Here is a 288358-nt window from a genome sequence, read left to right on the forward strand (position 1 = left end):
ATATGTGTGCATGTGTTTGTGTATGTGTGTTTATTTAAAAAAACAATGGTACTTGTGTAGTTTCATGGCGCCGCCGCGTGCACACTCTGTCTCTGAAACTTGGCAGCCTGCCAGAGGCTCGCGTGCCGCTCTAGCTATAATATAACGTGATGTAACGTAGCGCTGCGCGTGCCACTCTAGCTATAATGTAATGAAATGTACCGTGTAAACAGGACACAAATGGGGCTTCTAAATCGCACACCCCGGCACACCGCTACCACAGGGGGTGTCCCCAATGTAGACTCTAACATTTAAGGCGCTTTGAGACGCATTTAGCGTCTGAATTCCAGTCTGCTGATTAGCCCCGCGCGGACAGCGTAACGTAGTCAGTCAGAGCGCTACGCAGTTAGTGTAGTCAGTCAGTAGTAGCCCTGTGTGAGAGACGGAGGTGCATAATGGCAGTGGCGAACCTGACTATGGCGATGGAGCGTCTGCCGCTGTTTAGTCTGCCGCAGACGGAGGAGGAAGCGGTGTCTTTCTTGCAGGCCCGCCAGTTCCTGCCGCAGACCCAGACCTGCCCCAATGGCCACCCCATGAGGCTCAACGTGAAAGAGCGCATGTGGCGCTGCCACATTCGCAGTTGCCGCAAGAAGCTGAGCGTGAGGTCTGCACAGTGGTTTCGGGGGTCTCACCTCAGCTTTGTGACCCTCATCCGCTTCCTAAATTGCTGGGCAGAAGAGCTGACCAGCATTAAATTCTGTGACAGACAGCTCAACATTTCACAGAAAACTGCCGTGCAGTACAACAACCTGATGAGGGAGGCCTGCATGGTGGACCTGCTGGCGCAGCCACAGCGGCGAATCGGAGGCCCGGGGCATATCGTCGAGGTCGACGAGAGCCTCTATGTACGCGTCCTATGACCTTTTCATACCCCCACTATCCACCTCGGCGTGGAGTTGAGAATAGAAAGTGTGGCGAGCGCAGCGAGCCCCCGAGGCCCGCGAGGGGACGCGGATACCTGTGAAGGTATCCGCGTCCGCTCGACCACGCTTCGGACTCGGTGGCTCGCTGCGCTCGCCACACTTTCTATTCTCAACTCTACGCCGACGTGGATAGTGGGGGTATGAAAAGGTCGTAGGACGCGTACCGCCGCCCCTCGACGGGCTCGCTGCGCTCGCCACGCTTCGGGTGGGCGTGGATAGTGGGATTTACAAGGTCGACAGCTGTTGCGTCGACTAGTGCCACTGTGGGTGGGTTTAAATAGTGTACCCCTAGACCCAGCTAAATTTAGGTGCTATAGCGTCTAAATTTAGATGTACCCCTAGTCCCTACTAAATTCAGAGGCTTTAGCGTCTAAGTCCAGAAACCCCCCGGCTTCTTAGCGGCTAGCAGGTAGTCCGGTTTTCAGACGTTAAAGCGTCTAAGTTTTAGCGTCTGCATGGGGGACACGACCCCTTCGTAGCGGCTAGCAGGTAGTCGGGTTTCGGACGCTTTATCGTCTGAATCCTGACTCCCCCTTCTTAGCGGCTTGCAGGTAGTCCGGTTTTCAGACGCTTTTGCGTCTAAATTTATCGTCTGCATGGGGGACTCCCAATTTGGTAGCGGTGTGCCGGGGGGTGCCCGGGATGTCCACTTTTACATGCCCCCGTTGTCAGCGGTGCGCAGGGCTGCCTATTTCACTGTGGAACTACAAGTCCCACAGTGACCTGTCAGCGCCTGGGCAGCGCGCTGCTGCTGCCCGGCCGCTACGCTGTTAACGTAGCTGTCAATACGTAGCTTACAGCTAGAGCGGCACGAGCACAGTCAGGCAGAGCTAGAGCGGCACGCGCACAGTTAAACAGAGCCTCTAGCAGGCTGCCAAGTTTCAGAGAGAGAGTGTGCGCGCGGCGGCGCCGTGAAATTACACAAGTACCAAAAAAATATTTAAAAAAAAAACCACAATAATAACATTTGAATTATGTTTGCTGTTTGAATTAATAAATGTTTTTTTTTTATTTTTTTCTTTAATATCTCACCACCTTCAATAACACTACAATCAACAATCACATGGCACGCATCCGGGCACGCCGAGCACAACAGCGAGAGGAGGATGCTGCAACAGCACCCACCCCATCTCCCCCTCCCCTAAACTTATAAAAACTAAAAAACATTTTTTTTCCTTTCCAACAGAAATTCCACAGCACCAAGACCTGGCACAGACAGTGCAACGACTGCAGTAACTCCAGGAAGAAGCTGCAAATCTGCTGGGACACCTGCAGTCCCTTATTTAAATTTATTTTAGTATTATTTTTTTTTATATTTAAAATAAACGTTTATAAATAGTTAGAAGTTGTCTGTGTTTTTTATAGTAATATGTTAGAGCAGTGGTTCTCAAACTGTGGGTCCTGACCCCAAAGTGGGTCATGACCATCTCTGCGTGGGGTCGCGACTCCATGTTGTTGATCATCAGGCTGATGACTTCTCTAATCTCTCAGCCAGTGATCCAAGGAGTCTGAAAAATCAATTGAACTTCAGACTCCTTGCATTATTTGTGCCTCCACAATACTGCCATGTATGTGCGGTCTGCTGACCATACATGTGTGACCGTTCTGTGGTACAGTAACTTGATGGGGTCCTGAAATATTTTTTATTGCTTGACGGGGTCGCAGAGCAAAATAGTTTGAGAACCACTGTGTAAAGGCCCATACATACTAGTAGACTTTCATTTCAAAAGACTTTGACAAAATCTTTGAAAGATATATCTGTCACCAAAGTAGTGCGTACACACTGGACTGTTTTCCTCAAAGAGCAAGAGATTTTCAGGAGGCAAAAGACTTTGCTGAAAATCTTTCAAATAAAAGGCTATTTACATAATGGGCTGGGTTTGAATTCCAAGGGTGGGAGCAGCGACCATTTTAATCAGTGCATTCCTGTTCTTGGTGCCTGATTCAGAACTGATTGCTGGGCTGCGTATATTCGAAGCCCAGCAATCATGACTGGGCAAAATCCCGCCCGTGTGCAGGGTAAACAATTCATTTGTAGCCGTGCACGTAGGGAGAAACATATACATTGCTGGTCTGCAAAAAGTTTAAGGGATGGCTTTGTGGGACAGGGGACTAAACACACCATAATGCCCATTACACATTATACCACATACTATAATTCCCATTACACAATATGCCACACACCATTAGGCGATGGGCAGTGGGTGATAGTGATGGATAGTGGGTGGCGACATCAGTGTGAGGGTGATGAGCAGTGAGTGATAGTAATGGATAGTGGGTGACAGCAGCATAAGGGTGATGGATGAGGTTGATGGGCAGTGGGTGACAGCAGCGTGAGGGTGACGGGCAGTGGGTGATAGTGATGGATAGTGGGTGACAGCAGCATAAGGGTGGTGGATGAGGGTGATGGGCAGTGGGTGACAGCAGCGTGAGGGTGACGGGCAGTGGGTGATAGTGATGGATAGTGGGTGACAGCAGCGTGAGGGTGGCCCGGTGATGGTGACGGATAGTGTACTGGCTCGGGGGGCACATGCCATCTTGCCCCCCGACACAGTCCGCCACTGGAACTTGGGCCCCTAGGATTATGGGGCCCTAGGGCAACTGCCCATCAAGCCCTTGCATTAAGACGGCCCTGAATATACAGATGTAGCCGGCCACATCTTTGCAGGGGATGGCGATTCTATCGCCAGCCTCCACCAGTGGCCGGCTACCACCAGGGGCGTGCGCGCATGAGACGCTTGTGCGCCCTGTGGCAACGGAGCTTGGCGGGGGTCCCTGCTGCCTCCCCCGCCGTCGCCGCCGGTCCCACTCGCCGCCACGACCCCCCCTGAACTGGGCAGCGTCTCCCTGAAGCGGAGATGGGCAGGGAGACGCTGCCCAGCCGCCGCGATACTGGGACGCACATGCATGTGAGACGCACACGCGTCCCATTCCCTAACGCCGGTGCTCGCCAGTGAAAGTGATCTGGCGGGCACCGGCCAAGGATGAGCGGCGCTACATCTGTATACATTGCTGGCCTGTTCCAGCAATGTATATATTACTAGCTAATACATAATCATTGGTGCCCAGTGGTACCAATAATATATACATTGCTGGTCTGTGCCAGCAATGTATATATTACTGGCTTATTAATAACATTGGTGCCCAGTCGTACCAGTAATATATACATTGCTGGCATGTGCCAGCAATGTATATATGACTGCATTATAAACATTATTGGTGGCCAGTGGTGCCATCAATATATACATTGCTGGCATGTGCCAGCAATGTATATATGAATGGGTTGTTAATAACATTGGTGCCCAGTTGTGCCAGTAATATATACATTGCTGGCCTGTGCCAGCAATGAATATATTATTGGCTTATTAATAACATTGGTGCCCAGTGGTGCCAGGAATATATACATTGCTGGCATGTGCCAGCAATGTATTTATTACTGCATTATAAACATTATTGGTGGCCAGTGGTGCCATCAATATATACATTGCTGGCATGTGCCAGCAATGCATATATTAATGGTTTGTTAATAACATTGGTGCCCAGTGGTGCCAGTAATATATACATTGCTGGCCTGTGCCAGCAATGTATATATTACTCCCTTTAAACATTGGTGGTCAGCGGATGTGTGTGCATACACAGTACACACTGTGGAGCACGGGAGGATGCAGCCAGTGAGTCGGGGGCGGGGCGTTCGGCTGGGGGCGGGGCGCTCCGGCGTGCTGTGTAGCCGGGAGGGGGAGAGGAGGATGTGCTGCCTGCAGGTCTGCAGCATGTGACCCGGACAGCGTGGGAGCGAGGAGGGGTGAGTATGAGCAGGGGGAGGGAGCGGGCGGTCAGCTGGGCTGAAAGTCTGTCATCTTTCAGCCCGACTGCCGTACACATTTAGCGATGATGGCTAAAAAACCAGCCATCATCGCTAGATGTGCTGGTAAAACCAGCAGACTGCCCACCTCGGTAGCGATGATGCGGGAGCGCGCATCATCGCTAGTCGGGGATCTCTGGCCCATACACACTAGGCGATTTTCAGCCGAAAATCGTTCAAAACGCCCGTTTTGACCGATTTTCAGCTGAAAATCGTCAAGTGTGTATGGGCCTTTAGAGTGTTTCTGAGGGCAGGTGGACATACAGTAGGTGCATGTAACGTGTAATTATATATGGAATTTAAAGTGAAGGGTAAGGAATGAATTTTGTGTGCATGTGTAGGTTTTAGGGTTAAAAAACACATATTGTAAATGCATGAATGTTAGTTGTTGGTGGAGGCATTAGGGTAGCGAGACATGTAAAAAAAATAGGAACATAATAAATATTCACATTATTTATAGCATGCACACAAACACACGAAATTAAAAATAAAAAAAAACATTGGGGGACACATAGATAGTGAGGAAAGTGCCACATTAGAACAAAAGAAATATACATGTAATGAGGGTTCAATTGTATATTACTTAAGGGAGACAAATGAGGTACAGGTCGAGTATCCCGTATCCGAATATCCGTTATCCAAATTATTCCGAAAACCAGACATTCCAGAAAGTGAAAAAAAAATGTTTTTTTTGCTAAAAACTCACTGGGGACATTTGTAACAGCATCACTGGGGACATGATATGTAACTGGCACTATATATGTGCAAGACAATGATTGCTTGGCATTCAAATTCACTGCTGAGATAGTACACACATTTTGTTTCACGTTTTGAAAAATAAAATATATTTGTGTGTATTTTATGTGGTAATAAAATATATTTGTGTGTATATTATGTGTTTATACAGCATAAATGCAAGATACTTCAAAATACATCATTGAAATATTAAAATATTCCGAAATACGGAAAATCCGTTATCCAAAATTCTCCTGGTCCCGAGCATTTTGGATAAGGGATACTCAACCTGTAATATAATAATATTTAATATATATAAATCAATTATTAAAACAGCATAATTGGGTAATTGTTGAAAGGTAACTTCAAAGGGAATAATTGCTGGACCATATATGCATGGACGGATTTAGGGGGGGCACCCGGGCACGTGCTCCCCCTAAATCCTTCCCCCCCCCCCCCCCCTGTCGTTTAGTTTATAAAAAATTGTTTACATTTTTTTTTTACTATGACACACTAGCTTGTGTGGGGTTAGGACAGCTGGGCGCAGCACCAGCTGTCTAACATGGACTGCCGCTGCCAAGGTCCAATATGTTGCTGCCGGGCTTCTCAGCCTCCCACCCTAGTACCTTCCAGTGACGCCGTGCGAGTGACGTCATGCCATCGACGCCACCCTCCCGCCCGTGCGTCTGACACGAAGGTAAGAGCTGCTGCTGCTGGGCGCCGGGCAGAGAAGGGGGCAGGCAGGCATTCATTCCACAGTCACGTTGAAGTGTTGAAAAGGGGAGAGGCAGGAGCCAGGAGCAGCAGCACTGGCCAGTGCACAGTGAGTATAGATGAGTATGGCAACCTTATGACCTATCTTGAGTGGAGAGCTCAGCAGAATCTCAGGAGTGTGGCCAGAGAGTTTGCTTGCCACTGATATTACTGCTGGAAGGATTTGTGGAGGAAGGAGATCTGCTGATAATGATGGTGGGAGAGGGAGATGGGGTCTGTCATCTGAAGGGAGGGCCCTTCCTGCAAGCCTTGCAAGGACCTTCTTCTCCAAACTTCCCAACTGCAGCCACCTGCAGCCCAGAGCAGGGGCACAGCCAAGGGAGCAGTACACAGCAGCAGTGCATTGCCAAATTATAACTGATCACTGGGGGACCAGTACACACACATATGCCGTCACGGAAACAAATGGGAGAGAGACACCACTCGGGTTGCCACCTCTCCCGGATTTCCGGGATTCAAGGAGGCTTTTCCAGTCACCTGGAATCCGGGTGACTGGAAAAGCCTGGTCAGCCTCCCGCTGCGGCAATGCCCGGCTAAACCCGCCTGTGTGTGTGCCAGCATATTACCCCCTACACTGCGGCCACTGGGAAGTGTCAAATAGCGCTCCACCGCCATTAGTAATAATTACATCACAGGAGCACGCACAGTATGAAACGTTCAGCATGTCCCTGCACTGTCCTGTCCACCCGGCAGGCTGAAGTGGAGGAGGAGGTCCTTTCTCCACCCTAGAGGAGGAGCAGCAGCCAGCCCAGCAAACACAGAGTGCTGCAGAATGTGAAACAGGCAGCGTGATGTGTGGATCTCGTACATGGGGAGGTGGCAGCATTGTGGGGGTAAGTCGCTGTCCCTTATGTTCCTCACGGTCACCTTTTCCTAACCATCTCACCTCTATCCTTATCCTGTCACTTCAGTCCTTCCATCTTTGTCCTCTCCCTGTCACCTATTTCTTGCCATGTCCCCACAGTCTTGTCACTGCATCAGGGGTCTCCAACCCACAGCGGGCTGCAGGCACATTCTGTCTGTGGAAGCCCTTCAAAATGGCATAATTGGTGCATAATTTGAAATGGGCACTGTGTTGGGTGGCATGTGTAATGGGTGGCATTATGTGTGGTGGGCATCATGGTGTGTGTTAATATGTGTAGTGGGCATTATGGTGTGTGGCATTATGTGTAGAGGGCATTATGGTGTGTGGTATTATGTGTAGAGGGCATTATAGAGTGTCCCATAATGTGTAGTGGGCACTATGGCGTGTCCCATAAAGTGTAGTTGGCACTACAGCTTGTCCCATAATGTGTAGTGGGCACTACGGCTTGTCCCAAAATGTGTAGTGGGCACTACGGCGTGTCCCATAATGTGTAGTGGGCACTACGGTGTGTCCCATAATGTGTAGTGGGCATTACGGAGTGTCCCATAATGTGTAGTGGGCAGTACAGCGTGTCCCATAATGTGTAGTGGGCACTACCGCGTGTCCCATAATGTGTAGTGGGCACTACGGCGTGTGCCATAATGTGTAGTGGGCACTACGGTGTGTCCCATAATGTGTAGTGGGCACTACGGTGTGTGCCATAATGTGTAGTGGGCATTACAGCATGTGGAATACTGTGGCCATGCCCCCATTGTCATTAGGCCACTCCTCTATTTTCATATGGTCACGCCCCTTCAGGGCACATAGACTTTTGGCGCGCACACCTACGGTGCACGCTATTACTTCCATTAAGGCATACTTTTTACTTGCAGCATTGGGCAGCATTCCCTTTTGAGGCCGCAACCATGTTTTATTAGGCAATACACCCTTTTCCAGAAACCTGCTCACACAACGGCACCCACCTTTATTAATCATGGTGCCCCCCCCCCCTGTCATTTTTCCTGGATCCGCCCCTGCATATATGTGAAGCATACACCACCGTAATCGGATCTACGCTTCCTCCAACGAACGGAGAAACACGCTTAGATTTCGGCCAAAAAGGATGAGATCCGCCCGAGCATGGTAGCGTACGCTCATATACACGCCACTCCTCTTTGCTGGCTTTTCCCATCGACTGGGATGTTCTGTGGGCGGACTCACGCTCACCAAAAGAGTGAGCGATCCGTTCGGACGGTCTGTCTGCACACGCGGCCGCCCGATCCAACCTGAATAAGGGCCATGGTGGGATGATACTCATGACTGGAGACTTAACATGGACAGCTATACTCTCTTCAGGAGAGATAGTGTAAAACAAGTGGAGGAGGAGTATGTCATTATATTAAGCCAATACCATGCATTAAGGAAGTTATTTACAAGGGTATTGGAGATAACACAGAGGTACAGTATTTTGGGTGGAAATATCAACTGAAGGCAAATGTTGCTGATAGGGACATGTTATAAGCCACCACATAATAGTGAGACGGAGGATTAAGTGAAGTACACGGATTAATTAATTATTATAAGGACAAAGCGGACTTTAATAAGGACTTTTTTCATTGGTTTAGAGAGTATTATACAGTATGGTGGGATTAATACAAAACAATAGAATTAATGAAATATTGTTACTTAATACTTGTTTAACTGAGAAAGTCTGTAAGCGACTATTCAAAATTTAGATAAATAAATTGTCTGGGCCAGATAGCTTCTTACACTCTAGTATTCTAATGGAGCTGAGCTCTGAAATAACTAGTCCATTACTGTATACTCAATTTTTTAACAGATTCAATTTCTTCAGTACCAAGGGACTGGCGAATAGCAGATGGGTACTTGTGTAGTATCACGGCTCCCATCGCATGCCATCGCATGCCATATGTAGTGGCATGCGATGCGATGCAATTTTTGCAGGTTTTTTATGCATTTGTTATAAAAATCTCATGCCATCGCATCGCATGCCATGCGATGCCATGCGATTTTGATTGCAAATGCACCCAAATGCATTTAAATTAGTAGCAAACATGTTAAATGCACCCCAAATGTAATTTTTCACAATGTACCACCCCCACTATGAACGCCAACCCGAAGCGTGGCGAGCGGCGGCGGTACACGTCCTACGACCTTTTCATACCCCCACTATCCACTTTCTATTCTCAACTCCACGCCGACGTGGATAGTGGGGGTATGAAAAGGTCGTAGGACGCGTACTGCCGCCCCTTGCAGGCTCGCTGCGCTCGCCACGCTTCGGGTTGGCATTCATAGTGGGGGTGGTACAGTAACAAATGCCCTTTGGGGTGCATTTAACATGATTTTAACACATGACAATGATTTCTGTGAAGAATGGCATGCGATGGCATGCGATGGAATGCGATGGCATGCGATGCGATTTTTTCCTATACGATGCTCATCATGGGAGCCGTGAAAACAAAATGGGAATAAAGAAACAAACCACTTCAAGGACACACAGCATGAAGCGGGGTTTGGAGTGGAAATCTTTCCGGATACTGGATCATTTCAGAGACAGGTATCGGACCCGTATCATCCCAAGGAAAATAAACCCCATGTCTTGTGAGACTGGATTTGGACATAAACCGAAACACTGCCATGTTTTATTTTTGCTTTTCCCAAGATACCATCTATCTCAGCCTCTGAGGAAAGCTATGTATTACTCTTTGTTTTACTGTTTCTTTACCATAATCATCATCATATACCTCTGCGCCTACTGTATGCAAAGCCTGTATGCTGTACATTCGCTGGTTGCACACCACGCCAGCAACAAGCTGGCAGGGTGTGCCAGCTTTGGAAGAAACGTGCTACATAAATACAAATATTATTACTGCTGCCTCTGAGCAGCATGATCAAGATGGCGCCGCTGATGACTGCCTAGGAGCTGTGCAGCTCAGCCAAATATGTTCCCTGTGTGATAACTGTACTGTCTCTGCTTGTATTGTTACCTACCTGGCTGTTTCGGCGACCAGTGGCGCCGCTGATGGCTGCCTAGGCACTGTTCAGCTTGGTGGGTATGTGTTCCCTGTGTGATAACTGTACTGTCTCTGCTTAATGTTACCTACCTGGCTGTAGCAGTGACCAGTGGCGCCGCTGATGGCTGCCTAGGCACTGTTCAGCTTGGTGGGTATGTGTTCCCCACATGTAATGTCTTAATGTAATGTATGTAATGCCTTCTCCCCCCCCCCCCCTTCATCCCTGCTTGATGCTGCACTGTAAATCCACAAAAAATTCCTAGTGTGCGCAAGCATACATGGTCAATAAACTTGATTCTATTCTATTCTATTGATTCTATACTACACAAGTACCAGCAGATGTAGTGCCAATATATAAAAAGTGAAGTAAAACACATCCAGGATATTATAGAAAGGTAAGTTTGACATCAATAGTGGGGAAATGAATGGAGGGTAGTTTAAGGCATAGGATTCGTGAGTACTTGTTGCAAAACAAGATTATAAGTGAGAACCAGCATGAATTTGTGAGGGATATGTTATGTCAAACTAAATAAATTAGCTTGTATGAGGAGGTGCATACCTCCCAACTGTCACGATTTTAGAGGGACAGTCCCGATTTTCGGGTCCTGTCCCGCTGTCCCACCCGCGGCAGGCATTGTCCCGCTGCGGGGGGTGACAGTTGGGAGACCCCCAATCTAGTAGAATAGACGCTGTGCGCATGCGCACAGCGTCTATTCTCGTATGAAAATGAGGTCGCGGCTAATTAGCATAAACCACACCCTCATTTGCATACGCCCCGCCCCCTTTTCGGGCGCTTCGCCGCGCGAGTGTCCCTATTTCTTACGGACAGAAGTTGGGAGGTATGGAGGTGAATAAGAACAGAACAAGGCAACGCAGTAGACGTGTCTTCTTAGATTTTTCTACTGGGCCGAAACTAGGATTTCTGTTGCCCGGCTCAAGGCAGTATTTTGCTGGCCATGACTTATAGGTAGCAAATACTGCTGGCATACACCTTCCTTTAGACATCGTGGTGCACACAGCGAGCATGGTGTCTCTTGTATCTGTCCTGTGGCTCCTGCCTCTCCCACTTGTGTGGCAGGACTGGAGCAGGAAGATGGCGATGGCCTGCAGTTGGTAGGAGCTAGTGAGTGAGCCTTATCAGCGCTGAACTCAGGGAGCTTCATCGGTGCAGGTTGGGCAGCCAAGAGTGCTGCTGTGGCAGCCACAGGGGTGCACATTAATTTTAATGCCCCCCCTTAACCAGCGGTGTGACCCTCTAGCCCCCTTAGTTACAGCCCTGTTTTCTAAAGCCTATGACACAGTGCCTCATGTGAAGTTGATCTACAAAATACAGTAGACAGGACTGGGTAGCATCATTTGCATTTCGGTGAAAGATTTGCTGAAGAATAGGGAACAGAGAGTTGTGCTAAAGTTTTAAGTGGTGTTCCTCAGGGGTGTGTTCTGGGGCCACTTTTTAATATATTTATTAATGATCTTGGCGATGGCCTATACAATACAAAAGTTGGAGTTCTGGACTTCTGAGGCGCGATGCTATGAACGATGTAGAGCATCAATGTCTCAATCGATATAATCACCACCTTGGGTATTCACTCTCGATGTATTTTCGATGTGGGGGACCGACCAAATGAGAGAAATGAGCCAACTGTTACATATCATTCCATGTGTTTCAGAAAACTTAGAAGACGAGGCACACAGAAACAAAGATGTAATGGACGGGCGTACCCCACTCACAGAATCTATGGTGGTGTACAAACACGTAGCGTTTTCTTTATCTTGTTTTACCCTAGATTTTCATCAATATGATTCTCTCCTTTATTCTCCCGATGTTTGTGTACATGAAAAATAAAGGAATGTGATTTGTGTAGATTTGTATTAAAGGGTGATGGGTCCCATTAAAAGGACCTAGAACTGGGTTATTCCTTTTTGTAAGCGTACCTCACTCACCAAATGAGAGGTGGGGGTACATCTATAAAGGTTTCTTTTTAAATGTGACAGGATTTAAATATATGGATGGGCGTACCCCACTCACGGAAGTTTAGAAGATGTATAAGCCCGTAGCGGGTACTTTACTTTACGTCCTCTGCTTTTCAGATGATTTCAGAATCTCTCATCCATGTGGTGTATACAAAAAGTGAAAAAATAAACAATGTGTAGACTTGCTTGAAAAGGGTGGTGGGTCCCTTTAAGTGGACCTATAGTATAAATTTTTCCTTTTTGTAAGCGTACCTCACTCACCGAATAAATGGTGGGGGTACACCTATAAAGGTTTCTTTATAAATGTGCCAAAATTAAGTACATGGATGGGCGTACCACACTCACGGAAGTTTCGAAGATGTCTAAGTCCGTAGCGGGTACTTTACTTTACGTCCTCTGCTTTTCAGAAGATTTTCAGAATCTCGCATCCATGTAGTATATGTGAAGTAAAAAATTTAACAATGTGTAGACTTATTTTAAAAAACCTCTTGTGTCGTGTGATAAATCGGTAGGGATATAGAAGCGTACCAAAACTCACACTATGTTGTGCTTCTTAAGGTGCATAAAGGTATCTTTATATACAATGGTCAGGATCCTCCACCATTAGAAACCTTCACCATAGAAAACCATAAAGTTGTGATATACCTAAAGATTGGTATGTTTTTAGGGGGTGGGCGTACCAGACTTACGATGAGGCAAGTCTTTATGTTCCCATAGCGTTTTCTTTGCTCTATGTTACTATAGAGATCTCTCCTCTCACACCAATGGTAGGTATATATACCGGGAGAAAAAAGTTTAAGATCCGTAGTAAGAAATTCGAATTTCAAGGGTATTTAGAAAAGTAAAAAAATATTTTTATTTTGATTCTGTGCCGCCTCTATCTCCATAACACATGGAAAAGGGCCGTAGCAGTAGAAAAAAGGGGGTACAGTATTTTGACCATACAAGGTCTACAGTTATCAACAATATAAAAACAAGAAAAATCCAAAAAAATCCAAAAAATTAAAAAATATTTTAAAAACAAGTAAAAAATCTGAAAAATACATACATCCAATGTCGATGAGATGGGTAAGGGTGATGGCTGCTCACACTCCACACTGGCTGTCGACGCGTTTCGGTGTGTAGAACACCTTTTTCAAGACATTTTTTCTTGGCGATGGCCTAGTTAGCAAACTGTCCATTTTTGCAGATGACAACCATTTTGGTGGATTTCCACGCATGCCACTGATAAGTAGGTGTGCCAGTGGTGCCCCCAGCTGTGCAGCACTGGTGCACCACCTCTAGCTCCCCGTCTGCCACTCACATCCCCTGCCAGTCACCATCCTAGCAATCATATGCCAGATCATGGAGCTTTCCTGCAGCTTCCCCTGCCATTCGCAGCAGTGACCAGGCCCCGCTTGGGAAAGTTCGGGGCTGCTTGGGAGTTCGGTCACCCAGACACATAAATGCCTGAGTGCGCACGAGCCACCCCCCCTGCCCGGAGCGGCTGCAAACAGCTGAAGCCAGCAGCAGCCCCAGGCGAGCAGGGGCTGATATCTATTAAAAATATAACCGCACATATACCATTCCATCTGAGAGGGTGCCGGACGGCTCCCCGACAGTCGGGATTCCGACAGTCATTACTCCGACGTCAGAATCCCGACTGCTCCCTCGTGGGGAGCCCGCAAGGGGTTTCATTGCGCTGCCCACGCTGTGCAGTGAATGTCGGAATCCCGACTGTCGGGTAATTATACCACACCCATCTGAGATATCTCAATTGTGTTTTACCAGATAACTTATTCCATTGTGACTAGTCCTCTTATTGCTCTACTCCTGGGAACTCTTTATTATTGGCTGTCCAATGCAGATACAGTTTGTTGTCTGCTTTATAACAAGCCCTGTCATTGGACCGAAACATTTTGGAATGAGCAGTTGCTTTACATGCTTCGTGTTCTGTTCTGCACTGCGCTACAGTAACTACAATGTGTGTGGTACTACAGCAAAGGTTACTGTTACAGCAGGAACCAGACTAAGTACGCATTACTTTTGAGACTTGCCACAGTTGAGTGAAACCATTTTATTGATTGATGCAAGATTAAGATTAAGATCATAGACATAAAAGTCTACTGACAAACTCCCAGCAAGTCACACAGCATTTATAAGTACGGTAAGGAATGTGGGTTAAATGATATGATGTAAAAGCAGAAACACAAGTTCAAAGACCACACAGTCAAAACAGCATATGTAGATAAAATACTGTCATTTTCCTTTCTTTCATTAGAACTGAAAAATACAAAATTACATGAAAAGAAAAATATATAATTTACTATATCTGGATCACGCACATATTATACAGCTGAAATATACGCTTAATCATGTCTTGGAATTGCCTAAATGCTAGAGGAGTACAGTAACAAGCCTTAAAATAAGGTCATTTGTCCTCATTACCGCAATCTTCTGAAATGAATCCCTTTAGAACATAAGATTGGTACAAATGAATGAAGATACGGTAAGACTGCTGTCTATGAGTTATTCTAAATGCTTATTCAATTATTGGACCACCTAGAATCTCCCTGTTCAGCTTTTATTCATTTCAGTTTAAGGACACTGCTTTATTAGAAATACAGATCACATTTGCAATAAGACTAATGGCTACCATTAGTCTTACCCCATAAGGTATCCCTTTTTTTGTACTCTGACTATGGCAGTCATTTGAATAGCCTTGACCCTGGTTGCCTACCCTCCCGGAATGGCAAGCCTCCTGTAATTGTGCCCGTCCTCCGTGACCCCCCTATTGGCAGGGGGTCCATGGGACCAAATGGCGAATACCGCGTCATTGTAGCCCCACCCCCCTGCTGTGCAATGCCTGAAATACCGGCAATGTATGATGGAGGGCGTGGCTACAAGGATGCAATTGTGCTGGCCGTTCCCCAGACGTTTCATACCATTCTAGCACCGCCCCCATCCCGCCCCTTTCTTACCCCATCAGCTGCCCCAGCCCCTTGCCTCAAAAGAACTGTCTGCCCTCTCCCAGAGAGGGCAGCCCAAAGGTAGGCAACCCTGGCCTTGACTTTGTCATGCTAGTACATATAGATAGTGGCAGTTTAGTAATAACATTCAGGTGCATGGAAAGGAGGGGTAATACTGATTTTTGGAATGGATTTTTACTATGTCACACTGGAGTCAGAACTGCGAACATGCAGATCCCCGTGTCCTGATGTATCTCTCTGCCCACTGTACCATACACCTAACTTTTACTGCCACCACCCACAGGAACAATGGCCCACATGGGCGTTGATGATTACATCAACCAAACTAAGGTCAACATGCATTACAGATGGAGCGGGTCCCAGCTTTGCAGGGGATGGCGGAAGAGTCGCCATCTGCCATCCCCCACCAGCCGCCGTAAGGGGACACGCGCATCTCGTGCGTTTACAATGGGGCTCCCCCCGGGTCCCCGCCGCCTCGCCGATGGTCGCCCCGGGTTCCCGCCGCCTTGCCGCACCCCCTCTAACCCTGTCCGTCTCCCTGAAGCGGAGACGGACAGGGTTCCCGTCCCCCCATCGACGGGAAACTGAGACGCGTGTGCGTGTGAGACGCATTTGCGCGTCTCAGTCAGATGGGGCGCCTCTCCGCCGGTGATCGCCAGCGGACAGATTCTGGCGATCCCGGCGCAATAATGAGAGGCGCTCCATCTGTAGGTCGACAGGCCCTAGGGTGATACATGAAATAGGTTGACATGGCTTAAGGTCAACAGGGTCTTTAGGTTGATACAAGCATTAGGTCGACATTGAGAATGTTGACAGTCAAAAGGTCGGCATGGGTTTTTTGTGTTTTTTTTTCTCGTGAATGTCGATACAGTCAACATGGACACCAAAAAAGTGCACTGCATCCACATGCATGGCTCGCTACGCCCTGCAGCAATGGCGATGCGTGGTCCCACATGTTGCTTTCACCTTTAGGGAAAGCCTGGATCATGGGGCTTTGCCTATTAAAAATAGGCAAAGCCCTGCTCAGCAGGATCGCTTAGCACAAAGCATCACGTGTGTCTAGTTCCATAAATGGAGAGATTGTGAAAAGAGATTGTGAGCGTGGCACCTCGAGGGTGTGTACTGCTACATCTGAGAAGAATCTTCTAAAATTACATATATCCAACTGTAGATGAGCCCCAAAGCAGTCAGTAAGAGCTAATATTCTAGCTAAAGTGCTGGGAAATGGTGCTGATGATTCACTGTAAATGTATCTATCTCTCATTCCTTTTTTCCCCCAAAAATGTTAACAGTGTAATGTGGGCTAGGTGACATGAGGGAGATTGCTAGACTAATGAGGGAGAGAGGGAGATTGCTGCTATTTCAGGGAGTCTCCTGCAGAATGCAGGAGGGGAGGTTACTATGATGTAACAGTGTAATGTGGGCTAGGTGAAATGAGGGAGATTGCTAGACTAATAAGGGAGAGAGGGAGATTGCTGCTATTTCAGGGAGTCTCCTGCAGAATGCAGGAAGGTAGGCAATTATGTGTAGAACAAAAGACTCACATACTTTATAATTCCTTAACTCCTCCCTTAATGAAGTCACAATCCATTTTGTGAAGTTTCCCTGGCTTTGTAACTAATTCAAAATGCCAGTGCCGACTATGTTATGTTTAATCTACAGTAAGTGCAAAAACTGTAAATAATTAGTTTGATAACTGTATAAAATATGGTATCTTCACATAAATATCCATTATTTAAGCCATGGGTTTTCAAACTGCGGCCCTCCAGATGTTGTGGAACTACATGTCCCACCATGCATTGCCACATTTTTCCCTATAAGAGCATGCCAAAACTGTCAGGGCATGCTGGGACATGTAGTTCCACAACATCTGGAGGGCCGCAGTTTGAAGACCCATGATTTAAGCTATAATATGAGAGCAAACATGACTGCCTCGTGGTACTGAATTGCAGTGGCGTAAGTTCTTCCAGGCGCCCAGAGGCAAGATTTTTGTTGGTACCCCCTCCTCATTTAAACATCTAAACTGTTTTTTGCACGCAATCACATCCTTTGTCACACACATACATAACCCCTGCACTTAGTCATGGCTTTACCCATATATGTACACTCCACTCTTGCACTCACTCCCATCACAGCCCTACTTACACATGTATACCCCCTGCACTCACATCACAGCCTACTCACACGTGTACACACCTTTACCGGTAAGTTTGTGTGTCGGGGCCCGGGGCACTTCTGTGGAGTATCCAACCCAACTGCCAGCTCGGAACATCGGGAGGCAATGGAGTCAGTGCCCCCTTTAAGGCTGGCGCTAGGCAGCAGATGACTCCATTGCCTCAGGGAGTTCCACAACTACTGAACTGGTTATACACCTACTTTCTGAAAACCCTTATATCCGAGTGATCCCCCAATGACACCTAACTAAACTGACTATAGACTTCAGATATATTTCTGTGTGGTATTGGCTAACTGGTGCTGTCCATCAATCCTGCAGGACAGCACTTTGTAAAGGTAGATAGAACCTTGCGGTGCCTGGGTCCTGTGTTGCTCCACCCACCCACAAAGCTCCGCCAGATCTACACGCTGTCTGTGTACTGATTTAAAGAGGCCTGGATGGGGACACTCTGTCTGCAGCCTAAAATAGTTACATTCTGCTGGCCTGGGGAACATCTCCCACCCTGCACCCCTGCCCAGTCCGCCACTGGTGCTTAACTTCAAAAATGCTTGGAACATGGGAAAGTTATATTTCCACTCTACCTATGGAATTTCAAAGTAGAATCAAAAATGCTATAAAATACACCATGAGGTATAAAGAATGGAGAATCTCGGCAGATCTTTCTTTCAGTGTATTACAAGTGTTCTGATGGTAGTCTCCTTTTTGGCCTCAGAGGAGACTTACATATTTTTGTTCTATGAGGCTGCCCCCACAACCCCAATTTCATTTATTTTTCTTGTATTGGCTTGCTGGGAATATACAGATAGCAATATAGGTACTGTCACAACATTTTTTTTCTATGGTCATTCATTGTAATAATTATATATTTCTGGTGATACTATACTATCTACTTGTTAGGCACCAATGCAGCCGCCGACCGCTTATACCCTGCCTCCCTGAGTGCTGGTGTCAGCAATAGCGCTGGAAGCTCAGGGACAGTCCAGGTGGCGGCCATCTCCTTCCGGCTTCAGCCGGCCAGACAGCATGGAAGCAGCAGGGACATTGCTAGGCAATGCCCTGAACTTCTGCCCACTGATTGATGGCCTTGCTTTGTCCTCAGTTAAGCGTGTTCCCGGACCAGCTCTGGTTTCTGCTTCAGCGTCCACTTGCCTGGCAGTTTGCTGTTCCTATTCCACTGGTCTGCCATTTTCACCTTCTGAGATAAGTCAGCAGGGTTCAGCTTTATATCTTTTGTATTCTTCTAGTATCATCTCTTTGCATTGTTGCATTTCATAGTAATTGTTTTTGTATTATTCCGGTTATATCTTGTGTATTGTTCCATTTATTGTCTTTTGGGATTCCGGGTATTTGGTAACATCTTATGCATTGTTGCATTTGTGGGTCTTTACCCTCATTGGGAGGTGTGTGCTCTCAGGTCTGTAAAATCCCACCTTGCAGCACTTTGACTCCTGCAGCAGCTTTGTCACTTGTAAGTCCTGGGGGCACAGGGTTCCAGTGTACACCCTTCCTAACACTACTTTGACTTTAGGTGGATTGGATTGATCCATTTTTTTATTTGCTGTTAATCTTTCTCTGTTTTGATATAAGCTTTTTTGATATTTGCCTACTGCCATGCATATGTAACATATTTTGTACATATTGAATTGTGTATTATTGATACTTGTGGTGCTTTGTACAATAAAATATATTAGAAAAAAAATGTTTGCATTGTTCAGGTTCAGGCTTTGTGTTGTAAAATAATATTAACATTCATTAGATGCCAATGTGTCACCATTACTAGAAGCACTGTAAGGTGCGGTGTGTAAAAAAAAAGAAGATATGGATCCATTTATAAAAGAGCAGGAGCAGCAACACAGTACTAGTGCTGCTGAATATGCCAGTCATGATAGTACATCACATCCACTAAAGGTGGTCTAGGTGAAAGTTTGAGAAAGGGCCTGAAATCTATATTTCACAATCCTAAAGAAAATATAATTTTTAAAAGTAAGCCATCCTTTTTTCTCTCCCTGGGTGAGATGTACTAAGCCTTGAACATTGATAACATTGAGAGTGATAAACCACCAGCCAATCAGTTTAGTACTCATTTTTAAAACTCAGCCTGTAATGTGACAGTTAGGAACTGATTGGATGGTGGTTTATCACTCTCCATTTGATCACTTTTCAAGCTTAGTATATCTGGCGCCATGTGAAAAATGTTGGGATCGGAAGTTTTTGGGACTTATTGTTAGAATAGCTCCTAAATCAAATTCCAATAGATTGCACCAACAGGCATTTAATAAAGACACGGACCAGAAGCTCAAATTGAATAGACAAGCTTTCCTGCTTTATTGCCCTATATGTATGTGACCTGGCAAAGGGCAATAAAGTCCCCGATAACTTTCCAATTTGAGATGCTCGTCTGGGTCATTATTAAAAGCCTGTGGGTGCCATCTATTGGACTTACAGGACTTAATTGATTTGAATCTGCACCGTGGCAGCTGTTTTGGTGAAGGATAGTGCTGGTCTTCTGGATTGCTTTATATATATATATATATATATATATATATATATATCCAAACCAAAAGTGTTATATAGCGCCCTGTATACTTATCAGGATACTTCCTGTCTTTCCTTTATAATACCAGATGGACCATAAACAATTTCAAAGTAGAAAACATTTATTTAAAACATTTAAAACAGAAACCTCATAACATCTTATGGAAGGTTTTTCTAATACAGGTGTGTTCTTTGGTTTATGGATCACAATGGTAGTCAATGGTTACCCAACGCGTTTCGTCTCTTTATGAGACTTCATCAGGGGTGTAATAGTATTGTAGTGAATCTTCTTAGGTCTTTAATCAACAGTTTTGTAAATTTGCAGTGGTATAAGGTCCGGTTATAGGCTCAAACAGTTTACTTAATATGTCCTTTAATAACAATAAATTAGTTGATTAGTAGTAGTGTAGGTTCAAGCTTTTGGCTTTAGTGGAAGTAAACCCGAATATCTCTATTTCGTAAAAGATCTTTGGGCAATGGGCGGTGCCCGTAATGGGATTTGAAGGACTTCTATTCGATTAATTTGTGTATTTAAGTACCGTTAAATGAGATAAAATGTTCTGAACTCGTAAAAAGTTTTTTATGTATATAATCATTGGAGTGTAGTCCCCTTATAATATAATCCGGGATATACTCCAATTTCCAATATGCGATCTCCTTGAAGAACACAGGAGTATGGATGTGGTCTATATAAAAGGGATAAAGACCTTTCTGGCTCCTAGAGGTGTGTGCTCTCCTGTGTCCAAACACAGGACACAGGAGAGCACACACCTCTAGGAGCCAGAAAGGTCTTTATCCCTTTTATATAGACCACATCCATACTCCTGTGTTCTTCAAGGAGATCGCATATTGGAAATTGGAGTATATCCCGGATTATATTATAAGGGGACTACACTCCAATGATTATATACATAAAAAACTTTTTACGAGTTCAGAACATTTTATCTCATTTAACGGTACTTAAATACCCGAATTAATCGAATAGAAGTCCTTCAAATCCCATTACAGGCACCGCCCATTGCCCAAAGATCTTTTACGAAATAGAGATATTCGGGTTTACTTCCACTAAAGCCAAAAGCTTGAACCTACACTACTACTAATCAACTAATTTACTGTTATTAAAGGACATATTAAGTAAACTGTTTGAGCCTATAACTGGACCTTATACCACTGCAAATTTACAAAACTGTTGATTAAAGACCTAAGAAGATTCACTACAATACTATTTCATCCCTGATGAAGTCTCATAAAGAGACGAAACGCGTTGGGTAATCATTGACTACCATTGTGATCCATAAACCAAAGCACACACCTGTATTAGAAAAACCTTCCATAAGATGTTATGAATTTTCTGTTTTAAATGTTTTAAATAAATGTTTTCTACTTTGAAATTGTTTATGGTCCATCTGGTATTATAAAGGAAAGACAGGAAGTATCCTGATAAGTATACAGGGCGCTATATAACACTTTTGGCTTGGACATTGGCTTTCTGATCTCTCTAGTAGGGGATCAAGTGTTATCAAGCGACCTACCTAGCTTAGCGCAAATTCTGGAGATATTGTATAATATATATATATATATATATATATATATATATGTATCCAATTATGCCGGCACTCCAATCAATTCAGCTGATCCTGGGGCCACAAATACATACGTTCACAGTCCAAAAGAAGGCACTCTGGAGACTGTACAGCAGTTTCAAAAAATCTGTATTGGAGGCAGATAAACGTTTTCGGGACCGCAGTCCCTTCCTCAGATCACCTACAGCAACCAATACAGCGAATAAACCCCCTACATATACCCCTCTACTTACCACGCTGCTGCGTCCTCACCCGCAGTCTCAGTCGCGCCGGGACCTCCAGGTGACGCACTTCCGGTCGCGTCTTCCCCGATACCATGGTAGCCACATAGCTTGCGTCTCACCAGGTGTCAGATGCGCTCCACAGGCTGCGCATTTTACTGGTCACCGGCAGCAACTTCCGGCCAGCGGAGGCGCATAGCAACGAGGCTAAACAAACAGAAAAACATAAAAGGGAATGTTTTTATACCTGCGCACTGAATCTATTTTTGTGCATTTCTTGTGACTAGCAGCTGCACTTAAACGGAAGACTGGGTCCGTTTATTATTGCAAGATAGAGAAGTGGGTTGTTGTGCCGCGCTCTGTCACTGAAATTCTACAGAAAAACATACAAAAAAAACATGAACACACACAGATAATGATAACAGATGCCACACTATCTACAAAAGTATATACAAAATTACTGTAATGAGGATCCTTAAACTAAAGAGTTCCAGTTAATCTTAACATTTAGGCCCCCCAGTTTGGTGGTACCCAAACACAAGATCCACTGGGACTCACGTACCAACAATGTTTTAATCCTGTCACCCCTACGTGGGGACTGCGGCACATGGTCAATGATAAAATAGCTCAAATCGTCCAATACATGCCATGCTGCCTTAAAGTGTCTGGGCACGGGTTGGTCCACATCCTTACCCCTCAAAGTCAGGCTAATGGAGGATCTGTGTGCGACCATCCTCTCCTTAAACTTGCGAGAGGTCTGGCCCACATACATCAAGCCACAAGGACAAGTGGCTATATTGACAACATATGACGAGTTGCAGGAAAGGACATGTCTAATGTCATAGGTACTTTCACAATGAGGGTGTTTAAAGGACCTACAGGCAGTCATTAAAGAGCAGGTAACGCAATTGCTGCATCTATAGCAACCAGGGGCCTTGGTGTACTGAAAAGTCACTGACAAACGGTAGCTAAGTCATTGACTAACCGCATACCGTTTGTCAGAGACTTTTCAGTATCCAGTCCCATTACCGGCCGGGCAGTAAAAGCCCTTTGGCCAATTGTTGGCACGGATAGAGATCTGACTATGCTTTCACAAACCAGACCCCTGTTATCATACAGACGAGGTAGAAGTTTGAGAGACCGTCTTGTCCATGCAGATGTTACTGGGAATTCTTGCAGAGGGGCTAATATTTACACCAAGGCCCCTGGTTGCTATAGATGTTTGGCAACCAGTTGGTCGACCTGTTTACCCTGGAGAGCAAGTCTTATGGCCGACCTATGTGGGTGGCCCTTTCTTTAAAGCTGCATACCGTTATCCCAACATAGGCCAGGTCACATGTACACTTAATAATATAAACTACAAACTTGCTTGTGCAAGTAAGGATATGATGAATAACAATCTTTTTGTCAGAATGGGGATGTGGGAATGACTGACCTGTACCAAGAAAGTAGCAAGTAGTGCAATTAATGCATCTATAACACCCTGCGGCATGTTTTACAAAACCTTGTGCAGCATCAGGGGCAGCTGATGTCACATCATTATGAACCAATATACAGGTTGAGTATCCCTTATCCAAATATCCATTATCCAAATTATTCCAAAAATCATAGTCTCCAAAATGTACTTTTATTTTTTTATTGCTAAAAACCTACTGGGGACATCTGTAACTTGCACTACTGGGGACATGTGTAACTGGCACTACTGGGTACATCTGTAACTGGCACTACTGAGGACATGATATGTAACTGGCACTAAAAATGTGCAAGGACATGATTGTTTGGCATTCAAATTCAGTGCCTGAGATCGGACACAAACTTTGTTCCATGATTTAAAACCTTGTTTCATACACAAATAAAATATATTTGTGTGTATTTCATGTGTTTGATGTGCTTAGACAACATAAATGCAAAATACCTCATTCAAATATAAAAACATTCCTAAATACGGAATAATCCTTTATCCCAAATTCTTCTGGTCCCCAGCATTTTGGATAAGGGATACTCAACCTGTATCTTTAAGATTTTTCCCTAGTTTAAAACACGTAAGTACTTTACTGTCACTAAATTCTGGAATAGTTTTATCAGTAGTTAAAAGAGGCTGTCATTTTTTCGATTTGAGTGAAACCAGTGGACTAGCTGTACTGAAGTGGCTCACAACCAGAAATATTGGGGTTTTGATTTATTTTATTGGGGGATAATGCATGGCTAGGCAAAACCAGAACTGCTTTATCCCTAGCTTTCATTAAATCTTTGCGGGGATAACCCCTTGCTAAAAATGTATCAAGCATTTGATCCATTTGTTTAACCACCTCTAGTGGGTCACTGGTTATTCTCCATATATATATATATATATATATATATATATATATATATATAGTGTTCCCACTAGGCTGTTTTAGCGGGGCGCTGCGCCCTGCCCAATTTTTCAAGGGCAAAATGCACCCTGCCCCTCTGGCAGCGCCCCGCTAAAACACCCTGCCTCCTCCTCTTATCGTGATACCGGGGAAGCCCGGCGCCGCAGTATATAGCAGTGCCCGGCACTTCCCCGGCAGTGGAGAGCTTTCGGTGCGGCCGGGCCCCCTTCAATGATGATGCTGGCCAGGCCCGCCCCTTTTCCTGACGACGGCAGCCGGGCCCGCCCCTTTTCGTCACGATGTGGCCCGGGCACGCACCTTTTGTGACGTAGGCGGCACGGGACCGCCCAGATTAGTGACGACAGCGGGCCCGGTCCGCCCCCTTGATGATGCCCCCCCGTGCAGCGGTGCCCTGCCTGCCCCGGTTCCTAGAAGGAACACTATATATATATATATATATATATTTATATTCCCAGGGTAGCCTAGCACAGCCTCCTATAGTGTTGCTGGTTGGGTGCTCGCACTGTTCAAACGATAAACAATCCCAGCGTATGAGCCGCACTCCAAAGATACGTCTCTTAAGTCAAATAAACGAAGTATTTATTTAGCAATGTTTCAATGTCTATGTGACATCGTCATCAGGCTTCAACAACAAGAAATGTGTTACACATACCTTTATAAGAACACCACAGTGAACATTCAGAGCGTGTGTACTGGAGACCCACCCCTCCGCGCCGACCAGTGACGTCAGCAGCGTCAGGTGGGTCACACAGCAACGGTGCACCCATCACCAAGGCAACAGACAATAACAATATGGCCGCAGCCGTGTCTTGTCAACATCGTCATAGGAACATTCAGAAAAATAGAAAGATACACATAAGAGAAAACATGTGAAAGCGAATGGTTACATCATACAGGACTTATGTCGTGCGCCAGGCGCAAGGGCGTCACAGTAGCCTACAGCAAAACATATGCCAAGCACCAGACGCAAGAGCGTCAGAGTGGCCTGCAGCAGAAGCACCACAACATTATTACATATATCCCACGTACTCACATGAGGACCGAAATACCTGTGTGCTCATTGAGTCCATGGGGTGCAACGGTACCCAACCTAATTATCCATCTGGCTTCACACCTAAGAAGTGCTGCCCCACGATCGCCACCCTGTATAGATGGGGGGACATGATCGATCATGCGGCACTTCATAGTCGCCAGACTGTGTTTAAGGTTAGCGAAATGGCGTGCCACAGGCTGCTCACTAGTGCCAGAAGCCAGTGCTTTTATTATCGCAGACCTGTGGGCAGCCATTCGCTCCTTAAAGGCACGCTCTGTCTTCCCTATGTACGATAGGCCACATGGGCACACTATTTGGTACACAGTGTACTGTGTATTACAGGACAGAGTATGTCTGATGTGCATGGTTTTACCCGTGCGTGGGTGGTTGAACGTTGCACCAGGTATCATGTATTGGCAAGTGGTACAACTACAGCGGACGCATCCCAATTTGCGGGATACCCTTCCTGTTTTAGCAGGAGAAGCGTCCGATTTGACTAGAATGTCCTTTAAGTTGTGGGAACGTTTGTAGCTGGATAATAACTTGCCATTCTTGATACCAATCTCCCCATCAGATTGGATCATGGGCCAATAGGAATTGGCAATGCGTTTAACGTGGGGACTGAGTTCGTTGTAGGTGGTAACCCACGGAATAGTGGACGTGGCCAAGGGGCTATGGCTTTTAGGGGCCAGCAGGTGATCACGGTCAAGGGCCATTACTTTAGCTTTAGTGGCTATAAGTTCTGCCATTGGATAGCCTCTGGCAGAGAATCTTCTTATCATCTCGTCCATGTGGGTAGGAACCAGACTGGGGTCATAGACTTTGCGTCTCACACACAGCATCTGCGAATATGGCAGGCTGCGGATCGTGGGTGACAACTGGAGTACTGGAGAGCATTGTTCCTATCTGTAGGTTTGCTATAAAGACATGTGGACAGTAGTCCATCATGTAGGGAAATAGAAACATCTAAAAAATGTATTTCCAACGGGCTCCAGGAATATGTAAATTTGATGGGGCTGGTACTAAGGTTGTGTGTCTCAATGTAATTGCAAAGAATTTGAGGGTCTGTGTTCCAGAAAATCAATAAATCATCTATATAGCGAAAATACTGAAACATATGAGGTGCAATGTTGGGGTTGTTAAAAAAGAAAACCTGTTCAAACTCAAACATGAAGGCGTTGACATATGAGGGGGCCACCGCCGCCCCCATAGCCACGCCCATTAGCTGCAGCTAAAACTCGTTGTTATACAAGAAAAAATTCTTAGTAAGCACCATATCCATGAGCTCGATAAAAAATTCACATTAGGACCCAAATAATGAGGGTTATCGGTCAAAAAATGTCTCAAGGCAGATAAGCCATCAGAGTGGGGTATGGCTGTATATAGCGAACATACGTCAATAGAGAACATACATGTATGCTCCCCAAGGCCAGAAAGGGTATGTAAACTTTGCAGGAGTCCCGTGGTGTCTTTAAGGTACCGGGGATGTTGTAGGATACAGTTTTGGAGTTGACTATCCAGATAAATGGAAAGTGGCTGCATCAAAGAATCTCTGGCTGCCACAATTGGGCGGCCAGGTGGGTCCACCAAGGTCTTGTGGACTTTAGGCGTGCAGTAAAACAAAGGGACCACCGGATGGTCAGGTATAAGGGCACGCTGTAATTTAGGAGAGATGAAATCATTGTCCACCCCATTCTGCAATACTGCATGTAGCTCCTTTTGAAATGTGGACGTCGGATCACTGGTGAGCTTTCGATAAGTCGATTTATCTTCCAGATGGGTAAGTACCTGCAAGTGGTATTTATCGATGTCCATCATGACAAGGGCTCCCCCTTTATTGGCTGGACGAAATACCAGCGAAGTATCATCAGCCAGGTTTTTCAGCGCCGTTCTTTCAATTCTGCTCAAATTGTTATGGTGGCATTTATAATCACGTGCTGCTGTTTGAACATCTGAATTCAGCAGACGTGCGAAGGTTTTTATAGTACGGTTAAACGACTGTGGGTTGTAAGTCGACCGGGGTTGTATCTTTTGTAGTTGGCTCGGTAGTTGAGCATCATGATCGGATCCACTGTGGCTGGAACTAGGGGGTTGAGGTCTATTAAAATACTCTTTCAAGCGAAGCTGTCTGGTAAGGCGTTGATGTTCAATCACCCAATCCAGTTCACTGAAAATTCAAGTGGGGACATAGGACAGTCCTTTTGAAAGGACTCTAGATTCCACCTCGGTCAACTCACGGGTGGATAAATTAATTATGAGGGATTCTGCATCTTGGGGGGTTTTTTTGTATCCCCTTCCTCGAGTGCTGCCCACCTCTTCTGGTGTATCTACGTGCCCTCCTGTGCAGGCCCTCCTGGGTCGTCACAGCTAAAGGGATGAATTGCTTGGGTTTTCTGGTTTTATTCTGTGCAGTATCACTCCCTGAGGAATTAAATTCGGTAGATGAATCATTGGAGTATGGAACTCTCCCACGGTTTCTCCTAAAGAATGGTTTTCTGGCTCCTCCCTCTCTTTGGGGGGTGGCCCATTGATATATACAGTTAGTCTCATAGTCCAAACCAACCTTAGTTTTTTTGTCCTTTTTGAACTTAATCAGTTCGCGCTTGTATGTTTGCAGCTGTGTATTCAACTTGTCATACCAGGCATTGGTGGCATCGCTTTCCAGATTTGCTTTATGAAGGGTAAGCGGCCTTACTTTTGCAAGTGGCGACCTCCTTGTTGGAGTATTCGATTATAAGTAACATGTGGTCAAACGCACACTTGTTGGCAATGGCCACCCACCGTCGGCAAAATGTCGGATCATGGCGTCCTATGGTGGGGGCGTTTTTGACCCGTAGGCCCCTAGGAATTTTCCTGGAGCGGTGATACTCACTCAATGATAAGGCATGAAAATGATAGTCAATCTCTCTGCGTTTGATTTTAAGTAAGTTTTTATAGAGTTCCTCCAATGAAGTAGATTCTGCGAGGTCGTCTAGCAGATCAGCATTCAATATGCGGTCCGCTTCATTATCCGTATAACTATACGTTTCCCCCGCAGCAGCATTGGGTTCACTCTGTGTAGACGGTTCCATGTAGCACACGACATATGTTCTGTATGATGTAACCATTCGCTTTCGCATGTTTTCTCTTATGTGTATCTTTCTATTTTTCAGAATGTTCCTATGACGATGTTGACAAGACACGGCTGCGGCCATATTGTTATTGTCTGTTGTCTTGGTGATGGGTGCACCTTTGCTGTGTGACCCACCTGACGCTGCTGACGTCACTGGTCGGCGCGGAGGGGTGGGTCTCCAGTACACACGCTCTGAATGTTCACTGTGGTGTTCTTATAAAGGTATGTGTAACACATTTCTTGTTGTTGAAGCCTGATGATGATGTCACATAGACATTGAAACGTTGCTAAATAAATACTTTGTTTATTTAACTTAAGAGACGTATCTTTGGAGTGCGGCACATACGCTGGGATTATATATATATATATATATATATATACTGTATTCATATATATATCGGTCAGTCTTAACACGGCTGTTGTGTACTTTTTTACCTTACAAAAATAACAAACTGTTCAGCTGAGTACTGATTTGAATTTAGGGAAAAGAAAGAAGTCGCACAGTGCTAGGTCTGGCAGGTATGGAGTGTGTTCTAGACTTTAATCTGTTTCTTTGCCAAAAAACAGAGAACTGTGTGGGCTGCAGTGTTGTCCTGATGGAGGATAGAAACCATTTTCCCACAAATCTGGCCTTTTTCTTCTGTTTACCAAAGTTACCAAAATATTTTTTGTAGTAATGATAATTCACTGTGGCCACACTCATCATTGCTGCAATCCTGCTGCTCTTGCTTGCTTAGTGTGCCAAATTCACTCCTGCGACGTGGAATCGCCATGCTGCGATACCACCGCTCAATGCATTTCTATGAGCAGCAGGAGTGAATTAGACACACGTGCATGGTGAAGGGATCGTGTCAATCACCACAGGAGCTGCACATGTTGATTGGTGCTGCAATGATGAGCGCCACTACATCTGTACACTTCAGTAGGCCGCCATTGGCTGCGGGTGCACCCGGCATGCATTGTGACACCACTATAGAAAGACACATCTGTACATAGTTATACATACACAGGGGGAGGGACCCCGGTACTTGTGTAGTTTCACGGTGCCCGATATATCGGATAAGATATAAGCCAATATATCGGATGTGGTATCGGCCGATATATCGATGCGATCCAAAGCGATTTTTTACCTGTTCAAAACTCCCACTATCCACTACGCATGGAGTTTATTTTATAAAGTGTGGCGAGCGCAGTAATTCGCGTCCGCTCGCCACGGTTTGGGCTCGGTGGCTCGCTGCACTCGCCACACTATATAAAATCAACTCTACACTATATAAAATCAACTCCACACTATATAAAATCAACTCGCGGGGCTCGCTACGCTCGCCACGCTTCGGGCTCGGTGGCTCACTGCACTCGCCACACTATATAAAATCAACTCCATGCGTAGTGGATAGTGGGGATATGAACAGGTAAAAAAAATCGCTTTGAATCGCATCAATATATCGGCCGATATCGCATCTGATATATCGGCCGATATCGCATCTGATCTATCGGCGGATATCGCATCTGATCTATCGGCGGATATCGCATCTGATATATCAGCCGATATCGCATCTGATATATCGGCCGATATCGCATCTGATATATCGGCCGATATCGCATCTGATATATCGGCCGATATCGCATCTGATATATCGGCCAATATCGCATCCGAAATATCAGGCGCCGTGAAACTACACAAGTACCGGGACCCCCACCAGAAGGGGGCTGCATAGCTAGGCCGCTCCAATAAGCCTGGGTAATATGTAACTGCAGCCCCCCACCCTCTCACCCCCCACCCTACCGCACCTTATACCCAGTGCTACTGAAGATACTGGGGGAAATTGACTAAGATGGGAGATCTATTTCACATGGGATGTTGCTATGGGCAACCAATCAGAAGCTACTTCTTATTTATTTAGCACATTCTAGAAGATAAGAGATAGCATTTGATTGGTTGCCCATAGTTAACATCCCATCTGAAATAGAACTCCCTTCTTATGCTGGGTACACACCAGGACGACTAGGGCCCGATCCCCTCAATCTAGATCCAATTCCGACCAATTGGATGTAGATTGTGTGGTGATTGGGCCCTTTTCTGACCTGGTGTGGACCGATACCAATCCGATGCGCGGCCCCGCAGGTCGGTCGGTCGTTATTGAGATCCTACCTGCTGCAGGTAGGATCTCAATGACGACCATACAGCCGCGTGCGGGTCGCCATCGGATCGGACCCGCTCACGGTGCACATCGTGAGCGGGTCGTGACCCCCCGCGTCACTGTGAGCGGGTCGGACGAGACACTGACGACCCGCTCACGATGTGCATCGTGAGCGGGTCGCCCTGGTGTGTACCCTACATTAGTCAATTTCACCTACTGAGTGAAGTAAAGTGCACAAGTGTGGAGAGTTTACCCATCGCAATCTCATTGTAGATAGCATAGGTCAAGTACATTCTATAACATGAGCGGTAGAAGCTGACGGAACCCGTGCAATCATTTAAGATGTTCTCACTCAACTGGCTCATAGGAAGAATAACCATTCACGTTCTCATTTCTACAGCTTAACTTGTGCCCAGAACGCTAAGGAAATAAAGGCCACTGTGTTATAGCTTAGAATAGAATAGTCACTCACTCATGATCACCCATTTATATGGCACTGCCCATCCATAAACACTCATGTGGTTAAGAACGTAACACCCGGCTGTACTTTAGAAGCAATCTTATTTGCAAATCAGGATAATGTAGGAAAATGTGGTTTGAATATACTGTAATACGATGATGAATTTAACCACATTGCCATTCAGAGCTCTGCCAGGGTGCATCTTCTGGAAGAGTTACTTAAAAACACGCTTCTGTGAAATATGCCGAGCCAAGAAATTCCAGCAATCTCAGACCTCCTGAGCGCAGAAACTGCCTTTTCCGCACCTCAAAAACTGTGTTTCATTTCATCACAGTAACATATCAAGATGGCAAAAGAGTCACATAAAAGACAGAATACAGTATGTATATTTTGATACTCTGACAAGGGTAATTATTAGATAGGTGTCCTGGACATGTTGACAACACGCCACCAATTTACAAGAATGTCCAAAATATCTTTTAGTAATTCTCTGTGGAGATTTCTGTTAATGGCAAACAGATATTTTGCCAGTACTGTACACAGTACTGTATATTGCAACAGCAATCGCAACCTTAGCTATATGTAAATAAAGGCAGTTAATGCTTCTCATTGAGATTTATAGTTTTCTCCATCGGGTCTGATTCAGGGGCATATGTACTGTACTATTCACGGTGAGACAAAAAGTGGAGAGAGATAAACTGCCAATAAATCAGCTCCTGTCATAAATACAGCCTATAAATGACAGTTATGAGCGGCCAGTTTGTTTCGGGAGATGTATGAAAAGAGTTGAGAAGTGTGCCAGTGGAGACCTTCCCATTTAGTACTCACATACTACATTGAGAATGGTTTTCAATTCTACATGTAGTTATCCCATTTGAATGGCAAATCCCCCCACCCCCAAAAAAGAAGCTACAGTATATCGGACAATGAACTTCTACTGCCACAGGGAGATCAGTACTAATGACAGGGCACTCATTTAAATGAATGGGAGCACTCTGATTGGATAGAGCACAGGTTCTCAAACAAAGGGGGTGATTGATTCTAATTGGTTTGCAAAAGCAAACCCCTTCTTTAAAGGACAAAACCATGTGCACTGCAGGGGGGCCTGAATTAACGTGTGCAGAGAGAGTTACATTTGGTTGTGTTATTTTGTTTCTGTGGAGAGAAAATACTCACTGCTTTATTCTTACACTGCAATTTAGATTTCAGTTTGAACAGACCTCACCCAAATGTAACTCTTTTTGCACGTTACATCTGCCCCACCTGCAGTGCCCATGGTTTTGTCCATTAAAGAAGGAATTTGCTTTTGCAACTCACCCCCTTATGCTGTGTACACACGGTACAGTTTAACATTCGATTTTTACTATATAGTCCAAATCAAATCGGGATCGCATAGACATTGAATGGAGATAAAACATGTTTTTAAGCTTTCTATCCCGCTTCGATGCTGATGCGCGCTCCCGTTCAGCTGAAATCGAAAAGCCAAACAGACAGTGCAGTAATGACTATATACCGTATTTTTCGCACCATAAGACCAAAAAAAGTGTGGGGGGAAAGTGTTTGCATCTTATGGAGCGAATACTGGAAAAAAACCTGCAAAAAACTCCTCGATGCTGGTGCAAATGTTTGGGAATCACTGGTAATCCCCAAATGCCAATATCCATTCTGGGGTAAAACATAGTCATTTGCATGTCTACAAATTATTTTCAGAGTCCCAATAAAAACACCTTCAAATAAGAGCACGTCCTCGCCTTTTCTTTCTACTTCATCTGGTAATACTGTAGATGGCTATTCAGACCTTATCGCACGGCTTGGTCAGGCGATTATCGATAGACTGCCCATGCGTACGGCTTGTAGTACTCCTGCGCGGGGCCATCCTGGGATAAAATCCTGCTACTTTTTGATCACTGGCTGTATGTAAGTTGACTGACAGAAAACCGGAGCTTGGGGTGGGCCATTTTCTTGGAATGTAAGGGGAAAAGGCCGACGTGCCCAGGTGTTTGGAGAGAGGGTGTGTGACGTCAGCTCCAGCTCCGATCCAACTGCTTCTATCGCAGCCGCCAAGTAGGTCTTGGGCTACGCACAGACTGCACACACCGTGAAAATCATTTGACAGGGCTCTGCAAATTAGCAGCCTAACGACCAGGTTAGAATAACCCCCATATTTCTCATGTGTCCTCATAATCAGTCACATAAGGCTCGTCTACATTCTGTCACTAGTGGTCCTATCCACACCAAGCATCCATATGTCCAGCATTATACCCCATCGTGCCACAGTCATCCTTGCACAAATTATCTGTAATATCTGGTGCAAACACGGAAAAAAAAGATGCTAATCTCCTTTATGGTGTGTGGTCCTATGTCTTCTGTTTCATAAATGACCGCATTGAATTGATTTGTTATCTCAGTAGAAAGCCCTTTTAAGCAGACATCATTGTTATATTTTAATAATGAATAAGGTAATTGGTGCTTTTTTCAGAACCAGACTTCTGCAGCGTGTGCCAAGATATTTATGTTTCTCTTTAATGGATAACACAATGTGGGTGGCATAGGCAAAAAGAAAAAGAAATGACAACCATGCAGTATTTGAAGATGTTGGGAGATTTCCTATGAGAAAGAGGAAACTCTATTTCCATTGCACAAAACTGCTAAACTAAATATTACATCTACAGTAAATAGACAAAGATAATAAATAATGTAAAGTAGCAAACATATTGCAGAAACCGATGTTTAATACATAGTGCTACTGTTTTCATCATTATTCTGTTTATAACCGAGAGTAAAATTTGTTATGTTATATATATATATATATATATATATATATATATATATATATATGTACAGTATATTGCTGTGTCTGTTTTCCGTTTATTTTAAGACATCTGGCTCCAATGGAATTCTATCTTGATGCGTGAAACTATTGTGTCATAACATACAGTTAAGTTATTCTACCGGATTCATAAATATCTCACGTCTTATCAAGTCCATGAATCGTCTAACTCGTATGAGCTCCAGGGAAAACAGGAGACTGGGACTATGGGATATTTATTCTGGGGTCTGTTAGGATATAAAGGGTGGTGAGGAAATAATGCTACAGTAAGATGGTGAATCTGTGCTAAGTGCATCGGGTCTGTGATTTGCAGATTCCAGGAATGTCCGATGGACGTTATCTATGGACGTATACACTAATGTTTACCTATTATGAGATCCTGAACTCTGTTGTCACAATCGCCCACTATATTTGCAGACAGTTGAATAACAAGTTATAGAAGTGTCTATATATCTTATGGAGTCAGGCACAACTGTCGTGAAAGGAGTAGCATACCCTATCTTTCTTTGATTCTGCATTTTTAAGTTCTATTTGCTAAGCCTTGGCTGGAGATAAAGTGGGCAGAGTAAACTAGCTCCTAACTGGTTCGCTGGTACTTTATCTCTCTATCCAAGGTAAATAGGGACTAATTCAGACTTGATTGCCGGGCAATTATTTCCTCAGAATGGACAAAACCATGGGGTAAGTTCAAACTGAAATCTAAATTTCAGCATAAAAATAAAGCAGTCAGTATTTACCCTGCACAGAAACAAAATAACTCACCAAAATCTAACTCTCTCTGCACTTGTTTTACATTTGCCCCACCTGCAATGCAGCATGGTGTTGCCCATTTTGAGAATAAGTTTGTCCTGCGATCAGGTCAGAATTAGACCCATAGAACGTTAAGTCACATAGCAGACGCAGTGGAATGCCGCGCTCAGTGTACTAGCGGAACTAAGGGGGTTATTCTGGTTTGTTCCTTCGCATGCGATTTTGCATGCTGGAACAATGTTTTTGAAGTGCATTTCTGTGCATGTGCATTCGCCGGGTGCGTATGGCCACGGCGACCAGCTTGTTCGCTGGGCACACTGACACAAGACTGTGGGGCATGGGGTGGCGGGCCGAGGGATCCGCACATTGGAACACCCAGCGTTTCATGGGCGTTCCCATGAAAACACTGGGCATTCCCATGGAAATGGCCTGGTGAGGCGAGTGCAGGGGGCAGGCAGCTGACATCACCGGATGTCAGCTGCCGCCCAGTTCCTGTGGATTATACACACAAATCTAAGTGACCTAAAAGCCACTTAAATATGCATGCTCGTTCCACATCATTTGATGGTCAGCGACCATCGAATGATGTGAGTGTTTCCACATAGGCTGCAAATGGATGTTTATGGTAAACATCCATACACAGGCCATGGGAACAAACCCGGTATTTGCCAAATTCGCAGCCTTGCAAGTCAACCAGAATACTTGCGGAAATGCTATTATAACTCACGTCCCAGCTCATTTTACACAGATTCAGACTCAAGTTTCAAACAGATGTAGCAATGTTGTCAGGCCTGGGGTCTGAGTCAACATATACCCAATGAGAAGCCGGGATTGGCTAGGCAATTATGACAGGGAACCAGACTACACATGATTGGCTCTGAATGACATGTGACTGGGAAAATCATGGCAGCCCCCATGTCAGGCTATGGCAGGAAAGACTGTTTGTACACACCATGCTTGTGGCCAGGAGCAATGGCGATGGACTGGGAGATTGCCAGGCGCTGAGGACCATCACTCAACATGAGAGAGGAGACATGCTGCACACCCGCAGGCTCAGCAGCGCTGGGAGAACCAGGAGATGATTGCGGAGCAGCCGTACTGCACACAGGACGCCAGCTGCATCCTGGCTTGAGATGCAAGCACAGTCTGCACAGACACTTCAGTGGTAAAAGAAATCTGTTTCATTACCTGGATCGTGACAGCACCCCCATTTAGGGGTGACCCCAGGACACCTCTGTGGCTTGCGTGGAAACTTGGCGTGGAAGGCTTGGACAAGTTTTGGAGCATGGACATCTCTCGCATTGGTCCAGGTCCGAAACCCTTCCAATCAATTAGATATTGCAGACAACCATAAAGGATGCGAGAGTCCAGAATTTTAGAAACTTCATACTCCATTCCATGTTGAGTACACACTTTAGGTGCCTTGGGAAGCTTGGAATGAAAGCAATTCAAAACCAAAGGTTTTAACAACAAGATGTGGAATGTAGCAGGAACTTTCAAATACGATGGCAAACTTAATCTGTAGGAAAAGGACCAATATATTTGGGAGCAAATTTCATAGAAGGCACTCTTAATCTTAAATTCATTGTCGACAACCACACATGATCTACTGGCTGGAGAGCTGGCACAGCCATATGCTTCCTATCAGCAAACTTTTTGTACCTGCTTGAAGCCTTCAGGAGTGAAGAACGGATGAGTTTCCAGGTTTGCTGAATTGCCAGATGGTCACATCTACAGCTGGCACAGAGAAAGCTGGTTGCAGACTGAATTCAGGGACTCAAGGATGATACCCATACTGTAGTTGGCAAAGAATGGAGTGATTGTGGAAGAAGAATGATATTGGTTATTATGGCAGAACTCTGCCCATGGAAGAAGTTGAGCCCAGTCATCCTGAGAAGAAGAGACTTAAATACGAAGGAAAGACTCATGGTCCTGATTCACCCTCTCTGTCTGACCATTTGTCTGAGGATGATAGGCTGTTGAGAACTTGAGCTTGACTTGAAGAAGAGAGCATAAGATTACTGATCTTGTGCTGGGCACACTTGGCACAAAAAGAAATAAAGTTTTGTACGTCCTGTTTGAGGGAAGGCCACCAGTAGGGTAAACTTGTACGTTTTCTGAATCCCTGCATAGCCAGCAAACTTGGAAGAATGCACCCACAACAGCAGCTTCATTCTTAATGCTGGTTTAACAAAGCTTTTCCCTGGAGGAGGCATGAAATTTTTTACTCCTACAGCGGAGAAGGCGACTGGATGAAATGTTGATTAGTGGAACTTGACTCACTTTCTTGCTCCCATGAGTGGAAAAGGGCATCAGCTTTACGATTTTGTAACCCAGGACAGAGTGACAGCTTGAGCCGGAACCTGGAAAAGAAAAGTGCCCACCTGGCTTGACAAGGGTTTAAACACTGAGCAGACTTGAGGTACAGAAGATTCTTATGGTCTGTGATTATTGTGATCTCATGAGAAGTGCCTTCCAGAAGGTATCTCCACTCTACCAAAGTCAACTTGATGACGAGTAGCTCTTGATCACCTATAGCATAGTTACGTTCCCGCGGGCAAGAACTTACGTGAGTAGAACCCACAGGGGTGAATATGTCCATCTGACGCTTTGTGTGAAAGCACTGCCCCAACTCCCACGGAGGAGGAATCAACCTCAAGAACAAAGGGTAGAGTGGTGTCTGCTGCTTTAGCATGGGAGCTGAAGTGAACCTCTGTTTTAACAGATTGAAGGCATGATAGCGTCTGTCGGCCACTTAGCAGTATTAGTCCCTTTGCGAGTTAAGACAGTGATGGGTGCCACAATAGTAGAGAAACTGCAAATTAATTTTCTGTAGTAGTTGGCGAATCCCAGAAAGCGCTGGATGCCTTTCAGAGTAATGGGGTTGGCCAATCTTGGATAGCCGCCAATTTACCTGGATCCATTTGAAGACCGGAACCAAAGATAATGTACCCTAGGAAAGGTATAGACTCCACCTTGAAGACACATTTCTCCAATTTACAATATAAACGGTTAGCTTGTAAACGGGACAGTACCTCTTTAACCCAGTAACAATGATCCTCGAGATTGTTTGCAAATATGAGAATGTCGTCTAAATAACCAACAACTTGTAGATAGAGAATGTCCCAGAAAATGTAATTCACATTGTGCTGGAATACGGCTGGGGCATTGCTGAGCCCGAAAGGTATGACAAGGTACTTGTAGTAGCCATTCCAGTGTTAAATGCCGTCTTCCGCTAGTCACCCTCACGAATACGGATGAGATTGTACGCACCTCTAAGATCAAGCTTTGTGAATACTGTAGCTCCACTGACATGATCAAACAATTCAATAATCAAGGGTAAAGGGTACTTGTTTTTCACCGTGATGTCATTGAGACCTCTATAGTATATGCAAGGACATAAACCTCAATCTTTTTTTTTACGAAAAAGAATCCTGCTCCAGTAGGGGAGGTAGATGGTCGAATAAACCCCTTGCCAAGGTTTTCCTTGATGTAATTGGCCATGGACTGAGTCTCTGGAAGAGATAATGGATATGTCCGACCTCTATAGGATCGATAGGACAGTCGCATGTTCTATTAAGGGGTAGAATATCCGCACCAGACTTGCTGAAGACATCTGTGTATTCTCTGTACTGAGGAGGCAGAAGATCTGCTGCCTCCGTACTGGCATTACGAGCCTGAAGTACCTTTTGGAGACAGATACCAGAACAATCAATTTGAGGGTTGTGGAGGCGGAGCCAGGGCAGACCCAGAACCAGTGGATGTTTGGCTCTAGGTATCATGAGGAATGACAAAATTTCATGATGCAGAACCCCCACTTTCACTTGAAGAGGCAATGCCCTGCAGGAAACTGTTGCATCAGAAATCCTACTGACAAGTCGGGATCCCGACAGGCATTTACCCGATGTTAGGATCACGACTGTCAAAATGCAGACAGCCGGGTTCCCAATGGCCACCTGCTATTTTCCCTTATGGGGGTCCATCCTGCAGCGTGGCGAGCGCAGTGAGCCCGCAAGGGGCTTAGTTGCGCTCACCATGCTCTCTGATTCCGGCCAGTCCTGACTGTCGGACCGCTGTACAGCAGTAACATAAAAGAGTCTCAGTGTGTATGGCACACCGCTGGACCAGTTCATCAATTTCAATGTTCCCAGCTGCTCTGGAATCTAGAAGGGCAGAGACTGTCTTGAAATGCTGGCCAACTTGTAGGGACACTGGTAAGATACAATCGGACGAAGATGGAGAGGCTTTAATCACTCCTAGCTGACCCTCTCCTTGATGGGCTAGGAGGTGGAGTTTTCCTTACGCTTAGGGCAGGCAGAAATCATGTGATAAGGAGCAACACAGTAGAGGCACAACTGTGACTGCGGCGACGTTGATGCTCTTCAGTTGACAAACAGAAATGGTTAACATCCTTTGCCTGAGGCACCGGAGAAGATGGTGTAGCAGATGTAGAAGGCTGCATCTTGATTTGATCATTTTCGCTGAGTTTAAGAGCCCTTTCTCGAAAACGTAAGTCCACTTTTACACACAAAGAAATTAGAATGTCTAATTTAGATGGTAAATCACGAGAAGCAAGTATGAGTCGGTCGGACAGACCATGCCAGAATGCTGCATACAGGGCCTCGTTATCCCAGGAAAGTTCAGAAGCCAGGATCTGCAAATGAACAAGATACTGTCCAACGGAACGTGATCCTTGCCGGAGGCGAAGAATTTCAGTGGATGCACAGGTTACATGCCCATGCTCGTTGAAGATGCAACAGAATGTTTTCACAAAGTTCTTGTAAGAGCACAAGATGGCATCAGACTTTTCCCACAGTGGTGATGCCCACTCCAGGGCTGAGCCAGACAAAAGAGAGATAATATATGCAACTTTTGTTCTTTCTGTAGGAAAGTTACTGGGCTGTAATTTTAAATGAATTTCACACTGATTCAGGAAACCTCTGCAAGCTTTAGGAGATCCATCAAATTTTGTAGGAGTTGAAAGACGAAAATGAGCAGCAACTGTAGCAACTGAAGGAGGAACTTCTTCTTGTGAAGCATGGACAGTCTCTGGTCCACTTAGAGTGGTTTGAATTTTATCCAGCCTAGAAGACAGATCTTGAAGACAGTGGATCACCTGACCCTGAGCTGATTCTTGCTGGTCCAAGTGGCCAGCCAGCTGTTGAACTGGGCTGGATGGCGGGGCTTGGCCTGTGGCTGGATCCATTAGGCTAGTGCTTACTGTCAAGCCTGGGGTCTGAGTCAATGTGACTCAGGCCTCAGACATAGGCTCGGATCGATGAATGAATCGGGGAGGCTTGAGTAAACCATTGTACATATACAGCACCGTAGTGCACCCAGAGGCAAGAAGCCGGCAGTGATAAATGTACAACCAGATTTATTGAAGCAGAAGGTAACAAGAAAATTGTACCTGGCAACAGGCAGAGATTAACGTATGCAGAATGATATAGATAGTATGCTATGATTTTGGAAGACAGATATTACAGATGCAGTGCAGCCGATAACCATACAGAGGGCGATACATTACTTGGGGTTGCATACATTACTTGGGGTAACGTATGCACCCCATTTGCTGCATACCCAGGATACGATAAGTAGACCACCTGCACTTACACTGTGTATAACTGCCTGTGATGTTATACATACTATATACTGCATACCTACAAAGTTAACCCTTTGATGACTGTTAACTCTATGCTCACTCAAATAAACCACATTCCCGGTTAAGCTTCCAAAACATGTGTCATCTAACAACACCACAAGCACAGCAATATACTCTGCCAACACAGCACAGTTCAAAATTCAAATAGGTGAGCCTCAACACTCCAAACTGACTCACTGGCAGTTGGCATTTCTCACCTATTTGAATTTTGAACTGGGCTGCAGTCCCTTCTCTGGAGTAACCACTGGCCAGTACCCATAATATACTGCTGGAGCCAGTCTGGTCTGTGTTGATGTGTCAGGTGGGTGGACCCGAGCAAGTTATCTTCACCATCCAGAGAGCATTGTGAATGTGACCAGTGTCAGTTCCGGAAGTGGGGCTTCAGCACAGTCCTAAATCGAAAATTTGGAGCAACATCAACTGTCAGTAAATTTTGGTTGGTGATGTTTGGCAGTGTTTGGGGTGGCAGTAGGTGAGGCTCCCATATTTGTGTTTTGGATTGTGCTGTAGCCCCACCTGGAGCCACCCCTGAATAAATGTATGATGTGGCACTGTCTGCCAGTGCATGACCCATCACCTGCATCTCCCTCCCCTGGACTTATATGGCACATTTAGCAACACCCCTAGACTGATGCAGAACACTTAGCAGCATACTTGGACTGATACGGAACACTAAGAAGCACCCCTAGACTGATGCGGAACACTTATCAGCAGCCCTTGACTTATACGGCAGACTTAGCTTCACCCCTGGACTGATACAGCACACTTAGCAGCACTCCTGGAATTATATGGCAAATTTAGCAGTACCCCTGGACTGATACAGCACACTTAGCAGCACCCCTGGAATTATACAGCAAATTTAGCAGTACCCATGGACTGATATGCCAGACTTAGCAGAACCCTTCGACTGATACCACACACAAGGCAGCACCCCTGGAATTACATGGCATACTTGGCCGCACCCCCTAAATTATATGACAAATTTAATAGCACTCCTGGTATTATAAAGCACAAATGGCAGTACCCCTGGAATTATATGGCACACTGGGCAGCACCATTGTACTGATATGGCACACTGGGCAGCACCCATTGACTGATATGGTACACTTAGCAGCACCCTTGGACTGATATGGCACACTTAGCATCACCCCTGAACTGATATGACACACTTAGCAGCCCACCTGGACTGATTTGGCACACTGGGCAGCACCCCTGAACTGATATGGCACATTTGTCAACACCCCTGGACTGATATGGTACATCTCCCTGCCACCTACTGCCACCCCTCTGTCTATCTTTGCCAGCCTCATTGCCCTTTGTTTCCCCATGCCACCGGCAGCCTTCCCATCAATCTATGCCTCCCTCTGACTCTCCCAAGTCACCCTCTGCTTTTCCTTCATCACTCTTTTGCCTTCCTCTGCCATCAATCAGGTAACCCTCTACCACCCCCTGCATCCCCCTGTCACCCACTGCCTCTCCCTAGTCACCCTCTGCCACCATCTGACTGGAAGTTACTTGCCTTGGAAAGACTTCATATATTTAAAGTGTACCTTTTAGAAGGCCTTGTCTGAAAAGATAAAAGACTTATTGTAAAGACTTTTATTTACCAATTCCATCATGTAATGTGTAGTATATACCCTAAATAAGAAGTGAGATGTTCTATTTTTGTGATATAAGTAAATAAAAAATGAATGACAAAAACAAAGCTAAAACAAGGAATTTCTGCCATAACTATAAATATACGCAGCACAAGAGAGAAAAGTGAATGTTTTCAAGCTGTTGAGGAAAACATTTCTTGAATTTCACCAGTGAACATAATGTTCAAAAACATCTACATCCATTGAAGATATTATTCCATATTACTGGCAGTGTCCTTAATTGTCAACAAAAGGTTTCCACTGTGGAAAAAATTAGTAATGATTTGCATTTCCAATCTTCTGCTAATAGTTAGTGAGATTGCATGCATATTGTATCAATGGACTTTGGAGCCAAATTAGCTAAGCAGTCATACTTCATATTTAGTTAATATTTTAGTCATTATTTAATGTATAATGTATGTGTCTATTAATTAATATAGCAATGGTTTTACAAACAGCAGTGAACAATATGCTATGCTGGGGCTGGGGCACCCACTGCACTGCAGTGCATGTAGTAATCCTGTTTCGTACAGTGATACAGTAGTGAGTGACATCACTGGAAATGAGGAGTGTTTGTTGGTTCAGGGGTCACCCAATTACTATAGCAATGAACATTGAGGGGTGCAGAACAGTGAAGACCAGTACAGTAAATTGTACTTCTTGCTGACATTCTGCAATTAATGTGATGAGGAGTAATCTGGTCCATAACATATATTTTCTCAATTCTATTGGAGAACAATGCTGTATTTTTTAGGACAAATATGGTGAATGTAAAAGTAGTTGAACTTAAAGCTTATGTGTATATTGGAAGATTGCAAACTTGGTTTCAGAATTGTCGTACTATACGAGGTTGGATCAATAAGTACCTGTGTTTGAAGACAGGTGGCGTTGCTGAGGAAAGTTGGTATTACTTTTGTGTACTACCATCATTTAAACAACGTCATACCAAATTTCAGATTGATTCAGACTGTAGGTTATTTTTTTTCCCACCACGACAATGCACCAGCTCCCTCATCTGTAATTGTTGTGGCCAAATTGCATCCCGCAAGCCACGTTTTCAGGTTATGGAACAGAAAGAAGTCGCAGGGAGCCAAGATGGGCGAGTACGGTGGATGCGGCAACAATTCATAGCACAATTCATGCAATTTGGCCGCAACAATTCCGGATGAGGGAGCTGGTGCATTACCGTGGTGGGAAAAAAACTAACCTATGAATCAATCTGAAATTGGCATTGTTTGAAAGATGGTAGTGCACGATAATAATACCAACTTTCCTCAGCCACGCCACTTGTCTTCAAACACAGGTTCTTACAGAATTGATCCACCCTCGTATTTGTTTTCCACCAAATCTAAATGGGATTTAACTTAGAATACAGTGTATTGTTGTGATTTCATATTTGATGTTTACTGTGATATTCGTGGTCTACAGATTAGCCCATTAGATAACCCAGAGTATTAGATCAATGGAATAAACGGAATAGACAAAATAACAGGTAAAATAGAACTGCATCTTGTAGTTTAAGGATACAATACAATGTTTTTCAACATATCACATAAATGGTACAGTACTTAAAGCATTCACAGGTTAATCACCTGTCCCCTAGTTTAAATCATTTTAATTTAAATCAGATATGTTTTCAATACAAAACTAAACACACAACAAACCATATAAACCTAATCATTTCCTAAAATTAAAAATTAACAAAGGATTAATGAGTACAGTTGACATATAGTATTATCTACTCAAAAGTAAAAGGCCACATTCAGAGCATTGAGTAAAACACATTTCAACCCTACAATACACAATATTCAAATAATAAAAACAGAGGGGACAGAAACTAGTAAACAAAAAGTATTAATTAGCATGATCAGGGGATAGTTGTGAATTTTGCCATAGACCATAATTTATCATATTTTTGAGCACATTTACGTTTGGGATAAATAAAACATTCATGGAGCAGGGTAACATTAACCCTTGAAGTGTCAAGTGGATTTTTTCTCAAAATTGGTGTGAAAATTGCCAAGCAAACATTTTATTCATCATAATGACCTGTAATATTTACCTTATATAGGAAATATATATATATTTTTTTACACAACATTTTTTATTTTAATTAATTTAACAAATGTGAGCGACGCTGGCTTTTTTAGCAGATATTTTGCATATCTCTCACAGAGCTGTTGGCCCTCAAAAGGTTAACCAGCTGGAATATAGATATGGGAATTCTGAAGAATATACTGTATAGGAATTTAGGTAGGACAATCATTTTAATGAGAACACTACAGCATCTCCCTGTTGTTGTCACTCTCTCCGTGATGCTGTCATTCTCTCTAAATGACTCTCTCTCAGTGATGCTGTCCCTCTATCTCACTAACCTTCTCCCTTATGCTGTCACTCCCTCCCTGATGCTCTCTCACTGATGCGGTCACTCTACCTGATGTGCTATCTCCCACTCTCCCTCTCCCTGAATCGCTCTCTCTACCTGACTTTCTCGCTCTCTCTACCTGACTTTCTCGCTCTCTCTGCCTTACACCGTCACTCTCTCTTCCTGACGCTGTCACTTTCTCTCTCCCTGATGCGGGCACTCTCTCTGATGCCCACTCTCTCTCCTTGATGCTGTCACTCTCTCCCAGACTCTCTCTGCCTGATGCTCTATCTCCCTGACATCCTTTTTGTCTATCACTCCAGTCGCTTTTTTTTCTCCTGCAGCAGCAAGGGGGTGGGGGGTGCATTCAAGATTTGCTATGGGGCCCACTAATTCTAGTTACACCCCTGAATACTGCCCCTAGTATTTATTGTTGTTTTCCTTTCATTTAACCCCATGTGCACTGTTGGGGTGGAGGGGGTGCCATGGCAACAAGCTACACCTCTGACTCTGAGCATCATCCACCATTAAATTAATAAATTATGTTGTCACCACCCTATATTAGATCAGTCCAGAGTGGGACAGGTATGACTAGAGATCACCTGAGCCGAATTACTCAAGCAACAAAAGGACACAAATGATGCCCAGGTCCAGATAGCTTCTCAGCTGCCTATTATAAGACATTTAAGTAGATTTTCTTCATTTATCCAATTGTTTTAATTAAATCTTTATGGAGGCTCCTTTACTAACCCAGGATTTCAGTTTCACTGAAAGAGTAAATAAAAATCTAGGGGGTTATTCAGACCTGATTGCTGATGGGCGATTTTAGCGAGGTTTGCGATCAGATAAAACTCAAGGCTTGTTTGATTGCACTTCTATGCAGAGCCATGTGCTCCTTAAACTAGCTCAGTGTCTTATACTGGTGCTGCGTCCATTTATGAAAGCCAGTTAACATATATATATCCTAAGATGGTAAACATGTAACTGCATAATTGATTTTAATCTTAGCACCTGTATGAGGATGTCTTAACCACTGTTAAAGTATTACATACAACATCTATAGCAGCCATTTTTGCATCTAAGAAAGTGCAATCAGAGGCGTAACTACCGCCGGTGCAGGCGATGCAGTGCACCAGGGCCCAAGAGGTTAAAGGGGCCCGATGCCGCCGTCTGCCCGGCATAACATATTGAACTTTTTTTTTTACATGTGCGCAGCGTGCCGTGTGTGGGGAAAGGAGGGTAAGCGGGCAGCGCGGGGTTTGGGGGTGGCGCGGCTGCCTCATTCAGTGTAGTGGTCTAGGCAGCGGCTTCTTGAGTGGCCTAGGCAGCGTGTAGTATCGGGTGGACGCCGGGGCATACATGGAATGGATGCAGCTGCAGCAGCACCCTGCCTGCACGTCTGCATCCATTCCGGCCGGGACTGGTCTACTGCTGTAGCCTAGCAACAGGCAGCCAATCGCAAGGCTGCCTGTTGCTGCTCTGACTCTGAGCAGATAGGAAGTTATATCTGCTCTGAGGCTGAGCATGCAGGCGGAGCGGAGGAGCGATAGCACCAGTATCAGGCACCCGAGGTAAGTACAATTAAGGGGGGGCTAGGGGCAGGCACACATTATAAAAACGGGGGCTGGGGGCCACACTGCGCCGCACAATCATTTTTCAATCAATAGGGGGGCGGGGCGGGGGGCGGCCGTAAAAATATCAGATGGGGCACTGAAAAAATAGGTATATATTTATAGTAATAAAAACTATTCACTGTACATTTCTGTGAAAATATATTTATATATATAGGCACCGGGCCAGGGCATACAGACACTGGCTGAGGGGGTGACAGGTCGCATCCACTGTATGTGTGTGTATATATATATATATATATATATATATACAGTATAGTGGATGTGGCCTGTCACCCCCTCAGCCAGTGTCTATAGGCCCTGGCCTGGTGCCTATATATATATATTTTTTTTCACAGAAATGTACAGGGAATGGTTTTATTTCTTAATATAAATATATAACTATTTTTCTGTGCCCCATCTGATATTTTTACGGCGGCCGCCCCCCCCCCCCACCCCCACCCCATATTGAAAAATTAATGTGCGGGGGCCAAAGCATTTTTTGCACCTGGGCCCATGGCTCGCTAGTTCCGCCACTGAGTGCAATACTTCTTTTTTGTCAAAACCAGTACCATCCAATTTGATAATTCTGTCCTTAATATGTCCTCTTCTTGTATAGCATGGCGTCAACTTAGTATCTCTTAGGACCACAAGTTCTTTGTCTTACTATCAATGGGCCACCAATTTTTAGCTTTTTTTTGTAGTATTACAGTTTTTGGTAGTAAATCTATTGACTTAAGGAATAATTTTATTATGTTCATGTGGGTTAATGAATTTATTTTGTAAGGTATTTTGTGTGGGATACACTAGACTAAAAATGTGGTAAAAACCCTGTTATCTGGGTCTTTACCGCATTTAGGAATGCACTAAAATCGCCGGGTTACCACGATGGAGGGTATTGCCAGCAAAGCTTGTGATACCCCATAGAAGCCTATGGGCTTCTTACCACAACCTGCCACTGCCCTACACAGACCCTCGCCGCCCCCCCCCCCTCACCTGTGTCAAGGCAGTACAGTGCTGTGCTGCCCGGACCAGTCACCTCCTCCTCCCTAGCCCCGTACATCCCCTTCCAGGTGCAGGAAGGAATAGGTAGAATCTGCCCGGCAGCAGGAACAGGCAGTCAGGTAATAGGAAGGGGGAGCCAGCAGGGACCCGCTCACCCTCCGCCAGCTGCTTCGCAAAGGGCAGCTTTTTCGCAAGAGCTGCCCTTTGCAATACTAATCACATATGTTAGGGAATATGCGATTAGTATCACTGCGGTAGGCAGCGGAGGGGGGTGAAGTGGATCGGTGGATGTTAGTGCATCCCCCCTTGTCTTAGAATGGTTAATACTTTAGCTTTAATGGCCATCAAAACCTTCTTATTATATCCACTCTCTACATATTTTTGTAACATATCACATATTGCTTTCTCCAACTTCATAGGATCTTATGTGACTCTCTTTGCATGTAGAAATTGGGAATATGGTAGACCCTTATGTAATGGTAAAGGGTGGGAACTATTGTGTTGCAATAATGTGTTTCTATTTGTAATTTTGTAACATCCCGGAATTTGAGGAAATGGCTACATCCAAATAATGTATCTTACTCATGCTCACCTGATATATAAATTTGAATACGCTATCAGTTTTGTTATGTGCCACTAATAAATCCTCTAGGGAATCTTTTTCTATCAGACCAGAATATTAATAAATGATCTATATACCTCAAAAACAGACAGATATTAGCTCTTATTTATATAGAAAAAAATCCTGTTCTGCTGCATACATGTCGCATTTGGCATAAGATGGAGCCACTGCGGACCCCATTGCACAAATGCTACCTGTAGCTAGTATTTACCATTATATACAAAATATTTGATCAATATATGATCAATAGGCAGTACACACATAAATAATCTATATAAGCAATATAAATATTAAAGTGTGAGCAATTTAGTTAAACACCGAGTAAGAGATACTCTCATTTAGACTACGGGGGGCAAACACATCTAATCTATGTATACAGCATGTTTCACACTGGAGTAGCTTTTTAGATAGGTTGCCTCCTCTCACAGTCGGTTTCACACAATCAATAATGCGGTACCTTAAGCTGTTAAGCGGATGGCGACGTTCCAGAAAGTGATGTGCCACCGGCTGGTCGCCATGTCCACTATTAAGTGCTTGTTTTATTGCACTTTGGTGGGCTCCCATCCTCTCTTTGAACTTGCGTTCAGTTTTACCTATGTACCATAAGCTACATGGGCAAATAATTTGGTACACAATGAACTTTGATTCACAGGAGAAATGATGTTTAATATAAAAAGAAATTCCCGTATGTGGGTGGTAAAACACATCACCTGTCAGTAAGAACTGGCAGGTCACACAGGTACATTTAAAGCACCCGTGCTTTAGTGTATATGAAATGAGGGGTACACAGAAATGAGGGGTACACAGCTACTGTTCCTGATCCCTCAGGGATAATCTGAAGGCTATGATGTACACTGTTCTTTCATCATAAAAGCTCTTTGATAACGGTCTTGTTATGGACCGAAATGTCGGGGCATGATGGAATTTAACCTGTTGGAATAAAACTTCTTTTTGATCTTACCACAAATTGAACTTATTTGACTATATGGAGAGTGTTCAATCCCTTGCATAAAATTGTTGGGGAACCTGGACTATATATATATATATATATATATATATATATATATATATATATGGATAGCAGTTGTGAATTGGCGCCCTTTCACAGACCTTTAGTGATTAGGTCTCTATTAGCCTTTGATAACCTTCGAATCAAATGAAAGTAAAGTCCAAAAGTAAAGTCCAAAATTTCTCAATATTTATTTAAAAAGTCTCTGAGACCACACAGTAGTGGTAAATGTTCATATAAAAGTGCTTTTTCATTTCAGATAAGCAAACAGACGTTCCCAACGCGTTTCGTCCCTGCAAGGGACTTCATCAGGGGTTTGCGAACTTTATAGTTTCCACGTTTGTTGTAGATGGGGTGATTCCCCAACCAGAAATGGTTTTTTACAGGTTCTGGGATGCACTCTTAAAAACAACTTTTTCTCCGCAAGTGGAAGAATCTGTAACGCGGACTCTCGATTTTTTACTGACTATGCCGGAATGCGTTTGGACAGATAGCTTTATGGGCTTAAAAGGTCTTGGGAAATTCCTCCCGTAAAAGTTTCTCCAATGCAGAATCAATGGCCCTTAAAGAGGTGTTTTCATTGTGTAGCATCTATCAGTGTGTGTCAAACACGTAAATTTTCCAGCCTTTCTGGGAGTGGTTTTGACTGTCTGAGGTGAACTCTCAATTAGAAGCCAACCTATACATACAAGTACAACGAGTACAGAATTGCAGTGTGTTCAACATGAGTTTCTCCCTGTCCTTTTGGAGGTGTATACCAGTGAAAGGCTCACTGAGCCCGCGTTACAGATTCTTCCACTTGCGGAGAAAAAGTTGTTTTTAAGAGTGCATCCCAGAACCTGTAAAAATCCATTTCTGGTTGGGGAATCACCCCATCTACAACAAACGTGGAAACTATAAAGTTCGCAAACCCCTGATGAAGTCCCTTGCAGGGACGAAACGCGTTGGGAACGTCTGTTTGCTTATCTGAAATGAAAAAGCACTTTTATATGAACATTTACCACTACTGTGTGGTCTCAGAGACTTTTTAAATAAATATTGAGAAATTTTGGACTTTACTTTTGGACTTTACTTTCATTTGATTCGAAGGTTATCAAAGGCTAATAGAGACCTAATCACTAAAGGTCTGTGAAAGGGCGCCAATTCACAACTGCTATCCACATTCCTCTTTTCCCCATCCAACAGGGGTTCTTGTGAGTACAGCAGCCCAGTTACAATAATTAACTAATTGGTGGCGCGAAACAAGAGTCTGTCTCCCATATATATATATATATATATACAAACAGTAGAGTTAGATTGAGGGACCTGGGGGGACCCCCAAAGAAACAGGCGGCACTCGATCAGCTGGATGGGTAGAATCCAAATTTTATGTGCAAAGTTTTCAAAAGAATACAAGCATGTCTGCCAACGTTTCAAAGCCGGTGCGGCTTTATCATCAGGGCTTGTGTAGCATGAAAAGTGCGTGTAGTGCTGTGAAAAAGAACAGGAGCTATGTGTTTTCTTACCATAGCTCCTGTTCTTTTTCACAGCACTACACGCACTTTTCATGCTACACAAGCCCTGATGATAAAGCCGCACCGGCTTTGAAACGTTGGCAGACATGCTTGTATTCTTTTGAAAACTTTGCACATAAAATTTGGATTCTACCCATCCAGCTGATCGAGTGCCGCCTGTTTCTTTGGGGGTCCCCCCAGGTCCCTCAATCTAACTCTACTGTTTGTATACCCATCCGAGGAAGGCACCGTGGCATATACCTCAGTGAAGAGAGTGCCAGTCAACCCTATAGATTATATATATATATATATATATATATATATATATATACAGTATAGATAGATAGATAGATAGATAGATACAGATGGGGCCGGGCTCTTCTTTGCTGGCGAATCGCCAGAACGTCACCACTGGCGATCCGCCAGCAGCCCGGCTCGCCATCTGACTAAGACGCGCGTGCGCCTCATGCGCACATGTGTCTCAGTTTCAGTCGCCGGGGATAGATATATAAAACAAACATGCTGGCGGCACTCCGTAAAATAATTCACCACAAGTCAGCCACTAAGGTCATCGTTTCGAAGTTTTACTGTAACTTCTTCATCAGGACATACAAAAGACAATACATACATTTAAGCTTTAAATACATACCACCACGGGTGTTCATGGTCCTGGGTCCCAGCGGGTGAGTCGCCCGTCACTGACGTCATCCGGAATCGCCGGCGCCAGCAGTGCGTGCAGACGTCACACGCCCAGTTGCCAAGGCAGCGACTAACAACAATGCTAATAATAATAATAATAATAAAAAATGTGATGACATTAAAGAAGTGATAAAGACAAACAAAAATAAAGTGCATCTACAATATAACAGCATTATATAGGGCACTAATTTCAGGCCATATAAGGACTCAAGTAACATAATTAGCAAATGACAAATTGAAAAAATCTAAACATCAGAAAAATCTGAAAGAAATATGTATAATCAAAAAAGATATATAAAAAAGTCCAGAGGACAATGATTACAAAAGATAGGAGACATATGAAAAAAATTATAATACATAAGCAAGAAAACCAAGTAAGTGAAATATGCATGACAACTATAAAATTCATAAGAAACAATGAAGTCCTGCAAATTCATTCAGTCCCCTAGGAACCAATGTGCCAAGTCTATTAATCCACTGAGCTCAGTCCGCTCAGTTTTGCCTATATAATGCATTCCGCACAGACATGTTATCATGTAGACAACAAATTTCGTAGTGCAGGTGACCCTGTGTCTAATCTGAAATCTTTTACCACTAAAAGGGTGGCAAAAGGAGTCACCTACAGTGAGGGCTCTGCACGTAGTGCAGCCTAAGCACCTGAAGCAGCCCGGGCGTGCTGATAGAAATTGTTCACTTCCGTTTGCTTGTAATTGGGCTGTTTTCACCAATAGATCAATTAAGTTAGTGCCGCGGGTGTAACATGACATAATACCGGTGTCACCAAGTTGTAGTGTACCATCGGTCTGAACCATGGGCCAGTACGATTTGGCAACCCTATTGACATTAGGACTTTATACATTAAAATGAGTGACCCAGGGCAAACGTTTTTGTTTCTGTGTATTAGAACATGCATGTTGCTGAAGCAATTCCTCAAAGGTTTTTTGCATAGCTTTTCTCTTAGCACTCATGAGTTGTGTTCTAGAGTACCCATGGGCCATACATTTTTCTACCATAATATCTATTTGTCGTTCTGCTTCCTCATTGTCACTACAAATGTGGCGTACCCTAATAAATTGAGAAAACGTTAACCCAAATTTCAGGGGTTTTGGATGACAGCTAGTGGCATGTAAGAGGGTGTTACGATCAGTCTCCTTTACATCGAGACAGGTGTTGATTTTACCATCGATGATAGTTCATCGCACATCCAAGAAATTAACTTCCAATGTTGTGATGATATACGTAAATTTAATGGGGCTGGAAGTCAAATTGAGTTGTTCAATAAATGAAACAAATTGTTCCCTATTGCTCAAAATTCTTACAATAAACATAGCTATCACATTAATGGGTTCTTGTTTCCTAGCACAGCGCCACCGATTTTAATTGTATGCAATCGGGTTGCAAAAATCGGATCAATTGCATCACATGCAACCAAATTGCATGCAATGCGATTGACCCGACCCGATTTTTTACATTGGAACCAATGTTAAATGGTCCCAGAGACCCGATTTTACATTGGCCCCAATGTTAAATGCCCCCCCAGACCCCATTGTATGCCCCCCCATTGTTAACGCTACGCCACGATCAACGTGAACCCGAAGCGTGGCGAGGTCGGCAAGCCCGCGAGGGGCGGCGGTATGCGTCCTCCGACCTTTTCATACCCCCACTATTCACGTCGGCGTGGAGTTGATTTTATATAGTGTGGCGAGAGCAGCGAGCCACCGAGCCCGAAGCGTGATAAGCGCAGCGTGCCCCGCGAGGGGACGCGCATTACTTCAGATGTATTACGTATCCCCTCGCGGGGCTCGCTACGCTTTGGGCTCGGTGGCTCGCTGCGCTCGCCACACTATATATAAACAACTCCGCGCCGACGTGGATAGTGGGGGTATGAAAAGGTCGGAGGACGCGTACTGCCGCCCCTCGCGGGCTTGCTCGCCAGGCTTCGGGTTGGCGTTCATCGTGGGGTGGCGTTAACAATGGGGGGGCATTTGACATACAAATTACCCATCAGGGTGGGTATACAATCAAAAATTGGGTATGGGGGGCCATTTAACATTGGTTCCTATGTAAAATCGGGTCCATCGCATTGGTCGCATTGAATGCCATTATAATGGCATACAATGGACCCGATTTTACATAGTAATTTAACATTACATACAATGCTTACAATGTAAAATTGGGTCGGTCACGTCGGTCGCATTGCATGCCATTATAATGGCATGCGATGGACCCGATTTTACATGTGTCGGGAAACCTCAAAAAAAGCCAGAAATCGGGTCCGTCGGGTTCCATTGCATACCTTAAGTTAACGTATGCGATGTGACACGATGGGCACCGTGCTAGGAAACAAGTACCCATTAATGTTTGATTTCAGGCATGCTATCTGGTCTAAAGCTCACAACAGACTATGCTTTTAAAGATGATGCAATTACCAACACACCTGTTTCAAAGCATCTAGGGAAATAGTTTACATAAGGTATGAAAAATAAGTTAAAACAGTATGCATGAAAGAAATGCATTGATCAATACATTAACTAAATCTCCACTAGTATTTATTAATATTAGTTAATTTAGTGAGTGCATAGCTTTGATTTAAACAATGTGGTCACAAGCCATAGGGCACCCTAAAACTAGGAAAGATGAGTGTCGATGTTTAGTGTATAATATATATAAGGACCCAATTATAAAATAATTCCCCATCTCCCGTAGCAGATAGACCCCGCCGAGTGGTCTTACATCCTCATAATAGTACCTCCTACACCCCCTTAGTAGAAAAGATCCATGGTTTATAAACCATCCCTCCCCCCTGTAAAAAGCCTCTTTCTTGTGCCACCTTGTGACCAAAGAGGCAAAAGATGCAGGGCACTTTGCTTCTTATATGTGCCGTGACAGATTTATTGCTGGTGGTAACAGATCATACTTGCCAATTCTCCCAGAAGCTAATGAGTTAATGAGTAGTCCTCATCATTCCTGGAAGAGAAGAAAGATCTCCGTATCCTGGCCCATCCTAGGGACTAGGTGCACTGAATGTATCTGGTGGTGTGCGGCAATTGGGAATCAGCATATGGTTTCACACATTCCACACATTCAATGCATGAGTTGATGACAAGCTCTCACACCTTGGCCAAGACCTTTTGCGCACAATGAATGGTCTGGGCTTCACACAAATCATTCCTTCTGCCACATATAAAAGTGGTCACATGCTAGTTCTTGTGTTTTAGATTGGATTACAAGTCACTGACCTAAAAATAAACCCAGTCATGTGGTCAGACCACCATTCCCTTTGGTTCTCAATTTCAACCGCTCAAAATAGATCTTTGCCAATGGAGCTGACCAGGTATCGTCCAAGGAGGGGTATGACTCCACAGGCTCTTGCAGCAAATCTGGAACTCGCTGCATTACTGGGAGCTTGTGAAGATCCCCGTTCCCTAGTATGTAACTATAATAGGGATACAATGGCTGCAATTGATATAGTCCCGGTGTGTATATGATGTCTTAAAATAAGCTCCCTGCTTGGACAGTAGACTTAATGAGCTCAAGAAAAGGGAGGGTAGAAATGAAAGACAATGGTGGAAGATTAACCTTTTGGAGAACAAGATAAAACTAACAAAGCATATTGAGGAATATCAATGGACAATAACCTGTAAGAGTTCCTGTCAACAGATCATGGCAGCAAACAATAGGCCTGCTCAAATTTTCCACACAGTGAAAATGCTTTGCAATCTTGCATGCCTGCAGCCTGATGAAACTCTCCCAGGCAAGATGTAATGCAGTCAGCTGAGTGTCAAACTATGAAGCCTGACAATGTAAGCCACCTATCCTCATGGGCCAGCTTTAACCCAATGGATGTAAAGAACATTGCTGAAATTGTTCATTTTTTTTGTCCCACTTCCTGTGATGTGGACCCTGCCCCAACCAAGCTGCTAATAGGGAGTATGGATATAATTGGCCCCATCTTTGCAAAAATTGTTCAATGCTCTGTGCAGACAGGAATTTTTTCCTCAACCCTTAAAGGAAGCAATTGTTAGACCTCTTCTAGATCCAGATTGCATGACCATCTACCGACCGGTATCAAATCTTCCTTTTCTAGAAAAAGTCACTGAAAAAGTGGTTGCAAATGAACTGAAAACTCACCTAATAACTCATGATATGTATGATCCATTGCGATCAGGATTCTGTAGAAGACATAGCACTGAAACAGCCCTGGTATATGTGCTAAACAAGTTTCTGATGGCAAGAGAAAGAGGTGACTGTTTAATCTTAATCCTTCTGGATCTCTCTGCAGCATTTGATACTGTGGATCATGGGCTTCTGATTGAGCGCCAAAAAAATTATGTGGACTGAATGGCACAGTACTAAGCTGGTTCAAATAATTTGTCGCTTACAGAGAGTGTCCTCTGGAGTATACTCATCTTGCCATGCAGTGTCCCACAAGGTTCTATATTATCCCCCATTCTTTTTGCAGTGTACATGCTGTCACTGGGTGAAATAATTAGGCGCCATGGCCTTGTCAACCACTGCTATTAAGATGATACACAACTGTACTTGTCCTTTGCTCTGGGCACTGAAAACCCAATAACAACCCTAAATGGCTGTTTATCTGAGCTCCAGGAATGGATGAGTGGCAGTTGGCTTACACTGAACCCTGATAAAACAAATGTCTTTATGATAGGATCTCAAAATCAAAGGACAAGACTGCAGCATAGACACCCAACTGGACTGACACTTGGGGGTACAGAATTAGAAAACTTTGATTACGTGCAAAATCTTGGAATGGATGGTGGCTTGACACTTAAACATCAGATATCAGCCACAATCAAATCCTCATTCTTTCATCTGAGGAACATAGCCAGAGTCAAACACTTAATCCCTTCTGAAGATGTGCCAAAAGTCATACATGCATTTGTATCATCTTGTTTGGATTACTGCAATGCCCTTTACCTTGGTCTCCGAGCAAAAGAACTGCACCAATTAAAGCTGGTACAAAACACAGCTGCCAGACTGTTAACCAACCAGCCCCGTTATAGCCACATAACTCCCATTCTCTACTCCCTTCACTGGTTGCCCATAAAATGGCAAATCATTTTCAAGATCAGCTTACTGAATTTCAAAGCCCTACATGACCAATGGTAGCATGTATGGTAAAATATTCTACCGTGTCTGTGTATTATATTGTACTGTCTAGGAGTTACAGATGTGTTTAAGTCTGACTTTACTAGTGGTGGTGTTGCTGACCTTGTTTTTATAATTAATTTAAAATGCTGCTTGAAAATGCAGATAAAAATTAAACAGGAATATATATATATATATATATATGTATATATATATATATATATATATATATATATATATATATATATATATATATATACAGAGGCCAGGATAAATCAATATGATAATTGTGAAAAATGAGGATTGGTGTTAAAAATAAGGATAAAATAAAATAAGTGGGCAAAAAAATAATAATTTGAAAATAAGATTTGATTTGAAATAAAAAAAATAAAAATAATATAAACTGATGGTTGAGTGAAAACAGGCTAAAACAGGCTAAAGCAGTATAGGCAATAAATCAAGAGTAATGTGCATAGTATAAGTGTAATGCTTAAAGTGGTCTTGTAAAGGTGGTGGGACTCATTTCATCTGCTGCCTCCCCTCCTTCCCACTACTCAATTAGATAGAGCCAGGGTCAGTGCTACAGTGTACAGCAAACCCCACAGCAAACTAAACAAAAATGTGCCTTCATTTTTAAATGAACAATGTCAATGCGACACAAATTAAGGGTGTGGCCACAAAAGGAGCACAATAGTACCCAAATTCAAAATAACACCACACAGCACAATATAATTATTCTATTATTACACCCATTAGGACACACAGTAGCACCCTTTATTCACATTATGACTGACAGTAGTATCATTTTTTCACCTTACCTCACACAGTATTGCCCCTTATTAAATTTAAGCCACGCAGTGGTGCCCCTTATATGCAATATACACAGTAGTAGTGGCCCCTTATATGCAATGCCCATAGAAGTGCTCCTTACACACATAATGACAACAGTAGTAATGATGCTTATACACACAATGACCATGGTAGTAATAGCACAAATACAAATAATGCCCACAGTAGTAGTGCCACTTATACACTTAATGCCACCAAATTAAGAGGGGGACCTTGTGTAAGTCCCTGCAGTGCCCTACCATGGAATTCCACATAGCAAAATGTGCAGAAGAAAGACTAAAATGCTAAGTTACAGGCTCTGGCTGCTGCTGCTGTTACCATTCTGGCTTTTAAATAGGCCAGAAGTGTAACAGCATCCAGTTTGCATTCCACAGTGCAACATAAGTCCCATAAGCATGGCCACTGACAGGTAGTGTAAGGGGTGTGTGTGTGTGTGTGTGTGTGTGTGTGTGTGTGTGTGTGTGTGTGTGTGTGTGTGCGCGCGCGTGTGTAGAGGGTTTATTGGGCTTTCCCACTTTCCTGGTGGCTGAATGAAACCTTGTATATTTTTTACTGATGCATCAGTAATACCCATTAATATTAATACATTTCAAGCATGTAGTGTAGTGTAGTGTAGTGTAGTGCAAATAAATAAAATGTAAAGATACGAATTGTATGGCCTTCTCTTGGTAAACCTCTGATATGGAAAAACAATCTATAATATTTTTGGATTTCGTTATAAGAATCTACTATCCAAGCAATAAGATATTGTTATAATCATGTGTGGTTTAATGATTGTTTCACAGAATGCTGATATATGATGCTTGAAAGTGTGTTTTAGATGGACTTTAGTGTGAATGTGGTTTTACTTACATGGATCCAAGAAGATGTGGTTAGGAAAGCATCTCAATTTCTTAGACTTTAAGAGTGTGGTTTTTAAGGGTGTAGTAATATTCTGCTTGTGGTTTCACTGGACCCTTCTCTCTTATCTTCTGCACAGTGCATTTTTGGATAGGAACAAAAAAATAGCAAAGGACATAAATATGCATCTTACTCTTTATGCAGCTATTGGTATATTATTATTATTATTATTATTATTATTATTATTATTATTATTATCATCATCATCATCATCATAATCATCATCATCTCTGGGGCAGCATGGACAGTGTAATGGTTAGCATTACAGCATCACAGTGCTGAGGTCATGGGTTCGAATCCAACCATGACCTAACTGTGCAGAATTTGTATATTCTCTCCACGTAAAAATATACTGGAAGGTTAATTGGCTTCCAGCAAAAATGAACCCTAGAATGTCTGTGTGCGTGTACATGTGGTAGGGAATATAGATTGTAAGCTCCATTGGGGGAGGGACTGGTGTGAATGTTCAACTATTCTCTGTAAAGCGCTGCAAAATATGTATGTGCTATATAAGAAACTGTTAATAAGAAGAATAAGAATATGAATAATGATAATCTCTGCTCCGCCTTAGTTTATCCTTCCTTTTCCTTTTATGTACATAACTTGAAGTGTTGCTCTGAAATGTACAAACTCTGGCAATCAAAACAATTATAATAAACCCTGCAACTGAACATGGAGTAAAACTGAGGTATTGAGTTTTTCCCAAAAAATGTGGACATACCTACCATTATTTTTGCAATACTTATTTGCCATTTTGAAGACGCTCTGACCCACTTGTCTAACCATCAAAATTTGGCCATTGTCAAGGTCACTCAGATCCTTACATGTTCCCATATTTCTTGATTCCAACATCAACTTCAAGAACTGAATGTTTACTTGCTGCCAAATACAGTATATCCCACCTATTGGCAGGTGCCATTGTGACAAGATGATCAATGTTTTGTACTTCACCTTTCAGTAAAGTATCTAGCTCCACGATCAGCACTGCTGACACGGCACAAAAATATTGATCAATAAATATATTGTAGTATAAGGCTGTGTGCAACAACGGCTTGTCCTACACTGTACAATCATGCAGGCACAAGTGGATTCAAATGGCTTCAGGCCTGATTATTACATTTTATTAAATATACCACAATTGCTTTATAAAACAAATACAAACTAAGGATGAAATTTAGTATGATGAGATATTTCGACTTTTTGTTATTTTTAGTAAAAAAAAAGTCAGAATTTGCAAGTTTTTTCTCAAATCCCACATTTAATAGGGTGCAATTTGCGGTAAAAATCACCTTTTGTCGTGAAAATTGCACATTTTGCCCTATTGACCTGTTGATTTTTTTCTCACACTTCAATTAACATCCCGATGTTTTCCCACTATAAAGTATACAACTCACAAATTTAATAGGATGCAATTTTGAAAAATGATACCAAAAATCGCAAAACAAATAGACCAAGTTCTGTCCAAAAACAATTGTGTAAAAGTAAAAATTAGAAAGAAAAAACGTGTGGGGTCCCCTTCCTGAACATAACCAGCCCCAGCTCAAAGAACCGGTCCTGGTTTTAGAAATTCAGGGGACAATAATCATAGGTGATCCCCAGGATTTCTAAAACCAGCACCAGGCTCAAGGGCCAGTCCTGGTTCCCAAAACATGGAGGACAAAATGAGTAGGGATCCCCCATATTTTGGCAACCAGCACCGGGCCCAAACAGTCGAGGGAAACTTTTTATGCAAGTTCCCCCAGCCAAAACATTCATCTCCGTGGCTAGTCAGCACAGGCAGGGACCCTGGAGGAGTGGGGACCTCCCAATAAATGGGCTTCCCCCTTTAGTGTTACCCCTGCCCAGGCTGAAGCCTGGGGCTGTCCCCAGTGTCCCTGGGGCGGTGGGCACTGGGCTGATAAAGGGTTAATAATAGCTTAAACTATTGTGTAATGTTGTGGAATTACAAGTCCCAGCAAGCCTGCACAGCATGCGTGGCATTAAAGGGCCCACTGTGTCTTGTAGTTCCACAACATGACAAATAGTGAAATAAAACACACACACACACACACAGGTATACAGTCATTTGATCTACAGCATGTTGGTCGACATGGGGATAGGTCGACATTGTTATAGGTCGACATGGATCTAGGTTGACATTGGGTTTAGGTTGACAGGTCATTAGGTCGACAAAAGCATTAGGTCGACAGTGTCTAGGTCGACAGTCAAAAGGTTGACATGGGGTTTTTCACTGTTGTTTTATTTCACTTTCTCATTTTGTGGGGTTTTTATTTTAGTTTTTACACAAATCGCACATGTGCATTAATTTGCACATTTCATGGCTAAAATTCGCACATTTTCATGGCTAAAATTCGCACTGTGGGTAAGATTTAATAGAATGAGAGATTCAGAAAGTGAGAGATTTGGTAAGAAATCTCCAGGGTTTTTTTAAAGCAGCAATCATTTACACTGCAACACCAGTTTGATTTTGCAATGTGAATGATTGCCGCTTTAAAAAAAAAACCTGGAGATTTCTTTCCAAATCTCTTTCTGAATCACTCATCCTATTAAATCTCACCCTTTATCGCATTTATCAGGCCACAATTCGCATTCCATTAAATAGTCAATTCCTTCAAAACATTTGCGATTTGAAAACATGCGATATGGTGCGATTTCGGGAACCTTACTAAAAAAATCATCCTATTAAATGTCACCCAAGATCTTAGCTCTGTCTGAATTAGTACATTCAAAAATCGATAACTGTCAGCCAGTCAGCTAGAGTCCTTGCCAACACACATATCACTAACACATGGGTTCTTGTACCCTTTTGTGAAATTTATGTTAGAGAACTTCCCGGGTATTCCATCCTGCTCATCATCTCTTAGGAAGTCGAATGCCTGTCCTTCATGTTTTTATCTACAGTAGCCGCACTTCCTTTGCTAATTGAGCTCAGTTAGTAGAGAAATCCTTGACAACTCATACTGAGGGAAATCCTGTACCATTTCTCTAGTGGGAAGAAACTACAACCCACCCTTCACTCACACTGAATGCTCCATCCCAAAACCCAATACTATCACTGTAACAAAATACACAACAAGGCTTTAAACTTGCCCGAGTAGTCCTCAAAGGTACATAATATTCATGATCTAAAATATTTTGCCTTCAATGACTGTACCCAATATTCTTCCACAGGACACATTAATACAGAGTCTGCCCTAAGTCTTGTATAACAGTTTACATTTCATTGCAATTCAATCATTAGCCATAACTCAATTACCATAACTAAATAACTAAATGATATAATGATATGATGACATTTGCATAATCAAAGTATTATCTCTTATAATGAATGAACAAAACACTTTTTTGCAAGTTAAACCTACAGGGTAACTATAATGACACTGCCGTTATACCTCAATGCAATGCCGGCAAATTCCCCATTTGATGTGCTCTGATTTCTAGCGATGATATTTTGTACATTGCTGGGACATTACAACCTTAACCCAAAGATATATAACTTCAGTTCTTTGCCATCTGGCTTTCATATTGCACATTCCACTGAAAAAAAAACTTTCTAAAGTGACTAAAGATCTTCATATTGCTAACTCCCATAGAGGCTGCTCATTTCTCATCCTCCTAGAGCTTCAGCTGCTTTTGATAGACTACCTCTTTGCTGTAATTACTTTGTCTGACATTAGAGGGGAAACTACACTCCTGGTTCTCCTCTGCTCTGTACGGGTACACCCCAAGGAACTGCCTTGGAACCTCTCCTTGTCTTCATCAACTTATTATCTGGCTTCAAAACAAATCATCATTAACCAGATACTACACAAATGTAGTTGTCCACACCTGACCTCTCACCTTTAGCACAATTACAGACATCTTCCTGCCTCTCTGCATTTCAATATGGATGGCAGGAAGACATCAAATCAATATAAACATGTCCAAGACTGAACTGCTTATCATACCACCCAGGCAATCTCATTCAACATTCCATAATACAACAGTGTATCCTGTTCTACATGCCTAAAGTCTAGAAGACATAAAATAATTTAACTGTTCACGGGAAGAGCACATACAAAAACATTACATTCTCTTGCTTTTACCTGCGGTAAGATTGCCGACATACTGTAAGACTGTTACATACATAGGACCTTATTCAGGACCGTACGGCCGGCCGCAAGCGTTCGCACGCGGCTGATGTTTAGTGTTTTAGGGTGCGTGCATCAACGAAGAACAAACTGTTTGCTGGGCGCAAGCATCCATCTTTAAAGGCAGAGGGAAGGGGGGGCAGGGGGCGCCGGGCTGGCCCATTAGCAGACGGGAATGCCCAGCACTTCGTAGGCGTTCCCATGAAAATGGTGGGCGTTCTCATGCTAATTAGATGCTGAAAGATTTATGGGTGGCGGGCAGCTGAAATCACCCAATGTCAGCTGCCTGCCCACTTCCCCCCGAGCGTACACGCATACAGTATGTAAGGTTGCTCAGAGCAACCTTATATATGTGTGCACCTTCCACATCTTTGGATGGTTGGCGACCTTCGAAAGATGTGGGAGGGTCCCAGTGTCGTGAAGGAATGTTAATGTAAAATATCCATTTGCAGCCACTGCGACTGTACACGCCTTGCGAATGGTGGGCCGGCGTACCACCATTTGCAAGGCGGAATCTGGTTCACTCGTAAGGATACAAATTTGCATCCAAGCGAATGAACCAGAATAACCCCCATAGAGTATTTGTTTTTCAGTTATTTGAATTTTCCTATGAATAGATAAACATATAGAATTACTAGTGTATTATGATCTATGCTGATATTGGAATGTCCCAAAAACCAAATATGGGGCCTAATTCAGCCCTGTTCACCAGGCTGTGTGTAATCGCAGCCTAGAGAACAGGTAAACGCCGCCCAGCTGAACACCCCCTCTCCGCCGCCAGAGTCCCATTGCTAACATGCAAGGGGATGCGTACACGAACACAACCCCTTGCATGAGGCTGAAAGGAGTGAAAATAATTTGATGGACACTGACCATCGGATGATTTCTTCAGCCTTCGCTCTGGAAAGTAAGTTCATGCTTACTTTTCAGATGCCCGAAGACCGCCAATTAGGGGTGGGCGCTGACGTCATGTGACCTCAGGGGGACGCCCAGTGTTTTTATGGGCATTACCCTGCTCCAGCGACAGCCACCTGTCCAAACGGATACTCGATGCGGCTGTCCATCAAGGAGCAGAAATGGCGCTGCTATGTAAAAAGCTGTGGCAAAAAGCAAAGTCTGTGGGTCTCACTGTTTTACCCTGGATGCAGACTTCCATTCATGAAAATTCTCAGGTTCATTTTCTGCTGGAGTGAGGAACTAACATCAATAGAATTCTGCAACAAGCACCTGAATATTTCTAACAAGACTGCTGTGTTCTACAACGCCTTGATGCGGGAGGTGTGTCAATGCGACCTGCAGAATCGTAGAGATTGATGAGTCGCTGTTTGTGAAGAGACAAGTAAATGTCGGCAGAGTTCTCCCACAGCAGTGGGTCTTTGGAGGAGTGTGCCGCGAAACAGGGGAATGCTTCCTGCTGCCTGTTGAAAAACGAGATGCGACAACCCCGATGGCCGCGATTACACAGCACATTGAGCCTGGCATTACAATTGTGAGTGATTGCTGGCGTACCTACAATACTACTGAACTTGAGCGTGCTGGATATAATCATTTGAGGGTCAATCACAAATACATCTTTGTTGACCCCGAGACTGGAGCACATACCCAAAATATAGAAAGACTATGGGGATGTGCAAAATGGCGGAACAAACGCCAGCGGGGTACAGCCCGCCATCACCTTGACTCTAATGTGCAGGAGTTTGTGTGGCGAAAGTGCCTGGCGGGTGACAGCCCATTTACACGCACTAAGGTTGTTGATGAAGTAATTATGGGTATTTATGATTATTATATTTCTTCTTCTTGTTCTTTAATTTTTGTTATATTTAATCATTATGTTTGTTTGTAATCTATTTATTGCTGATATTTGTTCATTTTGGTCTTTACATTAATACAGTTATTTCTTAACTCCTGTTGTCATTAATGTGTCAGATATGAATGATATTGGATTTTGTGAATGTGTCCACAAGGGCCACAACCAGGCCCTATCAACGTGAACCCGAAGCGTGGCGAGCGCAGCGAGCCCGCGAAGGATTGCGGTATGCGTCCTACAACCTTTTCATACCCCCACTATCCATGTCGGCGTGGAGTTGATTTTATATAGTGTGGCGAGCCCGAAGCGTGGCGAGCACAGAGAGCCCCGCGAGGGGACGCGTATTACTTCACATGTATTCCGCGGCTGCTCGCCACACTTCGGGCTCGGTGGCTCGCTGCGCTCGCCACACTATATAAAGTCAATTGCACGCCAACGTGGATAGTGGAGGTATGAAAGGGTCGTAGGACGCGGGCTCGCTGCGCTCGCCACGCTTCGGGTTCATGTTGATAGTGGGGTGGCGTTAACAATGGAGGGGGCATTTACCCATCAGGGTGGGTATACCATTAAAAATCAGGTCTGGGGGGGCATTTCACATAGGAATCAGGCATCTGGGTCCCTGTACAATTAAAAATCGGGTCCAATCGCGTCGCATCGCATGCGATATGATTGTATGCGATGCGACACGATTTTTTAACGTGCGATGACAAAATCGGGCGCCCAGATAATACACAAGTACCAACAGACGTTCTGTATTATAATACTATTTGAGTGTTTATTAAGCAATTGTATTCCATAAACTAAAGGTCATTACACACGGCCCAAACCATCAGTGTTGATATTGCTATTATTCCACTTTCTATGTACATCAATTTGTTTCAAGAAAATATTGTAGTATTTGCTTTCAGCATGTGACCAGCTATTTCTCAATGCATGGTCACGTTACCTTTAGTTCTGCATCTATGTAAAGGGATTTTCTCTACTATAGAATAGTTCTAGAATAATTGAATGCATTATGTTGTATTTAAAGACAAATCATGAAATCAACTGCTTAAAAACAATATAGCTTTGATAATGAGTTTACAAAGAATATTTTTCAATTTGGAAACATATTAAGACCACCCTCTGAGACCAACTAGTTCAAACAAATTCCCAAAGTGACTCTATTTATCATTTGCTACCATATTTGGCAGCCAACTAGCCATAACAAAGCATGTAAATTAAACCAGGCTGATGATTAAAGAGATTACTAAAGGTTTCTGTGCAGATTTTAATAGTGATAAGCTCACAACAGAGCCCACAACACTTATATGATACTGTAGAAAATTCAACGGAATACAAAATTACAAGATAAACTAACAAGCCACAAATTTCTTATGATAATATTGGATGCAGTTTAGACACCAGAGATAGAGAATATAATTTATCATTGACCTTAATGACAAATATATTCATTATTTGAAAGTGGAATAATGTATTGTATAAAGTAAGTTCACGAGATATTAGAACAATTGTGTGGAGCTTTGTTCTACAAATATTCACAATCTAAAGGATAATAAATGTAAAACCACGAGACATATCAAAGTAATAACTACCAAAATATTAACTTCTGTTTATACAACATTATTGTTCAATTTTTTTTAAGTAGTTTCCACCTCAATGCAATGCCCTGAAAGGGGATGCAATTAGCATTCCTGTGGATGCCAGCAATTAGCTGTGGATGCCAGCAATTAGAATACACTGGCGTCCCGACTAGCAGCCAGAAGACCAGTGCCATAATTCCAACATTGATGAGGATACCTTAGCTGGAATCCTGTCAGTTGGCATCATGATTGTAAGTAAGCGGGTGGGTTACCATTTGGCCGGGGAGGGGGAGTAGATTTAGGCATCAGTGGAGGATTTAGGGTTAGACTGTGGGGGGTTGAAGGTTAGGGTTAGGCTACAGGAAGGGAGAGTTAGGCTACAGTGCATGTGGATAAAGGTTAGGCTTTCTGGTAGGAATGCTAGGGTTAGGCTGTAAGGAGGACAGGGGGAAGGTAATTATATCCACCGGACCACTGATGGGATTCCCTGCATGGGGATGCCAGTGTCGGTAATCTGACTGCCAACATCCCCACTGTCGGTCATCCATGTGCATTCCACTTAAAGAGTTCTTCATGGTAAATGCAGTAAAGACCTTAAATGTGGTACAGATTTGAATAAAACATAATATACTGGGTAACTTTTGATGCAGTTATATGTGTAAGAGAAATTATTAACAAAATATCCTTTTTTTCTGAGACATTAGTTCTATATTATAGTCATGCTACTTAAAAAAGACCACTATCCCTTTTCCCCAGAAAATTACATTTGTAAATACACTTGGCATGGAAAATACCTTGGGGGAAATTTACTAACCTCAAACCATCATCCCCATGACCGGTCAGCCCAGACAGGGACCCTGGGGGAGTGGGGATCCCTCCAATGAAGGGGACCCCCCATCCAGGCTTATCCCTGTCCAGGCTGAAGCCCAGAGAATTCCCGATGCCAAGTTATGATGGGCTGGCAGACGGGCCTAACCCCCAGTCTATGGCCCGAGCTAAGGATGTAAACACAAGCTCTGCTTGTGTCTACAGTGTACACGTGGAGCCGGAAAAACACAGAAGATAGCGGGTGAGTATAATTACTTTCCACAGGCTTCCCTATTGGATTCTACATGGAGAAGAGTACAGGCCATTGAGGGAATCCATACAGGCTATTGAGGGACCTTATATAATAAGTGTCTGGCTGTGCCATTTCCCTGCTAGCTGGTTGGGCCTGGTGCTAGTTCTCAAAATATAAGGGACCCCTACTCCTTTTGTACCCCATATTTTGGAAACCAAGACCGGCCCTTGAGACTGGTGCTGGTTTTAAAAATTAGAGGGAACCCCTATTTGGATTTTTCTTGGAATTTTTAAAACCAGGATCGGCTCTTTGAGACCAGGACTGGTTATGGCCATGGAGAGGGGAACCCCAGGCCATTTTTTAAATTATGTATTTATTTTATTTATTTTACACTGACTAGTATGTGTATTTAGCGGCCGTGTATATGGCGCCAGATATGTATATGAATACGGTGGCATACAGCTACCTACGCATCAGGCTAATACAAATCCGTAAAAATTGAAAATTAGTAAATCTGCCCTATTTACGAATTGTATTTTCATGAAAATATGACTGATGTCGGTTGTATGAATTTGTACCTGGCATCGATCATATTTTGGAATCTTAGTATATTTCCCCCCTTGTTTCTTATTCCAGTCTTTCATATTATATTGTATCAGATATAGGGTAAGTTTTGTGTAATTAAATAATCAATATATAAAATCAGGGGTTCCCAAACTTTTTTGACTCACGGCACCCCGAAGCATCAGAAATTTTATCGTGGCACCCCTAGGCTATAGGTTTCTCATTGAGTAAATTAGAAACAAATATTAAATTAAATAAATTGTGTTTATATCTCATCCTTAGGATCAGTTACATGTGGTAATGGACAAAATATACTTCTGTTTGTCCATAATTTGACTATTATATTGGATATAAATAACTTGAATTGGTCATGGACCATCAACCCTGGGCACCCCTGCAAGTCCCCCAAGGCACCCCAGGGTGCCACGGCACACAGTTTTGGAACCACTGTATTAAATATATTAAATAGACAACATTTTTATTAATTTTTAAAATATTAACAGATGATTATCTGAATATATTGGTTAAAGGCTTTACTTGCTTTTACTAGTTCAATTCTTGATTCTTGACAGTACAATTCCATTATATTCTTTCTCTTTTCCAGAAACCCCGTAACTCCACAAAAGAAAGCGGCGTGACAGAGCGGCCAGTCCAGGTGAGCAAATACACTTACACTGGCTCGGTAGCTGAGTCCTGTCATCAAGCAGGTCAGGTATATGGATTTGCCTGTCCAGCTGTGACATCAGCCTTTGCAGCTAGTGTATAGTTGGTCCGCCTGTACACATAGCAAAATGTGCTGATATATTCAAAGATATATTGGGTATCGGCTGTGCTGCATTGCCGATGCTATATTTTTAAACAACATAATTCACAGACATATCGTTTGCATACATCTGCTGACTGGCCATTTACTCTAGCAGCTAATATATTTCCTAGTGCAGTAATGGAGAACCTTGGCACTCCAGCTGTTGTTGAATTACGCACCTCAGCATGCCCTGCAACAGTGTAGCATGGCCAAACAGCAAAACTGTTACATAGCATGCTGGGATGTGTAGTTCAACAACAGCTGGAGTGTCAAGGTTCTCCATCACTGCCTAATGTGCACCCATCTTAAGTTACATATTAGGAAATTAAAGTGGATATACTGTAATTGGAGAGAAAGAGAGATTTTTTTTTCTGAAGAAAGGTCCCAGTAAATATCATAAATCACCAAAAATGACACGTTAATACAAGATTTATTTTACCTTATCTATCCAAGTCTCATACCTCCCAACAGTCCCGATTTTAGCGGGACAGTCCCGATTGTCAGGGCCTGTCCCGCTGTCCCACCCGCGGGCGACAGTGTCCCGCGGTGTGGGGGGGCTGTTGGGAGTCCCCCCTGTCAGCTGCTAAGCAGCGGGGAATAAACGCTGTGCGCATGCGCACAGCGTCTATTCCCGCAGCCAGGGGGCTGGGGGCATGGCTAGAGGCTCACAGAGCCTCTGGGTCATGCCCCCATAGCGGCAAAATGGGGGCGTGGCCTCGCGGGAGAGCCGTGAGTATAGGCCACACCCCCTAATTAGGCCCCTCCCCCAAAAATTCAGGCGTCCCGACTGCTGAGCTGCAAAAGTTGGGAGGTATGAAGTCTTCAGATGCTTATAGTATTTTGTTGGTACTTGTTTCCTAGCACGGAGCCCACTACGGCATTTGCGTAGTGGGCTATTCAGGGTAGTGAAATCGCATGCCATTATTGTATGGCATGCGATGCGATTTTCCTATGTAATATATTCACTGCTCTCAGTCGGTGAATACATTACAAAAATCGGGTCCGATAAAAAATTGCATCGCATCGCATTCCATTATTGTATGGCATGTGATGCGATGAGATATCGGATCCCTTTTTACATCTAATAATGGCATTTAATGTACTATACAATTAAATGACATATAATGTCATTTATTTACGCAAACCCCCCCACTATCCACATCATCCCGAAGCGTGGCGAGCGGCTGCCGAATGCGTCCGCCCGACCTCTTCATACCCCCACTATCCACGTCGGCGTGGAGTTGATTCTATATAGTGTGGCGAGCGCAGCGAGCCACTGAGCCCAAAGCGTGGCGAGCGCAGCGAGCCCCGAGAGGGGACACGTAATACATGTATCATAATACACGTCCCCTCGTGGGGCTCGCTGCGCTCGCCACGGCTGTTAGCTCAGCTCGCCACACTATATAGAATCAACTCCACACTGTCGTTGATAGTGGGGGTATGAAAAGGTCAGGTGGACGCGTTCCGCTCGCCACGCTTCGGGATGACATGGATAGTAGGGGGGGAGGGTTGCGTAAATAAATGACATTAGATGTAATTTAATTGTATAGAATATTAAATGCCACTATAACAGGTCAAATCGGATCAGATATCGGATGCGATCGCTTCCGATTTTATATCTGACCCGATTTTTGTAATGTATTCACTGACAGAGAGCAGTGAATAAATTACATAGGATAATTGCATCTCATCGCATCGCATCACATGCCATACAATAATGGCATGCGATGCGATTTGACTACGTTTGCGTACATAGTAAAATGGGGCGCCGTGCTAGGAAACAAGTACCATTTTATTCACTTCGGAAATGCTTTCACTGATTCCTTCCTTTCTTGAATTAATTGTAAGATTTAAAAGTCATACATACCACTGAGCACCATCAGAAAAACATTCCTTATATTTACATAAATCTTACACAGTATATTGCTATGCACCACAGTTACCAGAAGTCAAAATTGTAACCTAAAAAACTTTTCTCTCTTCATTCCCCCTTTGCATAATGCAATACAGTAGCAAACTCTTGCTTCAAAATGCAGTTTGTAGTCTTCATCATCTCATGGGTGCAGGGTGTGTTGTTCCAAGGATCCCCCCAGACTACATATTTACGTTCCTGAATGAGTTTATCTTTTGGCTGTCGTCACCTTGGTCTCCCAGTGCTGCACATTTTCTAATCCATCTGTTGCTGCACACTTGTTTTAATTTACCCTTCCCTAAAAGTCTCAGTTACATGTGCACTTATGGAACCCCCAGGTGATGTGAAGATCTGGTTACAGCTCACAATGAACTTTGATTGTGCATGTTAATGCTGCATGTTATCACTGCTCTATGATAAATGGTTTCTCAAAGGCTGGAATGACCGTGAACATGATTTTTTTTTTTTTTTCACAGAGCCTGTGCGAAACTATTCCAGCAGATTTGTGTATGTTATACACATTGGTTACATTACATCAATCTTTCTCCTCTCCTGAACCATGTCAATCAACAAATAGTTTAGTTCAAAATATGTTAAAAGCTGGATTTATCAAAAGCAAAACACTTCATAATCTATTACTCCTAGGCGAATGTAATGTATTATTACAGTAACGTTCCCAGTTTAAGAACAGTGGGCCTCGTTCAGATATGGTTGTTGATGCAATTACTGCCAGTACTGTATATGCCAGTGATGGCACTCCAGCTGTTGTTGAACTACAGATCCCAGCATGCCCTGCAACAATTTTGCTATTTGGCCATGATAAAACTGTTGCATGGCATGCTGGGATGTGCAGTTGAACAACAACTGGAGAGCCAAGATTCTCCATCACTGGTATATGATGATATGCCCTGAAGAGCAGACCATAGAGAAGGCCACTTGCTGCAGATTGAATCGTGATGCTGAATGGCTCTGATGACACGCAGGCTGATATATAAAAACAATCATGAAGAAACTCTGCACTCACCATATATACTGTATTATAAACACTCCAATCTGTTATTCTTTCTATAATGTATAAACAAGGAACAATTGTATAAACAATTGTTGCAACATTTATTAAGCCAAAGTCCATACCTGCCAACATGACCCATGCCAGGAGGAACAAACTACTCTGCTGCTTGACTTTCCTCTTAATTTATGATTGCCATCACCTGTATTGAACAGGTTAACAAATAAGAAAGGTGATTCACTACAGGTGATGACAATCATTAATTAAGAGAGAAGTCCAGGAGCAGAGCAATGTGTCCCTCCTGTAGAGGGTCATGTTGGGAGGTAAGAAAGTCTTCACTATCTGGTCAGCCTATTCTGTCACTCAGTATAAGCATTGCTATTGCTATGACGTCAGCGTTAAACATAAAGCATTCTTCCTTGTTTGAAGCTAAAGGTGGCCATACATCTACAGATCGATTGTCAGATTGGGCTGGTTGGAACAAAATCCTGGTAATGGATGAGAGCAAATGACAGTTGACCATTTGCTTTGAATTGCTGGCAAACTGCCAAACTGCCATTCAGATACTACCAGGTTTTTGTTACAACCAACCCTATCTGACAATCGATCTGTAGATGTCTGGCTACCTTTACTTTAGTACAGGTAAAGCTGACCATACAACCACAGATCGATTGTCAGATTGGGGTGGTTGGAGCAGAAACCTGGTATTAGCTGAATGCAGTGGCGTAAGTTCGTCCCAGGTGCCCGGAGGCAAGATGAATGTTGGTGCCCCCCCCATACACACACACTTTATTATATATAATGCAATATGCTACGGTGCCACTGACTTCAGCATATATTTATGGTTTAACTTACTCTTACTCCCTCCTTCCTTGCTCCTCTACCTCCATCTGTCACCCCTCCGCCTCACCATCGACTGTTCAACCCTACACCTGTCACTCTGTCCACCTCTTTGTCCCCATTTCCACTGCACCTCTTACTCTTTCCTTCCCTGCACCTTTCTGCCCCCCTGTCACCTCTCATTCCCTCCTCCCCTGCACCTGTCCTTCCGTCTGTCACCCCCACATCTCCTTTGACCTCTCACTCCTTGCACGGCATGAAGCACAGTAGCGGTGCCTTGCCTATGTGTGCGCTTGTTGCATACCCGATCCGCAGCTTGCTGTGGGGACTCTGCCAGGACATCTCCTTTGCGCTCCTCTGCCGTGGCTTCTGTCTCTGGTCCCGGCAGGTGAGTGTGCATCAGGGCGGAGTGGAGCCGCCCAGCTCCTGGTGCAGCAACCTCTCCTCGCTGCAGTGGCATAACTAGAAATTTTTCTCCCCCTGCCAAAAAAAATTCCAGCGCGCCCCCTATTTTTTGGTAAAGCAGCACAATTAAACTAAAAATAAAAACAGTACCTGCTTTATTCTGTCAGTCGGGCCTGGGACGTGCATCCTGACATGCAGCAGGCGAAGGAATTCAGCAGCAGGCGCCACACTACTGTTTCAGGTTTTTCAGGTTTTGTATGCTGGGTGCAGACTCTACAGCGCACACAGAGCTCCTGCCACCTGCTCCATGAGAGCACTGTGAGCAGGGGCGGTTCCCTACAAAAAACAAGGGGGCACCATGAATAGGGATGATATGGTTGCAGAGGGAGTTAGATTGTGGCACCGTTCTCTGGGCACCATGGCACAGTGGTAGCGCTCAGTGAAAACATGTGTGGGTACCAGAGACCCCTCATCTTATATAAATTGGGGTCCCACACATTATTCTTTTGAGCTTATTTTTCGTGAAAAAAGAGGGAATTAGAGAAAGAGATAGAGGTGTGAGAGACATGTCAGATAGAGAAAAGGGAAGGAACAAGAGAGGGAGGAGTGCGAGACTAGGGCAGAGAGAGATAAAGAGATAGGTAAGATGGAGGGACAGTGAGAGAAGGAGTAGGGGGAGGGGAGTATGGGAGAGAGAGAGAGAGAGAGAGAGAGAGAAAGAGGAGAAACTGCCAGGCAGATAGAGGGTGATAGAGATGCGGTGGGAGAGAGAGAGCAAAGGAGAGAGAAAAGGTGATGGAGAGGAAAGAGATAGCGTGGGGGGGGGGATAGAGAGATGGAGACAGGTGAGAGAGAGAGGTGAGATGAAGGGATGGGGGAGGTAAGTGGAGAAGGTGAGAGCTGGTGATGTGACAGGCTTAGACAAGAGGGGGTGAAGCGACAGGCTTAGGCGAGAGGGAGTGAGGTGATGGGCTGAGACGAGAGGGGACAGGGCAAGACGACTGACTAAGATGAGAGGGGTTGAGACAATGTACTATGGTGAGAGGGGGAGAGGTGATGGGCTGCGGTAAGAAGGGGGGTGATGGGCTGCGAAAAGAAGGGGCGAGGTGATGGGCTGCGAAAAGAAGGGGCGAGGTGATGGGCTGTGGTAAGAAGGGCCGAATTGACATGCTGTGGTAAGAAGGGGCGAGGTGACGGGCTGCCGTGAGAAGGGGCGAGGTGACGGGCTGCCGTGAGAAGGGACAAGGTGACGGGTTGCGGTGAGAAGGGTCGAGGTGAAGGGCTGCGGTAAAAAGGGACGAGGTGACGGGTTGAGGTGAGAAGGGGCAAGGTGATGGGCTGAGGTCAGAAAGGATGAGGTGAGAAGGGGCGAGCTGATGGGCTGAGGTAAGAAGGGGCGAGGTGACGGGCTGAGGTGAGAAGGGGCGAGGTGGCGGGCTGAGGCGAGAAGGGGCGAGGTGGCAGGATGAGGTGAGAAGGGGCAGGATGAGGTGAGAAGGGGCGAGATGAAGTGAGAAGGGGCGAGATGAAGTGAGAAGGGGCGAGATGAAGTGAGAAGGGGCGAGGTGGCGGTATAAAGCGAGGTGATGGGCTGAGTTGAGAAGGGGCGAGGTAGCGGGATGAGGTGAGAAGAGGGTGAGGTGGCGGAATGAGGAGATGGGCTAAGGCAAGAAGGGGAAGAGGGGCATGCTGACAGGGGGTGAGGTCACAGTGATGAAATGGGGCAAGGTGGCAGAGGGTGAGTCGAGAGGGGTACAGGAGAAGGTAGGAAGAGGAAGCAGATCTATTCCCACTAGCATTGGGTGGCTTACAGGGGCCAGCCTCTGCTGGCTGTCGCTGCTCACCTCATACTAGCCTTTGGCTACCGCTTCTCATGTGGTCCTGGTCGCCGCTGCCCTTATCATGGTCCCCGGCTGCTGGCTGCCGCAATGCTGTTAATAACCTGCTCCCACCAGCGCCTACGTTCCCGGCCACTCCTGCTCCCTGCCTCTGCTGCTATTCTCACTGTGCCCGGCCTCCGGCGCTGCTGCTACTCTCCTGCTCCCCGGCGCCAGGGACTGGACCGGACACGTCCAACATTTCCACCTCCACACGGCGCACGGGGACTGAGGAGGAGAGAAGCACCTGCCGCCAGAGCTCATCAGCCTCTTCCTGCAGCAGCAGCTGCGCGCAGCGAGGTATACTGATAATAAAAAAAAAAAACTGAAAATGACAGGGATGACCCTGCCGCTCCCCCCGCACCATCTTTGTTGGGGGGGCACTTTGTCTTACAGGGGCTCAGGCGTCTCCGGCTGGACTCCCAGGAGGCAATGGAGCCAGTGCCCCCTTTAAGGCTGGCGCCCGGCGGCAGATGACTCCATTGCCTCCGGGAGTTCCGCCACTGGCTGAATGACTGAATGTTTTTGGCAGTTTTGCAGCATTTCAAAGCAAATGGTCAACGGTCATTTGCTCTCATCCATTACCAGGATTTTATTCCAACCAGCCCAATCTGACAATCGATCTGTAGATGTATGGGGCCCATTAGTCTGACAATATGATACTAAGTAAGTCTATCTATACATCTTCTGGAATTTAAGGCTGTTTATTCCTATTTCAATTTCGGTGTAGTTTACTCTAAAAATTATTGAAAGTTGACATACCTTGGAAAGTGTTATTTTAGACTACTGGGACAAGTCACTTATAGGAAATCATTACAAATCTTACGGAATAAATGCATTAAACAGATATATGTAGTATATTAGATGCTGATTACAAAATTCAAATCTGATGCTGGTACCTGCACGTCCTCCTTTTATATGTAAAAGCTATTGTCATTTACTTTTGTAAGTGTAATCGCTATACTTTTAACTCCTATGCAGTAGTGGCGCCAGAGGAAGGGCTGCAACACAGTTCAAAATTCAAATAGGGAAGCTAAACCCAATGCCAGCAAACACCGATCCAAACTGACTCACTGGCAGTGGGTGTGGCTCTCCTATTTGAATTTGAAACTGTACTGCTGTCCCTCCCCTTCCCTGAAGCCACCACTGCTCATATGCAATAAAAGATAATGCACAAGATGCTGTTTAGTATTGTTTCTCGATTTTCTGACCATGAACCATCTTCCAGCTCCCACTGATGTGCATTTGTCTACTACTAAACGTAGACCCTTAGGTCTGTTAGGAGACAATATTCATCTATTACATATGTTTACCTACTATAATGCTATACTGCGCTATGAGCTCCTTATCATGTTTCAAGTTCTCTAGCAGGTGATAAAAACTCTAATTTAACTAAATTTGGTATCACTGAATTATTGAGGAACCATTCTCTACAGTTGGAGCACACATGGACTCTACTGGTGATATTGTTGACTTAAGGTATTTTTACGAGTGCGAGATGACACCTTTACACCAATGGGACTGTTAGGCAGCTTCCAGTGTCCATTACTCTTTTTCACATCTCTATATTTTATCTTCAATGAAGACGTTTTGCAAAATTGGGATTGTGTTTAAGGTTAATATGACAATAAACTAGACATATTGTTTCAAAAGTGTCAAAAAGAATATTGACTTTTCTTCAAGAAATATATTTAAACATATCTCAAGAAATGAAGGAAAAGAGGGGTTTCAGAGGGCGCTTCAGAAAATAAAACAATTTAGAATTGCTAATTAATATTTAATAAAATGTACAGACATAAAAACCTGTAATCAGGTATCGTACAAATACATGTGGTGAATAATGAATACAGCTCTTATTAATTGTTCAGTTTGAATGATGAAAAGGACCGACGCGTTTCATCATGGTCATGACTTCATCAGGGGCGAAAATGCAATCGAATAATCACTGTGTCCTATACCTTGGTATCAACAGATGAATAATTCTAGACAATAGTCCGGGAAGGTCCCAATCACTCGAGACAGAATTTTTTTTTTCTCAGAGTCAATGGAGTTAATTAGAGAGTTTGTTTGGAAGAGATTTCCACAATAATGGGCTCAGGAGTAGTAGCATGCAGCTGGAGTTCACCACAGTGAGTTCTGTGGTGAAAAAATACCTTTTCATCGTCCGCCATTACCAATATTATTTTCAAGTACCCCCAACTGGTCTGCAGAGTACCCCCAGGGGTACTAGTACCCCAGGTTGGGAACCACTGGCCTAATACATCAGAGTTTGCACACGGGATTAAAATCTGCCTCGATTCTACCCTTTTCATCAGCTGGTTATTTGACCGGGACTCCCATTTGGTTGATTCCAAAATGGATTGCAATTTATCCTAAGGAGGTGCAGTATACAACTAATTATACCCGCAGGCTCTTTTTTACATTGACCTATTTATGCATGCAATTTTTATATTATATGCCAATGTAATACATTTTTATTTTGTTATACCTAGCCATGTTTAGTACTATTTTATACCTCAGCATAGCACAAGCACTGTTCTCCTTTTTAGCGTTTATAATCAAATCAGCTTATCTGGTGCATGCTCGCATAGCATGAATGAGGTCAGTCACTGTCCCCCATCCAATATCCTCAAAGCGTTTCGTCCATGCTTAAAAACAGCTGGGACTTCTTCAGGAGTGTCTCCAGGCCATACCCATTTCACAAGCCTCCGGCAGCTGCAAAAACCCAATAAGCAGCTGCCTCAGCCATGATAATACATGGCATGGTGGAGAGAGGAAACTCTGCCCGTCTCCGCTTCAGAGAGACAGGCAGGGTTAGAGGGGTGCGGGGAGGTGGCGGGGACTGCTGGGGAGGCAATGGAGATCTCTGTCAGAATGGGGTGCGTGAGCATCCCATGCGCACATGCGCTCCCTTCCAGCAGCTGGTGGGGGCTGGCGGGGGCTGGCAGAGGTTGGCAGCTGGCGACTTTATTGCCAGCCCCCGGCTGAATGATGGGGGCTCCATCTGCATCTCCCTTCATAGATGCATAAATGCAGCATAAGATAGAGGTTTGTAAATGCCTGCATCCAGAAAAAAAAGCATAAAGTAATGGAAATTTTTTGCCAGGCATCGTGCAATTGCCAATGTTGCCCAATTATGGCAGCTCCTGTATTGCAAGTTATTGGTGCAACTTTAGGTGGGGGGTGGCATGCAATATAGTTGTATGTGATTTGCCATTCCAGAAAGTCAAATAGTATCCATTACTAAAAATGTAACCCCACCCTCTCCAAATAACTGGTGCCTAAAGGAGTAAAGGCACAAATCTTAATTGTTTGAAGGTGTTTCTAGTGGGTCTACAAGGGATTTGAACATCTGCCTTGCTGGCTTCGGTATTGCAGGTGGGAGAATGGTAATGGCCACAGTGATGTGTGTCATAGTTGGGAAGCAGGACCAAACAAGTGAGCCATTTCCTTTAAAAAAATGTACACTGTCCCTTTCCTGAATAAAGCTGAAGGGTGGAATACCAACAGCTGATTGACGCTGTTACATTTCTTAAGCATTGCCTCAGACAGTAAGTGAATGCCTGCTGAACTCAAGTGACCCCTGAGGGCACCACTGAGCACCTGAGAAGGAAGCAGCTGTATTGAGTCAGCTGTAAAGCCGTTTCCATTATTAGTTGGACCTTGCTAATTAACATGGATCGCTATCTTCCCCTAAAGCCAATGATTTTTGTTAAACAGCAGGAATCAAGTGAAAAGAAAAATAGCCTTACCACTGCTATGATACAGCCATTTCCTGTACCAGGTGATAGGAACTGAAAACCCCTGGAGCCCAACAGAGAGTATCAGTGAAATCCAGGGATATCCAGCTCCCTTCCAATAGGTAAAACATGCTGTCCCAGACTTCCATCTTTGTTTATGATAGCACTCCTATGGCTGCAATCATAAATTAAGATGATCCAGGCCAGTGGCGTAACTATAAATTTGGCTCCCCCCAGCCAAAATGGTTTCTGGTGTGCCCCACCCCTCCTAGCCCCCTGTGTGCGGGCTAGGAGCAATGGTAAGGAGGCGGGGGGAAATTGCAGGGGGAGCGATAATACAGGGCTCCAAGCCAGCAGTGTGTTGGAAGCAGAATTTGGGGCCGGGCTTTGGGAACCGGGCAGACCTCAACTGTGGGCCCTGGCTCAGACTCTGTCCCAGGCCGGCCAACAGACAACCATCTCAGCCCGCCCAACAGACAACCATCCTAGCCAAACGACTGACCGCCCACCCATCCACCCAACCACCCACCCACCCGTCCATCCCGTAACACAGTAGCCAATAGCCAGCTCTGACTGTGTACAGGCTGCACGCAAGTGATGCAGGGATTTGTTTGTCAGGGAGTCTGACATGCCGCTGTCATGGCCGCCACCCATGCTTAGCCAGCGCACGGGCAGCAGTGGCACAGTCAATCACAGTCAGATTGTGATTGATTGTCAGTACGCTGGGCAGGTGCCAGTGCCCACACAGACCCCGCTGTCGCTCACTCACCAAGCGGCAGCGGGGGCTTTCTTACACAAGTTACGCCACTGGTCCAGGAGCTGAGCATTTTGTACAAGTCGGAAGAGATCATGTTGGATGGTCTAAAATATAAAAAACTTACGTAAAGCAGATTTTGCCAATCATTAGCTAAAGCTGGTGATCTTTGAATTTTTATTTTTCATTTAACAATGGAGAGGAGGCCCCTCCATTATAAAGTTAATAAAAAAGAAAAACAAGCAGCCAGGTTTTGTGGAATAAAATAAGTTAAATACAGCTGACATCTTGATTTTCATTAGGCCAGATTGAAAGTATGTAATGCCATAAAAGAGATTGGCAAGCGAATGTGCTGCATTCCCCCCAGCACTATGTGTACATTTACAATGTTAGTTTTAAGTTGGGTAAAACAAATGATATACTTAGTCATGTGTTCTATAAAAATAATATACAAAACGACACCTTGCATGCCACCCTGACTCATTTTAACTTTGCTAGTTCTGAATTTTCCACTTGTTTTTTAAATCACCTGAAGTAATTAAACTCAGTTTTAACATCAATTAACTAATTTGGCTCATGACTTTGCAATTGGAAAAGAAATGGAAAAATCAGAAACAAGCTTGAACCCCCACTGTGAATAGAAAAACTAACATAACAAGGTAATACGTAATGGAATTCACACACTCAGTATATACTGTACGGTATTATATTATAATGCATTTGCCTACTAATTACACAAAACAGTCAGTGTTCATATATTAACTCAACAAATGTTACGTTTCAGGAACATACTGTATCCAAAGTAAAATGTTAAATAATGGTGAATCTATCTATCTATCTATCTATCTATCTATCTATTTATCTATCTATCTATCTATCTATCTATCCCAGTGATGGCTAACCTTGACACTCTGTTGAACTACACATCCCAGCATGCCCTGCTTCAGTTTTAGCATGGCCAAATAGTAAAACTGTAGCAGGGCATGCTGGGATGTGTAGTTCAACAACAGCTGGAGTCTCAAGGTCAGCCATCACTAATCTATCCCAACAACTTGCAATCAAGTGTTACACCTGCACCTTTTTTTCCATGAGCTGCAGGTTTAGATTCCATTCATTCACATTTCAAACAATTCTAAGCATTCTACATTGTGGTATGTGGTCAGAGTTGACCCTTTCATTTATTCCAGTCAAATTAGAAATGCAGTTCTATGAATCACTACATTTACAAATGATTTTTTTTTTTTTTTTTATTAAAGCATTTAACTTTGTATTATTGTTATAATATGATGCTGTCATTAATAGAGTTTATATGTTTGACATTTGGGCATTTGAAGACTTCAATCATTTTTTTGCATGAGAGAAACTGGTTAACTTGCTTAGCTTACAGCACAGTGGGATCACTGTTTTTCCACAATGTGTCAGTCCTTTGTCCTAAGAAATAAGAAGATATTTCAGCCAGGTGTTCTACATGACCTTGCTCACATAACTTAACCCTGCATTGTGCTAAACATCTGTAAGTTACAAGTGTTCACACTCCCAGCCCCAGAGAACAAGAATGTTCTGCTTCACTTCAGCCTGCTCACTCAAGTATTGGTGCGTTCCTACCTACGGTATTGTCCTGGTAGAGAACACAGACGCATTTCATAGGATCATTACACAGGTCCTTTTTGCAATCACTATATATATATATATAGATAGTAGGCTCTGCACAAGATCTGCATATCTTTTATCAACACTCATTACCTGTTTCCATTCACGATCACAGGACTTTTTTGGGGTGTACCCACTCCATGGAATGCCCTACTGTGCACAAGAATTTTGTCTAGTCTCCAAACCTTCAAGCATTACCTGAGAACTCACCTGTATAGTCAAGCTTATAACATTTATGCCCAAGCATCATACCCTTCATAACCTACAGTATCCTATTCCTACCCCGGTATATCCTCACCTATTCAGTCCACACTTAACTTTACATATTTTCCCTTTCTTTACTGTCACAGACCTCAGGCCAAAATTGTTGTGTGATTGGATCATACAGCCTACCAAGAACCAGTATGCAATAATTAGCATGTATCCTTGTGTATCACTGCCTATTTCCCTATACAATATCTTGTTATTAATGTTTTGTTCCCAATTTTAGTGCATTGGAATATGTTGGTGAGAATAAGTAAGTGGCGGAGAGCAGCACAGTGGAACACAGGGAGAGGAAGCCGCAGATGAGACAGGAGAAAGCACTAAAGTATTTCAGAGTGCGCTACAGTGGGTGTGGATCGTTAGGTCTACAGCAACTAGGTCGACAAGCTTTGGGCAGACACCACTAGGTCGACAGGCAGCAAGGGTGACATGGGTCTAGGTAGACATGGGTCAAGGTCGACATGGGTCAAGGTCGACAGGTCATTAGGTCGACACAAGCATTAGGTCGACATGGGCAAGGTTGACAGTGAAAAGGTCGACGTGGGGTTTTTCACTGTTTTTTTACCCGAATGTCAACACAGTCGACATGGACACAGTTTCAAGTGCACCGCATCCCCTAACATCGCTCGCTTCGCTCGCAATGCTTCAGGCACACTATTTTATTCTCCCACCACGCCCTAGTGGATGGCAGGGCATGAAATACTGCCAGTCGGCACATGTTGGCTCAAAAAACTGTGAAAAACCCCATGTCGACCTTTTGACTGTCAACTTTGCCCATGTCGACCTAATGCTTGTGTGGACCTAATGACCTGTCGACCTACACCCATGTCAATCTAGACACATGTGTCGACCTTGACCCATGTCAACCTAAACCCATCGACCTTGTTACCTGTCGACCTAGTGTAGTCGACCCAATGCTTGTTGACCTAGTTGCTGTAGACCTAATGACCGTATCCCGCTACGGTATGGAGCGCAGATGCGCCAACCAGGTGCCACAATGTCCACAGCATGTATACCTGGATTCACTCTCCTGGGAGTACCACGCAGAGCAAGCCTGGAGAGACACTTGAGAGGCACGAAAAAGTTTCTAAAGCCGTGTACACACGGCTGCAATAGGGGCTGATATCGCTGGGAATATGGTCGCAGGCGACCATATTGCCAGTGATGGAAGTGTGCCCCGGCGTTAAATCGCGCACCCGGCGGCAAATCGCCTGGTGCGTGCTCCCAATTTCAGCCCCATTCTAATCACTGGTCGCAGGAGCTTGCTCCTGCGACCAGCTGATTACCTCTGCGGCACCGCCGGCTGAGGTTCCTTTTCATCAGCGACCATCTCTGGTCGCTGATGAAAAGGAGACACTGAGCAATATATCTCCCCCGTGTGTACGCACCTTAACACCCTCGATTTAATGACAGATTGCTTATGATAATTGCAAAGTTAAGCCACGTACACACGGGGGAGATATATTGCTCAGCCATATATTGCTCAGTTTCTCCTTTTCATCAGCGACCAGAGATGGTCGCTGATGAAAAGGAACCTCAGCCGGCTGTGCCGCAGAGGTAATTAGCTGGTCACAGGAGCAAGCTCCTGCGACCAACGATTAGAATGGGGCAGGAAACGGGAGCGCGCACCCGGTGATTTATCGCTGGGGCACACTCCCATCACTGGCAATATGGTCACCAGTGACCATATTGCCAGTGATTTCAGCCCCTATCGCCCCCGTGTGTACACAGTATTAGAACAGCAAAGTAGAAATTGGCTGTCATACATTATGCACGTAGCAGTAACTGGTGTATCTTGCCTCTGTGTCTCTGAATCCATTAGACTGTAATCTGTTTATTATAGAATGATGAACATTCATACAGTCATAGACAGTGTTCCCTCTAAGCTGTGCGCATGTGCGCGCTCACACAACTCGACGAGCATGCGCACAGACATTACAACAGAGCGCACAAAGCAGCAGTGGTCCCTTTTTACAGTTGTGGACTCAATGAATGTGTGTTTCACCCATTAACTACATTGTGTGCTGTGTTTTGAAAGTTTAAATGTTTAATATCAATTTGAAGTAAAGTTAACACAAATGCTGAACGTCATTTTCCAGTTATATATAAGTGACGCACAAAAAATAAAATTTCCTTCAAAAGTTGCACAGTCAAAATCTTTTGCCGCACACAGCCTTCGTAAAATTAGAGGGAACATTGGTCATAGAGATGTATGAGCCACAACAGGTCATTAAATATGTCAGCTGTCAGTAATGGATGAAGCAGATATTAATCTGAGTTATTTTTATATCAGAACGATAAATAATAGATTATATTGCTATATGATATCATTATTAATAATGAATATTATATTTGCTAATCATGTTTGTTTATTTTTGTTTCTGCTACCCCCTAGTGGAGATAAAGTGCAACTTTTTTTAAGCGGATAGACTTGTCTGCTGAAGAATGTACCTAAGCTGTACTTAGGCCCTTATTCTGATCGGTGCGTACTTTTCCGAATTCTTTCGGATGGCGTTTTTTAGCCGTCTGCGCATGCGTGGAGAACGCAACGCGCATGTGCCATGCATGGTCTCCGTACTTGTTCTCACTAATACCGTACAGAAATGTGCACCGCAATCACTCGGCCAATATGGGTGTGTTATGGGCGTCATGCGGAATGACACAGGGGTAGTAGTTTCAAAGTGGGCTAAACTGGGCGGCAACATGGGCGGACACGGGGGAGTACACTTATTTTGGTAGGCGTGCATTCGGACAGCACGCCGAATGCACGCGAACAAAAAGGGAAGAAATGTGCGGTGTCCAAAAGGCTACTCTTGCTTTGCGGACACCACTCGGTCATGCGCTAGGCAATCGGAACGCCTAATCAGGACGGACACACCTCAACCAATGTCACCTGAACCCAATACAATAACATACTTTACCTATTACTTGTTAATTACACGCTTCTCATTGCTACAATTGGAAGCATGCAGCTTAAAGGGAACATTACATGCTGCACTTGTAACACACTTTTACACTGCAAATAATCAACACAGCTTAATATTATTAATACTAATACACATGGCACTTCTGCATGTATCAATTAATACAGACATTTGTGGGGCCAAAATAATATTTATTAAAGACACTTTGGTAAATATTTTAAAAACAACACAAAACAAATGGGACCATAACAGGCCAAAAAAGAAATAATATAGAAGAAATAGCCACAGCAGAATCATTAGGAACACATCAGGTGGCTTCACAACAAAAGTACAGCACCAACACTTCAAGTACAGCACACAGTAATGGTAGCCAAAACAGGGCAACAGGGGAACCAAACATGACATTTGAACCGCAGGGAAATGTGGTGACCCTGGGCACGGATGTTGACACAGGATGCTGACACACACAGCTCAATGGAAGATTTGGGAAGACATAAGAGTGGAGATTAATGGGGACACAAGTTTATTTGCGAGCACGTTTGCCCCTGGCAGGCTCCTTGCCACGTGCAGCAGCTCTTCGGCCTCGTCCACGGCCAGAGTCAGATGGTGCCTCATGTGGAGCACATGCTGGTGAGGGGGTGGATCTTCTTCCCCCTTTGGCAGCAGGGAGTGATGGTGTTGGTAATGCACCCGAAGCGGGTGACATTAGGGCCCTATTGCTGGTAACTAGCTCCACCATAAGTTCATTATGGCGGAGGAGGAGGTCATTTTGCCGCAGGGCTTGATCAGCCAGCACCTGCAGGCTAGCAGCAATAGCTTGATGGCTGGTACTCATCGCTTGCTGGCTGGCACTCATAGCCTGCAGGCTCTCAGCAATACTCTGCTGGCTGGTGGTCAAACCCTGCAGCACCTCCTCGGCCCTACGCACCCGCTCGAATGCAGACTCTCCCTGCTGCACAATACTATCCAGCACACAGCCCCACATGGACAATTCAGCCGCGGACAATCCCGGCGGCTGCTGCACGGGCCTGCTACTGGGGCCAGGTGGCACAGACTCCACGGCCTCCTCAAGAGAATCTGGACCAAGCGGTGGGGATGCTGTTGAACGAGAAATTACCAATTACCACACATTCCGTGCCAAATGTTAAACATCTACTTATGGCCTGGCAAATAATTACCTTCAAGTGTAGAAGCCATCACTTCCGCTGGGGACTCGCTGTCTATAGTGCTCACCCCCCGGATCTCCTCCACTGCTATACAGCACTGGGCCATCTCTTCCAGGGGGGTGAGCTCCAGCTTGGATGGCATGGGGCCAGCCCCAGAGGTCTGGCTGTGTTCCCACCGCTGGGTCAATTTCTTCTTGAGGTTGCCTTTGAAGTCGTGCCACCTGCAATCAAAGTGTACATATTAATACATGTAACTACTCATGTTTGCTGTAGCACCCATTGCAATCTGAAACATAATACAACATGTGACTACTGACACCAAACTTACATTATATTCATTTTTCAAACCAACCCTTAGAAGATACAAAAACAGTCACCCTCCAATAACTATCAATTCTATGTCATGGCCAACATCTCTGTGCCTCCAAGCAACGTGAACACCCATTGACCAACTCCATCTAATATTGAATGTTAACATTACTGGACTTGTCCTACTCAAATGTAACACACATGTACTTGCCTCTTCTTAACGTGCTCCGTCTGACGAACTTGTGGAGCCACTGCATTAATCTCCGCCGTTATCTCCTCCCAGATCTTCCATCTCCTTGTGTGTGTCAACTTCACCGCTGGGCACTCTATCAAATCACGTGCCCGGGTCACCAGGATGTCAAGCTCCCGCGGTTCATATGCCATGTTTCTTGTGGTTGGTTCCTCTGTTGCCCCACTGCGGCCACGGGCACGGCCACGGGCACTGCCACTGCCACGGCCACCGGTTGCTGTACCTGAAGTGCTGGCCTGGCTACTCTGTTGGGAAGCCACCTGCTGTGTTCCCAATGATTCTGCTGATGCTGAGGATGGCCCTGCTGCTGATTGGCCTGATGTGGATGGGCCATCTGGGTGCTCTGGGTTGAGGGGCACATAGGTGGTGTTGGCCTCCATGCGGGACAAGGGATTCTGCACCACCTGGTCTTCCTCTGACTCTGAGCCTGGCATGTTTGCAACAACTGTTTGCCTTTCTAGGACAACTTTAAATACTATTTCTGTAATTGGCGTTAATCAGCTGCAACCTGCGTTCCGTACGGCCGCGTCCCGCACGCAAGCGTCAACCGTGCGGCGCATGGTCCCGCCCCTTGGTGTTGAAAAATATTTCCCAAAAACATGGCAAACTCAGTAAGTCTGATTTATTTGCTAAATGCAGATTCCAACACCAATGACCAAATACAACTGAGGTCAGACATGCAATGTATATTTGAATGTACTTCTGTACTGTGCACTTGTTTGCTATGTAGTACAACTGACACTACTCATTCCATATGTCAATCCAGTCCACCGCTTAGCCACAAGTAATCAGTGCTAGCATCCAAATCACATGTGAAAGCACTCCACATTCAGGTTAGATGCTAGCTACTTTTCATTCCACCTCTGTAGTAGGGGCCAGTAGAAGGTAAGTGCACACATGGCAGCATGTGGAGTTAGGTGTAAGTGTCTAGAGATGCACACTATTTCACCAGTTGCTTAGACCCATGTTTGGTGAATGTTATAGATTAGATATAATGTGTTTCCATCTTATTTTACACTGTTTGGGATAGGTGTGCGATGCAATGGTTTAGCCGTCTGTTCGGGCGCATACACGCTGTTAGTGTACAAATGAACAATAAAGTTAATACCAAATATCACTCTGATCAACCAATGACAGCACATGATTGTTTGATTTGTGCCATTGCTAAGATGGCGGCTTATGGCAGAGCAGCACCCTTTTCTGCAGCCGAGCTGAGGACACTGGTCTCCGTTATGGAGACCAGGCTGGGTCGTGCGGGCCCATTCATAACGAATAGGCAGAAACGCTCTGCCTATGCGGTGGCCCGCCGGCAGATATACGCCCGCACCCATGTGCGGCGGACCATCGCTCAGCTTGAGCGGCAGTGGTCCGACCTCCGGCGCAGGGAGCCAGAGAGGCTTCAATCCATAAGGGCCAGCATTGCTAGATGTAAGTATTTCAACAGTAAATGTGGATTTGTACATGATTGCTTACCTGACATTATTTAATCCACTAAGGTCAGCAGCCTGATCATGAGTTAAACATGGCATACAATATATGATTGCTACTTCCTGATTGACACCCTGTAATGGTCATAAAATATGTTATTGGGGAGGATTAATGCTTGTGATGCTTACAATGGCCCAAATGTCACAGCATACCTGCCATGTTACAGGCTGTGTTTTGTAAAGGCCACTGAGGAGCTGTTTGCATGTACAAGTATCAGTACCTCTAACCTTTGCATTTATAGGTTGATAAGGCTTAATACAAATTACCACTAATTGGCACTTTTTTGAATTTTCCCAAACACAGCACGTGCACGAGCAAGGCAGGCCCGGGAGGAGGCAGAGGCGGGCCAGGCCCAGGAGGAGGCAGAGGCGCCCCAGGCCCAGGAGGAGGCGGCGCCAGCGATGGGCGAGGAGGAAGAGAATGAAGAAGGGGTGGCAGAGGAAAGTGATGGAGTGGAGGAGGCTGAGTGGCCAGTGGAGGCAGAGGTGGCAGCCGAGGAGGAGGTCGTGCCGGCCGAGGAGGCCCAGGAAGAGGGGGAGGATGAGGAGGCCTGTGAGGTGGAGCAGGCGGCCAAAAGTGGTATGTATACATAAAGATTCGTTATTCCTTTTTTCATCCACTATTTGATATGTAGCACTGTTGAGTCAAATGTGTTTGAAAATACTATAAAGGCAAACAACAAATTGGGTAGCAACAGACACACTTTGGGGTTAGATAGGGTGGCCAAACCATCCCTTTCATCCTGGACACATATTAATGACACAGGTTGTGCGGATGGCTTTCAGGTCGAATTGAAGTGCCACTGAACCTGTGTAGTTAATCTGTATCCAGGAAGAAAGTGATGACTTGCTCATGTAAGGGTTACATGTCCCTGCTGGTTGCATACAATCTGTAGGCTCATATAGGTGAGTAGAGTTTACTGGTGAATGATCTTTGTAAACTAGATTCAGTATGGCATAAATGGAGTATGGCCAGGCGTGGCTTAGACTGGAGTAACAAGTGGTGAGTGCCCCTGGGCCCTCCTCTAGCTAACCACCCCCTGCGGTCTGCATGTATGTTTTTCACCATAATTGGGTGTGTATTTGGTCTTAGTAATGCTTTTGAGCATGGGAGTGGGTTAGTGCTGCAGCTTCCCCTAACTGGCATTCTGACAATGATTTCTGGAGCAGACCATCAGCAGCCAAGCCATGCTTGATTGCACAAATGTACTGAGCATTCCGGAGAGTTGTGTAACTCCCCTGCCAGGCTCCATCATATAACCGACACTGAACTTTGTTTGCAGAATTGTGATTGGTGCAGCGCGTGGCATGCTTCTCAGAGCTTAGTCATGGGTGGGTTTGGATTGAGAAGGAGCAGTATGACTGTGAGGTGTTCTACAGAGTAAAGGGTAGAGGGCCAAAATCAGGCTTTCCATGTAGTATGTATGCATGTATTTATAGGTGTATGTCTCATATATATAGGTAGATATGTGTGTATATATATATATATAGTTATATATAGATATATAGATATATATATATATATACACACACACCTCTCAGAATGCATGTTTAAAATGTAGGTTTGACTATGTTAAATGTATGCATGAATATCATTAGTCATTTTTCATTTTTAATTTCCTCCACAGATGAGCCTGCCCAAGCAGAGGAGGGTCGCCGTGGGGCCCTCCTTAGAGTCAGAGGCCTGATGAGGGAAATGTTGGTCCTAATGGACGAAATAATTGATGGGGAAATTTGATTTTTTTATTTTTTTACCGTTCTGTATTAATAAATCGTTCTTTAAAGTTGAAAGTTGTCAGTGTTTTTTTCTAACATGCTAAAGTATATGTGTAACTTGTTTAAAATCTTTAAAATAAGCAAAATGTACATAGTGTATATAGATGTATGTTAGGGTCACATGCTGTAAGGGTTAATGTGTGTCATGAATGAAGTAGGAATGTGGGTTAGTATAGATGAGCATTTAATTGATTGAAATTGATAACAATCCCTTTTTCAGGAGGTTGCCTAATAGCCTAAGTGGGTCATGTGATCGCTGTGTGTACTCAGTACAAAAGTGTTGGATTGTGCGTAAATACTCCGCATCGGGGCGTACGGACAGCTTCCCGTACGTTCTGACGCGGTAAGACCGTGCTTGTGCGGGAAGACCGTGCAAGAATCTGTACGTTTCCACCGCACACGCACGGTTTGTATGTCGTCCGTACACACGCCCTGTTCTTAAAGAGTGAGTCCGTCCGAATGCGGAGGACACGTGGGCGTTTCTACGGACGATGCCCGCACGCCGCCGCACAGCGTGGCGTGCGGACCGCACCGTAAGAATTCGGGAATATCCGCACCGATCAGAATAAGGGCCTTAGTGATTTTACTAGTCTACTGAATATGCGGGTATAATTTATATTTTTATAACCCCATTTCCTGTCTTTAAGCCCTGCACTACTTTATTCATGCAGTGCACCAGTGAGAAGACCCAAGGATCAACATTATTTCCAAATATAGAAGTCAAACCACGTGTGGCCCAGACAAGTGCACGTTTTTCTGACAGTTTTTATGCTAGGAGTTATGCAGTGGACAAAGGGGTAGCATTGAGTCATGGCACCCGGAGCAAGCTCATGTCACACCTGCCCTCCTTCAGCCACCATAGGGAGAGAAACAAGGTCCTCTCAGGAAAAAATGATATAATATAATCATTGTTATATATCATCCTGTGCACCATAGGGGTCATTCCGATTCATTGGGTCCCCCTCACATTTGCATGGGGGACCGATGTTTTTGTACTGCGCATATGCATAATGATTTCCCTGGGCGAACGGACTCAGCGACTTTTATAGTCAAGGAGAAATTTGCATGGAGCGATGTGGCCCGGGGTCGTGAGGTGGCGGACTTGAGTGTTGTCCATGGGAACGCCCAGAATATTATGGGCATTCCCATGGGATTGCGGGCAGGGCGAGGGGTTTGGCTACGGGAACATGTGAGGGGATGTGTCTTTGTGACACATCCCCTCGCCCCGGGGGCGTGCATTCCCCAGGGCGGTGTTACAAGGACTTGGTCAATTAGCCAATTAGAATCAATAAGAATCAGGGCCCATGTCTGCTGGGACTGGCATGCCTGGATGCAGTGCTGTGCGTCTCATCTGCCTAATGGTGCCCACAGCGCAGTCAAATTCTGCAGGTGGCTGGGTACAGGAGTGGTCATGCTGGCTGCGCTGTGCACAGTACAGATAAAGTCGCTACCCCATGTGTTACCGCTGCTAATAGTATACTGTCATATATATTAAAATCATTATTTACAAATTGAATTTCTTTTCTGGTGAACCTAAGCTTTTTGTGTGGTTTGATCAAGCAAATATGAAGCATTTGGTTATGTTTATACAGCTGCCATATCTCCATATCAGTCCTTGCCACTTTAGAAATGATTCACTGATAATGAAATTATTGTAAGTAATTACTGCGCCTGAATAATGTGGGAGGAGATCCTCCCTCCTCCAAAATATCATATAACTTTGTGCAGGTTGGGTATATAAGTTCAACATTCAAAATGTTGACATGGAGAACAGGAGACAGTGTGAGGTTGACCCTAGGATACCAACATATTAATAATGCATTTAAGCAGTATTAACTTTACAGCTTCAAACATTATGGTAGAGCATCATGCTTTAAGTCGGGAAGCCGACCCTTTTATAAAATGCTTTAAATCATGTTATTGACATGTTGGCACCCTGGGTCTGACCTCACATTGTAAAATCATCAGTATTTTGAATATCAAACTGGGCACTACATCCATTTTTGTTTAACATGCTGAGAACTCGGATGAATGTTTGATATTATTTTCCTGTCTGTCTTTATGGTATATCAGCTTGAATCATTTGCAAAGTGTGTGTCAGTCAAGGATGTAACTACCATAGGTGCAATGGGTGCAGCTGCGATGGGGCCCAGAGCTGAAGGGGGCGCATCTATACTATATAAGTTATATTTTTTTGCTATGGGGCCTATGCATATCTAGTTATGCCCCTGGTGGCAGTGTTAATTGGATAAGAGGAGACTGATGATTTAAGAGCCCCCCCTGTCTCTTAGAGATTGAGAATGTACACTTCCTGTATATTTAATACTGCCGAAGACTCTACAAGACTGAAAATTGCCTTTTGCATGGGTACAAATGCAATGGGTTGTTGACCATCGAATGATTTCTCCTGCCTTTGGAAATAAAAGTCAGTTTGAACCGACTTTTATTTCCTTCAGTGTCTACCAAAGAGGGGGCGGGCGCTGACGTCCTGTGATGTTCCGTCTGCATTCCCATGGGAATGCCCAGCGTTTTCATGCTGATGCCCATGAAACGATGGGCATTCCCACTGCCGAGCACGTTTCTGCCCCCGGCCCTCCCTCCCCGCAATTAACGGTCCGGCGAGTGTTTAACTCTCCGAATCGGTTAGTTGCCAGGGTCTGCGCAAGTGCAGACCCCCAACCATCGGAGCTGGCCCGAATTAACCCCTCTCCGAATGGTAATGAATCAGGCACGTCATTTCTTGTACGTGTTTTTAAATTCCAATAATAAACACAAAAGGACAATAAAATGGATGTAATAACTAAAACTATGGAGCATAAACCATTATTAAATAATGTGTACTTATGACATTGAGACACATGTTGTGAGCTTGTCGCTGTGTACTACAGAAGACTATTTAACTAGCAGCAATTAGCTGAATTAACAATTTAGTTTAATTTCGCCTCATTACAAAGGAGGAAATTCTCTATTTACCAAAAATATTTTAGCATAACATTATTCTTTTCAGTCATCACATTTAAAAGGAAAAGGAAATACCTGATTATGGTTCATTGGCAAACACTCATGGGTCACCCTCAGACAGAATTTTGCCTCTTTAGTGCTCGCCATAGAAGCCGCGGTGTATTGTGAATAATGAAAATAAGAAAGGAACTTGGTGGAAGAAGGAAGCAAAAATGGGAAGAAAATCACTGAACCATAACTAACAGCAACTGTGAACCATTATTAAAACCAATGTTAGCCCCTTTCTCTTATTATCCCAGCTTAACTATTTTCCTTTACATTAGGGGGGAACGGTTAACAAATAAGCACATATAAATATGGGATTTCCTGAATACCTCCAACTGCTATTTGAGATATGTATATTGAGCCTAGGAGCACAGAACAGCACAATAAAAAAATAAATGAACAACAATAAAATAAATTTAATTTGATTGTTTTAATGTTAGTATTAAATTGTCTTGGTTACAGATGCAATGTTCTTATAACGGGTGATCACAATAAACAGGGCTCCTGGAATGAGATTCAAGGGCGTAATTACCATTGGTGCAAGGAATGCAGCTGCTATGGGGCCCAGAGCTGAGGGGGGACATCTTCCTTGTGTAAGTTATATGTATCAAATAAAGTTATCACCATTAGTTGGTACATAAGAGCCCTCAGAAACCTTTGCAATGGGGCCACCAATCTAGTTATGCCCCTGATGAGATTCATAATAACTCATAGCATTTACTTTTCTTTATGTGCATGCTTTGATACAAGTTCAAACATATTTTGTAGAATAATAATTGCTGTTTACACAATAATTATGAGCTCCATATTCTGGACTATCTGCCTCTAGTTTCCAGGGACGGTATCCTTTTGCCCAGCTCAAATCCTCCAGGTTTACTCTGTTATGTGAACAAGCTCTCATGCCACTCAGTCTAAACTCATCTGCCACTTTCCTCTACCCATTACGGTTCTCCGGTCGTAAGTATAACATTTAACCAAATCAACATATGGAAAAATAGTTTGCAAATGCATGTTTTATGCAGACAAATACAACTCTACATGAGGCACTAAAATATTATCTTACAAAAATATATATTGAGATTGCTTCCCTGATGAAATTGAATTTTTTATTTATTTATTAAATAAACCCTCTCACACCTCAGTGGCTAATTGTGTGCAAATGACCAATATTTTAGATCTGATCAGGATCAGATCTGCAGAAAATGCACTGTGCATGTGCAGATCTGATCCTGTGTTGGCAGATGCAGTGCACAAAAGTGGAAGCAAGGAAGAGGTAAGCAACTATCGACCAGTGAGCCTTACATCAGTAGTAGGGAAATTGATGGAAACACTCTTAAAACAAAGAGTTGTAGAATATCTCAAAACCAGCAATTTACAGGATCCAAAACAGCATGGGTTTACTGGGGGAAGATCATGTCAAACAAATGTTAAATAAACTTGAAAGTTTGGGATTGGATTCTAAGTTAGTTGAATGGATAAGAGCGTGGTTGCAGGACAGAAAACAGAGAGTTGTAGTAAACGGAGTACAGTCAAAGGAGGGAAAGGTTACAAGTGGAGTACCCCAGGGATCTGTACTTGGACCGGTGCTTTTTAATATCTTTATTGGTGATATTGCAAATGGAATTGAGGGTAAAATGTGCCTTTTTGCAGATGACACAAAGGTATGCAACAGGGTAGACACACCAGGAGGGATAAAACAAATGATTGAGGATCTAGGTAGATTAGAGGAATGGTCAAGAGCATGGCAACTACAGTTTAATGCCAAAAAATGCAAAATCATGCACTTGGGTCTCAGAAATCCAAAGACTAAATATAGTATAAATGGCACTATAATGGAAACTACTGAGGAAGAGATGGATCTAGGTGTCACTATTTCAGGGGATTTAAAAGCAGGTAGGCAATGTAACAAAGCAATGAAGAAGGCAAGTCAGATGCTTGGTTGCATAGGGAGAGGTATCAGCAGTAGAAAGAAAGAAGTAATAATGCCACTGTATAGGTCATTGGTACGACCTCACCTAGAGTATTGTGTTCAGTTCTGGAGGTTATATCTCCAGAAGGATATAAATACATTAGAGACTGTACAAAGAAGGGCAACTAAAATGGTGCATGGCCTACATCACAAAACGTACCAGGAAAGACTAAAAGATCTTAATATGTATACTTTAGAGCAGAGAAGGGAAAGGGGGACATGATAGAAACTTTCAAATATATCAAGGGTTTTAACAAGGTACAGGTGGCAGACATTCTTCACAGAAGAGGAGCAACAGAACACGAGGACATGCTCTGAAACTAGAGGGAGGAAGATTCAGGGGAAATGTGAGGAAGAATTACTCCACAGAAAGAGTAGTAGATAAGTGGAATAGCCTACCATCAGAGGTGGTAGACGCAAATACAGTAGTACAATTTAAACATGCTTGGGATAGGCATATTGATATACTTAAAAAAAAATAAGGATCAAATATGGTTTGAGGTAACATGTTTAAAAAAGGGGCAGACTAGATGGGCCAAGTGGTTCTTACCTGCCGTCAAATTCTATGTTTCTATGACATCGTATGACTGGCAGTTGGATGGTTTCTGGGCATGCCAATTCAATGCTGCATCTTCAGGCACAAGCGGTGGATCAGGGAAGTCGGAAGTATGCGTCCATTCACACAAGATGACTTTGTATATTTTTGCATAGCCGCAGCCATTAGCAACCACCTCTGAAACAGCCCATTATACATTGTTTGACATAATATTTTAATCAAGTACACTATGATACTCCTGATCATTCCTTCATTCCTCATTCATCTATGTATGACTCTCCCGATATTGTACATTTCTAGTTTAACCCCTTCCTGACAGAGCCAGTTTTTGCGTTCCTGACAGAGCCCTTTTTTTCAAATCTGACATGTATCACTTAAGTGGGGATAACTTTTTTTTGCTTTTACTTATCCCAGTGATTTTGAGATTGTTTTTTCGTGACACATTGTACTTCAAATTAGTGGTAAATTTGGGTCGATACAGTCTGTGTTTTTTTGTGAAAAATACCAAAATGTCGTAAAAAAATGGAAAATTTAGCAATTTGCAAAATGTTAAATTTTCTGCTTGTGAGACAAATAATCATACCACTCAAAATAGTTAATAACTAACATAGACCATATGTCTACTTTATGTTTCCATCATTATTTCAACTTCCTTTTCATTTTTTTGGACACTAGGAGGCTTACAATATGAATAGCAAATTCTCAAATTTTCAAGAAAATTTCAAACACTGATTTTTTTAGGGACCAGTTCAGTTCTGATGTGAATTTGAGGGACTTGTATGTGAGACACCCCCATAAATGATACCATTTCAAAAACTGCACCCCTCACAGTATTCAAAACAGCATTTTGGAAGTTTGTTAACCCTTTAGGTGTTTCACAGGAATTAAAACAAAGTGTAGGTGAAATTTCAAAATTTCATTTTTTTTGAAGATTTGCAATTTTAATACATTTTTCTAAGGAACACAGTACAATTTACTAGAGAAATGTGACTAAAAATTGATTCCCCCAATTCTTTTGTTTTCATAAATATCCTATATGTGGCCCTAGTGTGCACGTTGACCAAACCACAGGCTTCATAATAAAAGGAGCACCTACTTGATTTTGGAGCCTCCTTTTTATGAGATTATTTTTTAGGCACCATGTAGGTTTCTAGGCACCATAAGATGCTAAAATTTAGGAACCCCCCCACAAGTGACCCCATTTTGCAAACTACACCCCTCAGGGAATTCATCTAGGGGTATAGTGTACATTTCAAACCCCCAGGGGTTTCACCAATTGTGGTACAACTGGGCAGTGAAAATGAAAAATTAAATTTTTTACACAAAAATGCAGTTCTGGCTCAAAATTTTTCATTTTCAGAAGGTATGAAGGAGAAAAAGCACCCCAAAATATGTGCCCCAATTTCTCCCGAGTACGGCAATGCCTCACATGTGACCAAAAAATACCATTTGGGTGCATGGCAGGACTCAGAAAGGAAGGAGTGATTTTTGGATTTTGCAGCTCAGATTCTGGTGGAATGTTGGTGGGTGCTATGTTGCATTAGCAAGACCCCCCAAGCACCAATACAGTGGAACCCCCCCACAAGTGACCCCATTTTGCAAACTACACCCCTCAGGGAATTCATCTAGGGGTATAGTGTAAATTTCAAACCCCCAGGGGTTTCACCAATTTTGATACAACTGGGCAGTGAAAATGAAAAATTACATTTTTTTACACAAAAATGCAGTTCTGGCTCAAAATTTTTCATTTTCATAAGGTATGAAGGAGAAAAAGCACCCCAAAATCTGTGCCCCAATTTCTCCCGAGTATGGCAATGCCTCATATGTGACCAAAAAATACCAGTTGGGTGCATGGCAGGACTCAGAAGGGAAGGAGTGATTTTTGGTGGTGGAATGTTGGTGGGTGCTATGTCGCATTAGCAAGACCCCCAAAGCACCAATACAGTGGAACCCCCCCACAAGTGACCCCATTTTGCAAACTACACCCCTCAGGGAATTCATCTAGGGGTATAGTGTACATTTCAAACCCCCAGGGGTTTCACCAATTTTGATACAACTGGGCAGTGAAAATGAAAAATTACATTTTTTTACACAAAAATGCAGTTCTGGCTCAAAATTTTTCATTTTCAGAAGCAATGAAGGAGAAAAAGCACCCCAAAATCTGTGCCCCAATTTCTCCCGAGTACGGCAATGCCTCACATGTGACCAAAAAATACCATTTGGGTGCATGGCAGGACTCAGAAGGGAAGGAGTGATTTTTGGATTTTGCAGCTCAGATTCTGGTGGAATTTTGGTGGGTGCTATGTCGCATTAGCAAGACCCCCCAAGCACCAATACAGTGGAACCCCCCCACAAGTGACCACATTTTGCAAACTACACCCCTCAGGGAATTCATCTAGGGGTATAGTGTACATTTCAAACCCCCAGGGGTTTCACCAATTTTGATACAACTGGGCTGTGCAAATGCAAAATTACATTTTTTACACAAAAATGCAGTTCTGGCTCAAAATTTTTCATTTTCACAAGGAATGAAGGAGACAAAGCACCCCAAAATCTGTGCCCCAATTTCTCCCGAGTACGGCAATGCCTCACATGTGACCAAAAAATACCATTTGGGTGCATGGCAGGACTCAGAAAGGAAGGAGTGATTTTTGGATTTTGCAGCTCAGATTCTGGTGGAATGTTGGTGGGTGCTATGTTGCATTAGCAAGACCCCCCAAGCACCAATACAGTGGAACCCCCCCACAACTGACCCCATTTTGCAAACTACACCCCTCAGGGAATTCATCTAGGGGTATAGTGTACATTTCAAACCCCCAGGGGTTTCACCAATTTTGATACAACTGGGCAGTGAAAATGAAAAATTACATTTTTTTACACAAAAATGCAGTTCTGGCTCAAAATTTTTCATTTTCATAAGGTATGAAGGAGAAAAAGCACCCCAAAATCTGTGCCCCAATTTCTCCCGAGTATGGCAATGCCTCATATGTGACCAAAAAATACCAGTTGGGTGCATGGCAGGACTCAGAAGGGAAGGAGTGATTTTTGGTGGTGGAATGTTGGTGGGTGCTATGTCGCATTAGCAAGACCCCCAAAGCACCAATACAGTGGAACCCCCCCACAAGTGACCCCATTTTGCAAACTACACCCCTCAGGGAATTCATCTAGGGGTATAATGTACATTTCAAACCCCCAGGGGTTTCACCAATTTTGATACAACTGGGCAGTGAAAATGAAAAATTACATTTTTTTACACAAAAATGCAGTTCTGGCTCAAAATTTTTCATTTTCAGAAGGTATGAAGGAGAAAAAGCACCCCAAAATCTGTGCCCCAATTTCTCCCGAGTACGGCAATGCCTCACATGTGACCAAAAAATACCATTTGGGTGCATGGCAGGACTCAGAAGGGAAGGAGTGATTTTTGGATTTTGCAGCTCAGATTCTGGTGGAATTTTGGTGGGTGCTATGTCGCATTAGCAAGACCCCCCAAGCACCAATACAGTAGAATCCCCCCACAAGTGACCCCATTTTGCAAACTACACCCCTCAGGGAATTCATCTAGGGGTATAGTGTACATTTCAAACCCCCAGGGGTTTCACCAATTTTGATACAACTGGGCTGTGCAAATGCAAAATTACATTTTTTACACAAAAATGCAGTTCTGGCTCAAAATTTTTCATTTTCACAAGGAATGAAGGAGACAAAGCACCCCAAAATCTGTGCCCCAATTTCTCCCGAGTACGGCAATGCCTCACATGTGACCAAAAAATACCATTTGGGTGCATGGCAGGACTCAGAAAGGAAGGAGTGATTTTTGGATTTTGCAGCTCAGATTCTGGTGGAATGTTGGTGGGTGCTATGTTGCATTAGCAAGACCCCCCAAGCACCAATACAGTGGAACCCCCCACAAGTGACCCCATTTTGCAAACTACACCCCTCAGGGAATTCATCTAGGGGTATAGTGTACATTTCAAACCCCCAGGGGTTTCACCAATTTTGATACAACTGGGCAGTGAAAATGAAAAATTACATTTTTTTACACAAAAATGCAGTTCTGGCTCAAAATTTTTCATTTTCATAAGGTATGAAGGAGAAAAAGCACCCCAAAATCTGTGCCCCAATTTCTCCCGAGTATGGCAATGCCTCATATGTGACCAAAAAATACCAGTTGGGTGCATGGCAGGACTCAGAAGGGAAGGAGTGATTTTTGGTGGTGGAATGTTGGTGGGTGCTATGTCGCATTAGCAAGACCCCCAAAGCACCAATACAGTGGAACCCCCCCACAAGTGACCCCATTTTGCAAACTACACCCCTCAGGGAATTCATCTAGGGGTATAGTGTACATTTCAAACCCCCAGGGGTTTCACCAATTTTGATACAACTGGGCAGTGAAAATTAAAAATTACATTTTTTTACACAAAAATGCAGTTCTGGCTCAAAATTTTTCATTTTCATAAGGTATGAAGGAGAAAAAGCACCCCAAAATCTGTGCCCCAATTTCTCCCGAGTACGGCAATGCCTCACATGTGACCAAAAAATACCATTTGGGTGCATGGCAGGACTCAGAAGGGAAGGAGTGATTTTTGGATTTTGCAGCTCAGATTCTGGTGGAATTTTGGTGGGTGCTATGTCGCATTAGCAAGACCCCCCAAGCACCAACACAGTGGAACCCCCCCACAAGTGACCCCATTTTGCAAACTACACCCCTCAGGGAATTCATCTAGGGGTATAGTGTACATTTCAAACCCCCAGGGGTTTCACCAATTTTGATACAACTGGGCTGTGCAAATGCAAAATTACATTTTTTACACAAAAATGCAGTTCTGGCTCAAAATTTTTCATTTTCACAAGGAATGAAGGAGACAAAGCACCCCAAAATCTGTGCCCCAATTTCTCCCGAGTACGGCAATGCCTCACATGTGACCAAAAAATACCATTTGGGTGCATGGCAGGACTCAGAAAGGAAGGAGTGATTTTTGGATTTTGCAGCTCAGATTCTGGTGGAATGTTGGTGGGTGCTATGTTGCATTAGCAAGACCCCCCAAGCACCAATACAGTGGAACCCCCCCACAAGTGACCCCATTTTGCAAACTACACCCCTCAGGGAATTCATCTAGGGGTATAGTGTACATTTCAAACCCCCAGGGGTTTCACCAATTTTGATACAACTGGGCAGTGAAAATGAAAAATTAAATTTTTTTACACAAAAATGCAGTTCTGGCTCAAAATTTTTCATTTTCATAAGGTATGAAGGAGAAAAAGCACCCCAAAATCTGTGCCCCAATTTCTCCCGAGTATGGCAATGCCTCATATGTGACCAAAAAATACCAGTTGGGTGCATGGCAGGACTCAGAAGGGAAGGAGTGATTTTTGGTGGTGGAATGTTGGTGGGTGCTATGTCGCATTAGCAAGACCCCCAAAGCACCAATACAGTGGAACCCCCCCACAAGTGACCCCATTTTGCAAACTACACCCCTCAGGGAATTCATCTAGGGGTATAGTGTACATTTCAAACCCCCAGGGGTTTCACCAATTGTGGTACAACTGGGCAGTGAAAATGAAAAATTACATTTTTTGTACACAAAAATGCAGTTCTGGCTCAAAATTTTTCATTTTCAGAAGGTATGAAGGAGAAAAAGCACCCCAAAATCTGTGCCCCAATTTCTCCCGAGTACGGCAATGCCTCATGTGTGACCAAAAAGTGGCAGGACTCAGAAGGGAAGGAGTGATATTTGGATTTTGCAGCACAAAGTCTGGTGGAATGTTGGTGGGTGCTATGTCGCATTAGCAAGACCCCCAAAGCACCAATACAGTGGAACCCCCCCACAAGTGACCCCATTTTGCAAACTACACCCCTCAGGGAATTCATCTAGGGGTATAGTGTACATTTCAAACCCCCAGGGGTTTCACCAATTGTGGTACAACTGGGCAGTGAAAATGAAAAATTACATTTTTTTACACAAAAATGCAGTTCTGGCTCAAAATTTTTCATTTTCATAAGGTATGAAGGAGAAAAAGCACCCCAAAATCTGTGCCCCAATTTCTCCCGAGTATGGCAATGCCTCATATGTGACCAAAAAATACCAGTTGGGTGCATGGCAGGAATCAGAAGGGAAGGAGTGATTTTTGGATTTTGCAGCTCAGATTCTGGTGGAATGTTGGTGGGTGCTATGTGGCATTAGCAAGACCCCCGAAGCACGGTGAAATGATGAACCTAATAATCCATAGATGTGTGGTATATTTTAAAACACTCCTTTATACATAGGCCGGGTTTGTCGGGGCAAGTTTCACAGTGGAAAATAGTTTCCTTTCTTATTCCCTTTTTATAGCAAACTTTGCACCTTTTTTGTGTCCTGCCCTTTCTTGCAGTGGAGGGGATTTCGTTCGGAAAATGCTGCCCTGGTACAATACGGGGGCCAGTACTAGAAGTACTGGGGCCCTCTGCCTGCTGGTTCCCAAATACTAGGCCCTTTATGACTTCCTCTTGAAAGTGCATAAATGTCCCCCTCTGGCCGGTAGAACGGAATAGCACGTAAGCGTTATACAGTGCCATCTGGATGATATACACGGCCAGCTTCTTGTACCAGATTTTTGTTTTCCGCAGGGCACTGTACGGCTTCAGTACCTGATCTGAAAGATCCACTCCGCCCATGTACCTATTGTAATCCAGGATACAATTAGGTTTTGAGGTGTGGGTACTGGTACCTCGTACAGGGACGGAGGTGGTACTGTCTCCGTGAATTGTTGTCAGTATAAGGACATCCCTCTTGTCCTTATATTTGACCAACAACATATTTTCGGTGCATATTCCCCTGCTTTCACCCCTTCTCATTACTTGGGCAATGTGCGTTTTTGGGAGGCCTCTTTGGTTCTTGCGCACAGTACCGCAAGCTGCTGTACCTCTTGAACCAAGGGCCTTAAACAGGGGGATGCTAGTGTAAAAGTTATCCACATAGAGGTGATAACCTTTATCCAGGAAGGGGTGCACTAAATCCCAGACAATTTTTCCACTAACACCTACGAGGGAGGGGGGGCATTCTGGCGGTTCAATTCTTGAATCCTTCCCTTCATATACCCTAAACCTGTGAGTGTACCCTGAGGTGCTTTCACACAGCTTATACATTTTTATGCCATACCTTGCCCTCTTACTGGGAAGGTACTGGCGGAATTTAACCCTTCCTTTAAAATGTATAAGGGACTCGTCTATGCAAATGAATTTATCTGGGATGTACATCTCTTCAAATTTGGCACTGAAATGATCAATGACCGGCCTGACTTTGAATAGCCGGTCAAAGGTGGGATCATCTCTGGGTGGGCACTGTGCATTATCGTTGTAATGCAAAAATTTAAGGATCGTCTCAAATCGAGCCCGGGGCATGGCCATACGGTAAAATGGGGTGCTGTACAGAACATCTGTACTCCAATATTGCCTAATTTCTGGCTTTTTTACTATGCCCATATGAAACACCAGACCCCAAAACGTCATCATCTCTACTGCATCTACAGGGGTCCACCTAGCAAATGATGACGTGGGGTTTTGAGCAATAAACTGCTGGGCATATAAATTACTTTGGTCCACCATTAAATTTATAAAATCATCAGAGAAAAATAATTTGAAAAAGTCAATTTCTCTGAGACCTGTGGAATCAAATTGGATTCCTGGCATGGCCAAAAACTCAGGAACCTGGGGCTCAAAATTGTCTGGTGGTGGGGTCCATACGAGATCAATTATTGGGGGGTGGGTCTCAGCTGCTCTACGGGGGCGTCTTTGAGGGGGTCCCTCATCACCAGAGGAGGAAGAGGAGCTTAAGACGAATCCTTCAAATTCCCCGCTTGCATCACTGGCTGTGTCAGAGTCAGAGGCAAGCATGGCATATGCCTCCTCCGCTGAATACATTCTTCTGGATGACTGGGATGACATTTGGGATGACATTTGGGATGACATTTGGGATGCCATTTTTATTTTTGTGTTACTGGTAGTGAAATGTTTCAACACGTGTATAGTGTAGGGGGGGGGTACAAACTTTATTTCAATCCGGGGGGTATGTAGTGTGTAGTGTGTATGTAGTGCAGAAAAAAAAAAAACTTTGTACAAAAAAATAAAAATTGAAGGGGTTAAAAAAAAAAAAAAATTGAAGGGGTTAAAAAAAAAAAATTGAAGGGGTTAAAAAAAAAAAAAAAAGGTCCTGCGCCAAAAATTGAGCACAGATGTTGGTCAGTAACGTCCGTCACTGAACAGCGCTCAAAGGCAACAGGAATTTGATAAAAAAAAAAAAAAATAGATCAACCCTGTGCCGAAAAAGATGATCAGTGATGTACGTCACTGATCAGCGCACAGTGGCCACAGGACACCCACAAAATCACAGTGTGTGTAAAAAAAAAATTAAAAAAAGACCCCACAGCACCCACAAAAAAAAAAAAGGTGATCAGTGATGCGACACTGATTACCAGTGAGGGGCAGCAGGTGCACAACCTTTGGTGCAACTGACAGTGCAACTGGCAGGTATATATAAAAAAAAAAAAACCTCTGCACCCCCAAAAAGTTGCTGATCACCTCAGATATAGTGATCAGCACAAAAGGCGGGGGCAGCAAAAATTTAGCACTCTCTATCACTCTCTGTCACTATCTCTCTCTATCTCTCTATCTCTCACTATCTATCACTCTATGACACTGCAGCAGCAGCACTGACAGTTATATATCTGAAAAATAACCCCTGCACCCCCAAAAAGTTGCTGGTGGTGCACAAAAGGGGGGCAGCAGACACAAAATATAGCAGTCTCTATCACTTTCTGTCACTATCTCTCTCTATCTCTCTATCTCTCACTATCTATCACTCTATGACACTGCAGCAGCAGCACTGACAGGTATATATATATATATATATAAAAAAAACCCTGCGCCCCCAAAAAGTTGCTGATCAGTTAATTTATACTGATCAGCACAAAAGGGGGGGCAGCAGGGGGGGCAGCAGTCAGTTATATAAAAAATATATAGCACAATCTGTCACTATCTCTCTATCTCTCTCTCTCTATCTCTCTCTATCTCTCTATCTATAACTCTATTACACTGCAGCAGCACAAAATATAGCACTCTCTGTCACTAGGCCTCTCTATCTCTCTCTATCTCTCTCTCTCTATCTCTCTATCTAATAACTCGCAGCAGCACAACACAGCACAACACAGCACAGGATGTCACAAGAGGAAGCAAGATCCAGGCAGTGATCAGGTAAGTATTTAGCAAGGTTCTGGTCAGTAAATGGCGACAGCTGGGCACGGTGACCGCACTGCACGCTATTCCAGACCGGAATGGCGTCTGCAGTGCAGTCACCGTTAGTTTAAACCCCCCTCCATGGCTGTGATTGGTCCGTCGGTCCGACGAACCAATCACGGCCTTTGGGGGCGGGCGGGGTGAGGTGGGGTGACACCAGTGTCACCCTTACACCCCGCGGTGATTGGTGCTGTACTTTACAGCACCAATCACCTCTGATCCCGTGTCACCGGCAAACGTTATTCGCCGGTGACACAGGAAAACGCTGTGAATGGCTGTTCACACTGAACAGCCAATCACAGCGATCGCCGACGGGGGGGCGGCATCGCAGCCCCCCCTGGGCATGCAGGGACATGTCTGCTGTCAGGGACAGCAGACATCGTCCCTCTGTCACTGCGTCTCTAGACGCAGTGACAGTTTGAAGTCATGACGTATATATACGTCATGTGTCGGGAAGTACTTCCCGGCCATGACGTATATATACGTCAAATGTCGGGAAGGGGTTAATGTATTTACTGTTGTCTAGTGAGGCACTCTAAGGCTCTGTACATACTGGCAATGTGCTCCAATACATGATAAATCTGAAGTAAAAGGCATGTGAGAATGTCAAAATTTATAGACTTGTTTAGATACATTTACAAATGCATTGTGCAAGGCTGGTGCATAGTTGAACATAAACCCAAGTGTATCTTCTGTATCTTATGCATGTTCTGAAAATGGCAGCATATTTATATGAGCAATGCTGATTAATAAGCATTTCAATTGGCCAGCAGAATGGGCCAGGGGGTCACACAAGCTGGCTGTCGCAGATTGAACAAAGAGGCCTGGAAATCTCGATCTTTCTACGGTGATCCTCCTGGCCTAGTTTCTCCCCCACAAGTGTGGTGACACGCTTTTGGTAACAGTACTACAGTAAGTGGTATTAGTGGAATTTTATCCCACTAATTTGTGTGTATTATATGTGGTGGAGGTGTAAAGAGTCTCTGTATGGATTATGGCACTACTAGCTGCTGTGTGCTCTATGGGCCTGATTCTGTTTGCTTGTGAAAGCAAATTCTCTCTCCAATGGACAAAACCATATGCACTGCAGGTGGGCAGATGTAACATGTGCAGAGAGTTAGATTTGGGTGGGGTTTTTACATCAAACTGATATCTATGTCACAGTGTAAGAATAAAGCAGCCAGTATTTACCCTGCACAGAAACAACATAACACCCAAATCTAACTCTCTCTGCACATATTACATCTCCCCCCCCCCCCCCACAGTGCACGTGGTTTTGTCCATTAGAGAGAGAATTTGCTTTTGCAAGTGAACCAGAATCAGGCCCTGTGTGTATTTCTTTTCTTTGATATAAGCACTTGACTAATAACCTGCAACTTCAAGCAGGAAGAGAAAAAGGTTATCACAATGTGGTGCCACAAAGAAAAATGTACACATCAAATGTAACGTTTAATGATTCATTTGTTAAAAGTATAAAAACACATACACAGGTAAGTGACACAAACACGTAAAGAATTAACTTATACATTTATTTTAAGAAAAATGTATTGCACGGAAACACCCACATCAGCATTTTATCCACTCTCTCACTGTGTTGGTTCCACTTAACTGTCTACAGTATGTGTGTGTTTTTAACTTCACATTTTAACAAATTAATTTTTTATTTTTCCTGCTTAATGTCCTTATTGCCTGGGGTGGGCAGCTGACATCACCAGAACACAGGGTGGTGTCTGGTGGACTCTCAAGGCTGCAAATTCACAGCCTTGTGAATCAACCAGAATATCCTCCATTCTACAACACAATTCTGGATACCATCTGATTCAGATTCAGGTTAATTTATTGTCATTGCCCCATGACAGGACAACAAAATTCAGTTGGTCTTGTGTGACTGACCAACACACTACAATTTATAACCTGCAACTTCAAAAGACACCTAGCTATAATAACCGAGCGGCAATTCACCACAGACCAGCAGCAGATACCTTCTGATGAGTAATCAATAATTCCAACTACTTCTACACACATGCAGGCAGCCAGCACCTTTACACTAATCAATTAGAACCTACAAACCTTTGACCCCATTCCATAATGCAGTAGGAATGTAGACTGCCTGTCTGTAATTACCAAGAGCCAATTGGTTTGAGAGGTCAGGAAAAAAAAAGAGACAGCCAGTAACTTACCAATGTAAAGTAGCCACTGCCTTGATTAGTTAGAATGTTGGTTGGTTGTTTTAGATTAAGAGCAGTTCAGTTTGAATTCATACAAAGCAGCGCTGAATGCTCCCCGATCCCCCCAGCATCTCTTAAAGCTGCAACAAAGCGACAATATATTCCAGTAGTGTCATTTTATACCACTACAATACGTTTCTGTGTTGTGTTCACAATGTGCATGCAGCAATAGCAATACCTATTTAGTATCTACTGGAGATAATAACCTAAAACAATATTAATAATAATTTTGGTAATGTTGAGCAGTGAGAGGAAGTTTCTAAAGTATTTAGCAATCGCCAATTTTCTGAGTATTCAGATTGTTTTAAAACGTATTCTTCAACGAATATCCATGCACCATGGTTCTAATTGCAGTTACTCATTAGCAGTGTTTTGGAATACAGATTTCTGAAGTGGGTAATAGATGCCATTCATCTTCTGTCTCCTGTTAAATGACTGAGGGCCAGATGTATCAAGCTTCAAAAAGTGATAAAGTAGAGAGTGTTAAAAAAAACGCCATTCAGCTCCTAATTGTCATTTTACTAACCCATTGTGTAACATTGCAGTTAGGAGCCAATTGGCTGGCTGTTAATCACTCTCCATTTATTTCACTTTGTGAAGCTTAATAACGCTGGCCCTGAATCCTAATATTACTAAAAATTCCATAAAATGTTTTTAGAGCAGAACATGTGGCAGTTACTACACTCTCCTGCCCAATTTTTGCTGTGAGATCTTACTGTGTCTAATTACAGAACCCGACTCTTGCACACTGATTGGTAACAGTAACAATGAGATTGTATTAGATTTCAGTCAATGGCTTATGAATATTGCAGCCCCTATACAGCTCATAAGAACCCATCATCCTACCTGGCCCATATATATATATATAGCATCAAACCACTCTACATTATATGGCCATTCCATGCCATCAGACTCTTCCACGTGCCCCTTTTGTGACATCAGACTCCTCCACTCTTTGTCATTGGGCCCCAAAATGCCAGTTATGTGCTTTCAGACTCCTCCACGTGCTCCTATTGTGCCAACCATTCTCATACTGGGGCATGAAGGGCCCATCAGAGGAATGCAGTTTTAGGGGTCCATGTTTAGGAGTGTGGCCAGCCACACCCTGATTTGCTTATCGATTAAAGAGTGCATGGGCTTGGCCCCTTGATACATATATACAGTAACAACGCAGTTAATACATGATAATGTACCAGAACAATAACAGCAATGTACTGTGGAAAATACACCAAAGTCTTGTGCAATATAAGGTAAGTGCACAGGCAGGAACCTGATCCCTAGAGAAGGAGGGCCCCCAGGCAGAAAGGGCCCACCATGGGGTCCCATGTACCCCTGTAGGCCATCCAACCATCAGTGGGTGCCAGTCCACTTACCATATTTTTGCCATTAAACCCCCCACATGCCTGTTATGTGCCTTCAGACTTCTCTGCATGCCAATTTCATGCCATCAGACTCCTCCACATGCTCCTATTGTGCCAATCGACCCCTCAACGCACTGACTTTGTGCCATTAGATCCCCCACATGTGTGTTATTTGCCATCAATCTCTTCCATAAGCCTTTTTTTCTGCCACCAGACTCCTCCATATGCCCATTGTGTGCCAATGTATTTTTGCCTCTTCCATAAATTTACATTTCATTTTACTGCTTACAGCAAATGTCCATCCACTAATGCCGCAGCTGTAGGGAAAGCATAGGCACCAATTTTCAGCTGGGAAATCAGTCCCACTCCCTGCATCCCTTGGCTAAGCCAATGTATATACCAGGAGCTTGTATTATCAACATGGCACAATGTACTGTTAGTTACAATGAAAACATAATTGGTGCTTTTAGCTTGGTGGAGCTCCTGACTATGTTTATTCGAATTCATTCGGACCGATGTTGTGCGTCTGCGCATGCGAAGGCGCGTTTCTGCACATGTGCAGACGTAGGGTGCGTGCACCTACGGCAAACATTCTTCTCGCCAGGTACACACACCTTACATGGGGAGGCAGAGAAGGGCGGGGGGGCAGGGCAGCCCCATTACCGTATGGGAACGCCCAGCGTTACATGGGTGTTCCCATGAGAACGATGGACGTTCTCATGGTAATGAGGCGGTGACGTAGGTGCGGGGGGCTGGCAGCTGACATCACCGGGTGACAGCTGCCTGCCCATATCTGTCCCAGCGTGCATGCATATGGATGTGACTTAAAAGTCACTTTTATATGCGTGTACCTTCCCCAACTTTCGATGATCGGTGACCATCGAAAGATGTGGGAGGTTACCCGCGGCATACGAATGGATGTTTATGTTAAACATCCATTTGCAGCCTGTTCGGGCAAACCAGCTCTGCGAGGGGGAGGCAGACATTTGCCGGGTGGGGTTTGGTGGATTTGCAAGGCTGCGAATTCGTAGCCTTGCGAATCAACCAGAATAACCCCCAAAGTCTGGCTAGTACCGTTACCTTGAATGGGGGGATGTATACCGTTACTTCTGCAGCTTGTTACCAATACTTATATTACATTGTCAGTGCAGGTCAGTTTGGGTGCTATATTTTATTAGTAATCAAAGGGTTTAAAAATGTTCAGATGCAGTGGTCACAACGGCTTCAAACAGTGACCTGGAAAAGTTTAATTCAACAAACACACATTTGGATAGGTCTTGCACAGAGATTTATGGGCTATACACACAGGGGCGATTATTCAGATCTGATTGCAGTACAAATTTGTTTGGAAAATGGGCAAAACCATGTGCACTGCATGTGCAGAGAGAGTTAAATTTGGGTGGGGTGTGTTGAAACTGAAATCTAAATTGCAGTGTAAAAATAATGCAGCCAGTATTTACCCTGCACAGAAACAAAATAACTCACACAAATCTAACTCTCTCTGCACATGTTACATCTGCCCCACCTGCAGTGCACATGGTTTTGCCCATTTTCCAAACAAATTTGTACTGCGATCAGATCTGGAATAAAGGCCATAGTGTGGCATCTACAGCATATTTCCACATGAGGATATTGTGGAAAATCTAGTGCGGGTTTTAGAGCAGCAGCAGTATGCATATTAGATCCAATCCAGGTGTTCTAACTGATGTGATCAGGGTTGGGCTGATTAGCAGCACCTGTGGCTTTCTGATATAAGTGTATCCAGGGCAGGAGGTCATTGCTCCTGATGATAGGCTGGATGTATATGCTACGGTAGGGACCACTGGAACAGGCTGAGGAGTTTGTACGATGCTGTAACCATCCTTGCCTATGCTGTTTACTTGCTACAAAATAAAGACCAAGACTTCATCTTACCCAGTGTATGTGATTCTTTGACATTTTTTACAGCATTATTTCTAAGCAATCTGTGCAATCTGTCCAGATCTCTTAGAAATGAAGCATGGCTACAGTATGGCCGTCATTAGCGAGGTTGTCGCTCGCTCAAACAAGCTGGACGAAGGAGGGGGTCGTTAATGATGTGATGGAGCATGCATCATTAACTATATTGAGTGTACACACCAGAAGATTAAGTGAAAGACATCTTTCAGAAAGAGCTTTTTGAAATATATCTTTCACTTTATCTTCTAGTGTGTATAAGGCTTTATACTGCATGTAGTATACAGATAGTCATCGCCAGTGTTCTATCAATCGAGAACACTGGCCGTGATAGATTTCTCGGCACACACCACTGGTACATCGCTGTGTGATAAGCAATCTGTGCTGAGCCATCTGTGCTTAACTAGACCGCTCAGCACACTGCTCCCGTCGCCATGTGTGTACAGGGCATAACATCAGGGGGTCTAGATAAAGAAGCTCTGAGAATGACATGAAAGAAAAGGATAGCATCTCAGGCGCTGTGAATCTGCCATAATATGATATTGATCTGATAATGTGATATGAATTATGAACTGTTTCTTTTTGTCTTTTGCTGTTAGAGAGAATCCTGATGTTTTCACATTGAACTAGTTATACTGTATAACAGCTAGATAATGTGTAAAGGTGCAAATGTGATAGGAGGCTTTGCTTGGAACCCAGTATTTACATTTTCCAAGGGAATTCAATTCCCGGCGAAGGATTTGCACATGTGAATCTTTGGGGCACCCACCACACTTTACAGCAACGGGAACTTGCACAAAAATGTTCACTAACCCATAGGGCAGCGAGTTCTTTTGTGTAAACTGTAGTGCAAACAGTTGACACAAATGGTGCGAGACTGGCCAGTCTAATAGTGCGAGACAAATAGGCCAGGTGAATGGTGTGAGACTTACCGGCGGTGCCAATAAAATTGCAGGGGCCGTATGTACATCAATTTTTTCTGCCTTAGCCTTTTTAAATGTTTCCTCGCATAATACATTGCACAAAAAGCGTGATGTACTAACAGCAAAGTATGGTTAAAAATGCAGTTTTCAGAGGTTTGAATGCGTTTGCCATATGTACGAAACTCGATAGGGAACACACATTGCCTAATAGAAGCCTATGGGCATTATTCTGCTAGCCAACGCCCGTGCGTGCATAGGACTCCTGGGTCATAAATCTGAAAATTCAATCATTGCAAAGGACAGTTCTTATCAGAAGACCTGAACTTTGCCATTTCAAGAGCAAATCCATATGGATACAGCGTTAATAAATGTAAATCTGTATGCCATCAGTGGTGATGAGATGTATCAGATTTAAAATGCAATGCTTGACACATCCCAATGAGGAGACAAATGTGAACGAAAGTATTGGGAGCAGGCTGACGGGAGAAAATTGTGAAGGAAGAATAGAGAACTTGGTGGCAAGAGAGAAGGAGACAGGACATTTTGTGGAAAGACACTGTGGGGTTTATTTACTAAGATGGTAGTTGTATTGAAGATGAGATGTTACTATTGGCAACTAATCAGATTCTGGGCCAGATTCTCTAAGCTTCAAAAGTGATAAAATGGAGAGTGATAAACAGCTAGCCAATCAGCTGGCTGGTTGTTTATCACTCTCCATTTTATCACTTTTGAAGCTTAGAGAATCTGGCCCACTATCTATTATCTTCTAGAAGGTTCTAAATAAATAAGTAGAATCTGATTGGTTGCTGTGGACCACATCCCATCCTCAATAGAACTCCCATCTTAGTAAATCAACCACTGTGAGAGCAATGTAACAGATGGGCAGCAGAAGCAACCTTGTCCTAAAACCTGAGGAGCAGAATGGAAAGAGAAATCTGGGAGACCTTTCCTGAGAGAGGTTGCTCACTTATTGAATACTTCACTGGTCCTGAGGGGAAAAGAGATAGGTTGCACAGTGCGATGACTGTGGGAAAGGACTTTGCTATTGTCGTTGTGAGTGACCAGTTTCTGGCAGCCTTATGTCATGGCCAAGAGGCATTTCATCAAGGAATATGGCAGCAGCCTTCAACTATTCCCTCCCTGAGTTTGTTTAGATACTCAGATACTGAAATGAAGTCGGAGAACTTCCTGGCCATATGTCACACATTTTTATTGTGCAATTATCAAATATATACAGTACACACTCCTGGGTGTAGATTTTACCACTGACACCTGGGTAACAATGGCAATGAGTGGGCCTTTTGGGAGCCCTCGCCTTGCATTAGATTGGGTAAACTGTGTGCATTGAGCCAATGTCCCTTTGGCAATGGGAATTAGTGTGGCTGTATGCTGCCCTTATGGTACACTCAGATTTGCAGATGTTTTTGCTTAGACCCATTGGGCTGTGAACAAAAAAATCACAAATCTGGGGCGAGATTGGGCCACGACTTCAGATATTGTTGCTGTTCATCTCTAATATTTAGTGTTAAAGGAGATGTCAAACTTTCAAGAGATCAAAAGTATCAGCTTCTGTCATTTGTAATACTTTGCTATATAAATGGTAGCTAGGAGCTAATCAGACTTCTTCTTTCAACGGTATTATGTCCCATAAAGTCTATGTAAGAAATATATTTTGCCTCAAGTTTTGTACAGTACAGTACAAAAACTCTTCATGCTGGTGAAATTGTGCTGCCACATCTCAAAGAATGTGGGGCAATTAATTGACATGAGAGTTAAGGGGCATACACACAGGGTAATTTAAGTTCCATTTCTAATAGATCTGACCAGAAGTGCATCAAGAGGCCAGTGTGCAGCCTCTTCCTCTCGGGCCCCCTCCTCTCTCCCGGCCGCCCCAGCACTGCACTAGTGCACGGAGCAGTAGAGGGTGAGTACGAGACAGCTCAGACTCTACTGCGCATGTGCAGAACTGGTGCTGCTGACATAATGCCCATTACACACATTACACATTAGGTCACACGCCATAGTGCCAATTACTCATTAAACCACACGCCTTAATGCCCATTAGACATTATACCACATGCCGTAATGACCATTACACACATTATACAACACACCGTAATTCCCATTACACAGATTACCAAACGCCATAATGGCCATTACACATTGACCCTCATTCTGATATGCTTGGTAAGCTGCAAAGCGCGTAGCTTACCGAGCAGTTGTTGTGCCGCCCTCCCACCCCCACACCGTATCCCCTCGCAACCATGCGAGGGGATGTGTTATGAAAATACATCCCCTCGCATGTGCATGCGCATGATAAATCATTCTAATGCTTTCTTCAGGGCTCAGAAATATGTCAGTGGAGACTGACTTATATTTGCGGGCTTCGGGCCGAAGACAGAGCGGGCAACTGACCCCAGGTAACTTCAGCTGCCCATCCCCTGCACACCGCATTTACATGGGAACACCCAGTGGTGTTGGATCACTGCTACCACTCACCCAAAGCCCCCCCCCCTACCAACCATGCCATCAGTGCAGGTCAGCAAGGGGCTCGCACAGAAGCCCTGCACATATGCATAACTAATTATGCGCACGCACAGAGAACAAACATCAGTCCCCCGTGCAACATGGAGGGGACCAATGAAATTATAATGACCTCCATTATACATATGCTGTAATGCCCATTATACATTATACCACATGCCATAATGCCCATTACACACATTACACATTATACTAGATGCTGTAATGACCACTATACATTATACCACACGCCCTAATGCCTATTACACATTATACCACATGCCGCAATGCCCATTACACATTATACCAGACAACGTAATGCCTATTACACATTATGCCACACACCGTATTGCCCATTACTTATTATACCACACGTCATAATGCCCATTACATATTATACCACAAGCCCTAATACTCATTACACGTTATACCACACAATGTAATGCCTATTACATATTATTTCACTTAAGTGCGGCTTACCTACATACTTGTTGCCAGGAGTTACATGCTCGACGCGTGGGAGTACGCATCGTTAATGACATACAGCTTACATACTAGGTTATATTGTAAACAATATCGCTCAAAAAGCCCTTTCTGTGTATGGGGCTTTATTCGGCGGTGCGATGGAAAAAGGCATATTCCTCCTGGAGCTGAAATTGCACAACCTCCCCTAAAATGCTCAGGCAGGCCTAGATTTTTTTACCAGACACCCTCCTAGAGACATCTGTGTTTTTCTTAGCCTTCCCAATAAACGTCCTGTTCATACTGAAACACCTACTTCCTGTCAAACACCTTGTGATTGGCATGCAAATAGAAAAAGATTTCATTGCAGCACAGCGTCGCGCATTCGTATGACGGGCTGTCGCATGCGCTTTTGATCAATAATAAACTGTTGTGTGAATTCGTAGCCATCCAATTAGGACTGAATTAGCCCCTTAATATTGTAGGTGCCCTCTAATAATTTGAGCATTCCAATTTGTGTTTAAATATATTTTTTCCCTAGATACAAACATATATTAGATTTCCCTGTGAGAGTATGCTTATGCAGAGATTTCTTGCATTACACCTGTGATAAAACTCAGATACTGTATGCTTTTGGGCACTTTACAATTTAATGATTAATTATCTTTGTTTGGTGCAATTTCTGTAGTAGATCAATGACTTGGAGTATCTGAAGTAAACTGAACCAGACATAAATATAAAATGCCATTTTTTTCCGATTTTTTTTAATTCTTTTGTAAAATGTGATCAATGCATCGTAAAGTGACTTTGAAAAAAACTATTCCAAAATTCTCAAATGTTTTTGTACAAATTAATATGTTTTTAAAGTTTGTAAATTGCGGGCCTAATTCGGATTTGTATGGAAATCTGATGGTTTACTTACAATTCCAATGGTTTGGGGTCTACTCATCTGCACAGCAGGAGCTGAGGTATCGCTCACACCCCCTTTTTAGTGGCAGAATTTGTGGCACCCACCCCTTTGTAGGCGTGCTAGGCCCAGAGTCTGTGTCATCAGATGCGGACCTTCTGGACCTGGCTGTCCGGATACTACAGTCAGTAAGAGTGGATTCAACTTATGCAGACTATGGTCTGCTACAATTGCGAGTTGCAACCGATTGTAGTGATGGTGATTCGATGCTATATCCTTGGATGCATTACTCCGATCTTGCAGATGCATGCAGGAAGGGCCAGACTAAGGGCTTAATGGGTCTGGAGCTGAAAATGTTCAAGGGCCCATTAGGATAAGGGATGCCAGTGTCATGTAGGCATGTAGAACCCATACACTATACTCCCCAATGTCTCTTTAAATATATATAAAAGCACAACAATTGCATAAATGTGTAAAATAGAAATGCAATATTAATACTTATGATTTATGGCCAACCATGTGACCAGCTGGTGTCAGTATGATGATCATCATGCTGATATGGTGATAGACTTATTTTTAAGTGGAGGTCTGGAGCAACCCCATTGTTAATCTGGTCCTGCATGCAGGAAGCTTCTATCTCTTGCCTCCTACTGCATTTGTATTTCATTTGTATGGTATTACACAACCACTTTGTTGAAGCTGTGCAATAAAGAAATAAAATCTGAATCAGAACCCACAAATCAGATTACTCTGGGTAGTTACATTGGGTTTGGTATAAGTTGTCAGCAATTATCAAGTGAACGTGAGAATGCTGACAGGGTAGAACTGTCGACATGCAGAGTATGTTGTTATGCTCAGTAGATTGATGTTTATGATGACTATGCAGTGAATATATTGCCCCTTTCCTGAACCTTAAACTACTGCCTAACCCTAACCTCCCCCCTCCATAGCCTAAACTAACTCCAAAACCCTTGCATGCAGCCTAACCCAAAAACACACATCCTAACCATAACTCTATTGCATAAAGCCAACCCCTAACACTCCTGCACATAGTCTAACCCTAACTCTCCTGAACATAGCCTAATCCTAACCTACTCAGCCTACCCCTAACTCTCCTACACATAGCCTAACCCTAACCTCCTCAGCCCTACTCCGGCACATATCCTATCCCTAATTCTCCTGAACATATCCTACCCCTAACTCTCCTGCATATATCCAACCCCTAACTCTCCTGCACATAGCCTTATCCTAACCTCCTCAGTCTCACCATAACTCTCCTGCACATAGCCTAATCCTAACCTCCTCAGCCTACCCCTAACTCTCCTGCACATAGCCTAATCCTTACCTACTCAGATTAGCCTTACCTCTCCAGCACATAGCCTAATCCTAACCTCCTCAGTCTACCCCTAACTCTCCAGCACATAGCCTAATCCTAACCTCCTCAGCCTACCCCTAACTCTCCAGCACATAGCCTAATCCTAACCTACTCAGCCAAGCCCTAACTCTCCAGCACATAGCCTAATCCTAACCTCTTCAGCCTACCCTTAACTCTCCTGCACATAGCCTAATCCTAACCTCCTCAGCCTACCCTTAACTCTCCTGCACATATCCTACCCCTAAAGCCCCGTACACACGGGGGAGATATATTGCTCAGCCATATATTGCGAGCAATATATGGCTGAGCAATATATTGCTCAGTTTCGCCTTTTCATCAGCGACCAGAGATGGTCGCTGATTAGAAGGAACCTCTGCCGGGCGGTGCCGCAGAGGTAATCAGCTGGTCGCATTAGAATGGGGCTGAAAACGGGAGCGCGCACCCGGCGATTTATCGCCGGGGCACACTTCCATCACTGGCAATATGGTCGCCTGTGACCATATTTCCAGCGATTTCAGCCCCTATCGCCCCCATGTGTACACAGCTTAACTCTCCTGCACGTAGCCTTATCCTAACCTCCTCAGCCTCACCATAACTCTCCTGCACATAGCCTAACCCTAACCTCCTCAGCCTACCCCTAACTCTCCTGCACATAACCTAACCCTAACCTCCTCAGTCTACCCCTAACTCTCCTGCACATAGCCTAATCCTAACCTTCTCAGCCTACCCCTAACTCTCCTGCACATAGCCTAATACTAACCTCCTCAGCCTACCCCTTGCTCTCCTGCACATAGCCTAACCCTAACCTCCTCAGCCCTACTCCGGCACATATCCTATCCCTAATTCTCCTGAACATATCCTACCCCTAACTCTCCTGCATATATCCAACCCCTAACTCTCCTGCACATAGCCTTATCCTAACCTCCTCAGTCTCACCATAACTCTCCTGCACATAGCCTAATCCTAACCTCCTCAGCCTACCCCTAACTCTCCTGCACATAGCCTAATCCTTACCTACTCAGATTAGCCTTACCTCTCCAGCACATAGCCTAATCCTAACCTCCTCAGTCTACCCCTAACTCTCCAGCACATAGCCTAATCCTAACCTCCTCAGCCTACCCCTAACTCTCCAGCACATAGCCTAATCCTAACCTACTCAGCCAAGCCCTAACTCTCCAGCACATAGCCTAATCCTAACCTCTTCAGCCTACCCTTAACTCTCCTGCACATAGCCTAATCCTAACCTCCTCAGCCTACCCTTAACTCTCCTGCACATATCCTACCCCTAAAGCCCCGTACACACGGGGGAGATATATTGCTCAGCCATATATTGCGAGCAATATATGGCTGAGCAATATATTGCTCAGTTTCGCCTTTTCATCAGCGACCAGAGATGGTCGCTGATTAGAAGGAACCTCTGCCGGGCGGTGCCGCAGAGGTAATCAGCTGGTCGCATTAGAATGGGGCTGAAAACGGGAGCGCGCACCCGGCGATTTATCGCCGGGGCACACTTCCATCACTGGCAATATGGTCGCCTGTGACCATATTTCCAGCGATTTCAGCCCCTATCGCCCCCATGTGTACACAGCTTAACTCTCCTGCACGTAGCCTTATCCTAACCTCCTCAGCCTCACCATAACTCTCCTGCACATAGCCTAACCCTAACCTCCTCAGCCTACCCCTAACTCTCCTGCACATAACCTAACCCTAACCTCCTCAGTCTACCCCTAACTCTCCTGCACATAGCCTAATCCTAACCTTCTCAGCCTACCCCTAACTCTCCTGCACATAGCCTAATACTAACCTCCTCAGCCTACCCCTTGCTCTCCTGCACATAGCCTAACCCTAACCTCCTCAGCCTCACCATAACTCTCCTGCACATAGCCTAACCCTAACCTCCTCAGCCTCACCATAACTCTCCTGTACATAGCCTAACCCTAACCTCCTCAGCCTCACCATAACTCTCCTGCACATAGCTTAACTCTAACCTCCTCAGCCTACCCCTAACTCTCCTGCACATAGCCTAATCCTAACCTACTCAGATTAGCCTTACCTCTCCAGCACATAGCCTAATCCTAACCTAATCAGTCTACCCCTAACTCTCCAGCACATAGCCTAATCCTAACCTCCTCAGCCTACCCCTAACTCTCCAGCACATAGCCTAATCCTAACCTACTCAGCCTACCCCTAACTCTCCTACACATAGCCTAACCCTAACCTCCTCAGCCCTACTCCGGCACATATCCTATCCCTAACTCTCCTGAACATATCCTACCCCTAACTCTCCTGCATATATCCAACCCTTAACTCTCCTGCACATAGCCTTACCCTAACCTCCTCAGCCTCACCATAACTCTCCTGCACATAGCTTAACCCTAACCTCCTCAGCCTACCCCTAACTCTCCTGCACATAGCCTAATCCTAACCTACTCAGATTAGCTTTACCTCTCCAGCACATAGCCTAATCCTAACCTCCTCAGTCTACCCCTAACTCTCCAGCACATAGCCTAATCCTAACCTCCTCAGCCTACCCCTAACTCTCCAGCACATAGCCTAATCCTAACCTACTCAGCCAAGCCCTAACTCTCCAGCACATAGCCTAATCCTAACCTCTTCAGCCTACCCTTAACTCTCCTGCACATAGCCTAATCCTAATCTCCTCAGCCTACCCTTAACTCTCCTGCACATATCCTACCCCTAAAGCCCCGTACACACGGGGAGATATATTGCTCAGCCATATATTGCTAGCAATATATGGCTGAGCAATATATTGCTCAGTTTCGCCTTTTCATCAGCGACCAGAGATGGTCGCTGATTAGAGGGAACCTCTGCCGGGCGGTGCCGCAGAGGTAATCAGCTGGTCGCATTAGAATGGGGCTGAAAACGGGAGCGCGCACCCGGCGATTTATCGCCGGGGCACACTTCCATCACTGGCAATATGGTCGCCTGTGACCATATTTCCAGCGATTTCAGCCCCTATCGACCCCATGTGTACACAGCTTAACTCTCCTGCACGTAGCCTTATCCTAACCTCCTCAGCCTCACCATAACTCTCCTGCACATAGCCTAACCCTAACCTCCTCAGCCTACCCCTAACTCTCCTGCACATAACCTAACCCTAACCTCCTCAGTCTACCCCTAACTCTCCTGCACATAGCCTAATCCTAACCTTCTCAGCCTACCCCTAACTCTCGTGCACATAGCCTAATACTAACCTCCTCAGCCTACCCCTTGCTCTCCTGCACATAGCCTAACCCTAACCTCCTCAGCCTCACCATAACTCTCCTGCACATAGCCTAACCCTAACCTCCTCAGCCTCACCATAACTCTCCTGTACATAGCCTAACCCTAACCTCCTCAGCCTCACCATAACTCTCCTGCACATAGCTTAACCCTAACCTCCTCAGCCTACCCCTAACGCTCCTGCACATAGCCTAATCCTAACCTCCTCAGCCTCACCATAACTCTCCTGCACATAGCCTAATCCTAACCTACTCAGACTACCCCTAAATCTCCTGCACATAGCCTAGCCCTAACCTCCTCAGCCTCACCATAATTCTCCTGCACATAGCCTAACCCTAACCTCCTCAGCCTCACCATAACTCTCCTGCACATAGCCTAACCCTAACCTCCTCAGCCTCACCATAATTCTCCTGCACATAGCCTAACCATAACCTCCTCAGCCTACCCCTAACTCTCCTGCACATAGCCTAACCCTAACCTCCTCAGCCTCACCATAACTCTCCTGCACATAGCCTATCCCTAACTTCCTCAGCCTACCCCTAACTCTCCTGCACATAGCCTAATCCTAACCTCCTCAGCCTCACCATAACTCTCCTGCACATAGCCTAACCCTAACCTCCTCAGCCTACCCTTAACTCTCCTGCACATAGCCTAACCCTAACCTCCTCAGCCTACCCCTAACTCTCCTGCACAAAGCCTAACCCTAACCTCCTCAGCCTACCCCTAACTCTCCTGCACATAGCCTAACCCTAACCTCCCCCCTCCATAGCCTAAACTTAACTTTCCTCCTGCAGCCTAACTCCAAAACCCTTGCATGCAGCCTAACCCAAAAACACACATCCTAACCATATTGCATGAAGCCAACCCCTAACTCTCCTGCACATAGTCTAACCCTAACTCTTCTGCACATAGCCTAATCCTAACCTCCTCAGCCTACTCTCCTGCAAATATCCTACCCCTAACTCTCCTGCACATATCCTACCCCTAACTCTCCTGCACATAGCCTAATCCTAACCTCCTCAGCCTACCCCTAACTCTCCTACACATAGCCTAACCCTAACCTCCTCAGCCCTACTCCGGCACATATCCTATCCCTAACTCTCCTGCACATATCCTACCCCTAACTCTCCTGCATATATCCTACCCCTAACTCTCCTGCACATAGCCTTATCCTAACCTCCTCAGCCTCACCATAACTCTTCTGCACATAGTCTAATCCTAACCTCCTCAGCCTACCCCTAACTCTCCAGCACATAGCCTAATCCTAACCTCCTCAGCCTACCCCTAACTCTCCTGCACATAGCCTAATACTAACCTCCTCAGCCTACCGCTTACTCTCCTGCACATAGCCTAACCCTAACCTCCTCAGCCTCACCATAACTCTCCTGCACATAGCCTAACCATAACCTCCTCAACCTCACCATAACTCTCCTGTACATAGCCTAAACCTAATCTACTCAGCCTCACCATAACTCTCCTGCACATAGCTTAACCCTAACCTCCTCAGCCTCCCCCTAACTCTCCTGCACATAGCCTAATCCTAACCTCCTCAGACTACCCCTAAGTCTCCTGCACATAGCCTAGCCCTAACCTCCTCAGCCTCACAATAATTCTCCTGCACATAGCCTAACCCTAACCTCCTCAGACTACCCCTAACTCTCCTGCACATAGCCTAACCTAACCTCCTCAGCCTCACCATAACTCTCCTGCACATAGCCTAACCCTAACCTCCTCAGCCTACCCCTAACTCTCCTGCACATAGCCTAATCCTAACCTCCTCAGCCTCACCATAACTCTCCTGCACATAGCCTAACCCTAACCTCCTCAGCCTACCCTTAACTCTCCTGCACATAGCCTAACCCTAACCTCCTCAGCCTACCCCTAACTCTCCTGCACAAAGCCTAACCCTAACCTCCTCAGCCTACCCCTAACTCTCCTGCACATAGCCTAACACTAACCTCCTCAGCCTACCCCTAACTCTCCTACACATAGCCTAACCCTAACCTCCTCAGCCTCACCATAACTCTCCTGCACATAGCCTAATCCTAACCTCCTCAGACTACCCCTAAGTCTCCTGCACATAGCCTAGCCCTAACTTCCTCAGCCTTACCATAACTCTACTGCACATAGCCTAACCCTAACCTCCTCATCCTACCCCTAACTCTCCTGCACATAGCCTAACCCTAACCTCCTCAGCCTCACCATAACTCTCCTGCACATAGCCTAACCCTAACCTCCTCAGCCTACCTCTAACTCTCCTGCACATAGCCTAATCCTAACCTCCTCAGCCTCACCATAACTCTCCTGCACATAGCCTAACCCTAACCTCCTCAGCCTACCCCTAACTCTCCTGCACATAGCCTAACCCTAACCTCCTCAGCCTACCCCTAACTCTCCTGCACATAGCCTAACCCTAACCTCCTCAGCCTCACCATAACTCTCCTGCACATAGCCTAACCCTAACCTCCTCAGCCTACCCCTAACACTCCTGCACATAGCCTAACCCTAACCTCCTCAGCCTACACCTAACTCTCCTGCACATAGCCTAACCTCCTCAGCCTACCCCTAACTCTCCAGAACATTGCCTAATCCTAACCTCCTCAGCCTACCCCTAACTCTCCTGCACATATCCTACCCCTAACTCTCCTGCATATATCCTACCCATAACTCTCCTGCACATAGCCTAACCTCCTCAGCCTACCCCTAACTCTCCAGAACATTGCCTAATCCTTACCTCCTCAGCCTACCCCTAACTCTCCTGCACATATCCTACCCCTAACTCTCCTGCATATATCCTAACCCTAACTCTCCTGCACATAGCCTAACCTCCTCAACCTCACCATAACTCTCCCATATGCAGCCAAAGACAAACTGTTGCCATACTGAAACTGTCAACATTTAACATGACCATTTAATTGTTGACATTGTGAACCTGTCGATAGTTTGAAATTTAGGTCTGATTCAGCTTGACTCGCTAAGCAGCAAAAATTACCCACTGAACCCCCGCCCCATCCCTGGCTGAATCCCCACGGTACCATGCAAGGGGATGTGTTCGCTATAACATGCATTCGCTAGCAGGGGAAATCATTTGATGGTCACTGACCATCGAATGATTACTCCTGCCTTCGCAAAAAAAAGTCAGTCTTAAGTGACTTTTAAATCCTTTGTGTCTGTCGAGGAGGGGCGGACACTGACGTCCTGTGACATCAGACGCCTGCCCCTCGTGTTTTTTGGGGTCACCCTATCCAATAGGTATTGAACCACCCCGCCATGTCTTCACTCCAGCCCTGGTCTCTGCCCCCTAGTCTTACTCAGTCCAGCACATACCTGAAGAAAAGATGTAATGTGAATAGATAAGCATACACACTTAAAGAAATGCAAATTGCAGCCGGAAAAAATGCAGTGACTTCAGTTTGTGTCTGAATCTGAATCACACTTGCCTACTCTTCTGGAAGTTGTGGGAGATGGTATACAGTTACTGGGTAGACAATGTCAAGGACGAGAGTCGACATAGACATAGTCGACATAGACATAGTCAACATGAATAAAGGTCAACGTGAGCTCTTCATGTAGGCAAGCGGCAGTTATGTGGCATGTTGTATAATATGTAATGGGCATTACGATGTACGGCATAATATGTAATGGGCATTGCGGTGTGTTGTATAATATGTAATGGGAATTACGATGTATGGCATAATATGTAATGGGCATTGTGGTGTGTTGTATAATATGTAATGGGCATTGCAGTGTATGGCAAATGTTTGGGCATTACGGTGTGTAGCATAATTAATGGGCATTACAATGTGTGGCTTAATATATAATAGGCATTACTGTGTGTTGTATAAAATGTAATGGGCATTACGGGGTATGGCATAATATATTTGGGCATTATGCTGTGTGGAATAATATCTAATGGGTGTTACGGTGTGTGGCATAATGTGTAATGGGCATTGCAGTGTGTGACAATATGTAATGGGCATTATGGTATGTAGCATAACACTGTATGTAATGGGCATTACAGTGTGTGGCACAAAATGTTTGGCGTACCTTTAAAAAATATCTTTGAGGCGCCGACTAGAAGGGTGCTGCCAAAATATCTGGCTAGAATATTTTGTGTAATAGGTGTGTGTGTGTGTGTGTGTGTGTGTGAGGGGCGGGGGGGGGGGGGGGGGGGGCTGTCTATTTTGTCCCGGGCCCCACAATTTCTGATGGCAGCAGTGGAATCAGGCATTCACCAAGTCTAATCAGCAAAGCCTGTGGTGTACTGCACCAGTCGGTGCTATCTGGTGCAATAGGTGTATGTGGACACATCAGTACTTTGGTGATATTAGTAATTGTTATCAATGTATATACTTCATGAAAAGAGTCATAAAAAGTTATAAAACCACATGAGCTGTGCAATCCAGTTCAACACACATCATCACCTGAACATGTGGCAATGTACCACACAGTCAGTCCACTAGCATGTGTGCACACTGAAATGTCACGCTCAGCCCACCGGCTGCTATGTACAGTATACACATCCCAGCCCCACTCTGGTGCAGGCATGGCATTATGCAGGGGGCAGTGACGTCAGGGGGCGCTCCACTTAAAAAGAAGCAAAAAGAGGAGCGAAACATGAGAGCCCTGCGGAGGAGATGCGAGAGCAGCAGCACAGGCAGCAGTGACCGACAGCAGCAGCAAGCAACATCCACAGCCAGAGAGGAGGCAGAGCATTGCAGTGTACTGGGATCCCGTCCAGCAGCAGCGCAGAGCCGTATACCTCCCAGCACATGACAGCTAGCTGCAACAGCCCAAGCTCACCTGTGCCATCACCAGTCCCCATCTACTCTGCACTGCAATCCTAGCTACTTACTTAACGTCCCAGCAGCATCCCGGGAAGTTTGGACATACTGTAGGAGAGAACACTTGTTGCTGGAGGACTGCGAAGGGGGGGTAACAATGAAGAAGATGATGATAGTTCAGTGGATGCTGATTTGGGGGACCGCTCTGCTGCTGATCATTGAATGTGAAGCCAAGTATGGAGAGAAAGGTGAATTAGGAACTAGGAGGAGAAGGTGCTTAAATGGAAACCCCCCAAAACGCGTGAAGAAAAGGCATAGAAAGTTACAGAGCCTGGATCTGGGGGGAGCTGGGGATGGGTGCAGAGGGCTGTACCCCCGAATCTCCTGCTGTTCTAAGCCCGAGAGCCCAGGATGGCAGCTAGACCCCAGGGTAAGTCCCTGTGCATGGATGAGTGGAGGCTGGTACCGTAGCTTGCAGAACACTGAGTGGGGCACACACGTGTTCCCTACTGGGGGCTTGGCGTCTGTGCGCGCTCTGTCTGCAGGTGTTTAAAGCGCATTTCTGTGCGCAGAAGTGGCAGCGATCATTGCACAACACATGCTAATCGCTGAGTACAGTGTGCAATCGTGTGTGTGTGTGTGTGTGTGTGTGTGTGTATATATGTATATATATATATATATATATATATATATATATATATATATATATATATTGTCATGTAGTATTTCTCTAGCCTGCTGTAGCTGTTATGTACACAAGAGGCGATCACACCACTCCAGAAATAAGCTACTATTGCCATGTGCCTGTATTGTGCCTATCCACGTGTGTTATAGCTGAGAAATACATGCATCCTCGTCATCCGGGATTCAGCATGTGCAGAACCCTGGACATAGTAGTTTGTCTAGTAGTTGATGCATATTACTAGTTACGGTGTAGTTGCTGTAGGATACTTATGGATCATATTAGTCTTCATCTGTTGATGAACTACAAACCCCATCATACCTTGCCTGTTATATATTTGCACATCATGCTTGGCGGCTGTGGTACCCTAGCAGCCAGTGCAGTCTACAACGGCTACAGAGTCACAGGTAGCCTACATAGTTGTAAGTCTGTATCTGTTCTATGCTTTCAGAACTTCACCATCTGTGCTAACAGCTCTTGACACTAAGAGGCTCCAGATCATCACATGTGAGGGAAGCAGGCAGGCATGGAATTTGATAAGCATCCAATACTTCATTCTAACATGCTTCAAAAGTTATCCCAAGCTACAATGGCCCTTACATACAGTATATCAGTAACTGTTAATAAACATGTGTACAGTTTGTCTATCTGTCTGTCTATCTATGAATAAATATATATATATATATATATATATAGATAGATAGATAGATAGATAGATAGATAGATAGATAGATAGATATCTATAAACTGATAGATAACACTGGGAGTTAATTCATTTAGCAGCACCTGATTAAATGAATATAACCCGGTCTCCATCACATTGGCTGGGACGCCAATATACCTTTCAGTAGAAATAGTATTCATTGTATTTATAAGGTATGAGCAGAAAGCTTCATGTGAACAGAGTTTGGCTTGTGCTTCTTATGTAAAAAGTGCAATTGAACACAGCAGTTACAGCCTTCACATAACAAAGTGTGCTGTGTAGCTGCGGGGGTCCTGTGTGATGAGACACCTGGGTCTTTTATGCTGCAAGTGTAATGTCAATGCACAGGAAGCAAGGGTGCAAGGGGTTAATAGTGAGTCGGTATGTGTAAGTTTGTATACACATGTCTATCATGTTTGTGTTACCATCTGTGTACCTTTTTAATGGTGTTTATAAAGTCTGAAGGAAAGGATGCATGCGTGTGTTTATTTATGGTAAGTATACAGTACATATGTTGGAGTTAAATATATGCTATGTATATACACAAGTTGTTTTCCTGCGCATAAATAAAGATCTGTGTAGGCATATAGGTAAGGTGTATGTATGTAACATAAGATATGTTTGATGTAGAATAAAGTGTAGGCACGTGTTTTTTTACTGTATGTTTGTATACAGTATCCTGATTAACCTTTAATTATTAGATGGTGAAACATCAGGCTATGTTAACGGTAATAGATTACCCCCAGGACTATGTATAAACTGTCTTTCTGTTTAATCTGTTTGTTACCCTCATGGTTTTTACATCCCGAAAAGATTCCATGGCACATTAGATCCATATAAGACCTGTTACTGAGATAAAGCGTATACAGTCAGCTTCCGAGAAGTGGAGTTACCAGCACTGGGCATCACTGTATAATGTGCATGATTACTTGGAGTTTTGTTGCTGTTGCTACGGTGATTACCTCAGATGCTCAGACGTTGTACCTCAGATCCATCTTAGCCCCACCATGGACAGAGACATCCTTACAAACAAACCTCATGTTACAGACCACACAGAAAAGATCTCACCAAATGCCAGATTTTAAAGTAGAAAAAAAAAATTTGCTGGAGAAAATGTTTATCTTGACACCTTTATAACCTTCCTTCACTTTCAGTTAAGATTGCAACATCTTGGCTGTCTGAGGACATGTAATGAGTGAAGAATTGGTCAGCAAACTAGTGCGACTGATGTCTGAAATCGCTTCATTTTCAACAAGTATCCATTTGGTTGCCTGTTTTAACTTAGATTTTATATGTTAATGACTGTAGGTGACCAATAGTCTAGTAAATGGCAGAGGTTTTAGTAAGAAGATGCTAAAACTATTAAACCACTGGAGGTTAAAAAGGATCTTGTGAGGTTATTCAGTGCAGAGTATTACACCTTAACCCATTGATTTTCAACCTTTTTACCTTGCGGCACACTAAATAAGATTTTAAAATTGCCAAGGCACACCATGAGATCCCCACAGGGAAAAACACATTGGCCCCCACAGGAAAAAAACAAAACCTATTGGCCCCCATATAAAAAAACAATTACACTGGTCCCCACAGGCAACAAAAATAAAATACATTGGCCCTTTAAAAAGAAGAGACCAGTAAATAGCAGTTGAACTGGTGGCGGCTGTAAACTGGGTTGGGAATCTCTAGATCTGGGGGAATCTCTAGATCTGGGGGCACATTTGAGAACAGCTCAAGGCACACTGGTGTGCCACGGCACAGTGGATGAAAAACACTGCCTGTACCCACTGCCTGTACCCAAATATCCAAGGTAAGCAAACAGAGTGTGTGGCTACTCCTAGTGGTATACTATAGTGTGCAGTAGAGCAAGGCTGTGGTTTGATTTGGACAACAGCTGGAGAGTCACGTGCTACCTATACCTGACCTTACAGCAGCTAGTTAGTGATCTTATAGAGCTATGTGCTGGAAGCTCCAATGCACATCAGATGCTGGGACATTATGTAGACCTATTACCGTTAGTACTGTGTATAAGAATGTATGTTGTTTATTGTCCAGAGTCATGGGGTAGAAACAAAAACAAATAATTGAAACATGCCATATGTTAAACCTGGAATTACTCTGTCGGTGTGTCAATGAGTCATTATTCTATAGCAAGCCCTAATAAGGTCGGGGAGTGTCAAAGGCTAGTGGGGGTAGGCTGGTCTTACCAATCTTTCAACGGCATAAAAATTACGAGCTGGTTGCTGGCTGTCAGGGATTTGGTTTGGTTGCTATATTGGATTAATAACTGGCTTGGTCTTAGTCATGTTCCTTGGAATGATGAGATGCCCTTGTCAGGTGCCGGAATCATTTTGAAGCCTGGAGCTGTTTAGAGTAGTGACAGGACAATAGAGGACAGGCCTTGGTGAATGGCGAATGTGCTAAATGTGTCCTTTGTATTGTGCATTTATCTGTACGGCTCTTAATGAATCATATCATTAACAATCAGTGCACGTGAAATAAACCATCAGGTGTCCCTTTTTTTCCGTTCCTCTGGTTTTAGTTTAATTACGAATTCCTCAGTGGCAAGTGCGTTGTTGTCAAGTCCTAGGAGTCTCTTGGAAAACTTGTGTTTCAGCCTTTCTGGCCCAAGCACAGTAAAGAAAAATGGCCATTGCTGAATCGAATTTTTATGCTTAGTTCACGGTGGATTTCATTCTATTCTCATGTAAACAGCTTCTTCGAATCAACATATGTGTCTGGGTGGTATCTTTCACTTTTGTTTTGTAACAAAAAGCCATATTGCATCATTTAATTTGCTCAAGTCATGCAAATAGAACAAAATCAATAGGACAAAAAGGGGTCGACTTCTCCTCCTCCCCACTAAACTGCTGCCCACACACAGAGTCTTGTTGCTTATGGCAAAAGAATAACAACACCATTGTGCTTGTTAGTTGGTTCTCTAATGGGTGAAACTGGAGAACATCATTCTCGCTCAGTCCCCGTGCTCTGTCCAAATGTTCCGGCCTTTTCTGGGAGAACTTGGGCTAGGCACCTTCTCTTATACTAGATGAGTGAGAACTTCAGGTTTAAGTGTCACTGTGTCCATTATTCTCCTAGTGACCAGGAGCTGTACTTACAATAAGAAATAGCCCTTTAGGATTTATTTCACTTTAGCCAATAAAATATATAATTGATATATAGACCGAAAAAAAGGTGATTGAACCCAATTGTATTCTAACAGCATAAATCACATAAATAAGAATTAGCTGCACCGTGTTTACTCACCATTGGCTATGCCAAGTGTCTTGCCTTTTGCTTATGTATTCTTGTGCTCAGGGTCGTCTTAACAGCATTGTACGCAATGGGCAAAGCAATGCTCTTGGACCCCTACCCACCCATTCACGGGAGCCAATTAAAAAACAATCATGGAATGCCCTTCTGCAGTCTTGCGTTAGCTGCTCACATGCTTCCATACAGTGACTGGATGTCAGCACTCTGATTGGTGAATAGTCCCAGCCATGCACCAATCAGCATGCTGAAAACCATTCGCTATCTGGCTGCCGGAGCTCTGGACGGCGGACCAGGCTGCCTATACATAAAAATGGTCCTGCTTTTGTTAACAGCTCTTAACTAGGTGAAATAGACAGAATGTACAGTAGGTTTTCGCTGAAGCAATAATGAGATGAATATTTGATCAAAACTTTGATTCGTAGCACTGATGACCCAATCAAGGCCTAGCTTTGCATCGCATGAAGAATTCACAGCCAAGGCTGCCAAGATGTGGTGTGAATATGGTTCTTAAGTGTGTCCTCGTACAAACATTTGTTTTATTTAGCTCTTTAGAGTCAAAAGCTTTTGTCTGACTCATCTGACTAAATAGACAATGTCACCTAGGGTCTTTTGTAACAACCACCAGGGTACCAGCATGTATTTACACACTGGCTTAAAATTGAAATTGAACTCTTTAATAATATAATTCAGGGTCATTGTTCACAATAATTACCTTATATCAGTAGTTTTCAGCTCCAGCTCTCTAGAACCCCCAACAGGACAGGATTTCTGTCTGTGGAAAGAGGTGGAAAAAAAACCTCACGTGTGAATGATTATTCCGGAAAATTGACAATTTATTAAATAACATTTCCATTGTCATGTGATTTTACAGACCAGACCAACCTGTGTCTCTGGAGCTGTTGTGAAACTACAAATGCCAGCATATCTTCCCACCAGTCCGCTGGTAAAGCATACTGGTAGTTGTAGTGTAACAGCTAGAGAGCCACAGGTTTGCCAGGCCTGATTCTACAAAGTAGTTCCATAAAGAACATAAGGATCTATTTACTAAGCCTTGCAAAGAAAAAGATAAAGTTCCAACCCAGCAACTCATAACTGTCATTTTTTAACACAATCTGTAACATGACACTTAGGAGCTGATTAGCTGCTACTATGTCTCTGTCCACTTTATCTCCCTGCAAGGCTTTGTAAATAGACCCCTTTAGTTTGTTAATACACCTGAACCAAGTAGTTTACACATGGTATTCATGATATTCATGATTCCAGTAGAGTCTGGTATTATGTATGTATCTTTGTTATTCTATATCTCATATACTGTTATTTGTATTCTGAATTGCATCTCCATGTATTATCCACTCTGTCCATTATAACTGATGGCTGCCTCACTTGGGGATGGATGTGTAAAATAGTGAAAAGTGTGGAGAATTGGACAAGTGGAGAAGTTTGCCCATAGTAATCACTCATCATGTTTTTTTTTAAAAATTGAAAAAATGCTACGTCAGAGCTGATTGGATGCTATCAGGGGCGGATTGGACTAGAATCCAGCCCGGGAAAAATCTTGCAGCAGGCAGGGGGGGGGGGGTCACCAGTGTATTTAATGGGGGGGGGGGGCCTTGTGGTGTATGTAATGCGGGGGGGGGGCTCATGGTGTATGTAATGCAGGGGGTGGGGTGGTGTATTGAGTGCTCTCCCCTCACCTGCTGCTTTCTGCTGCTGCTTTCAGACCAGATGCCGAGCGGAGGGGGGCGGAGCTTCTCCAGCCGGACGGAGAGGGAACGGGAGCTGGCAGCCCACTGCCGCCGCATTTGAAGGCCCATGGGAGGTGCTGTGCATGCCCAGCAGCCCTCCTGTGGCCATTTTGGATTTGGGCAGCCAGCTCAGTGGGAGCACGTCCGGCCCTTTTTTAATGAGTTTTGGGTTTCCTGGCGGGCCAATCCGCCCCTGGATGCTATAGGCAATTTCTTCACTGGTCTACTTAGACTCTATTTTTGCTGCTTGATACATCATTGACTAGGCAGCAACTTTAGTGGGGTGGATGACAAATATATGTGACTGATGATTCTGCTGTCTATACTATACTATGTATATCCTATTTTATTTTCAGGAGCAACTTTTGCATCTAATATAAGGCTGGTGCAAGGGAACACTCACTGATCATGATGATGATGATGATTGGTATCAAACCAAGCGTTCTGTGCGCTCCCAAACATACATCAACATTGCATATTGATTGCACACAATACAGAGCAATTACGGCCAACTTACATTCAACTTTGTATCATTCCCTTAGTGTATATGTCAACAAGGTGCTATAACAGTCACAGTGCAAATGAAAAATTCTATAATTAAGCAGCAATGCATCAAATGAAGAATCTGTTTAAGGCACAAGGATATTTCCGCTGAGAACAAAATACAATACCGGCACAGTTTTCTCTTAAAAAAAAAAACGTAAAATAAAAAAATGGAGCATTCTGGGAAAAAAAGACTTTGCAGTATACTTATATGTGCCCCTATGGCTTTCTCAGTTATGTTCATTAACAACATTGACTTCATAGTGGGTCCTTCGTCTTTTGAGATTGATAATGAAAAAGAAAACTGATGAAAAAGATAGTTCTTTCCATGTCCCAAAGGAGTATTGCATGTCTCACATGCCTGTCCAGCAATTCATGTGTTAAGTAGGGCCCTAAGGCGTTATAATTGACTTCACAGAGATTATTAGTTTATTGAAACCAAACCTGGAATGATGGCTCTATCAATCTTACAGAAAGGTAATTCCACCACAGACCTCACACAGAACAAGATGTGGGACTCCTGCTGTTTTGGAACGACAAGAGACACACAAAAAAAAAGAATCCTGTAGCTGAATTTTGACAATTTATGGAACCCTATTCCACATCTCACATCTATAAAGATTTTTATTTATGTGCCCGCAACATTCATTTATAATTTCCTTTGACAGCTCAATAGAAGGAATTACATTTAGCCAAGAACTGATATATCTCTTCCAATTATATTTTCTTTTCAGTACATGAATTTACTACTGATGGCGCAGGTCAGGCTGGCTATTTTCTTTTACCAATTCATTCATATTATACAAATGAATGCATCCTGTGTTTAAGACTCAGTTATTCAATATAAAAACAGACTCAAAGACCCAAGTGTGATTTCTATTAAGTTCATTCGTTCCATATCTAATGGCCTATTGTCAGCAGTGGATGAGACGTTTTCTGTGTCCAATGAACAGCATACACCATAAACATATTCCATATTTTCTCATTTTATTATGGATAAATTAAGAAAGTCAGTGTGCAAATTAAGCATTTTATTTGGTGCTTCCAAACCAGAACTAAGGGGCTCAATTGCCTCAAGTGATAAAACTCATTGTGAATAATAAATAATTGTTGTGTATGACAGTTTATTTTTCTTCTAAAGGTGCCCATACACTATACGACTTCTCTGAGTGTGGAATAGTCACATAGGATCCCCCTTAACATAAGATCCCCCCTGACATATCCTTAGTGCAGCCCTTACAATCTCCGATGGTCCAATGTGCACAGGATCTGAATCAGAGCAATAACACATGCAATCTGACACTTTATGGGGGGTGTTTAATCTAGCCTGACAGCCGTGACCTGGTCCCGTTCTCGGCTCGGCAGGTGATGTCCCACTCGCCGAGCTTCGAAAAGGGGGTATGGCCACGAGAAACGGGCAGAACGTGTCCGATGTGGAAGACAGCATTGAATAGGGCCCCGCCGCTATTTCCCCTGTCGGGAATGGTTGTGGTAGATTGAATAACCCCCTTAATCTGATTTATTGGGCCAATCCATTTGAATCAGTGCCCTATTTGAAAAGTGGCTAAATTGCACTAGTGTATGGGCACCTTATCAGTCATGTTTATGAAAAATGACAATTGGGAGTTGATTGGCTGGACCCCCCCGTTTATCTTCTATAACAAGTTTTATTATTCACATCGAGTTCACTCACAAGCAGTGGTACTTATGTAGTAACTGGGCTGCCGATTTCTAAATCGGGTCGGATCGGGAGATCGCATCGCATGCGACCATGCGATTCGATGCGATGCGATGCGATGCGATGACCCGATTTTTCCATAGGAATCAATGTTAAAATGGACTGAGTCCATTTTAACATGGAATTCAATGGGAAAAATGGGTCCTTTTCATACCCCTACTATCCAAGTGGGCATGGAGTTGGATATAAACCTGTGGCGAGCGTAGCGAGCCACCGAGCCCGAAGCGTGGCGAGCGAAGCGAGCCCCGCGAGGGGACGAATACCGTCCCCTCGCGGGGCTCGCTTCGCTCGCCACGCTTCGGGCTCGGTGGCTCGCTACGCTCGCCACAGGTTTATATCCAACTCCATGCCCACTTGGATAGTAGGGGTATGAAAAGGACCCATTTTTCCATAGGAATCATTTTAACATTGATTCCTATGGAAAAATCGGGTCATCGCATCCGATATCGGATGCGATGCGATGCGATGCGATATCGCATCGCATCTGATTGTATGCCTTAACTTAAGGCATACAATCAAAAAATCGGCAGCCCAGTTACTACATAAGTACCCAAGCAGTTTTTTCACTTATTGGTAAAAAAAGGCCGCTAAGTATTGAATTACTCTAAAAGTATGAAAAGAGAAAAACTACTACTACATGTTTGAAAAGTTTTCTTTTTTTTTCTAAAAAAGATTAAAAGAAAAAAACTGCCCGTATGTCAAACGGAAACCCCTAGTGGGAAAATTCCACAGTAGGAATTTCAGGAATACGATCAAACGTTGTAATGTAAAGCATGCATACTTCACCCACCTGCATAAAGTTTTTTTTTTTCTAATCCTTTTTGACATTAGAAGTTGAATGCCTAATAGAAATCCAGAGACCCTTACTCCGATACAGTGTGTGAGCCTAGAACAAACAAATGGTCTGATTCAAAGTTGTACGCAAACCCAGATTTTTCGCAGTTGAGCAGCCTAAGGGCCTGATTCAGACCCGATTGCCCATCTGGAAAATTTGCAGAGGACTGCTTGGGGTTAGCCTCAATCACCATCGAATGATTTTCCCAGTCTGTGCAAATGTAAGTGAGTCTGACCCTTCCACAACTGTGCGGCAGAGACAGGCTGATCAAGGACATCACACACCCTCTCTTGAAGTGCCTGAGCATTCCTGCAGACAGTTCCAGAAAATGGCAGGCTACCATCCCCAAAAAGCCGACTTCCTGTATGTCAAATTGCGAGGAGATTGCGATGAGATATTTTCACTATTTATGGTGCAATTTTGACTTGTGTATTGTATTGTGTATGTGTGCTACAATCCAGATGCAAGCCTAGTCATTCAGTAATCAAATGGATTGCAAATTCAAACAACCGCCATCAAATCTGAATCAGGCCCAAAGTGCTGTGATGGTCTTGTGATGGCAGTAGCAGAGAGGATTTATTCAAAAAGGCCAGTGGCGGCAAAAAAGTCTGCGTACTGTAACCATTATCGTAGTGTGTCTCCGTCTGCAACTGCAATCACATGTGCGGAGGCAATAGCTGCTGTAGCGTCTTACTCCTTGTGGCGCTGCTGCACCATAATACAGCTACTCAGAACTTTCTTATTGAGATGATCAGTGATGGATGCTGCGTCTTTGTACATAGCCGCTGGGATTTGTACATTCTGCCTGTGGGTATCTCAGTACAAATCTAGGCAGTAGCGACATCTGCATATTTTTGCTTCACAATTTGCAGCTGCGAATGCATTTGCATACATAGCAGAATCAGGAATTTTAAGAATACAATATACAGTAATCATAGCTGTTCGGTGGCTATGTCAAGCAAATAAAAAAATGTGCATCCAAAATGTTTATTGTTCTAGTGTCTGTGTTTTATACTGTATGTATGCGCCATGAGGTGAAGCTCATGTTTATTATTCTATGATTTGTGACTTGCAGATATTCTCAGTTCCCAACAACACAGAGTGTGCAAAAATCCTGGATGAAATCAGATGCGCCTACTGTTCACCATATGCTCAGAATCTCTTTCACCCACCTGAGAGAAGAGACACATTTGACAAGCAACTGGTCCTCCCCACATTGTGCAAGGATTATTGCAAGGAATTCTATTACACGTGCCGAGGACAGATACAAGGTAATGGGATTCTTTGGGTCAGACTGTAGAAGTAGAGATGAAAAGACGAGATTATAGTAGGTTTATATATACATTCTGTTGTGTGAGTCACATTGTTACTTAACATGTAAGTGTCACAAAATGTCCATCTTTGGTCATTTACTGTAGCAGTATATTGCGCCATTGAGTAATTCCATTTGTGACTAATCAGGTCAAAGCCAAGTACACACAGATACAGTACGGGTGGTCACAGCACTGAGGACCATGGCCTTAACTGTGCGGCGTTTGTATATTTCCACGTACTTGCGTGGGTTTTCTAGAGGTACTCTGGTTTTCTCCCACAACCCAAAAATATACTAATAGATTAATTGGCCCCGACATAAAACAAAACATAACTAGTGTGTGCATGTAGTTTCTATCTTTAATTGTTACTTTATTTATTAACAGTTATTTATATAGCAAACACATATTCCACAGTGCTTTAGAATATCTCAGTCATTCACATTAGTCCCTGCCCAAGTAAATCTCTATTCGATACTACATGGGCACATTTTTGTCAGAAGCCAATTAACCTACCAATTTCCACCTAAATTGTGATAGGCTGCAGGGTGAGGCATTGCCTCATTATGATAGTGCGCAGGCCAAATGGAGGAGCAGTCAATGTGATACAGTGCAGGCTGCAGGGTGAGGGATTGCATCAGTATTATAGAGCCCAAGGTCGTTGGGTGATGGATTGTGTCAGTGTGATAGAGCACAGGCCGTGGAGTGAGAGAGGGCGTCAGTGTGATAGAGCGCAGGCCGCGGAGAGAGGGAGGGCGTCAGTGTGATAGAGCACAGGCCGCAGAGTGAGAGAGGGGGCATCAGTGTGATAGAGCGCAGGCAATGGAGAGAGGGAGTACATCAGTGTGATAGAACACAGGCCGCAGAGTGAGAGAGGGCGTCAGTGTGATAGAGCACAGGCTGCGGAGTGAGAGAGGGCATCAGTGTGATAGAGCGCAGGCTGCGGAGAGAGGGAGTACATCAGTGTGATAGAACACAGGCCGCAGAGTGAGAGAGGGCGTCAGTGTGATAGAGCACAGGCTGCGGAGTGAGAGAGGGCATCAGTGTGATAGAGCGCAGGCTGCGGAGAGAGGGAGTGCATCAGTGTGATAGAGCACAGGCCGCGGAGTGAGAGAGGGCATCAGTGTGATAGAGCGCAGGCCGCGGAGAGAGGGAGTGCGTCAGTGTGATAGAGCACAGGCCACGGCGTGAGGGAGTAAGTCAGTGTGATAGAGAACAGACCACGGAGTGAGAGAGGGCATCAGTGTGATAGAGCACGGCCGCAGAGTGAGGGAGGGCATCAGTGTGATAGAGCCCAGGCCGCGGAGAGAGGGAGCACGTCAGTGTGATAGAGCACAGGCCGCGGAGTGAGGGAGTACATCAGTGTGATAGAGCACAGGCCGCGGAGGGAGGGAGTACATCAGTGTGATAGAGCACAGGCCGCGGAGGGAGGGAGTACGTCAGTGTGATAGAGTACAGGCTGGGCGGGTGAGGGATTGTGTCAGTGTGATAGAGCTCAGGCCACAGGGTGAGGGAGCGCATCATTGTGATAGAATGGAGGTTGCAAGGTGAGGGAGCACGTAAGTGTGATAGAACACAGGCCCGTGGGGTGAGGGAGTGCATCAGTGTGATTGATAGCAGGCTGCGTGGTGAGGGAGTGCCTAGAGTGTGATCGAGTGTGATCGAGCGCAAGCAGTGTGGTGTAATGTGATTGGTACTATTATGTGACCACGACCCTCCCCAATGAAACAATGCCATTAAATTCATGGTGTACGTCTTTCAAGCGTACAGTTGTTATTTTAAGTATGTGGGGTACACCAATTCCCTGTCTGGCACAGGGCACCAAAATAACCAGTTACAGCACTTTGAAAAACAAATTTCTGGGCTATGCTCCAATGGCCAGACTGGCAAACCCGGAAAATTCTCGGTATTGCCACTGTCTGCGCCGCTGAGCTCAGCTTCAGCCGCTGCCCGGCTCTGTCTTCCCGGTCCCAGCACCTTCTCCCTGGTTGTGTGTAGCGTGACTTTGCTAACACATCTGAGTTGCCGAGGGCAGGTCCGGGCAGTGGCTGATGTAGTGCTCAGCGGCGATGCCTGGCCCCGGCAGACACAGTGGTGGGGGGTTTTTAGGGAGCGCTCCCAAATAAACTCACCCAGTGAGCGCTCCCTTAAAAAAAAAAAAACACCACTGAAGGGGTTAATATTCATTCTTGTGTATGTATGAATGAAAGTAGTAAAAATTATATTAAGAGTATATCAGAAGTGACTAGCCAGCACTGTGACCATAATCATTATCATTGTTAGAATCTGCAATTACTTATTTGCATCCCTGTAATGGCCTGCATCTGTTCTTTTTGCAATTACGTGAAAGCTGTTACTGTACTCAGTCTACATTAGACCACCCCATTATACCTGAGTGTCTAGTGACAGATGAGAGCAATTCTGCATAGGTGCATATGCGTGTGGCCCATTTTGGGGGAAGTTCAAATTGAAGAATTTTACGCCATGTGAATGAGGATACATTAAACTCATTATCCAGCTCACTATTTCACATTGCTTTAGTGATGCAGTAGGGTTGGATTACATATAAGGCAGTATGGGTTGCCCCCTGGGAGGGAAACATGTTGTTATGTGCCCCAGTCAGTCAGTCTGTGTGATCCCTTTCCCTCATGTTTATGTAACACCTCCTGGGTACGTCTCTATGGGCCAGATGTATCAAGCTTCATAAAGTGATAAAATGGAGAGTGATAAACAACCAGCCAATCGGTTCCTACCTGTCATTTTTAAAACCCAGCCTATAACATGACAGGTAGGAGCTGATTGGCTGGCTGTTTATCACTGTCCATTTTATCACTTTTTGAAGCTTGATACTGTACATCTAGTCCTGTATGAGATATTTCATGTATAGGTCCCTATACATGTATATAACCTTTTATATGTATATGTCTCTTCATGTGATCCTCCATGTATATGTCCATGTATATGTGTACTAGTAAGCCCGCTCGAAGCAAATGCTTCCAAAGCTAGTCTGCTGTCTTGTGATTGCCTCTGTGTTCACGCATGTGTGAGAGAGAAAGAGATGTAGTTTCACTCGCTGGCAACAGATGGCAGTGTTTCAGAGACACAAATGGACGCTAGACATATATGTAGATGATATGTGAACATGTATATGTTTCTTTATATTGACCTGCACGTGTATGTGACGTGTGTGTCTCTGTATCCCATGTGTATACTGTTGTCTGTATATGTGACCCCCCCTGTATATGTTTATGTCTCACAGTTCACAGTGCCAGACAGTTTCCCGACAGTCGGGATCCCGACAGTCATTACACCGACGTCGGGATCCCGACTGTCAAAACCCCGATGGCAACTGGCTATTCTCCCTCGTGGGGGTCCACGACCCCCATAGAGGGAGAATAGAATAGGTGGCGATTGTAGCGAGCCACCGTGCCCGCAAGGGGCTTTGATGCGATTGCCCCACTGTCTGAGTCCGGCAATTTGGGATCCCGACGTCGGGATAATGACTGTTGGGATCCCAACTGTCGGGACCATATACCACACCCAGTCTGCACATGCGCAGTACAGTGATAATTGGGTAAATAGGTCAGGTATCATGTTCTTGGAGATCTGCACATGCGCAGTACAGTAATCACTGGGATAATGGAGCAGGTTCCATGTTCCTGGAGACCAGTGCATTTGAAGTACATACAATCAGCCACAAAGCTGAGTCCACTCTGCGCATGTACCAACAAGAGAGAGGGTTGCCTGCATAGATTCTGCCTGTGGACCCTATCCTCCTTTATTCCGCCCCTGGTGTGTGTCCTAATGTTTCACAAAATAACCTTTTAATTAGATTGAACTTGGACTTATTATTCATGTTAGCCCCATTTTAATATGTAAATATTATCATTGTCTTTGCAAACTATGATTTAGGAGTGTGTCCACAAATCAGCTGTGTTTCATGCTTTATCGCCCATCTACAAGCCAAGACAAATATGTCAAAATTGTCCAGATTGTACTGGTGCAGTTTGCAGAGACATAAATGTTTGTCCTGAGTGATCAGACGTATGACTCGGTGTGCGTTACCAGAGAATACAGATTATTCTCTGGTTGAAACAACACTTAGCTCACTCCAAAGGGGTCAGAATAACAGCTCTGTAACAAGATCCTGGATGCTAGCTTTGGGGAAGGTCAGCTGTGGAGAGTCAAATATAAAAATATTAAGCAGCATAGATACCACTGCATTGGTTACAGATATATCTGTGATAGAAGCGCTTCCGCCTAACATCGTCATAAGCTTTCAGTACTTTATGTAACAATTGGTGACATTGCACCCTTGAGTAACATAACACTTCAGTGTTGTCTAACTTAGAAAGGATTAAAGACCGCCCAGAGTGGTACTGCAGAGAAGATCAAAGGCAAAATAATGACCTTGGCTTTCTTTAAAATAGTGTAATCAACAAGAGAATCTTTTTAACATAATTCTTGGATCTTGTGTCAGTGCCAGAGGGAAGACAATATTTTGGGACCATTTTCTTCTGGTAATCAGCAAGCAAGAGTTCTATGATGCAATTTTTTAATACCAAAGCAATGTGCGTAGGACAACATAACTATTGTACTTAGCATTAATAATGTGTCACTGTAAGTATATACATTAGTCATTCATCAACATCTCAACAGAAAAGAGGAGCAGCATTGTGGCTAGGGATGAGCTTGTTAGGTCGTCCACTAATGGTAAAAACCTGAAACGGGTTGACATGCTTAAGGCCGACAGGGTCAAAAGGTCAGCAATCGTTCGACGCTGAATAAGTCGACATGAGTTCTTTGTGATTTTTGTTTTTCTGAAAACCAACTTGTTCCTACTTTATTATTATTTAAGTGGGCATAGAGAGAGAATACAATATAGCGAAGCAAGGCGTACGAGGGGACATGGCACACTTATATGGTGTACATGTCGATATAGACAAGATAAAAACATCAAAAACTCATGCCAACCTTTTTCAGTTCCAACTTTTTCAAAGTCAACCTTTTACTTGTGTCGGCTTTTTGACTCTGTCAACCTTAGAAAATATACCCTTTTCAGTTGTTGATTTATGGCCTGTTGGCTATTAGTGATCGACCTAATTCTTGTTGACCCTATGACCCATATCCTGTGGCTAAGTGGGGGAGATGACTGTACAAAGCCATGCCACCTACTCTATAAAGCTAGAGTTTACTGCAGGGTTTCTACGCAAGGTTTTTCTCTGCAGGTTTTAAGGATATCCAAGCTTGGGCACAGATGGCATAAACAAAGTGATTGAGATACTAAGCATGTAACCTGTTCTTAAGACTGGATAGTCTTAAAACCTGGACTGTTCGGGTGCCTTGATGACCCAGTTTGGGGATGTGGTTATGATGCTGGCAATCAGGATGCTGGCTGTCAAAATACTGGCAGCGGAATCCTGACCAGGCGCCACAACACCATACTGGCACCAGAATCCTGACAGAGGAGATGCTGAAGCCACAATCCCAACAGCCGGCATCTCAATCACAAGTGTGTCGTGGTGTCGTTGCGTTGGACCGGGGTGGGGGCACGGGTTAGGTTTAGGCACTAGGGAGGAATTAGGGCTAAGGGGTGAAAGGTTAGGATCAGGCTGCGAAGGAGTGTTAGGGTTAGGCAATCAAAAGGATGGATTAGATTAGGCCAGTGGTTCCCAAACTGTGTGCCTAGCAAGTATAGTAGCTCTTACTGACTGCTTTGGGGTTCATCTACATTTGGATATGTAATTTTAAAACATTCCTCTCAGATGTAGTAGTACACACCGATGCTTCTAGGTGCCACGGTCACAATCTCTTCATATATGAAACTAGACACGCCCTTTAAGTGGAGTATGACATGTCCTCTCAATGGGGTGCTGTGCAAAATTCTGCTACCAACTTTAATCTCTCTGAAACCAATTTTCAAAAGTAGGCAAGTATGGTGTGTGTGTGTGTGTGTGTGTGGCACTACAAGTCTCAGCATGGGAGCACCTATTATTATGTTCAGTTAAGGTGTGCACTCCAGCCAGAGCTGGCCTTGTCCAATTTGATGCCCTTGGCCAGATTTTTGTTGGCATCCCCTAACAGATGATGCCACCACCAAGTATTCAACTGACCTCCGCACTCGCCGTTACGACCTTGCTGGGTTTTTCCAGGGAGGTTGAAACGGCGAGGCTCACCTCTATATGCAGTGGGCTCGCCGTTCTAGGGAATCCTCGCCACACCTCTGACGGGCGGAAGTTACAGCAGCGGTTGCAGTGCCCCAGGCATAGGCAAATCTAGAAATGCTATGGTAATGGGTGGTCCCAGATCCAAATACTCAAGCAGGTTGTACCCTTGCGTGGCAAAAAGGGGGCATGGTATTACACATTAGACCACACACCATAATGCCCATTACACATTTTAGCAAACTCCGTAATACCCATTACACATAAAGCCACATGCCAATTACACATAAGGCCACACACCATAATGCCTATTACACATTGTGCCACACATCATGATGCCCATTACTACTATATAACAACATAATGCCCATTACATATTTGACACATAAGTGCCACTTACCTACAAGCTCATTGCTAGTGGGTTCTTGCTTGATGCCAGGGACTTCATGCTCGATGCCAAGGGGGCTTGTTGCCAAGGGGGAATACGTGCTTGTTTCCAAGAGGGAGTTAAATGTTCATTGCAAAGGGGGAGTGAAATTGCTTGTTGCCAAGGGAGGGGGGTTTGCTAGTTGCCAAGGGGGAATACATGCTTGTTGCCAACAGGGAGTGAATTGCTCATTGCCAAGAGGTAATACATGCTTGTTGCCAAGAGGGAGTGAATTGCTCGTTGCCAAAGGGGAGAGAATTGCTCGTTGCCAAGGGGGAGTGAGACCGAGTCCGACAGCCGCTAGCCCCACAGAATTTAAAGAAATGACAGCCGGGCAGAGAGAGCTGTGCGCTGCCTTGCTGTATACTCTAAGCAGGTCCATTGATATCTTCAATTCTCCTACTGGACTTCGAGCCAGCAAGTATTGGTATTGGTGGCCGCTCCTGATTGGCTGCCGGACCGCAATTGTCCCATTGTTTCAACCTTGGAGACACTGCTTTGGACCACTTCTCCAATTCATCTCTCTCAGAAGTTTCTACATCTCCCCCTTTGAAAGTTAAAGGAAGGCAATGAAACCCTTCAGAGGAATTCTCAGCTCATAGAGGAACCACCCTGAATAGATCAGTGCTTGTGCCAGGATGGCCAAATTAAGTAGTGATTCACCAAATTGTCCCCATTTGTGTCCTCTCCTTCTTAATCAAGGTTGGAGTGGAAGATGCGTGTGTAGACAACATCTACAGTCTTGATGCTATCAGACTAGACCAGCTTTCTTCATTTGCTCTACACAAGGTCTTTCCATTGTGTGTGATATTAATGTTTTCTGCACTGTACAGTGCATCCGGAAAATATTGATAGCGCTTCACTTTTTCCACATTTTGTTATGTTACAGCCTTATTCCAAAATATCATAAATGCCTTTTTCCCCCTCAAAGTTTGACCAAAGTAGAAGACAAATGGTGACTAGTAACAGCGCTTAGTGTATAACCAACAAGTAAAACAATAGGTTTTTATATCACCATTGATTTGGACACATTCTTAAATAGGTGTCAGCATTCAGGTAACCTGTAATGAGAATACACCCCTCCACACGGATAGTATGACAGGGGTGACAAAGCAGAGTACACAAATAGTGCAGGTTATCCTTGATTAAAAGAAATTTTTAATACAGATGTCCACTTACAATCTGCAGACAATAAAAACAGCATGGGTGGTATTCCACAGGGGCAAAAGCAGCACGGCAAAGATGATTAACAGGCAGGTCCAAAAGAGTCCAACCAATCTCCCGTCCGGAGCAGGGGTTCAGCGGCACTCAAGGTTCTGCGATAGCCAGCGTCTTCTGTCCTCCGTGGCACCTCCGATGTAACACTTAACGCGTTTCAGATAGAATCCTTCCTCAGGAGTGTGATTTTCAGAGGGAATAGTACCCTCTTAAATAGTCCCGCAATTAGTGAAAAGTCCCGGTATACAACAGGCGTTCTAACGGCATGATGTAATATCCAGCGGAAGCAAGATGGCCGTGCGTGTCATGGTCCAGATTTCTATGGAACGCGGAAGCACGATGTTATGTGCGCTCCACTGGTATGCGTGTCAGTCAAGCCAATAATGAATGTCTGTATGCTTTGATGCTACCGCCATCTTGCTTTCGCATCTAGGCATAGTGTGCATTTAAACAGAGATTTAAAGAGACATTTTCTTTTGCGGTTCTAAAAGTAAAAGACAAAAAATGTCAACATATATAAAATACAATGATTATAAAAACAAATATAAAAACAGAAAAAAAGGAATAGGAGAAAAGCGACCATGTTTTTAAATCAAAAACGGTTTGAGTTCGAACTCACCGTTGAGTCCCTGTGGTACCAGGGTACCCAAACGATGAATCCACCTCATTTCCGTTCTTGATAAACGATTATCCATGTCATTTGATCTCCAATTTGGCGAAATCTGGTCAATTCCCCAAAAACCTGATAATTTGCATGGGTTACAGGCATGAATATTTTTAAAATGAGCCGACACAGTATGTGTCATCAAACCTTTTTTAATGTTATATACGTGCTCTGCAAGGCGGGCTTTCATCTGTCGGGATGTCTTTTCATTACATATGCTAACCCGCACTCGCATTGCAAGACATATACAACCCCTTTTGTGTGGCAAGTTATAAAATGTTGAATTTTATAGGTTTTACCCCCAATAGTAAAATCAGTTTTCTTTTTTACATCAGATTTCACCGTTTTGCACATAAGACATGTGCCACAACGGTGAAACCCATTTGTTCTAGTGCTCTTTCTGGTCGCTACTTCTGATGAGCTTTTTACTAATTGCGGGACTATTTAAGAGGGTACTATTCCCTCTGAAAATCACACTCCTGAGGAAGGATTCTATCTGAAACGCGTTGAGTGTTACATCGGAGGTGCCACGGAGGACAGAAGACGCTGGCTATCGCAGAACCTTGAGTGCCGCTGAACCCCTGCTCCGGACGGGAGATTGGTTGGACTCTTTTGGACCTGCCTGTTAATCATCTTTGCCGTGCTGCTTTTGCCCCTGTGGAATACCACCCATGCTGTTTTTATTGTCTGCAGATTGTAAGTGGACATCTGTATTAAAAATTTCTTTTAATCAAGGATAACCTGCACTATTTGTGTACTCTGCTTTGTCACCCCTGTCATACTATCCGTGTGGAGGGGTGTATTCTCATTACAGGTTACCTGAATGCTGACACCTATTTAAGAATGTGTCCAAATCAATGGTGATATAAAAACCTATTGTTTTACTTGTTGGTTATACACTAAGCGCTGTTACTAGTCACCATTTGTCTTCTACTTTGGTCTATCTTTTAAGGCATTTTCTTGGATGTGTGCCTTTATGGTGTACTTTTTCTAGCTGCACTGTGTATTTAATTGCGCACTTGTGATTGTCAAAAAAAACCTACTTCCCCCTCAAAGTTTGACACAAAACACCCCATAATGACGACGTGAAAAAAAAATTTGGGAGATGTTTTAAAAATGTATTAAAAATAAAAAACTAAGAAATCACATGTATATAAGTATTCACAGCCTTTGCTCAATACTTTGTTGATGCACCTTTGGCAGCAATTACAGCCTCAAGTCTTTTTGAATATGATGCCACAAGATAGGCACACCTATCTTTGAGCAGTTTCACCTATTCTTCTTTGCAGCATTTCTCAAGCTCCATCAGGTTGGATGAGAAGCATCAGTGCACAGCCATTTTCAGATCTCTCCAGAGATGTTTAAACAGATTCAAGTCTGGGCTCTGGCTGAGCCACTCAAGGACATTCACAGAGTTGTCGTGAAGCCACTCCTTTGCTTTCTTTGCTGTGTGCTTAGGGTCATTATCCTGCTGAAAGATGAACTGTCACCCCAGTCTGAGGTCAAGAGCGCTCTGGAGCAGGTCTTCATCAAGGATGTCTCTGTACATTGCTGCATTCAACTTTCCCTCTATCCTGACTAGTCTCCTAGTTCCTGCTACTGGAAAACTTCCCCACAGCATGATGCTGGCACCACCATGCTTGCTTCGCTGTAGGGATGGTATTGGCCAGGTGATGAGCGGTTCCTAGTTTCCTCACACATGACACCTGGAATTCACACCAAAGAGTTCAATCTTTGTCCCATAGACCAGAGCATTTTGTTTCTCATGATCTGAGAGTTCTTCAAGTGCATTTTGGCAAACTCCAGGCGGACTGCCATGTGCTTTTTACTAAGGAGTGGCTTCCGTCTGGTTGTCATGGAAGGTTCTCCTCTCTCTAGAGAAGGAATGCTGTAGCTCTGACAGAGAGACCATCAGGTTCTTGGTCACCTCCCTGACTAGGGCCCTTCTCCGCCGACCGCTGGTCTGCCAGTCCTAGTGGTTCCGAACTTCTTCCATTTTCGGATGATGATGAAGCAACTGTGCTAATTAGGACCTTCAAAGCAGCAGATATTTTTCTGTATCCTTTCCAAGATTTGTGCCTCGAGACAATCCTGTCTCGGAGGTCTACAGACAATTCATTGACTTCATGCTTCGTTTGTGCTCAGACATGCACTGTCAAGTGTGGGACCTACTATAGACAGGTGTGTGCATTTCCAAATCATGTCCAATCAACTGAATTTACCACAGGTGGACTCCAATAAAGCTGGAGGAACATCTCAGGGATGATCAGTGAAAACATGATGCACCTGAGCTCCTGAGCTCAAGTTTGAGCTTCATGACAGAGGCTGTGAATACTTATGTACATTTTTATTTTTTTATTTTTAATAAATTTGCAAAAATCTCCCAAAAACTAAATTATGGGGTATTGTGTGTAGAATTTTGAGGGAAAAAATAAATTTATTCCATTTTGGAATAAGGCTGTAACCTAACAAAATGTGGAAAAAGTGATGCTCTGTGAAGACTTTTCGGATGCACTGTACTCTGTGTGGTCCACAAAACCATCACTAATGCATGTTTACTGACTGGTTTTGTACTGTTTCTGAATTCTGTTGGTGTTACCGGAACACATTGTACTTTATGAATCATTCCCAGCTTAGTCCAAGAATACTTTGCTGAGATTGGGCTGCTGGTGGTGTATGATGTATGTCTCCTTAATATGATGGTTTGTTTACTCAGCGCATTCTGTAGTAAAAATGACTCCATGATCAAACAAGTACTGTTGATGAAGGGGTTAAGGTGATCCAAGAGAATAGGGTTTGAGAGAAGGATGGAGGAACACAGGAGCCAGAGCTGCTGGAACCTCACTCCCCAGATCAACATATGTGGTGACGAATGACAAATTTATTTTTCTACAAAGGCTGTGTATATGTAAAACTGCTGAAGTGCATCAAGATGTCAAGTGCTTTCTGTGACCACCCAGGCTGCTCTGAAGGATAACCAGATGAAAGCATAACTCTAGCACTGGACAGAGCCATGCTGCTCTGTACGAGAGGAAGCGAGAGAAGCGATCACACACTGTACAATCAAGGAGAGTCAGATGCTAATAATTAGCGCGGAACCCTAGTATAAGAGATAACAATTATAGAGGCAGACAGAAACAGCACTAATTGTTTTCATTGTTAGCAGTTTAAATGTAAAAGCTATGTATAGATTTTTCTTTAGCCATATTCCTTTCAAGTATGGAATTGGAAGAGCTTTCCTCCTTGTCCTTTTATTATTTTTCATTTTTATTACAGTTATTCTTTTTTGAGTATAGGCTCCTGCAGGAATGTGCCCGCAAGTACTGAGAATAATGGACTAAATCAGGTCCTGGATTAAATTACTGTGCACGCGTGGCCGAAAGCCGGTGAATTTGCAGACGTTAAAGCTCGCATTTGCCAGAGCTTTAGCGAGTGGGATTGATAGCTACAGTAATGCTATATTCTGCTACCTAAACTTTCCAAAGATTGATATTTTGGATAGTATTGGCACCTCTATAGAGAGCTATGGGGGATAGTGTTATCTTCTGGACTGACTTTTCATTCACAGCTGTCCACCCAATTTGGGACGGGCCCTGACGTCATGTGACATTAGATGCCATCGACACGCCTCCGTTCGCAGGGGAACTCTCAGGGTTTTTATGAGGACACCAGCACACTGCCCGCCCCCTTTTTCTCCCACTATAGAGCAAACTGGACAAATTCCGACCATCAGGAACAGGAACGAATTTGTCCCATAACAAATGGTTTGAATCAGCCACTAACTAAGGGGTAAATGTATGAAGCAGTGATAAGGGAGAAGTGAGCCAGAGGAGAAGTGGCCCATGGCAACCAATCAGCACTGAGGTAACATCTATAATTTGTATAATATAAAATTATACAGAGCAGCTGATTGTTTACCATTGGCCACTTCTCCCTTTGCTCACGTCTCCTCCCTTTTCACTTCAGTTATGTATGTAATTTGATTATTATTTACACTCTACCATTAAATTCATGCAAGTGTACAGAGCTATATAATTGAGTGGGTACAGTCTGACATACAGAATGGACAAATCCGGTCTTTGATTTGTACTCCTAGAAAGATACAAACAATTAAAAAATGTACTAATACAACAAACTCGGACAGTGGACTGTATACTGTATGTAAGAAATTATGTTAAAATGTAAACCTTCTGAGAAGAGTCCATTGTGCATGGGTTTCACGGAACAGCGGATTCTTAATGCAGTCCTCCAGAATGTAGTTCTTTTTACACTATAATATCCACACTTATAGGTGACAGTGATGAGCAGAAAAGGTCATGCCAAGTAAATACTGCAGCAAAATATGTCCTTATAGTAGTTGAAGATAAGTAAGGGCTAAATTGATCCTACTATCTAACTTGATGGTGTTATCATGCTTTATGGTTTACCTGAAGATTTGAAAGGTACTGTTTGAGTTCTACAAATCCAGCATAGATATATAGGGGGAAATTTACTAAAGGAAATTTGTAAAGAATAGGTGTATTTGTATCCAGAAATACACTTATTTTTGACATTTACTAACCCGAAAATACGGCAAATCGTATTCGTATTGATGGGCTATCAGGATCCGATACGAAATCCCGGCGGTCGGGATCCCGACACTGGAATCCCGACTGCCGAAATCCCGACATGGGGGGGACGTGGATCGCCCCCCCTTGCGGGCTCACTGCGCTCGCCACGCAGCGGGCCCGGTGCCTCGCTACGCTCGGCACGCTATTTTATTCTCCCTCTATGGGTGTCGTGGACACCCACGGAGGGAGAAAGATTCGGGATTTCGGCGGTCGGGATTCCAGTGTCGGGATTCTGAACGCCGGGATCCCGACCGCCGGCAAATTGACCGCATCCCGGCTATCAATACGAATTGCCGTATTTTCGGGATAGTAAATGTCAAAAATAAGTGTATTTCTGGATAGAAATACACCTATTTTTTACAAATTTCCTTTAGTAAATTTCCCCCTTAATATCTGGAACATTCCTGTACTATATACCGTCCTCCTATACTGCACACATGTAGGGTCAGAGTCATGTAGAACAGAACATATGTGAATACAAAGGTTGTAAGCATGATTGGAGAAGATATTCATGTATTGGCACTCTTTAATGAAAGGAAAGTCTTATTGCCCAAATATGCAAAGGAGACAGGAAAGTATTAAACTTACCTCCATAAGTATTTTTGGGGGCAATATAACCAGCATGTGTATAACAGTATAGATTCCAACAACCTACAGTATTATAGACAAGCCTAACTCCATATCACCGGCCTGGTGAGGCAAAAATTACCACAACCTTTCCTGTCTTACTTTAAGCTTAAAGGAGTATTAAGTCCAAATACACAACCGGGCTAATTCCAGGACAGTCAGGAGGGTGGGGCCGAGATATGCAGCAAACATCACTTCCTAAAGGTCAGGAAAGTGCAGAGGTGTGGCCCAGAGGAGAAAATTCCATTCATTCATTTTATATATTTCTTGCTCCTGATTTTATGCACCTCAAAATGTCAGCATGTTCTGGCCAGAGGAACTGAGTGAATCGGGAGCTTAGCAAACTAAACACAAGTTAGATGCATTGGTACCCTTTGCCACATCTATACTATTTGGAAAATAAATTAGTTTGAAGATATATTGTGGGACCCAGTACTTTCCCTGGTTTATGTAATTATTTTATTTTTGTAATGAAGACAATGCCATTGATCTCTGATCTTTATTAGCATTATTTAATTACAGTAGGACATACATGGGACTAAACGGAGCAGTAGTTTGGGATACAAACAGAATAGCTTAAATGAAAGAATGGGATTGGTTCTACGTAGTAGTGGTCAAGACATTGAAGTGACATAGGGCCTTATTTTGGTTCATTCTTTCTGACAAAATCCTTCTTAGATGGACAAAACCATGTGCACTGCAGGGGGGGGGCAGATGTAACATGTGCAGAGAGAGTTAGATTTGGGTGAGTAATTTTGTTTCTGTGCAGGGAAAATACTGACTGCTTTAATTTTACACTGCAATATAGATCTCACTTTGAAGTAAAACCCCACCCAAATCTAATTCTCTCTGCACAAGTAACACCTGCCCCACCTGCAGTGCACATGGTTTTGCCCATCTAAGAAGGATTTTGTCAGAAAGAATGAACCAAAATAAGGCCCATAGTTACTTTATCTGACGTGTATAGCCAGCAGGACAATGAAGCATATTCTAGCAAAACATAATGAGCTGAATGACAATATATATTGCAAATCATAATTAACCCTAACTTTAACCCTGTTCTTTAGCATTTTAACAGCTGCATTAGCAGTAAAACTGATTTATAATAAAAACTTAACCTAAAAACAATGATTTTTAAACTTTAAAAAGCAAATCCCAGTACCCCAGACTGCTTTTAACCCATAGCTGCCTACCCTCCTGCATTCTGCAGGAGACTACCTGAAATAGCAGCAATATCCCTCTCTCCCTCATTAGTCTAGCAATCTCCCTTATGTCACCTAGCCCACATTACACTGTTACATTTTTTTGGGAAAAAAGGAATGAGAAAGAGATACATTTACATTGAATCATCAGCACCATTTCCCAGCACTTTAGATAGAATATTAGCTCTTACTAACTGCTTTGGGGCTCATCTACAGTTGGATATAAGTCATTTTAGAAGATTCCACCCTCGCTTCTAGGTGCCACGCTTACAATATCTTTTCACAATCTCTCCATTTATGGAACATGACACACCCCCTCAATGGGGCACTTTGCAAAATTCTGCTACAAACTATAATCTCCCTGAAACTATTTTTCAAAAGTAGGCAAGTATGCTCTACCCTCCTATTATTTTGGCCCTTTCTGCAGTCCTAGGTCAGTGCAGACTCTGCACTATCAGGATCCTTTTGCTGGCTACAGAAGTTTTCTTTTTCTACTTATTAGTTTTGTTCATATCGTACTCAAATAAACTACCCGTACCCCTCACTTTTAACACAAAGCTCAATCTCTTCCATGATGCTCACAGCCCCCTATGTGAATTGACACCTGCTATGAGACTAAACTACAGTACAGCTCCCAAGTGCCCTGACTCAGAAATTCTATAAGAGAACACAAAATTGTCTCATAACGGTACTTTGGGTTTATCTTAGTAGCCTAGAACACCTAGGTTATTTATACAATCAGGTCCATAAATATTGGGACATCAACACAATTCCCATATTTTGGGTTCTATACACCACCACAATGGATTTAAAATGATCCAACAAGATGTAAAAACCACAAAAAGATGTTTTGGAATATAAAAGAATATTTATCTACAGTATATGAACCTGCTGATCTGCTCCTATTCGCTTGGGCTGGGCACACTGGCTGGGCGAGCGGGCGGCTGGGCTGGCTGGCCGGGAGGGCGCGCTGGCTGGGCGGGTGGCGCGGCATTACAATGCCGGGCGCGACCTCTGCCTGCGCAGCGTGACCTCATCTCACGCTGAGAGGTCACGCTGCACACAGTGCTGCCGGGAGAAGTCGGGCAGCGTTTGAGCGATGCTCAGACGCTGCCCGGCATTAGACTGCGCGCAAGCGCAGTCTAATCCCGAAATCCCGGGATTGGAAACTCCAATCCCGGGATTGAAATCCCGGCGTTTTGGGGGCCAAATCCCGGGATCCCGCCGATCCCGATCCCGGGATTGGCCACCCTAGTTGTGAGGCACATATAGAAACCGTTGTAATTCCTACACCGTTCACCTGATTTTCACCTGATTTGGATGTAAATACCCTCAAATTAAAGCTGAAAGTCTGCAGTTAAAGTACAGATGGAGCGAGCTCCATCTTTGCAGGGGCTGGCGATAGAATTGCAGCATCTCCCTGAAGCGGAGACGGGCAGGGAGACGCTGCCCAGCCGCCGTGATACTGGAACGCACGTGCGTGTGAGACGCACGCGCGTCCCAGTCTCTATCGCCGGCGCTCGCAAGTGCAAGGGATCTGGTGAGTGCCGGCCAAGGATGATGCCCGCTCCATCTGTACATCTTGTTTGGTTCATTTCAAATCCATTGTGTTGGTGTATAGACCCCAAATATGAGAAATGTGCCGATGTCCCAAAATTTATGGACCTGACTGTATAAAGCGGATAGAGGTACTGTATAAAATTGTTTTATTGCATATTGAAACCAGAGGGAAGGGTAAATGTGCTATAACTGAATGAGGTTGTGTCATCTAACCTGAGTTTATGTTTCAAATGCAAGGAATCCCTACAATAATAATGAATAGCAATAAACTGAAAGTCCTCTTCCATGATATCACCTATGGCCTGCTGTTTATATTTGCCCTTAACTTAAGTATTTTAATACGCCTCTTTGCATTGTGGGTATTATATTATTAATGGTGCCATTACAGTCAATACTCAAGCAGATTTCTCAGAACAAGTAGTCAGGTTTCCGTAATTTCCCAATAGAAAATATCTTCTAGAACTTTCTAGCAAAATAGGCACTACAGGTGGGGCTGATGTAACATGTGCAGAAAGAAAAAGTTACATTTGGTTGGGGTGCGTTTAAACTAAAATCTAAATTGCAGTGTAAAAATAAAGCAGCCAGTATTTACTCTGCACAGAGACAAAATAACTCACCTAACTCTCCAACTCTCTCTGCACATGTTACATCTGCCCCACCTGCAGTGCAGCATTGTTTTGCCCATTTGAGATCGATTTTGCTTTTATGATCATCTTTGAATCAGGAACAATGATGTACTGCTGCAATAATGTGATGTATATGATATCTTGCACCAGCAGTAAAATGTTTGCCAGTAACTTTTACTTTCTGCTCACAGGGTTGCTCCAAACCACTGCAGATGAGTTCTGCTTCTACCACGGGATGAGGGACAGCGGCCTGTGCTTTCCAGACTTTCCAAGAAAACAAGTGCGAGGACCAGCGACAAACTATTTGGACCAAGTGGAGGAGTATGACAGAGTGGAAGAGATCAGCAGGTTCATATAGATAAATGTTCTTTTATCTTCCAAAACATCTTTTTGTTGTTTTGACAGTAAATTAACTCAGTCTGCCCTGATGTTCAGCAGCTGTACCCTCCAGATGTTTTGTTCATCTGCTGTTTATGTGATTGCCTGGGAACAAATGCCTTTTCAATATTTTGGATGCCTAACATGCTTTCTCAGTTGTTAGTATGTACTTCCGACCCACATCGCTCTCCCACAATTTTGTTTATAGTTTTTGGTTGTAATTAAACCTAAGTTTAAATTATCCTTTCTCTTTTTACAAAGGAATCAAAACTAAAAGTAAGCAATGAATACAGTAACATTTTTTCAGCACTTTTTTCCTGGCCATTAAAATAGGCGCGCTTACGGGTCTGTAAACAGTGTTTTACAGTATCGCAGAGCAACTGCCATTTAACTGTTCTAGGTGCATCAACCAGATACAACTTATATCATTTGGAACATACGGCTGGTAAAAGTCAGATTCTTACCATAAGATTTTAATAACAGATTCTTAATATAATGCAGATTTTAACAACTCCCTATTGACACATAAATAAACACACATATAACAGTATGGCATTTAAAAATTGATCAGCCAGTTAAAATTATACTGTATGTTGACAACAGCAAGAACGGTAGCTGGTCAGCGACCACACCTTATATAGCAAATATGGCAATGATAACCTGATGGGCCAATTTCCTTCACAATGACAGGTACAGTATCTATAGCTCCCATACCAAGGCAATAAAGGGTCAGTTAGAAAAACAATGACCTCAGTAGGAAAGTCAGCCTACATGGTGCGTTGAAACGGGGTACAAAATACTATACAGTAAAATGGCCACCGGACCGTCATCCTTACCCTTCCAAAAATATGTTGACAAAGAACAAAGGAAAAAAAGAAAGAAGGGAGGGGAACGCAAACAAAATATTCCTTGCAGGAATGCAGATTCCTTCCTAACCATGCTTTAAGAAACCAAGGGGTGAATCAACACCACTCGTTTAGCAGCAGTTGTTTGCTGTTTAATGAGAGGCTTAACGCCCCCCGGCAAACAATCGCCCCTTGAGAACGTATTCCCTCTCATGTGGCTGAAGGGGAGAGAAATCATTCGAGAGTTGCTGACCATCTAATGATTTCTTTTCCCATCGGAAATAAAAGTCAGTCTCTAGTGTGTCTTCGGTGTCTGCCAAAGAGGTCCGCATCGGTCCACCTGCGTTACCATGGGAACACCCAGTGTTTTCATGGGGACGCCCATAAAAATCTGGGCCTTCCCATGGGTGAGCCTTGTTCCTGCCACCATCCGCCCCAGGCCCTCCCTCCCCCCAACGAACAGTCCATTTGTTGCCGGGGTCTGCAATTTGAAATTTTACAATTTCTCCTGAGAGGGATCCGATCAGATCCCCCCCCCCCCCCCCCTCCTTGCATTACACATGTGTAGTCCTATTCCTAAACCCAGAAGTCCTTTTATCACAAAGGACAGCTCTTGTGCATTTCTAGGTACATCTTGGCATAGTGAACAATGGTATGTACCCATCAAGAGGTGGGATGTATCACATTATGGATGTGATGCTTAGTACATACCAATCTATGTGTTAAAATGACACATACATAATAAACAAGGTAATTGAATATATACATTTTCTACACATAAATCTAGCAGGTTCTGCCTTGCACGGTGTTAGAATGTGGCAGATAAGAACATGTTATATAATATTTACCATTATCAGTATTTTCCAAGATTTCTCACCATCTAATACAACATATGTGGGATAAGTGTACACGAAGACTTCTGACAATAATAGTATATCAGAAACATGCTACATTTTGCACTTGCAAAGTCCTGGTAACCACTTTAGCCTTCAATACATTCTGTACTTGGACTTTGCAAGAACATGTACCATCTGTAGGGATATATGTGTTACATATAAGTTGTATTGCTATACAGTACAGGTACTTGATAAAACTTTCAATCTGTTTATAGGAAACACAAGCACAACTGCTACTGCATTCAGGAGATTATCAGAGGCCTGAGGCAGCCTGTTGGAGCTATGCATAGTGGCGATGGTTCTCACAGACTCTTCATCCTTGAAAAGGAAGGTTATGTGAAGATTCTTAGCCCTGAGGGAGATTTGATGAAGGAGCCTTTCCTTGATATACATAAAGTGGTGCAAAGTGGAATTAAGGTCAGACATGATTGTGTTTTTAATACTTGAAATATTTATACGGTTTTATGAAATTTTCTCCACTATATAGACTAAGAAGGGATGCTGCCATATCCATTTATACCATAGACCAGAGGTTCCCAAACTGTGTGCCTAGGCACCCTGGGGTGCCTCGAGACACTTGCAGGGGTGCCTTGGATTGGTGGTGTAAGACAAATCAATAGGCAAAACCAGAGTTGGTGGCAGCCAATCATGAAATATGTGGCAAGCAAAAGCAAATCTGGTTCCTCACTACATAATTGATCCTAAGGATGATATATAAACACAATTTACTTCATTTTATATTTTTTCAACAAGAAACTTTTGACCTAGGGGTGCCTTGAAAAATATTCTGATACACTAGGGTGCCGTGGTTCAAAAAGCTTTGGGAACCACTGCCATAGACTGTTCAGAGGCCTTAAACATTTATGTAAGGTTTGTTTGAGAAACATGACCTCTCAAACAATAGGTTAAAATAACCTACAAGCTTTATTTTCTGTAAACAAAACCATACAATGAATTTTCAAAGAGATATCAATGTAAGTCTCCCTGACAACAGTAAGCAAGCAAATACTCCTTCTCACATCACAGAACTCAAATCAGTGCAGTGTGACTATTTAAAATATGTTGGAAAAAAATAACTTATGTAAACACTTTGTACCAGTGAGCATGGTTCTAAACCATCAGTTTGGACTGGCCTTGGGCAAAGGTGACCTAGCTACTTGACTAGGAATACTGTCACTCAGCTGCCAAGGGCGACTGCAGGCGGACATGGAACCAGCAACTCTGTCTGTAATCTGAGCACTGGGGTAGGATGGAGTTGCCTGATAACTCATTGGATGTGAAGTAAGTTGAACTGTCTTTTACTTCAGACTCTTTTGATCACTGTCTCAGAGGAGTCATTAGGCTGCGGGTCCCTAACCCAGTGATCAGCTTGTCCAATAGTGCAGCTTGGCTCTTGCATCATCAGCAGCAGACAGAAGATACCATGCTCTGGGGGAACACAAGTTCCAGGTTACCTTGTGCCGGTGATGTCAGTGTTGGTAACATTAGGGTGGTGGTCTCTGTATTTAGAGGTGTCAGGGTGTAAATCACCTCATGCAGCAGTCTAGAATATACTTAGTGGTGCCATGTTGGCACAGCTGTCACTGTCATAGTTTAGCATGAGTGTGGAGCGGGGCTGCAGACTCAGTATTGAGCAGGTTTGGGAAGATGTAATATGTGTCTTCCTCTGGGTCAACAGGGTACAGCCCAGGGTAAAGGAAAAATCCTCTTTTCAGGAGCACGGGCATGGGGGCACCAACCAAAATATTGCCAGCCATGGATGCTATAAGCCAAGTCTCCATTATACAATGGCAAAAATGTCCAAATATTTGTTTCCTTAGACAAGCCACGCTTAACTTTCTCAAATAGGTAAGGCAATTCTCTGGTGTTTCTAATAAAGATGTAGAATTTAACAATCATGATGAGCCTTCTGATATCTGGATCCTTAAAAATATGATGGATTCCATTATCTTTATCATTATCTTGATTAACTCCTTGAGTGGTGGGTTTTGCTGGGGCAGGACAAATCTATCAGGGCAGGTTTGCCCTGCCCCAGCAAAACCCACCACAAATCATTAGGAGCTTCCCCCCCCCCCCTTACCTTCGCTCCGGCGTTCGTACACCGGAGCTCCACTGCCCCAGCCGTCTGTCAGTCATCACACAGGCGGCAGGCTCGGGGATGTTTTGCGACGGCTCGGGAGGGCTCGGCGTCTGAGTGCTCCCGAGTCCCCCCGGGCCGTCCCGAACATCCCCGAGCCTGCCACTTACGTCATTGCTGCAAAATGAATGGCGGCAGGCGGCTAGAGGCTGGGGGAGTGGCAGGGGTTCGAAGAGCTCCGGCGTACGATCGCCGGAGCACAGGTGATTGGGGGGGGCTCAAGAGGTGGTGCGCCACTGCCGCGCACCTATTTCATATTTGTGGTATGCCCGGACATTTTGCGGGACAGCCCGCTGTGGCAGCGCAGCTGAGCTCGGAAAATTTCTGGGCATACCACTCAAGGGGTTAAACCATCTGAAACTACTGGCAGCTTAGACATTTTATTTCCCTTCCTTAAAATACACTACAAACTCTTTTGTTTCATAAGCATTTAACTGATTTATTTCTGCTCACTTCACTAAAGGCCCCCCTAAGAACACAACTCAGCAGAGACCTTTTCTTACCGTCACTTCCTCAAAATTGAAATGTCCTTACTTGTCCACTTGTTATTATGAAATCTAAACCTAATTACGAGTATTCCCTTTTAAACCCAGGTCAGACCATTTGAATAACAAATAATATATATTAGTGTAGCCAATTTTTGATAATCTAGACCAGTGGTTCCCAACCTGGGGTACTAGTACCCCTGGGGGTACTCTGCAGACCAGTTGGGGGTACTTGAAAATAATATTGGTAATGGCGGACAATGAAAAGGTCTTTTGATGGCTGAAGAAGACCCGTTGCCATGGAGACAAACCATGTTGAGTCATATGCCTGACCAGCAATCCACTGGGAGCTTCCCATGCTGCCCTCAGACATCAGCAGTCATCTGCCCAGCACTGACAAAGGTGGAGGAAGCAGAGGCATTACTCCTACCGGTGTTAGCGGGAATCCTGGAGACAATACACAACCAGTGTCTAGACACAGAAGGGCATGATTCCTTGCTGTATACTACTCCTCCGCTCCTCCTTAATATAAGGACATTCATAAGGATCCGCATACCGCTAAGTACTGTCCATATTTCAAAATGAGAGGGGGTACTTATCAATGAAAAGCCTAATCAAGGGGTACGGGAGAGAAAAAAGGTTGGGAACCACTGATCTAGACTCATGTGTTAGACCCACATACAGTATATCTCAGGCAGTGCTGTAACTAGGGGTGTACGACCGGTAACGCAATGCAACACTTACATCAGATGCTCATGATGGGCAACATGCCTTTGAGTGTACTCAGGGTGCCCTGGCCAGTGTTGCTAGTCTTGCCCCCTCTATAGGATGTCTTCAGGTCATGCTCAGGATGTCAGCACATTGAGCATTTGTGCTTTGTTACATCTCTGGTCTCTGTTAATATTCCAAGATGATCCCAATGGGAAATCTGTGAAATGTCATGCTTAGTTTCAATTATATGTTATTCTAGTTTTATATAATTAGTGTAAATAAACAATTTATTTTATTGCATTTGAGGCATTTATTTCATTTGTTACAAAAAAAACCCAGGGAGACAAAGGGAGTTCTATCAGATTCTACTTATTTAATTAGCACCTTCTAGAAGATAGTAGACAGATTCTGGTTGGTTGCCAATACCCCCCAACTGGGTTTATTTAATAAGATGGGAGTTCTTTGAATATGGAATTTTGCCCATAACAAACAATCAGATCCTATTTCTTATTTATTTAGCTCCTTCCAGAATATAGTAGACAGGTTCTGGTTGGTTGTACATAGCAACATCCCAGGTGAGATTTAATAGGATGAGAGATTCAGAAAGTGAGAGATTTGGTATGAAATCTCCAGTTTTTTTAAAGTGGCAATCATTTACACTGCAAAACCAGTTTGATTTTGAAGTGTGAATGATTGCTGCTTTAAAAAAACTCGAGATTTCTTACCAAGGGCGGGATTCTCTAATATCCACGCCCACGGTCCACCGCACATCGCCAACTACCGCAGACATAATTATCGCATATGCAGTAACATATTCGATAATTATGGCAAAGGACAGCTCTTGCGTCAAGAGCTGTCCTTTGCGCTGAGCAGGCAATGTGAACTGAAGCGGGTCCCAGCAGCTCCCCCCTCCCTCGCCTGGCCGGATTATGTGCTGCTGCTGCTGCGGGCTGCTCTCCTCCTCTTCCTTGCACCCGGAAGAGGATTACAGTGCTGGGAGGAGGAGGTCACAGGTCCGGGCAGCACAGTGCTGTGCTGCCAAGACATAGGTAAAGGGGGGTCCATGCAGGTCGGCGAGGGTCTGTTCGTGGCGGCATGGGTCATGGTAGAAGCCCATAGGCTTCTAAGGGGCATCGCCATCTTTGGTACTTGTGTATTATAGCGGCGCCCCCGATGTTCATCGCGCAATGTTTTTATCGCATCGCATGCCATGCACCCGATGGGATGCGATGCAACGCGATTTTTGCCCCCTATGCGATGAAACACTGTATAAGCACCCTAAAGGCCCAAATGGGTGCTTACAATGTTAAATGCACCCCCACGCCACCCACCCCCCTATAAACGTGAACCCAAAGCGTGGCGAGCGCAACGAGCCCGCGAGGGGCGGCATTACGCGTCCTCCGACCTTTTCATACCCCCATTATCCACGTTGGTGTGGAGTTGAGAATAGAAAGTGTGGCGAGCCCCGCGTCCCTTCGCGGTATCCGCGTCCCTTCGCGGGCTTCACAGGTATCCTCGCGGGCTCGCTGCGCTCGCCACGCTTCGGGTTCACGTTTATAGTGGGGGGGGGGGGGTGGCGTGGGGGTGCATTTAACATTGTTTTTAACATACATACAATTAACAATTAACATACAATTTTTAATCGCATCGCATTGTATACCATCGCATGCCTTTTGGTATGCAATGCGATGGGCGCCGCTATAATACACAAGTACCCCATCTTTTGCTGGCGATGCCCCCCGTCGCAGTAACCCGGCGGGGGATCATTAATACCCAAAATGCGGTAAAACCCCTGATAACGGGGGTTTTACCGCATTTTTAGTTTAGAGAATTCCGCCCCAAATCTCTCACTTTCGGAATCTCTTATCCTATTAAACCTCACCCACTATCTTTACTAGAACTCCCATCTTAGAAAATACACCCCAAAGCATTACATTTATGTGAATAACACAAACATTTTGGAAATGTAACAGGCAGGGCTATTTTTCAGCAGGCTCCAGCAGGAACTGAGGCCCTTATTCTAGTTCACTCTTTCTGACAAAATATTTCATATAATATGCCTCACCTGCAGTGCACATGGTTTTGTCCATCTAAGAAATATTTTGTCAGAGTGAACTAGAATAAGGGCCTCAGTTCCTGCTGGAGCCTGCTGAAAAATAGCCCTGGTAACAGGTAAGTCATAAGTGAATTATAAGATATTTTTAAGCTTCACACACTTATTAGGATGCCCTTTTTTGTTGAAATTGGTCAAATACTGTAGCGTGTGAGCACTGAGGACAAATGGCTGTAATGCATTGGATTCATTGTACATGGCTCACTGATGACTTTATACACAGAGATCTTTGATTTCATTCCTAACAGGAAAAAAAATGTGGGTACTCTTTACCTAGCACGGCGCCCACGATGTCCATCGCGGTCATCGGGGGTAAAAAATCGCGGGCATCGCGGCCATCGCATGCACTAAAAAAACGGGTGCGACGCGATGCCCGCGATTTCCCATAGGGATCAATGTTAAAAGTGTGATTGGACGCGATTTTAGTGTTCAATACCTCAATGCCCGCCATTTTTCCATAGGAAACAATGTTAAATGGGCCACAGAGCCCTAATAGTCCCCCTGAAGTCTGAAATGGCCCCCACAATTGTTTACGCCACCCCACGATCAACGTGAACCCGAAGCGTGGCGAGCGCAGCGAGCCCGCGAGGGGCGGCGGTACGCGTCCTCCGACCTTTTCATACCTCCACTATCCACGTCGGCGTGGAGTTGAGAATAGAATAGTGTGGCGAGCGCAGCGAGCCACCGAGCCCGAAGCGTGGCGAGCGCAGCGAGCCCCGCGAGGGGACGCGGATACCTTCACAGGTAAATGCGTCCCTTCGCGGGCTTCACAGGTATCCGCGTCCGCTCGCCACGCTTCGAGCTCGGTGGCTCGCTGCGCTCGCCACACTATTCTATTCTCAACTCCACGAGGTATGAAAAGGTCGGAGGACGCGTACCGCCGCCCCTCGCGGGCTCGCTGCGCTCGCCACGCTTCGGGTTCACGTTGATCGTGGGGTGGCGTTAACAATTGTGGGGGCCATTTCAGACTTCAGGGGGACTATTAGGGCTCTGTGGCCCATTTAACATTGTTTCCTATGGAAAAATCGCGGGCATTGAGGCATTGAACAGTAAAATCGCGTCCAATCACACTTTTAACATTGTTCCCTATGGGAAATCGCGGGCATCGCGTCGCACCCGTTTTTTAGTGCATGCGATGGCCGCGATGGCCGCCGTGCTAGGTAAAGAGTACCAAAATGTGCATTTGTTTTAGCATTCTTGGTAACCGTGGAAGTGCACATAAGGCTGATTTTTTTTTTTAGATAACTTTATTGGCTAAATTGGCATGCAACAGTGCCACGTGTTATCACTTTATAAGGCTAATGTAAGTGCCAACTATTCATTACATTTGTATAACTGAACCACCTGACAGACTATTTCAGTTATATTTTATTATTGTATTTAAACTTATATTAATGCCAGATTGTGAATAAGGAAACATCAAAACATGAGATTGAGACAGGCTGTGAAATCAGAGCTAATGCTGTAATATCAGTGATCCCAAAAGGTTATACTGGCTTGCTACTTTGTGGGACAATCTGGTTACTCTGGAACTCAGTGAGGTGGTATTGGCTTTCTCACAGCCATTGACTTTAATGTCTGCCAAAATATTTCTGCTTCACTATCTGTTCAAGTTACTCTATCTCAATGTGTATTTCAAGGATGTGATTATTCCACATAGTTCAGTGCTGTGTGGCATGCCTCTTTGCCAAACAGATTGAGTATGTGTGTTTTTCATTATGCGGTTTCAAAAGTACAAGTAAAATAATTATTTATTTTCCAACGAGGTGCGCAAAAAGGTTGAAATAATAATAATAAGCAATATTTTACCAAATTTCATTATAGCTCAAATCCTATATAATAAAAGGCTAAGGCTGCTCCTCACCTATATGGGGGAATACAAGTGTTGTGCATGTGTGGAGCCTCTGGATGGCGCACAATGGACCATTTCAAGGATTTGCTCCCATCGGCCGCACACAGTACTCGGTGCTGAGATGACATGTTGTTCTGTCATTTTGAAGGTCTGGTAACTAGTAAGTAAGCCCACAGATTGGGCCCTGCTCTGAGGAGCTTCCTACTAGATTGTAAGCTCCTCCGAGCAGGGCCCTCTTCCCTCCTGTTGTCAAAGCCTTCTTCTCCTCACATGTCACTCACAGCTCTCCTATACTCAAACACTCAGTGACCATCTTCGTCTGCATACTCATCTCCATAATTGGCCTCAAGCCTCTAGTTGTATGTTTATTGAGTCCTCACTACTTATATTTAAGCTGTAATGTGTATTGAACTGTGGTGCTCTTTATTTGTACTCTATTTTTGTTATTTATTCAATGTTATGCCAAGTTTTGTCTCCCTGTATTGTTCCTTTGTACGGCGCTGCAAAACACTTGTGGCGCCTTATAAATAAAATAATAACAATTTACCTCATGAGAAATAACATAAAAAAATAAGTTGGAATTCTGAATCTGTATTGCCTCTTCTCCCCTTTGCAGTGACTTATTGATAAGTTAAAGTAAATACGTTAAAGCAGTGACCTGGCAGTAGGTACCAGACTTAAAGATGGGGTAAATGTATGTAACCCATAAACATTGGTAGTCAGATGGTGGCCTGCAGCAATTGTCATAGAATACAGCCAGTCAGTACGCTGTGAGGTAGATGTATGAAGAAGTGAGGCAGTGGAGAAGTGCACCATGGCCACCAAATCAGTTGCTACAAATCATTTTATAGAATGCACTTAATAAATGTAACTTCAAATCTGATCGGTTGCCTTCTACTCTAATCACCACTTCTTTTATTTACCCCTATGTGCCCCATGCCTCAGTAATGTCAGTTGTACCTTGTGAATATTGGTTCAGCCCACAAAATGGTTGCCTCCACCATGTATATAAATAATGGAGTAGACATAAACCACTGCAAATATAGTCCTTCCACTCTGCAACAAATTGGCTACATTTTAGGATTCCCAGTGGCAAGTGGGAGGAAATGATGATATGATTAAGAAATTAATCTCCCCACAAATCAATACTGAAATTGGTACCATTGTACATTGGGGATGTATCCATATTTATTGATGCGAATTGCATAGGAAGGGGGCAAGATCTGGAGGATGGGCTTCTCACCCACGAGTCTGTGCATATTCTTGGAGAGAAGGGAAGTATGTTCTGCAACTCTTGACAACCATCTGTATTAGAAATCACACCGCATAATTGCAGTAAAGTATTCGCTAAAATATATATCTGTAGATAACTTTTAATAAGGGACCGGAGAAATTAAGTTGTTCTCTCTGTGGGTCAGGGTACAGGACGATGTTATTACCACCAGATTTATCAGTGATAATTTGCAGGAGTTATACTTTCGTCATTATTTCCTGTGCACAGGGTTCGCAGAGAGGGCAAATATCATTGAATTAAATTACACATTACCAACTTTCATTTGTACAATCTGTAATGTGCTAATTATATAAACAGAGCAGATTGTGCCGTTTTTATAGATGTACACACCTTTGTTCTGTAAGAATTACAGCTCTGCAATTAGAAAGTACAACATGAAACATTGCAGTAGTGCTTTCTGCTTTTATGCAGATCAATGTCCACAAGATCATATTATATTTTAAGGCACATTATTCTCAAAATACACTCTGAGAGAACATGTCAGCACAACATTACTTTTTACTTTAAAATTAACTTTATCTCCCCTTTATTGAAATTAGATGATTCTACAAATTAGAAAATCTTAACGGCCATTTTGAAACATTTGGAACTAGTATCACAATCAGGCATCCTCAGTCAATAAGCTTTACAATAGAATGACTAGTGACCATGATCTAAGTCAGGGGTAGGCAACACTTTTTTCTCTATGGGTACCAGACGTTTAACAATACAAGCCCAAACAAGTTTCTGATTGCCACTACTATTATCACATACATAAACATTTACAAAAGTAATAGATGGATGCTAAAAATGTTAGTGGTTTCCCTGTCCCCCTATTTTTGTGAAACTAGATGCTCAGGTACTGTAGGATTGATCATTTGTTTTGAAAATGTAGACATGGTTCAGGTGAGAAAGGACTAACTGTGGCAGAGTTCCCAAACCAGAACCCAGCATTATTATTATTATAATTTTATTTATAAGGCGCCGCAAGTGTTTCGCAGCGCCGTACAAAGGAACAATACAGGGAGACAAAGCTTGGGAGACAGCATCACTGAGTATGCACACCATGGTTTTGGTTCCTCCAATAGCATCTTCTCTTTGACAGAAGGAGTAGTAGAAGGGGGCGAGCAGTGCATTGTCCATAGTGGAAGAGGTAGTAAATGCAAGAGTGCCACTTAAAAAATCCTGGAGAGGCACCTTCTGGCCCTAATGCCAAGGGTTGCCCACCTCTGATCTAGATAACATTATTACGATTACATAGGGAAAAGCATACTCAATCATTTTAAGTCAATACTTGTTCCACATGGTTAGTGTTAGCAACTATGGGGTCCCTTTGCTAAGCTTTGGATGGAGATAAAGTACCAGCTAACCAGCTTCCAACTGTCATTTTTTAAACACAGGCTGTAATTGGCTGTGACTTTATCTCCGTCCACATTATCTCGGTCCAATGCTTAGTAAATTGATTACTTGGTATAAGGGTGGCCAAACCTCGGATCGGGATCAGCGGGATCCCTGGATTTGGCCCCAAAAATGCCGGGATTAGAGTGCACATGCGCAGTCTAATGCCGGGCAGCGTCTGGGCACTTGCTCAGACGCTGCCTGGCTGTTCCCGATGCAGCACTGCAGTGTGACAGTCAGAGGTCATCCTTCGCAGGCCGAACAGCCACACTGCCGAAGGACGCACAGCCGCTCTGCCCGCCCACAGCCGCACTGCATGCCCCGACCTAGCTCCCAGATGCACCTCCAGCTCCCTGGTCCGGCTCTGGGCTCGAAGCTACCCGGCGCCCAGCCGCACCTCCAGCAGCACAGCATCGCTCCCCAGCCCGTCTCACAGCCGCCTGCCAGCACACATCCCGTCTGCTCCCTCCTGCACCCGGCCATAAAGGTAATGCTGGTGCATTTTTTTTATATTAGTGAAGCCAATCGGGAATCCTGGGATTGGGCATTTTTCAATTCCGAATTTCGAGATTAAAAGAATGCCCCGGGATTGGCGTCCTTTATTTTATATTCCTATTCTACAATAAGTAACCAAAATGGCTTAGATTTCCCAATTTTTTTCAAAACAAAATTCTCTCTCTAATGGACAACACCATGTGCACTGCAGGTGGGGCAGATGTGACATGGGCAGAGAGAGTTATATTTGGGTGGGGTTTGTACTTCAATCTGGTATCTATATTGCAGTGTAAAAATAAAGCAGGCAGTATTTACTCTTCACAGAAACAAAATTACACCCAAATCTAACTCTCTCTCTGCACATGTTACATCTGCTTCACTTGCAGTGCACATGGTTTTGTCCATTAGAGAGAGAATTTGGTTTGCAAGTGAACCTGAATCAGGCCCTTTATACAGGGCATATAAGGCCTTATTCAGAGGAGGACACAGTGCCAATGTTTGTTTAGTGATTTTTTTGCTACTGCACATGCAGAAAAAGTCTATGGAACCCTTGCTGTGCACATGTAAACCAATGTGTGTGATGGAGCTAGTATTTTGTATGACATTGCCATGACTTGAGATATCATCTGTGCTCCATGGGCGGTTCAGGGTGGAGACTGGGAGGTGACCAGAAGCAAGCAATAAAAGAGAAGGTGTTGTGGGCATGTTATGGGAGTGTCATGGATGCGTCTGCCAAGTCGCTCCACGGGGGGGTGTGGGGGGATATGCAACCAGCCCCCACCGCTCACCCGCTCTGCGGAAGGGAGGGGGGGAATGCAGCCACAACAGAATCGCTCCACTGGTGGGGGGGATGGGGGATCCCGGGCAGGGGACCCTGCTCCCAAATGCCACCCTCCAGTGGCCGGTGCCCCCAGGCAAATGCCTAAAGCTGCCTAGTGGTGGCACCGGCCCTGGATATACAGTATTTTTCTAAATACAGTATATACAGTTCCAAGTCCAGCATGAGACGGCAGAACTGTAAATATATCTTCAGAATGCATTTTCTAGAAAAGAAATTTTCTCTTTCAATGGTCCTGGTGACACAGCTTCACATTGGGATGTAGGAGGGTCCGCAGGAGCCAGGCACCTATCCTAAAGCTTTTGGAGGGTAGGCTCCTCCCCTACTGCATCCCAGATTCCTCAGTTCGTGTTAGGTGCCCACTGGAGTGGGTGCTATTCTAAAGGGCTGCCGGAGCAGCCGAAGGAGTAGAGCTAGTTAGGGTTTTTATTATTTTATTAACTTTTACACTAGCTAGGTAGGCACAGTGTGAGGATTCTCATTAGTGAATCTTCACACTGCTAGCGCAGCAGGAGCTGACAGAAGCGCGTCCTGTCAGCTCACTGTGCACATGGGAGACGCTGTCTGGCCTCCCTGTGCAGCGCTTACAGCTTCTTTTAAGAAGCTGCCTGGGCTCCGGAGCGCTCTGAAACCGGCTTCACGCTAGGTGGGGATCATGGGGGACAGGCGCTCCGTGATGGCGGCGGCCATTTTATGCGGAGCTTACACACTGAGCTCCTGATATGAGAGGACAGCAGTGTTGTTACAGGCATGTTCCGAGTGGTCCCCAGCTGAGGGGGAGATACTGGAACAAGGAGATCCTACAATGGGAGCGGCTGTCTGGGGGTAGTTGGCGCCAAAAGTCACAGACCCCGCAGCAGCAGGGACTTGATCCCTTCCCTCACTCTGTTTTGGCGCCATTCAGAACGCTTGCAGCGGAGCTGAGCTGGCTTACAGATCCTGACAGAGTGATTGGATTTCCTGGGCTTCGCTTTCCCCATTCTGAAGACTACAGAAAGCTAAGTGACTGAGTACACTGTATATAATGTATGTACATTTAATGCTGTGACCGTGTTATTGAGAACATCAGGTCTGAGCAACAGCCTGTGGTCTTGGGGGAGGGAGCCTTAAATGCATTGAGCGCTTGCAGTGGTTGTACACTGAGAATTGTCCCTGAGGGGGGCTTATGTATTTATATGCGCTGCTGTGAAACCCATGGGGAGTGAACTCCAGAGGGTAGTACATCGGAACTTGCATGGGCCAAGCCCTAGGCAGGTCTAAAAATGCTTTGGAGCATTACTGGACAGGCAGAGTGATGGCTGGTAACTTCCCTAGACCATTGCCATTCTCTCAGCAGTCCCCTAGCTCTGTGCCTCGGACCCAGACAGATCCTGATTTATTACTGGTCATGCAGGATACTGCTATGGGAATCAGCAGGTTTAAATTACTTGTTGCACAAGTTTTATGGTTATTCTGTGGGGACCCCTAAAAGGTCTTATTCAGGGCCATTATTAGCTGCTGATGAGGTAGGAGAGTACACAGAACCAAACCAGGGTGATATTTCTGAAGAGTCCTCATCCTCAGGGGTAGAGGATTTTATTACTGCTGTTAAACAGGCATTAAATTTGTCTGTGAAGGATAAACTCCTGCAAAGGTTGTTTTTTATGAGACAGCGTAAAGAATCTGATATCTCCCTGCTAAGGGGCCTAAAAAACCCCTGATAAAAGGCTTCAGATACTTAAAAGATTTCTAAGCCTGTACCCCATGCCTGAGGTGCATGCTGACCTCTGGAAAAAAAAAAAAAAAGTCCCAGTGGTAGATGCTTCTGTGGCACGTGTATCAAGACCTCAGGTGTAGCCACTGTGCTACCAGTACAAGGGGTAGCAGCGTTTAAGGACCCCGCAGACTAAAAGCTGGAGGGTAGCCTCAAAGCATTATTTTAAGGGGTGGGATACACCCTACGCCCTCTGATGATTTCAGCCTGGGTCTCTAAGGCCATGATCGTGTGGGACAGAAATTTGTGCACTATTTTACACGCTGACCCTTGTGTGTTATTGCTTGCAGAGAAGCTTAAAAACGGCTGCAGAGCATGTATTGGAGTCTGAGAGGAAGCTCTCAAAATGGCTGCCAGAGTTTCCACAGTGTCTGTAAATGCCAGGAGAGTGCTCTGGCTTAAGGCTTGGGAGGCAGATAATGTGTCTAAGAAAGCCTTAGAGACAATAGCTTTTAAAGGAAAGCTGTTACTTGCTTCTGAACTGAAAGAGATTATTAAGCAGGCCACAGGTGGCAAAAGTACTGTCCTGCCAGTCCCTGCAGCCAAGCAGACATCAAGGCTTTCTGCTTTCAGGCCAGCCTTGCGGCCCTCCCTTAGAGGAGGTGCGTCTTTCTGAGGGCAGCCCTTCAGGGGAAAGGTCCTAAATTCTAAATTTGGTTCCTTTCAAAAATAAGAAACCAAACACAAAGGAGAGGACAAACCATCTGCATGACTGCCAAGGGTTTTGCCCGGCGGTGGTCTAGATGGGGGGACATCTGACACTGTTCAAAGACGCATGGGCATTGTTATACCGGGATTCTTGGGTGTCAGAAATTATAACCCAGGGTTACAGAATTCCCTTCAAGGGTCTTCTTCCAAGAAGATTCATTCCCACGCCAATACCAAAAGGGGCTCGGCTCCGTACAGCTCCCTTGGGAGCGGCTCATTCTTTTTTAGAGAAGGGTGTGGTGATCCCGGTCCCCAGAGCGGAAAAAAAAAAAAAAAAAAGGCTTTTATTCCACTGTGTCGGGTGTCCAAACCAGACGGGTCTTTCAGACCGATTCTCAATTTAAAGTCGTTAATTATCCATTTGTGGGTAGACCATTTCAAAATGGAGTCTCTATGGTCAGTGCTGTGAAGCCTGGACCAGGGAGAATTTTTGGCGTTCATGGATGTCCAGGACGCGTACCTTCATGTTCCTGTTCACCCAGGACATCAGGTCCTATTGAGATAGGAGACCATACACTTGCAATTCCAGGCGTTGCACTTCGGCCTGGCCTCAGCGCCAAGGGTATTCACCAAGATAATGTCTGTAATGGCGGCTGTGTTTCGACTGAGGGGAAACACCGTGATCCCATATTTGGACGACCTGCTGTTCAGAGCGGAGTCAGCAGACATGTTGAAGAGTCACTTGGCAAAAGCATTGGGTTTTTGGCAGGCTCACGGCTGGTTTTTAAACTTACAAAAGTCTCAGTTGGTGCCGTCACAGAGACTCCAATTCTTGGGGGTCATTCGGGTTACCCATCTACATCGGGTATTTTTACTGGAGGCAAAGGCCAGGGATCTGGTTGCCTTAGTCCAGGAGATTCTCAGCTCTCGGAGCACATCAGTATGGAGGTGCCTCAAGCTGCTGGGGAAGATGGTGGCGTCTTTCGAGACGCGGCAGTTTGCCAGGTTCCACTCTCGGGTGTTCCAGTGGAATATTTTGAAGGCTTGGTCAGGAATCACACAGACCATGAAATCTGAACAGATAGTGCTGTCTTCGGAAACTCGAGCCTCCCTGAAATGGTGGACAGACGTGGACTCCCTTCAGTGGGGTTGGTCACTGCAGTCCTGGAGCTGGCTGGTAGTCACTACCGACGCCAGTCTCAGGGGCTGGGGGGGCAGTAGTCTTGGACCTGCGTCTGCAGAGTTTGTGGACTCCATAGGAATCTGCCTTACCGATCAGTATCTTGAAACTGAGAGCTGTGTGGAAAGTGTTTTCTCTAGCGGGAGACAGGTTGCAGAGGCTCCCTTTAAGGATTCAGACAGACAACGCCACAGCTGTGGCTTATCTGAACCACCAGGGAGGCACACGCAGCAAGCTGGCTATGTGGGAGGTGTCCCGAATCTTCTTGTGGGCGGAACAGAATGTTCCAACATTATCAGCAATATTTATACCAGGAATGGAGAATATAGAGGCCGACTTCCTGAGCAGGAAGGAGCTGATGGAAGGAAAATGGAGCCTGAACCCACAAGTATTCCACCAGATTACATGGAGGTGGGGAACCTTGGAGGGGGACCTGATGGCATCCAGATTCATCCATCAGGTACCCAGGTTTTATGCCAGGATGAGGGATCCACTGGCAGAAGCGGTGGATGCCATGTCTATCCCCTGGGAGGGGAATTCTCTTTATGTTTTTCCACCAGTTCCAATGCTGGCAAGAGTGTTGAAAAAGATACAGGCCCTGACAATTCCAGTAATTTTAGTGGCCCCAGATTGGCCAAGGAGGTCCTAGTACTCGAGGCTTCAGAAATTCTCTGTGGACTCAGGGCGTCTACCTCTGAGGTCAGACCGTCTAAGACAAGGACCGTTTAACTATCTGGATTCAGCTTGATTAATTTTGATGGCCTGGCAGTTGAAACCGCCATTTTGAGGAATATAGGATTCTCAGAGGTGGTGGTTAACACGATGATTAAAGCCAGAGAGTCTTCTGAAAATTATTATAGGGTCTGGAAGACCTATATTCGATGGTGTGAAAGATAGAAATCACACACATCCCGATTTAAAGTGGCTAAAATTGTTGGAGTTTTTTACAGAATGGACTTTCCTCTGGGTTAAGCCTTCAGTAACTCAAAGTACATATCTCGGCCTTGTCAATTTCTTTCCGAAGAAGGGTTGCATTAATACTGGAAGTCAGACCTTCCTGCAGGGGTTTTTTTCTATTGAACCCTCCCTAAAAGCAACCAGTAGCGCCAGGGGAATTATCTCTGGTTCTGGAGTACCTTAAAAAGGCGCCTTTTGAGCCGTTAAGGTTGGCTGACCTTAGTTTCCTTACAGGGAAGCTGGTTTTTTGTTGGCGGTGGCGTCAGCAAAAAGAGTATTGTAGTTGGGAGCTTTGTTCTACAAGTCTCTCTCCCTTATATGTCATGAGGATAGGGCTGTCTTTCGGACAGTACCCCAAGATTTTTACCAAAAGTAGTCTCTGCTTTTCATCTAAATCAGGAGATGGTTCTGCCTGTGTTTCAACCCCAAGAGGGTTCAAGGAAAAGGGACAAATTGAGGAATTTGGATGTTGTGCGCGTCTTGCGCGTTTAGGTGGACAGAGTTAAGAGTGTCAGAAAGACTGATACTTTACTGGTTTTGTATGACATACACAAAATTGGTTGGGCTGCTTCTAAGCAGACCATTGCTAGGTGGTTGCGCTCTGTTATTGCGTTCGCATATGCTAAAGTTGGTAGGCCTGTACCGGCCAGGATTAATGCGCATACCACCAGGTCGGTTACCACCTCTTGGGCGGTTCGACTTGGGGCAACAGCTGAGCAGGTTTGCAGGGCTGCCATTTGGTCATCTGTTCATACTTTTGCCAAATTCAATAGGTTCCATGAGTTCGCGTCGGTGGACGCATCATTCGGGCGAGCAGTGATGAGAACTGCAGACCTGAGCGTACCCACCCAAAAGGACCGGCTCTGGAACGTCCCAATGTGAAGCTGTGTCACCAGGACCATTGAAAGAGAAAAAGTGATTTTTGTAAGAACTTACCGTTCGAATCCTTTTCTCTGATATGGTCCTGGTGACACAGCGATCCCTCCCTTACGCTCAGTAAGTATGCCAGTGTTCATGATGTTTCATGTTATAATTGGTTGAAAAGTTAAATTTAAAATTGTGCATATGATATGTGCAGGCGTTGTACTGAGTTAATGTATTCCAGTGGCTTTGAAAGATTGAACTGAGGAATCTGGGATGCAGTAGGGGAGGAGCCTACCCTCCAAAAGCTTTAGGATAGGTGCCTGGCTCCTGCGGACCCTCCTACATCCCAATGTGAAGCTGTGTCACCAGGACCATATCAGAGAAAGGGATTCGAACGGTAAGTTCTTACAAAAATCCCTTTATGTTGTACAACATCACTTTGGAAATTACAGCAAAGATGAGAACCACAACATACCTTTCAGTATGAGACAGCACTTACAAGCTGCCAGTTGGATAGCCTTGGTCTCATGAAATACAAACCGTCTACCCTCCTGATAGACAAGATTGCTTCTCCTGCCTGTCAGTGACAGTTGTCTGCTAGGTAAAACATTCATAGCAGTGTATTAAATCTGTCAGCAGACTTCACCATTATGTTTCATGGAACACAGTAGACCTGTTTATGAATCATTGCCAGGATATTCTATTTGGCTTCAGAAATAGTCATCTCATTCCTCGTGGGCAGCCTTGAACTGTTTTGATAACTCCCATCTCTACTGCGAATGTATTTTGTTAATTTAAAATGTTATTTCGAAGCTTACATATGTCATGATTAAGTCAGTAACACAATAAGTAACAAAGTAAACATACCATAACTAATGATGTATGCCGATGTGTGTACAGTATACTGAAGGGTTGAACAAAAATTACCCTCAAATGTAAGACAACCCCGTAGCATAAAATTATCCACAGCAGATTCAATTCAAATAACCTTCTTTTCAGGAAGCACTAAGGCAATGAGAGCTCAGAGAGAACCCATTTTCTTCAATTTAATTTGATATTGCATATAGAATTCATTTAACTTTTTGTTAAATGTTTACATGTACATGTCAGTGGTTAGCTAGCCCAAACATCTGACGGCATGTGTCTGTTTATTTCCCAGCTATACCTTGTTGGGTGAGGCTGTGTTTATAAAGTTCATCCTCTGGTGGAATCTCAAATGGGTTTGATGGAATATAAACCTCATTAGATAGCAATGGAACCCAAGCCATGAGACCATTACTGGCTGTACCTGTTTTCTGTTACTAACGTGAAGTATATGAAGTCAACGCAGTGAATATTATCCGGACCCTCAGCTTTAGCAAACAATTTGCATCTTGCAATTGAAATCAGGATCCTGTGTCTTACAGAGTTTTCCATAGACATAACATCACACATAATAGTGTGGTCTATATTATACATCCCAATCCTAAAATCATCTGTCACGTCCAACAAAAATAGGCCAATTTCCATCCAAAGTAAATAATCAACCTACTGTACACAGCACAATTTGCAACACGTAGGGTCCCATATTCTGGCTTTACTGTATATCTTAATGTCCAAATCATGCAAAGGATGTTACTTTTTACTTATTATCTATCCAAAGCTTGCAATGTTCTTTCATGTGCCTTAGAAAAATGAGAATTCTGTACAATGTTTCCTGCTATATTAAAATTATTTCACTAATAAATTCATAATGTATTGGTCTAGACCAGGCATGTCCAACCTGCGGCCCTCCAGATGTGCTAAAACTACACATCCCAGCATACATTGCCATCATTCTAGCATTCCCTAATAGCCAAATTGTGGCAAGGCATGCTGGGATGTGTAGTTTTAGCATAGGAGGGCCGCAGGTTGGACATGCCTGGTCTAGACAGTCATTCAGTCAACTGGTATAAGGAGACTTTTGCTATAGCGCCGTTGTATCTAGGGGATGATTCAGATTGGCTCAGTTAGCTGCAAAGATTGTCTTTTACTGAGCACCTGAGACGCCATCCGAACGCCCACCCACCGCCGCTGATTCCCCCTCGTGAACATGCGAGGGGATGTGTTACAAAAACACATCCTCCTGCATGCCTCCGCAAATAGAAGTCACTGAAAACTGGTTTTATGTGCGAGTACCGGGACGAATACAGGGCGAGTGGCTGACATCCTGTGACCCTGGCAGGCTTTGGCCTGCCTGCGTACCCATGGGAATGCCCATAAAACACTGGGCGATCCCGAATACCGCACGCCCTGACCCGCCACGATGCTTGTGAACTGCTCGGCAACTATGCAAATCCCCAAAACATCTTACCGAGCGCCTGAGACGCCCACCACCGATTCCCTTGTTAACATGCGAGGAGATGTGTAACGAAAACACATCCCCTCGCATGCCTCCACTGCAGGAGAAATCATTTGATGGTCGCCGACCGTCAGTTTATTTCTCCTGCCTTTGCAAATAGAAGTCAGTGAAAATGGACTTTTATTTGCTAGCACTGGGACGAAGATGGCATCGGTCCACCCGCGTACCCATGGGAATGACCAGCATTTTCATGGAGACGCACATAAAATGTAGAGGGTTCCCATGGGTGATCCCCATCCCCACTGCTGTCAGCTTTGCCCCGATGCTTGTGAATAGCTCGTCAACAATGCAAGTTGCCGAGGCCATTCCCAAAGGGGAGCCGTACATGCACATATTAGACCTTGCACATGCAGTGCAAAACAATGCAAAACCACGTTACCGCACTCGCTAAATAGCAAGAAAACTAGAATCACCGCCCTAAACCCAGTGGGTTAATGTATTGTTGATAGATGGATTGGTGTTTTTCCCAGTTGCCCATGTTTAGTTAACGGCTTCGCCTCAGTTTCTTCATTCCTGGAAAGTTGTTTTATGCGGTCGGATGCATGATTCCTCCAGATCAGCGCAAAGAGCTCTTAACCAATTTCTTTGCGCAGAAAGCGAGCATGCTTCAGAAATTTATTGCAGGATTTTTCCACGAATTAAGAAACTGAGGCAAAGCCTTAACTACACATGCACAACAGAGAAAAGCACCACCCTATCTATCTGTAAACACACTAACCCACTGTGATTTGGGCACACCTTATATTATAATTGCTGCCGGTTACATTTCTAATGTTTACCTATATTTAAAATGCTCCATGTCCAATTAATTTAAGCGACGCCAATACTAAATTTGCCTCGGAGATAGGTACTCAAACTGCAGAAGATTCAACTGTTTGGCTTCTTTTAGAGTCACTGGAGTTATTTGCCATGGGTTGCATGATTATACTGATTTATTTCACCGGATATACAGTATTTTCCAACTACGTGCAATGCTTAGCCAATTTTCAGATTGTGGCTATGCTATTACAATGCTTATATTGGAATACCTGCAGAAAATCCACATTTCGGCAGGGTAAATGAATCAGATTTCATTGAATGATTCGTGCGTGCATAGATCAATCGATATCTGGCAAACAGCTATAGCAATACAACTAAACAAAACTTCCAGGCAATATCAATGCTCAAATCTGGTCAGTCCTGGACAATTTTCTTAATTAAGATACTATATTTTGAAGACAGTTTGTGGCCCACAGATTTAGTAAGATCTGCTTGAATACAATCCTATTTTATTAATAAAATAAAATGGTGTGTGTGTGTGTGTGTGTGTGTGTGTGTGTGTGTGTGTGTGTGTGTGTTTCTATGAAATACAGAGTTTATTCTTGAAAATATCATCCATAGACACCAGCAGGCCAGTGCCATACAGTGGCCAGATTTCCCTGGTAAATAGAACAATGATTACTTGGCTTCACACTTTAGCAACATTTGATCATAAACACTTGCCAAACATTTCATTGCTTTATATCAATGCATGCTGCCAAAGAATATATATTGCTTACAGAATGAATTATGATACTTTAGAGCACCATGTAATTTTAAGCTTAGGCAGTTTAAATGGCGCTGGCAGCAATACCCACCGTTAGTTTTGTATTTCAAATATCACACTTAAAACTTTCAGATTCAATTTTAGATTAAAGTGTTAAACATTCTTCTAAATTACATTTCTCCTGTAGTTTAATTGTATAACATACAACATTGTGGAAATTGTAATCTGGGTCTTGCCTTCTAACGTCACTGGCTTATCCACCAAGCATGGAAGTGCTACATATCTAACAGCCAAAACAGATTTTAAATAATAATTTGCTGCTGTATTACAGAAGTATTTATGAAGCATTTTCACAATTATGTAAATTATTATTTTTAATCGGCACAATCATTGCATATAAATCTGATATAACAGAAGGATGCCATTCTTTCTATGGAAACCGCACTGGTAATGGTATTCATAGCATCCTGCAATAATTATTTCTAGGATCACCATAGTTAAACCAAAATTTGGGCACATTTGTTATGTTTTTCACTAGGATATGTGGCCATACACTAGGACAATTTGGCCCTTTTCTACACAATTTCGATGCATCGGAACGATAAATTGTGTGAAAAGTGTCAAATTGTATAGCATATACTTATGATTCTGATCTGGTGAACGGTCTGTGCTTAGTACGTCGTATCTGGATATTGTCACCACTGCACCAAGGATACATCGTATCCCGGGGCGGTGAATGAGCTCAAATGCGATACACCATATGCAAAATGACCGCATTTGATGTATTGCATGTGATGTAGCTGCCAGGAAGCTAGCGGGTCATTTCAAGAGGTATTGCATGCAAAACTAACCTTGTTGTATGGGGGCATTAAGGACAAATGAGACTCATCCGTATCATGTACCTAGAAAATTCTAAGGATCTCCTACTTCCTTAACACTGGAAGGAGTTCAAGGGCAGAAAAAGCATACCCAGGAGTCCCTCAACATCAGATGCTATTGGTGGTGGCCAGGGAAGAAAGTCGCATAATGATCATGTCATTGAGCCCAGTGGCGTAACAATAGCCCTGCAGACCCCGTGGTGGCAAGGAGGCGCTGAGTAAGTGTGGGTGCCGGGGGTCTGCGGAGGCTATTGCTGCACTGACCTGCCCTACCCTCCACTTGCCGCCACGTCTGTTGCCGGGAGCGGCAGATCTGCCTGCCTGCGGTCTCGGCGCTCCTCCTGGCTCCTGCAAATTAAAAATCTCCTACACAAAATGTCCGCCCCCTTACAGCAGACCATTTTTTAGGATGCTAGAGGAGGTGGCGGCGGCAAGCACAGAAGTAAGGTAGGGTTGGGGTAGTTCAACTTTTCTTGGGGGGAGTGGCACGCTCCATGGGGGGGGGGGTATTTTCTAGTTACGCCACTGATTGTGCCACTGATTGAGCCGATTCCATCCTGGCTGCTTGAAATCCAGGGTTAATCTTGTTTGAAAGATGGGTGCCGATTTTATCATGAATGTGTAGTGTTTTTTTTTTTGTTTTTTTTTTTCTGTTTTGGAAAGATGGATTAATGTGAAGCAAGATTCACAAAGTATTTGTTCGTTATGTTTTTTTTTTTTTTTTTAAACTTCAAAATCTTCAGAAAGAAATCAAGGTATAATTTGTGTAAGTACTACAATTAAAAAAAGAAAACAATATACATTTTGGCCACTTATTTTATGTTTAGTTGTCCAATAATTGTTCTTGTGTTTTGTTATATCAATTTATGTTTAAACAATCTGTGATTCACTATTTTTCTCATTGCTAGCAGATTATTTTATGGTGAAGTGAGACTTTATTACATTAACATTAATGTCTATTATTATTGGGATGAGAAATTATCTGCATGCTAGTTGTTGACTAATTCATTTTGCTAATAAAAGTTGGTATGTATTTAAGTGTATGAATATATCCACCTCTTAAAATTATACTGTAGAAGACATTTATGCAAAACCAGTGTGGAATCTCGATGTACCGGTTTAAAATTCAGTGGGACCTCATTGGATAAGGGGCAAACACCTGTGCGAATAGCGCCATCTAAAGGTGAAACGGCATACTACATTTTTTCATAACTGTTGCTAAGAAATAGTATCTCCATGTATCTGTAATAAAAAAAGTACAGAAAATAACAGCACTTCCAAGATGACCGCTTACACATTGATCATAATACCCTGTACCATGAAACATGTTGTTTATTATTGCTATTGCCTGTGCTGTATGAAGGAATTGATGTGAAATGTGGTTTTTAAATTGATCAAATCAACCCAAGTAATAACTGTAATTGTAAATTAAGTGGGAGCAGAACATTTTGTATCAAGTAGAAGAGTTCTGCTGAATGCTAGACAAACATGAGATGAACTAAATAAAGTGCAAATTTCCGACCTAAGGCAAATATGCTATAACTGGCCCCTCGATTAATTCTGTCATTCTCTGCTCGGACAGCCACAATTTGTGGCCTCGGGATCAGCTTCCAAAAACTGTTTCAGTGTACAGTATATAAAGGATAATAATCGTAATTCTCCTTCCCTGCATGTTACGTGGTGGGGGCTGTGCTCAAATGCTCCAAGAGTCCAAGTAAGCTACCTATTTTGCCACTTTCTCTGGAAAATCCTGTTTATATATGATTTTAAAATGCTCAATAATGTATGCTACAATGTTTTCTGAAATATGTACAACATTGCACTGTATAGCAGATGGATCAGTTTGTCGGTTCTACAAGGAGTTGTTCACACTTCATGCATGAGTTCATCTTGTAATTGGATATCCCTCTCAAGTGTTATTTGTGGAAGTCCTAATGAGTATGACAAGAGTAGAGGCATAGAGAGCCTGAAAGGCCAGCATTTTTGTGGGGGAGCACCTTTCACCTATCCTACTAGCCAAGAATGCTGTTCACGGAGCCTTAGGAAATGCACTCTTTCTTGGTTTTGTTCCTATTATCTTACATTTCAGATTCTGGGAAAGAAGATAATACTTCATTGGTTTACATACACATGTGTACATTTCAATGTTCTCTGTTTCCTTGAGAGGAATCCCAAGGAGCCAATTAACCTAACGTGTTCCCAAACAATTCTCTGTTTGGAAAGAATAATTTTCAGTGTGGGTGTTCCTTGAAATTGTATGCTTCATACCCTGTTATTACTGAAATGTGTGCACTGCTCGACAGAGTGCCAGCTACGTTCTCATGCACTGTATAGATTATTGCAGTATCCCACACACAGTGCAAGATAATCCCTGTTTTGATTTTGTTAGGCGTACAAATCCTTTTTGAATGTTTAGTAATTTAAAAAATGTAGAAATCCCATCTGTATCTAGAACAACGATGTGTAAACAGAAATTGCTTAATTTAAATGTTTTAATTAGGGATTTATTTGGTTAAAACAGTAGTGTGACATGTTTAAAGAGCTTTTTATATGGAGAATCAATGCTGGTTTTCTTCTACATTACACAGTGATGAAAGTGGTTTACTTACCGAAAGTCCTTGTCCATTTAAGAACTTTTAAAGTCAAGATTGTACTAATTGCCTTTGTAAAAGCGTGGCATGATCTGCTTATCTTGGCATTTGCCCCACTGCAAGCCTTTGCAATGTTTAATATGTTTAATAGGATGTAAATGATATGTTTAGAAAAATTACTCCCCCCCCAAACAGCCTTTTTCTGTATGAACTGCCATCAAGATGAGTAAAGTATTGTTTTTTAACAGGGAAATTATACTTTATTATTGATTATGCTTTATGTTCACTTTGCTTTATTATTTATAGTATGTCATCTTTTTTTTATAAATGGCCAACATTACACTCTACATGTTGTGAGGATCATGATACAAATAATAGCATTCAATCATTTGAAACTGATGGTAACAATTTTTCTGAACAAATAAGCTTACTATCTATAGTAAGAGGGGGAAATGACTAATATACAGTACTGTATCAACCCCCCCTTTGCTGGAACATAAACTGGAGGCACTGCGGCCTGCATTCCTTCCCGCTGACGTGCTCCCTTACCCCACAGTGTGGACTCTATAACACTGGCGCACTCCCTTACCCCACGGCCTGCTCTCTATACTTTAACACCATCGTGCTCCCTTATCCTGTGCTCGTGCTCCCTTATCCTGTGCTCTATCACACCAATGTACTCCCTTACCCTGTGGCCTGCATTCTGTCACACTAATGCACTCCCTCAGACCACGGCCCATGCTCTATCACACTGTCGCACTCCCTCACCCTAACCCTGTGCTCTATCACACTAATGCGCTCCCTCACCCTGAGGCCTGCGTTCTATCACACTGACGCACTCCCTCACCCTGCGGCCTTCGCTCCCTTACCCTGTGCTCTATCACACTGATGCCCTCCCTCACCCTGCAGCATGCATTCTATCACATTAATGCGCTCCCTCACCCTGAGGCCTGCACTCTATCATATTAACGCACTCCCTCACCCTCCGGCCTGCGCTCCATCACCCTGCGCTCTATCACATTGAAGCACTCCCTCACCCTGCGCTCTATCACATTGAAGCACTCCCTCACCCTGCGCTCTATCACATTGAAGCACTCCCTCACCCTGCGCTCTATCACATTACCGCACTCCCTCACCCTGTGGCCTGTGCTCTATCACACTGACACATATAAAGTAGAGGTACTATTAATGTACAGTATGCAGATAAGGTAGAACATGCTGAATAATACAATATCTGTCACAATATCACATTTTACCTAGAGCTCAGTGGACTGCTCTTGTTTTGTCACTAACTTATCAGTGTCATATAGTGTCTGGGTTGACCTCAAAAGGTTGACATGGGGAAAAATTGACACAAACAAAATGATGAATGGAAATGGTCGACACATGAAAGGGTCGACATGAGTTTTTCACTTTTTTGGTGTCAATTTGAACATTTGAGCACTTTTGACCGAATGTCTGTCAAGTCCAGATCAACTCAGCTGAATTTTAGAGGGACCTGTTTGGCAGAAAGGAACTGCACATTAAAATCTACGGCTGCGTCTACACATTGCGTTTTAACAGGGTGCAGTCGAATTTAGCAGGATGCTTACTCAAGAGGATATATACACAAGCCTGCTGCACCCTGCTAAAATGCAATTTGTGGTAATCTTTACCTAGAAGGGCGCCCACGATTTTGATCGTGAGCATCGTTAGGAAAAAAAATCGCGTCAGTCGCATCGCATGCGACCAAAAAATCGCATGCGATGCGACCGACGCGATGACCGCGATTTCCCATAGGGAACAATGTTAAATGTCCGGTACTTGTTTCCTATCTGGGCGCCCGCTAAGTTAATTGCGCACCATGCTATTCTCCGTATAAAAATCGGATCGCATCGCATCGGATACCACAAATACACATACACGATATTGAACGATGCGATGCGATCCGATTCGATTTCCCATAGGAAACAATGTTAAATGGATCAATTTACCCAAATCAGCATAGGGAAGAATGGTAAATGGGCCAGAAACCCCAAAAAAACCCACAGAGCAGTGGAATGTCCCCCCAAAAGTAGTTGACGCCACCCCGCCATCAACGTGAACCTGAAGCGTGGCGAGCGCAGCGAGCCCGCGAGGGGCGGCGGTACGCGTCCTCCGACCTTTTCATGCCCTACTATCCACTAGGGCGTGGAGTGAGAATAGAATAGTGTGGCGAGCACACTATAGTGTTACCTTCACAGGTAAACGCGTCCCTTCACGGGCTTCCCAGGTGTCCGCGTCGCCATGGACACCTGGGAAGCCCGCGAAGGGATGCGTTTACCTGTGAAGGTATCCGCGTCCCCTCGCGGGGCGCGCTGCGCTCGCCACGCTTCGGGCTCGGTGGCTCGCTGCGCTCGCCACACTATTCTATTCTCACTCCACGCCCTAGTGGATAGTAGGGCATGAAAAGGTCGGAGGACGCGTACCGCCGCCCCTCGCGGGCTCGCTGCGCTCGCCACGCTTCGGGTTCACGTTGATGGCGGGGTGGCGTCAACTACTTTTGGGGGGACATTTCAATGTTCAGGGGTGTTTTTGGCCCATTTACTATTGTTCCTATGATAATTTGGCTAAATTGAGCCATTTCACATTGTTTCCTATGGGAAATCGCATCGTATACCATCGTACATCATCGAGTACCGAATCCGATGCAATGCGATCCGATTTCATTACGGTGCCGTACGTAGAAAACCTGGGCGCCCAGATAGGAAACAAGTACCAAATGTCCCAATTGACCTGATTTTCCTGTTCAATGTCCCAATTGACCCAATTTTCCATAGGAAACAATGTTAAATGGCCCACAGAGGCCAAATAGGCACCCTGAAGTGTGAAATGGCCCGCCAAATTGTTAACGCCACCCCACGATCAACGTCAACCCGAAGCGTGGCGAGCGCAGCGGTAAGCGTCCTACGACCTTTTCATACCCCCACTATCCACGTCGGCGTGGAGTTGAGAATAGAAAGTGTGGCGAGCCACCGAGCCCGAAGCTGCGCTCGCCACGCTTAGGGTTGACGTTGATCGTGGGGTGGCGTTAACAATTGGGGGGGCCATTTCACACTTCAGGGTGCCTATTTGGCCTCTGTGGGCCATTTAACATTGTTCCCTATGGAAAATCGGGTCAATTGGGACATTGAACAGGAAAATCGGGTCAATTGGGACATTTAACATTGTTCCCTATGGGAAATCGCGGTCATCGCGTCGGTCGCATTGTATGCGATTTTTTAGTACATGCGATGGGCGCCCTTCTAGGTAAAGAGTACCCAATTTGTAGATACAAGAATCTGCATCCTGCTAAACAGGATCCTGTTCAACAGCATCCTGCTAAAACGCAGTTGGTAGACGCAGCCTTATAGGTATGTTTTGCACATCCATTAATTAGTACATCATAGTTGACTGAAGGGTGTCACAAGTGTTTAGACAGTTGTGTACCTGGTGGGTAATGCTGGAAATAATGTCAATTAATCATATATTTTCAAATAAATAACATCCCTTTCTTTCTGGATGAAGAATCTGCTATTACTGTATCATCATTTAGAATCACTCTACATATGGAAAATTTTCGTTTTAAATGTAACTAAATGTATTTAGGATTTACTTGTTTATCTGTCAGCTGAGTTTTATACTGTTCCTGGTTCCAAGTGATATTAGAGAAGTCAGCTTTTGATAAAGGCCCCTGTTACAACTTTAATTCACCCATAACTAAAGACCTTTCATCTGTACATTCCTGCAATGCTTCTTAATTGAACTTTCAAGGTACTGAAAGGGTAAATATCCCTCCCAGACTCAGCAAACTGTTTAAATTACTTTAAGAAAGAAGTTTAGTGGATTTTTACATTACAGACCTGCATTCCTTCGGTTTATATTTCAAATGGCATGTCAGTCATTATTTTTAGTTGAATTATTTACCCGTCAGTTTTTACTGTATCCTTTCTCTTTAAATTTCATTATTATTTTACGTGCGCACGTAATTCAATTCTGTTTTGTAAATATCATTGTATAGTGACTTCACCTGGTGAGTATACACTATTTTCATCTACAATATTAGAGCCAGACCTGGTTGTTTAGTTGATTGTGTGTTACACGTAATGGTGCTGTTTAAATAACTTTTTTCATACCATCCTTTTAAAATTAATTTTTCCACAACTGTCTTTTAAAACTACTAAAATGCCTGTAGCATCTCCCTTGATCCTTTTATTTGCATGGAATACCAATAACTGTGGAGTCAGGAAAGAATAAATTAGTCAAATTACAAAAAAATAACAAAAAAAAGTTGATCAAACTCTATTCCATAGATGTGGTTTGCAGTATATTGGTGGATAATAGCAATAAATGTACTATGAGTTTGCAGTTATACCTATATAATAGGTTAATGGGGTAAAACATCTTTAATGAAGGAAGGATTGCTGGGTCTCTTAACTGAACGCTCTCTCAGCTGAACACTACCAATGATAGCAAAGCAAACACCTGTCTCTTTGAAATATTACACCACAGCTAAGCTTAACATTCTGCAAGAAAAATAACAGCAGAGACTAAACACAAAGCCAAATTTCCAGGCCAACCAAAATAAAAGTGATAGATTATTTAGTACAGATTAGTCAGTGAAGGTGCATGAGGTATTATAAATTAATCATAAAAACACATCATAAATGCTTATAGTTATGGGGAATTGATGTTGGTTTGGAGCAGAAGGAACTCCCAGTAACAGATTTAATTAAAATCTGTTATGACATGTGTGAGGCCACGTCTATTAAAAAGCTGACACTTTCTTTAAGGATAACTGACTGCGAAGGCTTTATATATCGTACGTCTTATAAACCAAACCTGTCAGCCATAATCCTGGGAAAGAGTCAGGAAGTGTCTATAATCCAGTGCATAATGCGATATTGGGGCTCATTTTTGCATTTTATATGAATATATATATATATATTTGAACTTTTCTTAAAAACGCATGTGCCTTTCAATGTACAGATGGAGCGCCTTTCATTCTTGCAAGGGCTGGCAGTGGGTTCACCAGCTGCCAGCCCCCGCCAGCCGCCGGAAGGAAATACGTGTGCGTCTCCTTACTACGGAGCTCCCCGCCAGTCCCCACACTGCTTCGCCTCCGGTCCCCGCCGCACGATCCCGGTTCCACGCCCCCTAACCCCGCCCATCTCCGTGAAGCAGAGATGGGCAGGGTTTACGTCCCCTGCTACCTGGAAACTGGGACGTGCGTCCCAGTCAGATGGAGCGCTGGCTTGCCAGTGGGGGCATTCTGGCGAGCCCCAGCGCTGGCTGAGAGGCGCTCCATCTGTATATCAATGTGTTTACTCTTTCTTTATGATGCCAGACTAGTGTTTTCGTCTATCTGGAATCACCTCTCTTGTGGGTAACTTCCTCTGAAACAAATGTCTGTGCAGCTGCTGGTTAGCAAAATTGACTTTTACAATGCATATAAAAATGTTTAAGTGGCGTGTCTCATACCCGATTCCCTACAGATCTGAACCAAGCACCAGCATTCATAGCCTAGACTTATATGGCAGTTGTGTTGGAGGTTCTCGGCAAAGATGCAACCAGCACTAGTCTCTCATAGGTTTATTGGTCACACTATAACAGGGAAACTCACAGTGAGGGGACCAATGTTTAAAATGTGAAACAACCCCAGCTTGTTTGGGGTTTAATTCATGCCATTTGGCATTCAGGAAAATACAGGTTTCACCCCTAATCTGAAAGGTCTGGGACTTCTCCCAAAACATTACTGGTGTATGTTGGGGAAGGGGGGTAAATAGTATTTCCTTGGTTATTTAGCCATGAACAATAGTATGATGTGTCTTTACAACAGCTTGTAAACTGCAGGAATGGCACGTCAGCTGGCCCTTTATTTTGTCTGGGGATGCAAACAAACATATTGCAAGATCAGGGCTATTGAAGTATAGAATATAGTCATATGTATGGGGTGTGCCACCTTCGGCTTAATCAATCAACGCCATAGACCACTTTTGCTCTCATTGGTCACAACAAGAGAATGCCACTTGTTTGCTACCACTTTAACTACATTGGTTACAATGTAGTTCATTGATAAAAAAAATTGTCAATAACGGAGTATGTTCTTCCAAATCAAATGATGAACTTACACATTAAATACATTTGATACATACTATTGATCCAGATTGTGATTAGTTATAGTGATTGATCAATTTGAGATTAATATCAGGTAACAATCATTACAAATTACCTCCACAGTCTTGGAACTGATTTATTTTCAAAAGATACCTATATAAACACATTCACTGGAACCTGTTGTTGTGTTATATTATAGCTCGAAGCAGGTAACCAGCTTGCAGACTCCAGAGAGCAGCATTGTGGCCTCCATCTGCTACGTTCCCCAGCTTTTTAATAGCTAACAACCTATGCTGCCTGGCTATTTGCAGGTGCACGTTGAGAAAAGCTAGCATATAGCTGTAACTGTAGCCTTATACCTTTACTGGTGGATTCTACAGTAAATGTGGGCTGGTAATAGCTTCATTAAAATATTTTTGTTATCTTTTACAACATGCTTATGGCATGACCACTGGTTAGACCTGGGGCTAAATATTTAATCACTTGCACCGCCAATGGTTCATATTGGAAGTAAAAGTAAGGTTAATGCCAAGGGCATGACTACCAGAGGTTCAAGGGGTGCAGCTGCTATGGGGCCAATAGCTGGAGGAGGGCCCATCTATACTGTGTAAGTTATTGAGTTATTGTATATGTGCTATATACATTTATCACCATTAGTTGGTACATAGGGGCCCTTACATACTTTTGCTATGGGCCTATGAATATCTAATGAATGTTTTTGTAAATGTTATATATCATCAGAAAACACAGCTGTACATATAAAGGGGGTTATTCTGGCCCAAATGCAGGGTGTTCCCACACACAGACTGCGAATGGATGTTTAACATAAACATCCATTCGCAGGGCAGGGGAACCTCGCACATCTTTCGATGGTCGCTGAGCCTCGAAAGATGTGGAAGGTGCACGCATATAAAAGTGACTTTCAAGTCACTGACATATGCATGGACGCTGGGAAGGGACTGGGTGGGCAGCTGACATCCAGTGATGTCAGCTGCCCGCCCCCTGCACACCCGTGTCACAGCCTCATTAGCATGGGAACGCCCAGCATTCTCATGGGACTGACCATGAAACGCTGGGCGTACCCATATGCTAATGGGGCTGCCTGGCGCCCAATGCCCCTCTCCCCCCCCCACCAGAATGTTCGCCGTGAGGTGCACCCTGCGTCTGCACATGTGCAGAAATGCATCTGCGCATCCATCAGCCCCCCGTGTGAACGCATTAGAATAACCCCCAAAATTAGAGGTCTAACGATTCATCACACAGGCCGTTGGTCAGGCCAATTATTTGCAGCTAAATGACAGTTTGCTTCCTTAGTTGCACAAAACACAAGCAATGAACAAGTAGAACCCAGCGAAGCCAAGTTATTCAGCCATTAATTCCACTGAAAAATTAAGAGCTAAATTGATTAAGAACATTATTATAACCTGAACCATTTGTTGAAATCTCTAACCAATTAATGACCATGATGACATTTTTATTGTGCGCCTCAAATAATTTATACCATTGCTAGAGGAGACAGGTTAAGGAAACACATAATAATTGTAACAATTAATAATGATTTGTTGTTAACACATATTAGCAGCAAAAAATGAGCATAAACAGCATGCAACTAAACGCAAGACAAGCGTGGTAGCCCATATTACTTTGCAATTATTCCTTTCAATATAGATTTTAACATAATAAAGTATGTAACTAAATAATGTATGCAATATTATTCATGCAGATTTAATAAGTGATTTTTTTTTTTTTTACATCTTTATGGTGTGTACACACGGTGAGATATGGCTTCCGATGTTGCCGATATAGGGAACATCGGAAGCCATATCACATGCAAATCGCATTCTTTTTTAGGGCTTGCTAGCCCGATGCGCTGACGATGCGTGTTCCCGTGTGAGCGCAAATCAGCAGCCAGATAGAGAGGGCAGCCAAGACTATATAGTGCAGATCTGCACTATATAGTCTAAACTGTGCCCCTCCATGCATGCCGTGCGATGCGAGTCCCGATGCAATCTGATCATTACACTGGCTTAAGATTTAAGCTTGCAATATCAACATTATGGCACCTTATCCTTTTTTTTTTATACGGCACCACAAAAGCTTCCGCAGCACCCTTATATAAAGAAAATAAACAAGTAAGCATAAAAGGTAAAGGAATTACAGTTAAGGACAAGTGCGGAGTACATAAGCATAGCTGCATCAGCAAAATAAGCATCAGTGTGGCACAAAACAGCAGGATGTCATGACAACCTAGATAGTATAAGTAATAGAAGGAAAAGCACATGAGGGAAGAGGGCCCTGCTCATAAGAGCTTACATTCTAATGACAAAGTCGATTAATTATTGTCTGACCGGGCATGGGGAGTTGCAGCAAAAACACACATGTAACGTAACCATTTTCAGGGCATATGTCATCCTAAAACTATGAACCCGTACACATATTCCCGTGCCCACTCTACACGATCATAGTTTTACTTGTGTTGATTATCAAAGGGTCCGTGTATTAGTACCCCCCCCCCCCCCAGCCATCGCGAAATCCCGCCCTATGCCAGCCTGCAGATTGCTTAACAGGTTTGCAAAAATTAGCTGGATCAGAGAATAGCTTCAAATTTATCCAGAAGCCACTCCTCTTGGAACGATTTTTCCAGTGTGTGCAGTCTGTGAATATCCCAGGACTTACCCAGCAGCTGCGATAGAAGCAGTTGGGTTGAGGCGAGTTCACATCACACGCCTTCCCCTCAAATGCCTGGTCACATCTGTGATTCCCCTGACACTCCCAGAAATGGTCAATTACACCCCCAACCGCCGGCTTTCTGTCAATCCACTTGCGTGCAGCCAGTGATCAAAATAGTAGCCGGATTTTATTGCAGGACGTTCTTGCACATGCGCGCTACAATCTGTAGACCGTAGGCATGTGCAGTCTATCGATTTATCGCCGTGCAATCAGGTCTGAATAACCCCCAAAATACAGTAAAGAGTCAATGAACACAAAGGAGATTAGCTTTGCAATAAATAGAGAGCATGAAATTTATACAAAGGGTATGACGTCCATTTTGAGTCATAAATTGCAGAGATTATTCTTCCTAGCATACAAAGTATGCAGGTGAGGCAGCCATTTTGTACACAGCTGCTTGGATTTGCAGTGCAGCTTGTGGGCATATCAAAACATTTCCAGGCTGTTACATCATTAGCATTTTTCGCACATCAGCAGCATACGGGATCACAGTTATGAATGCATAAGCTTCCATAGCTCTATCAGGCCCCAAGAGTGTTATTATTGAAATTGTTTCATGACTTAGAAGCTGATTTTTTTTTTTTTTTTCATTTTTAAACTGTTATAGACTATTAACATGACTGAAAGCTTCAAATATTTTTATGTTTCTTTCTCAATTTTCGGCAAGTGTGCCATATTACACAAAACTCACGTTGGGCAACCATGAATATCGTAACAGGTCTGAATAACACCCAGCAGGAATTGATTTAATAAACTAAAAATTAAGAGACCTGGGAATGTTTATATTGCCTTTATATAGTATTTCTTAATCAGTTTCCCAAGCAGGCTATAATGAAATAATAAAAGAATTGGTCCTGGCAGACGTGTTGGCGAGCAGTTAGACTGCAGTAAGACTGGCAAATTACAATTTTGGATTTTTATAGCTTTATGACAAATCAGTTAAATTGCTAGATTTGCATTCCCTGATATCTGCAAAGCACAGCTGTGTCAGTTCGTTCTGTTGGTTATCCCTAATTAAGTGTTAGGTACTGGGCTAAAAAACTGGCTTTCCACACATCATTATTAAAGTATAGACATCTGTTTTGTCACATTCCCTGGTCTGTTCCATTTTTGAACCCTGACCTTAAAAGGGCAAAAGTCATTAGCCTCCGGAAGGTGAAGCAATATGGCTATCAGACTCATCAGAACTGCCACTCTGTACACAGGGGCTAAATTGTATTGTATGAAGGAGTAGGTTTACACTCTTACCCACTCAAGGTCACCTGACCTCTTTAAAGCTAATGAGTTTATAATGCAAGCCCTTCTCATTTAATTTCTTATTTCCTTACAAAGTGTTCTCGGCTGTATTAGAGCAGTTTTGGCTTGTTTGCTCAAGCTATGACATAGGTGATTAGTTATTATTAATACTTTATTGGTACAGTTGTACAGTGACAGTGACACAGTAATCCCATATTCAGTTAGCTTTTAGTATCAGACAGTATAATAACCAATTTAGAAGAGACATTGTTTAAACTATATCCTGTTCTTCATTTTAAGATTTCAGTTTATGTTTCAAGTCGTTCTGTTCTGTTTCCACCCTTCAAAGAACCTTCTACAACTGGCAACAACACATTTCCAAAGCAAATGCCATATATGTGTTGTAACTACATGCTTCTAAGTCAATCCTCAGTAAAATGATTTCACACTATTAAACCTATGAAGGGTCACCGAGACATCGGGGAGCCAAAAAGGTCACACAGTGTCATACCTGGCTTACAAGGCACTAACTAAAAAAGGCTGATCTAGTTGAGCATAGTAGTTACATAGATCATAAGGTGTAAAAAAAGGCACAAGTTCAGCTTGGGGTAAATTTGCCGATTCAAACTGACAGGGTAATATGTTGCTTTTAAATCTGTTAAAGGGCAGTAAAGGTGTTCTGTCACATATAGTCGTTAAACGGGCAGCACTCATTTTAAATGACTCACCTGCACACACTGCAGTAAGCAGCCTGTGCAAGAGATTGCAACACTGACAAGAAGGCCAAGGGTGGAAGGTACTTTTATAACAGCAGTGAGAAATTGGCAGCAGGGGGCCCGGGGCTGGTTCTCTGAGCAGGCTGTAACAATATATCCTGCTGATATTGTGTGACAGTGCAGGCTCATCAAGGCTGTAACCAGTAGTGCAGGTAAGGGGTACGGTGAACCTTTTAGAAATATGTTGCAGGTAAACTGTACCACCTCGTGACCCCCTGCTGTCATTTAGGTTAGTTGTTAAAAATCAAATTAGTGTTTGGTAGCGATTTCAATAGTGGGGGCCCCCATAAAATTATTGCCCCTTGATCCGGCCTGATCTTAAAAATGGGTTGGGAATCAAAACAAATGCCTGTGAATTGTATAGGTGTGTACCCAGCTTTCATATGGACAGGATCTGTAGAGGTTAGTTTTTTATAACATGAGATGTCATTTACAATTTTGTATATAACTAGCAGAAGATATTGCCGTACATAGCTGACGGGGCATGTTTATGCATACTGATACATAAGGCCGTATCCAATGCGGCCGAGAGGGGTTAATTCCTGGGTATTGCCAAAAACAAGCGACCCTCGCCATTTAACCCCCCGCACCGGCCACTCACCGCATTCAATGTTCCAGGGGAACCCTCTCTGTCAGAGGACAACGAGGATTTCCCCAAACAGCGAGGCTCGTGGATAAATGCACGGAGCCCACTGCATTTAGCCGCAAGCCTCTCTGTTTTAGCGGCCATACACGTCATTTTCCCGTCACTACAGAAACCTAGCAAGGTGGAAACGGCGTGTGCATTGGGGTCAGTTGAATAAAGACCCTGCGAGCTGTTACAGCGAGCAGTCAGCACTAAACCTACAACAGTCTGTTAAAATAAATCGTATAAAAATGATAATATTCTCTTAGGTGACATAATACACAATCCACTCGTTTGACCTTAAGTGAATATAAGATGTGTGTGTAATAAATTTATGGATGCACAGTGCATAGGTATGTATACACAATCTGACTATTTGGTTGTGAACTGCTATCTCTGCCTAAAGTTCTTGTGAAATATCAGGGCACATTACTATAGTACTCTACAGAAACAGCACGCTGAAGAGGAGAGCTTGGGCTAAATGTAATAGGGTGAGAGTTTCCGAAAGTGAGAGATTTTTCTGGGGGTCCCCCGTATTTTGAAACCAGCACCGGGCTCCAACAGCCCACGGTGTCATGCCACAGCCGGGGGACACTTTTTATACAAGGTCCCCCGGCCAAAACATGAGCACCGTGGCTGGTCAGCCTTGGACGGGGTACCTGGAGGAGTGGGGACCCCCCCAATAAAGGGGTCCCCCCCCCCAGGCTTCACCCATCCAGGGCTGAAGCCCGGGGCTGTCACCGGCGTCCGTGGCCAGTGGACGCCGGCCTGATAGGGTTAAATCGATCATACATATCATTACATTGCTTTATACCGGAGAACTACAAGTGCCAGCAGACCTCCCCCGCATGCTGGGACTTGGAGAACCACAAGTCCCAGCATGCGGGGCATTAATGGGCCCGCTGGGACTTGTAGTCCACCTGTAAAAAGAATGTTTATAAAAAACACACACAGAGAGAAGTAAAAGTTTATTACACACACACACCTCACTTTTACACCAGCGTTACTTACCATTCCTGGATCCAGCGCTGGTCTGGCTGCTTTACAGCCGGCTCCCCCCGCACTGACAGGCAGCGGGGAGAACCGGCTTTCTCCGTTGCCTCTAACAGCTTCTGTAGCGCTGTTCCAGCGCTACAGAGGCTGAGAGCGCGATTGGCCGATACGTCTCCATGGAGACGCATAGCTCAGTTCTGATTGGCTGAGCTATGCGTCTCCATGGAGACGCATAGCTCAGCCAATCGCGCTCTCAGCCTCTGTAGCACTCGGACAGCGCTACAGAAGCTGTTAGAGGCAACGGAGAAAGCCGGTTCTCCCCGCTGCCTGTCAGTGCGGGGGGAGCCGGCTGTAAAGCAGCCAGACCAGCGCTGGATCCAGGAATGGTAAGTAACGCTGGTGTAAAAGTGAGGTGTGTGTGTGTAATAAACTTTTACTTCTCTCTGTGTGGGTTTTTTATAAACATTCTTTTTACAGGTGGACTACAAGTCCCAGCGGGCCCATTAATGCCCCGCATGCTGGGACTTGTGGTTCTCCAAGTCCCAGCATGCGGGGGAGGTCTGCTGGCACTTGTAGTTCTCCGGTATAAAGCAATGTAATGATATGTATGATCGATTTAACCCTATCAGGCCGGCGTCCACTGGCCACGGACGCCGGGTGAAGCCTGGGGGGGGGGGACCCCTTTATTGGGGGGGTCCCCACTCCTCCAGGTACCCCGTCCAAGGCTGACCAGCCACGGTGCTCATGTTTTGGCCGGGGGACCTTGTATAAAAAGTGTCCCCCGGCTGTGGCATGACACCGTGGGCTGTTGGAGCCCGGTGCTGGTTTCAAAATACGGGGGACCCCAGATTTTTTGTCCCCCGTATTTTTGGAACCAGGACCGGTCCAAGAGTCCGGGGCTGGTTTCAGAAATACGGGGGACCCCTATGCTTTTTGTCCCCCCTCCTAAGCATAACCAGCCCCGGGCACATTTTCATGACTGAAAATGCGCACATTTTCATGACTAAAAATCGCCCGAAATCGCGGCAAATCGCATTTTTTGCCGCTAATTCGCATCTCATTACATATGCGAATTCGCGGCAAAAAACGCGATTTTTAAAGGTGCGATTTTTGGCGAGTTTGGAACTCGTCCAAAAATCACACCCTATTACATTTCGCCCCAGGAGAGTTTTGACCCAATGTGAGCTGCTTTTGGGAATGAAGTATTGAGTGGTTTGCAGACCTGTCCTCCATCACCAAGGAAATGCTGTGCAGTCCATAGTTGAGGTGGATGCCTGGGAGAAGATAGGCATTTTGTCAGGATCCATCCACTTGAAACTCCATGAAAATCTTAGAATGAGCATTCTGCTCCTGAAGAAGCTGGGAGGTTGATCCCAGGGAAACGCATTGAGCAGACAATTTTATATTGCTACTACCATTAGAGGGATATCTATTGCACCTTATTGACACTGACGCTATATACAGTAGTCAAGAAATATACTCCATCTGCATCCGGAAGCCTTTCTGAGGTAGCGACAGACTTGCACAGTCATCCAGGTTTACCTACACCTTTTCAAGTGAAATTGGCAAAAATTCTCAAGCCTCGCATTGACCTTTGCATTTGGGACTCAATCGGCCACCTGGTACAACCTCACTGCTTTTGCAACCAGTAGAGTCATTCAAGTCAGATCCACTAATCCTCATGATAGTATGCTTGTTATCATTACTTTTTATTTCTAATTGTTTTTTTAAGTGCACTTGTACTTGTTTATATTAAAATGGACTTCCAGAATTATTCTATGCTTTATTAAAAGTACTTATTGTAAAAGATACCATTCCTAATCCAATTATATTTAAACAGCAAGTGTTGGTACACTTCTGTTATTACTTGAGCAAAGGTTCTGTATGCTGGGATGTATAGTGCGATGTCTACACTGGAACAGTCAGGTTGGATCAGCTGTGGGCGGAGAGGTGGGGAAGCGGAGAAAGGTGGTGGGTTGTAGGCCGGGCTATTTAAAGGAGGTGGCCAGGGGCAAGGTTACTGGTATTGTAAAGCAGGGGGTGTGGCAATGATGACAAGAATAAGACAGAATTACATCAGCAGCAGTGTTCCCTCTAAGCTGTGCGCACGTGCGCGCGCACACAACTCGACGAGCGTGCGCACAGACATGACAACAGAGCGCACAAAGCAGCAGTGGTCCTTTTTTGCAGTTGTGGACTCAATTATTGTGTGTTTCACCCATTAACTACATTGTGTGCTGTGTTTTGAATGTTTTAATGTTTAATATAATTTTGAAGTAAAGTTAACACAAATGCTGAACGTCATTTTCCAGTTATATATAAGTGACGCACAAATTTTTTAATTTCCTTCCAAAGTTGCACAGCCAACATCTTTTACCGCACACGGCCTTCGTAAAATTAGAGGGAACATTGATCAGCAGCCTCTCGAACCGCTGGGGACGGGCAGTGAGGGGCCTCAAAAACGTGAAGACTAGACTATCGCCCATTCCAGGAGGGTAGGCAAGTTTGTACTGAAAATCCTTCACCCGTGATACTGCTTATCAGAAGGGTTGTCCCATTTCATCATATTTGATACAGCTGTATGAAAATGTATTTCTTCTCAATGGAATAAGGAATGATTATTAACTGGGGAAAACGATATTCATTGATAAATAGAGGTCTAGACATAAAAAAATATAAATTCAAATAAAAGCCATTGATTCCTGTACTAATGTATATTGCAGCTCATCATATCAGAGTGCACAGCCTTGTTTTCTGAAGTTTACGCAGTTACAGTATAGCTAGAGCCACTGTACAAGAAACATGTGTCTAATATTATTGATATGATGAGTGAAGGGTTTTTTTTCCCCTGTAACGTGCTATAAAAACATAGGACATCAGTTTACAGTTGGCATTCTCACTAATGTGTATAATTTGCAAGTGAAATTTATACATGTTGAACAATATTAACAGAGACATGTCATATAAATATAGCACTTGGTGCACACAACCTGTGAGGCATACAACTTTTACTAATTGGCAAAGACATGTTTGACATCTCATGTTCTAACACTCACATTGTTAGTTCTTAACTTTTCATCTTAATGACACTGTAGGTTGGTTTAAATCTATTCATGCTCTTTTTTTCTTAATGTATAAAATATTTGCTTTAGAATGAACAAAGTGCTGTGCATCATGAGATATGCAGTGTCGTGTGTCGTGACATCACTGTTTCTGGCGCCCCCCCCCCCCCCCCATAAATTGATTATAATTATTTTTACCTAGATGCTCGTTGTCAGGGGTTCTATGCTCAGTGACAGGAGTTACATGCTCATTGCCAGGGATTTCATGCTCGTTACCAGGGGTTACATGCTTGTAGCCAGGGGTTTCCTGTTCATTGCCAGGAAGTTACATACCTATTGCCAGGGGTTACATGCTCGTTGCCATGGGTTTAAATGCCCGTTGCCAGGGGCATTATATATATATATATATATAAATATATAGTCCAGGTAGGTACCAAGGGATACCCTAGGGCGGCACTCAGCAGATATTCAGAAATGCTTTAAATGATGCAGACCACAACCAGCATCTTAGGTGGTCTGCATCATTTAAACCATTTCTGAATATCCGCTGAGTGCCGATCGAGGGTATCCCTTGGTACCTACCTGGACTGTATTGCTTATTGGAAGGCACCGCGGTTGCTGTGAATGTATGTGGGAGTGCCGGACCTGCTCGCCCATTATATATACACACAGGTTGGGTATCCCTTATCCAAATTATTCCAAAAATTATACATTCTAGAAAGTGAAAAGAAAAATTCTTGCTAAAAGCACTACTGGGGACATCTGTAACTGGTACTACTGGGGAAATGATATGTAACTGGCACTACTGGGGACATCTCTAGCTGGCACTACTGGTGAAATTATATGTACAGTAACTGGCTCTAAATATGTGCAAAAAATTATTTCTTGCCATTCAAATTCAGTGCCTGAGATAGTACACAAACTTTGATTCGTATTTTGAAACCTTGTTTTATGCACAAAATATATTTGTGTGTATTTCATGTGTTTAATGTGTTTGTACAACATAAATGCAAGATACCTCAAGATACATCGCCGACCATCGAATGATGGACCGAGCGGTCAGACAGCTCTGAGTGCTCCAGACCACTCAGACATTTCTCCGTGCGAAAAAAGGGATATGGGTGGGCAGCTGTCATTCGGCTATGTCAGCTGTCCGCCCCCCACACGTGCGTCACGGCCGGATTACCATACGTACGCCCAGCATTTTTCATGGGAACGCCCATGTAAACGTGGGGCGTACGCATATGGTAATGAGCACAAACAGCCCTTTATGCCCCTCTCCACCCCCTGCTTGGATTGTTCCAACCGATGGTTTTCTGTACGGAATACATGCCGTATTTGGACGTTTGCGGCATTCGCACATGCGCATAAATGCCTCTGCACATGCGCAAACACAATACATTGGCAACCGAACACGCAGCTGTCCGACTCAATCAGAATAAGGGCCCATGTGCACTGCAGGAGGGGCAGATGTAACATGTATAGAGAGAGTTAGATTTGTGTGTTATTTGTTTCTGCGCAGGATAAATACTGGCTGCATTATTTTTACACTGCAATTTAGATTTCAGTTTCAGCACACCCCACCCAAATGTTACTTTCTTTGCACAGGCTACATCTGCCCCACCTGCAGTGCACATGGTTTTGCCCATTTTCCAAAAAATTTGTACTGAGCTCAGATCTGAGTTAAGGAGCCCACACACGCACCGATCCCGGCCAGCGTTGTGGGCTTAACTAGCACACATAGCATCGCATCGTATGCCTTGTGCATACGATGTGCATGCGATGCGATGCTATGCTAGAAAAAGCTAGTACAAAAAGTATGTGCAGCACATACTTTTTGTACTGTACGATGAGGTGCCGCGGGAGCGCGCACCCCATCGTACAGCATCGCACCGCCGGCAACGGTGCGTGTGTGGGCTCCTTAAGGCCCTATATCTCTTTGCAATCATTGATACTCCCCCACACTATATTAGGTTGCATTAATGGCTAATATAAATCTTGGCTGGTGCTTCAACATGAATATCCTTATCCTCATTCAATTCTCCAGTAAATAATTATGTCAAATAACATTTCTGCAGCCTTGTTGGTCTTAATAAACAATAAACATCCCCCATTAGTTCTAATTTACCTGTACTGTTCTAATTTTTGACTGAGGTAAAGTGTGGGGCTGGCATTATTCCAATGTGGATTTCTTTCCCATCAGTGTTGGTAGGTATGGTAATAAAACCTGACTTTGGATTTCTACATTTTAGTTATATAGTGCTACCCCCTGCGAATGCTCCTGCCCCAAAATGCACAACCTTAAACTTGGAACATATACAGCCATTACTTAGCTAGAATGGAAGGCCATGTGATTATAGATATATGCAGTACACATACTAGTAACACACAAGGTTTTCACAGGCTGTAGAACATCTGTACAAGTGACTCTTTTAGAATAAACATTTGCAATCAACGAAAAGCAGTAGGGTATTCACAGTGCTCAGGTTGTGGCATTCTCCAAAATGTAAAGCTTTCACTGTTTCTTAAGTAAGGGTGTAAATAAATACACCTGTAACGTAATGTCTGTATATATTGTGGCCAGAAGGTATTAGCACTTAATTATCATCCTGAGTAAATGCGTTGCCACGTGGTTACGCTGCTAGAGCTGGGATCCCCAGGATTTGATTGGCTGGGTCTGTAGGCTCAGTGTTAATAGCCGGGTAATTCCTCTCACCTCTAGCAATTCACCATTCAGCCATTTAAGAAGTCTTAGAATTTCTCTTTTTAAATTAAGGACTGTTCTATACCCGGTGAAAATACATTTACAGTGCTGCCAGGCTACACAGTTTGTCAAGTGTATTTTATCCGTATTATCTGACCAGAGGGAAGATGCTGTTGATATAAATGCTACTAAATAAGTTGCAACTTTATTAGAAAATAATAATAACATTAAAAATAAAGATATTTATTTTTGTCTATAGAAAACTACGGCATTCTGTTGATCATTTAGCAATCAGTGCTGTTATAATGTACTTAAGCTAGTCCATTTAATTTTATTGGGTATCCAATTAGCAGCAAAAAAAAATTTGGGAATGAAAAACGGAAGATTTTTGCAATTTTTTTCCAGATTTGTCATTGTTTTCTTTTTTTTTAGGCAATCCTATTAGACAAAATTTTCTAGTGAAAATTTAGGGGGTATTCTGATTCAATCGGTCCCACACGTGTTCGCATGGGGGACCGATTGTTTGTGACTGTGCATAGGTTTTTATGTGCAGCAGCTGTGTGTGAGCGACCCCCAAATAGGGGAAGTGCGGTACTTTGGAGAGAGTGTCTGTATTTTTGAAACGGCAATCATTTACAGATTAGCTCAGATACATCTATCCTCCGAGCACTTTAAGTCACGTTACGCATAACGCGCGCACTACGTGCAGGCCAGTAGCAACTTTTTCGGTTACATTGTGTCTTACTTGCGCCCTTTGCAGCTGTATCTGCACATAGAATATAGGCAGGCCACAATTCATTTTAATCAGCAGAAGCTGCTAGTGCGTTCTAATCGGAATATTTGCAAATCAGACACATTGTAACAGAAGAAGCCACACACACTGAAGTTCCGTACTACTGAGTCACTTCATGGCATGGCAAGACTAGAATTGCTGTTTAATGTGCAAAAAAGTCTAAATGTATGTGGACACATCTGTACAAGTCAAAAGCAACCTGGGTTTGCCTTGTGAGTGATTGACGCTTTAAAATATGGACATGCTTACCCAAAGTCCCGCACCCCAACTCAGACCCTATAACATTTACCCAGGTGAATGAATCAATAAATGTGTGGGCCTATTGCGAAGTTTGATCTTTTTCCAGCTACCATTTTTCCTTAATAAATATAATACTTTTTGCAGTGATATTTGTAACATTCTCTGAGCCTTTTTATTCTGTAGATTTGAAGCTAGTAAGCCACCAGGAATAAAATGGTGTGACTCAGCCATGAGTTAATTGACAAAATTATTACTGAGCTATGTAATGCTTCTCTGAAGATTACCCTATTTTCGTAGCTGGTTTTTATTAGTTGCGGGAGCCAGTGTGACTTTTGCAATTGTGTGTGATATTGCCTGTATAGGGAGGAGGGCTCAAGGAAAATTTGATTATGTAATCCACGTGCCACTGGGAGAATGAACAGGGGATCTACAGGAGCCACCGAAAAGTGCATATGTGCTGTTTCACTCCGCTCTGTTCTGTTCTGTGGGGATTTTCATTATTCCATCAAACATGTGAGGCCTGTTTTATTGATGTGCAAAATGGCTAAACTTCTTAGACATCTTACTAAAGAAATCCTTTCCAACCAAGAAGGTTTTCTTTTAACAAACAGGAAACGCCACTAAATATTATCCAGCATTGAGGCATGGAAAGCTGCATGGATGAAGTCGCACATTACAAATATTATTTGTACTTTCAGCCTTTTTTTGAGACATTATGAGAATGACATCATACATATGACTAGCTTTTAATAGCTTTTTCTTCAAAACCCTAGACTGGAACTGTTAAAACCAGTGTTCCAAGATATGCAAACCTCGTCCATACTCCAAATACTATTTTAGACCAATTTTGTTAATAAAATCTTGAGTCTAGAACTATACAGTAATTTAACAAATGCTTTTAATTTGCTTATAATGTACAGCTCTGGGTTAAAAGATGATACTTTATTTTAAGCTTGTAAAAAGAGGGAAATGAGCGCATTTTATTTGATTCCATTTCGCTTTATTCTGCTTGGATTGGCTGACAGATTTGTTATATTTATATTTGGGGAAAGATTGTGCAGAAAACATGAAAGAAAAGAGTAATGTATTATATTTTATACATTATGGAGCAAACTTTATACCCCGCCCTAATATTGCCACAGTCAGCTACAAAACTGGTGCTTTCTCAGTCTTTTATACTTTTTTATTGCATGGTCAACAGTCCAGACTTCTTCTGGGCAACTGAGAGCTGGATGGTATAAGTACAGATAACATACTGTAGGCATGGGCCTGTCTGGGATGAGGGGGGGGGGGGGCAGAGTCAGTAAGGGAGGCAGAGGTTTTTGCTGCAGCACACCCCTTTGTGTGCCACGCCCCCATGAATGGCCAGTCTAGCACTGGAGCATGACTGACTTCTGTCTTTTAAATGTTTGTATATAATGCAGTCCTATCAGGGGTTAAAGTGAGGTGGACCTCTAATGGTAGGTCGAACTGAGTTCCACCTCTACCACAGCCCTGAACAGTAATTCCAACAGAAATACCTGTCCCTGCGGCTTCTTCTTCTGACATGGCGTATGTGATGTCACTGGTGGCAGTGTGTGTGCGTTGAGGGGGGGTACTGGGGAAGTAGGTAGTAAGTTTTGAGTGGAAGCGTTATGCCGGCCCTGTTCTTTTGACATACATGGGTCCACTTACAAAATCAGATTCTCAGTCAGGGAAATGGGAGTTAAAGAGGTTTGTGTGATCTGTCATTTTGTGGACAGAAGGATGGGGTAAATTTTAGGACACAAATTGGTAAAGAAAGAGGGATTTGAGAGGAGGGAGGGTTAGCGGAAGACAACTTTGCCTAGGCCACACAGTTCAGTTCCAGATAAGCTCCTTTATGTTGGTGATGGACAAAATGGAAGATAATGAAAGCAAGACCAAACGCGACCCTTCAACACAGCGACGGGGAGCATTTTACCTGCCAGTATACGCTTCAGGGAGACGGGCAGGGCTAGGTGGGGGGTTGCGGGGATCTACGGTGGAGCAGCAGGGAGGCAGCTGAAGGCTCAGATGGAACAGGGTGGGCAAGTGTCTTGTGCACGCCGCCCCCTTCCATCTGATGGCAGGTCGTGGCGGTTGGCGATAGTATCGCCAGGACCCGTAACAATGACAGGGGCTCCATCTGTAAGAGCAAATTATTACCCTTATTAAACTTTCATTTTAATGCCATCTCATTTAAATTCTGGCCACAATAAAGCTTGCAGTGTAAATTCTCAATCAGCAATTACTGAATATTTGGTACTTAATGATGGGGGGGAATTTACTAAGATGGGAGTTCTATTTCACATGGGATGTTGCTTTGGGCAACCAATCAGATACTGGGCCAGATTCTCTAAGCTTCAAAAGTCAGCTCCTACCTGCCATGTCACAGGCTGTGTTTGAAAAATGTCAGGCAGGAGCTGATTGTTTGGTTGTTTATCCCTCTCTATTTTATGGCTTTTGAAGCTTAGTGCATCTGGCCCACTATCTAGTATCTTCTAGAAGATGCTAAATAAATAAGAAGTAAATTCTAATTTGTTGCCAATAGCAACATCTCATGTGATCTAAAACTCCCATCTTAGTCAATTTTGGCCAATGAATCTGCAATTGTGTTCTTGGACTGTGGGAGAGAACTGAGGGGCTTATTTACTAAGCTCGGTGAAGTGATAAAGTGACTGGTTTTTATCACCGGCCAATCAGCTCCTACCTGTCATTTTTTAAACCAAGCCTGTAACTTCACAGTTAGGAGCTGATTGTCGGGTGATAAAAACCAGACACTCTATCACTTCACCGAGCTTAATAAATCTGCCCCTGGATCCCCTATAGGAAACCCACATAACCACTAGTTTAACATATAAACTCTACACCGCTGAGGTTATTGATATATTTTCAAGAAGTGGAGTTTTTATGTTCTCCCTATGCTTACATCGGTTGGATCCAAGTGTTCATGATTACTCCCACCCTCAAAATAAATACTGGTAGGTGGGCATCTGATAAAAAAAATTAACCTTCATGTGGTGTATGCGTCCTTGACACTGAAAATTTCTCAAAAGATGTGAAATATGTGAGCACATTATAAATAATTGTTAATAAAATAAATAAAAACATCATTAATAGCTACAATAAGCAACAGAATCACAAACATAATACAAATGTATTTACTTTGTATTTTTAGACGTTACTGTTTTGTCTTGCTTATTGTTTGCTATAGAAGAACTGAAATGATTCACAAACACTATAATCCTATTTATATTCCTGGCTTCTAATCGTTGTCACCTCCATTGTAAAAACGAATACTTTTTTATTACCAAAGTATTTTGTATTTTAACCTGACCTTTAAAGCAATCTGTTGCAACTCCGCAGGGGCAGAAACGTGATAGAGACCTCATATTTCCGAAAATTTATGACTGTTTCTTGGTGGTCCACAAGCCTTTCAGGAAAGGGAGTACTTAGCCTTCTAAATTGTTTAATGTTTGTTCTTAGAGAAGGTCAGTGTAAGTTCTTATTTAGATTTATTGTTGCAAATATAGAATGTCAGTAGCAAATCCAAAGTCTAGCAAGTTACAAGTCAGGGTTACTGGATTTATGTTTCATTATAATGATGTGAGGATAATTCTTTTAGCTGCATGACCATTCCATTAGTCACAGTTTGTAGATACAAATCTTTGTACAAATAAAGGTTTGAATTAAAACAAAAACAAATGAAGTCACGTTCATCCTGGTCTTCCGTTTGGCAAGAGCAACGACACAACTCTTACTGATTGCGCATCCAGTTCAAATAGCAGAAAATGCAATATTTTGGAACTGTCTATTACTGGGGCAAGGGTACATTACTAGTATAAGGATTGGATTAAAAACTTGGTTGGAGAAGAGAAGAAATCCAACCTGGCTCCCACAAACCCCAGATGCATGGTATCAAGGTGTATTCGCATGTGTATGTTGAAAGATATAATAATAATTTGATAAATATTGTACTCACATTTTTGCGCTGAGGTCATGGGTTTGATTCCCACCATGGCCCTAACTGTGCGGAGTTTGTATATTCTCCCAGTACTTGCGTGGGTTTCCTCCGGGTACTCCGGTTACTTCCCACAATCCAAAAATATACTGGTAGGCTAATTGGTTCCCAACAAAATTACCCCTAGAATGTCTGTGTGTGCGTGTACATGTGGTAGGGAATATAGATTGTAAGCACCACTGGGGCAGGGACTGATGTAAGTGTTCAAATATTCTCTGTAAAGCGCTGCGGAATATGTGTGTGCTATTTAAGAAACTGTTAATAAATAATAATAATAGCAGAGAACACTAAAAGATGTGTTCTCACAAACGGGTATTGTATCATTCAGCAACCAAGTAATTACTGATCATACCACATGCAGTGACAAGGGTTCCCGGATAATATTGTGAGTATAGTCCATAGGCTACAAGATGTCATTAGCTATCAGGGACAAGTATGAGATAACATGAGATAATTCTCCGGATTCCTTTACTTTTATTATTACAAACAGAAGAATGGGGAGTTATCAATCTCTTCTGATTATAGACAATCAAATTAATACACTATTTATTGATATTCTTGAAATGTATTAGTATCAGATTTTATCAGATATATATCAGATATATCATAATGGTAGTGATTACCTTTACCACTTTTTGCTTTTGTGTGTATACCTTTGAGTCAGAAGGTGGTACCACCAACCTGTTGTATATTACATTTTAATGGTAACTTATAATTAGGTGGAGCTAATATGAATTATTTCTGTCTCACTATTTGTCTTGGTGCGGGATACTCCCTTTAAAAAAAAATATGTTTCCTTTACTCTCATGTTATTATGTATTCACTTGACCAAACAGACAGGTGGTGTGCCGCTAGGTGGAACCTTTCCCGTCCGCTACTCTCAAACCACACATTTACTGCTGTGCGCTAAATCCACATGTACTCTCTCCACTCATTCACGCATATCAGAAGTGGATGAAATCAATCCTTTTTTACTTCTGACCCGATCTGAATCATGGGATAGAACCTACAAATCGGGGCTCTTGGAAGTTCCTCTCACTTGGCTGAAAAGTGCAATTCCTAGCCACAGCAAATGGGAGTGGCAGTAGACATATTGGGGTGCACATACACTCATAGCACCCAGAGATATGGCTTAAATGCTAGTTTAGGTATAAATGTTAAAACAAGCTCAATAAATTTTTTTTTCCTATTTTACAAAATGCCATCTCAACTGTATGCATAGTTATATAAATACCATTGTGAAATTAAAAAAACATACAAGCAGTGACTGTTGAGGACAAGCATACCACCCTGACAACGAAGGAAATAGATAAGTCTATAGAAAATTCAAAGCGGAATCCTAATGCCCCATGGAATCCTCCTACAGCATATTCTCTTATCTAGGATGAGATGCAAACTGAAATGCCGTTTGTTGTAATCATTGAGAGTCTTGTTGGAGGTATTTCATCTTAAGGATCAGATATTACAAGATTCTTACTGTATATGCATACTGTAATTGAAAACCATGACAAGAAACCGTTGAACCCTCTAGAAGCATCTCATTCATTTGGAGAAAATGTCTAATATATATTTCAGTCCTAATGCAAATATTTGGATTTTTGAAATGTTTCCCATTTGCATTCAGTAGCTGGAACGTGACATTCTAATCTACAGTGGGACATGATACCAGATTCTTGGGAAAGCATGAGTGGCACTAATATTTAGGAGCTGGAATTTTTTTCTTGGTATTGAGTATCATGCATTCTGGAGATGCTTTCAAGGCACTGTTAGCTAGGAAGCAATGCTATCACTTACTGGGTCATTAGGTAATGCATTGTCTGAGCCTATGAGTTTATCATATCCCATTGACTGTGAGATTTTTGGGGCAAAACCAAGGGACTAATTCAATTTGGATCACAAAAGCAATCAAACCCTCATTATGCCCAATGTTTTTGGTTCAGCGAAGAACAGGTCCTGTGATCCCATGGAAGAACAGCAAATGCCTGTCTGATTGACAGGCAAAGGCGTTTGTGGCGAGTGCTGGGGGTTACTGGCATTTTCGTAAATGGAGGGCATGTCACCCCCATTTCCTGGGATGGGTCAGGCCATGGACTGCTCTTTAATGCGCATTTTCCATGGCCTTACAAGCCGGGCTGCAACAGGCAGCCTGAGTAAGGTTAGACTTACTCAGGTTGCAGTATCAGATGGATGCCATGACCGATAGTTGCGATGTTCCTCTAAACTGTGATCACATTGCGGTTCAGTGCAAATGCAAGCAGGAGGTGGTAGGCACCGCCTCCTGTATTTGCATTGCTTAAGGATCTCATATAAGAAGCTGCTGTGAGCGGCTTATATCCTATGCGATATAAACTGAAACAGATACTGGGGGTTCTTCTAATTTAATTGGGCGCTCACACGAGGGACCGATTTTGTTTGCGTCTGCACATGAGCAGGCGCATTTCTGCGCATGTGCAGATGCTGGGTGCGAGTGGGCACAGCGAACTACATGTTCGCTGTCCTGCTCGCAACTGTCAGTGTCGGCGTGGGATGGTGGCAGGGGGTACAGCCCATGGAAATGCCCAGCATTCCCATTCAAATGGGCCGGTGACGTGAGTGTGAGGGGGCAGGCAGCTGACGTCAGCTAAACAGGCGACACAGTTGGTGCCACAGCAGCACCTATCTCCAACATTTGAGATGCCTTTGCTTTCCAGAGGGGCACAGGCTTATCCTGAGTACCCAGCTATAATAATGCTAAGGTAGTAACATTGGGATGCAGTCATTAGGTAAACAGAGTCTAGGTTGACAGTCAAAAGGTCGACACGTCAAAAAAGGTCAACATGGTTAAATGTCGACATGAGTTTTTCATGATTTAAAAAACTGACTTGATCATACATTAATATCCCAGTGGGCATAGACAGAGAATAACATAGTGTGCCGAGTGCAGCGTGTAGGACGTGTAGCGCTAATATGGGGCCTATGTCGACATAGATGCTGAAACCTTTTTCATGTTGACCTTTTGCTTGTGTCTACCTTTTGACCATGTCAACCTAATGCATGTTGACCTTTTGACTGTTGACCAATAGTGGTAGGACTTTTGACTGTCGACGTAACACCATACCGGTCACATCTGCATGGCATATCTCTGGCTATTATATAGGTAGGCATTATACAGGAGGAAAACAGTCAACCAGAATTCTCTACTAACTAATTTGAAGAAACTGCCCATCGGCCTCTCTACATTCAAACACCTGCGTTCTCCAGGTCCTGGACACTGCTTGCTGGGCATCCTGCTTGAACTTTGCAAGAACACTTTGTTGCTATCAGAGTAGGACTGCCCAGTGTATTGCTGTTTGGAATCTGGTGCATTATCATGCATGCACTAGCTGTATTTACTAAATATATTTATTATATATATTTATTAAGGGCCCAGTCCATGCACTCTCTAATGGTTAGCCAAGCCTCTGTGGTGACTGGCCACACCCCCTCTGGAGACTGGCCACACCCCCTCTGGAGACTGGCCACACCCCTAAAAATGGGCTCCTAATACTGCATTATTCGGAGGACTGGCCATTATTCTGTTCATATAGCCTAACCTTCAGCCTTAAACTCTATCCCTTAATCATAATCCCTAACACTAATACCTTACTAACACCATGTCCCTATCCCTCACCCTTAGTCTTAACCCCTAATACTAATGCCCAAACCAAACTCCTAATCCTAAAAGGATAGATTTGATGGGCCCAAGTGCCATCAAATTCTATGTTTAGCTACTTTGCTGTGACATTATGGCTTCATGTGTGCTGTGAGCGAAGGGGGTAGTAGAGGCCTTCCAAAGGTGCAGAAGTGACCTAATATGTTCTTAGGACATTACATAATTAAAACTATTTCTTGTCAGCGAAAAAAAAAATATTCTGAATAATCTCCCAGTAACTTGCTGATTGATGTCCTGACCTGGTTTATTACATGCATGTCGTAAAATATAAAGAGCAATTTTGCCAATCAACATAAATAAGATGATGCATTTACAATTGCTTGTTCTAAAACATATTTTGCCAAAAAAAAGCTGGAGAATATTTTTTAAAACCAATAACTTGCAGTAATAATACGAGCCAGTACAGTACGTGCTTTCTGAGGGCTTATTTGCTTGCATCCGTGTAAAACAAAATGTCTCTGCTGACCTGACCACATGCTCAGCTACGCGTCGGAGATAGCGGGTTATTAACTACAGTGAGCTATGAAGAGGAGACCACCGGAGTTGTGACAAGTGATGTAGCTGCCCCCCTAGGGTAAAACAAAGGTTTGCATATTACACTACCAATTTAAATGTTTTCTAACATATTGCCAAGATAGTGGGGCTTGGCAACCATGACTGAGGTTTTTTTTTACATTTTGCATAGTTGGATTAAATGTCATTAAGCTTTCTTCCCTCATTTGCCTACAAGACATTACAAACAACTTGGTAACCCAGCTAAGAATTCTTCACAGCACTTAAACTTGTCTTCATGGCTACCAAAAGATTACACACACAAATCACTTCACACAAGTACCTAGTATAACAGCCTATTGCACAGATAACCATGCAGGACAATTGTGTTTCCAAACTCTTAAATAGTCTCCCAAAGTGAAATGTTTTATAATCTTTTTTTGTGCAGTAGTCAGAGAAAAAAGAAAGACGTTTGGGCACAGATTATCCGTCAGACAGAAAGAAACTTTTTTTTTTCGGGTTCCAACCGAAACACAATAAACCACATAATTAACTTTACAATTCTTTGTGTTTCTGGTTTGACTGCAGGGAGGAGATGAAAGAGGATTGCTTGGACTTGCATTCCATCCCAATTATAAGAAAAATGGAAAGCTGTATGTGTCGTACACCACCAACCAGGAGCGCTGGGCCAGCGGGCCTCACGACCACATTCTTCGCGTTGTGGAATACACAGTGTCTAGGTACCGCATCTAAATAGCAGCATGTCCCTCTTCTTTTTCTCAATAGTATTCTTACAAGATCTAATACACGTTCAGGTGTGTATGTCATTTTATCCAGCTAAAGGGGGTATATGTGCACCTGGACCAACTATGCAAGGGGCACAAATGGAATCTTAATTGTTTTATATTTATGCACTGAAAATTAGAAATTGAATTACGACCAGTCACCCTCTCTACTCCAAATATGCCCACATATGTTACATTTGTCCCTTCTCTGGGGCAACATGATTTTGCAGTCTCAACTTGCACCTTGTAGCTAGATTTACTCCCTTATTCTGGTTCACTCACAAAGGCAAATTCATTCTCAAATGGACAAAACCATGTGCACTGCAGGTGGGGCAGATGTAACTTGTGTAGAGAGAATTAGATTTGGGTGAATTATTTTGTTTCTGTGCAGAGTACATTCTGGATGTTTTTTTCATTTTTTTTTTTACACTGCAATATAGATCCCACTTTGAAGTAAAACCCCACCCAAATCTAATTCTCTCTGCCTATGTTACATCTGCCCCCCCCCCCCCTGCAGTGCACATGGTTTTGTCCATTTGAGAATGAATTTGCCTTTGCAAGTGAACCAGAATAAGGGCCATAGTTTGTAATAACTATTGGTGAATTAATTACTGTATACATTAGGCATGATTCTGAGGTGGGAGTAAAGCAAAAAGGAGCAAGTTTCCACATATGTTGCGCAAGTAGATAAAACTGTGGTGCGCTAACTGGCTCTATTTGGAGCAATTAAGGGATATGTGTACAGTATGTGGATACCTCTGCAGATCCAACAAGTGAGACTTTCCCAAATGTAAAGGGGTGTACACACGTTGAGATTTTGTGTCCTGCTTAGTCAGTATTGTCTAGCATAGATTGCTTAGCATAGAATGACTGTGCAGGCAAGGCAATTTTGACTAGATCATAGACTATCATCACTTAGACAAATTCTCTCTCAAAATTGCTTAGTGAAAATTGTCCATTAGCCAAAATCTCCCCGTGTGTACACCCCTTAAGGCTTCTTTATTGTCATTCAAGAGAACTTTGAGATCAAGGAGATTTAATAAAACATTTATGTGACCTGTAAAAACGGTGGTATACACAGTCCCCTGAGCCCAGAGGGGCCCATACTGCGCAGCTTGCAGCCATTTTTGAATACTTAACTCTCCAGAGTCCTGTGGCAGTGACAGTCACTCTGAGCACTAGGTGGTTCCTTACAGCATTTTGAAAGTAGGGAATAAATGCCACGCCATTTTCCTGGAGGCCTGCGCCCCTTCTAGTGTTCAGAGTCCCTGTCACTGCTTGCTAGAGGTGAGGGGGACTGGACTGAGACTGCAAACATTTCTTCAGCTCTCTTAATAAACTCCTACTTGTATATACAGATGTGTCCATTAAGACTGTTGCTGCAAATAGTAATGTGTACCAGCGCTGCTGTACGCATTGCAGCAAAACGTTCCCTCCCATATCCTATTTCCTATTGTGGCCGCCGGCTCCCCCATTGCCTACATTGTGTAGCAAGAGAATGAGTATGCATTCTACATGCTACTATCCGCTACACTACAATGTTACAGGACACACCTGTACATAAGTTACAGCAATGGGCTCATCACTGTATAATACACAAGGTTTTCTGATATTATTGATATGAGTTTATATCAGAGGCAGAACTACCATTGATGAAGCAGGGGGGCACGGGAGACTAAGGGGCTCACTGCTGCCAATGTCACCCTCTTCTTGTCACCCATTGCCACACTTTGCCTTCCACTGCCTCTGCCTGTCACTCTCTGCCTCTCCCTGTCATCACCTGTCTCTCCCTGTCACCTTTTGTCTCTCCCTTTCACCCATTACTGTTTTGCAAAGAGCGAACTTGGGTTGGGGTGAAGGAAGGGTGCCCAAATTATTTTTTTGCACCTGGGCTCACCTCCCATAAGTTCTGCCACTGGTTTATATATATCTTAGCATTAATTGCAAAAAAATATACAATGCAGAATATTGCTCACTCACACTGTCCACAATCTGAGGCATCCAATGTATTGATGCTAATATATGTTTTTTGTATGCTCATTTGTTTGATGCAGTATTACATATGGTATGCTTATACTGTAAGATAGAAGTACAGTAAGTGGTTTAAACTCCTTATTTGAAACAGGAAGAACCCCAGCCAAGTTGATGTGAGAACGGAGAGGATTTTTCTCGAAGTAGCAGAATTACATAGGAAACACTTGGGAGGACAACTTTTGTTCAGTCCAGATGGCTTCTTGTATATTTTTCTAGGAGATGGAATGATAACTATCGATGATATGGAAGAAATGGATGGATTGAGGTAAATGCAACCATTTACAAAACAATTTCATAGGATTTCCTGAATACAGTGTTCCTGAAATTAATCACTTCACTAACATAGAAAATGTTGTCTTAAGGGCAAAATTTGTACTTAATTATCAGCAGCCAATTAGATGCTTGATTTTATTGTCTAATATGCACTAGACAGATACAAGCTTTGTGCTGATTGGTTACTGTACTTCACTCTGAGAGCAATATAAGCAAATTAGCTCAAATGTATTTCTTTAAATGTTTGCTGAAATCAAACGTTCTTCAGTGATGTTACTGATTGCTAGTGAACAATAAGCTCCCCGTTATCTTCCAGTTATGTATCTTCAGCTGCAAGTGGAGATACAACTGATATACATCACTCTGAATGGAGCTACTGTAGTACTGTTACCTCACTACTGAAACAGCATTGTTAATAATCATTATGCACTAACATATGCGATTAGGACAGCTCTTGCGTTAAGAGGTGTTCTTTGGGTCTTTGACTTCCGTGTCTAAAACCCGGGAGGCCCTATTTTATCATTAATGTATACATGCAGTTATAATATTGCATAATTTGTGAAAAGGGGAATTCATAAATCTCCCTTCCTCAAACATAAAAATGACACAAAACATTTTACAGATTTTATTTTATTTTTTAGTGACTTCACAGGATCAGTGCTGAGACTGGATGTTGATATAGATGGGTGCAATGCACCTTTCTCTATTCCAAGGAGCAATCCTCATTTTAACAGCACTAACCAACCCCCTGAAATCTTTGCTCATGGACTACATAACCCAGGCAGGTAAGCCACATGCATTTGCTGTGAACACTTCAAGATTTTGTATCTTCGTAGAATCTTATCAATTTTGCATCATTAAACCAGGTCACCATTAGTGATTATACTACATATATTGCTATTTTATTGACATATTTCACATAAAATGCTTGATGGTGTAGCCAGGTTTGGCCACAATGGGGAGCAGAGGGTAAAAAATAGATGCCAATGTTTAAAAAATAATATTTTTTTAATAGCAAGGGCATGACGTTACACAGGGGGAGATTATTCAGGATGAGAAGGAAACGGCTTCATAAAGCTATCTTTAAAATGAACCCTAGCCTTTATATGTGTCCATTTATATAGGCGGAAATGTATGATAAAGAGTGGAGAAGTATGCCAGTGGAGAAGATGCCCGTGGCAACCAATCAGCTGCTCTGTATAATTTTACAAACGCTAATTGTTACTTCAATAGCAGCACTGCAAACTAAATGCCCCAAATAGGCATCCTTGGGCCTAGGGCCATGACATCTCTGGGGTCGGACCACCCTGTAGTTTCACCTATGCTTATAGGGCCTTATTCAGATCTGAGTTAAGTACAAATTTGTTTGGAAAATGGGCAAAAACCATGTGCACTGCAGGTGGGGCAAATGTAACATGTATAGAGAGAGTTAGATTTGTGTGAGTTATTTTGTTTCTGTGCAGGGTAAATACTGGCTGCATTATTTTTACACCGCAATTTAGATTTCAGTTTCAAGACACCCCACCCAAATTTAATTCTCTTTGCACAGGTTACATCTGCCCCACCTGCGGTGCACATGGTTTTGCCCATTTTCCAAACAAATTTGTACTGAGCTCAGATCTGAATAATGTCCATTGGGTGGTAGAATGCCAACTGTATATATCTGCAAGATGGCTGGTAAAAGAGCAGAGGAGACAGTCAGGATTATTGATAGGTTAGGGCAGTGGTTCCCAAACTGTGTGCTGCGGCTTGGGACACCTACAAGGGTGCCTTGGGTTGGTGGTCCAGGAGTAATTCAAATTGGTCAGTATAATAGGCAAAACTATTGTTTGTGGCTTCCGATCATAATATATGTGAATAAATATATCCCTAAGGAGGACACAATTTACTTAATGTAATAATTTTTTTCTAAATTTCTCAACAAGACACCTTTGGCCTTGGGCTATGCCACTGAAGAAAACAGAAATCCTTTATAAACTTAAACTTGAATTAATAAATCCCCATAGGCCTCTATAAGACTGGAGGCCTAAGTCAATTTACCTTATCAGGTTGACATTACCTATAACCAGCAATGAAACCAGTGAGACTGGAAAGGCTTCCCTGGAGGGGTGTGGTCAGCATCCCGTTATCAGGATGCCGGCATTCAGTATACTGCCTTTGGCATCATGACTACCGTCGGGAATCCTACATCAATTAGGATGGTGAACGGTAGATATGCGGGCAACGCTAGTGTGCAGCCGGGAAAGAAGGGGTTAGGTTTAAGGGTAGATCCCACAGTTCTTTTTGTGGAATTATTACTCAGCGTAGCATCAGTGTAGCTGATGGTCTGTGGTCCCTGCATATGTCTGTGCTATTGTAATAGCACTGTATACAGTCATGCTCGCAAAAACGGTATAGACTTTCAATCAGGTCATCACGACAATGCCGAATTGCACCATTTTGACAAACATGTCTATAATTTTAACAATAGAAATTTGGGGGTTAGAGTTAGCATTAGGGTCACATGTCAGGACAGTGTCGATATGTTTCAAAATGACATGGTGCATTTCAACATATAATCTGTCGACAAGGGGTGCCTAGTGTGAGAGTGTGTCCTCACAGAATTGGTTGTAATGACTAATATCAGTGGTTCATTCTAATTCTGTACATACATTTATCATGTCTTAGGGTGCTTGTCAACATTGCGGAATCTACATTATAAATGTTAAATGTGTCAGTACAAAACCTATTGTGACCATTTACTAAATAAAGTTTCTCTCTCTGAGCGGGATGTACTAAACAAAAAATGCAATAAAAACCCTGTTTTCTGGATTTTTACTGCATTTTCGAATCCACTAAAGCCCCTCCCGGAGGGGCTTCATTGTGGGCGTTACCCCAGCTGTAGCTGGCGTAACCCCATAAAAGCCTTTGGGATTCTCTTCGCAGTGCTTCTGTTTGAGGGATCCGACACAGATCCCCCCCGGCATGCCTCGTAGCTGGCAGCCGCGGGGCATGCTGGGAAGGATCTGTGTCGGATCCCTCACACAGTAGCGCTGTGAAGAGAAACCCATAGGCTTCTATGGGTTTACGCCAGCTATAGCTTGCGTAAGCCCCGCAGTGAAGCACCATGGTACATCCCACCCATAGTCTCTTTGCCTCTCTCTCTCACTCTCTCTTTCTCTCTCTATGTATGTATGTATGTATGTGTATATATATATATATATATATATATATAAGTGAAAGGTCACTCACTTACAACTTATATGTCTTTATATGTCCTGATTGTCCTTATTTTCCCGATATGTTTTTATTTTCCAATAATTTTTAAACTTAATATATTTACCTTAAGTTAATTTTAAAAATATAGGCGCGCTAAACATCATAAGATATAGCCCTGTTTCATGCACCATGAAAAATGCAAATAAGATGCACCATGTGTCTTCTTTGGCACAAATATGCATTTTTGCAGAGGTATTTATGCCTGGTGCACCTCTGATGAATTTACTTAAAATATCGGTGCGAAAAAGATGTACATCTGTACAAGATGGTGACAGACTGGGGACCAATATGGCTCTGCATCCCTCCAAGCTGTACTGTGCAAATTTACACTGCCACAATTGTGATAAAAAACAATTCCTAGTCCGCACATTACAAGTCTGTAGGCACATGGCTGCTGAGTATTAAAGGTGCTATATCATGTAAAAAAGATGCAAAATTGTCCATGTAAAAAGATGCAAAATTGTCCGATCTTTTTTGTAAGAAAAAACAGGGACAGAGGAGATTACGCGCGCGTTAGCTGCACTTGTGTTTAATAAAATGTTTGCGGAATTAAATAACCGTTCCTTTTGTGTAGGTGTGCTGTTGATCGCCATTCCAAAGACAACAGTATGAATTTAACAATCCTTTGCTCCGATGCAAGCACGAAAAACAGGTCCAACACAAGAATCTTACAGATCTTAAAAGGAAAGGATTATGGTAGGCTATACTGTGATTTTAGCGGCCTTCGTACAATAGTTAATATGTTTATGCACTTATAATGACACTCATTGCAGGAGAATACATGAGCCCAAATTAGAACATATGTCAGAAACAGACGATTTACTTTTGTCTTCAGGAAATAGCTCATTGTGAGATGTGTCATTACTCTAGTGTAAGTCTATTTATTAAGCTCCCCGAGGTCCACCATTGAAACCGCTGATCTTATTTATATTGCTCACAAAATATTTTTCTTTTGGAAACTGGTTCTGCTCAAATTTTTTCATCCTAATTACATATGTCATGATTAAGTACTCCATTCCCTTTTATTTCCTGCATCTAACTATGATTGATTAAACTGTTTTTTAAAGCATTTTATCAACTAGATGTAATGTAATCTCTTCATATCATTTGATTTTTGGTGGGTTGTTAAAGCAGGAACATTTAGTTTTGTCTTGGATTTCTGCAACCAGTTCAGTGGTGGCAATGGTGTCGGTGACACCTGGAGTGGCCAAGTGTGGCCCTGCCTGTGGCATCGGTAAGCAAGACAGAAAAGGGGAATGGCTTCGAGGGTAAGGGGCATGTCCTGGTGAAAGCCCTAATACATCACTCAGGGGCATGGTCAGCATTCAAGGAGATGTTGAGCTGCTTCCAGAGACTAGTGCTGGTTCTTTCTCACTGAGAGGAGCCAAGTGCGGCCGTATAATGTCACAATGCGACACCCACCTCCCGTCAATGTGGAGGAGTCAGCATTTTGGCATCTTCCCCTGAAAGGGAAAAAAATCCTGGGTTATTTCAGGTGAATGTGTAGCAACCCAGGATTTTGCTTATCCTGAAATCCTCCTATACGGTTCAAGCAACCTAGCATTTCAGGTTACAATGCCCCCAGCAATGTGTTCCCTTCATCCATCTATGAGCTTATCACTTAATACACCTAAGTCTGACTTCTCTTACTCTCTCATTACCTCCCCTCAATCCCACCCTCAAGACTTGTACCGTGCATCTTCCCACCTGTGGAACGCACCGCAAAGTATGAATAAACTTATCCAAAACCTAAGACCATACAAGCACTCCCCTAAAACCCATCTTTTCACTCTCGCCTACCCTACTCCAGTCTGCCATGTCCACTTGTGTTCCATTGCTACTACTGTCGCTACTTTCTCTGTCACTTTATACTGTAGCTCTCGCAAGTAGGGACCTCTTTCTTTCTCACATCTTCCCCATCTCTGCGTGTCCTATTTCTACCTGATAAATTTATTGTTGCAATTGTATTTTAAGTTTTATTTATACATTCACCACATACATACAAAATCAGTTTATACTGTACCCAGTGCAACTCATACTTGCATTTGTGCCACACATTTTGTTGTTTAGTCTAATTTCTAACCATGTATTTGGATGCTGGCTATCCCACTCCGCAGAATCTGTGACTATAGAAATGATGATGAAGATGATGACAGAAAATGTCCTTTGTACTGTTTTGGCCTAATGCTACAACAGTTCCTTTTCTTTTTCAGAAGGTGACCTTCCACTTTTAGAATTCAAGCCACTGAGCAATGGGCAAACAGTTGGGGGTTTTATATACAGAGGCTGTCAATCAGAGCGGCTGTATGGAAGCTACGTATTTGGAGACCGCTATGGGTATGTTATAATCTTTTTGTATTCGGACTTGTAGTATTTATACTCCCTGACGGGTGCGGCGATATCCCTGACTCCTTGAAGAGTACAGTGATTATTATTCTTATAATTTTATTTATAAGGCGCCACAAGTGTTGTGCAGCGCCATACAAAGGAACAGTACAGAGAGACAAAACTTAACATTACAGTAAATAAATAACAAAAATAGAGCACAGGTATAAAAAGAGCGCCACAATTCAATACACATTACAGCTTAAATGTAAGTAGTGAGGACTTGACCAATGTGCTACTAGGGGCTGGTGGCCAAATATGGAGATGAGTATGTGGACAAAAGTGTTTGAGTATGGGAGAGCTATGAGTGAAATGTGAAGAGAAGAGGGCTTTGACAACAGGAGGGAAGAGGGCCCTGCTCTGAGGAGCTTACAATCTAGTAGGAAGGGGAGACAGACAGATTACATGAGGTGCAAGCAAGTAGGATGTGGCATGATAGCAGGATGTAAGCAGGCAGAGATGGTCAAGGCATGAGGCTGGGAGTTGAAGGACCATCCTCTGGACTAGGATCTCCCTGATTGCACCTTGCCATCATTATGTAGCTGTTATATACTTGGGAAATTGTACAATTTACCTTGCATTGGCAATAAAGCACAATGATCCCTATGGCTTCATGCCTTTTCAAATATAATTAATAATAAGTACAGTAGGTAAGTATGCTTTACTGTGCTGGCTTCCAGCTCTCAATTTCCTCCATGCCCTTATGCTATTCACCAGGTAGAGTTTATTGTTATTGCATTGTTTGGATACAGAAAACCAAAGGCTGATTAAGCAAAGAGGTGACATAAACCACTGAAGGGTTCTGAGATGCTGTCACTTTAAATAGTATGGTTGCTAAGGTGATCTAATGAGTGCAGGAATAGCCAACAAAGGACAGGGGAGGAGTTGTAAGACTATGAGTAGGCAGGAAGTCAGGTGATCTGCCTCTTTTGGGAAGTTTTTCCCCACCCTCCCATCCCTAATTTTCTATTTCTCGGCGGCGGTAAAGAACGGTCCTTGTTTATATGCAATTGTATGTAGATAGTGGGTGCACTCTCCCGACATCGATATGTCATTAGCCCAATGCCCCTGGACAGGGGATAGGCTGCACCATCTGTCCGGGTGGGTTGCGATGGGAGAGTTGATCACCAACAGTGTGCGAATGGCGTGTGTGATCTTACCCCCTCTTTTCTATGACCGTTCTTTAGTGCCACCACCATTTATAGTCAGATCATAGCTGTCAATCAATAAATTTGACATTTAGTTTTGAAACGCCAGCACTTGTGTTTGTGTCTTTACTCTAGTGTTAAGTTTGATAATGTTAAGTTGTTTAAAGTTAAGTTCGTTAAAGTGTATGCATAAAGATTGGATATGTATTGGATATGTTGTATCCAATACTAAGAGCAATTAGAAATACTGTATGTCATATCCATAGCAAAAAGAACAAAAGCAATGCATAGTATAATACTACTTTAAAGCATGTATGGAAGTTACGCAAGAACATGTATCATTCACTAAAGCAGGGATGGGGAACCTTTGGCCCTCCACATCCCAGCATACCCTGCTACAGCTTGGATGCATAGTTCAGCAACAGCTGGAGGGCCGAAGGTTCCCCATTTCTGCACTAAAGTATAAGAGTGTGAAGGTAGGAAACACCTTAAAGTGAAATTATATAAGTGATGATTCTCTCATTTCAGGAACTTTGTAACGCTCCATCAAAACACCATCACTAAACAGTGGCAGGAGAAACTGTTCTGTCTCGGCAGCGGACCTTCCTGCAGGGGGCCCTTCACAGGCCACATACTGGGATTTGGAGAAGACGAACTAGGTACAATGCACAGAGTAAATCGCTGAGCTGTACTCTAAGCCAGACTTCACACAATTGTCTTATACGTATACTATATAAAATACACCAACAAATAAAAATGAAACTTTAAAGGTACAAAACTTGTATCTACTTAAAGATCATGATTCAGAGCAGTTCGCTACGCTGCGTATTCTTGCATCCTAGCGAACAGGCCAGCGCCACCCACCACCCCGCCGAAGCTGCTTTTTAGTCTAGTCATTGGGAGTGTTGGGGGGGTCCAAAGTCTTGAGTAGGCAAAGAAAACATGCTGCCATTTTGTGCTTCCTCAAAGGTGGTGTAAAACATTGCTATCAAATGCAGAAAAGTCACTTCAATTGCAGATGTACACAAAGTTAGCATTCTTGAGTGATTAAAATAATAACAAAAAAAGAAGGCACAAGAACATTGCCTGTTTAGTTACCTGAGTTATGTATGAAATAGAAGTAAATAAGGGATATCACTTAGCTGCTTTTACACTCACATCCATGTGAAGGAGTACAAAAATGGCAGCACATTGCTGTAATGTGATTGGCTGACACAAATGACAAGAAATACAGTATCTCATAAACAGAACTGAGAAAGTCTTATACATGGCATTAGCAAAATATCCCTGGGAGCTAGAGAGCCTATTACTATGAAATGACTGTGACCAAACTATGTTAAACATGAGGCCTGACAAATGCCTTGAGCATGTCATAAAATAATGTGCTATATTGGCATTTCTAACAGGTGAAGTCTATATACTGTCAAGCAGTAAAAGTATGACTCAGACGCACAGCGGAAAACTCTACAAGATTATTGACCCTAAAAGGTAAAGAATTTATTTCTGTTAAAAATGTGTTGTCGCTGCATATAAAATAATGTGTGAAAAATGTTTTTTTTTTTTTATTCCTAGTGCTCTCCAAAATAATGCATGTAAAATATCATTGAATATTATTGTTGAGTTCGTACATCATCACTTAATTATTCAGAATGAAAACTTGTCTATTATAATGAAACTGCACCTCTACCGTAAATAATTACTAGATTATTAGAAGTGTCCTCTGCTTTCCGTGATCTCCACATTATTTCTTAATCAATCTTGTGGGCTAATTGAACTATTGATATTTTTTTTTGCACTCACCATGAATGATACATGCTGTGCTAACCAATCAGCTCCTGCCATTTTTCAAACACATGACAGTTAGGATCTGATTGACTGAAGCACCATTTATCATTTCTTTGTGTGATTATGATGCATGCCTCCGCATTTTATAGGGTTAGGTACCTAACCTGCAATCCTGCCAAGACCAGCTTGAAAAGGTTGCTTACACACAATTTTTAATGTTTTAGGGAGGTATTCAATCTGGAGTCACGACTGTCGGGCTGGCCTGACAGCCGTGACCCGGTCCTGTTTTCAGCCTGCTCGACATCACCTCGGCAGGCGGGATTCAATGTCTTGTCTGCCAAGTGCCGTAAAAGGGCAGCCGGAAATCGTAGAGGTTCAGCCGCGAGCTTGACAATTCCCGTCCGTTTTCGGCAGAACGTGCCCGAATTCTTGTAAAGTCGGGCACGTTCTGCCGAGATCCCTGTTCAATGCTGTCAGGGAAGACAGCATTGAATACGGCCCCGCCGCTATTTCCCCCATCGGGAATAGCGGCGGGAGATTGAATACCCCCTTTAAGCTTTGGTGCCTACACACTAGGTAATTTGCGTCACAGAAACTATATAGTGCTAAAACACTGAATAATCTCGTTAACGATATCCTTCAGTGACATCGCTGGGACCCCGATCAGACATGAAGTCACTGATGATATTGTGAGACTGAGCTGCATTCATAGATGATGTGGGGGTTGTTAACCCGCAGGTGTGCGCTCGTTTGGAACATACACACTGGGCAATATTATGAACGATATCACTTAGAAGGGCCAAAATGAGTGATAATCACTAATTATACCATCACCAGTGTGTACACACCTTAAGTCTGAATCAGAGGTAAATTAGGAACAATGTATCTAACTCCAACATACTGTTTGTCGGAGCACATTCTAAATAAAGCCCTAAATCCTGGTTTTGTTAGTCACGTGTTCTCTGATAAAGATATGTGGCATTGGGCCTTATTCTGGTTGGTGCGGATATTTCCGCGTGCGTTCGTTCCGCCGATGTTTTGTGTCTGCGCATGTGCAGAGGCATATCTGCGCATGTGCGAAAGGGACATACGTCCAAATTCCGCATGAATTGTTTACACTACGAACAGGGGGAGGAGAGGGGTGTGAAGGGTTGTTTGGCCTCATTAACATATGTATACGCCCCGCGTTTCATGGGCGTTCCCATGAAAACGCTGGGCGTACGTATGGTAATGGGGGCGGACATATGACATTGCCGGATGTCAGCTGCCCGCCCAGATCCCTGCTTTTGCATGGAGAAATGCCCGAGTGGTCTGAGCTTGCGGGAGCTGCCTGACCGCTCGGTCCTGCATTCGATGGTATGCGACCATCGAATGATGGGGGAGGTTCCCAGAGATGGAGGAGGTGTATACATGAGAAATCCACTCGTGCGGTCAGCGGCTTACCGCATTCAGACGGAGTGAGCGATCCGTACGGAAGGCGGGGTTTAGGACGCACGGTCCTGGCCGCCTATTCGGCTCCGGCCGCACAGACCAGAATAAGGCCCATTGTGATGTCATCGCTATGGTGTGAATTGAATGCTTGTATTATATGGTTTTTCAGACGAGGGATCTGCCTTTTATGTGAGTTAGTTTTGTAGATTAACCCTTTGAGTGTTAACGTTGCTGTAAGAGATCCTCAAAAAAATCCGCTAAAAATGCCAGTGCCGCTCACAGCGACTATTCTTTTTTTTTTTGGGTGCGATATTTAGCTAAACCTCAATTAATTCATTGGTATTTATTTATACTAAAAGTCCAGTCACCCTGAGCGACGCTGCCATTTTTAGCGGATATATTGAAGATCTCTCACAGCAATGTTGGCACTCAAAGGGTTAGTAGATTAACTGGAGGCGCAACACTGCATACCCTCCAACATGACCCATTCCATTAGGTACAAGATGCTCTGTTCCTTGACTTCCCTGCCAGTTGCAGTTACAGAGGTGGGACTCCAGCACAGTCCAATATTCAAAGAGGGGGGTCACATCAACTGCCAGTGAGTCCAGGACAGTGATGTTTGTGGTGGCAGTAGGTGTGGCTCCCCTTTTTGAATATTGGACTGTGCTGCAGCCCCAACTCTGCAACTGCCACTGGCAGGGAAGTCCAGGAACAGAGCATTTTGTACCTAATGGTATGGGACATGTTGGAGGGTATGACACTGTTGTAGTTTGCAAGCTTCAAGGATTAAACCAAACTTTCATCACTTACAAAAATAAAAGTTTGTCCACATAATGTAAGTGTCAATAAACAAATGTAACCAGCGGAAATAATTGAATGCATTCCTTTCATTTCATTGTCAGCTCTGAAAAAAAACTCACTATTCACTAGAATAAAACTAAATCTATGTCTAGAAACTGAACATATTGCAGCCTTCCAGCAAAATAAAGACATCAATTAAACACATTAAGGGGAGATGTATCAAGTTTTGGAGAGAGGTAAAGCAGGATAGTTGGCCAAAAGTTATCAATCAGCTTCTAACTGTGGATTAAATATATTGGGGTAGATGTATGAAGCAGCGATAAGGGAGAAGTGAACCAGGGGAGAAGTGGCCCATGGCAACCAATCAGCACTGAAGTAACATCTATAATTTGCATAATATAAAATTATACAGTGCAGCCGATTGGTTGCCATGGGCCACTTCTCCCCTGGCTCACTTCTCCCTTATCACTGCTTCATACATCTACCTCATTGCTTGATAAATGGCAGATAGAAGCTGACTGGATGCTTTGTGCAACTTATCCACTTTAGCTTTCTGCAAAGCTTGACACATCTCCGCCATTGTGTATTTATAGAAATGTAGCTTTATAATGACCGTCAGACAAGCAGCTCCCAAAATGGCTGTGTTTACAGCGAGAGTAAATGTTTAGAAATAAATGGACTTCATCGCATTCTTCTACAGGCGTGTTAGTAGAAAGAAATGGCTTCAGATTTATCTGGAAAGCAGGGTCAGGAGCACATAAAGTTAAAAAGAAGACAAATATGCCACATAGTCCATATTGTGTAGGCCACCATGACATATAACTATGACCTTTCACTGTAAAATGTATATAAATGCAGGCGTATTAAGTTTGTTATTTGCCTCCAAATGCTGCTTGTGCTTCAAGCACGTTCTGTCAGTCACTGGGATCTGATTACAGAATAAATCTAATCTGACCTTGACTCTTTTCTAGGAGTTTAGTCAACTAGTAGGGTGGTCCCAGAATGTCATTCCTGAAAGGCCAGACCCCACATTGCAGCAGTTTTTTCGGGGTTATTCTGTGTGTGCAGGAGAAGGATGTGTTGTATTGAGTATCAGAGAGGATTTAGATAAATCAGATTGCTAGAATGCTAAACCCAATGACCCCCAGCAGCGTTAATGAATACATTGCAATTGATTCTGACACGGTAATGTAATATTATATACAAATTGGAAAATAATGTTATTTCTCTTGTCCTGTAAAGCTTTATAACAGGGATGGGGAACCTTCGGCCCTCCAGCTGTTGTTAAACTACACATCCCAGCATGCTCTGCTACAGTTTTCCTCATTAACCATGCTAAAACTGTTGCAGGGCATGCTGGAATGTGTGGTTCAACAACAGCCGGAGGGACAAAGGTTTCCCATCCCTGCTTCATAGCAACAGCATGTTATACATATTGGACCTTATTCAGATGTCCTCGCACAGGGTGCCCGCTTACACTGAACCATTATCTTGGCTGGTGCCAGGTTTGACCCTGCCAGCTACTAGTGTCAGATTCTGGGTTAACACTACATGTTATTTTTATTAGATGCTTTACATTTAAACCATAACCCTGGCCCTGGCAATAACCTTGGTTAAAAGTTTGGTAGAAAAGAATGTATCACATGTTTTAAGGCTTTTTTGTAACATTAGGCAAATTGCACCAACAAGTGTGCTTCCACCCTGAGCTACAAGTGGACTGTATATAATGGGCCTGAGTTCGATTAAAGAAAACAAAAAATGCAAAACCATGTTGCACTGAGGCTGGGGTAGAGAGACTTAGGTGTCAGAGGGGTGTGTTCAAACTTAAATCTAAATTGCAGAGTAATAATAGAGCTGTCCAGCATTTGTGTTTGTACATGCAAAATCAGCCTGTATTTACCCTGCATGCAAAAGAAGTGAATGCAAAAGAAGTGAATGCATTGCCTCCCTTACAGTACATTGAAACATGCATTGTCTAGGTGCACATCTACGTGCTCTTTTTTGCTTTACTCCCAACTGAGAACCAGCTTCAGTCTGCCTACTATATATTTAGGAAAAGGGATGCAGTTTAAATCCCGACGCTGGAATCCCGACCGCCAAAATCCCAACACTTTCTCTCTCCGTGGGTGTCCACGACACCCCTGGAGGGAGAATAAATTAACGTGCCGAGCGTAGCGAGGCACCGGGCCTGCTGCGTGGCGAGCGCAGCGAGCCCGCAAGGGGGACCGATCCACGTCCCCCCCCTTGTCGGGATTTTGGCGGTCGGGATTCCGGCGTCGGGATTTTGAATGCCGGGATCCCGACCGTCGGGATTTCATACTGAATCCTTAGGAAAATACCAGATCTGAGATGCAGTTTTGATACAAACCCTATCTCTCATGGGCAGTGTTCTCTGATGATAGATCAATGGCGAAAAATAGATATATACTGCAGGCATGAATGATCTAGCCTGGTGATAGCGACACACATACACACTGAACGATTAGCCATATTGCTTAGAAATTAATCCTTAATCTCCCCATGTGTGCAGTATGTCCCATTACTGTCTAAAGGGCCACCATACATCAGAGATGTGTTGGGGCAATATCCTGATCTTCCAATGGTCAGTTGGGGAATCAGAAATATTAACCATGTCTAATTTCCCCAATTCCCTGACAGATTGGCGATCATTGCTGGCTGGCTATCAACAGCAATATGATTAAAGCCCCATACACACTTGCCGATGGCTACCGCAGCATCGGCAAGTGCATACACACTTGCAGATGCCTGCTCAGAAGCTAGAGATGGCGGGGGGGGGGGTTATGCCGAGAGGACCAATGGCTGAGCTGCAGCATAGTTGTCGTTAACGAGGAGCTCTCCCTTCTAAACATGCAGGGGGGGGGGGGGGTCATTAAGGATATTCTGGAGCATGCATCATTATTGACATTCAATGTACAGGCAAATCCTGGAGCTTTATACAGTGTCCCACTGCAAAAATCAATGCAAATTGGTGATTTTGACAAGCTTCGCTTCATTAAATTAACTCCTAGATATCAGTAAATTCCCTTTAGAATATATGATTTCTGACCTTTTTCATCAGGCTTTAGATTGTCTTTTTCTGCTTTCTTAGCACCTGTTTTGTGGTGCATTAATGATAATGGGGATTATTCAGACACTGCTCGGTGAAATTTCAGAGCCCTGCGATTAAAGAGCCACAGCCCAGACAAACTGAGAACCCACCCTGTGCAAGGCTGTGAATGGCTTGAGAAAATCACGCCAATCGGCGAATAACTGCAAATTCATTTGCAAACACCCCACTTAAGGATTTTCCTGCGTAACCCAGAATCTACTCTGCCTGTGCGATAGAATCAGGCTGATCAAGGTTGGAGCTGAAGCCACATACCCTCTCTAAAAATGCCTGTATTTTTACTGACACTCCAAGAAAATGGCCGGCCACCCTTAACCCTTTGAGTGCCAATATCTCTGTGAGAGATGCGCAAAATATGAGTTCTAACAGCTCTATGAGAGAGATGCAAAATATTGGCTAAAAAATGCCAGCGTCGCTCACATTTGTTATATAAATTCAAATTAAAAATGTTGTGTAAAAAAGATTATATTTCTTATATACGGTAAACATTCCAGGTCATTATGATGAATAAAAATGTTTTTCATACCTATTTTGACCAATTTCCTTGGCGCTCCTGTCAATCAACCTGCAACAACTGGCAAACAGAAAATATTTTGGGGGGATATTTTCGCTTGATGGCCTACATTGCACTACAATCCGTAGGTATGCACAGTTTTTTCAATAATTGGGCAGCCTGCAAAATCGCAGGGCTGCGGTCAGTTCTGAATAACCCTATTGTTCCTTGTCCTAGAAACAAAGTGAAGAATTGTAACATAGTAGTTGAGGTTGAAAAAGATGTACGTCCATAAGTTTTTACAGGACCCATTAGAGCAGCGGTTCCCAACCGCTGTGCCGCGGCACACTAGTGTGCCGTCAGTGGCGGTCTGGTGTGCCGCGAGAGATGCGCTGCCCGGCGGACGGCATAACAATGGTGCCGCAGACCAGTGGCAGATTGGACTGCCGGGACGCCAGGTGAATCTCTGTGTGGCTACACCCAACTGTCGGCGGGACTAATTCTGCCATCTGCCCGGCCGCATGCCACACTTGCAGGATTTGCGTTCCAACTTCCAAGCTATGGAACCAATTCGGAAGCAGAGTACTGGGGATGCCTGTAGGAAATTTCAGGCAGCTGGCTGTGATAGATCCGCACAGCCGCGGCTCTCATTCCCTGCCCTCGCGAGCAGCTGCAACTGGGACCACAGAGGAAGTTCGCTTAAAGTCGATGGGAGCCAGCATATGAAAGGAGGCTCCCACACCCGGCCAGCAGCCTGCTGCAGGGGCGGATTGGGATGGAAAACCAGCCCGGGAAATCTGGGAAAGCAGCCCTATAAAGGGGTGGAGCCAAAAAGGGGGTGGAGTGTTTTGAGGGCCGTGTAGGGGGGAAGGAAGGTAGGGGAGCCCTTCTTAAAAGCTGTAACCCCCTTTTGCCTTCGGGGAAAGGGAGAGAGAGGGGGAGAGAGAGAGAGAAATAGAGATCCCAGAAAGAGAGAGAGGGAGATCACAGAGAGAAAGATATCGCAGAGAGAGAGAGAGATCGTAGAGGGAGAGAGATAGATATTGTTGAGAGAGAGCGAGAGATCGCAGAGAGAGAGGGAGGGATCACAGCAGTGGCATAACTATAAATGTTGCTTCCCCAATAAGTTTCAGGCGCCCCCCCCACAATGCCTCTTACACATTAAGCCACACACCATAATGGCTAGGCTGTGGGGGAGGGGAGGAGGAGGCAATACCCCAGGCACAATATGCCACACACTGTAATATCCAATATGCTGTGCATACATACCTCCCAACACCGGAGGCAGAGGAGAAAAGACATCAGCGCGTGCCAAAGGCACGCGCCCGAAAATTAGGGGGCATGACCTACTATCGTGGTACTCCTGCGAGGCCACGTCCCTCATTTTTCTGCTATGGGGGCCTGGCCAGCGCTCTGAGAGCTGCTGGCCATGCCCCCAGCCTCTCTAAATAGTGCATGTTGTCTCGCGGTCTGCACCCCTCCATCACCTTTCTGTTCCCCCAGCCACCCTTGCATGCGTCTGTCCCCCCATTACACCTTTACCTCCTGCATCTCTTCATCCCGTTACCCCTGCACCTTTCTGTCCCCCCTGCACCTCTCCATCCCCCTAACCAACCTTGCACCTTTCATTATCTAAAAACATTTAAAAAAAGTTCCTCAAAATGTATTAAACTTTTCTAACCTGCTGGTGGGCAGCAGGCATCAGGTGGTTGGGCGGGTTGGCAGACAACAGGCAGTGTAGCGGGCAGATGAAGGAAGGAAAATAGGATACACCTCCTGCCTCTCTCCCGCAGTAGCTGCTGCCGTGGCTGTGTCACCGCCTCATCCAGTGGAGCTCAGCTTCACAATCATAGCGGTCACAGCCAGGGGCAGATCCAGAAGTAATTGATAGGGGGGCACCATTATAGGGGACGGGGTGGCATGAGGGGATTAGTGTGCCAGGGTGCACGTTCTCTGAGAGAATAGAGAGAGACAGACAGGAGAGAGAAGGAGAGCGGAGAGAATAGAGAAAGAAGGATAGGTATGAGAGCGGAGAGAGAAGGAGAGAGGAGAGACAGAAGGAGAGAGAGAGAGAAAAAGAGAGAGAGAAAAAGAGAGATAGAGAAGAGTGGGGGAAAGGGAGTGAAGGGGATTGAGACAGGTAAACGTATGTGCCTGCACCCCCCCCCCCTGTACTGAACACCACACCCTCCAATTTAATATACAAGTGTCATACCTATTGCAGCAGCAGGGCGATGGTCGGTGTCAGGCAGCAGGGATCCCATGGAGGAGGCTGAGGCGGGTCCTTATGGAAAAGGTGGGTGAGGTGATGAGTCTCATGAATGCTGCAGCTTCCGTGGAGGAGGAGGCTATGGCGGTGGTTTGAGGCCTGAAAAAGAATAGAAATTACTTGCTTCCTCCTCTGAGGAGGAGACCGACTCTAGAGGTCATATTTCACCTCTAGTGTCTGACAGGGAGCAGCGCTACCCGGAAGTGCCGGGAGTGCTTAGCGCTGTACTCCCTGCCTGTCAGGCATCTGGTCTGTCTCAGGGGAATGCAGTGGCAGGAGATGGAGGGACGGATGGGAGGGCGGTGGGAGATGGATGGAAAGCTGGGCTGCAGCGGCGAGAGATGGATGGATGGACGGGCAGCTGCAGAGTGGCCGACAGGTCGGCGACCACACTCTATGATATATGTGAACAGTGCCCTCACTTGTCCAGAACCCAAGCAGCCCCTGCTCCCCCAAGCAGCAGCGGGGGCTGCCTTACGGTATCTCCGCCACTGGATCATAGAGAGGGATCGCAGAGAGAGAGAGAGAGAGAGAGAGGAATCGCAGAGAGAGAGAGAGAGGGAACGCAGAGAGGGAGGGATCACAGAAAGAGAGAGAGGGAGGGACCAGAGAGAGAGAGAGAGAGAGAGAGAGGGATCACAGAGAGGGGGGGGGATCACAGAGAGAGAGGGGGGGATCACAGACAGAGAGAGAGAGAGGGGGGATCACAGAGAGAGAGAGGGGGGGTCACAGAGAGAGAGAGAGAGAGAGAGGGGGGGGGATCACAGAGAGAGAGGGATCACAGAGAGAGGGAGAGAGAGAGAGAGGGATCACAGAGAGATCACAGAGAGAGAGAGAGAGAGGGAGAGAGAGGGGGATCACAGAGAGAGAGAGGGATCACGGAGAGAGAGAGAGGCGCATTTATCATTCTATAGCAATCCCGGCGTGATAACATTATGGGGATGCGAAGCCCTGATCCGGAAGCATGCGCGGTTATGCGCTGACCCCTGCCGACCTCTCTGACCGCACTGCCCTGCTCGGCAGTGCGATGTGTAGCCATAGGCTACAATGGGTTATCGCCATAACAGAATGGCGATAGCCCAGGGGTGCGATGCCGGGCTGCCCGATGTTGATAGAAACCTATGGGGGATGCGGCCGGCGGCGGTGCAGGGGGGGATCGCAGCAGGGGTCGGAGATTCCTGCTGCGGTCCCCTTTAATACATTTCAGTGATACATAATATTTGCGGTTAACCCCCGAAAACGGGCGTTTGGCAGGCTGGGTGGCACAGTGAAGGAGGCAGGCTGGGTGGGACAGTGAAGGAGGGAGGCAGGCTGTGTGGCATAGTGAAGGAGGGAGACAGGCTGGGTGGCACAGTGAAGGAGGCAGGCTGGGTGGGACAGTGAAGGAGGGAGGCAGGCTGGGTGGCATAGTGAAGGAGGGAGACAGGCTGGGTGGCACAGTGAAGGAGGGAGGCAGGCTGGGTGGCACAGTGAAGGAGGGAGGCAGGCTGGGTGGCACAGTGAAGGAGGGAGGCAGGCTGGGTGGCACAGTGAAGGAGGGAGGCAGGCTGGGTGGCACAGTGAAGGAGGGAGGCAGGCTGGGTGGCACAGTGAAGGAGGGAGGCAGGCTGGGTGGCACAGTGAAGGAGGGAGGCAGGCTGGGTGGCACAGTGAAGGAGGGAGACAGGCTGGGTGGCACAGTGAAGGAGGGAGGCAGGCTGGGTGGCACAGTGAAGGAGGGAGGCAGGCTGGGTGGCACAGTGAAGGAGGGAGACAGGCTGGGTGGCACAGTGAAGGAGGGAGACAGGCTGGGTGGCACAGTGAAGAAGGGAGGCAGGCTGGGTTGCACAGTGAAGGAGGGAGGCAGGTTGGGTGGCATAGTGAAGGAGGGAGGCAGGCTGGGTGGCACAGTGAAGGAGGGAGGCAGGCTGGGTGGCACAGTGAAGGAGGGAGGCAGGCTGGGTGGCACAGTGAAGGACAATCTACGTGAATCACTGTGGGGCAATGTGTGAAATTACTTAGGGTGCTAATGTATTTGATTACTGTGGATAAAACATGTATTACTGTGGGGGCCATTGTGTTTATATTACTGTGAGGGCCAGTGTACTGTATGTGTTGTATTTTTTCCATTAGGGCTAATGTGTGCATTTTTTTTTATCCCCGTGTGGACTGGTGGTGTGCCTTGGCAATTTTAAAGTCTTGTCCAGTGTGCCGCGAGCTGAAAAAGGTTGAAAATCACTGCATTAGAGGGTATGTTCTAGATGTGGTATCCCTATTTGCATTATGCCTATGTTTCAACTATGGGCTAAAATAGTGATTATGGGTTGTACCCTTGAATGTTTTTCTCCAGTAAATGTTTGTACAACCTTATTTTAAATGTATTCAATATGTCTGCCAAGATCACCTCTTCTGGAAGAGAGTTCCATACCTTTACTGCACATACCGTAAAAAGCCTATCCTTCTAAGAGTAGGTAATCTTCTCTCCTTTATTCTGAGCGCATGCCTACATGTCCTAACCTCTGACCTCAAAGCAAAGAGGTTGCCAGATAGTTCTTTATATTGCCCCTGATATATTTGTACATGTTAATCTTGTCTCCTCTTAAACATCTCTTTTCTAGTGTAACCATTCCTAATTTGGTTAATCTGTCCTCTTGTTTAAGGTCTTTATCTCTTTTAGGGCCAGATGCACTAAGCTTCAAAAGTGATAAAATGGAGAGTGATAAACAGCCAGCCAATCAGCTCCTACCTGCCATGTCACAGGCTGTGTTTGAAAAATAATAGCCAGGAGCTGATTGGCTGGTTGTTTATCACTCTCCATTTTATCACTTTTGAAGCTTAGTGCATCTGGCCCTAAAAGAGATAAGGTACTCTTTACTTAGCACGGCGGCCATCGCGGGCATTGAATGCACTAAAAAATCGGGTGCGACGCGACCGACGCGATGCCCGCGATTTCCCATAGGGAACAATGTTAAATGTCTCAATTGACCCGATTTTCCTGTTCAATGCCTCAATTGACCCGATTTTTCCATAGGAAACAATGTTAAATGGCCCACAGAGGCCAAATAGGCACCCTGAAGTGTGAAATGGCTCCCACAATTGTTAACGCCACCCCACGATCAACGTGAACCCGAAGCGTGGCGAGCGCTGCGAGCCCACGAGGGGCGGCGGTACGCGTCCTACGACCTTTTCATACCCCCACTATCCACGTCGGCATGGAGTTGAGAATAGAATAGTGTGGCGAGCCACCGAGCCCGAAGCATGGCGAGCGCACGCGGATACCTGTGAAGCCCGCGAAGGGACGCGTTTACCTGTGAAGGTATCCGCGTGCGCTCGCCACGCTTCGGGCTAGGTGGCTCGCTGCGCTCGCCACACTATTCTACTCTCAACTCCACACCGACGTGGATAGTGGGGGTATGAAAAGGTCGTAGGACGCGTACCGCCCCCGCTCGCGGGCTCGCTGCGCTCGCCGCGCTTCGGGTTGACGTTGATCGTGGGGTGGCGTTAACAATTGTGGGGGCGATTTCACACTGCAGGGTGGCTGTTTAGCCTCTGTGGGCCATTTAACATTGTTTCCTATGGAAAAATCGGGTCAATTGAGGCATTGAACAGGAAAATCGGGTCAATTGAGACATTTAACATTGTTCCCTATAGGAAATCGCGGGCATCGCGTCGGTCGCGTCGCACCCGATTTTTAGTGCATTCAATGCCCGCGATGCCCGCGATTTTTTTACCTGCGATGCCCACGATCAAAATCGTGGGCGCCGTGCTAGGTAAAGAGTACCAGAGATAATAACATTGTCTTCTCTAGTCTCCAAGCCCCTTTTTATACAGGCTAGTAACCTGTTGGCCTTAATAACTGCCCATGGCACTGAGCACTGCACCATAGTTTGTTGTCAACTTGGACTCCTAGGTCCTTTTCCATTTTATCCCAGTACTATTAAAATTATTAGTTGTACAAAAATAGTATAGATAAATGACACAAGCAACCTGGTAGACCGAAAGCTACATCCCTACATAAGAGCATCCACCCTTTAATTGTATGATTAAACTAATGTATTAATAAATTGGGCGTCAGTGAACATTTATAAAGGAGTAAATGCATAACAGACTCCATCAGTTTTGCAAACATTAAATGACCTTCAATAGAACACCTGCCCGATGAAGTATGGATGCCCAGGAGGGTCAAAAATGCTATTGAAAACACAGATTAAAGGTGTAATGTGTTTGCTGTGCTTTTAGTTTGCACTTAAGTCATCAGCATAATGTTCCCAGAATGGTCCGTGAAAGATATATAGCTCTAAGAACACCCGCACTGGCTGCAAAACACATTCTCCCATTCACAATGTAAAGGTTTTATTAAGTGGTTCTGTATATGTTCCAGAAGTGTGTGATGTTTGGAGTAACAAGTGTGTTGTTTGGAAATATTTGGTGTACAGCTCAAACATTCCCCCCCCCCCCCCTTTATATAAATTAACTCTGTACCAAAACGCAGTCATGCAGTATAAGACTTAATCCAACAATATTTATTCTTACGTTGCACATTCTCAGTATTGTTATTAATTACTTGTGGGTGGGCGGAAGGGAGGAGAAGGATGCTGGAATTCAGCAACAGGTGTGAAATGTATTCCATGCCTTCCACTACTATTCTGTAATCATTTCAAATAAAATCATCTAAGACTATATCAATATGGACGTACATTATAGCAAAAGTTTTCCAATAAAAAAAACCAATTCCTTAGGGAAATATATTTTAACGTGTAACGTGCTCCAAAATAAAGCAACCAAGTTTCTTTTCTTTACTTCAATTATTGGACAGTTGCTTCTGTGTCTTCTGACTTGTTATTTGTCTATTTTTCACTTGTTTGCAGGCCCATATACCAACCTCCCCCCCTCAAAAAAAAGTATCTCATAGCAAAAAATCCCAGTGAGCTTGCTCTCAATGGTTATACAGGAAAAGTTTTATGCAGGTGGCCCCTTTAGTTGATAAACTCTTGCAGGGCCTGTTGACCCAGCTGCTAAGTGCTTATGCAGCAGGTGGTGCTTGGGCGACCACCCTGCTAGTAGTGCAAACTGTTTAGCAGTTGCACTAACCTCTGAGTTATTAATCCCTTCTCTAGGCAAGCTGGCAGTGTACTGGTTAATATTCATTGTAGCTCCACAAGTGCTTTCAAATAGAATGTAGCTTTGTAAGAAGAGAGGTCGAGAACAAGTGTGTCATAGTTTAATTTATTACATAAAGTTATTTAAAAAAAAACATGGATTTAAAACATTGCGACTTTTGTCTAGTGTTCTACAAATACAAATACGATATTGCAGAGTTTTATTCTCGCAGTTTGTTTTGTTTGAGCCGACGTATTCAGCATGATTGGCACATTTCCTATTATTATCATATATTTGTAACGCCGGTGTATTGGGGAATATTTGTAGGAAAGGGGGAGGATTCCTGCCCAGGGTCAGAATGAATCTATGTGGAAATGTATAGAGAAGGGTATATGAAGACCAGAATTGTAACGTGTATACGAAAGAGAATGACGCTTATCTGACTGTCCGGTGATGCTAAATACACAGACCTGTATCAGGGAGAGGAAAGTGCTCAGTTTTTGGAGGATGCGCTTATGATTTTATTCTGAAGTTTGTCAAAACATAATGTAATGTATGATCAAATAAAGATCTATCTCTGACATGAGTACAATATGTACAAATAATACAATATACAATAATAATAAAAACAACTATTGGCAAACACAATTTGCAATGTGCAATTTAGCAACAGAGAAAGATCATGTTATCTAATGGGGCCTACACACGGGGAGATGTGCTGATGAGTGTTCTGAGCGATGCTAGATTGCTCAGAACGCTCAGCACACATCGCTGCATAGGGATGTGCCACTGAGCAATCTGTCAGGTCCAGTGTTCTCCGGCGAGAACACTGGACCTGACACGATCATTATAGATTTATCCAGCATGCTGGATATTAAGCGTCGGGCGATAGTGACGTGCAGGGCCGCGCATCGATATCGCTATGCCCCTACACACTGAGCGATGTGATCTATTGAGATTGCTTAAAAAATGCCCCTAAATTGCTATGTGTGTAGGCCTCATAATGATGATATATTCTCTACAATCCTTTCCACGGCAGATGTATGTGCAGGCATTATAGAGATCAGTTAAATCATTTGTATAAAATAGCAGAGAACAAGTCAACTCAGACTTCATACAAGGTGAGGACTTAGGTCACCTTGTACAGGTAGAGTGATAGATAGATAGATAGATAGATAGATAGATAGATAGATATGGACCTAGGAGAAAAATCATATTTGTGATCCTAAGTTCTCCGAAACTGTAGCTCTGTAAGAATTGTTGTTGCCTAATATGTATGAACAGGGATCTGAGGCAGATATAAGGTATATCACCTGTGGTCCTTATTTGTATAAGGTAGTAGTTTCTATAGGGAGTGCAGTACATACTTGCCTACCGTGCTGTATGGAGCAGGAAGCTCCCAACTCCCCGGAATGGCAGGCAAGTCTCCCGAAGACGGCATCAGACAAAATCCCCCACTTAACCTGGACCTCCCTGCAGCCATCCTTGAAAGTGGGAGATCCAGGGATGCCAATGACACATTTTGTGCTAAATGATGTAATTGTAGCTCCACCCCTGCTATTCAATACTGCTCAATCGCATGCTGCCCACCCAGGTTAAGACCACACCCCCTATTATACCGACCTGGCTGCACTCTCCCACGTGGGGCTTCAGAATGTTAGTAAGCATGCTGCAATGTGGCCAATTGTATCAACCTTCAAAAAGCTTGGCTTTTCAAAATGTCACATCATGATGAAGAAGTGTTTGCATGATGCAGAAGTAAGATTTTCATTTGCTAGCTTTTATATAAATGAGACAAATGTGGAGGGGGTGGATTTTATTTTTCAGCAAGAAAGGCCTTTTTTCCAAACTGCTTTTCAAAAGGGAAAACAGCCTCATTCCATTCCTGCAGATACACTTACTCCACCTCTGAGATACTTTACAAAAATGTTTGTCCCTATACAGGAAGCACACTTTGTACATTCAGTGGTATAACCCTATTCTCGGCTATTAAGCAGAGGTCTATTCCATGTCATTTGTAGCCTAAAGAGGCTTACACATGTTGAGATATTTAGGGTGGGTGATTTCCCAGTGTCTAAATTGCCCATAGAGAGCCCATACACATGCAGAGAAGTGTGGTAAGTGAGGTTTTACTTAAACAAAAAAAGCAGGGTTCAGGATGACCTAGATCGCGTTTGCTAGTCAGATTGCTTAGAAAATAGCACAAAATTGCCCCATGTGTATGCCCCTTTAGTAATGACTACAGCTATGCACCAGCTAGGTGATCTGGAAAACGTAGACCTTTTGTAGATCTCGAGGACCGGTTTGGCCAGCCCTGACTTAAAGCTCACTTTATCCGTTTATGTTTTATATATTTTAAATGTTATTACATTTATGTCAATTTTGCCGTCCTAATTTCCATATGGACTATTACCTAATTTACTTTCTGCGTGCAATGAGGACTTTTCCTCTGCTATACATATGGACAACTGCACAGTACCATTTATCTATGTCATTTTTGGGAGTGGTATGATTCACCGACAGTCGGGATCCAGACAGTCATTATCCCGACATCGGGATCCCGACTGCCTGGTCTCAGACAGCGTGGCCCTTGCGGGCACGGTGGCGAGCTACGCTCACCACCTATTCTATTCTCCCTCTATGGGGGTCGTGGACCCCCACGAGGGAAAATAGCAGACGGCCGTCGGGAACCCGGCCGTCGGTGTTTTAATAGTTGGGATCCCGACGTCAGGTTAATGACTGTCAGGATCCCGACTGTCGGGACCCCGTCCGGCACCCGTCATTTTTAGCAGCTGTAATGCATGGACAACTGCATGTCTCTTATATTTCTGCAAGTAGATGGAAGTGTTATTGCTTGATTCATGCAGCAACAGTGATCCCCACCGTGTCCTCATTCTCACAATTAGCAGTCGCCATTCACACAGCTCCGTTGTGGGGTCTGGAGGAGAACCAGATGAACTACATACACTCTTGCATGCTGCATCAGAGTCTGTTGACTTCACTTATGACTTTACTTTTAAGCAGTAATCGGCTAGAAAAGGCCATATGTTGCACCCTTTAATGTTGGTCTTTATAGCACCCCCTCAGGTTGTGGTCACTGTTCTCCCATCAGACATTTTTTTATGTTTGATCCTGGCCCCATGGTCAGATTCAGCAGCAGTGATGGAATAATTGCAAATTGACCATGTCAAAATCTAGTGCATCAGCCATTCCCATTGCGCATCCATGTACTGTATGTTAGTAGCTGTAATTGTTATTGGATACAGAAACACTTTATTTAATAGATTATTGGTTCTTACTTTTTGCAGTTTTATGATGTGATATAAGTTTCTCCACATATACAAAACCTGGGATTTGTGAAGGCATTAATGTAGTCATGTTTATGGAAAAGCTATAGCGATATATTTAATTTCTAACTGATCTGGATCACAGGTGCTATTATTTATAGGCCCTATTAAAATATGTGAATGCATGCAAGGCAGCATATATATTGAAATAGCCATAAAACATGCATACTTATAAAGTGAGCTTCAACTTCAATATGCTCATTCTATATTAGTGTGTTTATTTTGGCTGAATTAGATTCAGGTTATAGAAATGTTTTCTTTAGGCTGCGTTGCTCCGTCCAGAAGACATTTTGTTAAACCTGAAATATATGTGAGACTTCATACATTGCATAGAAATGTATGTATAGTAATTAAAGAACGTAATGCCCATTGTAAATTTATGGCAATTGTAATGCTATGGTTGTATGAATAGCTTTTACTACTAGGTTCATTTGTTATTTAGGTTAATAATATACAATGGTAAACATGATATTTCTTATTCAGGATAGTTACATTTATTGGTAAGTGATTTTTAAGACGATTGACGGTATTGGTCTAATAGTTGAATATTTCAGGTTTTATTAGCAATCCAAACAAATATTATGTACATGCTAAAGAAGTGAGCTACACAAATACTGATAAAATATATTTATGAGATGTTAATGGCCTTTAAAATATATTACATTTAGCTTTTTTCTTTTTTTTATTTTAACATTTTTTTCTTACTTCTCAACCCAACCTTTATCAACCAGGATGTTGCATCTACCACCCCGCTCACCCCCCCCCCCCCCCCCCCCAAGCGTTGCCTCCTCCATAGTGTGAATGGGAAATGGGTCGCTCGACCTGTTTAACCCGTTCACACCGTATAGCAACAAACCGGTATGAACTCTTCTTACTTAACGGTTCTTATTGCCGGGTTGCTACCCATTTGTGGCACCCGGTAACCCCTTTCACATCGCACTAATTACCAGGTCGAGTCGGGAAGAAACCCGATGTGAAAGGGGTAAATAACCTGATGTAAAAGGGGTAAATAACATCTATTGTTTGTTTTTATGCGAAAATGAATTATGGTTGAACTGTAGAATTTAATTTGCTAGAAAACTATATAATTTCATTTACCGTTTTATAATAAGCACTTATTATGTTGATTAGCACATTTTTAATGCCTATAAATGCTATTTCTGATGTATACAGTGGCTGCAAAACGTTTCCACTCCCTTTCACATTCTTGACATTTTCTTCTTACATAATGGGAGAAGAAAATGTAGATTTATTTGGAAATTTAACACAAAATATCCGGTATTATTAAATAAGATAAACAACTCAAAAGCTTTTTCATAATCGTCTCTAAATAAAAAATAAGTTGATTACATAATTGCATCTGTGGGTCTGAGTCTGTACGCACATCTGTATAATTAAGTTTCCCCAGTCATCTTTGCTGGTGGCTCAAGTTCCGTCAGGCTGGATATGGACCAAGTCTGTCTCACACAGGACATTTATTTATGTATATAGTCCACTCTATGAGCCGAATCACTGTTCTCCTGGAATATAAATCATTTCTTAAGTCTTATAACACTGAAAACTAAGGCTGGTTTATCTTTGAGTCTAGGGGCTAAATTTAATAGCCTCCTAGGTCTTCTACCATCTGGTTTGCCTTTTATTTTGATGCGCTTTCCTGTCCCTAAAACAAAGACTCTTCCGCACTGTATTATTCTATCTACACCATACTTCACTAAAGGGATAGTGTTCTTGGGACATGCACGGTGGAAGATTGAGATTATTGATGACACCTAGCATTAAAGCCCAAAGTCCATTCAAGATTACATCAGGCCATGGAACTCACCCTCTACCTGTATTAGTATGTAAGTCTATGCTTGATTTTTCTTCACCAGTAGTTTCCTTCTTGCATCCTCCGTTACAGCACAGATTGGTGAAATGCATACCTAAGCTATTGGTTTCCTATGGGCAGAGTTGCCATAGACCTTCCTAAAAGATTTATTTTTCACACAATGCATAATCTAGAGCAGTGTTTTTCAACCACTGTGCCGTGGCACACTAGTGTGCCTTGAGCTGTTCTCAAGTGTGCCCCCAGATCTAGAGATGCCCAAACCAGTTTACAGCCACCACCAGTTCAACTGCTATTTACTGGTCTCTACTTCTCATGTAAAGGGACAATGTATTTTATTTTGTTACCAGTGTGTTTGTTTTTTATATGGGGGCCAATAGGTTTTTTTTTTCCTGTGGGGGCCAATGTGTTTTGCCCTGTGGGGATCTCATGGTGTGCCTTGGCAATTTTAAAATCGGACTTAGTGTGCCGCAAGGTAAAAAGGTTGAAAATCACTGATCTAGAGTATGTGCTATCTCTTGGTTCTTTTTAAATGTCTTCAAAATCTCTTATTCTTCTCCCAATTGATACTTTTCAATAACCTTTCTTGTATAGTCTTTTCATGTTCTTTTATCATGGTGAAGCTCTTAGATCGTATGCACTAAATGTTGGATCTCTCACAAGGGGGTTTATTTACTAAGAAAGGAGTTCTATTGAAGATGGGATGTTGCTATGGGCATCCAATCAAATTATATCTATTATCTTTTAGAAGGTGCTAAATAAATAAGAAGTAGATTCTGATTGGTTGCACATACCAACATCCCATTTCCAATCTTAGTAAATAAACCCCAACCAGTGCAGTATGTCAATTACAACACTGTCATTTTATACAAAGAGACTACAATTAGAGATGGGTAAAATGTTCTAAACTTGCACCTTGTTCCATATTTGTCTGGGACTCTTTGTCAGTAGAATGAGGATTTACTAGCTATTAGTGTATATATATATTTAAAAAAAAAAAAATTATTTAGTATTTATTAACAGTTTCTTATATAGCGCAGCATATTCCGTTGCACTTTACAAAGGAGACAGTTATACAACAAACAGGGTATTTACAGACAGTCAAAAGGTAGGAGGGCCCTGCTCGCAAGCTTACAATCTATAGGGAAATAGGCATTGATACATAAGGATAGATACTGTATTCTTTATTGCATCGATTCCACCAGAATGCAGAATGCAATATATATATATATATATATATATATATATATATATATATATATATATATATATATATAGGCAAAAAGGAAGGACCGTCACTCAGGACTTAGATATGCTGCTGGATGACTTGCTCTGTTGCCACTTGCAGAATGGCTGTGTCTGCGTCTGCACACAGCCAACAGAATACAGTTGGAGGGTGAACAAAGGCACTCAGAGACTGGAATTGCAGGTGAAAAACCGGACCAGGTTTAATCCATCAAAGAAGCCTGTCAACCTGTCAGACCCCATCATCAGGACATGTAGGCACACCTACACCTGCCTACATATCCTGACGATGGGGGTCCGACCCCCGAAACGTTGACAGGCTTCTTTGATGGATTAAACCTGGTCCGGTTTTTCACCTGCAATTCCAGTCTCTGAGAGCCTTTGTTCACCCTCTAACTATATATATATATATATATATATATATATATATATATATATAGATAGATAGATAGATAGATAGATAGATAGATATAGAAGTATCAGCACACTCGCCATTCCTAGGAATGGGGTGCAAACAGCACCCACATCCCAGGGTGGGGTGCGGTGGCCTGTGACCACACACTCTAGTAAATACAAACACAGGGGGCCCATCACTCACTACAACAAACTAACTCACCTTAACATTCAAATAATCAATAAATAAATAATGGGGTTTTAGTTCATGAATTGATCAATGCATTTAAGCTTGCAGCCCATCGCCAAGGGACCCCATTTCACTGCAAGTCCTACATTAACTACTGGTTTTCTTAGGAACCTGGCACCTGCTTACACATCATAGCTAAAATGAACATGTGTATATATATATGCAAAGAAATCAAAGAAGAGACGCACCAATGAGCATAAATTCAACGTACATTTACTGCACACATAAAGCTCACGTACATTTAAGGTTTAGAATTATATGCTTGCCAGCCTGGTAGTACATATAGCCACTGTCGACCTCTCCGATGGTACAAAGCGCCGGCGCCCAGCTGCAGACCAGAAGATCAAACACCAAGACGCCGGAGCCTCGCCACAGATGAACAGGATCAGCAGGACCACCAGTGGAAGAAAGGACGTCACTCCGTCACAAGAACAAGCCACGCCCAACGCGGAAAAGAATATTTCTGTATCATTCGTCTGCTGTACGTGAGCTTTATGTGTGCAGTAAATGTACGTTGAATTTATGCTCATTGGTGCGTCTCTTCTTTGATTTCTTTGCATGTGTACCCATTGGATCTTGGTACGATCCCCCTTTTGGAGAGGACAGCACACATTTATGGAGATTTTGGACATTACACTGCATTTTTGAGGACTATTTGCGCTGGGTATCCTGTTTTATATATATATATATATATATATATATATATATATATATATATATATATATATATAAAAAAGGATAAGTGCGCAAAAACCTTAATGATATAATGTATTAATAGTCCACAGCTGAAGGGGTTAAATTTCCTATCCAAAATTTTTCGATGCACTTTGGGTTTAGTTCACCCGGCAGCTCTTAGTAACCTGGATTCCACAGGTAAATTGTATTTTAGTATTTTATTTGTATTCTGTATTTAGTATATTAGTATGCATGCCATTTTCCGTAGACTATGGGGGGTATACAATTACACACGCTAAACCATGGGGAGCGCAATTTTTCCCAATGTTTCACGTATATTTTTACAGGGGAAACCTGTGTATTTTCGCTGGCCTGAAAAGGGTGAAACAAAATCCCCTATAAGCCGCGGTTCACGGTCGTTTATCAAGGCTAATTGGATAGCCTCCGTTGAAGCAGTTATTATCATTAGTAATTGGATATTGCTCTATATTGGGGTTTTTTTTTTTTTCATGTATTTTATGCAATAGTAAAGATATTTAAAATATTAATATTCTTGAGTTACAGTATATAGAGGGGAAAAAAATAACAATGCCAGAAAAGTTCAATTACATTTAAATTCAATATAACTGTAGTTGTTGTTAGTACAGTAAAGTATCATTTTAAAATCACACATACTGTAGTTTTAATTGTTAATACAAATCACCCATTTGATTTCTTTACCTATGCAATATACAAGATGCCTTTCTCCATTCTAGTAGAATACAGCACACAACTGTGCTGCATTTATGGTACCAATTTATTGGCTGTTCTCAGTGCATTACTGTCACTGGATTTATTATGCGTTTTAACTGCTTGCACCTGGGACTAAATATATATATTTTTTTCTAGCTAGCGTGTGGTAATGATGGTTATAGCTCGGTGCTGTACTACACCTTAAGGCTGGGTGGAAAAAGGACTATACAATGATGCAGATTTATTTATACAAATGGACAGTAATAATGTTGAAATCTATTACTGATTAGTCTTATGCAAAATAAGCTGCATCATTTCATATTAGTAAAATGAAATATTTCTTTTGCACTTTTGCATTAATTTTTAGCAATCCTAGGCCCTTATTCTGGTTCACACGCAACACTATAAAATTCACAGCTTTGCGTGTGCTTTAAATGCCGCTTGCATGAACGCAGCCCCCCCTCGCATGTCGAGTTCCCCCGCATGCATGCAAATGGATGTTAAGCATACATGCAGGTAGGAGATCATTCGGTGGTCGCTGTCCTTCGAATGATTTCTAAGGTGCACACAAATCTAAGTCACTCTCTGGTGTCTTAGATTTGTGGCTACCTTGTATGGGAAGAGGACGGGCAGCTGACATCTGATGGCGTCAGCTGACCTCCCCCCCCCCCCTCCCCTGGCACCCACATAATCGCCAAATTACCATGGGAACATCCAGAATTTTCATGGGGCCGCTCGTGAAACACTGGGCGTTCCCAAGGCCGCAGCCCCTCGCCGTATAGTAATGCGTATAAATGCTGATTGCGCAGAAGCTAAACATGGCAATCTAATTCGAATGACCTCCCTAATGTGTGTAAAATTATAACACAATCCAAAATGTCACATATGAATTTGATATGTTGGCCTTGCTCCAGTGATACAGTAAGCATCTGAGGAATGGAGATAATGGGTAGTATTCAATGCCGCTCGCCACGGCCCACAAGGTGGCTAAACATCGAGGATCACAGAAAAACAGCAATCCTCACTGTTTAACCCCCTCGCTGGCCGCTCGCCCTATTCAACGTTCCAGGGGAATCCTCGCCGTCACAGGTCGGCGAGGATTCCCCCAAACAGGGAGACCCGCGGCTAATGCAGCGAACCCACTGTATTTAGCCGCGAGTCTTGCTGCTTCTGCAGCCGCATACGCCGATTCCCCCTTGCTCAAAAAAAGGAGTGATGGGGAATTGGCGTATGAGGGTGAGTTGAATACTGACAGGGCGAGCGGTGACAGCGAGCTGGAAGCCCTGCTCGCTGTCACCGCTCGCCCACTGCATTGAATAGACCCCATTGTTGTAAAGTATATTGTTTCTAGCAAAATTAGCATTGCTTATGAACTAATAATATATAAATTTAGGTGATTTTATCTCACACAAAAAAGTTTATTTTGTGTAATCAGTTCCAAACTGACAGTCGCTGTCTACCCCTGCAGCGCTGCAGACACTTCTAAGGGGGTTATTTAATGCCTCTATTTAGCTAAAAAAAACTGAAAATAGAGGCCGTTTCCACAAAGAATAGATGAATTCACATTACATATATTCAATTTTTTTCTAATTTTCGAAATCAATACGAAAATTGGGAAAACGTGTATCCGCAAATCCACATCTTTTTCCGTGGAAACGGGTGCTAAATTGAAAAACGTACCATCTATTCAGCAAATGCAGATACAGCTTTTAAATGAGTCAAGTCTGCAGCTGTGATTCCCAGGCGTTTACCTGCGAAAACGTCCCGGAGGGAATAGTGAAATACCCTTATTTTCGAAAATCGAAAGATTGAATACCCCCCTTTCCCATGTTTTGTTGTAGTAGGCACAGGTTAATCTCTCAGACTATCACAGTTTGCTAAAGGAGTTACTGCAGCTGCTGAGAATAATATATATTAGATGATAAATTAATAACATTCCTCTTATAGGTGAACATTTTCTAAGTTGTATTTTTGTTGTTTTGCTGCAGACCAACAGTGCCTGAAGAATGCAAGCGGCCGGTGATACCCCCACAGCCTCTTTCATCCGAGTGTTCCCGAAACTGTAAAAATGGCCATTGTACGCCCACTGGAAAATGCTGTTGTAATCAAGGATGGGAAGGGGAATTCTGCAGAATTGGTTAGTAATCTTCCTATTACTGTACATGTACCATGTCATTTGTTTTCCATTAATTTGTCATCATCACCACAGAGCAAGAACTATACCCAGATTCATGTAACTGGAGAGAAAAGGATTACTGGGATTTAGTAATGTAACCTAAAAGTGCTCTATATGTTTCCGGGCGCCTCCGAATATATAATTTAGGGCCTTGGTACTTGTGTAGTCATTTATAATGGTGGATCAATGCTGAAAAGGGCACTGTGTCTCAGCATAATGACAGTTTCTACATGAAATGTAGTGTGTTTCCCATATTGCTGTGTATGTACCATGATTTGAGTTCTCTCTCTTGGTGCTCATCTGTACTACACCTTTATTTGTGTTGAAGCTTAGCAAAGTCACAAAATAGTGCAAAAAGGTATAAACATTAAATGACAGCAAATCCTTACAAAATACAGCTGCTAGTAGCATTCTTAGGGGGTTATTCAATCAAAGTACCGAATTTTCGACTGTCGAAAAAATATGCACCGTCAGAAAACACGTGGATCGGCAAATAATTTGCCGGTCCACGTTTTTTAATCAAAAACAGCCGGTACTTGTTTCCTAGCACGGCCACACCGATTTACATCAGGTTGGTCGTGTCGGAAAAATCGCGTCGATCGCATCGCATGTGATTTGGTCGCATGCGATGCGATCGACGCGACTGACCCGATTTTTTGATTGAATCAAATGTAAATCGGGTCCCTGGGACCCGATTTTACATTGGATTCAATGTTAAATATTCCCTAGACCCCCAAATTTTACTACGTAAACCCCACCCCACGATAGACGCCAACCCGAAGCGTGGCGAGCGCAGCGAGCCCGCGAGGGGCGGCGGTGCGCGTCCTCCGACCTTTTCATTCCCCTACTATCCACGTCAGCGTGGAGTTGAGAATATATAGTGTGGCGAGCGCAGCGAGCCACCGAGCCCGAAGCGTGGCGAGCGGACGCGTATAACTTCACAGGTATACGCGTCCCCTTGCGGGGCTCGCTGCGCTCGCCGCGCTTCGGGCTCGGTGACTCGCTGCGCTCGCCACACTATATATTCTCAACTCCACGCCGACGTGGATAGTAGGGGAATGAAAAGGTCGGAGGACGCGCACCGCCGCCCCTCGCGGGCTCGCTGCGCTCGCCACGCTTCGGGTTGGCGTCTATCGTGGGGTGACGACGGGGCCATATATAATGTGAAATGGGTCATATTGGCCCATTTCACATTTTTCACATTTTTTTCAATGTGATATGGACTTAATCAAGTCCATCTCATCTTGTGCCATTATAATGGCACAAGACCGACGCGATGCTCACGATTTCAATGTTAAAAAATATTTTAACATTGAAGCCTATGGCAAAATCGGGGGGCATTCACGTCGGTCGCGTCGCGAAATGCATTCGCGTCGGTCGCGTCGGGACCAATGTTAATGGTCCCGACCGACGCGATGCCCCCGATTTTGTACCTTTGCCGGCAAAATGGACCTGATTTCGGGTCCATCGTGGGGATCGTGTACCTTAACTTAAAGGTACACGATCCCCACGATTGTGGCCGTGCTAGGAAACAAGTACCAAACAGCCATTTTCAACTATTTTCTATGAATGCAGATTCTACTTTAAACAAAGTTAAACCTGCATCAGCCAAAAAATCAGGACAACATTGAATACCCCCCTTAGCTGTAATATGACATACTATATATCTGCTAGTCAGCTTCTGTAAGGCTCTACGTGTACTGAAAGGAAAAAAGTTTGACTCATCGTTAGAAATGATGGCCAACACATCGCCGGTAAAGTCTTACACCCATCCATTATGGCAAAGGTTCTCAAACCTGGTCCTCAGGACAATACACAGGACACATTTCCTAGGTCACCAGGCAGGAGCACTGTGTATCACCAAATGTCACATTTTAAAAACCCACCGGTGACCTGGAAAACATGAACTGTGTTTGGTCCCGAAGACCGAGTTTGAGGACCACCGCATGATGGAAATGTTTTATGTATCACTTCCTCAAATTCTCTTAGATCACAATTCTCGTGGGTAAATGGTCACAGTCCTATATTGGCTATACTTTTGTTTTAGGTTCCAAAGCTACTTGATGCATTTGCACTAACCTGTTTTTGTGCAAAGATACAGATTAAGTGGCGTTTGCCAAACGTAGGGTATTGACATTGCAAGTGACAATTTACTGACAAGTTTTATGCATGTTAATTATATTCTTTAAATTCCAGCTTTTCATTTGACCATCTTGCAGGGCCACAGAAAAGGCTTAGCATGATGGGTTCTTCATGTTGTAATCAATGCTCTAATTACTCTCAAACTCCCATACTAAATTAGAGCTTTACATAAGCCTTTGCAATGTTGTTGTTTTTGCTGTAAGAAGTAATGGAACACTTGTTTTTTGGAAAACTGTATATTTAGTTGTATTATGAACATGGTTTTTTTTTTCGCTCTCTTTTGCAATGACCTATTTTGTTAATAGAATACTTGTATAAGCCATGTTGCATTTTTTGTGTTTTCTACAGCAAAATGCGAACCAGCATGTCGACATGGAGGTGTCTGTATGAGGCCGAACAAGTGTTTATGTAAGAAAGGCTACCTAGGCACACAGTGCGAACAGATGGATAGAAACATCCGCAGAGTGGCCAGGGCAGGTATTCTAGACCAGATCATTGATGTGACGTCATATCTGCTGGATCTTACCAGCTACATTGTATAGTTACCGCGGACTGCTTGGATTCAATCGGAACGGGCATTTATTTTTAAAACCTGTAAATTAAACAAACAAAAAAGACTTTGTAATTCTGCTCTAAATCCCTGTGTTTTAAATATTTTTTATTAATTTAAATATATTGTCCATAAAAGTGAGTTTGTGTGTGTAATTTATGAATATTTGAGTGTATATGTATGTGTGAAGATATAGAAATATTCATTTATTAAACATTCTGGTATTGTAAACACTGGCTGCAACAAGGTCACGTGAGCAAGATAATACTTTTGGTTGTCTTTAAAATAACATTAAATTCGTTATTTAGATTAAAATATGTCATGTGTACAGTATTTCATTTGTATCCACCATGGGAGGGGCAATTTCTTGTAAATCACATTTGCCTTTTTATATATAATTATCTCAGGTAATTGCATTTTTAGCTTTTCACAGGTAATTTTACTATATTATTATAGTAATGCAAAAAAGTATTATTTGCAATAAACCTGTAACTGATATATTACTTTTGTTTGTTTGTTTGTTTGTTTGTTTTCCTGGGACAAAGGCAAGGATTTTATGTCAAAGGAGGTAAAATCCAGTGACAGTAGACAGCTGTCCTTGGGTAATAAATACAATTAAACAGTAGATTATAAAACAATCTTGAAAAACTTCTAAAAAAAAAAAGGTATAATTTATGTGGATACTGTATAAAAAAATGTGATATTGATGTTGGTATATAATTAGCATTAAACTTAAAAAATGGACTTATTACAGGGGTGATAGAACCCTCAGCAGCAAAAATGATTATAGTGATTGGAGTGAGGTATGGAATCAGCCACCATCCTGCAAGTTGCAGCATCGCTGAAAATGCGACCCGGTTGCCTAGCTTTAGGATTGCAGCACGAAAGTTGTGGTGGTGCCAAGAGCAGATAGTCAGCAGTCACTGCAGATAATATTTTGTTAAATTGTTAAAATTTGCAGACTAAAATGTGTGTCTTTTACTCCATCAATTTCCATTCTTCTACCACATCCTCGCCACTGCCCCCACTTCTGTTTACTCTAGCTGTTCTAAACTCAGATTCTTCAAAAATGCACATTTACTATTATGACTCTCGGAGGTACCCACAGTAACCAGAACCCTGCGCTCTGTTGTCTCCCCCCATGATCAGTGGACGAGTGCAGTGCTAGACTTCACCTTTAGCAGCCACGTTCGAAGGAGCTGGTTAGGCCTGCTCCAACCCAATGCCCCCAGGTCTTATGTGAGACAACGCGTCCACCAAGACGGAGAGATGACAAAATGTGAAACTGACTACGGCTGATGACAGAGTGGAGTACCCCTAGAGTCTTCAGGCTTCCAGGAGGAGTCTGGGAGCAAAGCTCCACAGGACTCCCAGGACAGCAACAATGCTAGAAGATGGTACCGGTGAATACTAATATATGTAACAATACACAAGTTGGTAAATGTTAATAAACAGCAATGAAAGCAACAATGCACAAGATGATACCAGAAATAATAATAAAGACAAAGACAGGTATCTCCTAACCTATCTGAGAAGGTAACCAATAGACTAGCACAGGAGATATGCAGCAGACTGGTAGGCAGACAGGCAGGCAAGCTGGCTGGAACTAGGCACAGGAACCAGGAACACGTTGACTGAGGCACTACTAAGCAGGTACACAGGACGCTATAACCGGCGCCATAATAATGCAGAAGCCAGTTTAAATAGCAAACTCCCGCCTACAGGCGTGGGAGCTGTGCTGCTGCTGCCAGACGCTGGGCGGAAGTTCGGGGCATTGCCTAGTAAGGACCCGATGCCAGCCAGCTGTCAATCACGAGGAGGAAGTTTGGGACGTTGCCAGGCAACGCCCCCAGGACCTCCCCACTGCCGGCTCCGGTCGCCGCCAGACCCTGTCCCTGAGCCTCCTTAAGGAACAGAAGAAGGAGCGCTCAGGTAGGCAGCCACGGCGTCTAACATTTACTTTCAAACACCACATATCATTCTTTAGCAAACTTCCTTCTTTTAAACTCATCTTACAGTTCTATCTTCTCTCTCAATAACCAATTCTTCTTCAAGTACCTCATCTCTCCACAGCTCTTCTGTTACTACCCAGTTTGTTTAATCACTGTTGTTTCCAATTGTAGAGCACAATGGAATAGGCTGCTCTATAAGAAACTGTAAATAAAATCCCTGCTGCCTCCTTGTCACTTTCAGTACACTCCTTTGCCCATCTCCTACCATCCTCTCTTACTGCCACTGATTTGGCCTTCTTTTTCACTTCCAAATTGTAGGTCATCATGCATAAAATCTCCTTCCTTCCTCTCCCTTCAACCACCATCCCTTGTGATTCAAACCCCTCTCAACTTCTTCACTCCCTATATCCCACTGAATGCTCCCACCTTGCTCACTTCTTTAGTCTATTAATTTCCACTAGCCTCATTGCCTTATCCAGTAAACATGCTTTTTCTCACCAATTCTAAAAAAAGCCCAATCTTGACTACCTTATTTTCTAACTACTTGAGCGGCTTGCCTACAAACATTTCTCCAGCTGACAATTCCCTCCTTGATCCTCTCCAATTTGGCTACTGCCTCCTAAACTCAACTGAATTTGCCATGACCAAAATCACCAACGACATTCTCTCACCCAAATCCTGGGTCACTTCTCCCTGCTTATACTCCTTCCTGTGGCCTTTGACACCCTGGATCATCTCCTAATGATCAGTCTTTTCAGACTGTTGGTCATACTGAAACCATCCTTTCGTAGTCCACCTCCTTCTGCAAAAAAAAACTCTATTCCTCTGTTTCTACTTCTTCCTCCACCCCATCATTCTTCCTATAGAATTCCCACAAGGTTCTGTACTTGGCCTTCTATTTTCTCTAATGGCCGTCTCCTTGGTTGAACTCATCAGTTTATTCAGCCTCCAATATTTCCTCTATGCCATTGACACGAAACTTTCCCTCTTATCTCTCTTGGGTGTCAAGTTGCCAGTCTGCCATTTTCTCCTGGATGTAGTTATGCATTCTCAAACATAACACGTCCAAGGCTAAACTCTTTGTCTATCTTACATCAGGGGTCTTCATCCCTCCTTACCTCTTTAGCACTGTTGACAACACCGCTTTCTTCAACCTCTCCTCTCAATCCCATACATTCAATCTCCTGCCAAGTCTTGTCGCTTCCAGCTTTGCAACATCGCTTATATCAGTCTCTTCCTCTCCCAGGATGCCACCAAAACTATTGTCAACTCACTGATCATTTCTCATCTATGGTGTATACTTCAGATCCCCTTACACTCAGTCACCCTTATGTGTTAACCATATGTCTGTCTTCCCCCCCCCCCCCCTTCCATTTACATTGTAAGCTATAATTAAATGGGCCTTATCTTCTCCTGTTCTCATTAGTTATAGCTCTTGCTCAACACCCTCTTTAAATGGTTCTAAACTATTTAGTTAAGCCCCAATAATGGACCCCATTATCCGTCCAGGCTATCAGTAGCTGTGTTGATAGTCACAGTGTTATTTGTTTACTATATTGTAATGTTATACTGTCTTGTTGTTTCCCCTCTGTGCAGAACTGCAGGCCACATGAGACTCATTATAAATTAAGCTTACTAAATACTAACAATGTCATATATATATATATATATATATATATATATATATATATATATATATATACAAGGTAAAGATGGCGGCACTCGGGACTTGATGAAATGATTTAACACGTAGACATGTTCAGTTCAACGTTTCAAGGCGTTGAAACGTTGAACTGAACATGTCTACGTGTTAAATCATTTCATCAAGTCCCGAGTGCCGCCATCTTTACCTTGTATCTATTGCCACCCACCCTCCCCGGTGGGTCCGCTAACGGAGGAAGGCACAGGGCAAGCTGATCAGTATCCGGAGTTCCGGGGTTCACCCTTTCTATATATATATATATATATATCTTTCTTTCTTGCTTATTTTTCTCAAGTACATAATGCTTATAATTTAAAAAATATATTTATTCATCAATGACACCAAAATGAAGTCCCAGTTCTCTGAAAAAAACAAAATAATAAAAAAAACAAAAGCCGTGTTAAATGATAACAGTTAACAGTGGCCCCCCGAGTCCGCGTATCATTTCAAACGTTTGGCAACTAAGTGAATAAAAACTATGGATGACATAGAAAATATGTGAAGTACAAAACAGAACTATGTGATAACAGCTACGATATTTTATCAATAGCAACTAATCCAATTATTGTCTTGAGGTCATTTTTTAAAGGAAGTATCAGATTTCACTATTTTGAAACTGATTATTCTAAGCTGGCATGGCATTATTAATTTATATTAAAAACAGATGTGGCTGTTACTTGCTTTGCACGTCTCTATAGAGGGCTAGAATAACTATGTCATACTGGTCAGTTTACTTATGTAGAGGATAAAAAAGTACAGAGAACACATAAGGTATACTAACATACAGGAGGGGGTCAGCGGAATGTAAAAACAGCTGAAGATGTTGCATTAATATAATGTATATCTCATTTATGTCAGTACACATTATGGGGTAAATGTTGCCACAGTTTTTGGCAATGTACAGTATCTGTTAGATTAAAAACAACAATCAATTAAACCCACATTCAAGGGAATTTTATAGATGAAATCATTGCCATTTTAAATCTAGTTGCAAAATTGCCAAAAACTTGTAGGCTATTACATTTATACCTAGGACAAATATAATAATGCATATTTTATGTATTCATTTTCTCATGTTACCTGCGATCAGATATATATGCCGCTCTGCCAGAGTGTAATCCCGCCCCTTGTAAGCCTGCGAATTGCTTAGGCGAGTCGGCCTTGTTTTCTGGGTGTGTCAAAGAAAGTGGCTGCATCCTTGGATGCAGTTTGAATGGCCCAGCAGCAGAGTTTTGACGGACATCCAGAGAGAACTGAAGGTTACTCAGATGTCTGATGCTGTGATAGATGGTCGTGATGTTGATCCGATGCTACATCTTCAGAAACAGCCAGCAGAGAGGAGAAAATTCAGGTGGGTGTCTTGAGTAAAAAGGCGCCCATTGCATCTTGTCTTTATAATTGGTTGCACCTTCCGTTTGTATATGATTGGTGCAGTTTATTATGCACATTAAGCACATTATCTGATTGTACATCGGATGCCCCCAGGAATGCCCTGTTTCGACTATATTTATCTTCACTTTGAATTACATTGTACCAAGGTAGACAGAATACTTTACAGTAGGTATCCTTTAAATACATACTGTTATGGTTTCGGGTGTGAACCCAGCTGCTGTGACCACTGTTTAGGACAGCCACAGCGAGTCCAACACTATCTCTGTTGATCCGCCCTAAAGAATGAATAGTAGGCTTCACCTATAATTGCCATGTTGGAGGGGCAAATTAAGTCTGCTCTAACTCCGGTGCAACCAGGTCTTACAGTGGACAAAGTACTGACGAGTCTTCAGGGGAGAGCAAAAGGGAAAACTGACTAATAGGGCCTAGCTGGGGATGACACTAGCTAACGGCTCCTGAGCCAATACTGGGCAAAAACAAGATCTAGTAAGCGACCACGTCACAAACCAAAATGTGACCTCGTCGCAGGCACACAAAAGCACAATATAACACCACACAAATACACAGCAAACCACACAGAAGAACTGAAAGCAATCAACACAAGAACTAACACCGTTGGGGTAAATGGAACCCTGTGGTCCACACCGAATCAGCCAGGGAAAGAACATGCAACCGAGGCAAGTTAAAGAGAACACTGCCCATAGAGTTGTAATATAAAGACTTTAACACCTGGGCTCCAATATGGAACACTTACAGTTAACAGAACCGACACAGGAGGGCAGCAGTGTATGAACAGGACAGTCAGGAACAGCAGATGGAGCAAGTTGGATGGCAGGTGACCTGCAGGAAGCAGAACTATCACCGGCGGGGCTGAACTGGACTGACTCTCTTAAAAGGGGTCAGGTGAACAATTACCTGGGAAAGGTCCAGTCCAGCCCCCTCCAGACCTAAAGCTGCAGCTGTAGGAAGGCGCGCTGAATTGTGTCCTTGCCTGCTCCTCCCACCGCCAGGCGACCAGCCCCAGGGATGCGAGCAGAGGTTCCAGAGCAGCCCAGACGGCAGGTATCCATTAGCATTTTCTCAGTTGTAGTGAAATGAGTCTTGTTGATGTATATCCAGTTTTGAATTGATCAGTTACATTGTCAGAGATATAAAATATTTCTCCCCAGGGACAGCCCCGGACTTCATCAAGGTTGGGGGCTCCCTGGAGGGGGGGGACTGGGTGACCAGTCAGGTTGTCACGTTTTGGCCCGGGAATAATATAGTTTCCTTTGGCTGTGGCATGGCACCACTGGCTGTTGGAGCCCGGTGCTGGTTTCCAAAAATATGTGAGACCCTAATCCTTTTGTCACCTGTATTTTGGGAACCAGGACCAGGCCAAGAGCCTGGTGCTGGTTATAGAATACAGGGGGACCCTATTTGATATTTCCCCTGTATTTCTGCAACCAGGAGAGCCCCTTTTTAAAATTATTTATTTAATTTTCTTCTTTTTACACAGAGAAGCATTGCATGCATCTGAATGATCCGTGCGATGCTTTAAGCCTCATCCGTATCGCCAGCCAAATATGAATGACATCGACATTGGAAAATATGAATACGGAGAATACGGCAGCTTAGTAAATTTGCCTTATTCATCCATCATATTTTCATTCAATTACAGCCGATCTTGTTCGTACCCAGGATCATCCTTAATCAGCCTTCTTAGTAAATTTCATACTCCATTTGTGGAGTACATGCGCTGTGCAAGTTTTTAGGGATTTCAAGCACAAGCAGTGTCACAAGAATAGCTTGATTACATTTTATTGCGTGTGTTTCAGAATCTTCTTTGCCACCGAGTGTCTGAGCAGAGAAATTGCCAAGGAAACCTGGGTCCTGACTTGGTGTGAATTAACTACTTGGGTTTGTTGCCATGGGAATTCAACCCAGGTCGCAACCAGGATCGAACCCATGACCGACTAGGTAGCCTGAGGGTGAAAACCTGACTAGAGATACTGTATCCTACCGGGGTCACGCTAGAAGTAGGGATGTACACCGGCCACTTGCTGGTGTGGTTTTCAGGCTCTTGGATACAACAGGATCTAGGTGTCCCTGGACTGCTTACTGTCCTAGCCACAATTTCTGAACGAAACAGTGACTTACAGTATGAAGGAGCTTCAAGTGACGCATAAGCAAGGATGTCCCTAGATGGCCAATGGCCTTACCCCTGCCTATTGCAGCTTTACATAAGCTACATATGGCGAGACAATTTGGTTTTTTGGTCTACTGCCCAGGAATGGCGACGGCCTTTTACATCCCATGGACAACTAATGTCTCGCCCGGTGCCTCATTTAAGCAAACCACATAATCATCAGCAGCATCCTCCTCGCCAACTTCCTCCTCAGCGCCAGCTACATCAATATCCTCCTCCTGGTTTACAACATTGACACCTTCAATATAAAAATCAGGAACTGGACTGTGGGTGATCCTTCTAGCATATGCAGAGGGTGTGCTGCAAATGGTGGAAGGATCCACCTCTTCCCGTACAGTAATGGAAAGTTCAGGCATTGCAACCACCAACACCCTTGGACTCTCCTTGGGGATTTGTGATATCATGGGGGGAATTTAACAGGATGAGAGATTCAGAAAGTAAGAGATTTGGTAAGAAATCTCCAGGTTTTTTTAAAGCGCCAATCAATTACACTTCAAAACCAGTTTGATTTTTGCAGAGTAAATGATTGCCACTTTTTAAAAAAAAATGGTAATTATTACCAAATCGCTCACTTTCTGAATCTCTCATCCTATTAAATTTCCCCCATGTCTTCAGAAGGCACAATAGTTTTCTGTGTTTTTGATGACAGCTTAACTCTCTTAAATTTTCTATCAGGGGGAAGAGGAGGGCTTGGATAGCCGTGTGAAGCTGAACCACCAGTCATGAACATAGGCCAGGGCCTTAGCAGTTCCTTGCCACTCCGTGTCGTAAATGGCATATTGGCAAGTTTACATTTCTCCTCAAATGATTAACATTTATTTTTATTCTTCGTGTTACTGAACTTTGGCATTGAAAAAAAATTAGACAGATTAAAATAACCCTTTTATTTTTTTTAGAGTGTACACTGGACTGTCACTGGACTTATACGGCTATACCACTGGACTTAACGGTAGTACCACTGGACTTAGCGGCAGTACCACTGGACTTAGCGGCAGTACTGGACTTAAAAGCAGTACCACTGGACAAGCAGTATCACTGGACTTAACGGCAGGACTAAACAGCGCAGCACCACTGCATGGACTTATACAGCAGCACAGGACACCGCAGCATACAGCACAGTACCACAGGACTCGACTGCACAGGACACCACCACTGCAACCAGGTCGCCACCCCATGCCAGCTACCCAGGGACTCACACAAAGAAAACCTCCCTCAACCCTCTCCAATGCTGTAGTGAAATGGCAGTGGTAGCAGGGGACTTCTATAGAGTTCAGATCTCGCAAGAATCCAACGCCGGAATGATGATATTTTACCTCATTCTGCAAGCCATGCCTGGCGGGAATGACCAAACATCACTCAGATCTCAGTTTGGAGATCTGATCTGCCATTCGGTAGTGTCTAATCTCTAGCTAAAAGTATCAGAAACTGCGTTCACCAAAGATGATGTCATCTCCAAGTTCCAGCAAAGGAATGTTGCACTAATAAGCCAGGTCCAGCCTGCAGTGTGTACACGGTGTCAGCAGCTATGACATGGCTTTAAACCTTGATTAATAACCTAGGTTTGGCATGGGATTTTATTGTGAAAGGGGTATAAGTGTCTTAAGTGTCTCAATGCGGGGACGGCATTTCTGCATCAGGAAAAGCTGGTGAAGTGATAAAGCATCAGTGATAACACACCAGGAAATCGGCGCCTAACTATCAAGTCATAAGCTGGGTTTGAAAATGACAGTTAGCTGATTGGTTGGTGCTTTGTCACCAGCTACGTTGTCACTTCACCGGGCTTAATACATCTCCCCTCAGTTTGTCCAATAATTATAATAATAAAAATGACAATTATCCAGTTTCCAAGATAAATGAATGCCCCCAAATGCCCAGGTGTCTTACAACCCCCCCCCCCCCCCCCCACAAGATGTCACCACTCTCTTGATAATGATGCATTATACCCAGAGAATTTGCTTCTTAAATGTTGGCATACTGTACATTTCTGGGGTTTAGACTAATTACTTCAGAACTTAAAAGTGGATTTTTTTCTTATTGTTTGCACAATAATATAATAATATTAAGGGAAACTTAACAAACTTTCTAAAAATTAAAAATATATTATTATGCAATTACCACAAATGTTTAATTTTAAACAGTGGACTTACTGAACTAAAATCCATAAATTTGTTCTGGACGAAGAGATAAAAACTCATCACAGAGTCTTTAGAGATATTTTCTGAGGTACAGTAGCCAAGGGAAGGGTGAGTTTATAAATTAAGCCCTTTCCTATTTGTCTTCTGTCCGCAGGACATGTTGCCAGCATCTAAAACCGACCCCCTTATATTTGAGAGAAAATAGAACCCCTACAGTATCTCAAACTATGTTGCATGATTTTTGTTGCATAAAAGACAACAGTTACCACTGACAAAAATTTAACTAGACATATAAACCACACAAACACCAAGCATACCATTAAAGAAGCAAATAGAATAAAACATGGCACACATCATGCAAATCTTTTCTGCGTGAACTGCCTGAGCACAAAAGGTTGCTATTTACTGTCAAATGCTGGCTGGATCATTGGGAATTGGTCACACTGCTCACCCAATGAATGGCTCCTGTGGTTAAATGGGAATGTTACTGGTTAGAAAGGCAGCTTGGCCTTCATGCTCTTTTCTTCCCAATGCTATTTAAAATAGGCTGTCAACGGAGTCCACATTGTGTAGCATTATGAATGCACTCTTTTATGGTAAGCATTGTCCATCGAAAGCTCAATACAGATGTCACAGCTAATCTCCATTTTCACATGACATATTAAGCAGCACCGGAGTGTTGGACCATTTTAGCCATTGATAGAAGCAGGAAAAAGTGGAGTTCAAGTGATACCCTTTATGGGCTGACTGAAAGGACTTCAATTACAAGCTTTTGAGACTACTTAGGTCTTTCTGTACAATATAAAATCTGAAATGCCATATGCACTATTCCTACACACCAGTTCACAGCAACGACTGTTTTGTGCCTATGACATAAGTGTGATGTGAGCCATTGTACAGATATGGATGTGTACTGTACAGTATGTGGCACCGAGCTGCCGCCTGGGACGGGTATGGAAATCGCTGGTCTAATTCATACTGTACATTAGTGTGATATCAGGGGCATGTGATAGCAGCAGAATCTTTTGTAAGAAAAATGTCTGAACAGATGTTTACAGCAGATCACTAAAGGCAAATATAGGTAACACGGCATTTATTATATTCATAGTAGTCCAGATAACATGTGCTTGGTTTGGCCACGTCGCAGGTAGTCTCAAAAACTTGCAATCTATTCAGCTAGTAAGTAAAAATAACTTGGGCCTCCATTTGTCTTCTGTATGACGCGTTGGGCCTAATTCAGACCTGATCGCAGAGCACACTTGCAAATGGACAAAATCATGAGCACCGCAGGGGGGCAGATGTAATATGTGTAGAGAGAATTCGATTTGGGTGAGTTATTTTGTTTCTGTGAAGGGTAAATACTCGCTGCTTTATTTATACACTGGGTACTTGTGTATTATCTGGGTGGCCGATGTTAAAATTGCATGCCTTAAGTTAAGGCATGCGATCAGATCAGACCCGACCGACCCGATTTTCGGGGTTTTTAAGAGCTTCCCGTACAATTAAAAAATCGGTCGCATTGCATGCCATTATAGTATCACTGCAATTTAGATTTCAGTTTGAAAACCCAAATCTTAAGGTTCCCATACATTAGTTTGACTTATCTTAAGGGCAAGTGGATGCAATTTCCCCTGTGACATGTTGATTACCTGTCTGTACTGAGCCAAGGTGTGATTCTGATTAGAATGAAAGGCCAGAACTGACCAGCAGCCATTTCAATTTTTGGGGGGGGGATTTTTTCATGTCCTGATGCCACCTGAGCGTGAAATAGAACTTGGGGCTTGAGTTCCAGTTAGGGCATAAGTAACAATTTTTATTAGAGATTTGCGGGTTTAGTTTTACTCGGATTTACTTGGATCTCAAAGAGGGATCTTATTGGCTATTCAAAACATGTGACAGCCGATAGCCAATCAGATTTGGCGATAAGAACCAAGTAAATGTGAGTAAAACCAAACCCACTTATCTCTAACTTTAATCTTGACCTCCTTCCCTTCTCATTGAACATTATGCTTGTGATTGATGAATAACTTGAATATTACCAGTCAGACATACACTCTATGCTTATTGACAGTTATTAGAATCTCAGACAATACCTCTAGGATTGATAACATTGGAGCAACACGTCAGTGATAATGATGGCGCCCTCTTGCATTACTATTTTTAACTACACTTCAGGGACAGAAAAATTCCCTTTACACTGATAAACTCAACGCTGTGACCGACAGGAATATTATGCCCTTCATTAGTATAACCAAACTGGTTAAAGGCCAAGATGTACTGTATTTACTGCCCACATTGCTTGCTAAACTGGATTCTTCCTAGATTGAGAGGACCCGAAATATAGGGTCTGAATTGGAGGGGGCCAATGCCCGGTCACATCTGAGGATATTCTAAAGGAACAAATGCTAGCTACTTGCCAGAGGATGAAGTCACTTGTAATCTAAGTTTGTTTCTATAATCCAAAAATGGAAGGCATTTAACCCAATTTGTAATTATCTGGTCTATAAACGTAAACACTTTACATTGTTATACAAGACTAAAAGTAGAAAAAAAGGGGTTTTTTGGACCCTCGCACAGAAATTGTCTTTGTTCAATGTATGGGTTTGGAGGACCCCTTATATTGAAGTGTTAATCATGGACATCTATACACATTAGGGGTGTGCTACCACAGGACACGATTGAAACAGATTAGGCAGAGAAAAAGAGAATGTCACTGTGTATTGCACCAAAATATTGGATTAAAATGTAACCTTTATTTAAACACTTTATTAAAATAATGTTGTGAAATATAAGACACATACAAACATGTAAGACATGGACAGTGAAGTAAAAAGGATATAATTTCCTCAAACCGTGGGGCCCCGGGGTGTGAGGACACTATATGCTTTTTACTTCACTGTCCGTGTCTTACATGTTTGTATGTGTCTTATATTTCACAAGACTAAAAGTAGCTCACTCCAGGTCTACAATGTACATAGTTTTGATTGTACAGTATTCTTTTTTTTCTTTTCTGGGGGGACACGGGGGGGACTAATGATTGTACATTTACTTCAATATGGTGAGAAAACATCACCAGTAGTGCCAATAAATATTTTTATGATGTTATTTTAATGTTTTATCTAATATTCCCTGGCTTGAACCCAGAGCTTATTTATACCCCTTTCAGAAATATGGCAAAATCCCGGGATTTTTCACGTGCACGCGCACAATCCCGGGACTAGGGTATGTCTGAAAGGCTCTACCCAGGATTTTAATCCTATAAAATCCCGGGTCCTGCGCACCTGCAATGGACCCGGGATTTTTAAAAACCCGGGTTTGAACCGGGTCTAAAATCCCGGGTAGTATGTTTGAAAGGGGTATTACACTCCTTTCTCTAGGGATCAGGTTCCAGACTGTGCACTTGTATTTCTATACACGTTACATTGCACAGGACTTTGATGCATTTTCTAAAGTGCATTGCTATTATTAATCTGGTACAGTATCATGTATGCATTAGCAGTATATAAAGGTGCTAGAGCATGTACTCTCTAATGAATAGCCTAGCCACAATGGCAGCTGGCCACAGCCCCTATACAGGTCGGTCACACTCCTAAGCATGTGATCACACCACTGCAATCCATTCATACACTATTTTAACACTGTGTCCAACTCAGTAGTAGTCCTAATGTATATAGTGACTATAACTACAGATCAGGGCCGGTGCTAGGGTGTCTGGCACCTCCCTGCAAACTGAAATTTTGCGCCCTTCCTTCCATAGCCCATACAGGGAAAACTCATGCTTCAAGAAAGGTGCGCCCTATCATTTTCGATTCACGCTGGACATCAGCCCGGGAAAGTGACACAGAGAAGAACACATTCAACATCACAAGATAGTGACCTGTCACTACTTTTACTTTCCTGATCTAACGTCTGGCGTGAATTAAAACTGCACGATAGGACGCAACGCCAGAGGGAAATCCTAAAATATACACCTTTAAATCCTATTTTCACCGAGGTAAGGGTGAGTTTTACCTTACTTAAGATACTGTATACTTGAATATATTTTTAGCATCCGGGAAGCACAGGTCTTATGTACACTATAACATTTTCCTATTTAAAAAAATAAAATAAGTGAGTGCTATGGGGGAGTTCATCAGATAGATAAATAAATATACAGACAGACAGAGATAGATATCAACAGACAGACAGATGTAGATATTAAGGTGCGTACACACGGGGGCGATTTTGTATAATATCGCGGGAAATATGGTCGCTAAGCGACCATATTGCCCACGATGGGAGTGTGCACCGGCGATATATCGCCGGGTGCGCGCTCCCGTTTTTACCCCTGTAGTGATCGCTGGTCGCAGGAACATGCTCCTGCGACCAGCTGATTACCACTGCCGGGCGACACCGGCAGTTTCTTTTTCATCAGCGACCAGCACCGGTGCAAGGCACCTCAGCGCCCCAGGCAGGGGGGAACCACACCGCCCACCTGGCTGCTCCAGCTACCGCCGAGTCACCCTACGGGGATGGGGGAGTGCGGGCGCCGCAGCAAGTCAGCGGTAGTGCAGGTGACTTGCTCCGGCGCACCGGCGGGCGGGGGGCAGCATGTCAGCCGTGGTGCGTGCTCCGGAGATGCACGGTCCACGGACGGGAGGGGAGGGGGGTGCGGGCGCCGGAGCAAGTCAGCGGTAGTGCAGGTGACTTGCTCCGGCGCAGGGGGGGGGGGGTCAGCAAGTCAGCGGTCGCGTGGGTGAGCAGTGCTGGTGGGGCCTTAACTGGTTTTACGGGGGGAAGAGGTGCAGGCGCCACTCACCTTGCTCCATGCCACTGACCTGCTCCCAAGTGCCACCCTCCAGTGGCCGGCACCCCAGGCAAATGCCTAAGGCTGCCTAGTGGTGGTGCCGGCCCTGTCAGCGATCATCTCTGGTCGCTGATGAAAAGTAGAAACTGAGCAATATATTGCTCAGCCATATATTGCTCAGCAATATATGGCTGAGCAATATATCTCCCCTGTGTGTACGGGGCTTAGACACAGATATTGATAGATATAGACAGTCTAATATCTATCTCTGTCTGTCTGTCTAATATATATTTCTGAGTCTGACATAGATAGATAGATAGATAGATAGATAGATAGATAGATAGATAGATACTGTAGATAGATAGATATTAGATAGGCAGGCAGATATAGATAGATATTAGACAGATAGGCAGATATAGATAGATATTAGACAGACAGGCAGATATAGATAGATATTAGACAGATAGGCAGATATAGATAGATATTAGACAGACAGGCAGATATAGATAGATATTAGACAGGTAGGCAGATATAGATAGATATTAGACAGATAGGCAGCTATAGATAGATATTAGACAGACAGATAGGCAGACAGATATTAGAGAGGCAGCCAGACATAGATAGATATTGGAGAGACAGGCAGACATAGATAGATATTAGGGAGACAGGCAGACATAGATAGATATTAGTGAGATACACACATAAAACACTCACTCAGTCAGCTCCTCTGTAGGGCACGGCATAGCTCCACAGCACTGGGATCAGCTGGGGGCATCTAGTGGCACCTGGCAGTACTGCAGTCAGCAGTAACTCCAGAGCCGTCCACAAATCACTGTCCTCTGCCTTCCCCGACCCTCACGCTTCCCGCGGCGCTGGTAAGTGCTTCATGTTGCTGGCGCTGCTGCAGTTTGACAGACAACGGCAGCCAGCAGTAAGAGGGTGCAGAGTGGGGAGAGCGCCTCTACTGGCCAGCGCCTCCCTGCTTTGCATCCCTCGCTGAGCGGGTTCCGCCGGCCCTGCTACAGATGGTGACTCACTGCTGGACTTTCATCATATCATGGAGCCTACTGTTACTATGAGTGGTGTTTCCTAATGGACAAGGGTTCTCAAACTATTTTGCTGTGGGACCCCATGAGACAATAAAAATGATAACAGGACTCCAGCAAGTTACTGCAGAATGGTTACCACTCGTGTGGTCAGCAGAACACCATGCATGGAAGCATTGCGGATTCACAAAATAAAAGTAAAGTACCCACTAATGCAATCACTTAATTTATTACACAATAGTACAGACAAGCTACTTTTGGAGTCCCTGCCTTGCATGTGTTTTTCATACATTTATGCAGATGGTAAAGTTTATACCTGTGAAGGCTTTTGGGATGGCAGGGAAGCAGTGGATGACAGGGGGAGGCAGTGGGTGACAGGGAGGAGGCAGTGAGTGATGGGGAAATGGTAGTGAGTCATGGGCAGAGGGCAGTGAGTGAAAGAGGGTGATGGGGAGGCAGAGGTTGGCAGAAAGAGGCGGTGGGAGAGATGTTCGGAAAGTGGCTGTCGGAGATGCAGAGGCCGGCAGGGAGAGGCAGAGGGTGACTAGGGAGATGCAGTGGGTGATCCCTGACTGAGAGATTAGGGAAGTCATCAACTGGACGGTAAGCAACATGGAGTCACTACCCCATGCTGAGAAGGTTGTGACCCACTTTGGAGTAAGGACCCACAATTTGCGAATCACTGATATATACAGTAGGCTATCAGCTTTCATTATGCATCACATTCTGAATACTGCTGTACTATGTTATTACCATGCTTCTGGGTGTTTTTTGTTGCTATGATGTCACAGTGTTTCGATGGTTATTCTCCAGGTAGGTAAATACTGTATGTGTATTTAGGGTTTTGGGTTTGTGTCTGTAGTAAGGAAATTAGAGGAAATGAACATGATGATGCCATATAAAGAATAGGTAGTAATACATGAATACTGATAATACAAGGTATTGGACTCCATAGTAATCCAAAGTATACTGTAGCTCAGGTGATATTTTTAAGGTACTCTTTACCTAGAACGGCGCCCATCGCGGTGATCGCGACATCGCGGGCAGCACATAAACGTCCGTGACGCGATGCCCGCGATCACTGCGATTTTCCCATAGGGAACAATGTTAAAAAGCCTAATTGACCGCGATTTTCCCATAGGAATCAATGTTAAATGGGCTACAGAGCCCAAATAGCCCCAATTAACCCTTAAATGTCCCCCCAATTTTTGTACGCCACCCCACAATCCACGCCAACCCGAAGCGTGGCGAGCGGAGCGAGCCCGCGAGGGGCGGCGGTACGCGTCCTCCGACCTTTTCATGCCCTACTATCCACGTCGGCGTGGAGTTGAGAATAGAATAGTGTGGCGAGCGCAGCGAGCCACCGAGCCCGAAGCGTGGCGAGCGCAGCGAGCCCCGCTAGGGGACGCGGATACCTTCACAGTTATACGCGTCCCCTCGCGGACTTCACAGGTGTCCGTGGCGACGCGGACACCTGTGAAGCCCGCGAAGGGACGCGTTTACCTGTGAAGGTATCCGCGTCCCCTCGCGGGGCTCGCTGCGCTCGCCACGCTTCGGGCTCGCCACACTATTCTATTCTCAACTCCACGCCGACGTGGATAGTAGGGCATGAAAAGGTCGGAGGACGCGTACCGCCGCCCCTCGCGGGCTCGCTGCGCTCGCCACGCTTCGGGTTGGCGTGGATCGTGGGGTGGCGTACAAAAATTGGGGGGACATTTAAGGGTTAATTGGGGCTATTTGGGCTCTGTAGCCCATTTAACATTGATTCCTATGGGAAAATCGCGGGCATTGAGGCATTTTACAGTAAAATCGCGGTCAATCAGGCTTTTTAACATTGTTCCCTATGGGAAAATTGCGGTAATCGCGGTAATCGCGGGTACCCGATTTTGATGTACCCGCGATGCCCGCGATTACCGCGATTTTTTACCCCCGACGCCCGCGATTCTGATCGCGGGCGCCGTTCTAGGTAAAGAGTACCATTTTTAAAAACATAAATTAGCAAAATGTAGGAACTACAGGAGAAAAGAGGAAATAATGACCATAGACATGTTGAAATGTGAAAAGGTAGACGGCTTGAGTACATGTAGTCAGAAGTAGAAGCTGCTGTATGTGTACTGGTGTCTGGTGGTGGGAGGAGGAACTAGAACTCTGATGGAGATCATACACACAGCTAGTACAACTCAGCCACACTGGGAGTGCATAGAAAATGAATACTTATCTCCAAGTAAGATGAATATGGAGTTTTATTATGATAAATTAGAAAAAAAATACTGTCACACATAATGTAGCAATTTATCTTTGGAAATGGATACAAGAGTTGTCAAGATTAGACTTAAGCTGGGTACACATATGTACAATCGTCGGGCCGTTCTTCCGATCTGCGGACGAACGGCCGTTCGATTGTATATATGTGTACGCTGTCCCGATCCCTTCGTTGCGATCGATAAACGGCCAAAAACGCTTTTGGCCGTCCACGGTCGGTCGGTCGCAGGTTCTTTGCTGCTTAATATTCTTCCGACAGGACGGCTCCATATCGAAAGAAAAGTGACATGTGTACGCACGTTCGATCGATATGCAGCCCGTTCCTGCGATCATTCCTCCCAAACGCAGCACGCCCATGTGGGTGTTGACTAGCTGCGTCATCCCTCCATCAGCGCAGCAAGTAAACAACAGGAAGTCTTCTCCCCCGTACTTTCCGCCCCATGCTGTTAAAGAATATTCGTTGTGTGTGCATTCGTTTTGAAATAAATAATCGTTGTGTGTGCATTCCTGAAGTTATAGAAGATAGATAGATAGAGATAGATAGATAGATAGATAGATAGATAGATATGTGATGTTCATTGTTCTGCATAAACACTTAACATTTATTAAGAAATACTGACAAAAATTACTGTGAACACATTGTTTATTTGGGTGGTCGGACCTGAACAGAGTATCACATACAGGTGCTTGCGTGAAGGTGTAGCAGGAACGGACACCCACCCACCCAAAAAACATAAAACCACATTTGAACATGGTGGTGTATGTAGTGGGAAGCGGTCCCACGGCAGCAACGCATCACATGGGAACATCCCGGCCTGCTCACATGTGATGCATTGCTGCCGTGGGACTGCTTGCCATGACATAAGTGCCACGTGTGAAGGTTTAGCAGGAAAGCCCACCCACCCAAAAAACATGAAAACACATTTGAACATGGTGGTGTATGTAGTGGCAAGCGGTCCCACGGCAGCAACGCATCACATGGGAACATCCCGGCCTGCTCACATGTGATGCATTGCTGCCGTGGGACTGCTTGCCATGACATAAGTGCCACGTGTGAAGGTTTAGCAGGAAAGCCCACCCACCCAAAAAAACATGAAAACACATTTGAACATGGTGGTGTATGTAGTGGCAAGCGGTCCCACGGCAGCAACGCATCACATGGGAACATCCCGGCCTGCTCACATGTGATGCATTGCTGCCGTGGGACTGCTTGCCATGACATAAGTGCCACGTGTGAAGGTTTAGCAGGAAAGCCCACCCACCCAAAAAAACATGAAAACACATTTGAACATGGTGGTGTATGTAGTGGCAAGCGGTCCCACGGCAGCAACGCATCACATGGGAACATCCCGGCCTGCTCACATGTGATGCATTGCTGCCGTGGGACTGCTTGCCATGACATGCACCATTTTAAGGTGCATGCTGCTGGCCTCCAAATAAACAAGAAGGAGAACCAAGTAAAATAAAGTACACAAACTATTTTTTGACTTTATAATGCAAACCGTTATAAATTTTTTCGTATAAAGAGTGTACTACTGCTACGCCTTTTTGGATTTTTGTAATTTTTTGGGCTACGGTATGGACTTTCCCGCTTAGTTCTTGTAGACATTTATGGACTTGTGTCATGTTTTCTTGCATTGTGCTTTCGTCGCTGGACGTGTCAGGTGATGGTGTGTTCTTCTCCCCCTCTGCACTGACATCTGAAATCTCGATGATATCTATAATAAGTACAGATAAAGAAATGTTTACCTTTCCACAAATGATACGTCACTATCCCATAAAGATGATTTGCAGTATACACTCACCATCTACACTGCTGGTGATCGCAATCACTTGGTGGCCCTCTGTGGTCCCTTCCATCGGCTGCGCAGCCTGGATATCATCTATAGTGACAAGGTAAAGTGACATATTACTACCCCTTGTTGTGTGTATAAAACATGTGTTGTTCTGTTGGTGTGCTGGTACAAAACCTTACCTGTTGTACTCTCCTTCTTTATTTTTAGGTTGGAGGCCCTGTCTCTGCCTTCCTCATGCCTTCTCCTGGATTGGATTTCCTCTGAGTAAATAAAAACAAGCAACATGTCAGCAAAACACTCAAAATGTAATGGATCATGACAGTATATTAATAAAGCCACCTAGGGCATTGGACTCACTTCTTTTAATAATTCCACGAATTTTCTTCAGCTTGGCCTGCTCCTTGTGCTTCAGGTCCGACCACCGTTTTTGGAGCTGGTATTTGGACCTTCTTTTCCCAAACTTCTCCTTTATCTCCTTGCATACACGCTGCATAATAATTTCTTTTCTGTAATTTGTCTTGGGGTATGTTTTTCTCGAACAATCGTAGTCCCTTCTATCCAGCATTTTGACCATCAGTTCCACCTCTGCAGATGACATGGCGGATGCGCGCGTCACTTTTTTCTCCTTGTTGTCCTGTCTGTCAGCGATTTCTTTATCTGTGGTTATCACTGATTTGGAAATCAAAGGTTCTGTACTGGCCTCCCCCATATGCGGTGGCGCCAGACCCTCCGACATGGCTCCTCGATGTCCCGTGTCTGTGTGACGCGAAGCACGTGAGTGGGGCGGAGATTCCTGTGCTTATCCAATCACTGTGTTTCAAGCCACGTTCTGCACGAAAGAATATTCCGTCGTTGCTGTTGGATTGATCGGAGCAGCGCAGCGAATTTTCCGGACTGTATCGACATTTATTTCGGTGAGTATTAAAACAAAATGTGTAGTTTTCTATGACAGGGACTTCAATCTGTGGGCCAGGGGTATGCTGGGGCTTGTAGTGACCGTGTATCCTATGTTCCACAGACTTTCAACTCCTGTACTATAGCTACAGTATATCTAGTGGCCCACAGACTGAACACCTGTACATTAAATGGTTTATGGTGTGCTTTTTGTATCAAGAAAATAATATGCCTTTTTATTTTATTTTTTGGCACAGAAATTCAACCATGGCAGAAAAAAATGTCGAATTTATGAAGGATTTCATTGAGGCCTACAGGGATCAGAATTGTTTATGGAACACCAAATCCAGAGACCATTCGAATAGGCAGAAGAGGCTATCTGCTCTGGAGGAGCTGGTGAGGGTGAGCCAGACATACTACCCCATAGCAAATGTGGAGTGGGTCCGGACTCGCATTGCTAATATGAGGACCGTATTTAAAAAGGAATTAAATAAGGTTGAGTCCTCAAAGCGGTCTGGGGCAGGGGCAGACCAAGTGTATGTGCCCAGGCTGTGGTACTATGACCTGCTGGCCTTCACGGTGGACCAGGAGCTGCCCAGGGATTCGGTCGGCAACACTTCAAGGAACCAGCCTGCACCCTCCACCTCCGCGTGCACCCAAGAGGTTTCAGATGACACCATTTGCGGCACAGTAAGTAGACGGATTTTTTTTGAAAATTTTTTTGCACACAAGATAAATATAACAGCAAGTACAGTATAAAAATTGTGAACATGTAAAATTAAAAGGGGGGGGTATCGCCCCCTGCAACTGACCTCTCTGTTGGGCACAACAGAGAGGTCAGTTGCAGGGGGCGATACCCCACCCTTTTGGTTCTACATCGTCAATTTGACCTTCTCTGTGGCCCTAATTCTGGTTCTTCTCAGTGGTGGAGCTATACTCTTATCCGCCTGGGAAGACAGTGATCAATATTCAGACATCGCAAGTGCATTTCCCACATTTTTTGTATTTGGAAGTTTTGGTTGCCATTGGTAATCCCTGGTATCTACACTGTTGTAGTCTTTCTGGCGCGGATTATTGTAATATTTTTTTGTGGTGTAAAATTAACGAAATAATATCATTCTGCCAATCCACAGCGCCAACACCAATAAAATACTGCATGTATTCATACCTGGTTAATTTAGCACGCATAGATGCATTTCTGGTGTTTAAATTAGTATTTGTTATGTCTGGTATCTAAATAATTAGTTTCCAGAGATGCCAATCATAACGCCTCTTCAACTAGCTCACTTTCATCCATGGCAGCAACATGGTGGTGTGTGGGCTGCGTTCTTCTGCGTAGATATAAAAATATATGGAAGTCTTAAAAATCTATAGTGATACATCATCTTGTTTTGTTACAGCCATCGCTATTTGAGGAGGAGTCTTCGGCATCGCTGGAGGTGGCATCACAGCTGCCTTCACCGACCCTCTGCTCCACCCCCACACCAACCGCCACGACCAGCGGTGAACCTCCATCAAGCGCTCAAAGTGCAGCAGAAGCACCATCAAGAAGAGGGCGCAAAAGGCCGAGGCAGACTCCAGATGCTGCGGACGTGGCAACCACCAAGATCCTGGAGTCTGCCAACAGATTGATGAGCATGGATGAGGATGATGCGGACCGGGTGGGGAGCGTATTAGCGGACAATTTGCGAAAGTTGGACCCGGCTACAAGGGTGGAGGTAGAGCGCATATTTTATGAGACGCTGTACCGGGCCCGTGTGGGGACTCTGACCCGGCACACACGTCTCACCGATGAGACCCCTCTGCCTAGGGTTGAATTTCAACCCATCAGCCCAGCTCCTATACCCCAACAAGCTGTATTTCACCCGGTGCAATATCCCCAGTATCACCATTTACAGCCACCAACTGGGCAAAGGCAGCACCAACCGGCAACGGCGGCTAATACGCTCCCACCAGGTCCACCTGGTGGCCCCTTCCAAACTCCATCTCCCTCCCAACCACCGATGGATACAGGGGATTATGGGGTGGGCCAAGTTTACCACCAGATGTAAATATTTTATATAGTTGATTTAATTGCATTTTTGTTTTAATAATATAGTTTAAATATTTTTATGTTTAAGTATTTCTTTATTATTTATTTCCTTGTTATTTATGTTATATTTTTTATAAGTTTATAAGTTAATAATTTATACAAAAATTAAAAATTCTGTAATCTAGTTGGTGTCCGTGTGAAAATATCATTTACCATGCAGGGTGACTAGAGGGCACAGATATACATATGGGGTACATGCATGTTGTTTCAATATTTACCTTCATGTATTGCTCCTGGAGACTGTACAAAAGTACCAGGAGAAATTGGCATAGAAATAGGTGTGGTGGAGCAACTACTTGCTAGTACATAAACACCAGTACTGGGTACAGTCTGCACTCCAGGTGCCGTGGCATTGTGCCCTCCAGGAATGCCTGGCACCTGAGTACTACCACTCACTTGCCGTGATTCGGCCTCCACCTCCCCCTCCTTGCTGCAATAAGACGCAGAGGACAACTTGTGCGGAACTGTGAGTATACAAATTTTATTGGCAAAATATTGATTAGTACACACCAAAAAACAATATATTTACAATGACAAAAACGTACATTTTTAAGCAATCATGTCATTCTGCCACTCCACAGCCCCAACACCATTGAAATAATCCAAGTACTCGTCTCTTGACAACTTTGCTTGCGTTGATGCATTTCTGGTGTTTAAATTATTTGCCAAAGCTGTCAGACCAATAGGCTCGTCAACAACTTGGCTGTCGTCCACTGTAGCCCCCAGTTGTTGTGTGTGCACCGCTTTTCTGCGCATGTAGTTGTGCAGCACACAGCAGGCCTGCACCACTTTGTCAATCTTATCTAGGCGCAGATTGATGGCACTGTGAAAAATTCTGAATTTATTACTCAGAATCCCAAACGCATTTTCAACCACTCGCCTGGCACGTGACAGGCGATAGTTAAAAATGCGCCGTTCCCTGTTCAGTGCCCTTTGTGGGTAGGGTTTAAGGACATTAGGGTGCAATGCAAAGGCCTCATCCGCCACAAAAACAAAGTTCAAACCGTGCTCATTTTCAGTCCGCTCTGGCAGATTCAGTAGATTTTTTTTCAGTTGGTCGTGGAAAAAGGTATACTCCAGGGCTCCTCCATCTGAAACTCTACCATTTTTCCCAATGTCCACAAATACAAACTCGTATCGAGCATTAGCGATGGCCATTAGAACAATGCTGAAGAACCCCTTATAGTTATAATAAAAAGAGCCACTCTTTGCAGGGGGCATGATTCTGACGTGTTTGCCATCGATAGCTCCACCACAATTAGGGAAATTCCAAAGATCACGGAAATCACGTGCAATATTTTGCCACTCCTCCTTGGTCGATGGAAACTGCAATATAAAAGTATATGCGTATTATTAATCTGTTGGGTTGATTTTAGACACATCAGCCCTCCCCCATTGCAGCCTCAAAGCTATTACCCGCCTTATCAAAATGACCCCCCACCCACTGGTGTAAAAGATTACATTAACAGGCATTGTAATGATATACATATAGGGTACAGGTATGTGCACAGCTATACATATGGGGGACATGTATGTAATTTCTATATTTACCTTCATGTATTTCTCCTGTAGAACTTGGACGATGGCATCACAGGTGTCTGGTATTATCAACCCCAGCGCTTGAGATGATATTGCGGTTGTGAATCTCAGGTCGGCAAGGGTCCTGCCTGTTGCCAGATAACGCAGCGTTGCCACCAGTCTCTGCTCTGCAGAAATAGGCCTCCTGAAATAGGTGTCCTCTCTCTCTATTAAAGGGGTAACCAGTGTCAGCAGCTCCATGAAGGTAGCGTCATCCATACGGAGATAATTCCTGAAATCATCAGGATTGTTCTCCCGTATCTCCTGTAGCAATGGCATGTGGGAGAAGGTGTCTCTCCTCAGAAGCCAGTCTCTGGTCCAGCAGCTCCGATTCTTGGTCCTTTTTCTTTTTTTAATAGCCCGCAATCTGATGGCCATAGCAGCCAAAATGCACGCACGAGCCTTCCTTCTCCTCAAGCTCATGATTAAAAAGGCCCAAATGCACCGATAGACGAACGTACGTACGTATATCCAGTACAGCTAGCAATGGATATGAATAGTCACGGCTCTATTCACTGTACTACACGAACGATTCTTTGTTCCGTGATCACGCCTCGTTTTGCTATGCTCTTTTAATCCAGCCCATTATGATAATGTTGTGTACATTTTTATCGTTCGAATAGCCAGAACGGGAGAGTGTGTACGGTGGTACAATCTTTTTCTTGCGATTGTTTGGACGGGAGTACATCGGACGTCGCCAGTAAAATTGTACATATGTGTACGCGCAGATCGGTCGTATGTTTCGGACGGCCGAACGTGTATACGGTCGATCGAACGGTCGCAAGAAAAATGAAATTGTACATATGTGTACCCAGCTTTACATTTTACAGAACCAAACACTGCCCTACAGACATATTCTATGACATCATAACTAAGACAAATCTCTTCATTATGAGTTCCATTACAACGCCGAGGCACTGCAATGCCCAGACACTCCAGAGGCCTTGCCTATAACCATATGGATTATTTATGTTTGAAAATTCAGTATACAGATCTAAAATTTAAATACATATTTCTAAGACATAAACAGGTGATAATAGATATAGTCTGGAATACTTATTATATTATATAAATGATAAGATAAATCAAACTGTTGTTTGAATAAGACCATGGTGGGGAGATATAAGAAGCCCTGGAGAGAGATTCTGTAAAGTGCCGACTCTGCCGAAAGCAACCAATCAGCTTCTAAATGTCATTTCAAAGACTGTGTTTGAAAAATGTCAGATAGAAGTTGATTGGTTGATTTTGGCAACTTCCCTACTTGATCTGTCTCCAAGGCTTGATACAGTACATCTTCCCCTGGATGAAAAATTGTCCTGGAAATATAATTGCTTTAAATGGCATGTTAAAAGAATTCCCTTCTTTATAGTGGCCTCATTTTACTTTGATCTATTTTTCCGCTTGAGATATGCTGTAACTACATTAATGATTATGGGAGTTCAGATTTGAAATTATGAATATTTATTATACGATACTATATTTATGTCAATGGTAAATAAAAGAGAAATTGATTTCAATGGAATAATCATAAAGTAAAGCATGAATTTAAATAGACTAGGATGCATTATTAGGGTTACTTTGTAAAATAAAGATTCAGTAACTAGAAATGATGTAAATAATTTGTTTCTTTCAGATTAAACATATTACATAAAATGCATCAAAAGAATTAACAAAATATTTTCGATGAGCTAGCCACAGTTGAAAACTGGAGAACACGCTGACAATTTTAATTTTAAAAAAACCAACATAAATATTCAACTGTCATATACTGAACCAACAGGAGAATCATGTAGCATTAGCAAAAACACCTAACATTGTATAGTCCAGAAGTGATCATCCCTTATCCAGCTACGGGTGAGATGTACTAAGCCTTCAAAAGTGATCGAATTGAGAGTGATAAACCACCAACCAATCACCTTCTACTTGTCATTTTTCAAACCCAGCATGTGACATGGCAGTTGCAAGCTGATTGGCTGGGGATTTATCACTCTCCATTTTATCACTTTTCAAGCTGAATAATGCACCATATCTGCACAATGCAGGGGTTACAGAATGTTTTTTTCCCTTGTGAGCAGTTGCTTCTTCAGGTTAAAGTATGCACATACCATCATACTGTACAAATCAGGGAACTAAGAGTTAACACCCCCCACCCCCACCCCAGTGCTAATATTATATCTATTTATATCTTGATAAGAGGTTGGCAATTACCTCAGATTAGAATCAGCATTCCAACCAATGAAATCATTACTATTGTTTTTCCATTGCCACCAATCAGACCAACGTCTATTATACATATAATTCAGGGTGGTGACTAGAAGGTTACCTAGAATGATATGGGAGTGACATGAGTGTGTTACAGCATTTGGCTGCAATACAGTTTGCACCACCGCAGCCGCATTGGCCAAATCTAGACAAGTTACGAGGTAGACTCTGCGCATGGCAGGTGCTGCTTGAGGACTTGATGTTGCAGCCCATTGTGGCTTGATGGTGAGGAAATCAGTCAGCCATGCCAAATTGTACAGCATGTCCGTACGATGCATGCCCACCACACCTGCTTGGTGTCAGGCTGCCAGACAAAATGCCTGTTGGTCTGCAGGCCTTTTATCAGCAAAATTGGGCAGCCTCAGTTTTACTATGATGAACAGGTTCCCACTAAAACAGGTGTATATTCAGCTACTGTATAGTCCCTTTTCTTCATTGAAAATAATCCTTAGATGAGACAGACTGAGCTGTTTCGCACAATTTAAAGGTAATAGCTGGGCTATCAGTATGGATTATAACAGGTCTCCACCAATCATGTATTGAATCTTACTAAACTCTCCTAATCATGCTTACTCAGTTCTTAGGTTTTGTATAACCCTATGGACTTCTGTGTACTCCGCTCTGCTGCCACCTGCTGACCACATTTCTGACTAATACATGTCTGCTTTGCTACCAGTCTAACATCCTACATTTCCTCATATTCAGTGAGTCTGCCACCACAGTACCTACAGCCATCAGAATCCTGCATTCAGAAAATGTATTTCCCCATAGGTACTATGACCCAGCTGCTGGGATTCCGATGCAGAGGGCAATGCCTACAAAAGCTGGTGTTATCCTATAGAAGGGCATTGTTCGGTACTGCTTTCCTAGCACGGCGCCCGTCTCATTGATTGTATGCCTTAAGTTTAAGGTACTTAAGGCATATAATCAACGCGATGGACCCGATTTTTTAATGTCATGGATCTTATGCAACGTGGCGTATCCATTGTTAACGCCACCAGCACTATCAACGCCAACCCGAAGCGTGGCGAGCACAGCGAGCTCACGAGGGGCGGCGGTACACGTCCTCCGACCTTTTCATACCCCCACTATCCACGTCGGCGTGGAGTTGATTTTATATAGTGTGGCGAGCGCAGCAAGCAACCGAGCCCGAAGCTGGGCGAGCGCACGCGGACTACTTTACATGTATTCCGCGGCCCCTCGCCACGTTTCGGGCTCGGTAGCGCGCTGCGCTCGCCACACTATATAAAATCAGTTCCACGCCGACGTGGATAGTGGGGACGCGGAGTACTTTACATGTATTCCGCGGCCCCTCTCGGGGCTCGCTGCGCTCGCTACGCTTCGGGCTCGGTGGCTTGTTGCGCTCGCCACACTATATAAAATCAACTCCACACCAACGTGGATAGTGGGGGTATGAAAAGGTCGGAGGACGCGTACCGCTGCGCTCGCCACGCTTCGGGTTGGCGTCAATAGTGGGGTGGCGTTAACAATGGGGGGGGCCATTTCACCCATGAGGGGGGGGTTAGCAATTAAAATTGGGGTTTTGGGGCCTTTTTACATTGATTCCAATGTAAAAATCTCGTTGATTGCGTCGATTGCATCATCTCATGCATGTTATGCCGCACAAACACATAAGATGCATGAGATCCTTGCAATGTAAAAATCTCGTTGATTGCGTCGATTGCATCATCTCATGCATCTTATGCCGCACAAACACATAAGATGCATGAGATGCTTGAGATATCAGCCCCACACATACAATCTAGATCGTGGGCGCCGTGCTAGGAAAGCAGTACCCATTGTTCTGCATTGGCGCTGTAGCTGAGTATGATTGGATCCCTTTCAGCATCCACCGTGGCTACTGCATGCACAGAGGGACTGCTGGGTCTTAAACCCGGAAGTCCAGGGACTGTCAGCCATTGCAATGGGCAGTTCGGTACTTATGTAATATCTGGACTCCCGTTTTTCTTATGAGACCGCGTCCCCTCGCGGGGCTCGCTGCGCTCACCACGCTTCGGGCATGGTGGCTCGCTGCGCTCGCCACACTATATAAAATCAACTCCATGCGTAGTTGGATAGTAGGGGTATGAAAAAATGGGGTGCATTTAACATGGGAGTCCAGATAATACATAAGTACCGGCAGTTCTTATTGGCAGTGCTGCCCTTTGTGTCATTAATCACATATGTATTACATATGTGATTAGTGTCGTTGTGGTAAATGGCGGGATGAACCACAAGTAGTCTGTACATCCTGCCATGTATACCTTAACTTTGTAGCTCTTACTGTACCCTTGTCATTGTGGGATTCACACCTGACAAAAACCCTCATGTGTGCTGGCTTTTACACATGGAACTGCTTTTTGTGATCACTGGCCCTGCATGTTTTTGAACATTTGCATACACTACACTTTGTTCAATGCATAGAATATTTCGTTAAGTACTTAATAAGCCCTTGCAGCCACATTCACTCTATAATCAAGCATCCGGAAGAAACGTTCCTCTAGAAATTCCCCTTTTGCCCCTGGCTGCCGGTGCGGCACTGAATGCATCTTGAGAAATCTCTGCATAGACACGAAAGTGTACTGCTTTTTGGGTGGGCTTTTTCCTAACCATAATAATCTCATTTTGCGATTTCATCATCAGGCCTATAATGGGTAAAGCTGACATGGCTGACGTGTAATTTCAGGAATTCGGAAAGAAGCAGTAGGTTTTACAGGATTTCACAGAAAGAAGGTGGGATAAGTGGGATAGCCGTTCAATTCCATAAAACGTCCATTGACAGTAAGTAACTAACTACTACTGTCTTACCTATCACACACTTCTATTTCTATCGATTAATCGTTATGCCCTTGTGTTCACAATAAACTCTGTTCAACTCAGCATTGCTCGGCCGATCAATCTGCAGATAAGGAAACGTTTTGCACAACAATTATAGAAAAATACCGTAGCTTACAGTACGTTTTTCTCCTGAGCGTCTCTTTCCGACCGGGGGATGAAATAAACTATTGCTTACACTAATATTTTAGTATCCCACTTAAAAGAGATGTGTGTGATTTATAGCATGTAGCTAAAACTTAGCAATAAGTAAGGGGTTAAGTACCAATGTGATCTAAGAGCATCACAGAGTATAATCAGCACCATATCCCTAATACCCTCTAATTTCCCGAAACATCATTTATTTTAAGCTAGAGCAAATCCATAGTCATTTAGATACTTGATTTGAGGTAATTGTATCCCCGCTAGAGAACCATTAAAATATTTGCTGCCCGAATCAGTGAGGTGCTCAGACAAAATGCTGGCGTTCCGGCGTCAATCCACTCACATGATTGGTAGTAACATCTAACACAGTAATTGGAAGTGCATGGATTCTCTAATCATTTGTTTTAATATAAAAGAGATAAGCATTAATAAAAATATGAAAGGAGAAAAAAATGTGTCTCTGAGTGGAAAACTGGCTTAGAATAATGTAGTCCTTATTAAGTCTAATATCCTTATAACGTATAATAAGCGGTACATTATCTTATATGTTTACTGATTTGTGTTAGTCGGTTTTATCCTTTTTTTTCTTGGTATGCAGTCATCAGATCTACAGTGTCTAGGTCGACAGTCAAGAGGTCAACATGGTCAAAAGGTTCGACAGTCAAAAGGTTAACATGGTCAAAAGGTCGACATGGTCAAAGGGTCAATAGTCAGAATGTCAACATGGAAAAGGTCTACATAAAAAAGGTCATGGGTTTTCAATTTTTTTGTTTTTTGAGCCGACGTGTCGACAGGAGGTATTTCATACCCTACATCCACTGCGGCATGGTGGGAGAATATAATAGTGTGCCGAGCACAGCAAGGCACCGTGCCAGAAGCAAGGGGACGCGGTACACTTAGACGGTGTCCATACCGACCTATGTTGGCATGGACACCAAAAAAAACAAGAAAAACTCATATCGACCTTTTCCATGTTGACATCTTAAATGTCAACCTTGTGACCCTGTTGACCTTTTGACCATGTCAAGTGTATGACTGTCAAACTTTTGACCATATTGACCTTTTGACTGTCGACCTTTTGACCCTGTCGACCAATAGGGGTCGACCTTGTGACTGTAGACCTAGACATTTTAGATCTAATATACCATAACATTTTTTGTATCTTTAACAGGTTTATTTCAATGTAAGGTACTACTTTGGGGGATTATTCAAAAAGGCAGGTAAAATAGACAATGTTAACATAATAAACAACATCAAAATGCATACAATAGAACCTAAATGTTCATCTCATGTATACATAGAAAGAGAGGGGCTGGATTTCACACCCTAATTCTAATGCTACCATGCTGAGACTTTTAGTGACACGTAAGCTAGGCATACACTAGGCAATTTCTCCTCTCTGAGAAGTCGCCTGTGATCCACCCTTGAAGGGTCCGGGATCTTCTAGGGTGAAAGGATCACATTTGATTTACTGCAATTGCAGTAAAAGTGCCAAATTGTGTGGGGGCCTTAAAAACATTGATAGTCCACGCAATTATAATAAACTCTGTGATTTAACATGGAGTAAAATTAGGGTTCTTTTCACAATATTTGGCCAAAGTATGGACCAACCTACCCTGGCCAAGTGACCTCATTAAGTGGGTCTCTAATATCCCTAATATGTCACTGCATTGTCTCCTTTTTTCAGGATAACAAGAAACATACTGTAGCTTTCTCTTTCTGCTAACTGTAGAATTGGCCCCTTCCAACTCAATTTTGAGGGTCAGGCTAGAATTGTGCATATTGAAAAGATAGAAATGTAACCTAATTGTCCTTCCTGCTATTACTTAAGGACTAGTGTCTCATTTATTACAACTTTTTATATCTTGTCTTGTTTATGTCCTAGATTAGACAAGAGAATCAGTAGGCATTGGTGCTGACTTACATGCACGTTTCAGTTTTGAGTGTATACTGTATATTTTTAAATTTTTTGGCTGAACACGGGCCACCTAGAGCCACATATCTGGTATACAGTGCTTCCCATTGAAAGTATACACATGGGTTTCAACTTGATTGATAAAATAAAAAAAGTGATCTGTGGCCTGCTAAATATAAACTTTCACTAAAACTGCACTTGGGCAGGGCCGCCAACAGGGGGGTGCTGTGGGTACAGCTGTCCCAGGCCCAGCCTCTGGAAGGGCCTGGGCAGCTCATTTTGTCCACCGCAACCCTCCACTGTGTTGCCTGCGTTGCGCTTGGTCATGGGGACTCAGCAGGTCCCGAAGCACAGGCTTCTTCTTCTTTAATGCAGGATGCCGGCAGCAAATTAAAATGCTGCACCAAGTTTTGAGCCAATCAGAGCTCGTGTACCATTAGCCAATCAGAGCAGCTGCCAGTATACGAGCTCTGATTGGCTAACCAGCCGATGCTGCATTTTAATTGGCCGCCTGTATCCTGCATTGAAGAATCCTGTGCTTCAGGACCTGTTGAGCCGGGCGGTAAATGAAGGGAGGGGGGCCGGACTGGAAATCAGTCCCAGGAACCCAAAAATCCTAGAGGCAGCCCTGCACTTGGGTCCTCTACAGATATTCATTGCAGAACAAAATTATGTAAGACAGAGATATATCTTCTAGATACTAAGGGAAAAATCTATCAAACCTTAAAAAAATTTTTTTTAAAGTATGATAGTAACCCATCTAGCATCAAGTTAGTACATAAAATGATAAGTAGAAGCTAATTGGCTGCTGTTGGCAACGTCAACCCTTATTCACATTTCCAAACTTTAGAAGTCTGTGATTAACCTAAACTGTAACCAGTGGTGCAAGAAAGGTGGTATGGGCTGGTAAATGAAATACATAGCAGATATGCTGTACCCTCTAACATCTTACCGCCGACACCATTAGCTGCACCATCAAGTGAGCCACAAGGTCGATTTTCCTGGATGTTGAACAATATCATATCTTTAATCCATGTTGGGCTTCAAGGGCTACCACATACATTTACTACCATTTAGAATGGAATACAAAATTTAATGTTTTACTAAATTTGCGTTTTAGCCCTGGAAGCCCAACATCGATTTAAGGACTCTAAAATGATTCAACTAGAATCAAAAATTTACCCAAACCAGACAAAATCAAGTTCCGTAAATATACCCCATAGAGTTCTGTGGCAAGATGCCCCTGTGATGTATGGCCAGGGCCTCATGATGAAAGTCATCTTTATTTTATACTATAAAGTCGTATGATGTGTAAATGTTTGTATTATAAGTTTGTTACGGGTGCATAACCAAACAAATGGCACATAACCCACCACAGGATGATGGCAGTCATAATATTGATGCCGGCTTCCCGACTTCAGTTAGAAGACTGGCACCTGAATGCCAACAACTAGGATGACACAGACTACCAAAGTACATGGGGCAAGCTACCATTAGGTCATGGACATGGGGGGGGGGTTAGGTTTGGGGTTAGGATGTGGGAGGAATTGTTAGGGTTAAGCTGCGGGAGGGAGGGTTAAGCACATAGAAGGGGTTTAGCATTAGGCACTTAGAAGGGCAGGATAGGGCTAGGCTGCAGGCAGGGGCGGGCTGGGCCGGGGGGCAGGGTGCCATGTGCCCCCCCGGGCCGCTTAGCCAGTCACTGGCTGCGGGCCACGCAGGTCATCATCCACCTCCTCCAGGCACAGGCAGCCCTCCTGCGCTGGCCGCGGCTGTGTACAGGAAAATGGCCGCCGGCCCCCAGCACTGAGGACATGTCCTCAGTGCAGGAGGCCGGCGGCCATCTTCCTGTAGCCGCGGCCGTGCTCTGGAAGCCGTGGCCAGCGCAGGAGGGCTGCCTGTGCCTGGAGGAGGTGGATGGTGATCCAGCGCGGCCAGCAGCCAGTGACTGGCTAAGCGGCCTGGGGGAGCAGGAGGGCTGTCTCTACCATGATTAGTTCAGGTTAGTAAAATGACCCTCCTCCTGCCAACGCCCCCCCCCTCCCCACCTCACAGTCTAACCCTAATCTTCCCCCTACCCTGTAGCCTAACCCTATGTCCCCTAGTGCCTAAACCTAACCCCCACTTCCACAGCCTAACCCGCACTGTAAACTTAGGTTTGGCATCCCGCTCGAACCTAAGGATACAGTGCACCAGCATCTGCACCACCAGGTTTCTGAACGCATCCCCCTGTGAGTATGCCTGCATTTTTAAAGTGTCAGGATATTTTTTTTTTGTTTTTTGAAATGAATCTCTTTTAAACATACAGGCATGCTCACTGGAATTCCAGCACAACCTGCATCTCGCCGGCTATTACATATGCCCTCTGATCAGACTACGCTCTCGATACCACTGCTTCTCCCTGAATTCCAAGCCTTTGTGAGAAGTCGCAGCAGTGTACGACAACCTTTAGTTTCATCAAAACTATCTGACATATTGAAAAAAAGAAGAAAATTAAAATGTCAAAGTAAAATAAGGGGCATATTTTTGTGTTAAATCAATCATGATCATAGCCAGTGGCGTAACGAAAACTTTTGCTCCCCCGCCGGACAATTTCGCCGCCCCCCCCCCCCCCCGGGACAATTTCGCCGCTGCCCCCCCCCCCGTTAAAAGACCCCCCCCCCCCCGGGGAGCTGGCAGGGGGGTCCGTGCGGTGTGGAGGTACCTGTAGTCAGGGAGAGCCTGGAGGTCCCTGCGCCTGCCGCGCTGAGTATGATGTTGCCGGGGTCCCTGCAGTAAAGTGGAAATAACGCGCTATCTCCGCCGCCCGGCGGCGCGGGAAGCGCTTCTAACTTTGAAAACACTGGCTGCACACTGATTGGCTGAGATTCAGCCAATCAGCATGCGCCCAGTGTTTTGAAAGTCCGAAGCGCCGCACGGACCCCCTTGCCAGCTCCCCGCTGCACCCACAAGCAGTGGGGAGCTGGCGGAGAAACAATAGCGCCCGCAGACCCTGGCGCCTCCCCGCCACCGCGGGGGCTGCGGCCCTATAGTTACGCCACTGATCATAGCTAAGGTAATCCTCTTCTATAAACTTACCATATAATGAGAGTTGGGAATATTCCTGGTAGGCTGATGCACCTGTGAAGCCGTATGTCAGTCAGTGACTTTTATAAAGATGTGGCCCCATCTCCCACATAAACAACATTTGCTGGTTTCCAGAGCAGAGTATCTGACACTGCAAATGCTCCTCTAAATTACGTGACCATAGTGGATGCTATCTGGGGGTGTAACAATTTCTGAGGTGCATCTGGGCTCTTCTGAAGGATGAGAGGGGATATATGTGATATTTGGGGTTAATCCTGAAGAATGAGTTGCTAGTCTGCTTGATAAAGGATTTGGGGTCTGTATTCAGTCTCAATGGAGGATGGTAGGGTATTATTTAACATGTGGTTTATCACACGAGGTTACATTTTTGGGGGCCACCAGACTGCCAAGCAGAATTTGAATCCAATGGTTTCCACACAGGGCGCAGTGATGCATTAATCCTGCCTATTTTGGTGTTGGATCCACCTACATTTGATTTGGTGCCGCACATAAGAGTCCACGTTTAGACATTTGTTTTGCAGGGCCACTTTTAGTTCCAAATCCACCGCTGCATAGATTACATTTTTTATTCAACTATGAAAACTAAAGAGAAAGACTTCCCGACCCTATCTTCATTCACCCAACAAAACAGAATATAATATTTCAAAGCTGAGCTATGGTGCGTACACACGGGGGCTATTATAGCAAATATTGCTGGAAATGTGATGGGAGTGTGCACCCACCGGCGATAAATCGCCGGGTGCGTGCTCACGTTTTCTGCCCGTAGTGATCGCTGGTCGCAGGAGCTTTCTCCTGCGACCAGCTGATTTCCACTGCCGGGCTCCCCCGGCAGTTTCTTTTTCAAACAAGACACCGAGCGATATATCGCTCAGTGTGAGCGATATATTGCTCAGCGTGAGCGATATATCGCTCGGCGATATATCGCCCCGTGTGTACAGGGCATTAAAGTTAATGGCAATACAGTATGAAGATGCAATGGTGAGTGCTCCTGAAGTGTCATCAGGGCACAGATCACTGGCATTGAAAGGGTTAAATAAGGTACATTTAACAGAAATCAAATAAGCTAGTTATTGCTTAAGAAGAGACCAGTTTGTTGATATCAGCAACATTTGTATGATCTTGGAACTACAGTATTTAGTGTGGTGCTTTTGGTTTGTGGTTTTACATCTGCAAAACTGAGTAACCTCTTGTTCATTTGTGGCTACAGTTCATTTCAGTTTTACTACAAACCTCTGGTTATCTTTTTCCTTTACAAATCTCTGGACAACACTTAACAGAAGAGGATGTAAATTGAATATCCTGTATCAGGTTTCTATTTATCCTTCATGTGTGCAGAAATTAAGCCTATTTATGTTGTCATAACTCGTGTTATAATTTCTAGAGGTTACCAATATTTAAGTTGACAGTTAACCATGTGCACTCTCCTCTGCCACTAAAATACAGTAAGTGACTTTTAGACTTCTCTTCATTCATATTTTGTAATCTGGATAATAATCATTGACCAAGGTGTCATTTATTTTTAACATAATACACAATGGCGCAGATGTTTGAACTAGCGTTAAGTGCATCTGCTGCAGTTTCAAATACAGGATTTTTAGAGGGGGGTTCCAAATGTTATCCAAAAGCTCCCACTCTGCAACACATTAGAGTAAGTACAGGAGTTTGGGGGGGCGGTAAAAGCCCTGAAAATTGGTCTTTTTACACACTGGATACTGTATGGAATACAGTATCAATATTTAACAGTACAGATCTATAGTAAAGGGGGGGGAGGATAAGTTGCAGAGCAACAAAAAACCGGGCGCTAGCTAGGGGTGTGTTGTGAAGCAGCTACTTAAGAGGGGTGAGTGACCCCTCAACAGGCGCTATTTTTATTTTTCCTTTTCAGATCTATAGTATAGGCTGTTTCAAACTTTTAAATATTATATGTGGTCAGGAAAAGGCTAAACATATTGTATAATAAATAAATAAATACACAAACATAATAGAACCAGTACTGCACTAATCTCACAATCTCCCACTTCATGGAAAGGCTCCTGTCTCTTCCTCCTGGCAGCTACTCTCTGGTCCATTTCGATGTTTAAGGGTTAAGATACACACATACAGTAAATGTGGTAGAAGAAGCTGCTACACTAGGCATGTGCAGCAGCTCTGCTCTGTCCCTTACACTGCATGATGTGGTGGCAGCTCTATTGATCATATTACAGTATATACCAGTGCTATTATTGTCATAATTTAAGGCCCTTGCCAAGAGGAGGGGGGTTTCCGGGCAACCAGAATTACGCGTATATTCACTTATGCGCAAGCGCAGTTCTTCACCATCAAAGTCACCGTACGAACCTATGGGGGGATTTCGTTAACCAAAATCACCCCCATAGTCCTGAGGGACCCTACAACATTTATTTTCAGTTTTTCTTTATTAAAGCAAAAACATTTTCATGACATATATCCAGCATTGCCACCATCTGGGGAAGAATACCTGTGTGGCCTGTGGGCCAATCAAAACACATGGGCAGGGCTTCGCGGGTGTCGGGGGCGGAGCTATGCTCAGTGCCCCGGCACTTAAAGAAAAACATCGGCTTTGCTGTGCCACCAATATAGGGAAACCATCTGGTTCTCCCCCATCGATGGCAAAAGTATTCGACATAGGCCATAAACGTAAACCATCAATGATTTTGAATCATCGATGGTCGACGGCCATCCCTACTGTCACTCTGCGAGGGAGGTCAGACTCGGAAGGTAGCGCTGTAAGGCAGCACGTGGGAAGACAGCGCTTGAAAGCACTCAGCACTGCAGCTACCACCAGCGCACCAGGGTGGCCAACACATCACCCCATCTGAGGAGGGCAGGAGCAACGATAGCCAGCCCAGAGGGGGTGGGATGGAGCAGCGGCAGACAACACTAGAGAGACGCCACACCACATCCAACAATCCAGTCAGCAATTGCCCCCCCCCCCCCCCCTCCCAAATTCTTAATATACCTAGTAGGTAAAATGAGTAATACTGGAAGTGGTGCAATAGATAATGTGTAAATAGTGTATTATCATGGCAGCTGTTGTGTTTATCTTGGGCACAGGAAGAGGGACAAGAAATCTTTCAATCTATAATTTTGTTGACAGTCAAATTTTAAATGACAAAATCTAACTGTGTTCAGTTGGAGTGTAAACATGTTTGTGTAGATGGAATAAACATCGAAATAGTAGCACCGAGTGTCTTTTCATGCAACTTGCAACTCCATTAAATGCATCTTATTCGCAAGCTACATAATGCAAATGAAAATGATTTGCAGCATGGCCATAATCTGTGTGCAACAGCAGCTGTAACTATGTGCAAGATGCTACATCATAGTGTCTGTGACTGCGACACTATAACATAGCATTTTGCATGCAGAATATGGGGCATGCCTCATATCACTTTAATCAGCATATGACCATTTGCATCACTTTGCGAATAAGACACATTTTAATGGGAAAAGGGCATGTGAAAAGACGCATGGCAAGTGACTTTAGGTGCAGGTGCAGCTTTTGATTAATTGATTGGTGGGCGCCCAGACCCATATGTCAGCCAGGACAGAAATCTTGGGGCCTTGTACAATGATATTTCTGGGGCCCCCACCTAATCCCAAATCCACACAACCCCCTTCTACATGAGCCTCATTTAACCTTTCACTGCTCCAGATCCTGCCTTCAGGTGCGGACTTCTCTCGTTCTCAGTCCTGCTGGCCTGGCTCCTGGCTGCTGCTTCCTGCTGGCTCCCTGCTGCTGCTGGCCTGTCACTTTCACAAAAGAACACTAAGCACTACGAGCAGATGGGGCAGGTCATTCACAGAGTGTGGAACAGACGACCCACACATGTGCAGTAAAAGTACAAGAGCCAGAGGCGCCAGCGCCAGCAGCGGGTACGACTGTGCGCCTGCGCACACAGAGTAGACGGCTCTCAGTGGCAGTGGCACACAGTGAGTCAGTCAGAATCAGCCACACACACTGCACAGTAGACGGCTGGGTGTCACTGACAAGCCAGGCTCTGGGGCCCATCATATCGCTGGGGCCCGTCAAACTTGCCACCCCCCCTCCTGTCACCGTCCCTTATAGAAGCATGTTAGTGTCTGTTAGGCTCTCGAAACGGCTGCTGTCAGGCCATCTATTATTATTTTTTTATTTATAGAAATAACCAGGTCCTTCTAGGTTGGTAGACCACATAGATGCATACAGATGACAGGTGTTAACAAAAAATGTTATTTATTACTACGCTCCGGACCTGCGTCTGTTGTCACACACAACATAATTATATTGTGCCTGATGATGACCAAAATGTAGGAATACAAGAAGTTGTTTAAACTGTTAAGAGGTCTGCAGAGTGAAGAGCCTGTCATCTCTCTCTCTCTCTCGCTCTGTATATATATTATATATATATATATATATATATATTATATATATATATATATATATATATATATATTTATTCTATTATGTGTGGTAAATAGACCTAAGTCTGTTCTGACAGATGTACCGCTTCCCGCCAGAGGTGGATGTGGGACAAATGAATCAAATATATATATAGGGAGTAAGGGACAATAAATATTTAGGGGTTGGGTGATCATATGTAAGATATGGGGGATCATTTATAGGGGTAGGGAAATAGAGGGATAATTAATATATAAGGAGTGGATGTGATGAGCTTCTAGGACACACACAAACACATGAAGGGAAGCAGTACATCTGTCAGAACAGACTTAGGTCTACAGTCATTAGGTCGACCCCGGAAGGTTGACTGTCCTTAAGGTTGACAGGGTTAAAGGTCGACATGGCTCAAGGTCGACATGACTTAAGGTCGACGTGGGCCAAGGTCGACATGGTTTTAGGTAGACAGTCATTAGGTCGACGTGAGTTTTTCACTGTTTTTTGACCCGAATGTTGACACAGTTGACATGGACACAGTTGGAGTCGAACCGCAGCCCCTCGCAATGCTCGCTTCGCTCGCGATGCTTCGGGCACGGTGCCTCGCTGAGCTCCGGACACTATTTTATTCTCCCACCACGCCCTAGTGGATGGTAGGGCATGAAATACCGCCTGTCGGCACATGTCGGCTAAAAAAAACAGTGAAAAACTCATGTCGACCTAATGAATGTCGACCTAAAACCATGTCGACCTTGGCCCATGTCGACCTTAAGTCATGTCGACCTTTAACCCTGTCGACCTTGGGGAAAGTCGACCTTCCGGGGTCGACCTAATGACTGTCGACCTAAGTCTGGTCTGACAGATGACTGTTTCCCCTCTGGCGGCAGTACAGGAGCAAGCAGCACCGTGGCATGCAGGGACAGCCGCGGGTGCACACGTCCAGATGATTCTTCTTTTCTCCAGGTTTCGCCGTCAGAAGCAGCTCTGCTGCTGCCGGTAGTCTGCTGCTGCCGTTGAAGCCGGGAGACAGGTAGACTTGTCTACATAGTGCAGCTCCGGCAGGGGGGCCCCTGTGACAGCAGGGCCCATTTGACAGGGGAGCCCTGTGACAGAGGGGCCGAGTGCTGGGTGCAACTGCACTTAATATGAACAATTATAATATAGTTCCAAATATGTAGTAAAAAATGCAAATCTTTAATACTAAAGACAATAAAATCAGCATGACTTTGCCACATATAATGTGATATATTATCCCCCCCCCCCCCCCCCCAAATAGGGGAATATCCCATTGCTGCACTTTGAGTTTGCTTAGTGTCCGTTCCTATTGTGCCATGTATTTGGTTAGGACCTCATGAAAGGCCAAGGTGTGCGGTGTACCAATTGCAAATGGATATTGGGCCAGATTCTCTAAGCTTCAAAAGTGATAAAATGGAGAGTGATCAACAGCCAGCCAATCAGCTCCTACCTGCTATGTTACAGGATGTGTTTGAAAAATGTCAGACAGGAGCTGATTGGCTGGCTGTTGATCACTCTCCATTTTATCACTTTTGAAGCTTAGAGAATCTGGCCCACAATCCGGTGTCTGCTAGAGGTTTCCCAAGGATTAAATGAATTATCACCACATTGGGATCCTCACACATGGCGGTAGTTTGTTCTGGTTTAGGGCTCACCACAGATATTTCCAAGACCAACAATACAGGGTTCCAAGGGCTGGTTCGGTCACATATGCATTGGCAATCCAAAAGTCCAGTCCAGAGGGAAAAATATACAACACATGAAGCGTTTTGCTGCGTTTTGGTGTTTTAGCGATGAATAACTGGGATTCCTCTATCATTTTATGGCCTCACTACCATATTTTAAACAGTTTTTGTCCATTAGGATATACTCATGCTTTGCATGGGAACTATAGCTGGCAAAATATATTGATCCTGGTTACAAAGATTGGCAAATAGGGCAAAGATATCTAGAAAAACATCAATTTTCAATAGATTTAGGGGTAATATCCCTATGAGAACTAAACCTCTATACATGGGTAAATATAAAGCTCCAGGCAGAGGCGGAACTACCATTGGTGCAACAGGTGCATTGCACCGGGGCCTCTGAGGACTAAGGGGCCCATTGCTGCCCAGTCAAGCAGCTTGTACCCCTGTCACCCACTGGTGCGGGTCTAAATTATACTTTTGCACCTGGGCCCACCACTTACAAGTTCCGCCACTGGCTCCAGGCATACCTGCAGTAAGATAAAAATACCTTTCAAAAATGTTTTAAAGTTAAAAATGGACTTGTCCTTTAAGGACAATGATCTGCACTGAACATGATGTATGCTATTATTATTGCATGTGTCAAGTGCATTACTCATATGTCTATACAAATCTCTATGGTAAAAGATACTACAGACAAGCAGGAATTGGCAAGTGCTGCTAAGTGTAGTGTGCACTTCACCTTTTAGTCATAATAATCAATGTCAGTCTCTTAATGATTGCAAACAATTTTCACTGCAATGACCCTGACTGTGTGTGTGTGTGTGCGTAATTTGTATGGTTTTTATAGTTTAGGAATTTCAGTGAGCTGTATAAAGCGAGATGCATGAGTCATCCAAACTCCTGCTCTCCCATCAGTGCTGTGAAAAATGAACAGCATGGCCAGCACAAAGCCAACTGACATGCATCCAGTCTAGCACTACATTTCCCTGCTGGAACTGTCAACGTGAATGTGGGTGGGAGTGAGGTGGAGCACATCTGGAATTATCTGATGGAAAATAAACCAGTAAGAAACTGGGGAAAGCTCAAAATATGACCCACCCCTAGGGAAAAGTCTTAGGTCATTGACAGTTAAATTATAACAGCATTATTATTGTGAAAAAGTACATGAACTGTTTGCTTAAGGACAAAGAAAACTGACCTACCACTCTGGGTTGTCAAAATATTCCATATACATTTTGAATAAACAATTTATTCTTCCGATCCTCTCTAAAATTACAATGATTTTTTGGCAACTGGGATTTCCCCTTAACATGAGTTTCCTGATTTGTGGTTTGTTTCGAATTCTCTTGGAAAGATGTTTTTTTTTTTTTTTTTTTTACTATAAACGACTCAACGTGCAACAAAAAGTTTGGTGTATGGGAGTTGGAAATAGTTTGTTCCTTTTTTTGTATGTTATAGCAAAATTGGGGGGGATTCAATGATCCGCATAAAGCGTTAAGGTAACACGTGTGAAATTTAATGCACAAATGACCCGATCATTAAGCTTATTGTCTGTTGGCGTGCTTCAGTTTATTGAGCATTTCAATTAGAGGTGAGAGAAAATGGAATTCGCCCGATGGTTCTTGCTGGCAAAGCCCAGGTTAGGTCTAGGTGAATATTGGGGAATCTGCCTGTACCCCAGTATTATTTTAAAACAGTAAAACAAATATTACATTAAAGACAGGACACATACGACGTACAAAGCATGTACGTATAAAGTTTGTACAAAGTACAACTTTAATAACACCTAATAAAAGTACTTTCCCTTACCAAAGTACCTTACCTACCATCCTCATAGCCATTCGGTCTCCTTGTCCAGAAGTGATCCATACGTAACCTGTATTTAAAAACACAATATTTCCTGTGTAGATTGGTCCACCTAGTTCCATGTAGGTGAAACGCCTGCATCTAGCTACATATTACCACCCAGAAATGCCCATGTATTGAAATTACTTATATGTGCATTCAGTTTTGATCTGGGTCTATGGGCCTAATTCGGTATCATGCGTTCAAGTGCGGAAATTGCAGAATAGCGATTTCTGCACTTGAGCGTATGATGCTGAGCATGCATGCACAAGCAGTTAAACTGCGGTCCCATTCTGGAATATGCAACTGCAGTCTAGGGCCTGTGGAGTGCAGCCACGATGCAGCATTTTCAGAATGTCAACACTGTTTTAGTGGGGGGACATGTCCAGACTGTTTGTAGGGCAGCTCGCAGTGCAGTGGCATAACTACTGTAAAGCAGCCCCAGCTGCCGCTTGGGGGAGCAAGCGGCAGTGGGGTCTGTGTGGGCGCCGGCACCCACTCAACGCACTGACATGCTGCTGCCTGCCGCTGGCTGAGCACCAGGGGTGAGTCATCCGCAGCGCGGGCACGGCCATGACAGAGACGACAAATCCCCTCACTGATTCAATTGACTGTACACAGAGCCGGCTACTGTGTACAGGATGGCCAGGCAGATAGGCATGCTGGGGCGGCCTGGGACGCGTCAGAGCCAGGGGAAGCAGCAGTGTCTGCTGGTCTGTCTGCCTCTCTCCTGCTTCAGCTTCTCCATTATGCATGTGACATCATCACAACACATGCTGGGGAAACACGATGGAGAGGAGCGGGGAGGGGGGCGCCACAAATTTTTTGGCAGGGGGGAGCAAAATTTATAGTTATGCCACTGTCGCAGTGGCTGTGTGCCTATGCATGTAGAAACAGGGCGGCCTGGCACCTGCCTTTACAACTAGGCTGTGTTGCGCGCCGCCGTCCGGGTATCCCTGCACCTGGACGGACGGCGAGTGCAGCGTCATCTGACGCTGCGGGGGACGTTGCCGGGCAGCGTCCCAAGCCTCACTCTGAGGCTAAGCGTCGGGGCGTTGCTAGGCAACATCCCTGAGCTTCCGCCCGGCGGCCAGGAACGCGCGCGCCTGACGTCAGTCATGCGGCGCGAAATTTGAATAAATAGCCGGCGTCTGCTGGGCACAGACGCCGGTTATAGCTTTATTGCTTTTTGAAGCATTCTGCTGTGTTCCCCGGTCCCCTGGGCCCTTGGTCCCAGTATCCCTGGCTGTGGATCTTCTCTGCAGCCTTCTTGGTCTCCCAGCCTGTCAGCTTGTGTCTGCCCGTGGATCCTATTGTTCCTGCATTTCCCTGGACTCCTCTGCTGAATTCCATCCTCAGCCTGTGAGCCTGCAGTGGACCCACTGTCTCCATCTTCCGTGGGTCACGTAAGTGCTCCAGTGGAGCCCTGGTCTTTTCCTTCTTTGGTTCCCTGGCCCTCCGTGGCTAAGCCCCTCCGTAGGATTATCCTTGGAAATCCTCTTTTGCCTCCTTGTCACTGTCTTTCAGTATTTGTTCCCTTGCCCCGTCTGCCATTAGTGTTCTGTTTAGGCAGGAGTGTCGTCTTTCCATCCAGATCCCTGCTTTGGGAGTCACGGTCCCTCTGGTGTGTTTTTGGGGACTCCCTTCTAGCCGCTGGTGTCTGCGACTTGGTCGCACTCCCCGTCTTGGCCTGGTGCCGACAGTTAGGGGACTTTTACCAGTTAGGTCCATTAGTCAGCTTATCCTCTTGAGATTCCCCGTGGCGATCGCTTACCCCTTGTCATCACATAAGACCTGGCTGCATCGGGTCGGAGCGGGCTTAACTCGCTCCTTCGAACGCGGCGGCCACAGGTGAAGCCTAGCTCCGCAGGGGTTTGCCATCTACCTCGGGGACTCAACAGAGAGAGTGTAGGACCCACTGTGGCCGTCCTAACCGGCGGTCCCGGCTGTGGGCTCACGCCTGATTACCTCACTGTCTGGAACCCGTATAGTCCCTGGTGCCCAGGCCAGGGCATCGTAACAGGCTGCACAGGCAGGGGCTACCTTTAATTTGTGAGCACTTTGCTGTACATTGGAATACATGCATAGGGCGAATCAGATACGTGCAGAAAGAAAACATTGTCTGCTGGTATGTGATGTCACTGCTGCGTCCACATGTGAATCAGGACCCAAATGTCCTTTGTGGCTTCCATCTAATCAACCCAAGAACACAAAGTTGCTTTGCAGCTCTCTAGAGAAGGAAAAATGCAATATAATTCATAAAAGCTGTAGCAGAAATTGCACAAATGATGATGGAACCAATAAGTCATTTATTTTGATCTAGTGAAGTGTTATTAATATTACAGATAAAACTTACCTCCTCATAGTGCCAATATTTGCAGGAGCATTAGATTTTTTTCAAAATAAAGGGCGAGGTTTATAAAAAAAAATGATTTTGCCTTTGTCACAGGCTAGGTTTGCGTAATTTGTGGGCTGTGCCCATCTTGAGCCCGATTTAGGTGTGAATGCTAACTAAACGCAATGCCAACATTGAGCCTTTTTTTTTTATTGTGACTACATCATACTTACTTTTGAAAACTAGTTTCAGGGAGATTATACTTGGAAATAGAATTTTGCAAAGAGCCCCATTGAGGGGGCGTGTCTTGCTCCACCCAAAGGGAGTGTCTAGTTCCATATATGGAGAGATTGTGAAAAGAGATTGTGAATGTGGCACCCAGAAGCGTGGGTGTGTAATTTAAAATGACTTATATCCAAATGTAAATGAGCCCAGAAGCAGTTAGTAAGAGCTACTATACTTGGTAAAGTGCTAGGAACTGGTGCAGATGATTTAATGTAAATGTGTCTGTCTCTCATTTCATTTTTTCACCAAAAATGTAACATTGTAATGTGGGCTAGGTGAAATGAGGGAGATTGCTAGACTAATGAGGGAGAAAGGGAGATTGTTGCTATTTCAGGGAGTCTCCTGCAGAATGCAGGAGGGTAGGAAACTATGGACTACATCTGACTAGTACTACATACTGTATGCACTGCAAATGAAGATTTATTTACAGTCAGTGTGTGTTTATGGGAGGTAATTTGGGATGGCTAGAGTCAAACGCTGGCATCTCGTGAGTATTTTGTGGGCATGTTGCAGCCAGTGACTGCATCTTTGTACAGGTTTGCATTTAGGGCTAGATTTAAAGATGGGAGTTCTGCTAACGATGGCATGCCTCTCATTTTCTCCAGATTTTTGTGGGACCGTTACATTTTTGGTATGGTCGCACCTTGGGCCATCAGTGTCCCGCAGTGGGATAGGCAGTTGGGAGTCCCCCCTGCCCTGTCTGTTCTGCTGAGCAGAGCAGTGGAGAATAGATACTGTGCATATGCGGACAGTGTCTAATTCCAGAGACCACAGTGGCAAAATGGGGTTGTGGCTTCTCTGGAGTCTCGCTATCATAGGCCATGCCCATATCTGCTAGGTCACGCCCCCATATTTTGGGCTCACGCGAAATTCCTGACCTCAGCAATTCGACAGTTGGGAGGTATGCGATGGGATGTTGCTGATAGCAGCCACACTTGTTTTGGTTACAAGATGTACACCTTGAAAAGTTGGCGATGACTTTCAGCAACTAGAAATCTGATCACACTACACACCTCAATGTTTAATCCTGTTTCCGGCAGGCCTGCTATCTCACAACTGACGCTGGGACAGTACGACTTATAAGAGGAGCAGTATAATGACTGTGTGGGGAAGCAGCGGTCTACCGGATATGGCATAGTGTGACATTAGAATGAGATGCAGAATATCACCCAGGTGAAAGGTCTTGTTATTTTACTTATTGAACCACCCTTGTATAGTATCAGTTCTCTTTCATGACTCTTTTTGTTTGTGTGAAAATGAAATAAATCTGGAGAATATTGTGCATTGACGCCAGCCTTCTTCTCAGTATACTCAGGGCACATCCCGACAATGAATACAGACATTCAGTGGCTTTTGCATGCTGGCTGGATGACAAACAGTGATTTCTCAAAGGGTCTGCTTCCCAGCTACAAGACAGGTGCAAACTGACTTCCTAACAAGTCATAACATTTAATCAGAACCATACTCAGGGTTACGTTTCTACACCTACTGATGCTCGCCTGCAGCTATCCGGATATTTTAACAGGGATCAGGAGTGGATGTTAACAAGTTCAATAATATGTGCAACATCTGTACATTAAAACACAAAAATACCACAGAACAGCTGCTGAAAACCTGTCCATTACATCAGAGAATTACCCTTCCCCAGGACCATATGTCAGAGCAGCCTACATTCTGGCCTTTTACTGTATCAATATAAAACAGGTCATGCTAAGAAGATCAGTGGAACGCCACATGCAGTTTAATG

General features: G+C 43.8%; 2 protein-coding genes across 2 annotated transcripts; both read left to right on the forward strand.

Moving 5' to 3' along the window:
• The first annotated feature begins 122018 nt into the window (after positions 1-122018).
• HHIP (hedgehog interacting protein) lies at positions 122019-242484 on the forward strand. The gene is made up of 13 exons (XM_083171096.1): positions 122019-122613; positions 132775-132970; positions 150299-150455; positions 152442-152643; positions 204370-204521; positions 206692-206865; positions 207515-207658; positions 210706-210827; positions 212345-212468; positions 214193-214323; positions 215071-215152; positions 239105-239253; positions 241783-242484. Exons 1-13 carry the CDS (start codon positions 122341-122343, stop codon positions 241974-241976), a joined length of 2100 nt encoding a protein of 699 aa, XP_083027222.1. The 5' UTR covers positions 122019-122340; the 3' UTR covers positions 241977-242484.
• A 19559-nt stretch (positions 242485-262043) lies between these two features.
• LOC146058902 (uncharacterized) lies at positions 262044-264361 on the forward strand. The gene is made up of 2 exons (XM_083171111.1): positions 262044-262827; positions 263538-264361. Exons 1-2 carry the CDS (start codon positions 262336-262338, stop codon positions 264186-264188), a joined length of 1143 nt encoding a protein of 380 aa, XP_083027237.1. The 5' UTR covers positions 262044-262335; the 3' UTR covers positions 264189-264361.
• Positions 264362-288358: the final 23997 nt, after the last annotated feature.

Source organism: Crinia signifera, chromosome 1, assembly GCF_055691185.1.
Source record: "Crinia signifera chromosome 1, ASM5569118v1, whole genome shotgun sequence".
NCBI classification, from domain to species: Eukaryota; Metazoa; Chordata; class Amphibia; order Anura; family Myobatrachidae; genus Crinia; species Crinia signifera.

What these genes read in the sequence shown, in the direction of transcription:
- HHIP (XM_083171096.1), top strand. Translation starts at nt 122,341, where the DNA reads ATGAAGAAGATGATGATAGTTCAGTGGATGCTGATTTGGGGGACCGCT. An exon ending in GTGCCGAGGACAGATACAAG is followed by an intron (nt 132,971 to 150,298) that starts GTAATGGGATTC and finishes TTCTGCTCACAG; the next exon opens with GGTTGCTCCAAACCACTGCA. An exon ending in GTGGAATACACAGTGTCTAG is followed by an intron (nt 204,522 to 206,691) that starts GTACCGCATCTA and finishes TATTTGAAACAG; the next exon opens with GAAGAACCCCAGCCAAGTTG.
- LOC146058902 (XM_083171111.1), top strand. Translation starts at nt 262,336, where the DNA reads ATGGTGTGCTTTTTGTATCAAGAAAATAATATGCCTTTTTATTTTATT. An exon ending in ATGACACCATTTGCGGCACA is followed by an intron (nt 262,828 to 263,537) that starts GTAAGTAGACGG and finishes GTTTTGTTACAG; the next exon opens with CCATCGCTATTTGAGGAGGA.